This window comes from Notolepis coatsorum (assembly GCF_963971535.1).
Source record: "Notolepis coatsorum genome assembly, chromosome: 3".
NCBI classification, from domain to species: domain Eukaryota; kingdom Metazoa; phylum Chordata; class Actinopteri; order Aulopiformes; family Paralepididae; genus Notolepis; species Notolepis coatsorum.
The window spans coordinates 155,129,152-155,417,509 of record NC_140167.1 but is presented as its reverse complement, the minus strand read 5'-3'; the positions used below and the strand labels follow the sequence as shown (position 1 = coordinate 155,417,509).

The 288,358-nt window shown below is 45.2% G+C and overlaps 3 protein-coding genes across 3 annotated transcripts in view; 1 reads left to right on the top strand and 2 right to left on the bottom strand.

Annotated features, from left to right (window-relative positions):
- The window catches only part of bard1 (BRCA1 associated RING domain 1), a 129,554-nt gene extending 94,489 nt beyond the window's left edge, over positions 1 to 35,065 (top strand). Inside the window, exons 9-11 of the mRNA XM_084311649.1 lie at positions 3,341 to 3,433; positions 15,865 to 15,962; positions 33,513 to 35,065. Of these exons, the coding sequence (XP_084167775.1) occupies positions 3,341 to 3,433; positions 15,865 to 15,962; positions 33,513 to 33,854 (533 nt within the window). The 3' untranslated portion in view covers positions 33,855 to 35,065. The remainder of the gene's footprint in view (positions 1 to 3,340; positions 3,434 to 15,864; positions 15,963 to 33,512) is intronic.
- A 16,759-nt stretch (positions 35,066 to 51,824) lies between these two features.
- On the bottom strand, positions 51,825 to 250,107 carry vwc2l (von Willebrand factor C domain containing 2 like; the record flags this gene model as incomplete). Its single annotated transcript, XM_084310023.1, has 3 exons — positions 51,825 to 51,976; positions 66,762 to 66,891; positions 249,718 to 250,107. 3 exons carry the CDS (start codon positions 250,105 to 250,107, stop codon positions 51,825 to 51,827), a joined length of 672 nt encoding a protein of 223 aa, XP_084166149.1.
- LOC311225090 (DCN1-like protein 5) lies at positions 143,732 to 144,454 on the bottom strand (the record flags this gene model as incomplete). Its single annotated transcript, XM_084310296.1, has 1 exon — positions 143,732 to 144,454. One exon carries the CDS (start codon positions 144,452 to 144,454, stop codon positions 143,732 to 143,734), a length of 723 nt encoding a protein of 240 aa, XP_084166422.1.
- Positions 250,108 to 288,358: the final 38,251 nt, after the last annotated feature.

Sequence of the window (288,358 nt, the reverse complement as noted above, 5' to 3'; positions counted from 1 at the left end):
GTTAGGATAATCAGAGTAAGTTTGATGAAGTTATAAGCTGTTTTGTGAAATGTCTTCTTTCGGTTTCACTGTAAAAGTCCGTGAGGAAATCAACGGAGCGATTATCCGTGCGCGGCCGTAATGTGCTTGCGTGCACGTATAAATATTGATCATCTAGCGTTTATTTGAAAACGATTCATAAAAAGGCTGACGAATATCAACGTTGTGGAATATTAGAATGAGCTGTTTTTTTATATCAAAACGGGGGCTTTTCTAACTGCTCTGAAACGGAAACGACGCGATAAAAAAACAATCTGCCTTGACAGCATTGACTGGAAAATAGTCTTTGATAATGCGATGGGCAGATTAGACACATAGCCATAATTTAAAACATAGATTAGGCGATATTAACGTTAACATTGGCGCCGATGGTGGCATTCAGCCGGTAAAACGGAAAACCAGGCGTGGCGCTCAAAGTGTTAAAGTGTACGCCTTAAAATAGTGGAAACAATTTGGAAATGCCATCCCTCCGTCGGCTTTGTTTCTCTGTGCGGTGGATCTTTTTATACATGGTAATTTGTTATTCAAAATAAATGTATATGCGGAAGAGTGTAATTTTTTCTAGTAACCATCTGGAGGGGGTAACGGAAGCATTGAGCTGATGAAGTTGATTCTAGGTAAGACATCCATCTTAACTATTGAAACCCGTGCCTGTACTGAGTTTTTAATCAAATAGTATTTTATTTTATTTTGGATTTCTATGTATGTTTGTGTTTCACCGTTTGGCTTATGGTAGGGAATACTTCAACTCCCAAACATCTAAAGTGTTTAACCATTGGTATTTCTTCTGGAAGACTTGTATTTTTTGCAGGGGCGTTCAGTGGAAGGAAAGCCGACTTTGGCCAGTTTATCTTAAATCCCGATAGGTCGCCAAAGTCATTAATCAACTTGAGAAGATGAGGCATTGCGGTGTTAGGGTTTTGCATGAACAGTATTACGTTGTCCGCATATAGACTAATTTTGTGTTGTGTGCCCTTGATTACGATTGGTTCTATGAGTTGGGATTGTCTTATATATTGTGCTAAAGGTTCTAGTGATAAATCGAATAGTCCGGGACTAAGAGGGCAACCCTGTCTAGAAGAGCGTGATACCGGAAATATTCCGGAGGTGATTATACCTGTTGTAATCATTGCTGATGGGTCTTTGTATAATACTTTAATCATATCAATGAATCCTTTTCCTAACCCCATCCTTTCTAATACTGCCCATAGATAGGACCATTCCATCAAAAGCTTTCATTGCATCCAGGGACAGCATCGCCTTAGGAGTGGTGTCGTCCTTGCTGGCATCTAGTACGTATAGTAATTGTCTTATGTTGTCAGTGATCAAACGGTTTCTTATGAAGCCAGTTTGATCCGGATGAACTAAAGACGTCATATGCTTTTGAAGTCTGATGGCTAATACCTTAGAGAACAAGAGTAACCTTTTATATATATTATTTTTGTAAGTGAAGATTGGTGAAAGTTAGGTTTGCACTTCAATCCCAATAGGGAAATTCATCTTGGTTTGATAATTTTTTTGTGTCAAATAAAAACAAATGTTATTTGAATGATTTCCTTGGCGTTTCTAGTTTTCAAGAGAATTTTTTTTATTAAAATCGGATTTAATTTTTTTTTATCTGAGATTTTATTTTTAGGCCATATCGCCCAGCCCTAACAGTATGTGGTGTTTGTGTATTTCAGTGCTTGGAAGCATTCAATCCTGAACCATTGACCTCTATAGGTTATGTTAAAGTGGTATGTGGTCCAGTTGTGCTGACTCTGATTACGTCCTCTTATAAATTGACAGGCTTCAAATTTGAAAAAACATAATCTTCATAGATTTTTCCCATGTTTTCTATGCAAAATAAATTTCTTCAAAGTAACTAGTAACTGATGGGATCAGATAAATGTAATTTAATGTAGTGGAGTAAAAAGTTCAATATTTCCTTTGAAATGTAGTTGAGTAAAAAATAAAGTACAAAGTCCCCTAAAATGAAAACACTCAAATAAAGTACAAGTAAAGCTACTAAAGCTACCTAGCATGTCCTATATGCTCTGTAAATACTAGTCAAGTCAAGTCAAGAGTTTTAATTGTCACAGCATACAAGTATACAATGAAATGCGGGTGGTCTTGCCCGCAACAATGTGCAATACAGTGGTACAACATATAATAGAATCCAATAAAAAAACAACATTGTGCAATAAACAGGTAACATGGTGTGACATCTCGGTATCTGTACATAGTTATTTACAGAGCATATAGGACATGCTAGGTAGCTTTGGTAGTGCAATACACTGTTCCTGTTATTCTAATTTAAAGTGGCCTTTCCTTTTGGCCATAAGTGTGCGGCATGAGTGTGTGCCCGCTCATGTTAAAGTGTTAAGTGGCTGCTAGTGTGTGAGCGTGCACAGCGTGCGTGTCGTGTGTGTGTTCATGTGTGCTTGTGTGTGGATAGTTCAGTGTTCTGTGGCACTCAATGTTCATTGTTCAGGGCTCTGATGGCCTGGGGGAAGAAGCTGAGCCTAAGCCGCTCTGTCCTAGTAGCTGGGGTTCGCAGGCGTCTGCCTGACCTCAGCAGCTGGAACAGGCTGTTATTGGCGTGGTGAGGGTCTTTCATTATCCTGCAGGCTCTGGATGTGCACCTCTTGTTGTATAGAACCTGCAGGGGAGGTAGTGCAATACCCGTGGTACGCTCGGCTGAGCGCACCACTCTCTGTAGGGCCTTCTTGTCTTGTGCCGTGCTGTTTCCATACCAGGCAGTGATGTTTCCGGTCAAGATGCTCTCTACAGCTCCTGAGTAGAAGGACTGGAGTATCTTCCCCGACTGTACTATGTACAGATACCGAGATGTCACACCATGTTACCTGTTACCTGTTTATTGCACAATGTTGTTTTTTTATTGGATTCTATTATATGTTGTACCACTGTATTTTTATTGGATTCTATTATATGTTGTACCACTGTATTGCACATCGTCGTGGGCAAGACCACTCGCATTTCATTGTATACTTGTATGCCGTGACAATTAAAACTCTTGACTTGACTTGACTTGAAGTACCCCAAAATTGGTACTTTCACTACCACACTATCAAGTGGTTAACCCTTTCACTGCCACACGACAAAGGGTTAACCCTTTCACAACCACACTACAGAAGGTTAACCTTTCACTACCACACTACAGCCGTATGTAGTGTGGTAGTGAAAGGTTAACCTTCTGTAATGTAGTAGTGAAAGGGTTAATTAAATACTTGATAATAAAACACTTGGTGAAAGAGTTCCGTAGTCATGCCGGTGTCCCGTGTCTCCCTCCTTTCTCCAGTGAGCCACGTGGTGGTGCCAGACGGAGCCCTGCCCACCACCCTCGCCACCCTGCTGGGCATCCTTTGCGGCTGCTGGGTCGTCCGCTACAGCTGTGAGTAACCGCAGGAGTTTTAAAGGAACACGCCAACATTTTTGGGAAATGGTAAATGCGCTTTACCAGAGTCAGACAAGAAGATAAGATACCAATTTCCTCTCTACTGTGCGTTCAGTAGAAATCTATCCGGCTGCGAGCTAGCGCAAATGAATGGAAGCGGATACAGACCACGAGCCTAGCTTGAAACTCCGGGAGAGGTGTTTTTGGCTAGCGGCCCGTATCCGCTTCCATTCATTTGTGCTAAGCTAGAAGATGGTAAGGGCATTTCCCATAATGTTGGCGTGTTCCTTTAATACTCTCCTGAAAAACTAACAAACAATTCTCACCAAGGATCTCCCCATCCCCCTTCTCACACATTGGTTGGAAGCAACGTGAACGGTTATTTAGTGAAGGTAAAGTGCATTTATATAGCACTTTTGTCCAAAGCACTTTATAATTTGTTCCTCACATTTGACCCATTCACTCACACATTCACACACCAGAGGCATGCAAGGTGCCAACCTGCTCATCGGGAGCAGTTAGGGGTTACGGTAAGTGTCTTGCTCAACACAAGGAGCGGGAACCTCCGGATTACCAGACGACTGCTCTACCTCCCGAGCCACTCTCACTAAAACATACATATGCTAAAACATGCATTATATACATTATACACACCTCTAAACACAAAACTAGTGTCAAGACGGGGGACGATCTCCAGGTAGTGGGCGAGAGGTCAAAAGGACACCGGTATGGTCCCTTTGTTTTATTTAATGACTTTAAGTACTCAGGAATCAGTATCAGCCGTGGGGAAGAAGTGGTTATTATCTTGGAACAATTGCAACAATATATTGGTTTATAAACAGAAAAAAACAAGAAGAAACAACAACAAACACAGTAGGGTTATAATGTGTCATAATGTTCCACTAGGTACCAGTGATCTGAAGTGTTTTACCTCCAGGCTCCTCTGTCCTTAGTACTGAGCCCAGTCTGCTCCACCACCACCAACACCACCACCACAACCCCCACCACCATTTTGGTTAAATGTACTCTCATTTAACTCGTGTTCTCGGTAACACACAGGGTGTCCTGAGAGACGGGAATTTGTTTTTGCAACAGGTGGGTGTTTTAGGTAAATAGTGTGTGGCTGGGGGGCGTATGTGCCTCCATACCTAATGTCAGACAAATAGAGTGGGTTGGGGAAAGAAGGGGGGGGGGGGGGGGGGGTTGGGAATTGGTGATGTGGGATTCAGCGAGGCTTCAGACAGTCGGTGGCAGTGGAAAGATGGCATAATTTCTTTGTAAATGATCCTTGCCATCCTCGATTCATGCCACAATGGATTCATAAGCAAGAATCTGAGGTATTCCTAGTCATTCCTCCCTCCCCTTGAACCAGGTATCCTTGACGGGGACGGGGGCGGGTGGCATGTGTAATATAAACTAATATAACTTTGTGTGAGAGAGAAAAACTGTAACGTTGTGTGTGAGAGAGGGAGAATATTTTATATATATAATATTTTAATCCTGTGTAATATATGATCTGTCAATTAAAATACAGTTTTTTAATTATTATTATCACTTTGTGCTTATAATAACAGTGTAAATCAAATCAAATTTATTTGTAAGGCCCAACAACACACGTTAATGTCCCCATGTGCTGGACACGTCTTCTTTAAACAAGTCAAGAAGAAACATAACAATAAGTCAAGAAAAAAACAAGAACACCATAAGGTCCAACAAATTTAAAATAAATGCAAATAAATGAATGAATGCAAACACTCTCAGACATACCCCACGCGAAGGTAAGGAAAAACTCACTAAAACCTAACAATAGGGAAAAATGCACCACAGGCAGTGTGGAGGAGAGAAACCTTAGAAAGGCCATTCAAGGGGGGATCTCCCTTCTTAGATGTCGGTGATAGTAGTGTTGGAAGACTGACAGTTGGTAAGCATGCACTCATGTGTGTAGTGAAACACAGATGAGTGCATGCAATAGCAACTGAACATTTTGAAAAATTTAAGATAGAGCTGATAGCGATAGCAACGGAACATTTTGAAAGATTAAAGATAGAGCTGATAGCGAATCTATTTGAGGCACAGGGGCGGCGCAAAGAGGGTTGCGTCCTCCCCGTCTTAATCACGGGACGTTCAACACTCCGGTCATCGCTCCGAGACAGCCGGAGACAGGGAGATAGGGGGCAGCACAGAGAGGGTCGCAACCTCCCCGACATCATCACGGGACGTCCAGCACGGTCAGCGTCTCTACAATTCGTAGCCGCATTTCTGCAGACCCCTCTCTGATTGGTTGAGCTCCATTTCTGCAGACCCCTCTCTGATTGGTTGAGCGAAGCCCCTCTCTGATTGGAAATGTACTACCAGATTCGCTTATAACGTTATTTCGCGTGACTTCGCGGTTTATTCATAACGTTATGCACATTTCACAACACAGCCAGCTGTCAGAAACTGTACATTGTAATGTTGTTATTTCGCGGCCTGCCCATTTGATGTTCCCAAATCATATTCAGAAAGTATCACAGAGACTTCTATTGACCAAGGAATTAGTTATTATTAGTAAGACACATTTCGTAGCAATTGACCACCAGACTCTTTCTCTTAATTAATATAAATGTTATATTGTAACTGTCTAGTTACACATTGGCTGCAGGCTGCAATTAAAACTTTGAATCTGAGAGAGCTCTGGTCAGCGAAGCCGCGAGCGATTATTATTGGTTTTTAATGACAAACCAATTACATAATCCTATCCAACATATGTGTAAAGGCACACACAACATATTCCAGTTAACGGTATATATTTTTTAATGATTCGTTATGGCGTAATCAATACTTCCATGCGTATAAATTGCGTTCGCGACCTCCATGTTTTGGGGCTATTCATCAGAAAACTCGGATCCGGGATTCGGCTCCCATCCGTCGGGCAACAACTGTGGGTTTTCAGCCTCTCTCTCTGGAGCTTAACGGAGTTTCGACTCCTGGCTAGAGGAGCTTGTCGCTGCTCATACGCATGCGCGCGCTCGGCCAATCAGAGAGGGGTCTGCAGAAATGGCCTCAACCAATCAGAGAGGGGTCTGCAGAAATGCGGCTACGAATTGTAGAGACGCCTCCGGTCACCACTACGAGACCGCCGGAGACAGGGAGACAAGAGGGCACGCAGAGAGGGTCGCATCCTCCCGGTCTTCATCACGGGACGTCCGACACTCAGGTCAACACTCCGGGACAGCAACTCACAGGGAGACGGGACAGGCGTTAGACAGCTTGCGTGATTGTAGTGAGCGGACATAGCAATAGATACAAGTGGTAAGCATATATGTGAATAGAATAGATATATGAAGTAAGCATATTATGTGAATAGAATAGAAGTACTTAACCCAGCAATGAAACCACGTTGACAGACCACAAACCATGTTGACAGACCATGGACAGAAGACGGTAAGGAGCTGATCCATGGCCTCGGTGGTGCATGTAGAGCAGTCACTGCAATCTTGGCCAAGATCCCGAGGCATCCATCACCTTGGTCAGTACTACGAGACAGGCACTCAGAGAGATGGGGGGGGGGGGGTTGGGACAGGGGTTAGAGAGTTCCCATGTTTGTAGTGCTGCAGAAAAGCAGACATGGGAGAAAATAGACATCCTAACTAAACTAGACAGATTAATCTAAAGGTCAGTCCCTGACCAGGTGAGATCAGGGTAGGTTGAAGGAGAGAGAGAAAAGATGGGTCTTAAGCAGGGATTTAAAAGCTTCGACAGAGCAGGCGCCCCTGACGACGGCAGGTAATTTGTTCCACAGGTAGGGAGCGCGGTAGACAAAGGCTCTGTGGCCGGCAGATTTCTTTTTAACCCTAGGAATCGATAGAAGCCCCGCATTTTGTGAGTGCAAAGCACGAGCGGGCGAGTATCGGAGATGAGATCGGATAGATAGAGCTGTGCAAGCCCATTTAAAATTTTGTAGGTGAGGAGTAGCACTTTAATGTCAGATCGGGCTTGAATAGGAAGCCAGTGTAGGGCGGACAAAACTGGTGTGATTTTCTAGTTCAAATTTTCTAGTTAGTATCCGTGCTGCCGCGATTTGAAGATTTTTGATGCTTGAATTAGGTAGGCCTGAAAAAAGTGCATTACAGTAGTCCAGACGTGATGAGACAAAAGCATGAATCAGGGTTTCAGCATCAGCCAGAGTTAAAATGGGGCGAATTTTGCGATATTACGAAGATGGAAGAAGGCAATTTTGGTGACATTTTTTATATGTACATTAAATGAGAGTGAGGAATAAAAAATTACTCCAAGGTTTTTTTATGGTGGAGCTCTGGGATACATGACAAGTATCAAAGTTGAGGGAGATGTACTGAAACAGGCCTCTGTGGTTTGGGGGGGCAACAATGAACATCTCAGTTTTATCTGCATTAAGGAGTAGAACGTTTTGCGACATCCACTTTTTGACTGCAAGCAAGCAGGCCTCAAGGTTTTGTAATTGGGAGGAATCATTTGGCTTAATAGGTATATATAATTGGGTGTCATCAGCGTAAAAATGAAAGTTTATGCCAAATTTGCGTATGATATTGCCAATGGGTAGCATGTAAATCGAAAATAGCAAAGGGCCCAGGACAGAGCCTTGTGGGACACCACATTGCACTGGGAGGGTTTCGGATGTTAAATCATTATAGACCACGCAGTGTGTTCTATCAGTTAAATAGGATTTAAACCAAGCTTGTGCGTGACCCCGAATGCCAACATGATTCTCAAGCCGACCTAACAGTTCATACACATTTTTTCCATAATCACAACACGTCCTAGTGCACTCCTTACACATGACCGTGTGGCCAAAGCGCGGCTCCAACAGCCACCATCCAGGTCTGCAGACGATGCAGCTGTGTGTGGTCCTGGTCTCACGCCCACCTGGAGGAGATGGATAACTTTGGCACCATGGTGCCAGGAAAACAACCTCTCCCGGGAAAGCAGCTACACTGGAGAGGAAATAAATAATAATCCCCTCAGGATCAACGGCGCTCTAGTGGAACGAGAGACTTTAGGCACCCTGGTGTAGTCGGTCGTACCCGCGTCTCAGAGGACCTGACGTGGTCTACTTACGTTGACAGCTTCACCCCCCCCCCCCCCAGATAACACATCATACACCATTAATTTATTCATTCAGTCTTTATGTCTTTATTTAATCTCGAAGGATCATTGAGAGCAAGCTCTCATTTACAATGACGTTGAGAAATACAAAACATAATATATAAACAGAAAGTCAATCAAATAAACATTTAAAATAATTCAAAACAACTGCGGACTGTGGTGAAGCGGTTTGCTATTAACGATTTAAACTGACCAATAGATACTAATGGATTGAGTCTTAAAGTGCATTGCCAAACATTCCACGTTTCTGGGGCACAGGAGCTAAAAGCAGATTTGCCTAATTCAGTGCATTAGAGAGCATCCTGTCGGCCGCTGCCTGGTACAGCTATACAGCACCACACAGGGCTCCACAGCACCACACAGGACCACACAGCGCCACACAGCACCACACAGGACCACACAGGACCACACAGCACCACACAGGACCACACAGGGCTCCACAGCTCCACACAGCACCACACAGCACCACACAGCACCACACAGCACCACACAGGGCTCCACAGCACCACACAGCATCACACAGCATCACACAGCTCCACACAGCACCACACAGCATCACACAGCGCCACACAGCACCACACAGCACCACACAGCTCCACACAGCTCCACACAGCGCCACACAGCACCACACAGCTCCACACATCACCACACAGGGCTACACAGCATCACACAGCACCACACAGCACCACACAGCTCCACACAGCACCACACAGCACCACACAGCATCACACAGCACCACACAGCACCACACAGCACCACACAGGACCACACAGCACCACACAGCATCACACAGCATCACACAGCACCACACAGCACCACACAGGACCACACAGCACCACACAGGACCACACAGGGCTCCACAGCTCCACACAGCACCACACAGCACCACACAGCACCACACAGGGCTCCACAGCACCACAGCATCACACAGCATCACACAGCTCCACACAGCATCACACAGCGCCACACAGCACCACACAGCACCACACAGCTCCACACAGCTCCACACAGCGCCACACAGCACCACACAGCTCCACACATCACCACACAGGGCTACACAGCATCACACAGCACCACACAGCACCACACAGCTCCACACAGCACCACACAGCACCACACAGGACCACACAGCACCACACAGCATCACACAGCATCACACAGCACCACACAGCACCACACAGCGCCACACAGGGCTACACAGCACCACACAGCGCCACACAGCACCACACAGCATCACACAGCACCACACAGCACCACACAGCACCACACAGCACCACACAGCATCACACAGGGCCACACAGCACCACACAGCACCACACAGCATCACACAGCATCACACAGCACCACACAGCACCACACAGCATCACACAGCTCCACACAGCATCACACAGCTCCACACAGCACCACACAGCAGCACACAGCACCACACAGCATCACACAGCACCACACAGCACCACACAGCACCACACAGCATCACACAGCACCACACAGCGCCACACAGCGCCACACAGGGCCACACAGGGCCACACAGCACCACACAGCATCACACAGCGCCACACAGCATCACACAGCATCACACAGGACCACACAGTGCCACACAGCACCACACAGGACCACACAGCATCACACAGCGCCACACAGCACCACACAGGGCCACACAGCACCACACAGCATCACTCAGCGCCACACAGCATCACACAGCGCCACACAGCGCCACACATCATCACACAGCACCACACAGGGCCACACAGCACCACACAGCATCACACAGCACCACACAGCGCCACACAGCATCACACAGCGCCACACAGCATCACACAGCACCACACAGGGCCACACAGCGCCACACAGCATCACACAGCATCACACAGGGCCACACAGCGCCACACAGCATCACACAGCACCACACAGCGCCACACAGGGCCACACAGCGCCACACAGCACCACACAGCACCACACAAGGCTGCAAGCTACAATCTGCTGAGCCTGCCACCGGAGGTGAACGAGGACCGAGGCCCAGGAGACTCATAAAGGATCCCAGTCATCTGAACAATGGACTCCTCTCTCTGCTGAGGTCAGGCTAACGCTGCCCCGTGTTCGAGGCCAGCGACACAGAGGCTCGAGAGGAGCTGCTCCCCACACAGACTCTGACTCGCACCTGTGCGATACATCCATAATTAATTTGCACAACAATTTGCATATCAATCAGTTGCACATCTGCACTACAAGCAGTACACCGAATGCCATGCTCCTGATCCCTTGTATTAGCATGGTCCTGTATTACTTGGAACAACCATCCCTGATCTTGCTTTTAGATTTTAATTACTTTAACTGCTTATAATGGGGATCTACACTCCTCGCTTTATGTTGTTCTGTTTATTTTTTATCGTGCTTCTCATTATTATTTTGTATTTCTTTTTCCCCCCAATGTTTATTGAGTTATTTTGTTCCTTGATGTACAGTATGCTCAGTATAGCCGGGGGGAGGGCTCACAGGGGAAGCGATTCCCTCCCACCGTACTTTTCACGGGAGGCTGCATTGCAATATTTGATATGACGCAAAAAAAAAAAACATGTGTGAATCATAATCGCAATTGCAATATTTGTCAGAAGAAATGCAATATGTTCCATTTTCCATATCATTCAGCCCTATTGTGTGTGTGAGAGCGATAATGGGAGCTGCTGTTCTGACTTTTCTACGTGTTTTTGTGAGATCATGTGTGTGGTTGTGTGTGATGGAGATAGGGACAATAATTGTGATTTTCCGCGTGAGAGTGCGTACGTGCATGTGTGTGTCTCATTTGTGCATTTATGACTCTTTGTGTGTCTCTTGTCTGTCTGTGACCATCAGCACCTTATAACTACCAGTTTTCAATGTGTCTTATCTGTGTGCTGGCATGTCTATAAAATCTGTAAAGGACATTTAGTTTCACCTCCCTCTCCGTCTCTTGCTCCTGTCTCTTCTCCATGGCTTGTCTCTCCCCCAACCATCACTGTCATGTTCCAGCTGTCTTTCATCGTGTGTGCGCGTGTGCGTGCGTGTCACAAGAGGTTTATATTCTAGCTCTGAACCACAATTAAAACCTTGTTTGGGTCTGAGCTCGTTCAAAGATGTTATGGCCTCATCAGTTCAGAACCCTGTTTATTGTCTGTTGCCCCAGATTTTACATCCCAGTGACATCATCGATCGGAGGATTATTTCTCTTGATTTCTAGAGTTGTTCAAATGGGTGGATTCCTCTCTTTAAGCCGTTCGACCGCGACAAGCTCCGGCGTCAAGCTGTATTTTGTTTGTGTCCGACCTTGAAACGACATCCAAGTCCCATTGACCCTGAGACACATTGTGAGTTTGAGACACTGGCAATTACATCTCTCTAACTATAACTATTCATCTGCTCCTAATATCAGGCCAGCGGTGGGTTCTGTCGAATATCAAGACTAACCAAACCATGTTTATGAGATAATCACAAGTTACACAGGTTAATACCTCGATTAAGTAGGACCATTATATTTACAATTATATTTATATACTGATTCTGACCCATTATGAAAACAATCAAATGCGTCACATCCATGAAGAAAGTTGAAGGATGTTTGAGGGGCAGGTGAAGTGGGCTGAATATCGGTGTAATTGCCTGACCCCCCCCCCCCCCTCATTAGCAGATAATAATAATAGCCACTTAGCGCCGGACTAACGGGACAGACCTTTGGTCCACAGCAGGAGCTGGATTAACCCCAATATCTGCCACTCTCTGACCAAGGCCTTTCAGGGCCTCTCCAGCTGAACGCTGTAATTAAAGGGGACAGGGAGCACTAATTGCACCCCATCAGTGTTATGGAGACTGGTGTGTGATTGTGTGTGTGTGTATATCATCATCACAACCGGGCATTGAGCACATTGTTAGCCTTAATCAGCTAACATCCCAATATCGTGTAAAGGGAGCGCTGTGTAGGAAACAGAAACTGGGGGTTCTGAAGTGAAGGTGGCGGGGTGACGGGAGGTAGAGCGCTCGTCTGGTAATCGTAAAAAAAAAGGTTCCCAGTTTGAGTCCCGCTCCTCCTGGGCAGCGTGTCGAAGTGTCCTTGAGCAAAGACAATTCACCGCTAACTGCTCCCGATGAGCAGGGTGCACGGTCGTCCGCCGCCGTCGGTGTGAACGTGATGCGTACAATTTAAAGCGCTTTGGATAAAATCGCTATATGAATGCAGTCCATTCCGAAGAGAGGTGACTCCGTGGGGCCAGTCTACTTTTACTGTGGTTGAATATCATTCATCATCCTCCATCTTGTCCCTAAATCCAGGCAAAAAAACAGGGGGGATCGTGCATTTGCGTTTGCAGCCCCCAAACTGTGGAACGACTTGCCCCCCCACATTAGGCTGGCCCCAACGCTCCCAGTGTTCAAGTCTCATCTTAAAACACATTTTGTTCTCCCTAGCATTTAAAAAAAATTTACAGTCTGCTGCCGTAATTTTGTTTGTAGTATTATGCAAAATGGCACCGCACTGTCCGGCCGCCTCTGTGGGCTTCGTCGGTATGTAGCACACTCTCAGGGGCTCATAAGAAACAAGCATTTCATTATAAAGTGTCCTGTATTTTGGTCTGACAAATAAAAACAGCGAAGCGCAGAACACTACGCTTAATAATGCATCTATTGTGCAGTTCAAATCCAGGCCGAGGCTCTTTCTGATAACGCATGTCCATTTCTGTTTAGAACACGGCAGTTATTTCGCCCTCGTTGTTCGGAGGGAATCTAGTTCCACCAGCTCAATGTGCAGGTTTCACAATGTGGCGGCTTGGATGTTGTTTTCATGACGGATGGATAATAAAGCGCTTACAGAAAAACACCGGTGGCTCAGCCTCAGTCTGAAGCTCTGCTGTGTCCCACAGACTATTTTATCGGTGAAAGCAGGGATTTGCACCGTCGTCACGTGCTTCTCTTTTCCGTCTTGTTATTTTTTTTTGCCCGCCTCTCAAACGCAGTCTTCTCAGAGGTTTAGAGAGAAAGTTGCACTTTACTTTCTCTCTCCGAGACGTAATACGAGACACAGCTTGCCGCCACGCAGCTCCGGTCGGAGTAGCTATGCACAAAGCTCAGGAAGGTGACCAAAAGAAGCTCGAACTCCCCTGAAAACCTGCCGTACTTCAAGCAGGAGTCATTAACTGCATGGCGCTGTGGTCCGTCTTGATGGTCAACATGCTGCCGCGGCACACATAGAAGCCAACTCTGCACTCGACACACTTACTGTGTCTCTCTCTCTAGTCCTACCTCTCTTTTTTTCTCTCACAGTTATACTAACAGTGTTTCTCCTCTCCCCTATCTCTCTCTCTCTCTCTCACACACACACAGTTATACTAACAGTGTTTATCTCTCTCTCTCACACACACAGTTATACTAACAGTGTTTCTCTCCTATCTCTCTATCTCTCTCTCACACACACACACACACACACACACACACACACACACACACACACACACACACACACACACACACACACACACACAGTTATACTAACAGTGTTTATCTCTCTCTCTCACACACACAGTTATACTAACAGTGTTTCTCTCCTATCTCTCTATCTCTCTCTCACACACACACACACACACACACACACACACACACACACACACACACACACACACACACACACACACACAGTTATACTAACAGTGTTTATCTCTCTCTCTCACACACACAGTTATACTAACAGTGTTTCTCTCCTATCTCTCTATCTCTCTCTCACACACACACACACACACACACACACACACACACACACACACACACACACACACACACACACACACACACACACACACACACACACACACACACAGTTATACTAAGTGTTTCTCTCCTATCCCCTATCTCTCTCTCTCTCTCTCTCTCTCTCACACACACACACAGTTATACTAACAGTGTCTCGCTCTCTCTCTCTCTCTTGTATGTCATAAATGTCTGGATGTAACAGTACTGTATATCTGTTTGTTGTGTATGTCATAAATGTTATGAATTGAAAATGGGGGACCCTGATGTAAACAAGACGAAGGTCTTTCTCTGGTCTGCATCCCCTTAACCCTTTCAGTGCCTCGGACGACATATCTAATTTTATCAGCCCCTCCATTGAGTGCCCACGACGACAAATATCGTTTTATTTTTTTATTAGCGATCTGAATTCATATTTCATCAACCGAGTCTCCCGTTGATACACCAGCCCCTACAGGAGCTCAGATTGGAAAAAAGCGCCCCCTATCGTCTATCCCTGTGTAACTGCAGATCAGTCGCTTAGACTGACCTGGGATCTGTAGATCTCTGGGGGGAGCCTTGTGCTGGCGAGCAGTCTGCTCAAGAGCAATCTGCTCACGGGACGGAAATCAGCCTGGAATATATATTTACAGCAGCCAATAATCAATCAATAAGCGTGATCGATATTTGGAATGGCGATCAGGAATTGGAATAATCTTTTTGGAGAACATCTGATCTGAGGTAAGGAATCTATTTTACCAGTCTTGGGATAATCAGAGTTGTATTCGCTGAGATCTCAGCGTTTGCCCTATGTGTTTGTTTAACCTTTATTTACCCAGGGTAGGTTCGCTGAGCACAGATGCTATTTTTCAGCTATGCCCTGCTTCACATTCACACAGTTCCATTCATACCTGGGAGCTGCCCAGTACAACCACAGTCTGACACCATTGGCCACTGAGCAACTCCACTGGAGCAGTTGGGGGTTAAGTTTGGCTGTGATCGCTGATGAGGAAATAAGAGAATCGATTTTTCAGCTCGCGTCTATAGCGAGTCTGCTTCGACAATGTTGACTGCAAACGAGTCATTGATAAGCGACGGGCAGATTAGACACATAGCCATAATTTAAAACATAGATTAGGCGTTTTTAGCGCTAACATTGAAGTGGATGGTGGCATTCAACGGGGTAAATCAATGTTAATCAAAGGCGCTGAAAGTGTTAACAATTGTGTGTATTGAGCTGTACTGTATTGTACCCATTCTGCAATCTGGTAATAAAATGTTCAATCAATCACACACACACACACACACACACACACACACACACACACACACACACACACACACACACACACACACACACACACACACACACACACACACACACACACACACACAGTTATACTAACAGTGTTTCTCTCTCCCCTAACTCTCTCCCTCTCTATCTCTCCCTCTCTCTCTCTATCTCACACACACACACACACAGTTATACTAACAGTGTTTCTCTCTCTCTCTCTCTCTCTCTCTCTCTCTCTCTCTCTCTCTCTCTCTCTCTCTCTCAGGGGTGGAGTCATGCCTCCAGGCAGGTGTCTGGGTACCTGAGACGGAGCATGAGGCGGGAGAAGGTCCCCGGCGAAGTCGCGTCAACAAACATAGCCTGGTAAACAAGCACACAAACCAACCGGCAAACAAACTAACCAAACGAGTCTCATCCCAACCGGAGGACACTTGAGTCATTGTTCAACAGGGATTGTCGTACAAGACGGTTGTTTTCCCTGATTTGCCTTGTGTGAAGGACATGGCTACTTTCAGATAAGATGCGTGTTGATGTCGGATTAAAGGCTTAATCTGTTATTGTAGCAAGACGCCCTCTGTTGAAACACTGTCGCCCCACTACAGGCTTTATTTACTGTGGCAATGCTGCGGAACAACACATGTCTAAAGCAGTAGAGCTGTGGCCGAGCATGTAATTGCAGATATGGCTGTCTGAACACACTGTGTGATACAACACCGCTTTCTGATTTACACACAGATTTACTATTAAAAAATAAGGGGAAAAAAAGTGACATCAACCCTAGGGTGATATTTTAGAAAATATTTGAATAACAAATAACTAGCCCCTAATTGTTTTATCTAAAATATCCTAGGATTTATGACACAATTTTTGAAGTAGTCAATTCTGAAATCCAAACTTGGTCAATATCTGTGCAGAGTTGCTGTTTCCAGTGTGTTTGCCTAAGGCTCTGCTAAATCATTATGGCACGTGTTCTTTTACACATTCTGAAGTAATCATCTGAGGCTTTGATACACGGATTTGACGGTAAATGTGTTTTACATGACGTTTGAGCCTGTAAAACTTGTTTTACTCCCTTTTGAGGGATAAAAAACCCTCTATATTGACTTATGATGGACTACGTAAGCACATCCAATAAGCACATTTTACATCTACAAGTCAAAATCACATAAATTCCAGATTGCAACTTTAAAGGGGCAGTTTGAATTTGTTTTACATTAAGTGGTACTGGCCAGAAGTGTTAATTTTTAGTTTAGTCAGTTTTAGTCAACTACAGGTCTGAGCATTTTAGTCTTAGGGCGTTTTCACACCTGGCTCGTTTGGAGCTGTTGATCCGAAACCTGGAGCGTTTACCCGCTATTTCGGTTCAGTTGGGCATATATGAACACAGCAATCACATTCTGTTGCGGAACAAAACAAGCGGACCGAGACCACCTAGAGAGGGTGGTCTCGGCGCACTTCCAAACGAACCCGACGCGACTCGTATGCTGTGAGAATGCAATCGATTTAGCAAACCGACACAATAATAATAATAGTGAGCCGTGGGTCAACGTGGAGCAGCGATGACTCGGTACACTGCCTCGTTGATATTTGGGCAGACGATCGATCACATTCGTCAGTGACTGTAGTGACGCTGCAACAGCAGCACCGTGCGAGACAACACCTCCTCTCTCTCTCTCCCTCTCACTGACTCTCTCTCTCCCTCTCTCTCTCACCGAGAGAATGAATGTGGACTGTTCCATCGGGGAGCTTCGGTGGTAATGTGAGTGGCTACAGACCGCTGCACTTAAATATAAACATTAGTCTACCTGGAGACTCAATGAGGTAATTGTAGATGTCGCCATAAGACGCTTCTGGCCATTTAGTTGGATCATTGTTTCATTATCCTGGTCGGCTGAAAGGACACTGGCAACCGAAGCTCCCCCCTCTGATGGAACAGTCCACATTCATTCGTGCGTCATCTCGCGTCTCCAGACTCCATGGGCACTCTGTGCATGTGCATGGGTAATAATAGGTGCTTTAAAATGGGCTTTTTCGCTGCCGATTTAGTTCTGATCGATTAGGAATGGCCCCCCGCCGTGTTCAGGAGATTGAGGCGCATAAAAGACTATTCGATCATGTCTCTAGCACCCCCACAGCCGTATCGGCAACCACTTACATCACGGCTCTTGTAACTGAGGGGTACAATTCCCTGACTGTATTGATAAGTATGGTATCATTAAACCACTACCGCTTTATGTACTTTAATTACTGGCCATACAGTACACGATATCTAAGTATGATGAACACTTTCCCACATATGAAATCAGGTCCACACAAAGGTAATAGTCAAATATTTAATATATAGCAAAGGGTACATATAATAGTTACTTATTACATTTATGATTTGAATGCACTTGTAAGGCAAATGAGTACTCGTATGCAAATCAACACTGAATGTCCAATCTCTGGTTACGCAGGAAGCAAGTATACAACCTGGCTCTTAGGGAATTATAACGATGGCACTTAATGATTATAGCGGGATATACTGTAAAGGGTCCTGCCGGTTGTAAGCCAGTAGGGGGGGTAGGAGAGCCGTCAGCTGTATCCCGTCTGGTCAACGATTTCTAGGGAGAGTTCAGGTACAGAACACAGTGCCCGTAGAACCTTGATCCACAGATGAATACACTTGGGCTCTCTTGTAGACGATAGCTGTAGCTGTAGCTGTCGGTCCACAACGAAGAAGAAGCGAGGCGACCTCAGTCTGGTCTGAGCGCCGTCTCACCTTGGCTCCTCTCGGGGTAAATCCAACACTCACCGGTGTTGGCGATTATCCGCTCCACAAATCAAAGCACCAAAGCAAATAGATATTCCATGCCGTATAGGGCTCAGCAGTCGTCGGGGTAGGTAATCCAATGTGCAGGTCCACTCGTCCTCGCCTAGAACTCCTCGGATGAAAGCACCACGTGTGGTCTGCCCAACCTGGTTAAGACTCTAGATAACGCGAGGAAGCGATGGGGGTGCTGCTCACTTTAGAACTCTAACCGCACGATGCACCATACATAATAGACTATTATTACTTAATAGAAATACGGTGCCAAACTCTGGCAATTCAGCTATTAATTCGCACGAGGTCTCACTGCTATTCTAAGGCCAAACAGGCCGTACTACACCGCACGCGGTATCGTGGGGTGAGGCTTCACGTCTTGTTACTTAGTTGGGTAGAAGGGTAAAGGACTAAGAGGAATTCTACATTTCTTGCGCCATATTTATATGCACGGTGGACAAGTAGTGCCGCTCTGCTTTCGGTAGCCGTATACCTGCGCGGAGCTGGGGCTAGTAAGGGCATGTCTCGTCGGTACCTTTGAACTTGAACGCCAGGGGCTTGTCCCTGGCGCCTGGTCCTTTTGTCCAATAAGAGAATGAACTATTATGGGCTGTAGTAGAATAAAGGGATATTCCGTGTATATGTACAAGGAATATACAAGGGATATCAAACGATATACAAATACTATTAAATATATATCCATAAATAAATATATATATTCGGTTTAATCTGATCCTTCACAACAGCTCTCATCCACATTCATTCATTTGCTCCCCCGCTCTCTCCTCCCCGATTTCAATGTAACGCGGAGATTCAGGGTTGGGGGGGGGGGTGATAGTTTGCTTGCGCGTGCGTTTGTTTTGGTCCGTGTGAACACAGCCGTGTGAACACAAACAAACTAAGAATCAAGTGCAACAATTGTATCATAATAGTCCCTGAATCGGAACAAAGCAAACGAACTACAGGTGTGAAAACACCCGTAGTCAGTGTTAGGGCGCGTTCACACCTACCCTGTTTGGTCCACTTTAAGTGGACCATGGTCCCTTTAGATCGATAGTCCGTTTGGTTTGTACAGGTATGAACGCAAACCGAACTATAATGAGGACCAAACAACCGAACCATGGTCCTCTTGAAAAGTTGGGACTCGGTTCGTTTCAAAGTGGACCATGGTTCGTTTGCTGTTGGTGTGAACGCAAAACAAACTTTATATAGTATCTAATCTAGAGCAAATGAGTGACAGGTGCCTAGTGGCGGCGGTCGCGCGACCCAATTTGACAGCGCCAAGTGACAGCTTGCGCGCACGTTGCAACCCAACTCAAATGAATGACAGGCGCGCGGACAGTCTCTCTCTTCCTCTCTCTCTCTCTCTCTCTCTCTCTCTCTCTCTCTCTCTCTCTCTCTCTCTCTCTCTCTCTGCCTCTCTCTCTCTCTGCCTCTCTCTCTCTCGCTCTTTCTCTCTCTCTCTCTCTGTCTCTCTAGACTGGCGCCGCGCGCGGACAGTCTCTCTTCCTCTCTGTCTCTCTAGATGAATGAGCAGTCGCGCGAGTCGCGACCCAACTCTTCCCCAAAGAGCGCGCAGGCGCAACTCCACCTAATAACTTCATCCTCACATTAGCAGCCTTGTCTGTATCTCACAGCGGCAAAAAATAAAAATAAAAAAAGACAGCAATGAGTCGAGGATCAACGTGGGGTAATGACGAGGTGAAGGCTCTTTCCCTCGCGCGCTAAACCCGCAAATGTTAATACGTCACTTGTGACAGGCTAGCAACAAGCATAGCAACCAGGCATGAGAGTGACTGACAGCTAGACAAATTAAATCTAAACAGTCGGCGTGTGGGCGAGGTGTGTCAATACGCTGGCGGCAACTGTTTACGTTTGAGTGCTAGTCCAATAGATGAACGACTTGGCGACAGCATGTCCTTTGTTTACAAATTAGATCCGCACCAAACAGGGTAGTGTGAACGCAGACCAAAAGCAAACAATGTATCATTTTCACATTTGGTCCACCAGAAAGTCCGGACTATCCACGGAAAGTCCGAACTTTCAGATGTGAACACACCCTTAGTCTCGATTTTGTCTTTTTTTGTTTTTGTCTAGATTTAGTGGCAGAAAACTGATGATTTTTGTCTAGTTTTCGCTAATGAAAAAAAGGCATTTTATATTTTTATATTGTAAATAATGCAATTCTATTTATTGAGTATAGTCTAGCCAAAACCATATCAGCTGATTCACAATAAGTTGAGTAGAAGGCTAGAAGCCAGATAGTAACCAAACATTCCTTGAAATGGTCAATAGATTCAGAAATAGTCAGACATGGAATGGAACATATTCTGATTTAAATTGCTTATTATTTTTTTTAACCAACAAAGCAACATTAGGATAGTGTAAATACACAGTACACACTGATTGCAATGCTCACTGGGACCTACTGTACAAATTTCACACACGTCACACACACATTCCCTTTTGTCCGTCGAGTACAACCGTAGATCGCTGACGTCACTTTAAACTTAAAGCCCAACCTCCAGGTTAAACCCTACTGATCAATTATGGGTAGTTTACATCATTGGTATATAATTTCATTATTTATTTTTTTCCATTTGACACCGGAAATGCCACTCTGAAAGAGTTAAAAAGGTCCACGCACGAATAACATGCACGCGCGAATCAAAAAAGCTTATCAAACGCCGACGTCACAACAGGTCAACAGGACAACAGGTGCATATTAATGAGCCGAATCTAAAAGCTTATCAGACGCTAGCACCTAGCACGGCCGTGACGTCACTTCAGGAAACGTATGCCTTATGTCCGTCCGGGTCATAGTACTAGATCAATGGTGGCTCACTCGGTGCATCACAGTTAGCCTATATCTCCGCCGTCCCTGCTACACGCAGTTGGGACCACTACACTCACTGACGTTAGCCTATAGCCCGCCGTCCCTGCGGGTGGTTCTCTCCTTTTTGTGTGCCCCCGTCCCCGCGGAGGAGCTTGTGGACTCGACGGCGGCGGCGGCCGCGGGGCGCCGGAGCCCGCAGCGCTAGTTAGCTCATAGCTATCATGTAACACTAGCCTTTGCGGGCTCGGGCACCCTGCGGCTGCCGCCGCCGTCGCGTCCATGGGCCCCCCCGGCAGGGCACCCGTGGGGACGGGTCGGGGTGTACAGAGAGGAGAGAACCATTTTGGGTCGGCCGTTCATGCCGGCCAGCGAGCCGGATGTCGGGATATGTTGTTAGCACAATAGCTACCAAGCTAAGCTATGTTATCTACTAACGTTATAAACACAATATGTGTACAACGACACAATGATTTACATTATTACAAATATGGTAACGTGGTTGTGGCTTTTACAAATAGTGGTTAGCTTTAGAGATGGATGGATGGCTATAATCACGGAGTGATCGGCTAGTAGTAGCAAGCATATATCTATGGTAGCAAGGCTCTCTGCCTGCCACTAGCTGTGTGACTCTCAGCGCCCCCTGGTGAGCCCCCTGTTGTCCTGCACCTGTTGTGACGATTACACACGCACGTTATGAACCATTAATTAAAATATGCACGTGCGTGGTGATTGTGTTGGGCAGACAAAATGTTTGATAAAAACACTAAAACTGGGTCAATTTCAATACTTTTTTTCCCCTTCTTCATGAAAGCCACTGTTGGCCTAGTCCACATTGTTTATTGAACAAAAATACAACGTGGAGGTTGACCTTTAAAGGGGACATGTACTATAAATGTCATTTTTCAGTCTCTAGCATTGTATTATAGTAATAGGAGTTAGTATCAATGTGTTTTAGTGTCTAAATACCATATTGGCGGATTGCTCTGATTCAGCTCAGATCATTTCCTGCTCCAGTAAATTAGTCCATCCTGATTTGAAGGCCTGAGTCACGTCATTCAGGCTCTGGGTAGAAGACAGTGATGTGATTGGCTCTGTGATTGTAGCTAATGCCCGCCCACAATCTACATAGACTAGACGCGTCTCTACATTTCGTAGCCGCATTTCTGCAGACCCCTCTCTGATTGGTTGAGGCCATTTCTGCAGACCCCTCTCTGATTGGCCGAGCGCGCGCATGCGCATGAGCCGCGACAAGCTCCTCTAGCCAGGAGTCGAAACTCCGTTAAGCTCCAGAGAGAGAGGCTGAAAACCCACAGTTGTTGCCCGACGGATGGGAGCCGAATCCCGGATCCGAGTTTTCTGATGAATAGCCCCAAAACATGGAGGTTGCGAACGCAATTTATACGCATGGAAGTATTGATTACACCATCATTAAAAAATATATACCGTTAACTGGAATATGTTGTGTGTGCCTTTACACATATGTTGGATAGGATTATGTAATTGGTTTGTCATTAAAAACCAATAATAATCGCTCGCCGGCTTCGCTGGCCAGAGCTCTCTCAGATTCAAAGTTTTAATTGCAGCCTGGAACATACATGTTTCTGAACCAATGTGTAACTAGACAGTTACAATATAACATTTATATTAATTAACCCAGTTAATGCCTTAAGAGAAAGAGTCTGGTGGTCAATTGCTACGGAAATGTTGTGTCTTACTAATAATAACTAATTCCTTGGTCAATAGAAGTCTCTGTGATACTTTCTGAATATGATTTGGGAACATCAAATGGGCAGGCCGCGAAATAACAACGTTTCCCCTTAACAATTGTGTGTATTGAGCCGTACTGTATTGTACCCATTTTGCAATCTGTTAAATAAAGTTTTCATTCATTCATTCACATTTTGTATCATAATAATCATAACACAGCGGCTGATACACTCACTTGTTCTGCACTTGGTGAGTAGACCATCGCCGTCGGAAGGGTGTAATTAGCACTTTTCAGAAGCTGTGTGGTCCGGTCTTGAACTTTCCATAACGTGTCTCGATAAATCCATTTGATTAGATCCAGCACTGAATGCATTTAGTGATTATTATCAATTTTCGATGACGACGATTGCCAATAGCCGCTTGGCATTTCCTGGTTGATAACGGACATAGGACCCGTGATGTCACACGAATGCGACTGCTCTCCCGCAGACATTAAGTTGGTGAAGTTGATTTGTCAGAACAGTAGGTGGCAGTATGCGCCTTTCTGTGGTTGCGACCCCATAGAATAAGAAGAGATACAAGGGGGGGACAAATATTTAATAAAGATAATGTTGATAGCGGCCAGAAAAGCAATAACAAGACTGTGGTACAAAGAAGACCCACCGACAATAGCACAATGGGTAGGAATAGTGGAGGAGATACAGGATATGGAGAGGATAACACACATGCTGAGGTTACAGGAAGAGAAATTTGGAGAAAGATGGGGAAAGTGGGAGGATTACAAGGGGAACGAAAACGACATCACAGAGGAAGAACCAAATGCATCACAAGAGGGCGAAGGGTAAAGGAGGAAAGAGGTTCAAGGAGGGTCTCTGAACCCATGTCACACACTTTTGACTTAGTTAGTATTTTCTGATTTTATTTTTCATTTTTTTTGGGCATTACAATTGTATTACATTTTTTGTACTTTATTATTTATGTCTGTTTAACAATGTTGTATTAATAATCAAGGAAGATGTGGTTTGTAAATGGCTGAATCAAAAGGCAAAGAGAAATTTAGTATAAAAGAAATAGAAAGGGCGAAGGATAAGAGAAGGAAATTCAAGGAGGGTCACTGGACCCATACCATACATATTTGCCTTAGTCAGTATCTAATCCGTTTGAGTAGGTATTAAATTTGTCTATACCTGTTCAAGGGCGGTATACAATCAGTCTTTGTATTAAGTGCCTGGAAAAACAACTGTAGTGGAAACATATAACCAACAATGCTATTCATGTAACCATTTATGTTCACTGCATTCTTTCATATTGTGTTATGGGATCCATTTTTGTGTAAGTGTTGTTTGTCTATAAATGTTAATAAAAATGTAAGTTTAAAAAAAAAAGAATAAGAAGAGATTTGTCAGATGAGAGCTGCGTGAAGCGCAGCTATGTCCCTATTTTCAGAGCAAGACATTTTGATCGATTTCTTTTTTAGTTCATGTTATTAGATTAGGCAATTATTGTATACACATGAAGCACTAGATAGACTATTTGTTTAGTTAAATAGTTGTCATTCTATATTTTTAAAGAAACATTCCCAGGCATCTCCGCGGCACCCCCTGTTGAGAACCGCTGTTTTAGTGCACTTCAAGCGCTAAAGGGATTCATTAACAACATACTAGTAGGGTCCATCTCACTCTGTGTTAGTACTCGTCTGTGTCTTTTCTTTTCATACCAACATTACCTTTCTTTTGGTAGAACTCTTCGGCTGCCGCAGAAGTGTTGAGAGAGTAGCAGATTCCGTTCATGGTTATTGGTATAAGCTATTAAGCTGTAGTCAAGAGAGACCTGGGACGCGGTCTTTAGCCTCACATAGCTTGGCTTTTAGCTATCGATTAGCTGGAAACGGAAATGGGAAATGCTGAAATAATAACGTGAATTATTCTAAAAGTTATAATTATTTTGTCTCATCTTGTTTTAGTCAACATAAATTAAGAGAGAATTCGTCATGGTTTTTGTAAAGTACATTTTTGTGTCCTCAGATGTAGTTAAACCCATTCTCCGCCGATGACGTGTTAACACGTCATTCTCAGCCATGCGTAATCTGCCAATGACGCCGTAAGGCGTCATTCACATTTCACCCACGGAGTCTTGGCTGGTGCTGTAGGACTCCGCTCAACTCTGCAACGCTTCAATACCGCCACCTGGTGGCCGATCGACAAGTTGCCAAACCGGAAGTGGTCGGAAGTGCTTGGTCCGTCCCCTATTTTCGTCCGGCCACTCGGTGATCGTCCCAGGGCTCAATACAGACACCGTGGATATGGATCTTTGCCATAACTCAATAATCAACATTATTTGGACGTGTATTAGTAATATACAACCTGGCAATGGATCGCATCGATCAACATCCCTTTTTGCTCCCCTCTCATCACCCAACGCTACGAGGAGACTGGGGTGAGTTTCAGCATTTTTTCTTTACCATTTTCGATACAAACTGCTCTGATCAATATATCACCCATACTACATGAATCATTTAACGTCGGTCACGGAATTATAAACGACCCCTCCGTTCATCCGCGCATGATGAGTCATAACGTCTAGGATCATGTACAGTTGACATTTTTAATCTGGCGTCGATCGGTATCAAACTGCATTTGATTATCTAATATATGCATTTATGGCTATATCTCACGTTCTATGAAATACTGCAGAAAACGATAAAAACATATTTATACTCTAGACCGTATTTTTGTATGAATGTGTGAATGAAAAAGTAAAACGTTCCTACATCCTGAACGTAGAGCTGCCGCGATTACCGCATTACCGCGGTATCGCTGTTACATCACGGCCACCGCAGAGTAGGCTGAATACCGCGTCACCGCTGTTTTTTATAATAATAATAATAAATTACCCTCCTCTCATTGGGCTTGCGGCTCTGCAGATATACCCTACTCCTCTATCGAGGTTCCAAGCGACCCTATTGGGTACCAGAAAAGTCACGTGAAACATTGCAGACCACTGATTGGTCAGAAGAGAGACGCGTCACACGTTGTAGCGTCATGCAGTGTGTTACCACCAATCGGCAAGCGCGTATTCGTTTTTTACGTCCTGAATGTCAGCTCATCACAACACGGCTAATAACGTTAGCTTTAACTCTCCGCCGGAGTGGACTACCATCGCGCCTCAGGAGTACTAAACGAGACATAATGATTTTACTGTCTGCAACGAATGTTATAATAAAAGCCCTTCGTTCTATACACTTGTCTGATTGAAAACTTTATTAACAGACCGCAGAATGGGACAACTCAGCACGCTCTGAGCAAAGAAAGGAACTGAGATATGAATAGAGTATTGCTTGCTATGGTCCGGTAAATACGCTGATGTTATTGAACGTATAACTATATAATGTCAATGCCACAAAACGAATGCCTTTATTATAAAGTAGTAACTTTATAGTAATAATAATAAGAAAGGGTCGGGGGGGTTAGGGGTAACCACCCCTGCCCGCGACACCGAGTGAACTGCGCACGACCAGAGGGGAAACTTCGAATCCGTGTTTCACTTTCAATAACTAATGCGTGCTTGCCGAATCCCAAACAATATTCATGCTGCAAAGTCATCCTCTAAAGATAGACATTTAGACTAGAGGCAGGCTATATGCTATAAAGAGTAGACTACTACTAAAAAAAAAAAATGCATTCAAACTTTTTTTTTAAATTTTTTTGGTAATAACCGCGGCGGTAGGAAATATTTTGCAAATTTGTGCGGTAAGGAAATAATCAATACCGCGGCAGCTCTACCTGAACGACAGATAATTGATGTTGAATGGGCCATAGTAATGTCAATTTAGCAATACAATTTAAAAAGTTATAGCCCTGCAAAGAAGGTGAACATCTCCATAGACAAATAGAGCTGGCAGAGGATGGTTTAGGATGGGTACAATGCCCGGCGGAGAATGGGTTAACTATAATGCATAAATAATTGAGTCACGTTAGTGTCACATGATCTACATTAACACATTGACGGCCACAGGGATTAGACGGGCCCCACTCTATAAGGCCAGCTTCTCATAACAAGGTTTAACTGGGCGTGAGGTTGTTTGTAGAGCTAAATCTATATTTAAAATTATTGCTGTGTCCATTCTCATTGTCAATTGACACTATAAACCTTCCCTTCAATATGCCATAAAGAATTTTTTTTCATCAATACGTTCCCATTTTATAGCGTCGTGAATATGAACGTTATATCGGAATGGTCTGGTATAATTCCTGCAACGGTAGTTATAGGGCGCTAAGCTAATAACGTTAAATCGATTGGCGTTTTCGGCCATACACAAGCTAGAGATAAAAATCAAAATGCATATGATCGATATCATGTTCCACCATGAATGCATGAAAGGGGTGGGGGGGTGGGGGAAGTCGTTTCTGATTATTGATTACCAATAACGGCATTCGTTATTGTAGCATCATACGCTGATGAGAGGCTTGGCTATGAGAGCGATCGGGCTGTACTTTATGTCAAATAGTTCATATGTCAACCTGTGGCCGGTTGGATCTCAAAAAGGATTTCCCAGTTATTGATCGCCATCTGGTAGATCGATATGTCCATTGGCTGATGCTATATTCCTTTACTGCATACTGAATTCTGCGTCGCAAACAGTATTCCATGCGATCTGATGAAGGCATAGCTTCAGGCTAACAGAAAAAGTAGGCCAGAATGAAAAAGAAATAACATCCGTTCTGAAAACAAGGAGTACTCTATTCTCGAGACAGCGCCACTACCAGGATCTGGCCGGTAATGCACTTTTCCGAATCCCAAGAGTAGGGTATATCTGCAGTGCCGCTCCGTGACATTGAGTAGGTTATTAAAATGCAATAAAAGCAAAAACGAGTTTACCACGTATATATACGTGGTTGGCCCTTTAAGCATGGTGCTCAAATACGTTAACGTGAAATCAGGTCTCGTTGTCGTCGGGGGGAAAAAGCTTTGTTGACGACCATATTATTTAGTCATTATTTTCGTTGACAAAATTAACACTGCTTGCCAGTAATGTAATCAATGTATAACCGTCTGCTTACTATGGGCAGCTTCAGACAGGCAGCAAACAGGGTCTTGAAACAGGTTTTAATCCACTCCACAACATAAAACAGCAGTTCTTCCGCGTTTCCTACGTGTGATTCTTCTCTAACCCCAGTGTGGCGTAACTGCCCATGCACTGGGGCTAGTTCCAAGACATGGTCTGAGAGGAGAATCAAGCATTGGAAATTGGAGGACTGCGGTTTTCTACTTGTCTTCATGTTGTGGTGTGGATTCAAATCTTTTTGTTTCAAGACTCCTTGCTGCCTGTCTGAACGTTCCCGGATCGCTCGGAACCCAGGCCAGAATCCCGACCACTAGACTCTGTAAGTAAGCTAATGGTTATACAACGATTACATTACTGGCAAGTAGCCAGTATAACTAACGGAACATAGGCCAAATGCGTCCACATTTTTATAGGATTCTATCACATTTTCATAACAATAGCACCCTGCGCTGTTTTCATTGAGGTTTCTTACAAATTAACGATGCTTTATCTTGTCCTTTATATGCCGATTATCATTAGAATCTTAAATTGTACCATATGTCCCCCTTTAGACAACATATGTAATGCTACCAGCGCACTTTTGTTAAGATAATTAGTTGGCCATTCACGGTCGCTATACCGAGGTCGCAGTATTAGTTTAACGCTGTTCAGATCACGTCGGAGAATATAGACACATCCCAGTGACCTGCGACCTGTGCTAACGCTCTTGGGAAATGCAGTGTTGTAGTTCTCAACATTTTCAGCCTTTAATTTTAAACCAATGCTGCCATCTACTGACAACAAAAAGGTGTTGTCTAATCGTCACCTTGAGAGCTACTTCCGTATACAGCGCCGCCCCAAACCCATTCTAGAGATTCCCACTTTTTGCTGGGAGTGGGGCGTGGCCGTATTTGGTCCCAGACAATAAGAGTGGCTGCAATTGGTCACCGTGACGTTAGCATAACCCTGACCAGGACTAAGTAAGCTAATGGTTATACATCAATTACACCGCTGGTAAGTATTTCATACCACTTATTGTAAAAATAAATCTGAACTATGCCTTTAAAGAATAATTAAAATACTGGATTGTGTTTTTGAGCTGTAAATGTGTCCCTATGCCTTCTATATAGTGAAACCAATTATTAATCCTGGTCATTGTTTCAATATTTTCAACATCACAAAGCAGAAAATACAGGCAGAAAAGCGTCCTTAAATTTGCACCCTGCTGCACACTCCGCGCCCACCCCAAATGAGATGTGAGAGTACCTCTGACATCAAGATCGGGGTGAGGCCAGAGACCGCGGCCTCGAGTGGAAGATTGTTGCCGCCCCCGGCAGGCGATTGGTGGACTGCCTCTTGGAAGGACTGCATGCTGCTGCTGACTGTTGTGTTGCTCCTCATGACAGACATGTGCCAAGTTTTTTGTTACAAGGATAACCAACATGCCAGTCTGCACTAATTGTGTTTCACTGGAGTGTTTTACTAATTACATAAAGTTGATTAGTTTCAATGCAAGTTTGCTTTTTGCTGTAGCTATAAATTACTAATTAGAAAAAATGTTAATAAAAAAAACAAGACAGATTGACCATATTCACATGGCGGCCATTGTGCTCTTAACACATTGGGCGCCAGAGGTTGCTGTGGGCGTATGGCCGTGTGTGCCAGTGCTGTAATGAACGGGGGTACATGCCGGTGTTTGCAGTGCTAAAACTATATTAAATATTATAGCTATGGATCTAATAATATAGTCGATTGTCATTGAGTTTCTTCCGGTCAACATGCAAGTTTTATACTGTGGTGAATATGAGTATAGTTTTAGAGTAATTCTGTATAATCCCAGGAAACGTTGCTAAACAGCGTTTTATTGCATTTCACTAGGAAGCGTGCCATTCCTCTCTTTGATCGACAATCAATCTGAAATCAACGTTAGATTATCGGTATCATCATGCATGCATGAAAGGGGGGGGTTATGCTTCGATCGTCACCAACGGCATACGTTGTGGAGTAACGTTACAGGACACGCACGGGTCACGATAAAGGCATGCTTGGATCAACGCAAAATTGATAACATATAGCACTTACCTTGACTAGGATGTACTGCAAAAAGAATAATCCAATTATCTGATCGCCATTCCAAGTATTGATCTCGATCGTGTTGCCAAGATAATCCACGAAAATACATGAATCCACGGTGCTTGATTCTCCCCAATCCATGTGTTATGAACGGTGCTACTGCCCGAGTAGGAAAACCGGGGACTGGATTTGTTAGATCAACATACAGGCTGAGCCAGAGGGAATCCAAGTATGTGCAATAGCGGCCGCAAGGCGTTAGACGGCGGTATTGGACGTTTGCGATCTCAGACCCATTCAGGACAGCCTGCACAGGCTGCCCGATGAATTATCAATGGAAATAGCGAATAAAAGAAATAACGATCCAGAAACGGGTTAATCAGTGATTGGCACTCAACGGTCGGGCTCCAGAAACGTGTTTATCCGTGAACGGCACTGAAAGTGTTAAATCGTTAAAAATAATCCCAATTTTAGCATGACCTAAGGTTAACCTTCTGTAGTGTGGTTGTGAAAGGGTTAACCCTTTGTCGTGTGGCAGTGAAAGGCTTAACCTTTTGTATTGTCGCAGTGAAAGGGTTATAACCATTTGGTAGTGTGGTAGTGAAAGGGTTAAGGAGACAACCGCATGTACAGAAACACGCACATTGTACGCAACGGGGAGCAGGACCAGAGTGCAGCCAGTGAACCCCGCTACGCCTAAAGGAACTCTGGAGAGGAGCCATTTACAGCAGGAAACAATTGAGTTCACTGGTGCTGTGAATAGAATGTCCCCAGGTGGCCTGATTCACTAGTGCTTTAAACAGCAATGCTAAGCAGTCCAGAGTTTGAACTCAGAAGGACTGCACCGCTAAAAGTCGCCTCCTGGCACACACACATGCACACACACACACACACACACAGAGACTCACGCATACACACACACACAGAGACTCACGCATACACACACAGACTCACACATACACACACAAACACACACCAGTATTTTGATGGTAATATAGTGCACAACACAAACTCTGTGTTGTTTGTAATAGTGTCTTTGGTAATGTAACACACACGACAGACTCACACACTGATTGTTGGTAAATATAACGCGCACACACACACATACACACAAACATGCACACACACATACACACACTAGGGCTGTCCCCGACTAAGGATTTGGATAGTCGACTATGATTGGCCAAAATTTGCCGTTAGTCGACTATTAGTCGACTCAAACATTATAAAATTAAATAAAATAAAGTATAATTATTATTTGTTTTTTTAACATGCCATTTGGGCTGTGGGGGGTGCTTAATGTCTGAAGGAGTCGACTGAAGGCTTCTTGTCCTCTGCAAAAGCATGCAATTGGTCCACTGATGGATACATCTTGATATTTGTCTAGTGTGTTCATTAGATGGGTGAAATCCTAATCGACTAATAGGGGTCAGCCCTAACACACACCATTGGTAATGTAGCACACATACTCGCATACCAGTGCCGTTGGTAACATTGTGTGCAAACACACACACACACCAATGCCATTGGTCATGTAGTATACAACACAGACTCACACAAGTGCTGTTGGTTATATACTGTAGCAGCATGCATGCACACACACACACACCCACACAAACACAAACACCCACCAATGTCGTTGGTAATGCAGCATACAATGCTTGCCAGACCCACAAACCAGACTCCTACTCCAGTGCTGTCTGTCATTAAGTGCATTCACACATACATACCCACAAGCATTAGTGTTGAAATGTAGTACTGTAACGTTGCCTACCTACACCTTTACTGTGTACACACACCAATGCTCTAGGTCAGGGGTGGCCAACCAGTCAGAGACTAAGAGCCACAAAAATTACTGTGGTACCACAAAGAGCCACACCATATATACCAGCGTTTCTCAACCTTTTTTTCAGTCACGGCACCCTTCATGTGTTTATAGGTCCTACCCTCTGACCTCTGAAGTTGCTAATGTGTTTTTTATTTGGGCCTCACAGTAACCTCTTAAGCCCAAGCAATCCGGTACTGGACCGCAAATGACATCACGCCATAAATCCATCTCTACAGAATGTATGAATTAATGTTGCATTGCGTTTTCTTTTCAAATGTAGCCAAGAGTAAAGACCCTAACCGTGTCAAAACAACAGTCAAAGTGTATATTTTCAGCATTACGTTTGTTTACCAATGATTTTAACTTATTAGTGAAATATAAGATTATAGAAATATCAGGGCATTGAGTCGGAACCTGGCGCATATTGACGGGAGGAAGTGGGGCAGCCAAAAGTAAATGTAGTATTTTGAAGGAAGAGATCCATGGCTTTCGATGGGCTTTCGAATTCTGAAAAACTACACTACCCAGCTCACGCCAGCCCCTGTCAATCATATGCATTCTGGATTTACTTTTTTATTTCTCTTATTTTCCGGGATTATCTCCCACAAACCTGAATGCTATTGCCATAAAACAGAATACAGTTCGTTTCTCTACCTTTCTGTGAACGTCTAGCAAAAAACGGCGTTGCAATCTGATGAAAAATGGTGGAGAATTTTACATTATAAAAAAGTAACTGTACTTAGAGTAGATTTCATTCACGGTTTGTGAATCACGCCTGGTGGTACTAAATCCAGATTGAACTCTGCCATTGGAAAGGGGAGATTTTGCCCGATCCATAGATGTGCGGCTTGGCCATAATAAGGTAATTTATAGGCCTGATATCAAATTGCATGCGTCCGGATGGCAGAATTCAGTACTGTATCTACAAAACCTTCTGTTTAATCATCTTGTGTTATTCAGTCAAAGATACAAACAAATTATATATATAGAATTGATATTCTCCTTTGGTTCATTACAATTTACTCAAGCCTAGTAACAGACACAAGAACAAGAAATATACATTACATTTTATAAATTTTTTATAAATGGATTGAGGAGCCTCACATTAACGGGCAAATAGCCGCGGGTTGGCCACCCCTGCTCTAGGTGATATAATGCACACAGACAGACTCTCACACACACAGACACACACACTCACCACTGTTGGTAAGGCAGAAGCAGAGGTATTGTGCCAATGCAGTGATTCAGCAGCATTTTAATTCCTTCTAAGCAGAGGGGAGAGACGGCATGCTAGGGCTTCTATCTGTCGGCTTCCTCTGAATGATTAGTATCTTTTAAAACGGAGCAAGATAAGAGATCTAACAGTCGTCTGTTTGTTTTCTGCGCGAGGGCTGTGATGCACCAGAAAGTGCTAATTTGAAACACTTTTTGGGGGTAAATCACTAAATGACTTATTTTTCATTTTTCAAACACCTAGTCTCTCTCTCCCTCTATCTCTCCTTTTCTCTCGCTCTCTCTCTCTATCTCTCTTTCCCTCTCTATCTCTCTCTCTGTGTCGCTCTCTCTCTCTCTGTGTCGCTCTCTCTCTCTGTGTCGCTCTCTCTCTCTCTCCGTCTCTCTCTCAGCTCCCCCTGCTGTTCGACGGCTGCTTCTTCTTCCTCCTGGGCTCCTTCAAGACGCCTCCCAGAGAGGACCTGGTCCAGTTGGTGCGTGAGGGAGGAGGGCGGCTCCTGAACAGGCAGCCCAAACCCGACAGTGACGTGACGCAGACGCTCAACACCGCCGCCTATCACGCCCTGCCGGGCACCGACCAGGCCCTGTGCACGCAGTACATCCTCTCCGATCCGCGGAGGATCCACATGCCCTCCAGGGTGAGGCGTGGCAAGGTGTGGTCGGCCCCCACCACCTGGCTCATGGACTGTGTGGCGGCCTTCCGCCTGCTGCCCGTCCCCGGGGCTCAGCCTTAGTTCACGCTTGTTTACTTTGTGCCACGCCGTCACAGAAGAGACGTGATTGTTTTCAGTGTGATTATTACCAATGGTTAGGGATAAGTTGAACCTGTGTTCATGCATCACCATGCTGGAAGGCTGACAACCTAGGAGGGTCTATTGGACTGTTTGTTATCCTTTCTACTCGTAGCAGGCGAGATACTGTAACGATGCAAATGTGTAATTTCTGTGCAGTGATGGAGTGCTCACATTACTCCGCAAAACATGGGGGCGTGTGACTTTTTATTACTGCTCCAGTCAGAATTGATAATAAGATACTAATGAATACAATTTGTTATTGTTATACAGTTTTAATGTAGCCTCTTCCAACATGTGTTTATTTGTGTTTCCAACATAGGTGACAGGCCTCTACCTCGAGGAAGAATGTAGCACTTACCTTTATATAGAAATAAGATCATTATATGAAGGTGTAGTCTGTACAACCTGAGGAATTGCAGATACGCTTGATGGCAGTCTTTACACGTAGTTACAATTGCAGCTTACTAGATCAGCCTAGTCACAAAATAGTCACATATAAGTGGTTTCTATTGACCTATCTCAATAAAAACTGAGATTGACAACAACAAACACAAACCAGCATTCTGGAACTGGCTACTGAACTAAGAACTGATTTCCGGTCAGCTGTCACTACAGCCAAGGAATCATTTGCGTCTTGATGAAGAAATACATTGAACCAATATTATTCAGAATTTCCAGATCGAGAAAATGTGGTTTTATTCAGCTAAACTTTACAATTGTTCATCATTACCATGTTTTGATCTTGCCAAAAACGGCAACAAACCCGACAGGAAGTCAACTGTAGCCATAGCTGCTGCTTAGCAAGACACCAAATTCTCCTAGTGAAATTTGGGACACATAATGGCGGATGTGAAAACAACCCATAGTCCATCATGAGTTGGCAAGGTAATGACCACAGAATACAGGCGAAGGATGGCTCAGTTAATCCATTACTTAGTCCAGGACAGTCCTCCTTTATGTTCATGTCATTTAAGAAGTTTAATTTAAGGAGTTTCCATCGTTGTTGGTGGAATGTAGAGCACGATTTCAGAATCGAAAGCCTTTTCTTTGTTCCTGCTTAAAAAAATCCATTGTGGCTTAGGAAAAGCACATGCATGTCTAAAGTGTGACTACAGTTTCTATCATGTTTGTCATTCCATGAAAAAAGAAAGAAGACATACCTTTTATGTTTAATTTGTTTCATAAGTAAAAATAAACAATCTGCTTTGTACTAACAGTGTGTCGCAGCAGGGAGATAAATGTGTTGCTTTGTTCAAGCTAGCTCACCAGAGTTAAATATCTAAACGGTGACGGCAAGTATTTCCCCTAACGGCCCAGATTATCAATCCACCTTTTGACCATGCCCGTAATAGGAGCCATTGAGGAATAGTTAATGTTTTTAGTTTCATGAGAATAATGCCACCATGAGTCAAGATGACCTCAAGAACTTCACAGACCTCCTTGCTATTGTAAGGCAAACAGATTTGTCAAGTTTGGTGGAAATCGGACAGTGCGTTCACAAGTAACAAATCACTTCCTGTTCATGTGTTTTTCCTAAATTTGATTTGATGGTAAATGGCTGCATTTACATAGCACTTTTATCCAAAGCGCTTTACAATTTGTTCCTCACATTTGACCCATTCATTCACACATTCACACACCGACGGCGGAGGCAACCAAGCAAGGTGCCAACCTGTTCATCAGGAGCAATTCGGAGTTAAGTGACTTGCTCAAGGACACTTCGACACGCTGCCCGGGAGGAGCGGGAATCGAACCAGGAACCTCTGGATTACCAGACGACTGCCCTACCTCCCGAGCCACTGTCGCCCCCAATCTGATTTGATCTGGTGGTCATGTGGTTTGGCCCATGATTCCAGACAGCCGGTTTGGTGAGACTCCTTATGGCAAAGTTGTTGTGCATGAGTAGACACATCTCTGGAGACCAGTGTCATGACTAATGAGACAAATGAGTCAGGAGATAAACTTAAGTTCGGTGCTAGAGGAAAGGTCACACAGTCACCTAAATCAATCTTCCTTGTGGAGTCATGAATGTGCACACCAATTTAGAAAAGATAACGAAAGGTATTCGAGACACTCATTAGAAAGAACATTTGGACTGATGGTGGTGCTAGAGGAAAAGTTATCGCGTCCACGAAAAACCTGCAGTGGCGGTCGGGGGCGTTTGGGGATATAATATATATATATTACTGGTAATGTTCCTGTGAGAACAAACCAACATACACAAAAGATCTATAGAAAAGAAAGACGAAGTGTAGTGTAGGCAAAGCAAGGGAATGCATTGTCTCGTCACTGTGTTACTCTGGAGAAGAAACAAATAACTCGTTTTCCTTTTGTCTGCAATATGTGGGTGTGTAACTCTGCGTGTGTGTCCGCGTGTATGTGTGCGTGCGTGTTCCTGTGTGCTTTCATGTGACACCGTGCTGTGTGCTCTTAACTCATTCAGCGCCAATCATGAGTATAGTCGGGTTAACTCGCCATCGCTTGAGCGCCAATCACGAGTATAGTCGGGTTTTGGTTATTTCTTTTATTAGCGATATCCATTCATTTTCATCCATCCAGCCTGATGTTATCGTTGGGAATGGGTCTGAGCTTGCAAAAGGGCAAATACCGCCCCCTACGCCTTCCGGCTGGTATTGCACTCCACTGGGAATGGTATCGTTTTTTTTCTGGGACTATCCAAGTCGTGCAGGCGTGGTTTAAATAATCAGGTGAGGTAACCTGATTTCAACAATACATCTGCGATGCACTTAAGCATGGCGGTCAATGAGTTAAAAGCCCAATTCGCAATTAAAATGTAAACAACTGGCTAGCCCCACCACCCCAAAATAAATAAATATATATAATAGGAATGGAGACATTACTATCATAACACTATAAACCCATGGGTTTTTTAATTGTACTGTAGGTGATTGTGTCTGTAAAAGGTTTTCCTTGCTAATGTTTGTAAACAATTTCAGATTTTTCAGTGTGTTAAAAAGTAAATCAAAAAGTTTCAAGAATGTATGTGAATACACCCCACATTTATGTATATGGTGAAAAATAAACACCAAGCTGGGGCTTTAAGTGGCGTTCCGTCGGTGCAAGGCTGCAGATTCCTGGCCGTGCTCTTCCTGAAGTCTTCTACTGGCCGTCTCCCAAGATGCTTTTTTCAATGGGATTAGTTAGGGATGCGCCTAATTGCTATTGATTGCTGCGCGCCGCATTAAATTGCTTCCCCCTTCCCGTCCGTGGGGGGAGGCAATTAGTGGTGCGGACAGGACAGAAGCTCGGGCTGTCTGGTAATGAATTGGAATGGGGGATTGAACCGGTGAGTAATACCCCCTTGCAGTCAGTGTGCAGTAGAAAACCCTGAGGCCTCACTATCTCCACGCTATCTCGCTGTGGAAATTAGCCAGATAGGTGGAAATTATGACACGTTCGTATTTTTTTGCATCTTGGCCAACTAGTGACAACACCTAAAGAAGTTGTAAATAAACCTTAACCTTACCGGAGAGACCTCATGCCTAATCTTAACCTCAAATAGAGATTTAAAACCTTTTTTTGTGATCACCAATTTATCTTCAACCTCGTGTGAGGGGACATCAGTGGCCTTGAGGTTAGAGAAGCAGGTTGGTGACCAGATGGTCCACATGTTCAAATCCCAGCAATCAAAAAGAATATCGGGGGATTGCTGTGTGCACGTATCTGTTATTTGGTCTGTATGTGTGCTCCCTCCTACCTCTGGTCAATGGTCTCTTAACTCAAGACCTCCCATCTTCCCTCGCTCCACAACAGGGGCATCCATTTGGTATGGCAAATTTTTTTTTTTTTTTTTACAATCTTTTATGTTGATTTAGAATTTGAATGTCAACATTATGAACGAAGCTTCGAACTATTCGGTACAGCCCTAGCATGTTATGATATTGTCAATTATCTCACTTTTACTAGGTGACTTTTACTGTGACTAACTGAAATATGCCCAAAAAAGAAGGAAAATGGACATAGGGCAAGGACGCGCCAAGTGGGGGTGCGACGGGTGCTCCAGCACCCCCTGCTGGCGGGGAGGGTAACTGCAACTGCAAGGTGGTTTTGGCCTTTATTCCATTGGAATACCGACGCTACTCAATGTCATAGAGCGGAACGGCACTGCAGATTTACCCTACTCTTGGAATTCATTGCCAGATCCATAGGGGCGCTGTCTCGATAATGCAGTGTTATTAAAACAGCGTGTAGCCACTCATGAACCGGTTGGGATTCGAATAGACGCGGCCTGGAAGCGTCAACGCGGAACTGGAAATCCGTTGGTAAAATAAATAGCGGCCTGGAATAGTTTTTGTTTTGGGACAATTCGCAGTAAAGGAATATATCTGTCGGCGATGTTGTATGCGGGAACGAATTGCAGAGAGGGAGGACTGTCTGAAGTGGAGAGTGTGTTTACTTGTGTCTCAGAAAAGAAATGTCTCTGATTTCTTTAATAATAATAACCTGGACTTGCTGCAGCATATGCATCCGGATATTCTGGACTCACTGGACATTCATGTTGTCATGAAGGAGTTTATTTCCACCACTCCTGAACGCAAGACCACCTTCTGTGTTTTACCGTCTTCGGAATAGGTAATGTGTGTTGTTATTATTATTATCGCTCCTGCAGCTATTGTTGTTGCGACAGTGACACAGAGGGCGCAACAGCCAGATGGGGTAAGCTGGGCTGTGATGTGTGCATCAGAACGATCAGAGCGCGGAGTTGGGCAGCTGTTTTGATTGAAAAGTTTGATTGAAAAGTTTATTTAACAGATTGCAGAATGGGTACAGTACAGTACAGCTCAATACATACAATTGTTAAGGGGATGCAGACCAGAGAAAGACTTTCGTCTTGTTTACATCAGGGTCCCCCATTTTCAATTCATCATAGTATCCTAGTGAACGAGAGTGTTGGTTATGACTGACAGACATGTGGAGCTGTTTGCTGATAGCGAGCATTTTGACGTGTTGCGTGGTGGCGATGTCTCGCAGACAATACAACTACAAGTATAATTATATAATATATATATTTTATATAAAAAAAAATTATATATAAAAATTTTTTTTTATCAAAAACGATCAATATCTCAGCACCCCCACTCCCCGCGGACTTCTCGCGCCCCTGAAGTTTTTTTATCAAAGGGCAGCAGAGACAAGTGATACAGGGACACAGGTAAGGTCTTACAATGGCTTAGTGATTATAACAGTGCAGTTCAGCATTCAGTAACCCATACTTTTTGTGAATGTGTTTTTGATACTACATTCTGTTGAACACACACCTCAAAACCGTACCTAAGGAAAATTGGCTCAATTGCAAGAAAAGTAATAGACAGTTATGATATTACATTCTGCATAATTCGTATGCAAAATATTGTGGTTCCCTGCTTTAGTCTGTTAACACATTTCTATACTAAAAATGCTTGTGTAGTCCTGTGTCATACCTAAATGTCATATAACTGAATTGTATAGAAACAACTCACCAAAAGTGACTATTGCACAACTGATTTGACCAAAAAAATCCACCAAGGGGGGGAAACACCCCCTTCACCCCCCCCCAACCCCTCCTCGCCATACCTTGCCTTTTACTGAAAGGACGCCACTGCTCCACAATGGTGGAATGAACTGCCCACTGCAGTTGTACTGACTGAGCTGAAACCCGCCCAATTTTCCACTGTCTACTAAAAACACACCTCTTCAATCATTATCTGAAATACTAAATACTTTTACAATTATGTACTTTGCTACTATGTCTATACTACTATCTACTATGCTATCCATATACGACTACCTACTATGCTAATATAGTACTATGCATTCAGAGTGTAGCACTCAAGTTTGACGAACAATACCACTTATCCTTAGCTGCTGCCAGAGATGTACCCATCCTGCTGACTTGTTCACAATTTCTAAGTCGCTTTCGATAAAAGCATCAGCTAAATGACTATATGTAAACGTAATTGTGTGTGTGTGTGTGTGTGTTCATGCAGAGTGTACAGTGACCGGAAAGGGTACCAAACGGATCCAGCGGTGCTGTGAAAAGACAATAAAGAGAGAAAGAAGGATTGAAGCAAAGAAAGAAATCCACTCACTCGCTTTTACTGAATAACACTTCTTTTCAATTCTATTTAACAAAATAGTTTGTCTCCATAAATAATATGCATCTTCTTTTTTTTTTTTTTTCTCCTCCGTCACCTCAGACTTCATAATACACATTATATGTTTGAAGATATTTACATGTTATACACAGCGTGGGGAGCACAAAGGGCTGCTGCTGGGCTTCTCTGAACCTAGCGTTCGGCTTGAGGTACCCTCGTGTTTCATACGTAGTGTTGGGATGTGTGTTTTGGTACATCCAGGCAAACCCTTAGCTCTATTTTTGACTTTTACATATAAATGTCCAATTATGATTCCATGTGGGGAAATTACGACATCCCTCAACTCCTCCAGAGCAGCCCCCCTGGTGCCCCAAAAGTAATACAATTGATTGTATAATAACAGTGTTTATCTCTCTCTCTCGCTCCTTTATTCCAGATAGTACTCTCTGTTGGTTTTCAGGCACACTTTTATGTAACAGTATTGTCTATTTATATAAAAGAAAACAAAAGAACAATCTTTCATAGCGTCCGGCTACGGTAAGTCAGTGTCTCGTGGAAAGAACGAATGACAGTTCAATCAATCAATCAAAACACCTTTTACAAAAACAAAATGCCCATGTACAAGCCTGTGTTGGGGACGGGGGATGGGCAGTCGTACAGATGATTCAAACGGACATTCGGGGGGCACAGACGTGACAAAAGACTCAATAATAATAATAATAATAATGTCTTGGCGGAAAATGAACAAAGACACACCGACCTATCCCTGAAGCTCTAGCTTGTCCCCTTACTTCCCTGGAGAAAGGTCACCTTTCCGAGGCTTGGTCAACCATTCTTATCGAGCTGGAGGCTCCTCGGGTTATATATAAAAACAAAAAGACATCCATATTCAATTAAGATGCTACACTGCTTTGAGAGGACTCACGCAACATTTGAAATGGTTGTATGCCTGTCGACGGGGATGTTTTGTCATGAAGTGGGGAATATACAGTAATTTGTTGAAAAACATCAAATTGAATATGGATTAGGCTAATGCTATATAATATATATAATAGAACTCTTTGGGTAAAATGTGACTGACTCCCCAAATAATCCTTCAGAGATCAGATCCCAGTACTATTTGAGAGATAAGCTGTGTCTAAAAGCTCTAATAGTATGCAGTAGTAATTAGGACTGCCCCCCCCCCCCCTGGTTGATTAGGTGGTGGTTCAGGGCTTGCCAATAATATTTCCAACTATGCTTTGATCTTTAATAAGCACCATACGTGAAAATTATTGCATTAATTTGCAAAGAAGCCCCAGATGTATGGAAAACTATTTTAGATATCAGTAAGATAAACTGTTGGTTTTACTTGACAAAATCCTCTTCAGTCTCTTTATTTGACGGTGGCCCTCGTAGAGTAGGCTAATACTTGATCAATACACAATGAATGCAGCATCAACATAGTTGTGTCATAAAATATGTGTTCCACAAGTTGTTAGTATTTCTGTTGGGTTTAACTTAAAATAGTTTCAAGCTATCATACTCAAAATGCTTACTTGCTATAGACCTGTTCACTGTATACAAACATACCATATTCGAGCCAATCAGCAATACCAACTGAGTCACGTGACTAAGTTGCCCCGGACTTGCGTGAGTTGCTGCGCTAAAATAATACAACAGGGCTCTATGGAGAAACCATGGCACTCCCCTGACTAAACGTTGTTTCAAACGAAAACGGCTGGATGTCATTTAGCCAAATCAGCATGGCTGTGAGTCTTTCACCTTTTACATATCTAGCTTTGGCATGGATTGATTGTTTAGATCGCTAGCATGGCTAACAAATGCAAATATGTTGTAGTCTGCGCCGTTGTTCTGAACAGGATTACGTTCCTTTCGGCTCCGGTGATGAGCGAGGACACTGAGTGACGTATACAGCGAACAGGTCTATTGGAACAAGCTTTTGCACAGACTGTATCTCCTCCGTCTCAACTTCCCATAGAACGAGGCTAAATGGAAGGGTCTAGAAGATAAAAACTCCTAGGAGTCCAACATGGGAGAGTCATAACCCCTTATTATAAAACAATAAAAAACACTTGGAACATTGTATCAGAAATAACTTCAGCCTCCATTGGCTTCCAGGACAGAACGTGGCGCTACGTGTGACTTCAATTTCTTCTACCCATGTAGAGCCCAAACCCAAACTAGCCCCTAGCTGAGACAACAGACATCTTAAAGGAACACGCCAACATTAGACTAGTGGTCCGTATCCGCTTCCATTCATCTGTGCTAAGCTAGGCTAGCTTGCAGCCGGATAGCTTTCTACTGAACGCACAGAGAGGAACTTGGTATCTATCTTCTTGTCTTCTTCTTGAGAAGACGGTAAGTGCATTTCCCATGTTGACGTGTGTCGTATTTCCGGCTGCTCTCGTCTCTCCTGGATCTCCTGTAGCATTATTAATAGATGGCTCCTAACTTCATCTGTGGCTCATGCAGGCTCTTTAACTTAAACAAGGTATTCTAATATCTATATCGCTCTCTGATAAGGCAGGGGATTTCGATTTTTCAAAGTGGCAGTTTAAAAAAAGGAAAAATCGCTAGCTAAAAGTAGCTTATCATTGCACTGTACTGTAAGATTATATGGAACAGTACATATCTCCAAAACATATACTGTACCTAATTCAAAGGATGTTTGTCAGGATAGCCACCTCCTCTTAACAGACTTGAGCCATCTGCACCTCTTTTAAAAAAATAACACCATTCCCAACCTCTTAATACTTATTAATCATTATATCAATATCAATAATTATTTCCAGATATATTCACAGGTTCACAGGCAGAACTCAAGACCTCCATTTTACCACACCTCCCATGGCAAATTATCTTTCAAATACAAGGGCGTGATTCATTGGAATGACTCAAAATAATGCAATAATGTTTTCTTCTTTGAATGTTTCCAAATGCAGTCTCTGTAAGTTCTTAATTGACCACGATTGGACGTAGATAACGTAGATTTTTTTTCTTCAGTATTTCTGTCTCTTCCCTCTGTGACTTTGAGCTCGTATAAAGCTAATATAATGTTGTTGTTCTGTGTTTAATGTATTTTCTGAATCAAGTGTAGGCCTTGCCCGTCTGGGTCTCTTGCCTCTGTTTTGGCACTTATCTCTAAACATTTTTGTATTTGTTCTTTTGATCTTTTAAACATGATCAAAATGAACTAAACTAAACGGTGCACTCCCGCAGCGGGGGGGGGGGGGGGGGGGGGGGGGGCATAATGGAATTGCAATTTCTGGTAATTTAGTGTTAGCAATGTGGCTCTTAAAAATAGGCTACTTAGCAACACATATGATCCAAACATCACTTTACATCACTTATAAACAAACATCACTTTAGCTCTCGAGGGTTAAACGGGTTATTTCCCAGGATTATATTTGAAAAGTAATATAAAATAAATGTTATTTTATTTTATTAGATTAACACCCCCTCCCTCTCCTCTGCCATCTCCTCTGTTTTTGTAAGAAATATGAAATATATGGCTCCTGAGTTGGCCCAGTCTGAGTACCACTGGCCTAGAGTATCCATTCTCTATGCTGAGCCTATAAGTGGTGGTATTAAGTTACATCTTTCAACAGGTAACTTGTAATTGTAACAGAATACCTTTATAATAGGGATGCCCCGATCGATCGGCCACCGATCGTTATCGGCCGATACTCAGTATAAATATGCAATCTGTGAATTCCGATAATTAGTCATATTCGCCGATCAAGCAGCTCTCACTCGCTGTCTGTCTCAGACACACACGACCTGCAAACTGCCGCTGCTCCTCCTCCCTAGCCCCGCCCGCCCCCGTGTAGAGTTTGTAAACAAAGAGGTGCGGCTCCTCTGCTCGAGTCTGTAGTGCACTGCATTCGACCTGCGCTAACGTTAGCTACCTAGCTATCGTTACTGTTTAAACAAAATTACCCAGTCAACTATTCACGTTTAGTAGGCATTGTCTAACGGTATTTAGCCGGCTAGCTACCGATAGCTCCTGATATCAACAAATGATCCAGAAAGTCTAGTAGTTCATGTTCATACCTCAGTTAGCTTGCGTTAGCTGACGTTCGTTTACTGTTCAAAACGAAATGTCCCATTGAACTAAAGTTCTGTCTTAATGTCATCTAGCCGGCTAGCAGTAGCTACAGATAGCTCTTGATATCAATGTCTTATAACATTGATTTAATGCGTATTCGAGCTGAGGGCTTGCTGAATGTGAAATGACCAAAGCACTTAACGTTACCAATGGGGTCCCGCTGCAGCGCCGGAGAATCCTTTTTGGAGCTGGGCTACTAGAGTACACACAGACAGTGGAGCTGTTTGCAGATAGTGAGCATTTTGACTTGTTGCGTGGTGGCGATGTCTCGCAGTCGCAGATAATACAAGTACAAGTCTAATTATATAATATATATATTTTATAAAAAAAAAAAAAAATTATATAAAATAATTTTTTATTTCTTTTTAATCAAAGACAATCGGTATCGGATCGGTATCGGCCGATATGGCTCACGACGATCGGTGATCGGTATCGGTGGCAAAAAACGTGATCGGGGCATCCCTACTTTATAAAGTAACCCTCCCAACCTGGTTACTACTGAAGCATTTTAATGGACACTACACAATAGGGGCCAGGTCTTACACAGAATGTTTGTGTCATTATTTTTCTTCCAACATGGCTGCCATTGGTAACTATTTCAAAAGAAAATGTCTTTGCAGTGGTAGAGAAGGCATGATATTACCGCTCCACTGTGACTTGTTTATACGATCCAGTAATTAGACACCAAATTATAAAACACATCGCAACAGTTGTTTTTTCCCTCATGTATCTTCCAACATGGAGGACCAATGGCCATTCTAAACATTCCATGAAAGGCCTCCATTGTCTATGCTGCCTTCTCTTCTGTGTGGAAGTTGATGCTTGCCTAATCTCATCCTTCTTTGTTGAGCTCTTTCCTTGCAGCGAAGGCGCTCAAATTGCTCCTAAAAAAAAAAAAAAATGGCAAACGTTTGACACTTTTAGTACTTTAGAGTGCTTTTCCATCTCTCTGTAAGCTAATTGTTAGCTTCTGGGTGATGCTACTTACCTTCCTGCCAGATATTGTGCTTCTAGCCAGAGGTGAGGTGAACTAGAGGCAGAAATTGGCAGGAAGGCAAATTACATCTCAACAGTTCACAATGGAGATGGAAAAGTGCTAAGTACTAAAAGGTTAAAACTTCTGCCATTTTATTTTTATAAATATTTTTGGAATGGGATTCTACAACTTCTAGGAGCAATAAGACACATTTTCTGCAAGGAGGGAGCATGGGAAAGACCCATGAGAAAAAGTGTACCTATCTCAAACCCTACCGCCTTTTCTTGATCCTCCAATAACTGTTGCTTCCCTTGTTTGTCTGAGGGAAGCAATAGTTGTGATTGGAGGATCAAGAAAAGAGGGCAGGATTTGAGATTGTCAATTGTGTAACGTCTAATGCTTCAATAGCGACACAATTGTCTCGGTTAGGGCCCAACCTAGAATAGTGAATGTTACTCAAGTAGGCTTCTCAGTGGGTCAGAACTCACACCTACTCTCGATTTAAGAGACCAGTCACAGCCGTAGAAGTAGAATTGGATGTGGCAAATCACCGAGTGCAACGTTAGTTATAGTTTATACAGAGACAACATGTTGAAATGTTGGCTAATAAAAATGTCATAGTACTCGTATGTGCTTTGGTATTTATAAAGTTGTAAATACAGAAAAAAAAACTATCTGGGAATTTGTTCACATGGAGTTCACACCCTAATGGCAACCTTTGACTGACATTGCCTGACGCCCACCCTTTTCTGCAGCTTTGTAAAGCCGGAAGCTGGAGCAGTAGTTTAGGGTTATGTCTCTGGCCTGATGACATACAGACCTGGTTGGTTGTGAGCTCATTTTAATCTATAGTAAAGCACATTTTCTACAAATAATAGAGACCCGTAGTGGAATTCCCCCTTTAAACTACAGCCAGCAATGTTTTCAACACAGCAGGCAATAACCTGCTGTTACTTACACAGTTGAAAACTCGACACACATTTCCTGAAATGTGATTTGATACTACTGTAGGCTATAGCTAAATAAACTAATGTGTTAGATTAATTACAAGCGTGTTTTCATACAGTGTGCATGAGCCAACATGTCATGATGAAGATAGTACTGCTCACAAGGCTACCAGCAGGTAAAAACATTTTCCTAAACCATAGCCTAGCTGACGTGGCTGTGTGTGTGACAGAGCCTAGAAAGGGTCCATTATCAGGAATCCATGATAATGTCACACATCATTCTACTCTACCAACCATTGTGCTCTGCCCTATTACAATACACTGATGAGGGGTACAATAATGAGACATAAATACATTTTCATGCTAGCTAGTTAGCAGTAGGTTACTTAGCAAGAGGTGGGGGAATTAATAGGAGGCGATGTCCTCACTGAAAACTCAACACACGTCATTCATGTTAGGGATGGCCATCGTGTGTGTGTGTGTGTGTGTGTGTGTGTGTGTGTGTGTGTGTGTGTGTGTGGAGGGGGGGAGCATGGAGGGGGTACAATCTTTTATTAGTATTTGAATAGTTCCCAGTGACTATTGAATATTTTGTGAGTTTTGCCCATCCCTAATTCATTAGTGAAATTTACTTGTGCAATACCAATCAATTGCTTAAATATAAGGAATGTCAATTTCAATAAATAAAATATCTTCTCAATTTGATGTCAAAACTAGCCAAATCGTTAGCCTAGTTTACCCTAGTTTTTTCTAAATAATCAAAAGAGGTGAAATACATCACCTTTTGACCATACTGGAAATACATCAGTACTATGGACCCAAAATATAACAAAGATTATTTAAACCCCTTTTTAAAAAATGGTAAAGTTTAAAATGTCAACATGTTTCTAAGACCCTAAACATGGCAAATATGTTGCTCAATCCAATAAGCCTCCTCTGCTATTTCTGGTATAAGCCATTTTACGATTAATTCCATTCATTTTGTCGAGTCCCTTGTTTGCTTATTCACCCAGGACTGGTGACAGAAGTAGCGAGGGAGCTCCATGTCTCCTTCCTGTCTCTGATTTCACCTCCTTGCTTTGGTTAAGGACTCCTGGAGTTCTGTTATTTCTCTACCTCTTCCTCTGTACTCCTGGTATCTAGCTAGCTCCAGTAATGTGAGAAAGTAGTATACATGAGACTGGTGCATCCGGGTACTGACTCTACTCGTGATCACGCCTAGTTTTGGGGAAACAAACACCATTTCCCCATATAATGCTAGACGATTATATTTATTGAAACGTTAGTTTTGTGAGCGCATCAAGTTAAGTCAAGCAAACACATTCCAACACTGGCTGCCAATGAGCGTTTGCCGCTAGTGTGAAAGATCCGTTTTCAGGAAGATCACTTCAGTCTTCCCCTCGGGGCGCGGGATATTTCCCAATTTCCTTACCTCGACATTTAATATTATGCTTATGACTCTCCGGATGATCTAACACTGTGAGATAATTACTATTTCTGGGACTTGAACTTGAACTAAGTCTTCAACGTATGTCATGTTTGTTTTTGTCCCCCCCCCCCCCTCAAGTCCCCACAAGTCTGTGCTGATGATATCATACCGGTCTGTATGATGTGAGTTGTGATTGGTAAGTTACTGTACCCACGTGGGGGGTGGGGGGAGGGGTGGTACATGCAAATGTATGTGTGCCTGTCGTAGCCAATCGCCGTCCTCACACAGCTTTTGGGGGAAATATCTACAGTATACAGCTGCCTTTCCAGAGGAGTTCGCCAAGGGGCAGAACGCCTCTTCTTGACATATTGGTGTCAGTCAGGGAAAAGCATGGTGGTTCAAACCAAAATGTCTTGATGGATTTGACCGTTTTCTAAGAAACCAAAACCGCTCTTAAAAGAGCACAAAGTGTGAACGAGGCATCGTTGAAGTGTAACAGGGAAGAGTGCGCTGTGACACCGGGACGAGGTGTGTTGTTTGCGGAAGTCCCGAGGCCGCGCGGCGGTCCACCCGGCTGCTAGGGGCGACAGTGGCTCAGAAGGTAGAGCGGTTGTCTGGTAATCGGAAGGTTCCCGGTTTGATTCCCGCTCCTCCCGGGCAGCGTGTCGAAGTGTCCTTGAGCAAGACACTTAACCCCTAACTGCTCCCGATGAGCAGGTTGGCACCTTGCATGGTTGCCCCCGCCGTCAGTGTGTGAATGAATAGTTGAATGTGAGGAACAAAATTGTAAAGCGCTTTGGATAAAAGCGCTATATAAATGCACCATTTACCATTTAGGGAATACCGCAGAGAGAGCATGTCATGTTGGTCCAATAAGAAGGCTTGGTCTCGTTTTATGCTGGATTGAGCTGTCTTCCTCGTCCCACTGCGTTGGCTCGTTGCTGTCAGAAAAGTGTTGGCTTGATGATTAACTAGCCTCAGGTGAAGAACAATAGAAAGGACATGTAGCACTTGAAGAGGTCTCAGCTGTTAGCATGAAACATCAAGGCCCTACTTTAAATAAGATTCATATCTGGAAGAGTGACAGTCGGCGGCGGCAGAAATGCCTTTGAGCCTCTCATCTGAAACACTCTTTTCCTCTTCTTCTCAATCCCCACAGCTGTCACTTCCAAGACATACAGTCATATATATATATAGGCGTAATAATCCTTTGATAACGTAATTAAGATGAACCCAGCACCTCCATTAATCAAACCGTAAAAAGAAGGTATGGAGCGCCGAGATTGATAATTAACACAGATATGTCCGTTTTTGTTAAAGGAATCTTGAGGACCGGTGTGTTTTTCAAGCCAGATAGATGAGGTCTGACTTTTCACGGTGATCAGCGTTAAATCATTCTGGCTTAACGATGGAAATGACCGCAGCTACACAATGAGGCGCCCTATTGAACTCCACCCACATTTTCAATCTCGTCATTTCTCCGTCGGACCCATTACATCTGCAGTACCTTTTAAAAAAAGAAACATTTTGAAAAAAGGAGGTAATATGATCTTCTGACACCTCTTAAGTTGGGGGGGGTGGTCCTTCATCCTGTGTTCATTTCTGCCTCATTACAGAGCACTAGGAGCTGCTATTAAGTAGCACATCCATAAAAACCAGGGCCAGGGTCCAACAGGTTAATGCAAGCGGATTTTCTTGAAATGGAAATAAATACAGGTGATGAATAGCGTGAGCTTAGCAGAATTCACCTTTGAATTAATTACTAGTATTTATCATCTCAGAAATTGTGTGTGCGTGTGTGTGTGTGTGTGTGTGTGTGTGTGTGTGTGTGTGTGTGTGTGTGTGTGTGGAAAGGGGGTGTTGTTGGTTGCAAGTCGGGCTGGGGTTTGTTCAGAGTCTGTTGCCTCAACGCTTGAAGCCCGACCGTGGGATTAGAATCTATAAAGGCATTAGCCCGATGTCGTACAGACCTGTGCTGGCCGCACGCTGCAGTGGCGGGAGCATGCAGATATCAGCAGGAAAGATCGATAGTAATAACCTATTCCACGAATTACCCCCTGCCTGTGTGTGCACAGGTTGTAGCGTCCGGCAGCCTGCGAATTGAAACTAAAACGACTGCGTGGTAGTGGATAACTCCAGGGTTGTTATCCTGTTGTGGTAGGCTATGAAGGATGTCGGTGTTTTTCAATGTATGTAACGTATATATTGGGGGGAGATGACAGCATCTAACGGTGCCAGGTCAGAGAGGCAGCTGTGCATGGTGACAGTGGGGGAGGCGGTTTAGAGGCAAGCAGGAGTCAGTTGGAGCAGCGAGCAGGGTGTTTGCATTCCATAGCACATAAACAACTGATAACAGCGGCAGGAGGTTTGGGTCAGAGCGATGGAGAGTTTGACATTAATGAAACGGCAGTTTAATGTGTGTTAAAGGTTAAAAACCGTTGCCATGACGGCGCGTCACATGACAACCAGAAGAGAGGCCAGGCCTGTCGTTGCTATGGCTAGAATATAGAAACGTGAGTTTCTTCCGGGTGTAAGGCAGACTGAGAAACGAACCACACAGAAGAGAGGAACCACCAGAGACTTTGAGAGACTTTGAGACGGCTCCCTCCTCCCATCACAGAGAGGGGGGGGGGGGGGAAGGGCAGCACTAGAGAAGTGCCACGACGACAGGCTTTTGGAATAACCACCAGGCCGCGATGACCCCCGAGCGGGGTGAAAGGAGAGATCATCAGAATAGACTTTTCAAGGACAATACGAATTGGTTCCCATCTGATTATGAGGTTTTGTTTATGGAATAAACAACGTTTCTCCGGGAAAGGTATTACGCTGTCAAGTGTCGAATTCTTACGAAGGTGGTGAATACTTATGGTTACGGAGTTGCATTAAAGGGGAATGACAAAGATTGCACAGCCAGTATGACAAGACAGAGGGAAATAAACACAACACAGACACTACACGACGACAACGATGCAGAGGTGATAACACAAGCCAAACAGATGAAGAAGTGATACTGGCTGAACCATCAGAATCTAACAGCTATGTACTTTCCCTTGTGTTACGGAGTCTCGTAGCATATTTGAACGGGCTCACCACAGACTTCATTTCACAAACTCAACACAATAATATGTTAACAGCACTTTGCGTTGCATATATACAATACTTCCCAGTGCTCGACTATCCGCATCCTTCTGCCTGCTGTAATCTGCCACCATCCAGGGCATTCCCGCATTTTGAAAGGTCCCATAACTACTTTTTGTACCTAGAAATACATCAGCTACTATGATCTATTCCTTTTGAAAGTATCAAATATTGGCGTGAAATTTAAACAATACATATTGCCGTTTTTAAAACGTTACACGGTTTACCCAGAATAGGGATCTAACCAGCTGGTTGTACAGTACATGCCTAAACTTAAGACTATCTGAATCTCACTCTAACCTGTACCACTCCTTTATCATTGCCTAATCTGAACCTCAGCCTAACCAGGAAAAACCTAATTTCCCTGATAAAAATAGGACATATAATATATTTTTTTAGCATGTTGCACCAACAAAAATAACCTCTGGGGGGGCGCTGTACAGGGCTTATACTTATGGCACGGTAGTCTAATAAAGTTTCAAAAGCATGGTATATGGGCTTTTAGGATACCGCCGGTAACATCATCTAAGGTGAGTTCTTGCCATGAAAAAAAAAAGAAGGAAATCCCCAAAACAAAAACATTTTCCATCAAGACAACCATGTGTCTGTGTGTTCTGCGTCAACAAGCTGAAGTGGTAAAAGGTGAGTACAGCTCTGCGGCGCTCTCATCAGTGTCAATCCCAATGAGAACAAAGGAAAAAGAACGTGCCGTACCTTGTGTGCTTACAGTTGGTTTTTCCGCTGTTGGTATTATTTTTTTTACCACCCCTGCAATCGTGCCAGAAGGCTAACAACAAGCAGATGACATAAATACAGAAATCAACAGAGCATTTCAGTGCCAGTGATTAGGAAAGAGTTCATGAAATATATAAACTCTTGTGTGTCTGTTTGTGTGTGTGTGTCTGTGTGTGAGAGAGAGAGAGCAGCAAGTCAAGCAAGTCGATCTGAAAATATATAGAACAGATTCAAACAGGAAAGTGTAAAGAGTCTCGGGGAAGGAAAGGGTAAAGTCGTTTTCGTAGCGTGAAGAACCCTGCCAGAGAGAGAGAGAGAGGTGTCTCCCCTCTGCCTCGTAAACTCAGTCTCAGGTCGCCAAAGACATTGTGCTCCTGTCCCGTCAATCCTAAACGTAATGGTGCCGGCGTGAAGCCGGGGCCTCTCTCGCCTAAGCCTCACCGACATCAAAACCTCCCCCTGCTGCCCGGCGGTGGTCTCTATGACAACGTCTGGCCGTTGAGGCACTCCCGCCGCAAGCACTGCGCCGGCTTCCACCAGTCCCCGTTGTGGCAGCGGCAGATGGTGCAGTCGTCCACCTTCACTTCGATGCCGGCCGGGATGATCGTCGTTCCGGCGAAGCAATTTGGACCTGTCGCCATCGGGGAAGGAAAGAGGGAGAGAAGAAGAAGAGGAAGAAGTCTTTATTTGTAGCACACACTGCTACATTGTCATGCAGCGAACGCACACATGCAAGATGGGCGACACACATAGGAACAGGGCTGTCCCTGACTAAGAATTTGGATAGTCGACTATGATTGGCCGAAATTTGCCGATAGTCGACTATTACTATTAGTCGACTATAAAAAAAAAGGTGTAAAAAAAAGTATAATTATTTTTTATTATTATTATTTTTTGTATCATTCCATTTGGGCTGTGCGGGGTGCTTAATGTCTGAAGGAGTCGACGGAAGCCTTCTTGTCCTCTGCAAAACCATGCAATTGGTCCACTGATGGATACATCTTGATATTTGTCTAGTCTAGTGTGTTCATTAGATGGGTAAAATCCTCTTTCAGTGCCTCTGTGCCTGTTTTCTTAGGCAGTTAGCCTTGCTGGTATGCGTGCCATTAGCGTTAGCCACGCTTCTAGGCCTCTTTTCTTTTGGAAAGAATGATAAAAAAAAATTAAGTATTAAAAAAAAAAAATAATAATAACTTGATTTTTTTACTAAGAGGTTGGCAGTCGACTACGGCTCCTTTCGATCGATTAGTCGACTATTCGACTAATCGGGGTCAGCCCTAGAACACACATTTTTTGGGGATGAAATTTACTCTGCACTTCCCGTCGTCCTTCCCCCTCTAGAGCAGCCGGGAGCAGACATGGGCTGCTGCGTGGGGCAGCGCCAGGGGACCAATCCAAGTGCTCCTGTCCGTCTTCGTCAGGGACACAACAGCGTTAGCGATCTGTCCTGCGTGTTTTTCCATTGGGTTTTATCTCTTTTTTTTGCTGGAAGGGAAACTCTTGCGAGCACGGGGAGAACATGCAAACTTCACACAGAATGGCCCGGGAGATACCCCACCTGGGTACCTGGCAACCCAGGACCTTCTTGCTGTGAGGCAACAGTGTTAACCACTGCACCTTTTTTGGAGGGGTGGTGGAGTGATGTGCGAGGAGGAGCCACAGGGAGTTTGAGTTTAGTCAGAAACACAGATCTTTTCACGGGCACACACACCGTCTGGCTTGTTTTTGTAACACTAAAGCGCTTTTTGTTAGTCTTCCCCCTTCTCCCCCGACGCAGAGCGCTTTGCATCCTAATGCGCCACGAGTGGAGAAGGCTGAGAGAGAGAGAGTGAGAGACAGAGAGAGAGAATGAGAGAGAGAGAGAGAGAGAGAGAGAGAGAGAGAGAGAGAGAGAGAGAGAGAGAGAGAGAGAGAGAGAGAGAGAGAGAGAGAGAGAGAGAGAGAGAGAGAGAGAGAGACTATGAAAAAGGCCACAGACTCCTGGAATTCTACACACATAGGCACGTTTGCATACAGTACATGCCGTTTATCTGCACACACACTGTACCGACTTCCGTAAACAATAAAGAACTCTGATAAGTTGCCTTTATCCTTGAAATACTGCTAAGATTTACTTGCTGCATATCCCTGTTTTTTTCTTTTTTAGGCAGATAAGACTTTAATTCGCCTGATTTGTTTGATATTGCGTCTTTGGAACAGTTCATACTGATTGTGTTACCGATAATCATTACAGATAAAAGGCGACGGACTACCCCCCAAGGTACATTTTGTGTGGAAAACCGCCGTTGCATTTCCTAAAAATGCATTAATATGTTTGAGGTAAACACAGCGTGAGATTAGCATTTCTATTTTCTCCTCCAGCCGTGGGGTGAGGTGAGGCTGCATGCTTTTTCTTTTTCTTCTTCTCCATGCTCCCTCTCTGGAGGCATAAAAGCATGCATGTGCCAAGAATTCACCCCGGGTTTTAATCATTCACAACGAGGCGATCATCAACTCAATTGGTGTGACGGTGACTTTGGGTGGCACTGCTAAATTCGGGTCTATAAAACCTGCCAAGATCCAAGATCCCCGTACTGATGATGAAGAACTTGTCCCTGTCCCGTAACTCCTTCCAAGACACAGTAGCTTGGCCCGAGCTAGTATTCATGTACTATTACGACGTATTACAACGACCTTGATTCAGTCCAGTCAAAACTTAGCATGTGCGGTGAAACGAGAAGCAGGGTGCTTGTGTGCCTTTGATAGCGCACTTGGGGCCGTGGGGCAATAGAATGCAAATCCGCAATATTACTCAACTTTGAGCGCAGTGTTTGAGAGAAGCTGATATTGAGAGCTTTGAGATGACCTGTCTGGAGGCCTGAGCGTTTCCTTGATTATCTCTCAGTATTTTATCCTTCTTCCTCTGGGATGTTGACTCTACTCTGAGATTTGCATCAAGAGCATCGGAAACGGCCCTCAGCATCCGCTGCACCAGAGGGGCCCACATTAACATAAACTCACAAGCTTCTGCACGCTTTCGTTTCAGACTGGCAAGGACAGAGATTCAGATCTGCCATAGGCTACTCTGCCTTGGTTCAACATTCTTCTACTACATTCTGTTCATGGGTAGAGCTAAGACACAACAGGCCATTGTTGTAGTCGAGTCACTAAATATCGAGTCCGAGTCGAGTCTCGAGTCCCCAGTGTTCAAGTCCGAGTCCAAGTCCGAGTCATCAAGGTTGAGTCTGAGCTGACGTACAAATAAAAAAAGGTCTACATTAAACATAAATGACAGTGGTAACTATTTCAAATGTAGTTTATTTACTTTGTGACACAATAGCCAGCCAAATGTCAAATGATTAGGGCCTATTACAAAACAAATCTTAAAAAAAAATTATAATAATAATTAAAAAAAATAATATATATATAACTCTAACCCTAACTAACCTTACTGTCATGCACTTGTTACTCAGCTGATAGAGTTGTACCCTTCCTGCTGTCTTGTTGTACAAAACTTGTAAGTCGCTTTGGATAAAAGCGTCAGCTACATGACAAAATGTTAAATGTAATGTAAATGTAAATAACTGTATTTATCAATTAACAAGTCAGAGTCCTCGTCTGCACCTTCCGAGTCGAGTCCGAATACAGACGATGCTTGAGTCCTGGACTCAAGTACTACAACACTGCAACAGGCATTCAATATATATCTATATATAATGTGTGTGTGTGTGTGTGTGTGTGTGTGTGTGTGTGTGTGTGTGTGTGTGTGTGTGTGTGTGTGTGTGTGTGTGTGTGTGTGTGTGTGTGTGTGTGTGTGTGTGTGTGTGTGTGTGTGTGTGTGTGTGTGTGTGTGTGTGTGAAAGGCACAAGAGGAACAATCCTATCATCCATCCCTGTCCCCAGCTTCAGCTGTATAGCCCAGGGACGAGTCTCTGGTCCATTCGGACATGATAAAAGCCCTTCAATCTGAGCTTGGAGGAGACATTGAGAGTGCCAAGCCTTAACTTTCATTGATCGACCTCCGGACAGCTGCACAGGTTACAGGACAGCCCCCCCAGAGGTTGATGAAGGAAGCAGGGCAACCGGCATGGCTGCCAAGTGTGATTCTTTATGGCTTGATAGACTTAAGTGCGCCGGAGTGCAAGGACACAGTTTCCACTACTTGTCACCACACCACAGAGGACACACCGCCACACCGGTCCCAGGGATCTGCACGTTCACAGCCAATACAATTTATTATATTAGTTAGCAGCAATGGTTTGTCTTATGTCCAAGCTAGCATATGACATATTTTGTTAAGTTGCTTATTTTCAATCACATTGACTCACGCATTGCGTTATATACACTGCTGGAAAGAAGGCTCTTACTCTACTCCTACCGTGAAGCAAGTGATGGTTTCTTACTAAAGGTGAGGTTGGTAATACCAGAGAAATGAGCAAGAGTCAGCTTACATGTCCAGCAGAAAGAGAGCAAGATCTGCATCACTTTTCAAGCCTGGTGCTATGCACACACTACATACCATACCAGCTTTAAGCTGTATTTTTCTTTTTTAAATAATAACAAATATTTCCCGCGATGGTGATGTTAGTTTTTTGATGCAACCCAGGGAATACCATTTGGCAGGCCAAACCAATCTGATTGGTTGACTTTGAAGCGTCATCCTTGACAATCCTGTTAAGATGCAAGTATATTTCTGCTCTGCATTCTTTAAAGGCACTAAAGGATTTCGACTTCAATAATATCATGCAATGTCCTTGTCCACTTGCAGAATGTTGAGACTGGTGAGAATGAAAGACAATTGCAGAGACCCCGACAAGTCCATACACTTTAAGGACCGGCCACGTATATATACGTGTTTCGGTGCCATGCGTTGTGGACCAGAGCCACGTATATAGCCGTGGCAAGTTGTTATTGTTTTATTCCATATTTATAACGCTATTAACGTCCGCGATCGAGATGCATGACCTACCCACATATTTGATTTTCAAAACATGCAATACCGGCCAGATCCGCTTAGGGGCGCCATCGCTCCACTGCAGTATCATTGAGGGCGATTGTACAAAAAAAATATTTTACAGTCTGTGGGCGGATCATATGAGCCTCGATTCCAAACGAAGACCCTCCATCTTTGATCCCGTTACCGAACGCATATTTCAGCCTGGAATAATGGGATTTATGATTAGCCAATGGACATAGATGCTCTGTAATAGTCCGGATGCTACGCAGTTTGTTTTATTTCATTCGTATATATACAGTAGAAATGGCGTTTGATATAACGGCGCCAACGTTTAGCCTATTATCTAGCTTCCTGGAAAAAAGACGAGACGAAAAGCGTGAAAAAAAATATTCACAACGCTATAAAATGACAACCAACCGATGGATTTTTTTTTCTTTAAGCCATTATGAAGGCACGGTTTATGCACTCAAGTGACAATGAGAATGGACAGATAGCATTTCTATAAATTATATATATAGCTCTTAGAAAGTACATCGGTTTGTAAACAAACCTCTGTTCTCTGAGGCATAAATCGCCGCAAGACTGTGGTCGCCAAAGTGTTAATATCCTCTATTTTGTGTTGATACTGTGTACGACCAGGTTGGATCCACAGAGTTTTGGCACAAAGGAAGCCTTTCCACACAAACTTGCTTTATCAACAAAAATAACGTTCACATCACAGTTAGCAAGGGCTGTTCCTCTCCTCTAGTCATTAAAGATTCATTACAATGTAAAGCGTGTTTTTCATTATTGTTGCATTTTTAACAGAAGGTATGTTGATGTAAAATTAACTAAAGCCCTTTGATCACTATCCCCCTGGATATCAACAAAATCAAGCCATTCTAGATATGCAATCTGCTTCCTTGAAGATATTACATAATATACTCTGGTTACTCTGATTGGCCCATCAGTCAATCACACTATGTCTGATTGGTCCCTCCTTCAATCCCACTATGTCTGATTGGCCCATCAGTCACATCTGAGTGTTGTAAGGACACTAAGTGCTTAACAATCAAGCATCTATAGCAGGGGTGGGCAACCTTTTTAGACATGATATCTAGTCTACTTTGTCCTTTTCCCAGACTGGAGAGATCTACCATCGCCATAGCCCTACCATAGCCAAGCAGACAGTGAGAATGACAGCTGCTTTTAGGTTTTATTATAGGCTGCAGAATAGAATCAGAATAATGCAAACATATAATGAGTCAATAATTTAATATTAACACTTTCACTGCCACACACGAGATATCTCGGGTTTCCGATAGTTATGTTGAAAGCCACTCACGAGATTTCTCAGATTTTTTTTAGCTATCTGAAATCATATTGCATCATGCGAGCCTACCCGAGTATACCCGAGCGCCGCCGGTGATCATATGTGGAAAAAAGCGCCCCCTATCATCTCCCAGATGACATTAAGGGATTTTGGAATGGACTCAATGAAAATGGATGGGGAAAAAAATCCGGTACTCCACATTTTCCAGTCCACTGATCCAGCCGGGGTTACCACAGTTCATTCTGGAGCCTCTCAGCCCCGCGGAATCATGTGTACTACTGTATCACGTTGGATCCATACACTTATCGATTTTTTCGAATGGTGATCAGGAATTGGAATATACCAGTTGGATACCATCTGATGTCAGGTAAGGAATCTATGTTATCAGTGTTAGGATAATCAGACAAATTTTGATGAAGATATAGGCTGTTTTGTGAAATGGGCTCTTTCGGTTTTACTGAAAAAATCCATGAGGAAATGAACACGCCGATTATCCGTGCGCGCCTCGAATGGGCGTGCGTGTATGTATAATATTGATCATCTAGCGTTTATTTGAAAACGATTCATAAATAGGCCGACAAATATCAACGTTCTGGAATATTCCAGTAAAAGACGATTATCATAGAATGCCCCAGAATGGAAGGTTTTTTACCTCAAAACGGGTGCTTTTCAAAATGCTCTGAAACGGAAATGAAGCGATAAAAAACCAATCTGCCTTGACAGCACAGACTGGAAAAGTATTCTTTGATAAGCGACGGGCAGATTAGACACATAGCCATTGTAACTGAGGGGTACAATTCCCTGACTGTATTGATAAGTATGGTATCATTAAACCACTACCGCTTTATGTACTTTAATTACTGGCCATACAGTACATGATATATAAATATGATGAACACTTCCCACAATGAATCGGTTCCACACCAAATGGTAATTAAGTATTTATTGCAGCAAAAGGTACATAATATACTTCTCTGTATTTTACTTTGGATGCGCTTATAAGGCAAAGGAATGTGCGTAGGCAAATCAATAACGAATGTCCATTCTCTGGTTACGCAGGAGGTAATTATACAACCTGAATCTTAGGGAATTATATCTATGGTACACTAGTAATATATAGCGGGAGATACTGGAAGGGTCCCCCCGGTTGTAAGCCAGCAGGGGTAGAGGATCTGTCGGTAGTAGAGAGTCTGGTCAACGATGACTAAGGAGACTCCAAGTACAGGAGACGGTGCAATAGTCTCTTGATCCACAGACGAATACAGCTGTTCTCCGTAGACTGTAGCTCCACAGTGAAGAAAGCTAGCCGGCCTCAGGCTCTCTGAGGCGCAGACTCGACTGGTCTCCTCACAGGGTAAATCCAACACGTGTAGGCGTCGGCGATTCTCCGCTCCATAAATCACAGGACCAAAACAAATATAATCCAGCCGCAAAGGGCTATGTAGTCGTCGGGTAGATTAATCCAGTGTACATGTCCACACGGTTCTCGTCTAGGTCTCCTCGGGTGAAAGCGCCATGAAAGCAGCCCAGCCTGGATAAGCACTCTAGCTGGTACGAGGAAGCGTTGGTGATGCTGGTCACTGTAGAACTTTAGCCGCACGATACACTATACACAAATAGACTATTACTGACTTAATAGAAATATGTCGCACTCGACGGTATAGCGCCAAACTCTGACAATTCAGTTATTAATTCGCACGCGGTCTCAATGCTCTATTTGGGGCCAAACAGGCCATACTTCACCGCACGGAGTATCGTGGGTGAGGCTTCAACTTATTGGGTAACTCTACTTCTGTATTCACCTGCGCCATATTTATATGCACGGCGAACAAACTAGTGCCAACCTCATTTCTGTCTCGTATCCCTGGGCAAGGCCGGGCATGCACAGACATGTCTTGACGGTGGCTTTGAACCTGACTCTGGAGGCACGGCCCCGGCGCCTGTGGACCGCTGTCCAATAGGAGAATGAAATATTATGGTCTGTAATAGGCTAAAGGGATATTCCGTGTATATGTACAAGGAATATACAAGGGATATCAAACGATATACAAATACTATGCAATATATATCAATCAATAAATATATATATTCGGTTTAATCTGATCCTTTGTAACAGCCATAATTTAAAACATAGATTAGGCGATATTAACGTTAACATTGAAGTGGACTGTGGCATCAAGGGGGTAAAAAGGAAAACCCGGCGTGGCACTCAAAGTGTTAATAATAAAATGTAAATAAATATATTCTGACTATTTGGGAAGAAAAGTATTTTGCACATTGATATCATCAAATAATACTAATACAATTATGGGACCTATACATGCATACCACTTACTCCTGGTTACTTTTTAACACTTCATATTTAACAAGTTCTGAGTACCTGGGGAGAAAGGTTTTTTAAACATGGATATTAGCCTTCAGTGTGGCGGCCCCCACCCTTGGAACTCTTTCCCGGCTGAGATCCGTTCTGCCACATCCATGGACTCCTCCTTTAAGACAGCCCTGAAAACCCACCAATTCACGAAGGCCTACGGCCTCTAGTCATTTATTGTTATTATTTATTTAGTTTATTCCTGTGTCTTTTTTGTTGCATTGTAAAGCATCCTTGGGTTTCTTTAAAGGCGCTATACGTTATTATTATTATTATTATTATTATTATTATTATTATTATTATTATTATTATTATTATTATTATTATTATTATTATTATTATTATTATTATTATTATTATTATTATTATTATTATTATTATTATTATTATCATTAAATAATAATAAAACAACACTTAAAATGCTGATGATAGCACTTGCTCCTATTTTGGCTTTTTTGCTTTAAAATTCAAGATTAAGAAAAAAAAGATTCCTTATTGTTCCAGATGTTTATTTGAGAAGTCAAGAATTGCACAATACAAAATAATCAATATTATATATTAATTAGGGCTGTCAGTTTATCAATTAGATTAATTAATTACACAGCAAATTATCGCGTTATGAAAATTAACTTTTTAATATGGCCATTTGCATGTTCTTGGTATCTGATTCTAGGGACATCTATAATGGATCTCAGGGAATGTATTCCCAGTGTCAGAAATACTGTGTCTGTTACTAGGCTTGAGTAAATTGTAATGAACCAAATGAGAATATCAATATTTTTTTTTAAATCTTTGACTGTGAATAACACCATGCTAAAATTGACCAGACCTGAGAAATCTAAGCAAATTAATAAATGGAAGATGATTAAACAGAAGGTTTTGTAGATACAGTACTGAATTCTGCCATCCGGACACATGCAATTTGAAATATGATTATAGAATATAGAATATCAGGCATAAAATGGTTATGCGATTAAAATGCGATTAATTAGATTAATTAATTACAAATCCTGTAATTAATTAGATTTTTTTTAATCGCCTGACAGCACTAATATTAATATATGATTCTTTCTTATTTTAGAGGCAAAAAAAGTCCAAGCAGAAAACGTACAAGAAAGCCCTCTGTGTCCAACTGCGTTGCCTCTTTGCCTTGTCACTCCAGTTCTGATGCACATCCTGTAGTAGCGGAGGGTACGCCTCTGCAGCGTTGCACAGTTCATCTGTACTCTGATTTTGAAAGCCTGAAATGAGCTGATAGTGTCTACCACATGTCTGTATTTTCCTTGCAGCTATAAATTCAGCTCATTCTGTATCTCTGTCGGGTCTACAAGGAAAGACAAATCCATCAGCCACTGCTAGTTGGGATTTCAGTTCTCAGGCACCTTTCTTTTTCTCACTTCACTGTTGGCTACATCTTGTCAAACCATTTGTGAGTGACAGGAAATGCCAGGTTCCCTTTTTTTTTGCCAATGCCGCACAGTTGTTACATATGAGGCAGATGAGAATCCTCTTGCCAATCTGTGTTGCAATGGTAGGTGTTTTGTCTCTTCCCAAACCAATTCTCAATGGCGCAGTCTTATCAGCTCAGTTGTGGTTGTAAGCAGGTAATACACCTGGCTGAGTGTGACGTATTTGTAATCCCAGCAGGGCTATTCATGACGTAATTAAAAAAAACACGAAATGAGGGGAATTCGCTCCAGAGGGTGGAGCCAAGGGAAAGACAGTGAAAGAAGAAGGCGGGCTTAAGAGCCACACAGGACAGGGATTGATTGGGATTCACATTTAAAACAGAAAGCCTGAGTGTGATTGGATATCTTTGTCTGGGATTTCCAAATCATCCAGAGATCGACTCAAAGGCCCCTTGCGACCAACATGGTTGCCCACCACTGATCTATAGCGTCTAGTGATCTGAAGGCCACACCTCCTCAGCCTACTGAGAGTTGGCCTTGCTCCAAGAGGGTGACCAAACACAACATATCAAATGATGCATCTGAACTCTGAAGCTGAAATAATTATGTTTAACAGTTCACAATAAGAAATTTATGACTGAATTAAAATATAATTGTAGTGGATATTTAAAGCAAATCTCATGTCCATGCTTACAACAGGAAGTTTATGGGACATTTGATCTTATCATGAGAAATAGGCTCCCAATGTTACACCAATGGTCTCATTTGTTTACTGTAATTACACCAAGGTATCACAAGCAATCTGACTGATATATTATATAATAAACAGCAGCAAGGAGCTGCAAGATCACAGGCAGCGGTTACACAGGTCGGGCTCCAAACGAACTTTTTACATTGGTTGCACCAGTGCGCCTAACTTTTTCATTTAGGTGCACCCAAAATTTTTCACTGCGCCTTTTGCCGCTGCAATAATACATTTTAAGCGTTACCTTTACCATTACCTTTTTTGTCATACTATACTACCAATTACTCTGTTGGCTTTACTATTTTTAAATTACATTACGTTTGGAAAGAACGCATTAGGACTTGTTTAGGACTCGAAATCCAACATTTCAGACTTGTGACTTGCGTGAGACTTCCCTGTCTTGACTTGGGCATTGGCAGTCTTGACTTTCAACTTGAGTGTAAAGACTTGAGACCTACTTGGGACTTGCAAAACCATGACTTGGTCCCACCTCTGGGAGACAGGCATCAACCATTTAGGTGCTAGGGTCTTTGTTATATCCCAATGTATGTGCTTCCCCTTAGACCCACAGGGGTCGTAACAGTCTTAGTCAAACAAGTCAATTTGTTCTCAAAATGTGACTGATTCGTCTACTCTATTGGATGGACTATTTGGATTAGTGGATGAAAACCTGTGATTATTAGTGGACAAACAATGTGTTTAGAAGATACTGAAGTGGTGGTGGGATGTGACAAGCTGAGTGCGTGAGTGAAGAGGTAAGCAGCAGCTTACTGAATGGAGGCTAATGCAATTGAATAATGATGCAGAGGGATCAAATTAGTTTTCTGATAATGCATTAGGCAGGACTTTGTAGCCTAATGGCAACCAAGTTTGTCTGCACTTACGTATATGAAGTAGATCAGTTGATTCGGAAGAAAGAAAGAAGTACGTTTATTAATCCCCTTGGGGAAATTTGTCCTCTGCATTTGATCCATCCTAACTATTTAGGAGCAGTGGGCAGCCACACAGTGCGGCGCCCAGGGACCAACTCCAGTTGTAATGCCAGTACCTTGGTCAAGGGCAATGGCAGGAGTATTATATACCTAGCATGCATGTTTTTCATGGTGTGGGGGAAACTGGAGTACCCGGAGGAAACCCACGCAAACATGGGGAGAGCATGCAAAAAAGGCCCCCTGCTGGGGTTTGAACCCAGTACCTTCATGCTGTGAGGCAACAGTGCTAACCACTGCACCACCATGCTGCATGATAAAAGTCTGATACTCTACAGACTGACGGTCACTGACCTATCCAGGCATTCAGGTTAATTAAGTCCTAATTCCTAAATTCCTAATTAAGTTAATAGAGTTCTCCCGAAACTACGTAAATAAACTCTGATTCAATTCAAATCTATTTCGCTCAAATATGATGGCTCGATAGCTTCGATGCAAGGAGTGCAGTGCATCCATGCAAATTGACCTGCTTTATACCTCAAATCCTGCATCACTGCTGCTTGTCCATCACTGTGTTGAGCAGAATCATTGGACCTCATGATCGAAAGTGTACATAAATATCTTCGTAACTATCTTTGTAAGAAGTTTGTAAGAACAAACTTATGAAAGATCTCCTCTGGATGCCTGAACGCATGAAAAGGTGTTCGTAAATAGCCAAAGCGTTCTCAGCTGCGCTCCCCGGAATTCTTAAACTGAAAGCAAATTCTCGTACACCTGAATTTGCATAAGGAAACACCCTACCAGTGTTTAGGCATGCAACGTTGACTTTAATGGCCTCTATGGTAGTGCACCACAGTCAGTCAGGCCACAGAATGAGCTGACAGGTCTATGCATGATTCATCCTTACTGGTCACATACAATACATATATTCCTTGTCAATTCCAGGTTATCATCAAGTATTGTTAACAAATCTTGCATAATTAGAACTATTCACCAGAGTGACTTTATATCATTTGTGATATACTGCATGACTGCAGTAGTTTGCCCGAGTCTCTGCTGGCCCGGGGAGGAGAGAATTGAGCCGCGCCTGATGTCTCTGTCTTTCCGTCAAAACGCCTTAGTTAAAGTGTGCCAGACGAAGCGTGTGAGAGCTGCTTCTTCCACCGGCGCTGTGTTCCAATTGGAGGAGCCACCACCGGCAGGCTTGAAACGCTGCCCATTCATCTCCGCAGCAGGTGAAGTGAGAAGCAGGGGGGGGAGCACCGGCGTGCTACAGAGACGTTCGCCTGGAGTGTGGTTGTGGCGATTGTTTCATTATCGCCATCCCGCGGCCGCGGTTTAGCGCTAAGCAGCACCGCTCCCTCCTCCACCAATCTTACCCTGTCGACCCCGTCCACGCCCCGTCCACGCCCCCCCTCGCTCCTACACATCCAACCCCAGAGAGGTGTCCTCTGGCAGACGAAGCAGAGGCCCAAGCTCCCCATGGTGGTGGGGTTCTGGAGACGGCCTGAAATGCCACCGCCGCGAGGGTGTCACCATATCCTGTCTGTCCGGATTAGCTCTCCCTCCATCCAGCTGCTGCGGGCTAGCTTGCGTGTGTGCGCGCGCATGTGTAAGTGAGAAAAAGAGTGCAGTAGAGAGAGGGAGAGGGGAGAAGACGGATAAGTGTGAAAGAATGTGTGGGTAGTACTGGACCACCAGAATTCTCCTCAGCCTCAGCGATTCCTTCATCCCTATCCGTGGAGTTGGAGAATATAGGTGACGGTGACCAGACGGTGCTACGAGGGGAGAAGCTAAAAACCTGCTGGAGGAGAGTCGTTTTCTTTAGTTGTGCTCGTCTCTTATATCACACCTCTATTCAAAGGACATGAACCAAACAAATCGCTGGATTCTGCCATGACACTGTTGAAAAGACTGAGGGGCGAATTCACAAAGGGATTGCATGGCTTTTTCTGACGCAAATAGCCCCAAAACAAACCTTGCTATTCAGAAAGCACTCGCAAAGGGTGAAATACTGTGCTAACTGCGTTGCCATCATCAGTGCATCCATGCTATTTGCGGGTATTTAAATGAGGTAATATGGGCGTAAAATGTTTCTATGCAAATGCGCCTCCTTGCAAAAACACTCCAATTCACAAAGATCGGCGCTAATTGCCATAGGCAGTTAAAGTGACGTTATTTACGTCTTCAGATAATTGGTGGTAACTAAGTGCATTTATAAGGGGTGTCATTGCCAACGTCTCCGGTGATCCGTTGGGTTAGGTAATAATCACAATAAAGAGAATAGAACCAGCACACTCATATGCTCCAGAATAAACTTTTAATTTATAACGTTTCGTCAGGTCCATGAGGAGTAGACGCTGGAAACACGGTCAATGAAAAGTGTATATGAGAATGCAAGTTCTATTCTCTTAACTAAACATTAAATACAACTTAATTTCTCACTCTAAAAATATTCCTATGTCTGAAATTATTTTCACTGGCACACAGTGCCTAACCTTGGCCAAAAGATTCAGCACCATGGACAGGTCTGCTTAAACTCATTTATTTTGGGATGACATGACAAACCAAATTGGACGATTTGGTACCATCTGGGTGGGCAAATTCTAGATGTTTTTTTTTATTTTTTATTTTTTTTTATTCCTATACATCCCTAGATTGTGTTTTGATATGATAGACATTTTGGTTTTGTAGCTTATTAGTGGTTAGTTAGTTAGTGCTCCACTTCATAGATTTGCTCGTAGGTCGGGTTGTGGGGGTACTAGAGACATGATCATGATCACGTTTTTATGCACCTGAGTCTCCTGATCACGTAGAGATAAACCCAGAGTAAATTGTAATATTGATCTGTAGGGTAAATAAAAGGTTTGTGGATTTTTTTTTTTTAAGTCTCTTTAATTATTTATGCATTAATTAGAGGATATCCTCTTTTCTTATCCCTCCAATTACAACTGTAGCTTTCGTTGGTCAAGCTAAGAGAGAGTGGAGCTTCAGATCTGTCAATCTTGTCTTCCACCACTCTCATTGTCACTACTGTCACCATTTTCTATGATTCCAGGGCCTGTGTTTACCATGCATCTTAACGTAGAAGAGCTGATCTGAGACCAGATTGGCTCACAGGTCATAGCGAGGGTGTATAACGGTCATGTGACCCGAGCAGTGATCCTGGATCAGTAGCCCACTCCTTTTCATAGACGTGTGATGAATATGGGCCCAGGCCTCCAGCTTGTCCCATCATGTTCCACAGCAGCAGTTACTGTCATTTCAGCCATAAAACTCCGTCCCTCAGGGTCAGGGGCTGGCTAAGGAAAATCTCCCGCATCGCCTTGTAAATAGCCAATGAGCCATAGGAATCCTATAATTCTAATTTGAGGATTGGTTGTGTCTGACAAGGGCATCAGGGCATTGGGAGACGAAGGGCTCTCCAGGCAGCCATTAGTCCCTCCCACCATGGCCTTAATCAATGGGCCAATGTTTACTCTGCTTAGTGTGTCATTTATAATTAAAGCTAGTAGCGCCCATTAGTGGCCAACAGGCCCAAGGTAATGATTTTAATTCATAAAACATCAATTACGTCCTCATCCTCCGAAAAAGGCCCAGTCATCAATTGGCTTCACAGCAGATAAACTTGCCGGGGTCCATTTGATGAAATTTTAATGACTTCTGGAGTGTGTGTGTGCGTGGAATTATGCAGAGAACGAGGATTCCACTCACCGTTTTTACAGATGGGACAGCACTGCTCCGGCTCGTACACAGGGTTGACGCACTCCGGAACGGCACAGTCGGACACCACGCAGTGCACCTCGTTATTCGGCTCACAGCGGCACCATTCACAAGGTGAGGGCTGTGGGCAGTGGAGAGAGAGAGAGAGAGAGAGAGTGACAGAGATTATACGGGCTAGATAATTCAACATATTTCACCTCTATCAGTGCAGTGCAGCAGGGTCAGTGGTAAGACTTGAGCAGACTGTCAAGCAGTGCACATAGTTTAAACTGCTGTCACTAATGCCTTTTTGCCGATCTTTGCCTAATAACAATATGCATATGGTATTCAACTATGGTGCATTTTTATATAGCGCTTTTATCCAAAGTGCTTTACAATTTGTTCCTCACACTTTTACCCATTCACTCACACACACCGATGGCGGAGGTAACCATGCAAGGTGCCAACCTGCTCATCAGGATAAATTAGGGGTTAAGTGTCTTGCTCAAGGGCACTTTGACACACTGCCTGGGAGGAGCGGGTATCAAACCGGGAACCTCCGGTTTACCAGACGACTGCTCTACCTCCCGAGCCACTGTCGCCCCAACTAATATCCCTACCAGCAAATGAGATCTACGCTCCTACATTCAGTTGCCAATTATTGAGTCATATGACTACTAATATGTAGATTCATATGGAACTATTAGTAATGTTGTAATAATTATGGTATATACACTAAAAGTAATTTCAGTTCATGGTACTTTTCATTTTGGTGCATCGTGCCTCAACTTGCCAGAGCTAACCAGTTCTGCAACGTGCTGAGCTGTTCCAGATTTAACCAGTTCTGCAATGTGCTGAGCTGTTCCAGAGCTAACCAGTTCTGCAATATGCTGAGCTGTGCCAGATCTAACCAGTTCTGCAACGTGCTGAGCTGTTCCAGATTTAACCAGTTCTGCAATATGCTGAGCTGTTCCAGATCTAACCAGTTCTGCAATATGCTGAGCTGTGCCAGATCTAACCAGTTCTGCAATGTGCTGAGCTGTTCCAGAGCTAACCAGTTCTGCAATGTGCTGAGCTGTTCCAGATCTAACCAGTTCTGCAATGTGCTGAGCTGTTCCAGATTTAACCAGTTCTGCAATATGCTGAGCTGTTCCAGATCTAACCAGTTCTGCAATGTGCTGAGCTGTTCCAGATCAAACCAGTTCTGCAATGTGCTGAGCTGTTCCAGAGCTAACCAGTTCTGCAACGTGCTGAGCTGTTCCAGATCTAACCAGTTCTGCAATGTGCTGAGCTGTGCCAGATCTAACCAGTTCTGCAATGTGCTGAGCTGTGCCACGCTCTACCCCACTATACTGGTGCATTTCATTGGACTTCATTTGTACAACATCTCTTGACCGGAAAATGAACTGTAATGCAATTACAAGGAGTGGAAAAATACAGTGTTTATGACACAACAAAAGGGCATCTGTTCATCACAACTAGATTTTCTTTCAGCTCTCATCATCAAGACTTCTTTGCCATACGTGGCATGTTCAGTGGGTTATAGGCTATATCATAACTGACAGTTCTATATTTGATAATACAGTAGTATCCAGTTCCTAACGCACACATTGATGTCACTACTGTAATGCCTTTTCAATTGCACATGCTTCAAGGACAGAACTGACCCCAATCCTTACCCAGCTATACGTATGCTAATCACAACAGGACAGCTGTGTATCTCCTTTTCTGAAAAACTATAGAGAAGAATTATACACTGATCATGTGATTTTGAGTATCAACCGATACCGATATTTCCCGATCCGATATATTTTTTTTTATTCAACAAACATGACCATGTTCACGTCTTAAACTCATACTGAGGCCTTAGTTTTGGTTTTAAATTGCATATCATCATTCATTTATTTATTGTCACACAGAGCAGAAGAATTTTGCCAAAACAAACCAATAGTATCCAGCTGCAGAACGGCAGACCAGCCACACTCTCAGACCCAAACGCATTTCCTTTGATTTAATTATACATCAAATTATTTATGAAGTTAACTTTTCACCTGGATAACATCAACATTCAGGGTGAATGTAATGTGAGAAATTGGGATTAAAAAAAATTTAATATTTTTTTTTTATTTGGGTCTGAGAGTGTGGCTGATCTGCCGTTCTGCAGCTGGATACTATTGGTTTGTTTTGGCAAAATTCTTCTGCTCTGTGTGACAATAAATAAATGAATGATGATATGCAATTTAAAACCAAAAATAAGGCCCCAGTATGAGTTTAAGACGTGAACATGGTCATGTTTGTTGAAAAAAAAAAAATAAAAAAAAATTGGCAGATTTTTTTTATTTATTTTTTGCCGATCCCGATCTTCGGAAAATCACGTGATCGGCCCCGATCCCGATCACGTGATCGGATCGGGACATCCCTACTTTGTACTGTCTTTTACAAGCATGCACTCTGCTACTAAGGAATATACCTTGCCTATAGTATTACTTACTATGCTAATATGCACTCAAGTATGTAGCACTCAAGTTACGTTTTTTTCTTTTTAGCGATCTGAAATCATATTGCATCACACGAGCCTACCCTAGCCTACCCAAGGGCCTCCGGCGATCAGATGTGAAAAAAGCGTCCCCTATCGTCTCCCAGATGGTAAATGGTAAATGGAATGGACTCAATGAAAATGGATGGGGGAAAAAAAATATTCCAGTCCACATTTTCCAGTCCACGGGGTTACCAGAGTTCATTCTGGAGCCTCTGAGCCGCGGGGAATCATGTGTTCTACTGTACACACGTTGGATCTATACACTTATCGATTTTTTCGAATGGTGATCAGGAATTGGAATATACCATTTGGATACCATCTGATGTCAGGTAAGGAATCTATGTTATCAGTGTTAGGATAATCAGACTCGTTTTCATGAAGATATAAGCTGTTTTGTGAAATGTGCTCTATCGGTTTCACTGTAAAATCCATGAGGAAATGAAAACGGCTATTATCAGCGCGCGCCTCGAATGTGCGTGCGTGCACGTATACTATTGATCATCTAGCGTTTATTTGAAAACAATTCATAAATAGGCGGACAAATATCAACGTTCTGGAATATTCCAGTAAAAGGCGATTATCACAGAATGGACTGTTTTTCACCTGAAAACGGGCGACAGAATGGACTGTTTTTCACCTGAAAACGGGCGCGTTTCAAAATGCTCTCAAACGGAAATGAAGCGATAAAAAACCAATCTGCCTTGACAGCACTGACTGGAAAATGATTCTTTGATAAGCGACGGGCAGATTAGACACATAGCCATCATTTAAAACATAGATTAGGCGATATTAACGTTAACATTGGCGCCGATGGTGGCATTCAAGCACTAAGTCGTGCGCCCCCTGGTGGCACTGAAAGTGTTAATGTGGAAGCTCTGCGACCACTGGTCCCATCGTAAAACCTCAATGTCAATTTCGAGAATAAATAAATGTCAATACATCCATAAAGGTCGACAATAAAGCACCAGGTATTTGGTTGAGTTAGGCTGTCAATACATCCAGAAAGCTCAACAGTAAAGCACCAGACCTGCTTTTAAGTCTTTCATCACAAGTCCAAGTCTCAAGTAATTTAGAGCAAGTCCAGGTCAAGTCTCAAGTCATTTAGGCTGTCTCAAGTCAAGCCTTGTGACAAGTGTAAAGTCAAGTCGCAAGTCTATATCGTCAAATCTCAAGAAAAAGTTGAGAAAAAAAATATTAAAATACAATTTGTATAATTTATCGTGTACAATCGTGTACATTTATCCAAAGTGACTTACAGATTGTGAAAAACAAGTCACCAGGAGGGGTACATCTCTGGCAGCTAAGGGTCAGTGGCATTGTTCGTCAAAGTATCGATCTTGAGTGTTACTGTAGTAGTATACTGTAGACATATTAGCAAGATAAGTAGTAGTATAAGCAGTGGTGCAGTGGCAAATTGACAGTAGGTCAAACGCTCCACGCGCGTGCGCGCGCATGCACAGTTTTTTTTGGCTGCTCTCGTCCTGCAGCTGGATACTATTGCCTCACAGCGCGGCCGTCAGCGCGCGGCCCAGAGAGCGCCGCTGGCTCTGCGGCTCTGCAGCTGCATGCTTCTCCGGGAGTCCGGTTGGATAATGCCATGTAAAAAGCGATTGCGCGTACTTCAGCCTCAGTGAGCGAGGTATAACGCCGTTATACCGAGTTATACCAGCACTGCAACACTGAGTATAAGAATGGTAGCATAGTATTAGGGTAAATAATAGTAAAAAGACAGTATGTAAGGGTTATTTATTTTTATTTTGTTCAGATATTATTTAGGATATAGAGGTGGGAAATAGAGGTGGGAAATTGGCCGGGTTTCAGCTGTCCTGACTGTGGTGGGGAGTTCGATCCACCATTGTGGAGCGAGTACTGAGAATAGCCGTCTTCGTTTTGATGGCGAATACTACTTTGTGTATCAACAAGACTTTCGTTTTGGCAGTACAAATTAGCAATGTTAACAATACAATGTTATTGCTGTGCAAGAATCTTCCAAAACACAATAGAAATGTAAGATGTTGCACAAAATATCAGTCAGTTTATGTCTCAGTGCTCATATAGCTTAGCTCTGACATTTAGCTTAGTATCCTCTAAAACAGTGGTTCTCAACTGGTCTAGCCTCGGGACCCAACATTTTCCTTAGTCATTAAGTCGCGACCCAAAATGTTTAACCACTATGATTTATGTAAAAAAGAAATTGCAGTAATACGCAATCTTTCAAAACATGAAATAAACACAAAAAAGTGCAACAAAAGTGCAACTATTGCTAAAAACCCAATGAAATAAAAGAATAATAAATAATATATGCTTCTTAGCAGATTTCTTAGCTTAACATACCTACATGGGGAACTAATGGGATAACTGAGTGGGCAACAAAAGTGCAACTAGGGCTAAAACCCAATGAAATAAAATAATAATAAATAATATGCTTCTTAGCAGATTTCTTAGCTTAACATAACAGACCTAAGTTTGGGGGAACTAATGGGATAACTGGGGTTGCAACAAAAGTGCAACTAGGGCTAAAAACCCAATGAAATTAAATAATAATAATAAATAATTATGCTTCTTAGCAGACTTCTTAGCTTAACATAACAGACCTAAGTTTGGGGGAACTAATGGGATTGCAATAAAAGTGCAACTAGGGCCAAAAACCCAATGAAATAAAATAATAATAAATAATATGCTTCTTAGCAGATTTATTAGCTTAACATAACAGACCTACGTTTGGGGGAACTAATGGGATAACTGGGGTTGCAACAAAAGTGCAACTAAGGGCTAAAAACACAATGAAATAAAATAATAATAAATAATATATCCTTCTTAGCAGACTTCTTAGCTTAACATGCAGGGAACTAATGGGATAACTGGGGATGATGTTTGCTCCTGACAAGAGTCTCAAAGTCTGGGGTGATGGTAGACAAAGCAACTCTGAGGTCATGCTCAATGTCCAATCTGTTCCTCCGCTTTGTCTTCAGCTGGACCAGAGCTGAAAAGCGACTTTCACAAAGATAGGTAGTAAAAAAAAAAAAAAAAAAAAAAACGTTTTTTGTTTTACACACATCCGCGACCCACTCAAAATGGCCCCGCGACCCACTGGGTCGCGACCCACCAGTTGAGAAACACTGCTCTAAAATATCTTGTCATGCCAAAAATGTGTACTACAGTTGCAATTCAACAATTTTTTCACTGGTCCAGGTCTGGTTCGACTGTGACCAGCAGCCAAACTGTCAATTCGAGTCCTGGAGTAGGCAAGTCCAAGTCAAGTCTCAAGTCCTGAGCTCTGCTCAGCATGCTATAGGTATAGGATTCCAATAAAGATCTCCAACCATGGCCTAAAGGCCCACACACACATACAGCGCCATTTATCTGCTACCCCAGTGCATTAATTATCTTGAACCCAGCTTCGGGGCTGTCAGAAATGGAACCTAGGGTGGGAATGCACATGCAGATTCACTCCTGCTTCGGCTCCCAGTATTGTAACCCATTAGTTGGCTTCGGTTTATTCAATGCGCACGGGCAGCAGGCCAACGGTTACTCCTGCTTTTACACCAGACACCCAACGAAGACCTTCTTATCCTGCTCGCTAGCCACAGAACTGCAAACACACATACACATATCTCGCAGGAGGCCCCTATGGATCAGAGGTTACATAAGTCATCACATTGCTCTTGGGAGACGAGAGACATGACCAATCCACTTACATTATACGATTCTCGACCAATGCTTTGGATTTTACAGCGTTTAGCAGCCTGACAATCTTGAGCCCTGCTCTCCGGCCTGAGTGCACATACCAATGGTATGTTAATTAAACAGTAAGATGTTGACTCATACATATGGAGGAGGAGGCTGTACGGTGTGCTTGGCGGACACCAGGGTCAACAGCTGAGCAACGGGGTGAGAGGCGACGCCTCTCCATATCCGAGGTGTTTAAACTTTGTTCTCTGTGTAATTGCCATGTTTGGGATTGTCTCAAAGACTAATGATCCTACTCAGGGGCGTAGCTGGGGGGGGGTAGCTTAGGATGATTTTTTTTTTTTTTTTTTTTACTAGACATCACTCAGGTGTATTATTGATGCTCTCATTGATACTATTTACATTTACATTTACATTTAGTCATTTAGCTGACGCTTTTATCCAAAGCGACTTACAAGTTCTGTGCGACAAGACAGCAAGAAGGGTATAACTCTATCAGCTGAGTAACAATGTTCATCAAAGTGTTGCATGTTACAGTGTAGGTTAGTTTATTAGGACAAGTGCATGACATTAAGGTTAGTCGGGGTTAGATTTTTTTTTTTTTTTTTTTTTTTTTTTATCATTTCAGATAATGGTTGAAGAAGTGAGTCTTTAGTCGACGGCGAAAGATTGGACGGGATTCGGCTGTCCTAACTGGGATGGGTAGTTCATTCCACTATGTTTGTTTCTGAAGTGTGTGTGTGTGTGTGTGTGTGTGTGTGTGTGTGTGTGTGTGTGTGTGTGTGTGTGTGTGTGTGTGTGTGTGTGTGTGTGTGTGTGTGTGTGAGAGAGATATATAGAGAGAGAGGGGGGGGCTTTGGTAGACTATTGCATTGGTCCATTCATTGTAGGCTCACCCACCAACAGTGCAACAAAAGTGCAACTATTGCTAAAAACCCAATGAAATAAAAGAATAATAAATAATATATGCTTCTTAGCAGATTTCTTAGCTTAACATACCTACATGGGGAACTAATGGGATAACTGAGTGGGCAACAAAAGTGCAACTAGGGCTAAAACCCAATGAAATAAAATAATAATAAATAATATGCTTCTTAGCAGATTTCTTAGCTTAACATAACAGACCTAAGTTTGGGGGAACTAATGGGATAACTGGGGTTGCAACAAAAGTGCAACTAGGGCTAAAAACCCAATGAAATTAAATAATAATAATAAATAATTATGCTTCTTAGCAGACTTCTTAACTTAACATAACAGACCTAAGTTTGGGGGAACTAATGGGATTGCAATAAAAGTGCAACTAGGGCCAAAAACCCAATGAAATAAAATAATAATAAATAATATGCTTCTTAGCAGATTTATTAGCTTAACATAACAGACCTACGTTTGGGGGAACTAATGGGATAACTGGGGTTGCAACAAAAGTGCAACTAAGGGCTAAAAACACAATGAAATAAAATAATAATAAATAATATATCCTTCTTAGCAGACTTCTTAGCTTAACATGCAGGGAACTAATGGGATAACTGGGGATGATGTTTGCTCCTGACAAGAGTCTCAAAGTCTGGGGTGATGGTAGACAGAGAGAGGGGGGGGCTTTGGTAGACTATTGCATTGGTCCATTCATTGTAGGCTCACCCACCAACAGTGCAGGTGCTGAACTGCTGATCCGAATGTATAGGTAAAAACCATATTATGCGTTTTCATCAATAAATAAATGGCAAAAAAAAATCCTCTCGGGGGCCTACAAATACATTCTTTCATGGGGCCCAGAATCTGGAGCTACACCCCTGATCCTACTGTCCGTTCCACCACTAAGTGTGTCAGGCCTTGGAGGCAAGGTTTGGGAACTGTAATTAAAGGTCTTTCCTGCTTACTGGGAAGACACAGGCTTATTGTCTATGAGCTATGGAGACCTGAGTCAGAACCACAGCCTGGTTTCATAGCAAGATGCCGATCGATCACTTTCGGCATTTGGGACGTCATTGAAACCATAGTCATTATAGCAATGATGAGCTATATTATTTCTGGAAGGACAAAGGCTTCATTTCCACAATGCTCTGTGTCAATTTTGAAGATTAAAAAAAATATATAAGACTGTTGTGCATTTCTCAATACTTGAAATAGGATATCTATAACCACAATGATTAATGGACGAGTTAACTTTTCTTTTGGAACCGTGCAGTATATCAAAAGTTGTAATTTCTGCAAAATGGGTACAGTAAATACATCTATGTATGCTTATCTTGTGCAATACTGAAATGTTGTGCAAAAGGGCAACATGCAATCTACAATTAATGTGCAATCTACACGTAATGTGCTATCTACAATTAATGTGAAATCTTTTCCAGCACTTTATAATTCAATTGCAATAAAATTGCACAGTAACTCAAGCACCAGTCACTTTAACACTTGGTACCTAAAGCACCTTAAACTTAGTCATCCTATTTCCCGGTTTGTCTCGCCACATCGGACATGTGACTTGTGTTGTCATTGTCTGTTTCATCTATTATTTTTTATGTTTTTTATGGTTGTGACGTTTGTGTAGTTTCGTAACTTGTTGAATGTAACTTGTCTGCTCTGTTAACATCAACCTGCAAATGGACTACAGATGGAAATTTGCCTCTGGCTATAATATAATTGCATCATATAATAATGCACTGTCCCTTTTTAAAATAAATTAATAAAACAATTAAAATATAAAAAAAACGTTTCATAGGCCAGTAACTTATATGCACAGGGTCTATGCTTCCTATACTCATTATAATGCCTTATAATGTTTGGTGTAGGGATGGGACTTTCTAGTAAAAGTGCTATTCGAAAATTGCTGGTTCTTAAGATCGAATATCCCCCCCCCCCCCTCCAAAAATTATATATTCTTTTTATTAAATATATATTGTTATTTTCTGTTTCAGTTTAAATTCAGTTAAAATGTTCAGTTTCAGTTAAATTCAGTTATTCTTTTTAATAGAATGGATCATTAAAATCAAAAGGGTATTGCACTTAAAAAGGCACTTCTATCAACCGGTTTTAATAAACAAACAGAAACAGTAGCATGTGCATCTTTTAGATCAATTAGGCTGTCTCTAAATATAAAAAGGAATGACATAAGAATGGTTTGCTTAAAAAAAAACGAATTTGTTTTTTATTTATTTTTTTTATTTTCGATTTTCTGACATAAATCAAATGTAGATATGGGATCGAATATTAGAATTTTCGAATATTCGGTCCCATCCCTAGTTTGGTGCAAGGTTTGCAACCATTTCCTCAGTAGAGCATATGAAGACACATGTGATACTTTGAGCTTCGTGTTTTTGAAAGGGACGTGCTAAAAAACACTTATTGGATTGGATTGGAGCCTGACGAGAGGATGCAGCAACGATGCTAAAGTCAAACACTAAAACAGTTCAAAGCTAAATTAGTCACAAACAGTTCCAAACACCACCCACACAAAATTTTACATCTCAACATAAAAACAATCATCCATGTTTCTTGTTGTTGTTATCCTCATGTCCATGTAATGCAGCTGTTAATATCACCATTAAACACACAAGTGAACCTACATGTTTCTATGCACACTGTATAAGACTACTTACCCCTGCGGCTAGGTGGTGTAGTGGGCAAGGCACTCGCCACCAGTGTGGAGACGCTACGATTCGCGTGTTCGAATCCAGCTCTCCACATTGTTTTCAGTTTAGCTGGTCGTCCGCAGTAATACACATTGGCCGTATTACGGGGAGGGAAAACTGAAGGGTGGGGATCGAACGTTGTGAACAAGCGACTCCTACAAGTCGGTTGGTGCGCCTGCGCAGTAGAATCAGGAAGTGTCGGGGGCAGCGTGAGCCTCCCAGGCGTTACTCCTCGACACTGAGAGATCGAGCTGCGCAGGTGAAAAGATGCGACTGCTGTTACCTCAAGTACCGGAGGGGACTTGTGCTATGTATGACTTAGTCCACATTGCAGCCGGCTTGTGGGAGGCAAGAAACAGCGTTCGTGACAGGGGAGGGTTGAATTGGATGATACGAAATTGGGATGGGAGAAAATATAGAAAAATGGGAGAAAAAGTGGACCAAAAAAAAAAAAAATACTACTTACCCCTAACAGATGTAATTGATTCTCTGCCGATATGTCAATGTAAAATCCTGCACGTGGCGTACTATCCGCTAATTAGTGCAGTTCATTTACATGCAATTAAGTTATTGTTGGGACGGAGTAGAATGGGGGAAATATCAGCCCGTCTCACAATGCCATCGTATAGGAATAACTAGGGCACTCGTTGACTTCCAGGTTTTAGAACTACTAGTGAAAACGCAGCACAAACAAGATGTCCATGTAGGCACCCCAAGCGGTGCACTTAGTGGAATGGATGGTATAGATCCAGCTAACTGTTTATCATTAATATTTGAGCAGCTGCCAAAGCTATGAGGGAGGCCTATAAAACATGCAAAAAGCGAAAGCAGTGAAAAGGCTCAGGCTGGAAGAAGCCATAATTGGCAAACAGTGCATCTTCAGAGGGCAGCTTCACTAGATGCGGGAAAGACGCATTAATTTAAGATGTGAAAAATTCAAACAATTTCATGTCATCACGTGCGTTTAATATGCTTTTGGAAAATGTTCATGTTCCCAAGTGTCGCTAAATGATTTATATTTTACATTAATTTGTAAAATGTATCCAAAGTGACTTACAAATTGCGTACAAGTCAGCAGGAGGGGTTAAACATCTGTCCGTCCTCGTTGATTACCAGTCCCTGTCGCGTGAATACTTTCGGCAGCCCACTTGTCCTTCCGCATTGCTCTGATTGGCCGAGCGCGCGCATGCGCATGAGCTAGTGTTGTCAAAAATATCGAAGTATCGATACATATCGATACTGAATATTTAAAACGGCTTCGATACTCATTTCCCGAAATACCGATACTTTCTGCAGTATCGGTACCAGCTGGCGAGTGTTCTACAGCAAGTTGTTGACACGCTGTTCAGAGCGCGCTTGCCCCTCCGCCTGCTCCAGCCCTCCCCCTCACAGAGCCATCTTCAGTTTGTAAATAAACATTTTAGCAGTGCCAGCGCGGATCTCCATAAAGAAATGAAAGAGGTTCGTGACAGCTGCTCTTTCAACGTCACTGTGACTGAAGCATTAAACTATTAACTCTAGTTTAATACATGATACGTTGTCTACTGATGGCGCATAATATCAACAGCTGATTCGTTGTAACGTTACAGCTACCAGCTAACGTTAGCTACTGCTAGCAGTTAGCTCCGTTAGCTTAGCTGGCCACCGTTATAATTACTGCATGGAAACGGAGTAACGTTAACGAGGTCGACATAAGGTTAACGTTACCCCGTTTCCATCAAGTGTTTAAATAGCAGCAATCTTGTTGAAAATGTAACGTTACTAAAATGCTCCGAGCATAGCCTCTCTCTCTCTCTCTCTCTCTCTCTCTCTCTCTCTCGTTATCTTTAAATAAAAATCGAAACTGTTACTAACTGTAATACAAACAGTTCAGTTTGTCAGGTACATGCAACACAGATTACAGTGTTTACATCTGTCTGCTTGAGAAAATACCATGTTCTGCATTTGCAATAAAAATTATTGAAGTGAGATGAACAGTTATTTTTAAATGTGTGATCTAAAGATAAACAAAGGGTTTTAAAAGTGTTATATTTATCTTCTCTTATAGTACCAGAGAGAAGCTGAGGAGAATCAACCAGCAACAAAAGCTAAATTTGTTTATAAAAAAAAAAAGAAAAAAAAATATATATATATATATATATATATATATATATTTATTTTTTTTGGTATCGAAATGGTATCGAAGTATCGATACTTTTCAAGGTATCGTATCGAAGTCGAAATTCCAGTATCGTGACAACACTAGCATGAGCCGCGACGGGCTCCTCAGCCAGGCAGGAATACTCCGCTTAAGCTCCAGGAGAGAGGAGAGAGGCTGAAAATCCCGAAGCCCGGATCCGATTTTTCTGATGAATACCCCCAAAACATGGAGGTCTCGAACGCAATTTATACAAATGGAAGTATTGATTACGCCGTAACGAATCATTAAAAAATATATACCGTTAACTGGAATATGTTGTTTCTTTACACATATGTTGGATTATGTAATTGGTTTGTCATGACAAACCAATAAAAAATCGCGAATTAACCGGCGGCTACAACAACACACAGTAACTACATACATCATTGTTTACAATGAACAGTGGGGCCATCAATACCATTGTGCATTGTTGTTGTTATTACCTTATCTACGTAATATTAATTGATGCACCCAAACACCTGACTCAGTAGAATAGAATATAGGGCTTGGCGATAAAACGATAACGATAACTATCGCGATAAATTATTTCCTCGAAATAAACATGAACCGTGGTGGCAAAGTTTCGATATATTGATTTTCCAAGCTTGGATATGAGCACACGCACTAACAACCAATCAGTGAAGGAGATGGCCGACAGCGGAAGGAGACCCGCGGTGCACCTCTGGGTAGAGAGGTAGGACTCAAGTAGTAAACAAGGCTGGCTAGGATAATTATATATATACGGGTATACGGTGGACGTCGTTGCAATGTATTGGGGTGGAACAGAGTATTTTAGGGTGATATTTAGTGCATTGGAAACAAGGCTAGCTAGGATAATTAGCTTGCACGGCGCTATTTTATAGTTTACGTGCCGAGTGGGTGTGTGGCGTGAATTCTGAGGCCACGGTTAGAGTAGTGTGGGGTATGCGGTGGACGTCGTTGCAATGTATTGGGGCGGAACGGAGTATTTTAGGGTCATATTTAGTACATTGTCATGGGATACACCGCTTGCTCTGGCTAACTGCTAACGTGCGCGGACTGATGACGACATCAACTCGAGACATTCGCAGCAGCAAAACAAGTCTATTAATAGCCCGTCCATCGGCGCCGGGCATAAGAAGTTAATTAAACTTGACAGACATTATATCGACGATAATTATCGATATCGAGTTATATGAAAATAATTTTATAATTTTATCGCGATAACGTTTTTGGCCATATCGCCCAGCCTATTAGAATATAGAAGTACTTTATATACCGTGTGTTGTTGTAGCCACCGGTTAATTCGCGATTTTTTATTGGTTTGTCATGACAAACCAATTACATAATCCAACATATGTGTAAAGGCACAACATATTCCAGTTAACGGTATATTTTTTTAATGATTCGTTACGGCGAAATCAATACTTGCATTTGTATAAATTGCGGTAAGGGGAGCTTATTAGTCCTGCCTTTCTGAGGAGCTTGTCGTGGCTCATGCGCATGCGCGCGCTCGGCCAATCAGAGCAACGCGAAAGGACAAGTGGGCTGCCGAAAGTATTCACGCGTCCCTGTCGCCTGTGACCCTGAGGTGCCCAGTACCATGGTAGATAAAACTCTCCCCACCCCCATCTCTCTCACCCATCTTTTCTTCACCCCTCCTCCCATTCCATCCTCTCTCTCTCTTTCATCTCCCCTTCCTATCTACCCAACCCCCAGTCCTTCACCTCCCCAGATGTTCAGTCCATTTGACCCCCGTTTGTATAAAGATGTTCCTCAGTGAGTGGCGGTTCTCTCATTCCGGGTGTCCAAGCTAGTCACCTCGTTGAGAGTCATCCAGCCTACTCTAAAAAAATGTGTATTGATACTTTGACTGAGTTAATAAATTGTATTAAGGCCTAACAAAAATAATGGTTGGTTTCAGGTTGCCGACCGACCCTGCCGATTTAGGTGCGACCCAATATATTTTATGAGTTTTAAAAAAAAATTATATATTAAAATTTTTTTTTTTTTTTTTTTTTTTTTTTTTTTTTTAGAATAAAGTTTCATAGAAATCTTAGTCAAACATTTAGTATTATGGATATTAAACATGCTGGCAGAGTACATGCATCCATGTTGTTGTGAACATTTTAACCCTTTCACTGCCACACGACAGCCGGTTAACCCTTTCACTGTGACAATACAGAAGGTTAGCCCTTTACTATCACACAACCGACGGCGATGCTCCATCATTAGCATCATTAGCTCCGCATCCGCGGAGCTAATGATGCTAATGATGGAGCATCGCCGTCGGTTGTGTGATAGTAAAGGGCTAACCTTCTGTCGTGTGGCAGTGAAAGGGTTAATTAAATAAAGAAATTCCCTATCCATAGTCGCCGTGGGAAAGAATAAAATAAAAAAAAAATAAAAAAAAATTCCCTACCTACCCATGGCCAAACTGACAACCAACCTGAAACCAACTATTATTTTTGTTAGGCCTAACCGGGTCTCTTCTGACTGAGTAAGTTATTCAGCTTCGGCTACTTTCCACCACACCACCACCGTCAACAAGCTGGGAGGCCACATCACCAGCGAGATCCCATGGATATCTGACACTGTGTTTGAGTGTCAAGCCCTCAACATGATCAACAAGAACCCTGAGCACATGACACACTTCTTCTAGCTGCTCTGGGCCATCAACTCCCACTGCTTCTCTGCATTCCTGGCGATCCCCCCTGCCCAGTTCAAACTGGTGTTAGACTCCCATCATCTGGGCCTTCAAACACACAGCATGGGGAATGTGGCTGATACAGGTCTGCAGATTCTGTACACACTACTGCAAAACGTGACCCAAGAGGAGGCAGCAATGCTTCTACCAGACATACTGTACTTCTCTGTGGTCACTGACACATCACACACTGCTGCTCTAACCATGCACGCCTCCACACTGGTCTATATGTCCAATCTGGTGGAGGACGGAAAGATCACCATGGCACTCCCCCAGGCCTGCCAGCAACCAGGTCTTCATCCACGAGTATGTGGACAAACTGCTCAAGACCATGGCCTTCCCTCCATTACAAGTAGAGTTATTCCGATACTGATACCAGTATCGGAAATGACTCCGATACTGCCTAAAATGCTGGTATCGGCGAGTACCCTCTAATTCTGCGCTCCAATACCATATGACGTCATTTATCAACAACACGTGCAGTCTGCTGAGTGAGCATTATAAAACAAACATGTTTTTAATCGACCGTGAATTAAAGTGTCAATGCTGTTTGTCATTTTAACAGCAGATATACTTTCTTAAATGCCATCGTCCCGAGAGAGGGGTGTTGACGGGGAGCTCTGATGGGTTCGCTTGCTGGTGTTATTAGCATTAGCTGAACAGCTAACGGAAAAGCTAGTTTTAGCTTTAACGTTACCTTGGCTAAAGTTGGGGCTATTCATAATCCAGCAATAATGGCTGCAGACCTGCAAGCAAAGTACAGCAGTTGGCACAGGAGTATTCCAAGGTAAATCACTTTTTCACCAGTAACGTTATATTGTCTTGTTTCCATCTAACGTTAGCTCATGCTAACCTAGCTCACGCTAACGTGGTCACTGATCCACCTCTCGCACACAATTAATGACATGTTGCGGACAGCCATATTGGTGACAATGTTTAGCTTTTAGTGCCAAATGATAAGAGTCTGAGGCGGAGTCTCAAAAGAGAATGTTGAATATTTATTGTGCAAAAATCACAACAGAGCCTCTACTAACTAAAGTTACCGGAGCCTTCTGGAGTGCAACAACATATAACGTCCGTGCGGAATCAATGTCCCAACAACCATTCCGTGGCTGAACTCATTGAGATAGTTGTCAATTAATGATACTAATCTATACAATCACATGTTGTTGAATAAATACCATTACTTTATAGTTATTACTAAAAAAAACACTATATAAAACAGTAGCTGTAAAAAAATATATATATATAATTTATATTATTTTTTATTTATTATATTTTTTTAAATGTATGCACTGGTATCGGATCAGTATCGGTATCGGCCGATACCCAAAGCTTAGGTATCGGAATCGGATTGGGAAGGAAACAATTGTATCGGAACATCTCTAATTACAAGATGCCCAGGTGACGGGTGTGTTTGTGACGGGACTGTTCAGCTTAAACTAGGACATTCCTGCCTTCAGCACCTTAGGGACTTCCCAGTCCAGATCAAGGAGTTTGCGGGGGCGAGTCTCTGCACCAGGCCCAGGAGGAGAAACACAAGATCCAGATGTAATTTCCTCAAACCTCAAGAAATCCCAGAGGAGATGTGTGACTGAGCACCAGCTCAACCAAACTGTACAGTCATCCTAACGACAAACAAACAAACAAACAAACACACAAACAAAGCCCTAACAGCAACAAACACAGCAGAACACCTGAGTGAGAGGCCTCCCCCCCTCCATGCAGGCAAAGTGGGCGGCCCCATTTGGATGTTTCGACCAAAACAATGCCAATATAATACAATAATATATAAATGATTAACGCGTTACCCTGTGGCCCTTTTTAACATATATGCGTTTTCTATAGAGACTTTTTGTGTAATATCTTTCCAGAACTGTTCATTCGAGCATATTATGTTTAGTCTATGGCCCATCCCAAGAGCTGCATGATGAGGTTGTAACAATTCAATGAGTTAACCCCTCTAGCCTCTTGTTCTGTTTTTATTTCCCTACTCCCTGCTATATTTGTTTATATTATATAGATCAGATCTGAGTTTTTGTGAAAAACGGCATATGTGGCGTCCTAACACGTTTAGCTCAAAGCCCCGCCCCATCGTTTACATTGGTTTACAAGTTGTGCATCAGGATCAGCATCATTGCTCATGACATCTTCTTTCATTGAACAGAGGGCCACGCCCCTCAACATACAGAGAAGTGGCTGTGCTCAGAGAGGGTGACCTAAAATAAATACATCTGAAGAACTTACACTCCTGACAGGAACAGTCCACAATAAGCTTTTTCTGAGTGAATTCACATCATTGGTACTGGTACTTTAACATTAGCCTACTAGCTTGCAGTCTTGCCAGGCAGTCTACTGACTCACATTGTACTTGTTTGCAGTTTTCTTTATATATATATTAGAGCTGGGCCGTTAACAGCGTTAACGTGCTGCGTTAACGCGAGACTAGTATCGCGCGATAATATAATTGACGCCGTTAATCCTTTTCTCAACGTTGGGTCTGTATTGTCCTTAAATACTTGCCGTAATTCCCAGCTGTGGTACCCGGAAGTGATTGCACTACCGGAGCTGTAGTCAGAATAATGTGTTAAACTAAAGTAGTGGTCCGGTAATCATTGTTATACAGGTGAGGTTAAGAAGTCCTCAGGATATAACACAATTCGGCGATGAGGACGTCTGAATCTGCGCAATGCAAGAAAGAAGAAGTCCGTCGCGAGCTTTGTTTACATTATTAACGTTAGCTTAGCGAGTTAGCATGTTAGCTCACGGGACATTCCAGAATTGGAGGACATTTTCAGTCCCACCCATGAAATTCCAAACAATCCATACACAAAATACTAAAACATGCACTTGTTATGTAACTTGTACTTGTCCTGAGACTAAATGTAAATATGGTTGTGGAAAAAGTGGTTCGAAAATATTATTTAAAATACCAAATAGCTCTTGAACACCCCCTAAAATGGCACTTTTCTCTTGTCCCACCTTCTTGATGACCAACTTGCATGTCCAATATAACATTTAAATATATGTTTTAAATATACTTTTTTGGTATTAGATTGTTGATATATGTCTTTTGTAATTATAAAAACTATTTGTTTACTCATCAACATATTTTAAATAATAGTAATTATGAACTGAAGTTGTGTCCCACAACATGTGTGCAACCCTGTTACCGAAACCTATTTCACCTGATAGAGGAAAAAAATAAAAACAGAGTCACATGACACAGGAAATGACATCATCAAGCCATCTGCTAACAAAATGGCTAGACCAAAGGTAAGTCCTCTCTTCTACTTTTTATATTTTTCTAATCTTTTCAGCCTTGATTGACTGTGTCACTCTAGCTAACGCAACCCTGTTACTCATATTATCACAATAAGACACATTTATTTCAAATTTGTCTTTCTTTATTCATATAACTATGTTTAACCTTGACATTGACAGTAACTTACATTCCTCAGCTAGCATATTTTCCTGAGGTAAAAGCTAACATTAGCATGGATTTGCAACCCTGTTACTATAATTAGAGTAACAGGGTTGCACTACAGTAACAGGGTTGCATCTCCTTCAGTTCAGCAGTATGTCTTTACAGAAGTAGAACATGAACATGTGTAATTACACACATTTCTTTGTAATTATTAGATGTCTTGTTCCATCTGTAACTAACTGTACTTACGTGTACTAGTAACAACTATGTTATTAGTGCCTAATAGTAGTGAATGCAGACTTAATGTAAGGTGTTACCCAAATCATTATTTTATCAAAGGTTAATAGACATTTTGTTTGAAATGTAATTGATTTCTACAGAGTTCTTCCACACCATTGAGCACTGCTGAAAAGCAGAGGTGCTACCGTGCCAGGCGTGATGCTGATGAACAGAGGAGACAGCAGTACTTAGAAAAAGAGAAAGAGAAGTGGAGAAAAGATGTAGAAACAGGGAAGAAGAAAAGGCAAAAAGACTGCAGTATGAGAGAGCAGCGTGCCCAGCGTAAAAAATGGAAGAAGGCTTATAGGAGTGATGCCAGGAAAAGTGTACTTGAAGGATTGAACACCCCTCCAGTCAGCCTTGATGCCCCAGTCAGTCCAGACGTTCCAGTCAGGCCAGAATCCCCAGTCAGCTCTCAACCTGGGACTTCAAGGTCAGGACATAAGTTTAGGTCATTGAGGATATATATTTAAGTAAAGAAAGGTGAATTAACGTTATCTGTAGAATGGACAGTGACATAGTGAAAAAAAATTATCATTAAATCTTTTACAAAACATTGTAAAGTGCTTTGGATAAAAGTGCTATACAGTAAATGCACCATTTACCATTTAATTTACTTGATATATGTACTCAGTAATTATTAGGCCTATCTAATCCTGGTAATTACTTTGTTTGGTGCAAAACTACAATTGGGAAAAAGTCCATGCAAGTGAAATGATTATGTGACAATTTATGTTTATATCTTTCTTTTAGGCAACGTGATGCTGGGAGAAGAACATTGAGGGCTACCAAAGCAAAGTTAAACAGGGAGTTCCAGAAAGTACAGGATACGTTGAGGAACGCTGAACAGAGGGCAGCAAAATACAGAAAGCGACTCCAACGTTTGAAAAAGAACAATCCATCTCCAAGATGCAAAGTCAACAAGTTGATTCGACACATCTCGGGCACAACCCTAAGGAGAACCCTGTTGTTCCACACAGCTGTAGCTGAGGAAGTACGTGACAAGTATGCACATTCAAAGAGAGAGAGTGACAAACAGGTCATTGCAGGAATAGTCACCAACAAAGTCCTGAAGAAGTACAGACTGCAGAGATTGGCACAGGAGGTTTATGGTTTTTCAAGGAGAAGGTGGACAAAACTGGCAAATGAAAATGTCTGCAAGTACCAGAGGAAGAAACACAAGGGTTTAGCTGCTACACTGAGGTCAACGGTGAGATTGTTCTTTTCATGTGACGATGTCAGCAGGATCACAACTGGAAAAAAGCAAATGCTGACAAAAGAAAAAAATAAATTCAATGAAGAACCACCTCCATTTGAAGTTCCTGGCTGAGCACACCAACCTCCATCTAGCATACTCACTGTTCTGCATGCTTCGCCCCTACTGGATTGTGCATCCAACATTGGCAGATTGTGAAACCTGCATGTGCAAACAAAATGAAAATCTAGGCTTTATTGCCAAAAGGCTTCACCAGATGCACATCATTGACACATCCAATTTGGAGAGCCTGACACAAGCCATCATGTGTGACACCACAAGCAAGCAATGTATGTATGGGGAATGTGAGAACTGCAGCAACAATACCTATACACTCACAAGCCACTACAGAGCCACCGATCGTGTCTCCTACCTTCAGTGGGCCACTGTGGACAAAGAGCACACAAATTATCCTGGAGCAGCCTCAAAGGTCACTTTGAAAAAAGAATTTGAATGCTCCCAAGAAGAGCTGGTGGAAACTTTTCAGATTTTGCTCCAGAAGTTCAGGCGCCATCTCTACAACATCAGGCAGCAATATGCTTTCTCACGGGCCCTGAAGCTGAACCTCCCTGCAAATGAATGTGCAGTCCATATCGACTTCTCAGAGAACTACAGCTGCAAGTACAGCACTGAAGTACAGGCTGTCCATTTTGGTGCATCACACCAACAGGCCACTTTGCACACTGGGGTTTACTATGTGGGGGAGGCATCTGCCCCTACCTCCTTCTGCACTGTATCAGCATCCAGACTGAAGGGACCACCTGCCATATGGCAACACCTGCAGCCCATCCTGAGGGAAATCAGAGAGAAACTCCCAGATGTGAAAACCATCCATTTTCTTAGCGACGGACCCTGCACACAGTACAAGCAGCGTGGCCATTTTTACCTGTTTTGTACTGAAATCTTCAAAAGGGGGTTTACAAGAGGATCATGGAACTACTTTGAAGCCAGCCATGGAAAAGGTGCCCCAGATGGTGTGGGTGTCACATTGAAGAGGAGGGCCGACAGGCTTGTCACCCAAGGAGTTGATATCCCTACGGCACTGTCCCTGTACCAAGCTCTGAGTAAGGAACAATCAAAAGTGAAATTGTTTTACATTCAGGAGCAAGCTGTGGATAATGCAGTGAAAGAAATGCCAGCTGACCTTCCAGCCGTACCGTCCACTATGAGGCTCCACCAGGTGGTCACTCTTTCACCTGGGAAAATGCTCTACCACGATGTCAGCTGCATATGTTCTGCAACAGGGAATCTGGAGTGTGAGAGCTTCAGCTTTAATCCCACAGATGACCACACAGAAGACCCCATACACAGCACACGTGTATGTGAAGAAGTGCAATGGCTCAGTCCAGGCGTTGTGGGGAAATGGTGTGCCCTGCTGTACGATCACACCATCTACCCTGGGATCATCCAGGAGGTGAATGAGACCCACTGCCAGGTGAAATGTATGCATAGAGTGGGGGCAAACCGTTTTTTCTGGCCATTGAGGGATGATCTCCACTGGTATCCCTCAGAGGATATGCTGACCCTCATTCCTCCCCCAGAGAACGTTACCTTGCGCCACATGGCTATAGCAAGAGAGGTATGGGATACTCTGGCCAGCCACGAAAAATGAAATCTGAACATAAAATCAGCTTTCTAAAAGATTGATCAGTTCATTACTATTGTTGATATGCTTATTCAGGTGAGGAATGCAGCAAGAATGCCAGGTTGTTGGCCTATTCTGATCCAGTTTGGGGTTTTGTTGACATTTATTTATTTTAGTTTATTTTGTATCATTCCTACTCATCCTGTTGAGTCCCAAAATAAAATAATATTATTAAACAACATTCCTGTGGTCCTGAGTATGTATGTGTCACATATGTCATGATCTACAATCAAAAGTAAAGTAACTGTTACTTAGCGCAACCCTGTTACTCTAATTTGAAGGCTGTTACCATATCATTTTTATTCAAATAATCGTACATGATTTTCTCAGCTCACAGTGGTTTAACCTATTGTAAATGTAATAGTTTGCATGATTAAATGCATAATGTATTTGAACAAATATTTGAAATGAAATACTAAAATTAGTAAAAGGAAAGATGTGACTATTGAAAAGTTGGGCAAGATCGATTTCAAAGTTGCTTAAATTAATATAAGTGAAGTCTTATCTGAAATTAAATCAGTATTCAGTAAGCATGTGACTTTCTTTACTTAATTGTAAAGGATTTATTGAAAATATTTTAAAATGTACTTTTTTCAGCTTCCTGAGTATTTGTAACAGGGTTGCGGCAAACATAGCACACAACAAATAAAACATATCATAAAAAGTGTACCTTTGATGCCTGAGCTGGACGAATCCAATTATTTGATGGTTTAATACCTGTTTTTATGAAATACAAATTCAAAAGTATTGATGCCTAATTGTCCTCCAATTCGTTGATCGGGCGAAACATCTACACGAGGAGGAAATCCACTTTACACACTAAAGGAAGGATCGACTAGATTATCGTGAGTGTTTACAACAGAAATGGCTTGGGTTATTGTAAATATTGGACCGTTTGATGACAATGTAGCCCCTTTCGTGACTGTGATGCACGGAGTGAATCCACAGTCACTTGCTCCTCAATAGGAAACCAACCTAGATTTACCATGAAGGACTGGTTCTGGCCGAGCCGTTCGTTATACAAGAATCACAGAGACGTTTCAAAGGTGCTCACAGTTGCACGAGGGTTTCGGACAGAGATACGGGATGGTTTGAAAGCTCTGCGTTGCTAATAAACATTTTAAATTATTTGTATAAACTGCTCAAAACAGCATTATTTCCGCCGTTGGGTGATCACAGCGCATGCGCACCATCCTGTATCTCTGTCCGAAACCCTCGTGCAACTGTGAGTACCTTTGTAATTTCTCTGTGATACTTGTATAACGAACGGTTCGGCCAGAACCAGTCCTTCATGGTAAATCTAGGTTGGCTTCCTATTGAGGAGCAAGTGACTGTGGATTCACTCGGTGCATCACAGTAGTGTTGTCACGATACTGGAATTTCGACTTCGATACGATACCTTGAAAAGTATCGATACTTCGATACCATTTCGATACCAAAAAAAAAAAAAAAAAAAAAAAAAAAATATATATATATATATATATATATATATATATTTTTTTTAACAAATTTAGCTTTTGTTGCTGGTTGATTCTCCTCAGCTTCTCTCTGGTACTATAAGAGAAGATAAATATAACACTTTTAAAACCCTTTGTTTATCTTTAGATCACACATTTAAAAATAACTGTTCATCTCACTTCAATCATTTTTATTGCAAATGCAGAACATGTTATTTTCTCAAGCAGACAGATGTAAACACTGTAATCTGTGTTGCATGTACCTGACAAACTGAACTGTTTGTATTACAGTTAGTAACAGTTTCGATTTTTATTTAAAGATAACGAGAGAGAGAGAGAGAGAGAGATAGAGAGAGAGAGAGAGAGGCTATGCTCGGAGCATTTTAGTAACGTAACATTTTCAACAAGATTGCTGCTATTTAAACACTTGATGGAAACGGGGTAACGTTAACCTTATGTCGACTATAGTATTGTATGACCTCGACATAACGTTTAAGCGTTAACGTTACTCCGTTTCCATGCAGTAATTATAACGGTGGCCAGCTAAGCTAACGGAGCTAACTGCTAGCAGTAGCTAACGTTAGCTGGTAGCTGTAACGTTACAACGAATCAGCTGTTGATATTATGCGCCATCAGTAGAAAACGTATCATGTATTAAACTAGAGTTAATGGTTTAATGCTTCAGTCACAGTGACGTTGAAAGAGCAGCTATCACGAACCTCTTTCATTTCTTTATGGAGATCCGCGCTGGCACTGCTAAAATGTTTATTTACAAACTGAAGACGGCTCTGTGACTCTGTGAGGGGGAGGGCTGGAGCAGGCGGAGGGGCAAGCACGCTCTGAACAGCGTGTCAACAACTTGCTGTAGAACACTCGCCAGCTGGTACCGATACTGCAGAAAGTATCGGTATTTCGGGAAATGAGTATCGAAGCCGTTTTAAATATTCAGTATCGATATGTATCGATACTTCGATATTTTTGACAACACTACATCACAGTCACGAAAGGGGCTAATGACAATGTGGAGCAATATGAAATGAAAATGGGGGACCCTGATGTAAACAAGACAAACGTCTTTCTCTGGTCTGCATCCCCTTAACAATTGTGTGTATTGAGCCGTACTGTATTGTACCTGTTGTGAAGGATCAGATTAAACCGAATATATATATTTATTTATGGATATATATTGAATAGTATTTGTATATCGTTTGATATCCCTTGTATATTCCTTGTACATATACACGGAATATTCCTTTAGTCTACTACAGCCCATAATAGTTCATTCTCTTATTGGACAAGGACCTGGCGCCAGGAGACAGGCCCCTTGGAGCCAAGTTCAATGGTACCGACGAAACATGTCCCTACTAGCCCCGGCTCTGCGCAGGAATACGGCTACCGAAAAGAGAGTGGCACTATTTGTTCACCGTGCATATAAATATGGCGCAAGAAATGTAGAAGTCCTCTTATCCCTTAGTCCTTTACCCTTCTACCCAACTAAGTAACAGAACGTGAAGCCTCACCCCACGATACCGCGTGCGGTGTAGTATGGCCTGTTTGGCCTTAGAATAGCATTGAGACCTCGTGCGAATTAATAGCTGAATTGTCAGAGTTTGGCACCGTATTTCTATTAAGTAATAATAGTCTATTATGTATGGTGCATCGTGCGGTTAGAGTTCTAAAGTTAGCAGCACCCCCATCGCTTCCTCGTGTTATCTAGAGTCTTAACCAGGTTGGGCAGACCACACGTGGTGCTTTCATCCGAGGAGTTCTAGGCGAGGACCGAGTGGACCTGTACATTGGATTACCTACCCGACGACTGCTGAGCCCTATGCGGCATGGAATATATATTTGCTTTGGTACTTTGATTTGTGGAGCGGATAATCGCCAACACCGGTGAGTGTTGGATTTACCCCGAAAGGAGTCAAGGTGAGACGGCGCTCAGACCAGACTGAGGTCGCCTCGCTTCTTCTTCACTGTGGAGCTACAGCTACAGCTACAGCCTACAAGAGAGCCAAGGTGTATTCATCTGTGGATCAAGATTCTACTGCACTGTCTTCTGTACGTGAAGTCTCCCTAGACATCGTTGACCAGACGGGATACAGCCGACGGCTCTCCTACCCCCCCTACTGGCTTACAACCGGCAGGACCCCTACAGTATATCCAGCTATAATCATTAAGTGTGCCATCGTTATAATTCCCTAAGAGCCAGGTTGTATACTTGCTTCCTGCGTAACCAGAGATTGGACATTCAGTGTTGATTTGCCTCCGAGTACTCATTTGCCTTACAAGTGCATTCAAATCATAAATGTAATGGTGAATATTATATGTACCTTTTGCTATATATTAAATATTTGATTATTACCTTTGTGTGGACCCGATTTCATTGTGGGAAAGTGTTCATCATATTTAGATATCGTGTACTGTATGGCCAGTAGTTAAAGTACATAAAGCGGTAGTGGTTTAATGATACCATACTTATCAATACAGTCAGGGAATTGTACCCCTCAGTTACAATTGGTCCTTCGAGCCGGAGGGTAATCAGTGTAATATTAATATAGTGGTATTAATATTGAAATGGCCTATGATGAACACTCCACGAAACGGTCCTCCTAAAGTAGAACGCCCGCAGCGTAGACGACAGCCACCTCAGTACTTAGAGGATTACGCTGCCAGTATACTACCTAGTCTTCTACAAACGGTAAACGCGGTAAAAGTAGAAAGTAAAATTATGTCCGACCCTATCAACCAGGATACCCCGACCACAGAGGCCCTAGTGGGTCTAATGTAACTGACCAAGCTCACGGTGGGGACCAGGAGGGAACTGACACGACTTTACCCCCCGCCAAGACCGAAGAAGTAGTCCCCCAAGAGCTCCGGGAGGAAGACAACCCTTCAGAGATGGAACTCTGCACGGACCAAGATGAGGAGAGCGCCGAGGAGATAGAACTCCAGGACTCCCCGCAGGGGAACGCATCCCCAACGGGTACTGCCAGGAGCGGCTCACCTCAACAAGCGTCTTCCCCCAGCGAGGCGGAGAGGATGCTGTCACAGGCGTTCCTCGCCACCCTGGCAGCCTCTACCGAACGCGATCGACTTCAGGGTGAACGCGATCGACTTCAGGGTGAACGCGATCGACTCCAAACACAGCAACGGAGCGAAGAAGAGCACATACGTCTGGAGCTGAGACGCCTTCAGACGGAAGAGAATATGGCAAGAGACCGGGCCGACACCCAGCGTGCCGCTGACGGTGCCCAAAGAGAAGCAGAGCGCGACATCGCTCTCATCCAGCGCGAAGCCGAGCGCGACAGACTACAAGCCGAGCGCGACAGACTACAAGCGCAGCTAATGGAGCAGCTGATCACCAGGGCAACACCCCCTCCCTCCACAAGGGGTTCCAGGGCCTCGTCAAGACACGGGTCAAGGGCACCCTCCCCTAACCGATTAAGCGACCCTGAGCCCGACCGCCAGAGAGAGCCCACACCCCCCTCCGAACTCCTTCCCCGACCGGTCCAAGTGAGACCCAGCCACAAGGAAGGAACAGCGGACACCGCGGAGAGGCTAAATAGACGACTACAGGATCTAGAAGACCTGGCAGAGGAAGAAGAGGGAGAAGAGGAGAGTCAAGCCCGACAGCAGCACATTACTCCACAGGACCAGGAGGTCCAGTACAGCCCAGGCTATACCCCCGCGGCTCTGCGCTACAGACCCCTGACTCGATTCACGGGTGAGCATGATGCACGACCAGTCCCGAGGAATAGCACCTGGACCAGCGGGCCATGGTACCCTGCCAGTACCAGCCCACCGAGAGGCGTAAGAGGAGACTCGCCCAGGAGGCCTCTCTTCCAACGCTCACCGATGTGCCAGCCATCCACGGCGTCATACATTGGCACACCGACGTTTCCAGACTTCACCCATGAGAACCGAGCACAGTACACGGAGCTACGGATGTGCTTAGAGACAATGATGGTGGATGTAGCTGATGAACGCCACAAGTATGCAATCCTATTGAAGCACCTGAAAGTGCCCAGAGCGCACAACATAGCGCTGGCCTATGCCACCTCTACTACCCCATACACAGCGGCTCTAGCAGCACTAGACCAAAGATATGGACGTATATGGGATTACGTAATACAAGAGATAAGGCATATTGACCGCCTACCCCCAGCAACAGACAATCGCTCACTAGACGACCTGTCTATCAAAGTACAATCCCTGGTAGGGATGCTGGGGGCGCAACGAGAAAAGGGTATGCACGAACTATACGCAAACTCGAACGTCGAGAGGATTTTAGAGAAGCTGCCGCCCGCCCGACAGGAGCGCTTCAGGCGGCAAAGAGACCACCGTGATCCTAACGGTCCCGAGCCATCCCTCCTAGACCTAGCCGACTTCCTGGCGAGAGAAGTCAGCAGCCTACGGCTGGATACGTTCGTGCGGAGCACACCCAGCTCCAGAGAGGGACCTAGGAGAGTAAACGATGGCCGAAGATCGGTGACTGTCATGCACCAATCAGAATCAGTACCGAGCAGCAAGAACCACAGTACCCCCTCGATGAAAGAGAAGTGGAAGATGGTGTGCCCGTACTGCGAGAAGGAACACTGGTTGTCACAATGTGACCAGTTCAAGAAGATGACCGCTGAAGAAGTGAGTCACTGGATAAAGTCCAACAGGCGCTGTTACCGATGTGCGCGCAGTCACATGGCAGCCGAGTGCCGCCTCAAGAAGAGGTGTAGTCGGTGCGATGGAGCCCACCTAGATGTCCTACACGACAGTAACAAAAGAAAGCCTGCACCATCCAGCAGCACAAAGGCAAGTGTTATGTACATTGACCCCGCTAGCAGCAGCGGCGCCCAGGTGCTCTTAAAGGTGGTCCGTGTAACACTGAGTTACCAAGATAAGGTCATGGACACTTACGCCGTCCTTGATGACGGGTCAGAGAAGACCCTTCTCCTCGCGTCCGCTGCGGCCCAGCTGGGGCTGCGGGGGAGCGAGAACCAGATGACGATTCGGACAATAAGAAGAGATCTAAAGACGATAAAGGGCGAGAATGTCTCCTTCACTATCGCAGCAAGCGGGCAGCCAGAGAGACGGTACAGGATTACTAATGCTTTCACCAGCCAAGAAATAGGACTCTTGCAGTACACCTACCCCATCGCCAAGCTGATGGATAAATATGTGCACCTGCGTCAACTCCCTATCCCGCTCATAGACGGTGCCACCCCGACCCTGCTGATAGGCTCCGACCATGCAGACCTCATAGTCCCGATAGACCGGGTCCAGACAGGACCCCGAGGTTGCCCTGCAGCAGTCGAGACCCGCCTAGGATGGACATTACAAGGCCCCCTCGCCAAGTCTCTTAACCGAACAGCAGCCACTAGCTGCCTCCACTCCAGAGCGACAGAAGGAGACACCACACTCCTGCAGCATGTCGAGAGGCTATGGACACTAGAGACAATGCCCTTTAAGAACGAAAAGAAAGACATTCGTTCTAAGGAAGATATCTACGCTATAGCCCTCCTCGAGCACGGGACAAAGAGAGTCAACGTCAACGGAGTGATGAGATACGCAACTCCACTCCTGAGGCGAGAGGGAATGCCCACCTTTCACGCCACAAAAGAGGCGACGGAGCGGTATCTATTGAACACAGAGCGGCGCCTAGCCAAAGACCCCGCTCAAGAAGCTGTGTACCGCGCTGAGATTAACAAACTAATCACAGCGGGACACATAAAGAAAATTGACTGGCGACGCCGTGCGCTGCTCCGCGCCTCCCTGATCAAAGACGGCTTTGATCTCCGGCAGCGGGCCAGCAGCGACCCCCCAGTATTGTTTGCACTACAAAAACACGTCGCAGAGGACCCAGCAGCAGACGAAGAGGTCCAACAAAGTGTGACAAATAGTTTCTACGTGGACAACTGTTTACAAAGCGTCTCGACGCCAGAAGAAGCCGAGGCTCTCCTACTCAAGCTCCGCGCCTCCCTGATCAAAGGCGGCTTTGATCTCAGGCAGTGGGCCAGCAGCGACCCGCAAGTACTGCGCAGCCTCTCCCCCGAGGACAAGGCCGCGAGCAGCGACACCTGGATGGCGACCATCCCAGGAGAAGCCCAAGAAATGACACTAGGACTAGTCTGGCGCTTCAAAACAGACTCGCTCCATTATAGACACAAACCCCTGACCAAGGAGCAGGGAAGGTCGACGGCAATACCGACCACCAGACGGAGTGTATACAGAACACTCGCCAGACAATATGACCCGTTGGGATGTATTCTACCTTACACCACCAGGGCAAAGATGATTGTAAGAGCACTATGGGACAAGGACCAGGGCTGGGACGATCCCATACCCGAACACCTTGCCTCCACATGGAGAGAGTGGGAGACGGAACTCCGTTCACTCCCAGGTGTTAATATACGCCGCAGCTACTTCCCACCCACAGTGAGGCCAGAGACATGCAAGATCGACCTGCACATATTCAGCGACGCCTCCGAAGTAGCCTACGGTTCGGTGGCCTACTTGCGTGCCCGAGAGGAGGGAGGAGAAATACATACTGCTTTCATCCTGGCTCGCTCAAGAATAGCCCCACGAAAGCAACAATCTATCCCGCGTCTAGAGCTCTGCGCAGCCCTAGCAGGAGCGCAGCTCGCCACGTTAATCCAACGTGAACTCACCATCCCGGTGCAAAGAACAATCTTGTGGTCAGACTCCACGACCGTACTCACATGGATCCGGTCTGATTCGTGCAGATACAAGGTCTTCGTGGGAGTCAGAGTCACCGAGATTCAAGAGTTAACAGAAGTAACCAGCTGGAGGTATGTGGACACCAAACACAACCCAGCTGACGTCATCACCCGGGGAATGTCCCTGGATGACCTCACCCGTCACAACCTCTACAGTGACGGGCCAGAGTTCCTCAAGCTCCCGGAAGAAGAGTGGCCTACACCCACCCCACGGGAGGCGAGTAAAGAGGAGGCAGAGAACAAGAAACCTATGTTCTGTGGGTTGACACACACACTCGTCCCCACAGACCCGGTTCTAGACGATTGCCTCACCCTAGAGAGTGCGCAGCTAAAGACATTTCTGTGGCACCACCAGGGAGCGAAATTAACTTTTTGACTCACCGGCCAGTGGCGGGTAGATGGGAAGAGTCTACCCGCCAAGCATATTTCTTACCTGCCAATATATATTTTATATATAAATTTTTTTTTAAATAAAATATATATTATATAATCATACTTGTAGTTGTATTATCTGCGAGACATCGCCACCATGCAATAAGTCAAAATGCTTGCTATCTGCAAACAGCTCCACTGTCTGTTTTGGCTGTGTTGCTCTTCTAGAAAAATAATCCTTTCAGGGTTGCCTATTGAAATACTGTACACTTTCCTACTGTACACTTTCCTGATTAATTGAAATGGGGGACCCTGATGTAAACAAGACGAAAGTCTTTCTCTGGTCTGCATCCCCTTAACAATTGTGTGTATTGAGCTGTACTGTATTGTACCCATTCTGCAATCTGTTAATAAAGTTTTCAATCAATCAATCAATCACACCTCCAGTACAGAAACATTGTTTGAGTTTGCGTGTCAGGTAGACCATTGATTGACAGTCGAGTCTGCCAATTACATCACATCGCTTGCACTCCGGTGCTGCAGCTGGACCCATTGCCCACCTCTGCTGTTGATAACGCTAGCCAAGTTATTATACACACAGATACACAGTGGGCCAGTGACTTTGGTGTAGGGGTGTAACAATGCATCGATCCTAAGGGGGAAATTCAACTGCATCGATTTGAAAATGTTAGAATAGATTATCGCAATTTTAATGTGTACACGTTATGTTATTGTCATGTCCGTTACAGCCAACACACCGACATACGCTACTGCATCAACGTTATGATTAACAAAGCAAGGCATTCGTTTTGTTGCATTAACGTTATATTACTATTGCTATCGATAAATCTAGGTGTTCTAAAATCTATTGCTATTGGTAAGAGAGACTATAATAAGTTGGTGTCTCGGAAAACGAGAGCCCTGATCGCGGAGTTTCAGGAAGTAAACAAGAAAAATTAGAGCTTCCGATTGGTCATTTGCTTTATTTCCCATGAAACCAGTCACTTCACTCTACTGTGATTGGACCGTTGGCTTGAGTGCAATGTGGGACTTGTAGTTTTTTAACGATCTCGCAGCGGAGGAAAAAAAAGACGAGAGAGGCTATAATCTGTATTCGCACAGCGTGCGCGTAATTGATTTTTACCGTTCGCATACAAATATTTTTAGGGGCCTGCTTATGAACTACACGTCTACACGCCACACGGCGGGCAGCCCTCTAAGTGTCATGCGCCAAAGGTAAAAACAGACCGCCCCTGGCGGGCGGCGGGCTTTAGTTTCGGTCCCTGGGCACCACCCAGAGGTTCAGCCCACAACTGACATTTCAGCAGCTGACTACGAAGAAGCAGAACTTCTTCTACTACAACGAGCCCAGAGAGACTCGTTCCCCGATGAGCTAGCCTGTCTACAGGGAGCCAAGCCCGTCCCATCAGACAGCAGACTGCTCCACCTGGCACCCGAGAGTGACGCCCATAATCTCATCAGAGTGGGTGGTCGTCTGCGGAGAGCCCCAGACTTACCGGATGACGTCAAGTACCCGATAGTCTTGAACAGCCGACACAAGGTCACAGAGCTGATCATAAAGAAATACGACGAGGATGTGCACCACGCAGGGGCAGAGAGAGTCTTCGCGGAGATCAGACGTCGTTATTGGATACTGCAAGGGAGAGAAGCAGTGCGGCGCTTCCAGCGAACCTGTCTAGACTGTCGTAAGTGGCGAGCCCAGCCCAGTATACCCCGGATGGCTGACCTACCTCCCTGTCGCCTCCGACTCGGCGACAAGCCCTTTCACTCCACCGGTATGGACTGTTTCGGCCCGCTGTATATAAAGAAAGGAAGAGGAACCGAGAAGCGGTGGGGTATTGTATTCAAATGCATGACCACCAGAGCGATACATATCGAACTCCTCCCAACCATGAGCACAGACTCATTCCTTATGGCCTTCCGAAGATTCACATCACGGAAAGGAAAACCGTCTACATTGTTGTCTGATCACGGGACAAACTTCAAAGGCGGAGAAAGAGAGCTGAGAGAGAGCTTCCAAGCTATGGGCCCAGAACTTAAGACCCACCTCGCTCCATCCCAGATTGACTTCCAGTTTAATCCCCCGAACGCACCTCACTTCGGTGGAACCTGGGAACGAGAAGTACGTTCCATAAAGACAGCCCTGTACGCCGTGCTTGGGGCCCAGACCGTGGCGGAAGAAGTCCTAATGACAGTCCTCACGGAGATCGAGGGAGTATTGAACTCAAAGCCCCTCGGTTACGTCTCAAGTGATGTAGCAGATGTCGACCCAGTCACCCCCAACACACTCTTGATGGGGCGGCTGGACCCCGCGCTACCACAGACAATGTACAGGCCTGAAGAAGCGAACGGCCGAAGAATGTGGAGGTACAGTCAAGTACTGGCTGACAAGTTTTGGAACAGCTTCCTACTCCACTACCTACCGTCTCTACAGACCCGCCAGAAGTGGGTAAAAGAGAGAGACAATTTGACAGAAGGAACAGTCGTCATGATTATCGACCAGTCACTACCCCGAGCTATGTGGCCGGCTGGCCGCGTAAGCAAAGTGATCACCGGTGCCGATGGAAAGGTCCGAGCAGCTGAAGTGCTCGTCCAAGGACGGACTTACACCCGACCCGTGGCGAGGCTAATAGAACTGCCAAGCCTCCCTGATACTATCGATGACGACCATGACCCCATGACTTTGTGAGTTGACTGACCCTCACAGTGGACATTGAGTAGTGGACAGTGCGGTTAATCTGTCTCTGCTTAGCTAATTAGGTGGGACTAATTAGGGGGCGGCTGTTGTGAAGGATCAGATTAAACCGAATATATATATATTTATTTATGGATATATATTGAATAGTATTTGTATATCGTTTGATATCCCTTGTATATTCCTTGTACATATACACGGAATATTCCTTTAGTCTACTACAGCCCATAATAGTTCATTCTCTTATTGGACAAGGACCTTGGAGCCAAGTTCAATGGTACCGACGAAACATGTCCCTACTAGCCCCGGCTCTGCGCAGGAATACGGCTACCGAAAAGAGAGTGGCACTATTTGTTCACCGTGCATATAAATATGGCGCAAGAAATGTAGAAGTCCTCTTATCCCTTAGTCCTTTACCCTTCTACCCAACTAAGTAACAGAACGTGAAGCCTCACCCCACGATACCGCGTGCGGTGTAGTATGGCCTGTTTGGCCTTAGAATAGCATTGAGACCTCGTGCGAATTAATAGCTGAATTGTCAGAGTTTGGCACCGTATTTCTATTAAGTAATAATAGTCTATTATGTATGGTGCATCGTGCGGTTAGAGTTCTAAAGTGAGCAGCACCCCCATCGCTTCCTCGTGTTATCTAGAGTCTTAACCAGGTTGGGCAGACCACACGTGGTGCTTTCATCCGAGGAGTTCTAGGCGAGGACCGAGTGGACCTGTACATTGGATTACCTACCCGACGACTGCTGAGCCCTATGCGGCATGGAATATATATTTGCTTTGGTACTTTGATTTGTGGAGCGGATAATCGCCAACACCGGTGAGTGTTGGATTTACCCCGAAAGGAGTCAAGGTGAGACGGCGCTCAGACCAGACTGAGGTCGCCTCGCTTCTTCTTCACTGTGGAGCTACAGCTACAGCTACAGCCTACAAGAGAGCCAAGGTGTATTCATCTGTGGATCAAGATTCTACTGCACTGTCTTCTGTACGTGAAGTCTCCCTAGACATCGTTGACCAGACGGGATACAGCCGACGGCTCTCCTACCCCCCCTACTGGCTTACAACCGGCAGGACCCCTACAGTATATCCAGCTATAATCATTAAGTGTGCCATCGTTATAATTCCCTAAGAGCCAGGTTGTATACTTGCTTCCTGCGTAACCAGAGATTGGACATTCAGTGTTGATTTGCCTCTGAGTACTCATTTGCCTTACAAGTGCATTCAAATCATAAATGTAATGGTGAATATTATATGTACCTTTTGCTATATATTAAATATTTGATTATTACCTTTGTGTGGACCCGATTTCATTGTGGGAAAGTGTTCATCATATTTAGATATCGTGTACTGTATGGCCAGTAGTTAAAGTACATAAAGCGGTAGTGGTTTAATGATACCATACTTATCAATACAGTCAGGGAATTGTACCCCTCAGTTACAGTACCCATTCTGCAATCTGTTAAATAACGTTTTCATTCATTCATTCATGGAACTGTTACACTGAGCTTGCACTGAATTTGTTGAGAAACCTGCTTCTGCAGCAGTCTGTGTGTGAGCAACCAGTCAGCAGCATTGTGAATTTAGAGATTCACTAAAAGACACATTGAGAGGTTTGTGTGTGGATTAAGAAATGAAGGTGCACAGAAGAAACTACTGACAGAGCATGATTTGACACTGGAGAGAGCTGTCAATATCAGTGTAACAATGTTAATGGCATCAAAGGAAGGGCACAGAAAATTACGATAAATCTGGTTTTAAAAGAAACACTGGAAATTACAAAAAGAAGAGACATGTTCATGTTGTTGACATTTTTTTAATTATTTTTTGCCATTTTAATCTAGATTAATCTAGATTAATTCCAGGATTGCAGGTAGATTAATCTAGATTAAAAAATGTAATCTATGCCCAGCTCTAATATATATATATATATATATATATATATATATATATATATATATATATATATATTCTTTCCCCCCATAAAGATATGTTTTAGGGCATTTCTGCTTTATTGGGATAGGACAGGAAAACCAGGGGTAGAGAGAAGGGGGATGACATGCAACAAACGTCCTAGGCCGGATTGGAACCCAGGACGTTGTGATTACACGGTATGTTTCCTATTAAGGTGAGCCACCAGGATGCTTCTATACTTTAAGCAAGTGGCTTGTCCTTCCGCGTTCCCGTTTTGCACTCTGATTGGCCACGCACGTTTCTGGTCATGTGACATGTGCGCCAATCGTGGGACGGCAAGTTTTTGGACGGTTAAGCTTAGGCACTCTTTCGAAGTTGGTTAAGGTTAGAGTTTGTCTTAAAGCATGACGGCAAGTTCTTTCGACGGTTAAGTTTAGGCACTCTTTCGAAGTTGGTTAAGGTTAGAGTTTGTCTTAGAGCATGGCGATAGAACGCCAGGTAGTTTGCAGGCTGTTCGACGCGGAAATGGGCAAAGACACAGCTCGTCACGCTATTGGGCGCACATGTCACATGAACAGAAACGTGCGTGGCCAATCAGAGCGCAAAACAGGAACGCGGAAGGACAAGCCACTTGCTTAAAGCATAGACGCCACCAGGACGCCCCAGTTGTCTTTATATTTAGCATAAATGAACACAATGTCGCAAAAGTAGAAAATGTGTTAATAAATAATATCTATAAACAACAAAAGTAAATAAGTCCATCATTTGGAAAACAGATGTTCTCTAACACTATTGGGCTATAAAGCACTGTGGGAAAGCCTAGTGTTCCAAAAACACATTGGAAATGCATGGCATAACGTGTACAATGAATCTTTCCCAAGTTCAATTCATTCAGATTTTGTGAGGGGGGGATTTATAAATTGCACAGTAATCCTTGAGGCCCGCAGTAGTGATGGGTGACGATACCATTCGTTTCCCTTACTGGGTGGATCTGTCTGCTCCTTGTTAATGAGGAGTTGGCAATATGCTGGCTGCTATCTAGCTGCTGTGACTGTAAGATTTAAGGAAAATACCACTCAGTTTACAGTCCTGTAGCGGTGAAGACGTCACTTAATTAAGTGCCCCCGATAAATTAGAACAAGTAAAAGTCCTCCACTGAAATGTCTACTCAAGTGGAATTGCGTGTACCCAAGTGTCAAATGAACACATCCTATATGACATTCTTGTGTCTCGTTGCTTGGGAGAGTTCTGTCTAGCTTGATGCGTTGAATTCTAAAGTGCAGGTACATTTTTTTTTATTATAATCCAATATCCTGTTAGCGCTACCGGTTCCCAAAAAGAAAAGGTCCCCATAATATTACCGTAGATACTGTCACTGTCACGGGCAATCGATTTTTGATGGTCTGCAGAGCTTTACATTGGTTCTACAATCCTCTATTGTTTCTTTATGGGAGAACATAGAGAATGTTCATTAAAATAACCAACCTTCCTAGGGCACAGGAAAAACTTTCAAAGTTCAGTGGAATTTTACTTATACTTAAAGGGGCCTTCCACCCATTATACATCTGAACACATTATTTTTCGAGCTTAATATAAAAGGTACAACCACAGTCTTCTACTGCTGGCCACTAAGCAGCTCCACTGGAATGGATGGGGTTCAGTGCCTTGCTCAAGAGCACTTCAATGGCAGTTGTTGAGGAAGGGGAGAGTGTTATTCATTCACTTCCCCCTGCTGGACCGGGATTGAACCGGCAACCTCCCCATCAAAAGCCCACTTATCTCTAACCTTTAGGCCAAATGTTAGCCATGGTTACACCACTTGGGGTAATGCTCTGTTTTACCTTGTATACCTAAAGGCCCATATAGACAGGTTTCTTGTTTATACTGTGTTCGAGCCAATCAGCAATACCCACTGAATCACGTGAGTTCCCCCCTACCTGCGCGAGTTGCTGCGCTAAAAAAGTACAATTGGACTCTATGGAGAAACCATGGCACTCTCCTGACTAAAAGTAGTTTCAACTCCCGGAGAGTCAGCATTGCCTTGGCTCGGGCTGATCGCTATACTAACTCGTTTGGCTGAGTTAGGGGGAGGGGAGCCGTGGGTGGGTCCTGGGCGTTGTGGACAGCGACCCCTACAGTTCGGTCGGGGCGCCTGCTCAGCGAAGGTAGGATCTGGTGAGAGGTAGTGCGGCCTCCCACACGTTACACTCTCCCAGTGAGAATCTGCGCGGCCAGGCTGGCTGCCGGCTGGCTGCACATGCGTCGGAGGAAAGCATGTGACAGTCTCCGGCCTCTCGGACCAACAGTAGGGGAAAGTGCGCAACAACCAGGAAGGGGGTTGGGAATTGGCATAACGACTAACAGTGGGATGGGAGCAGTGGCGGCGGGGGGGAGGGGCTAGCAGGGGCTTAAGCTCCCTCTGAAAAAGGCTTAGCCCCCTCTAAGCCCCCCCTCCCAGTTATGTTTTTTATTTTATTTATATATAAAATACATTACGAATTCCGTTATATTGGACATTTGTTTTTTTTTGATCCACTTTTTCTCCCATTTTTCAATTTTTCTCCCATCCCAATTTCGTATCATCCAATTCAACCCTCCCCTGTCACGAACGCTGTTTCTTGCCTCCCACAAGCCGGCTGCAATGTGGACTAAGTCATACATAGCACAAGTCCCCTCCGGTACTTGAGGTAACAGCAGTCGCATCTTTTCACCTGCGCAGCTCGATCTCTCAGTGTCGAGGAGTAACGCGTGGGAGGCTCACGCTGCCCCCGACACTTCCTGATTCTACTGCGCAGGCGCACCAACCGACTTGTAGGAGTCGCTTGTTCACAACGTTCGATCCCCACCCTTCAGTTTTCCCTCCCCGTAATACGGCCAATGTGTATTACTGCGGACGACCAGCTAAACTGAAAACAATGTGGAGAGCTGGATTCGAACGCGCGAATCCTAGCGTCTCCACACTGGTGGCGAGTGCCTTGCCCACTACACCACCTAGCCGCCCTCATTATATTGGACATTTGTATTAATTATATCAAGCGAAGAACTGAGAAATTTGGCAGAGAGAGACGGCAACATTATCGTGGGTTTGCGTGATGAGTATCTCCACCTCCCAACGACTTATTTGCGAGAAGCATGCAGCTGCAGACCCGCAGAGCAGCAGTGTTTTCAGGTCCGGTCTGGGGACCGCTCAACAGCGCCCCCCACCCAACAGCTGAATTGCCAATGGCTGAATTGGAGTATTGCACTGTGCCGGCACAGCTGGTGGGTTCTGTGGCTCTGCAGCTACATGCTTCTCGCAAATCCAGAAGCTCCCGCTGACAACATCGTTGTCATTATTAGACCTGCTTGGTGAAGCAACAATGAAACAAATGTAATGATTGTTTCGTTCATCGCATAGGCTATTTAATTTTAGCCTATTTTAATACAATTCAAATAATCAAATTGTGCTTAGAGGGAATTATTTTCACCGGACATTATGACCGGAGAGATTTAATATGTCGGACTTCAACAGATTTTGCCCGTCAAAAACCGGTAATTACCGGACAACGGAAACCCTGCCATGCAGTCTTTGTTGACACACACACACACACACACACACACACACACACACACACACACACACACACACACACACACACACGTCAAGCTTTATTGGGTTATTGGGTGCTTGCATTGGTGTATAATGCTAAACATTTAGTAACGTGCATTTTCAATGATGTAGCCTATATTAGCCGTTATTTAGTTTGTTATTGTTTGTTGCATTAAAATTCATTAGCACATGCTATAAACAATCCAGCCCCCCCAGAGCTCCCCCAATGCCAATTATTTGGCGCCGCCACTGGATGGGAGACAAATCAGAAAAAGAAGGAGGGGGAAAAAGATAATAAAAAAAGAAAAAAAAAAAAATTGTTTCAAATGAAAACGAATGGATATTGTTACAAAGGATCAGATTAAACGAATATATATATTTATTTATTGATATATATTGCATAGTATTTGTATATCGTTTGATATCCCTTGTATATTCCTTGTACATATACACGGAATGTCCCTTTAGCCTAGTACAGACCATAATATTTCGTTCTCCTATTGGACAGCGGTCCACAGGCGCCAGAGCCATGCCTCCAGAGTCAGGTTCAAGGCCACCGTCAAGACATGTCTGTGCATGCCCGGCCTTGCCCAGGGATACGAGACAGAAATGAGGTTGGCACTAGTTTGTTCGCCGTGCATATAAATATGGCGCAGGTGAATACAGAAGCACTTAGTCAGAAGTCGTAGAGTTACCCAATAAGTTGAAGCCTCACCCACGATACTCCGTCCGGTGAAGTATGGCCTGTTTGGCCCCAAATAGAGCATTGAGACCGCGTGCGAATTAATAACTGAATTGTCAGAGTTTGGCGCTATACCGTCGAGTGCGACATATTTCTATTAAGTCAGTAATAGTCTATTTGTGTATAGTGTATCGTGCGGCTAAAGTTCTACAGTGACCAGCATCACCAACGCTTCCTCGTATCAGCTAGAGTGCTTATCCAGGCTGGGCTGCTTTCATGGCGCTTTCACCCGAGGAGACCTAGATGAGAACCGTGTGGACATGTACACTGGATTAATCTACCCGACGACTACATAGCCCTTTGCGGCTGGATTATATTTGTTTTGGTCCTGTGATTTATGGAGCGGAGAATCACCGACGCCTACACGTGTTGGATTTACCCTGTGAGGAGCCAAGTCGAGTCGGCGCCTCAGAGAGCCTGAGGCCGGCTAGCTTTCTTCACTGTGGAGCTACAGTCTACGGAGAACAGCTGTATTCGTCTGTGGATCAAGGGGCTATTGCACCGTCTCCTGTACTTGGAGTCTCCTTAGTCATCGTTGACCAGACTCTCTACTACCGACAGATCCTCTACCCCTGCTGGCTTACAACCGGGGGGACCCTTCCAGTATCTCCCGCTATATATTACTAGTGTACCATAGATATAATTCCCTAAGATTCAGGTTGTATAATTACCTCCTGCGTAACCAGAGAATGGACATTCATTATTGATTTGCCTACGCACATTCCTTTGCCTTATAAGCGCATCCAAAGTAAGATACAGAGAAGTATATTATGTACCTTTTGCTGCAATAAATACTTGATTACACCTTTGTGTGGAACCGATTCATTGTGGGAAGTGTTCATCATATTTATATATCATGTACTGTATGGCCAGTAATTAAAGTACATAAAGCGGTAGTGGTTTAATGATACCACACTTATCAATACAGTCAGGGAATTGTACCCCTCAGTTACAATTGGTCCTTCGAGCCGGAGGGTAACTAGTGTAATATTAATATAGTGGTATTAATATTGACATGGCCTATGATGAACACTCCACAAAACGGTTCTCCTAAAGTAGATCGCCCGCAGCGTAGACGGCAGACACCTCAGTACTTAGAGGATTACGTTGCCAATATACTACCTAGCTTTCTACAGACGGTAAACGCGGAAAAAGTAGATAGTAAAATTATGTCCGACCCTATCGACCAGGCTACCCCGCCAATAGAGGCCCTAGTGGGTTCTAACGTAACTGACCAAGCTCACGGTAGGGACCAGGAGGGACCCGACATGACTTTACCCCCCGCCAAGACCGAAGAAGTAGTCCCCGGAGAGCTCCAGGATAAAGACAGCTCTCCAGGGATGGAACTCTACCCGCTACAAGAAGAGGAGAGCACCCCGGAGATGGATCTCCAGGACTCGCCACAGGAGAACAGATCTCCAACGAGTACTGCCAGGAGCGGATCACCTCAACCAGCGTCTTCCCCCAGCGAGGCGGACAAGATGCTGGCACAGGCATTCCTCGCCAGCCTAGCAGCCTCAACAGAGCGCGATCGACTCCAAGCACAGACGCTTAGTGAGCGCGAACATTCTTCCATGGAAAGAGAACGCCTTCAAGCGCAGCAACGGAGCGACGAAGATCGTATACGTCTAGAGATTAGACGCCTTCAGACGGAAGAGAATATGGCAAGGGACCGGGCCGAAGCCCAGCGCGCCGCCGCCGAAGCCCAGCGCGCTGCCGCCGAAGCCCAGCGCGCCGCTGCCGGTGCCCAAAGAGAAGCAGAGCGCGACCTCGCTCTCACCAAGCGCGAAGCCGAGCGCGACCGATTACAAGCGCGGATAATGGAGCAGCTGATCACCAGGGCAACACCCCCTCCCTCCGCACGGGGTTCCAGGGCCTCGTCAAGACAAGGGTCAAGGGCACCCTCCCCTACCCGATCAAGCGACCCTGAGCCCGACCACCAGAGAGAGCCTATACCCCCCTCCGAACCCCTTCCCCGACCGGTCCAAGTGAGACCCAGCTACAAGGAAGAAACGGTCTACACTGCGGAGAGGCTAAATAGACGACTACAGGATCTAGAGGACCTGCCAAAAGAAGAAGAGGGAGAGGAGGAGAGTCAAGCCCGACAGCAGCACAGTACTCCACAGGACCAGGAGGTCCGGTACAGCCCAGGCTCTACCCCCGCGGCTCTGCGCTACAGACCCCCGACTCAATTCACGGGTGAGCTTGACGCACGACCAGCCCCGAGGAATAGCACCTGGATACGCAGGCCATGGTACCCAGCAGGTACCAGCCCACCAAGAGGCGTAAGAGGAGACTCGCCTAGGAGGCCTCTCTTCCAACGCTCACCGATGTGCCAGCCATCCATGGCATCATACATTGGCACACCGACGTTTCCGGACTTCACCCACGAGAACAGAGCACAGTACACGGAGCTACGAATGTGCTTAGAGACAATGATGTCCGATGTAGCTGATGAACCGTACAAGTATGCTATCCTACTGAAGCACCTCAAGGTGCCCCGAGCGCACAATATAGCGCTGGCCTATGCCACCTCTACTACCCCATACACAGCGGCTCTAGCAGCACTCGACCAAAGATATGGACGCATATGGGACTACGTAATACAAGAGATAAGGCATATTGACCGCCTACCCCCAGCCACAGACAATCGCTCACTAGATGACCTGTCTATCAAGGTACAATCCCTGGTAGGGATGCTGGGGGCGCAAAGAGAAAAGGGTATGCACGAACTGTACGCGAACTCTAATGTCGAGAGGATTTTAGAGAAGCTTCCGCCCGCCTGACAAGAGCGCTTCAGGCGGCAAAGAGACCACCGTGATCCTAACGGTCCCGAGCCATCCCTCCTAGACCTAGCCGACTTCCTGGCGAGAGAAGTCAACAGCCTACGGTTGGATACGTTCATGCGGAGTACACCAAGCTCCAGAGAGGGACCTAGGAGAGCAAACGATGGCCGAAGATTGGTGACCGTCATGCACCAATCAGAATCAGTACCGAGCAGCAAGAACCACAGTACCCCCTCGATGAAAGAGAAGTGGAAGATGGTGTGCCCGTACTGCGAAAAGGAACACTGGTTGTCACAATGTGACACGTTCAAGAAGATGACCGCCGACGAGGTGAGTCAATGGATAAAGTCCAACCGACGCTGTTACCGATGTGCGCGCAGTCACATGGCAGCCGATTGCCGCTTAAAGAAGAGGTGTAGTCGGTGTGACGGAGCCCACCTAGATGTCCTACACGACAGTAACAGAAGAAAGCCTGCACCCTCAAGCAGCACAAAGGCAAGTGTTATGTACATTGACCCCGCCAGCAGCGGGGGCGCTCGGGTGCTCTTAAAGGTGGTCCGCGTAACACTGAGTTACCAAGATAAGGTCATGGACACTTACGCCGTCCTTGACGACGGGTCAGAGAAGACCCTTCTCCTCGCGTCCGCAGCGGCGACATCAAAGGGATGTTCCTGCAGGTGAGACTAGTGGAGGAGGACAAGCCCCTGCTGCGGTTCCTATGGAGAGAGAGGATCGGGGATGAGCAACCAGCCATCTATCAATGGGAAGTCCTCCCTTTCGGAACCACATGCAGCCCATGCTGTGCTACGTTTGCACTGCAAAAGCACGTCGCAGAGGACCCAGCAGCTGATGAAGAGGTCCGACAAAGTGTAGGAAATAGTTTCTACGTGGACAACTGTCTGCAAAGCGTCTCGACGCCAGAAGAAGCCGAGGCCCTTCTACTCAAGCTCCGCGCCTCCCTGATCAAAGGCGGCTTTGATCTCAGGCAGTGGGCCAGCAGCGACCCGCAAGTATTGCGCAGCCTCTCCCCCGAGGACAAGGCAGCAAGCAGCGAGACCTGGATGGCGACCATCCCAGGAGAAGCCCAAGAAATGACATTAGGACTAGTCTGGCGCTTCAAAACAGACTCGCTCCATTATAAACACACACCCCTGACCAAGGAGCAGGGAAGGTCGACTGCACTACCGACCACCAGACGGAGTGTATACAGAACACTCGCCAGACAATACGACCCGTTGGGATGTATTCTACCTTACACCACCAGGGCAAAGATGATTGTAAGAGCGTTATGGGACAAGGACCAGGGCTGGGACGACCCCATACCCGAACACCTTGCATCCACATGGAGAGAGTGGGAGACGGAACTCAGCTCACTCCCAGGTGTCAACATACGCCGCAGCTACTTCCCACCCACAGTGAGGCCGGAGACGTGCCAGATGGACCTGCACGTCTTCAGCGACGCCTCCGAAGTAGCCTACGGTTCGGTGGCCTACTTGCGTGCCCGAGAGGAGGGAGGAGAAATACATACTGCTTTCATCCTGGCTCGCTCAAGAATAGCCCCACGAAAGCAACAATCTATCCCGCGTCTAGAGCTCTGCGCAGCCCTAGCAGGAGCGCAACTCGCCACGTTAATCCAACGTGAACTCACCATTCCGGTGCAAAGAACAATCTTGTGGTCAGACTCCACGACAGTACTCGCATGGATCCAGTCTGATTCGTGCAGATACAAGGTCTTCGTGGGAGTCAGAGTCACAGAGATTCAAGATTTAACAGAAGTAGCAAGCTGGAGGTATGTGGACACAAAACACAACCCAGCTGACGTCATCACCCGGGGAATGTCCCTGGATGACCTCACCCGTCACAACCTATACAGTGACGGGCCAGAGTTCCTCAAGCTCCCGGAAGAAGAGTGGCCTACACCCACCCCACGGGAAGCGAGTAAAGAGGAGGCCGAAAACAAGAAATCTATGTTCTGTGGATTGAACACACTCGTCTCCACAGACCCCGACATAGACGATTGCCTCACCCTAGAGAGTGCGCAGCTAAAGACATTCCTGTGGCACCACCCAGAGGTTCAGCTCACTACTGACATTACAGCAGCTGACTACGAAGAAGCAGAACTTCTTCTACTACAACGAGCCCAGAGAGACTCGTTCCCCGATGAGCTAGACTGTCTACAGGGAGCAAAGCCCGTCCCATCAGACAGCAGACTGCTCCACCTAGCCCCCGAGAGCGACGCCCATGGTCTCATCAGAGTGGGTGGTCGTCTGCGGAGAGCTCCAGACTTACCGGATGACGTCAAGTACCCGATAGTCTTAAACAGCCGACACAAGGTCACAGAGCTGATCATAAAGAAACACGACGAGGATGTGCATCACGCCGGGGCAGAGAGAGTCTTCGCGGAGATCAGACGTCGTTATTGGATACTGCAAGGGAGAGAAGCAGTGCGGCGCTTCCAGCGAACCTGTCTAGACTGTCGTAAGTGGCGAGCGCAGCCCAGTATACCCCGGATGGCTGACCTACCTCCCTGTCGCCTCCGACTCGGCGACAAGCCCTTTCACTCCACCGGTATGGACTGTTTCGGCCCGCTGTATATAAAGAAAGGAAGAGGAACCGAGAAGCGGTGGGGTATTGTATTCAAATGCATGACCACCCGAGCGATGCATATAGAACTCCTTCCAACCATGAGCACAGACTCATTCCTTATGGCCTTCCGAAGATTCACATCGCGGAAAGGCAAACCGTCTATATTATTGTCTGATCACGGGACAAACTTCAAAGGCGGAGAAAGAGAGCTGAGAGAGAGCTTCCAAGCTATGGGCCCAGAACTTAAGACCCACCTCGCTCCATCCCAGATTGACTTCCAGTTTAATCCCCCGAACGCACCTCACTTCGGTGGAACTTGGGAACGAGAAGTACGTTCAATAAAGACAGCCCTGTACGCCGTGCTTGGGGCCCAGACCGTGGCGGAAGAAGTCCTAATGACAGTCCTCACGGAGATCGAGGGAGTATTGAACTCAAAGCCCCTCGGTTACGTCTCAAGTGATGTAGCAGATGTCGACCCAGTCACCCCCAACACACTCTTGATGGGGCGGCTGGACCCCGCGCTACCACAGACAATGTACAGGCCTGAAGAAGCGAACGGCCAAAGAATGTGGAGGTACAGTCAAGTATTGGCTGACAAGTTTTGGAACAGCTTCCTACTCCACTATCTACCGTCTCTACAGACCCGCCAGAAATGGGTGAAAGAGAGAGACAATTTGACAGAAGGAACAGTTGTCATGATTATCGACCAGTCACTACCCCGAGCTATGTGGCCGGCTGGCCGCGTAAGCAAAGTGATCACCGGTGCCGACGGAAAGGTCCGAGCAGCCGAAGTGCTCGTCCAAGGACGGATCTACACCCGACCCGTGGCGAGGCTAATAGAACTGCCAAGGCTCCCCGATACTATCGATGACGACCATGACCCCATGACTTTGTGAACTGCCCGATCCCTCACAACAGACATTGAGTAGTGGACAGTGCGGTTAATCTGTCTCTGCTTAGCTAATTAGGTGGGACTAATTAGGGTGCGGCTGTTACAAAGGATCAGATTAAACCGAATATATATATTTATTGATTGATATATATTGCATAGTATTTGTATATCGTCTGATATCCCTTGTATATTCCTTGTACATATACACGGAATATCCCTTTAGCCCAGACCATAATATTTCATTCTCCTATTGGACAGCGGTCCACAGGCGCCAGAGCCATGCCTCCGGAGTCATGTTCAAAGTCACCGTCAAGACATGTCTGTGCATGCCCGGCTTTGCCCAGGGCTACGAGACAGAAATGAGGTTGGCACTAGTTTGTTCGCCGTGCATATACATATGGCGCAGGTGAATACAGAAGCACTTAGTCTTAGTCTTAGTCAGAAGTCAAGAGTTACCCAATAAGTTGAAGCCTCACCCACGATACAACGTGCGGTGAAGTATGGCCTGTTTGGCCCCAAAATAGAGCATTGAGACCGCGTGCGAATTAATAACTGAATTGTCAGAGTTTGGCGCTATACCGTCGAGTGCGACATATTTCTATTAAGTCAGTAATAGTCTATTTGTGTATAGTGTATCGTGCGGCTAAAGTTCTACAGTGACCAGCATCACCAACACTTCCTCGTACCAGCTAGAGTGCTTATCCAGGCTGGGCTGCTTTCATGGCGCTTTCACCCGAGGAGACCTAGACGAGAACCGTGTGGACATGTACACTGGATTAATCTACCCGACGACTACATAGCCCTTTGCGGCTGGATTATATTTGTTTTGGTCCTGTGATTTATGGAGCGGAGAATCGCCGACGCCTACACGTGTTGGATTTACCCTGTGAGGAGCCAAGTCGAGTCGGCGCCTCAGAGAGCCTGAGGCCGGCTAGCTTTCTTCACTGTGGAGCTACAGTCTACGGAGAACAGCTGTATTCGTCTGTGGATCAAGAGGCTATTGCACCGTCTCCTGTACTTGGAGTCTCCTTAGTCATCGTTGACCAGACTCTCTACTACCGACAGATCCTCTACCCCTGCTGGCTTACAACCGGGGGGACCCTTCCAGTATCTCCCGCTATATATTACTAGTGTACCATAGATATAATTCCCTAAGATTCAGGTTGTATAATTACCTCCTGCGTAACCAGAGAATGGACATTCATTGTTGATTTGCCTACGCACATTCCTTTGCCTTATAAGCGCATCCAAAGTACATTTACATTTACATTTAGTCATTTAGCTGACGCTTTTATCCAAAGCGACTTACAAGTTCTGTACGACAAGCCATCAGGAAGGGCACAACTCTATCAGCTGAGCAACAATGTTCATCAAAGTGTTGAGTGCTACAGTGTAGGTTAGTTTATTAGGACAAGTGCATGACAGTACGGTTAGTTAGGGTTAGATTTTTTTATTGTTTTTTTTTTTTTTTTTTTTATTCAGATAATGGTTGAAGAAGTGCGTCTTTAGTCGACGGCGAAACATTGGACGTGATTCGGCTGTCCTAACTGGGGTGGGTAGTTCATTTCACCATTGTGGGGCAAGGACTGAGAATAGGCGACTTCTCTTTGATGACCCTCCCGGAGCTTGGATAGGAGTAGGTCTGAGGCGGCCAGAAGATGCAGAGCGTAGGGGTCTTGAGGGTGTGTAGTTAGAGACCATTGACCGGAGGTAGGCGGGAGCGGTTCCCTTTGCCGCACGGTATGCTAGGTCGAGGGCCTTGAAGCGGATTCGTGCAGCAATGGGGAGCCAGTGCAGGTCCCTAAGAAGTGGGGTGACATGGGCCGACTTCGGTAGGTTTGAGATCAGGCGGGCCGCTGCGTTCTGAATGAGTTGAAGAGGCTTAGTGGCAGTGGCCGGGAGGCCAGCGAGCAGTGCATTGCAGTAGTCGAGGCGGGAGATGACTGTTGATTGGACGAGGAGTTGGGTGGCTTCTTTTGTCAGGAAGGGGCGTATCCTTCTGACGTTGCTCAGGAGGAATCGGCAGGTTCTGGTCGTCGCTGCGATGTGAGCAGAGAAGTTCAACTGGTCGTCGAGGACAACACCAAGGTTCTTGGCGGTCGGGGACGCAGTCACAGCTGTATTCTCGACTGTGATTGAAAGGTCGGTTAGGGGGGAGGATTTGGCCGGCAGATGGAGCAATTCTGTTTTGCTTAGGTTCAGTTTGAGGTGGTTGGACGTCATCCAGGCTGAGATGTCGGACAGACAGGCCGAGATCCGCTCAGAGACGTGGATATCTGAGGGAGGGAAGGAGAGGAAGAGTTGAGTATCGTCGGCATAACAATGGTAGGAGAAGCCATGAGACGTGATAATGTTACCCAGTGATTTAGTGTAGAGGGAGAAAAGTATAATTAGAGAAGTATATTATGTACCTTTTGCTGCAATAAATACTTAATTATTACTTTGTGTGGAACCGATTTCATTGTGGGAAGTGTTCATCATATTTATATATCATGTACTGTATGGCCAGTAATTAAAGTACATAAAGCGGTAGTGGTTTAATGATACCATACTTATCAATACAGTCAGGGAATTGTACCCCTCAGTTACAGCCAGTAATTAAAGTACATAAAGCGGTAGTGGTTTAATGATACCATACTTATCAATACAGTCAGGGAATTGTACCCCTCAGTTACAATTGGTCCTTCGAGCCGGAGGGTAACTAGCGTAATATTAATATAGTGGTATTAATATTGACATGGCCTATGATGAACACTCCACAAAACGGTTCTCCTAAAGTAGATCGCCCGCAGCGTAGACGGCAGACACCTCAGTACTTAGAGGATTACGTTGCCAATATACTACCTAGCTTTCTACAGACGGTAAACGCGGAAAAAGTAGATAGTAAAATTATGTCCGACCCTATCGACCAGGCTACCCCGCCAATAGAGGCCCTAGTGGGTTCTAACGTAACTGACCAAGCTCACGGTAGGGACCAGGAGGGACCCGACATGACTTTACCCCCCGCCAAGACCGAAGAAGTAGTCCCCGGAGAGCTCCAGGATAAAGACAGCTCTCCAGGGATGGAACTCTACCCGCTACAAGAAGAGGAGAGCACCCCGGAGATGGATCTCCAGGACTCGCCACAGGAGAACAGATCTCCAACGAGTACTGCCAGGAGCGGATCACCTCAACCAGCGTCTTCCCCCAGCGAGGCGGACAAGATGCTGGCACAGGCATTCCTCGCCAGCCTAGCAGCCTCAACAGAGCGCGATCGACTCCAAGCACAGACGCTTAGTGAGCGCGAACATTCTTCCATGGAAAGAGAACGCCTTCAGGCGCAGCAACGGAGTGACGAAGATCGTATACGTCTAGAGATTAGACGCCTTCAGACGGAAGAGAATATGGTAAGGGACCGGGCCGAAGCCCAGCGCGCCGCCGCCGAAGCCCAGCGCGCCGCTGCCGGTGCCCAAAGAGAAGCAGAGCGCGACCTCGCTCTCACCAAGCGCGAAGCCGAGCGCGACCGATTACAAGCGCAGATAATGGAGCAGCTGATCACCAGGGCAACACCCCCTCCCTCCGCACGGGGTTCCAGGGCCTCGTCAAAACAAGGGTCAAGGGCACCCTCCCCTACCCGATCAAGCGACCCTGAGCCCGACCACCAGAGAGAGCCTATACCCCCCTCCGCACCCCTTCCCCGACCGGTCCAAGTGAGACCCAGCTACAAGGAAGAAACGGTCTACACCGCAGAGAGGCTAAATAGACGACTACAGGATCTAGAGGACCTGCCAGAGGAAGAAGAAGAGGGAGAGGAGGAGAGTCAAGCCCGACAGCAGCACAGTACTCCACAGGACCAGGAGGTCCAGTACAGCCCAGGCTCTACCCCCGCGGCTCTGCGCTACAGACCCCCGACTCAATTCACGGGTGAGCTTGACGCACGACCAGCCCCGAGGAACAGCACCTGGATACGCAGGCCATGGTACCCAGCAGGTACCAGCCCACCAAGAGGCGTAAGAGGAGACTCGCCTAGGAGGCCTCTCTTCCAACGCTCACCGATGTGCCAGCCATCCATGGCATCATACATTGGCACACCGACATTTCCGGACTTCACCCACGAGAACAGAGCACAGTACACGGAGCTACGAATGTGCTTAGAGACAATGATGTCCGATGTAGCTGATGAACCGTACAAGTATGCTATCCTACTGAAGCACCTCAAGGTGCCCCGAGCGCACAATATAGCGCTGGCCTATGCCACCTCTACTACCCCATACACAGCGGCTCTAGCAGCACTCGACCAAAGATATGGACGCATATGGGACTACGTAATACAAGAGATAAGGCATATTGACCGCCTACCCCCAGCCACAGACAATCGCTCACTAGATGACCTGTCTATCAAGGTACAATCCCTGGTAGGGATGCTGGGGGCGCAAAGAGAAAAGGGTATGCACGAACTGTACGCGAACTCTAATGTCGAGAGGATTTTAGAGAAGCTTCCGCCCGCCGACAAGAGCGCTTCAGGCGGCAAAGAGACCACCGTGATCCTAACGGTCCCGAGCCATCCCTCCTAGACCTAGCCGACTTCCTGGCGAGAGAAGTCAACAGCCTACGGTTGGATACGTTCATGCGGAGCACCCCAAGCTCCAGAGAGGGACCTAGGAGAGCAAACGATGGCCGAAGATTGGTGACCATCATGCACCAATCAGAATCAGTACCGAGCAGCAAGAACCACAGTACCCCCTCGATGAAAGAGAAGTGGAAGATGGTGTGCCCGTACTGCGAAAAGGAACACTGGTTGTCACAATGTGACACGTTCAAGAAGATGACCGCCGACGAGGTGAGTCAATGGATAAAGTCCAACCGACGCTGTTACCGATGTGCGCGCAGTCACATGGCAGCCGATTGCCGCTTAAAGAAGAGGTGTAGTCGGTGTGACGGAGCCCACCTAGATGTCCTACACGACAGTAACAGAAGAAAGCCTGCACCCTCAAGCAGCACAAAGGCAAGTGTTATGTACATTGACCCCGCCAGCAGCGGGGGCGCCCGGGTGCTCTTAAAGGTGGTCCGCGTAACACTGAGTTACCAAGATAAGGTCATGGACACTTACGCCGTCCTTGACGACGGGTCAGAGAAGACCCTTCTCCTCGCGTCCGCTGCGGCCCAGCTGGGGCTGCGGGGGAGCGAAAACCAGATGACGATTCGGACAATAAGAAGAGATCTAAAGACGATAAAGGGCGAGAATGTCTCCTTCACTATCGCAGCAAGCGGGCAGCCAGAGAGACGGTATAGGATTACTAATGCTTTCACCAGCCAAGAAATAGGCCTGTCGCAGTACACCTACCCCATCGCCAAGCTGATGGATAAATATGTGCACCTGCGTCAACTACCTATACCGCTCATAGACGGTGCCACCCCGACCCTGCTGATAGGCTCCGACCATGCAGACCTCATCGTCCCGATAGACCGGGTCCACACAGGGCCCAGAGGCTGTCCTGCAGCAGTCGAGACCCGCCTAGGATGGACATTACAAGGCCCCCTCGCTAAGTCTCTTAACCGAACAGCAGCCACTAACTGCCTCCACTCCAGAGTGACAGAAGAAGACACCACCCTCCTACAGCATGTCGAGAGGCTATGGACACTAGAGACAATGCCCTTTAAGAACGAAAAGAAAGACATTCGTTCCAAGGAAGACATTTACGCTATAGCCCTCCTCGAGCAGGGGACAAAGAGAGTCAAAGTCAACGGAGTGATGAGATACGCAACTCCACCCCTGAGGCGAGAGGGTATGCCTACCTTCCACGCCCCAAAAGAAGCGACGGAGCGGTATCTATTGAACACAGAGCGGCGCCTAGCCAGAGACCCCGCTCAAGAGACGGTGTACCGCGCTGAGATTAACAAGCTAATCATAGCGGGACACATAAAGAAAATTGACATTAAAGAGGCCGATCAGACGACCGAATCATGGTACGTGCCGCACCACAAAGTCCACCACAACGGCAAGGATCGTATTGTGTTCAACTGCAGCTACCAGATCGGATCACAAAATCTGAATAAAGAGCTCTTGCCCGGCCCAACACTCGGCCCCTCTCTACTAGGCGTGTTACTACGTTTCCGCCAAGACAAGGTGGCCATCAGCGGCGACATCAAAGGGATGTTCCTGCAGGTGAGACTAGTGGAGGAGGACAAGCCCCTGCTGCGGTTCCTATGGAGAGAGAGGATCTGGGATGAGCAACCAGCCATCTATCAATGGGAAGTCCTCCCTTTCGGAACCACATGCAGCCCATGCTGTGCTACGTTTGCACTGCAAAAGCACGTCGCAGAGGACCCAGCAGCTGATGAAGAGGTCCGACAAAGTGTAGGAAATAGTTTCTACGTGGACAACTGTCTGCAAAGCGTCTCGACGCCAGAAGAAGCCGAGGCCCTTCTACTCAAGCTCCGCGCCTCCCTGATCAAGGGCGGCTTTGATCTCAGGCAGTGGGCCAGCAGCGACCCGCAAGTATTGCGCAGCCTCTCCCCAGAGGACAAGGCAGCAAGCAGCGAGACCTGGATGGCGACCATCCCAGGAGAAGCCCAAGAAATGACATTAGGACTAGTCTGGCGCTTCAAAACAGACTCGCTCCATTATAAACACACACCCCTGACCAAGGAGCAGGGAAGGTCGACTGCACTACCGACCACCAGACGGAGTGTATACAGAACACTCGCCAGACAATACGACCCGTTGGGATGTATTCTACCTTACACCACCAGGGCAAAGATGATTGTAAGAGCGTTATGGGACAAGGACCAGGGCTGGGACGACCCCATACCCGAACACCTTGCATCCACATGGAGAGAGTGGGAGACGGAACTCAGCTCACTCCCAGGTGTCAACATACGCCGCAGCTACTTCCCACCCACAGTGAGGCCGGAGACGTGCCAGATGGACCTGCACGTCTTCAGCGACGCCTCCGAAGTAGCCTACGGTTCGGTGGCCTACTTGCGTGCCCGAGAGGAGGGAGGAGAAATACATACTGCTTTCATCCTGGCTCGCTCAAGAATAGCCCCACGAAAGCAACAATCTATCCCGCGTCTAGAGCTCTGCGCAGCCCTAGCAGGAGCGCAACTCGCCACGTTAATCCAACGTGAACTCACCATTCCGGTGCAAAGAACAATCTTGTGGTCAGACTCCACGACAGTACTCACATGGATCCGGTCTGATTCGTGCAGATACAAGGTCTTCGTGGGAGTCAGAGTCACAGAGATTCAAGATTTAACAGAAGTAGCAAGCTGGAGGTATGTGGACACAAAACACAACCCAGCTGACGTCATCACCCGGGGAATGTCCCTGGATGACCTCACCCGTCACAACCTATACAGTGACGGGCCAGAGTTCCTCAAGCTCCCGGAAGAAGAGTGGCCTACACCCACCCCACGGGAAGCGAGTAAAGAGGAGGCCGAAAACAAGAAATCTATGTTCTGTGGATTGAACACACTCGTCTCCACAGACCCCGACATAGACGATTGCCTCACCCTAGAGAGTGCGCAGCTAAAGACATTCCTGTGGCACCACCCAGAGGTTCAGCTCACTACTGACATTACAGCAGCTGACTACGAAGAAGCAGAACTTCTTCTACTACAACGAGCCCAGAGAGACTCGTTCCCCGATGAGCTAGACTGTCTACAGGGAGCAAAGCCCGTCCCATCAGACAGCAGACTGCTCCACCTAGCCCCCGAGAGCGACGCCCATGGTCTCATCAGAGTGGGTGGTCGTCTGCGGAGAGCTCCAGACTTACCGGATGACGTCAAGTACCCGATAGTCTTAAACAGCCGACACAAGGTCACAGAGCTGATCATAAAGAAATACGACGAGGATGTGCATCACGCCGGGGCAGAGAGAGTCTTCGCGGAGATCAGACGTCGTTATTGGATACTGCAAGGGAGAGAAGCAGTGCGGCGCTTCCAGCGAACCTGTCTAGACTGTCGTAAGTGGCGAGCGCAGCCCAGTATACCCCGGATGGCTGACCTACCTCCCTGTCGCCTCCGACTCGGCGACAAGCCTTTTCACTCCACCGGTATGGACTGTTTCGGCCCGCTGTATATAAAGAAAGGAAGAGGAACCGAGAAGCGGTGGGGTATTGTATTCAAATGCATGACCACCCGAGCGATGCATATAGAACTCCTTCCAACCATGAGCACAGACTCATTCCTTATGGCCTTCCGAAGATTCACATCGCGGAAAGGCAAACCGTCTATATTATTGTCTGATCACGGGACAAACTTCAAAGGCGGAGAAAGAGAGCTGAGAGAGAGCTTCCAAGCTATGGGCCCAGAACTTAAGACCCACCTCGCTCCATCCCAGATTGACTTCCAGTTTAATCCCCCGAACGCACCTCACTTCGGTGGAACTTGGGAACGAGAAGTACGTTCAATAAAGACAGCCCTGTACGCCGTGCTTGGGGCCCAGACCGTGGCGGAAGAAGTCCTAATGACAGTCCTCACGGAGATCGAGGGAGTATTGAACTCAAAGCCCCTCGGTTACGTCTCAAGTGATGTAGCAGATGTCGACCCAGTCACCCCCAACACACTCTTGATGGGGCGGCTGGACCCCGCGCTACCACAGACAATGTACAGGCCTGAAGAAGCGAACGGCCAAAGAATGTGGAGGTACAGTCAAGTATTGGCTGACAAGTTTTGGAACAGCTTCCTACTCCACTATCTACCGTCTCTACAGACCCGCCAGAAATGGGTGAAAGAGAGAGACAATTTGACAGAAGGAACAGTTGTCATGATTATCGACCAGTCACTACCCCGAGCTATGTGGCCGGCTGGCCGCGTAAGCAAAGTGATCACCGGTGCCGACGGAAAGGTCCGAGCAGCCGAAGTGCTCGTCCAAGGACGGATCTACACCCGACCCGTGGCGAGGCTAATAGAACTGCCAAGGCTCCCCGATACTATCGATGACGACCATGACCCCATGACTTTGTGAACTGCCCGATCCCTCACAACAGACATTGAGTAGTGGACAGTGCGGTTAATCTGTCTCTGCTTAGCTAATTAGGTGGGACTAATTAGGGTGCGGCTGTTACAAAGGATCAGATTAAACCGAATATATATATTTATTGATTGATATATATTGCATAGTATTTGTATATCGTCTGATATCCCTTGTATATTCCTTGTACATATACACGGAATATCCCTTTAGCCCAGACCATAATATTTCATTCTCCTATTGGACAGCGGTCCACAGGCGCCAGAGCCATGCCTCCGGAGTCATGTTCAAAGTCACCGTCAAGACATGTCTGTGCATGCCCGGCTTTGCCCAGGGCTACGAGACAGAAATGAGGTTGGCACTAGTTTGTTCGCCGTGCATATACATATGGCGCAGGTGAATACAGAAGCACTTAGTCTTAGTCTTAGTCAGAAGTCAAGAGTTACCCAATAAGTTGAAGCCTCACCCACGATACAACGTGCGGTGAAGTATGGCCTGTTTGGCCCCAAAATAGAGCATTGAGACCGCGTGCGAATTAATAACTGAATTGTCAGAGTTTGGCGCTATACCGTCGAGTGCGACATATTTCTATTAAGTCAGTAATAGTCTATTTGTGTATAGTGTATCGTGCGGCTAAAGTTCTACAGTGACCAGCATCACCAACACTTCCTCGTACCAGCTAGAGTGCTTATCCAGGCTGGGCTGCTTTCATGGCGCTTTCACCCGAGGAGACCTAGACGAGAACCGTGTGGACATGTACACTGGATTAATCTACCCGACGACTACATAGCCCTTTGCGGCTGGATTATATTTGTTTTGGTCCTGTGATTTATGGAGCGGAGAATCGCCGACGCCTACACGTGTTGGATTTACCCTGTGAGGAGCCAAGTCGAGTCGGCGCCTCAGAGAGCCTGAGGCCGGCTAGCTTTCTTCACTGTGGAGCTACAGTCTACGGAGAACAGCTGTATTCGTCTGTGGATCAAGAGGCTATTGCACCGTCTCCTGTACTTGGAGTCTCCTTAGTCATCGTTGACCAGACTCTCTACTACCGACAGATCCTCTACCCCTGCTGGCTTACAACCGGGGGGACCCTTCCAGTATCTCCCGCTATATATTACTAGTGTACCATAGATATAATTCCCTAAGATTCAGGTTGTATAATTACCTCCTGCGTAACCAGAGAATGGACATTCATTGTTGATTTGCCTACGCACATTCCTTTGCCTTATAAGCGCATCCAAAGTACATTTACATTTACATTTAGTCATTTAGCTGACGCTTTTATCCAAAGCGACTTACAAGTTCTGTACGACAAGCCATCAGGAAGGGCACAACTCTATCAGCTGAGCAACAATGTTCATCAAAGTGTTGAGTGCTACAGTGTAGGTTAGTTTATTAGGACAAGTGCATGACAGTACGGTTAGTTAGGGTTAGATTTTTTTATTGTTTTTTTTTTTTTTTTTTTATTCAGATAATGGTTGAAGAAGTGCGTCTTTAGTCGACGGCGAAACATTGGACGTGATTCGGCTGTCCTAACTGGGGTGGGTAGTTCATTTCACCATTGTGGGGCAAGGACTGAGAATAGGCGACTTCTCTTTGATGACCCTCCCGGAGCTTGGATAGGAGTAGGTCTGAGGCGGCCAGAAGATGCAGAGCGTAGGGGTCTTGAGGGTGTGTAGTTAGAGACCATTGACCGGAGGTAGGCGGGAGCGGTTCCCTTTGCCGCACGGTATGCTAGGTCGAGGGCCTTGAAGCGGATTCGTGCAGCAATGGGGAGCCAGTGCAGGTCCCTAAGAAGTGGGGTGACATGGGCCGACTTCGGTAGGTTTGAGATCAGGCGGGCCGCTGCGTTCTGAATGAGTTGAAGAGGCTTAGTGGCAGTGGCCGGGAGGCCAGCGAGCAGTGCATTGCAGTAGTCGAGGCGGGAGATGACTGTTGATTGGACGAGGAGTTGGGTGGCTTCTTTTGTCAGGAAGGGGCGTATCCTTCTGACGTTGCTCAGGAGGAATCGGCAGGTTCTGGTCGTCGCTGCGATGTGAGCAGAGAAGTTCAACTGGTCGTCGAGGACAACACCAAGGTTCTTGGCGGTCGGGGACGCAGTCACAGCTGTATTCTCGACTGTGATTGAAAGGTCGGTTAGGGGGGAGGATTTGGCCGGCAGATGGAGCAATTCTGTTTTGCTTAGGTTCAGTTTGAGGTGGTTGGACGTCATCCAGGCTGAGATGTCGGACAGACAGGCCGAGATCCGCTCAGAGACGTGGATATCTGAGGGAGGGAAGGAGAGGAAGAGTTGAGTATCGTCGGCATAACAATGGTAGGAGAAGCCATGAGACGTGATAATGTTACCCAGTGATTTAGTGTAGAGGGAGAAAAGTATAATTAGAGAAGTATATTATGTACCTTTTGCTGCAATAAATACTTAATTATTACTTTGTGTGGAACCGATTTCATTGTGGGAAGTGTTCATCATATTTATATATCATGTACTGTATGGCCAGTAATTAAAGTACATAAAGCGGTAGTGGTTTAATGATACCATACTTATCAATACAGTCAGGGAATTGTACCCCTCAGTTACAGCCAGTAATTAAAGTACATAAAGCGGTAGTGGTTTAATGATACCATACTTATCAATACAGTCAGGGAATTGTACCCCTCAGTTACAATTGGTCCTTCGAGCCGGAGGGTAACTAGCGTAATATTAATATAGTGGTATTAATATTGACATGGCCTATGATGAACACTCCACAAAACGGTTCTCCTAAAGTAGATCGCCCGCAGCGTAGACGGCAGACACCTCAGTACTTAGAGGATTACGTTGCCAATATACTACCTAGCTTTCTACAGACGGTAAACGCGGAAAAAGTAGATAGTAAAATTATGTCCGACCCTATCGACCAGGCTACCCCGCCAATAGAGGCCCTAGTGGGTTCTAACGTAACTGACCAAGCTCACGGTAGGGACCAGGAGGGACCCGACATGACTTTACCCCCCGCCAAGACCGAAGAAGTAGTCCCCGGAGAGCTCCAGGATAAAGACAGCTCTCCAGGGATGGAACTCTACCCGCTACAAGAAGAGGAGAGCACCCCGGAGATGGATCTCCAGGACTCGCCACAGGAGAACAGATCTCCAACGAGTACTGCCAGGAGCGGATCACCTCAACCAGCGTCTTCCCCCAGCGAGGCGGACAAGATGCTGGCACAGGCATTCCTCGCCAGCCTAGCAGCCTCAACAGAGCGCGATCGACTCCAAGCACAGACGCTTAGTGAGCGCGAACATTCTTCCATGGAAAGAGAACGCCTTCAGGCGCAGCAACGGAGTGACGAAGATCGTATACGTCTAGAGATTAGACGCCTTCAGACGGAAGAGAATATGGTAAGGGACCGGGCCGAAGCCCAGCGCGCCGCCGCCGAAGCCCAGCGCGCCGCTGCCGGTGCCCAAAGAGAAGCAGAGCGCGACCTCGCTCTCACCAAGCGCGAAGCCGAGCGCGACCGATTACAAGCGCAGATAATGGAGCAGCTGATCACCAGGGCAACACCCCCTCCCTCCGCACGGGGTTCCAGGGCCTCGTCAAAACAAGGGTCAAGGGCACCCTCCCCTACCCGATCAAGCGACCCTGAGCCCGACCACCAGAGAGAGCCTATACCCCCCTCCGCACCCCTTCCCCGACCGGTCCAAGTGAGACCCAGCTACAAGGAAGAAACGGTCTACACCGCAGAGAGGCTAAATAGACGACTACAGGATCTAGAGGACCTGCCAGAGGAAGAAGAAGAGGGAGAGGAGGAGAGTCAAGCCCGACAGCAGCACAGTACTCCACAGGACCAGGAGGTCCAGTACAGCCCAGGCTCTACCCCCGCGGCTCTGCGCTACAGACCCCCGACTCAATTCACGGGTGAGCTTGACGCACGACCAGCCCCGAGGAACAGCACCTGGATACGCAGGCCATGGTACCCAGCAGGTACCAGCCCACCAAGAGGCGTAAGAGGAGACTCGCCTAGGAGGCCTCTCTTCCAACGCTCACCGATGTGCCAGCCATCCATGGCATCATACATTGGCACACCGACATTTCCGGACTTCACCCACGAGAACAGAGCACAGTACACGGAGCTACGAATGTGCTTAGAGACAATGATGTCCGATGTAGCTGATGAACCGTACAAGTATGCTATCCTACTGAAGCACCTCAAGGTGCCCCGAGCGCACAATATAGCGCTGGCCTATGCCACCTCTACTACCCCATACACAGCGGCTCTAGCAGCACTCGACCAAAGATATGGACGCATATGGGACTACGTAATACAAGAGATAAGGCATATTGACCGCCTACCCCCAGCCACAGACAATCGCTCACTAGATGACCTGTCTATCAAGGTACAATCCCTGGTAGGGATGCTGGGGGCGCAAAGAGAAAAGGGTATGCACGAACTGTACGCGAACTCTAATGTCGAGAGGATTTTAGAGAAGCTTCCGCCCGCCGACAAGAGCGCTTCAGGCGGCAAAGAGACCACCGTGATCCTAACGGTCCCGAGCCATCCCTCCTAGACCTAGCCGACTTCCTGGCGAGAGAAGTCAACAGCCTACGGTTGGATACGTTCATGCGGAGCACCCCAAGCTCCAGAGAGGGACCTAGGAGAGCAAACGATGGCCGAAGATTGGTGACCATCATGCACCAATCAGAATCAGTACCGAGCAGCAAGAACCACAGTACCCCCTCGATGAAAGAGAAGTGGAAGATGGTGTGCCCGTACTGCGAAAAGGAACACTGGTTGTCACAATGTGACACGTTCAAGAAGATGACCGCCGACGAGGTGAGTCAATGGATAAAGTCCAACCGACGCTGTTACCGATGTGCGCGCAGTCACATGGCAGCCGATTGCCGCTTAAAGAAGAGGTGTAGTCGGTGTGACGGAGCCCACCTAGATGTCCTACACGACAGTAACAGAAGAAAGCCTGCACCCTCAAGCAGCACAAAGGCAAGTGTTATGTACATTGACCCCGCCAGCAGCGGGGGCGCCCGGGTGCTCTTAAAGGTGGTCCGCGTAACACTGAGTTACCAAGATAAGGTCATGGACACTTACGCCGTCCTTGACGACGGGTCAGAGAAGACCCTTCTCCTCGCGTCCGCTGCGGCCCAGCTGGGGCTGCGGGGGAGCGAAAACCAGATGACGATTCGGACAATAAGAAGAGATCTAAAGACGATAAAGGGCGAGAATGTCTCCTTCACTATCGCAGCAAGCGGGCAGCCAGAGAGACGGTATAGGATTACTAATGCTTTCACCAGCCAAGAAATAGGCCTGTCGCAGTACACCTACCCCATCGCCAAGCTGATCGATAAATATGTGCACCTGCGTCAACTACCTATACCGCTCATAGACGGTGCCACCCCGACCCTGCTGATAGGCTCCGACCATGCAGACCTCATCGTCCCGATAGACCGGGTCCACACAGGGCCCAGAGGCTGTCCTGCAGCAGTCGAGACCCGCCTAGGATGGACATTACAAGGCCCCCTCGCTAAGTCTCTTAACCGAACAGCAGCCACTAACTGCCTCCACTCCAGAGTGACAGAAGAAGACACCACCCTCCTACAGCATGTCGAGAGGCTATGGACACTAGAGACAATGCCCTTTAAGAACGAAAAGAAAGACATTCGTTCCAAGGAAGACATTTACGCTATAGCCCTCCTCGAGCAGGGGACAAAGAGAGTCAAAGTCAACGGAGTGATGAGATACGCAACTCCACCCCTGAGGCGAGAGGGTATGCCTACCTTCCACGCCCCAAAAGAAGCGACGGAGCGGTATCTATTGAACACAGAGCGGCGCCTAGCCAGAGACCCCGCTCAAGAGACGGTGTACCGCGCTGAGATTAACAAGCTAATCATAGCGGGACACATAAAGAAAATTGACATTAAAGAGGCCGATCAGACGACCGAATCATGGTACGTGCCGCACCACAAAGTCCACCACAACGGCAAGGATCGTATTGTGTTCAACTGCAGCTACCAGATCGGATCACAAAATCTGAATAAAGAGCTCTTGCCCGGCCCAACACTCGGCCCCTCTCTACTAGGCGTGTTACTACGTTTCCGCCAAGACAAGGTGGCCATCAGCGGCGACATCAAAGGGATGTTCCTGCAGGTGAGACTAGTGGAGGAGGACAAGCCCCTGCTGCGGTTCCTATGGAGAGAGAGGATCTGGGATGAGCAACCAGCCATCTATCAATGGGAAGTCCTCCCTTTCGGAACCACATGCAGCCCATGCTGTGCTACGTTTGCACTGCAAAAGCACGTCGCAGAGGACCCAGCAGCTGATGAAGAGGTCCGACAAAGTGTAGGAAATAGTTTCTACGTGGACAACTGTCTGCAAAGCGTCTCGACGCCAGAAGAAGCCGAGGCCCTTCTACTCAAGCTCCGCGCCTCCCTGATCAAGGGCGGCTTTGATCTCAGGCAGTGGGCCAGCAGCGACCCGCAAGTATTGCGCAGCCTCTCCCCAGAGGACAAGGCAGCAAGCAGCGAGACCTGGATGGCGACCATCCCAGGAGAAGCCCAAGAAATGACATTAGGACTAGTCTGGCGCTTCAAAACAGACTCGCTCCATTATAAACACACACCCCTGACCAAGGAGCAGGGAAGGTCGACTGCACTACCGACCACCAGACGGAGTGTATACAGAACACTCGCCAGACAATACGACCCGTTGGGATGTATTCTACCTTACACCACCAGGGCAAAGATGATTGTAAGAGCGTTATGGGACAAGGACCAGGGCTGGGACGACCCCATACCCGAACACCTTGCATCCACATGGAGAGAGTGGGAGACGGAACTCAGCTCACTCCCAGGTGTCAACATACGCCGCAGCTACTTCCCACCCACAGTGAGGCCGGAGACGTGCCAGATGGACCTGCACGTCTTCAGCGACGCCTCCGAAGTAGCCTACGGTTCGGTGGCCTACTTGCGTGCCCGAGAGGAGGGAGGAGAAATACATACTGCTTTCATCCTGGCTCGCTCAAGAATAGCCCCACGAAAGCAACAATCTATCCCGCGTCTAGAGCTCTGCGCAGCCCTAGCAGGAGCGCAACTCGCCACGTTAATCCAACGTGAACTCACCATTCCGGTGCAAAGAACAATCTTGTGGTCAGACTCCACGACAGTACTCACATGGATCCGGTCTGATTCGTGCAGATACAAGGTCTTCGTGGGAGTCAGAGTCACAGAGATTCAAGATTTAACAGAAGTAGCAAGCTGGAGGTATGTGGACACAAAACACAACCCAGCTGACGTCATCACCCGGGGAATGTCCCTGGATGACCTCACCCGTCACAACCTATACAGTGACGGGCCAGAGTTCCTCAAGCTCCCGGAAGAAGAGTGGCCTACACCCACCCCACGGGAAGCGAGTAAAGAGGAGGCCGAAAACAAGAAATCTATGTTCTGTGGATTGAACACACTCGTCTCCACAGACCCCGACATAGACGATTGCCTCACCCTAGAGAGTGCGCAGCTAAAGACATTCCTGTGGCACCACCCAGAGGTTCAGCTCACTACTGACATTACAGCAGCTGACTACGAAGAAGCAGAACTTCTTCTACTACAACGAGCCCAGAGAGACTCGTTCCCCGATGAGCTAGACTGTCTACAGGGAGCAAAGCCCGTCCCATCAGACAGCAGACTGCTCCACCTAGCCCCCGAGAGCGACGCCCATGGTCTCATCAGAGTGGGTGGTCGTCTGCGGAGAGCTCCAGACTTACCGGATGACGTCAAGTACCCGATAGTCTTAAACAGCCGACACAAGGTCACAGAGCTGATCATAAAGAAATACGACGAGGATGTGCATCACGCCGGGGCAGAGAGAGTCTTCGCGGAGATCAGACGTCGTTATTGGATACTGCAAGGGAGAGAAGCAGTGCGGCGCTTCCAGCGAACCTGTCTAGACTGTCGTAAGTGGCGAGCGCAGCCCAGTATACCCCGGATGGCTGACCTACCTCCCTGTCGCCTCCGACTCGGCGACAAGCCTTTTCACTCCACCGGTATGGACTGTTTCGGCCCGCTGTATATAAAGAAAGGAAGAGGAACCGAGAAGCGGTGGGGTATTGTATTCAAATGCATGACCACCCGAGCGATGCATATAGAACTCCTTCCAACCATGAGCACAGACTCATTCCTTATGGCCTTCCGAAGATTCACATCGCGGAAAGGCAAACCGTCTATATTATTGTCTGATCACGGGACAAACTTCAAAGGCGGAGAAAGAGAGCTGAGAGAGAGCTTCCAAGCTATGGGCCCAGAACTTAAGACCCACCTCGCTCCATCCCAGATTGACTTCCAGTTTAATCGCCCGAACGCACCTCACTTCGGTGGAACTTGGGAACGAGAAGTATGTGCAATAAAGACAGCCCTGTACGCCGTGCTTGGGGCCCAGACCGTGGCGGAAGAAGTCCTAATGACAGTCCTCACGGAGATCGAGGGAGTATTGAACTCAAAGCCCCTCGGTTACGTCTCAAGTGATGTAGCAGATGTCGACCCAGTCACCCCCAACACACTCTTGATGGGGCGGCTGGACCCCGCGCTACCACAGACAATGTACAGGCCTGAAGAAGCGAACGGCCGAAGAATGTGGAGGTACAGTCAAGTATTGGCTGACAAGTTTTGGAACAGCTTCCTACTCCACTATCTACCGTCTCTACAGACCCGCCAGAAATGGGTGAAAGAGAGAGACAATTTGACAGAAGGAACAGTCGTCATGATTATCGACCAGTCACTACCCCGAGCTATGTGGCCGGCTGGCCGCGTAAGCAAAGTGATCACCGGTGCCGACGGAAAGGTCCGAGCAGCCGAAGTGCTCGTCCAAGGACGGATCTACACCCGACCCGTGGCGAGGCTAATAGAACTGCCAAGGCTCCCCGATACTATCGATGACGACCATGACCCCATGACTTTGTGAACTGCCCGACCCCTCACAACAGACATTGAGTAGTGGACAGTGCGGTTAATCTGTCTCTGCTTAGCTAATTAGGTGGGACTAATTAGGAGGCGGCTGTTACAAAGGATCAGATTAAACCGAATATATATATTTATTTATTGATATATATTGCATAGTATTTGTATATCGTTTGATATCCCTTGTATATTCCTTGTACATATACACGGAATGTCCCTTTAGCCTAGTACAGACCATAATATTTCGTTCTCCTATTGGACAGCGGTCCACAGGCGCCAGAGCCATGCCTCCAGAGTCAGGTTCAAGGCCACCGTCAAGACATGTCTGTGCATGCCCGGCCTTGCCCAGGGATACGAGACAGAAATGAGGTTGGCACTAGTTTGTTCGCCGTGCATATAAATATGGCGCAGGTGAATACAGAAGCACTTAGTCAGAAGTCGTAGAGTTACCCAATAAGTTGAAGCCTCACCCACGATACTCCGTGCGGTGAAGTATGGCCTGTTTGGCCCCAAATAGAGCATTGAGACCGCGTGCGAATTAATAACTGTGAGGAGACCAGTCGAGTCTGCGCCTCAGAGAGCCTGAGGCCGGCTAGCTTTCTTCACTGTGGAGCTACAGTCTACGGAGAATAGCTGTATTCGTCTGTGGATCAAGAGGCTATTGCACCGTCTCCTGTACTTGGAGTCTCCTTAGTCATCGTTGACCAGACTCTCTACTACCGACAGATCCTCTACCCCTGCTGGCTTACAACCGGGGGGACCCTTCCAGTATCTCCCGCTATATATTACTAGTGTACCATAGATATAATTCCCTAAGATTCAGGTTGTATAATTACCTCCTGCGTAACCAGAGAATGGACATTCATTATTGATTTGCCTACGCACATTCCTTTGCCTTATAAGCGCATCCAAAGTAAGATACAGAGAAGTATATTATGTACCTTTTGCTGCAATAAATACTTGATTACACCTTTGTGTGGAACCGATTCATTGTGGGAAGTGTTCATCATATTTATATATCATGTACTGTATGGCCAGTAATTAAAGTACATAAAGCGGTAGTGGTTTAATGATACCATACTTATCAATACAGTCAGGGAATTGTACCCCTCAGTTACAGATATCATTTTGCCAGATCAGCATGGCTGTGAGTCCTTCACCTTTTATATATCTTGCATTGGCATGGATTGATTGGTTCGCTAGCATGGCTAACAAATGCAAATATGTTGTTGTCTGCCCTAGGGATGCACCGATATGAAAATTTGCCACCGATACCGATTGTTCAACTAACACAATCGGCTGATACCGATATTTGTGGCAACATTTAAATTTTCTTTTAATATATATATTTTTTGTAATATATATATTTTTTTATGAAACTACTATATTTGTGTTACAAATTGTGCTCACCGATATGAACATAGGCCTCTTTACTTACTTAAAAAAAGGAAACATCAAGAAATAGCACTATCTCTCTCCCAGTATGTTCTGCAGGGCTGCAGCTGGATACTAGTTCTCCCAGTATGGTCTACCGGCTGGGCTGCAGCTGGATACTATTGTCTCAACCAATGAAATTTTGATTGACAGTCGATTCTGCCAATTACGTCACACACCGCTTGCACCCGCCTCTGCTGTTACCACCAATCGGCAAGCGCGTATACATTTTTTACTTCCGCTTTTGTCCGCCATTGATTTTGACGAGAGGTATTCTACAACAACTAGAGCTGCCGCGGTATTGATATTTTCCTTACCGCACAAATTTGCAAAATATTTCCTATCGCCGCGGTTATTACCGCACAGTGCGCACAAAAAAAAAATAAAATTTGAATGCATTTTTTTTTTTTAGTAGTCTACTCTTTATAGCATATAGCCTGCCTCTAGTCTAATGGCGCTTTTCCACTGCATAGTACCTACTCGACTCGACCCGCTTTAGGTACCTGGTACTTCGTTCCTTTTCCACTGCAGCCAGGTACTACTCCGTTTGTGTCCGTGTGGGGATGCAGGCGGGGCCGCTTGTGTACACTGAAAGCTCCGTGGGCATAGCCATGTCCGAGGGCTTGCAGCAAGCCAGAGTTTAACACAGTTTCAATCAATCAATCAATAACAACATTAACCAGACTCTCGTTGTGTCTATTGTGCTAAAGCTAACGTTACCTCATTGTGTCTATTCTACCAAGCAACCCGGGTTTAACGTTACCTCTCGTGTATATCTGCTGACGTTAGTATTAGGCTAATAACAACAACAAACTTAACACATCAGCGATCTTGTTGTGACACTAAACTCTCCGCTCGGTGGTAAATTGGGTTGATGTCGGTTTTGTTTCATCAATAAATGAGGCAGAATACACAGTGAATCCATCCTTTTCTGTTTATTACACTTGGTGCTGTCGCAAACAAATCCTGAATGAAATACATCCTTAGCGAGGCAGTAAAGATGGCGGCTTTCTGTTTTTGTTCAGAGACTCCAACGTGTGACGCGTCTCTCTTCTGACCAATCAGTGGTCTGCAATGTTTCACATGACTTTTCTGGTACCACTTCTACCCAATAGGGTCGCTTGGAACCGAGTAGGGTATATCTGCAGAGCCGCAAGTCCAACGTCTGGGCGCTACTTTGTTATTATAAAAAAAAACAGCGGTGATGCGGTATTCAGCCCAACTCTGCGGTGGGCGTGATGCAACAGCGATACTGCGGTAATGCGGTTATCGCGGCAGCTCTAGCAACAACAACAACGGCGGCGCGGCCGACGTTTAGCTTTTAGCTCCGCAGGATGACTTAAACGAGGCATAATGATTTTACTGCAACGAATGTTATAATAAAACAAAGCCTTTCTATACATGTGTCTGATTGAAAACTTTATTAACAGATTGCAGAATGGGTAAAACTCAGGGCTCTATGAGCAACGGAAGGAACTGAGCTAGTATGAACGCATAATGCTTGCTACGTTCGGGTAAATAATATGCTGATGTTATTGAACGTGTAACACTAACTATATAACGTTAATGCCACAAAACGAATGCCTTGTTAATCATAAGTAGTAACTTTGATGCAGTAGCTTGTGTGTGTGTGTGTGTGTGGGGGACTGGGGACGGCGTTGTGCAGGTCGCGAGTGAACTTTTTTTTGTCTTTTGACGCTACACAAATTAATGGATATTTATCGGCTACTGCCATCGGCACATTCAAGCTTATCGGCCGATAGGCCGATTGCAGTCAACAAGGCACTTATCGGCCGATACCGATACTCGACCGATACATCGGTGCACCCCTAGTCTGCCCCATTGTTCTGACCAGGATTACGTTCCTTTTTGCCTCCTTAATGCGGGGGAAGTCTGACGTGGACAAGAAACCCATCTGTTACGTGTGGGTGTGTTTGTATCCTGTCTTCATGTGTTTGTATCCTGATCAGGTGTTCCCCAGTGTGATGTGTGATGTCTGGTTGTAGTCCCCTGTCTTGGTCTTGTAGTTCTTTGTCGTTTTCCCTCCCATGTGTATCCATTTGTAATCAGCCCAGGTGTTTCTTGTTCTCGTCATCCCCTTGTGCATATGTGTTCTGTTCTCCCCTGTGTGTGGTGGCTGATCCTGTCTGTACAGTCCTGTGGTTTGTTTGTCGTCATCTTTATGTTATCCCTTCACTTTAAACCATGGTAAATATAATTAAACATCTTTTTGTTACTTTGGCTACCGTTTCCTATTATGTTACATTGACAAGACAACAAGAACTTTTCATTAGTCAATGGTAACGTAATACCATCTATACTCTAATTTTACCAACAGCATCCCTCCATAAACCTTTAGGCTATGCTGCGTTATTCCATCGACATCATGTCATTGAGCTGTAAATAACACAAGGATTCAGTGTCCTCTGATGACATCACTGAAGGACAAACTCTTATCACTCATTATCTCTCAGCGACGTTTTAAAGATGTAAAGGAAAACAGTTTCAGTCTGTCTCTGCCTACTACATGATCTTGAAAAATGCACAATGTAGGCTTGAGAGTGAGAGGGAGGGTGGGGAGACTGGGATGGAGGGGTGTCTATGTGATAGCAGGGCACTACCAACTTACAACTCTGTTTACAATTTAATTATAGCTTTAGCAAAAGGCTAACGGAACCATATCGCCAGTCAGAGGGAGATGAACAAAAAAATACATTTGCACTTATATTTTTATTTGCACAATTAGTAAAGCAACTTAAGTAAAGCAAGTAAAAATAAACTTACTAACAAGAAATAACTAATATTTGAAAAACAGTGGAATAACAAAGAAATACATGCAGGCTATGTTACACTGACTAACTTAAGTACAAGTTTAAAATTAGTTAAACATGGCGGCAGGTAGCTGAGCAGCAACACTTTTCTCCTGGGATCAGATTGCTCTTCCCCACCCCAACGAGCCCCCACCCACCTCCGAAGAGTGTCCCAGATTGGGGTTAGCCCCGACCCACCTCCGAAGAGTGTCACAGATTGGGGTGAGCCCCCACCCACCTCCAAAGAGTGTCCCAGATTGGGGTGGGGCCAGAACAGTACAGCCGGGTGCAAATATCAAATGCTAAACGGCAGCACAAGAACACTTTTCTGCCTGTATTTTCTGCTGAATGTTAAACGATGAGCAGTATGAATACATTTCACTGTATAGAAGGCATTATGTGCTGGCAGGGTGTCTGTGTGGAGCTGCGACAGCCTCATCATCCCACCCACACGGCAGTCTATTCACACACACTGATGTTGTGCCAAGTATTTTGCTGCTACTGTACCGGCGACCCCGCCATAACCCCAGCCTCCATCTGCTGTGGTTCTGCTTGGTACCGTATGCAATTACCCTAATGTTGTACTGTGTAAGTTACACCCCGTATGGGGGATTCATTTGCAGGGCTCCCTGCTGTTTAGCTTCAGTGTGCTGTTATGCTTTATCATCTCTGTACGAAGTTGTGCTTTAACTATCTTGCAGCAGAGAGCACCCCCATAACACTTTCACTGCCACACACGAGATTTTTTTTTTTTTTTTTTTTTGCGATCTGAAATCATATTGCATCACGCGAGCCTACCCGAGTATACCCGAGCGGCGCCGGCGATCATATGTGGAAAAAAGCGCCCTCTATCGTCTCCCAGATGACATAAGGGATTTTGGAATGGACTCAATGAAAATGGATAGGAAAAAAAAACGGTACTCCACATTTTCCAGTCCACTGATGCAGCCGGAGTACCAGCGTTCATTCAGGGGGCTCTGAGCCCCGCGGAATCATATACTGCACTGTACACACGTTGGATCAATACACTTATCGATTTTTTCGAATGGTGATCAGGAATTGGAATATACCAGTTGGATACCATCTGATGTCAGGTAAGGAATCTATGTTATCAGTGTTAGGATAATCAGACTAATTTTGATGAAGATATAGGCTGTTTTGTGAAATGGGCTCTTTCGGTTTCAATGTAAAAGTCGAAGAGGAAATGAAAACGGCGATTATCCGTGCGCGGCCCGAATGTGCTTGCGTGCACGTATAATACTGATCATCTAGCGTTTATTTGAAAGCGATTCATAAATAGGCCGACAAATAACAACGTTCTGGAATTACAGTAAAAGACGATTTTCACAGAATGGTCCAGAATGAACTGTTTTTTTTTTGTATCTCAAAACGAGTGCTTTTCTAAATGCTCTGAAACGGAAATGAAGTGATAAAAAACCAATCTGCCTTGACAGCACTGACTGGAAAAGCAGTCTTTGATAAGCGACGGGCAGATTAGACACATAGCCATAATTTAAAACATAGATTAGGCGATATTAACGTTAACATTGGAGCGGACCGTGGCATTCAGGGGGTAAAAAGGAAAACCCGGAGTGGCACTCAAAGTGTTAAGACAACCATACCGCCAAGACTAACTGTATTACCATTGCCTTTTATTCAGTTTTATTACAATAACATGGTTAAACTAATTACGTGTTTACAAAAAGAAAATGGCAGCTTATTCGCTTGTCAACTTTAAAATGTTCTACTTAAAGTTGAACCTAAAATATGTTTCTTACAAAAATTTTGGTGGTACATTTGATATGATATTGCTGGATCTTGAGTCATATTTGATCTGCAATATTGGATGTGGGTAACATAATGATCAAATAACCGGGTATGCCTAGAACCAGCTGAAATCAAATTGGACATTGGGGATTTTAAACTTCTTATACGCAATATTGAAATGGCATCCATGGGGGCCTGTTCTTGTGCTTGCGCTTAATTTAATTGATCTAGATTTTAGCCTCTCTTAGACTTTTAGTTGTGTTACTTGTCTTGTATTTGTCTGGAACTTGTTTTATGTATTTGTTATGTTTGTTTGGTGGATCAGGTCGCTCTTGTAAATATGCCAATGACATTTTTACCTGTATAAATAAAGGTTTGAAATTAAATGAAAAATACCAAAAGCAATAAGAAGAAAAATGGGCCAAGCTGGTCTGGTCTGGTTGATAACATGGCGTCCCCCAGGGCCAAGTTGGCCTACTACACCACTGAGCGACAGGTGGAAAGTGAGGACGAGTCAGAAGACACAAAATGGGTCATAAATATAGCTGCACAGCTCAAAGATTCTGGAACTCAAATGGGCAGCATTTCCAAGTTAATTTCCAGCCTTAACAAAGATACTAGAGCTATACTTAAAAGATTAGGCAGGATTAGGGGGAGAGATCCACCGCTGAGCTGTCCCAAGCTACCAAGCAGATCAAGACTTTACAGCACAAAGTGGATGACATGGAGAACAGAAGCCATCAAAACAATATGAGACTTGTGGGGCTGAAAGAAGGTGCTGAGGTGGAGGATAGTTACAGTATATCACGCTGGACAAGATCCTATGCTACATACTGTACTAGACCGACCTAGCAACCAGCCGGCCCCCAGGAGATTGTGCACATTGCACGTTAAGATCAATGCCAGATCCTGACCAGCCTCCCCGTCACCATCATCATATGTTTACTATGGTGGAGAGACCAGCGATTAGTGGAGCAGCCACCAATAAACAGCCAATGTGGGATGGCCAGCGCTCCTCAAGGTGTTTCTGCAGAGGAATCGAGGAGACGTGCATGTGGTACTCTCAAGAATATGTAATCTTTGCAATTGTTTATATCTAATTATTATTATTAGAAGGATTGTGGTAGACTTCATGTTGCCAGCTGCATGCTAATATAATTAACTAATTTCACATTTACTGTGAGGAGAAGCCATAGATTATGCAGGAAGTGGAGGGCGGAACCAATTAGTTCAGGTGATGCGCCATGTCCCCCTTATGTGACGGTTTCTGCCCTCTCCCCAGAGGAGATTTGGACCGGAACGTGAACAGGTCGTGTCTTCATTGCATGTGACCATTAGGCCTACTATGTGTTTCAGGTCAGTACACTGTGAAAAGTACAGAAAACTCTACCTTTAGAAGCTATAATGTTAGGTGATATGAATGTAATGAGGATTGTGAAATAAGTTGAATGGTTAATAACATCAATACAATTTGATATGTATGTTATGTGAGCACCCCATGATATGATAATGATCGGCCTCAGTGATTACCTTTCAAATCCTCCAGTCAGCGGACGCTCGTGCTGCCACCACTGGTCGCCAGTAAGATCAGCAGGTTGACCTGACAGGTTAACAGTGATAGTAATGTGTTACATTAGCAACACAGAGCGTTCGTCGAGCTTTAACAGAAAACCACAGAAGAACATCTCGGCTGGAAGATTTGAAAGGAGACTTATATTGTATTTCAGCAGCAGCTTGTGTTTTCACCCCCCCCCCCCCCCGGCCTTTGTCGAGACTCTTTGAGGTTTCTCCTGATCCCTTCGAAAACACAATGTGAACTTGCAATATTTAGTTAGGACGAGTTATTGACTTACCCCTCAGAATCCGTGGCAGTTTGTTATAGAGCTTTCTATATACTGTACATACAAAGCTCATGGACAGAGCTAGCGTGTGGCCTGTGATGGGGCGCCCCCCAGGGGCACACTATACTATCAGCATATTGGTTTACACAATGCACTTTTTATTGAATGGATATACACGATTGAACAAAGTTACCTTGGTTAGCCTAAATGTAAATGGCATCCAAAATACAACTAAAACACATAAAATACTGGTATATTTCAAATTGCAATTAAAAATATTGAAAAGTGATATTACCATGCTGCAGGAGACTCATCTGAATCCATCAGAATACATAAAGACTATAGAGATGGGTAGGACAGGTATTCTGCTCTCCTGGTGGTAAAGGAAGCCTTTTAAATCCACCAGTATACATTATGTCCAGGAGGGAAGATATATAATTGTTTCAGGCTGGTTATAAACTGAAAAGCTAATACTGATGAACCTATTATGCCCCAAATACGCAAACAATCAAAGTTATTTGCTTCTTTATGGCCAATGATATCTCAGTCCATGGAAGGTCCTCTCATTATAGCCGGTGATTTCAATTTGGTTTCTGACCCTGCGTTGAATCGATCCAGGCCACCCCTCCCCTCACAGAAATATGCTGCTGTGAAGTAGTTTCTGCCTCAGCTTGTGGTAATAGATGTATGGCGCCTAGTCAAGCCAGATGTGCGAGAGTACACTTTTTTATTCTGGGGCGCATAACTCGTACTCAAGGATAGATTACATTATGATGTATTCAAAATTGGTTCAGAATGTCAATCCAGACCGTGGCGACTCAATACAAATCGCTTCTTAAACATGAAAAATGTATCTCCCTCATATCTTTTGGTGTCAAATTTAAATGTAGCCACTTCAAGGCCACCTGTGGGGGGCTAGTTTATTCGCCTTTCATCAGCTGAGGAAAGAAAGTGTGGTGAGGTAAAATCTCAATACAATTTAAAACTCAACAGATTAGAGGAGCACCTTGTATTTGAGGAACTCACTCCTCACCATAGGGCAGACTTGCAGAAGCTTATACATTAGGAGACGCCATTTGCTCTTTTTCATCTGTGTAGATTATATTTTGAAACAGGAGACAATTAAGGCAGGGAGGATGTTAGCTCATCAAGAATGGTATCTTACAATGTGATGCAGCTATAATTAATCAATCCTTTAAAAAGTATTACTCCAAACGATATGGTAGAGTAAACAATGCAAATTAAGCTGAATTGTTATTGGACATTGGAGTTAGTTAGGTTGATAGGGATATACTTGAATAATACACTGGCTGAGATTGAGATTGCAATCATGAAGACGGCCTTGAGGAAGAACTCCAGGGAACAACGGCCTGGGAATAGAATAGAAATATAAGTGTCTTAAAGAGCAGCTTTCTCCATACTTATTGTTGTTATTCAATGAAATGTTAGAATCTGAATCCATGCTCCCCTCTAGGTGCAGGGCCATTTGTTACCAAAACCAGGTAGAGATCCAATTATAATGGCTAATCATTGTCCCTTAAGCCTGTTAAATTGTGATTATAAGATCCTGACTAAGATATTCTGCACTTGGTTTGGAGAGGGTAGTGCACTGATTATGTTAGAGGCCGGTTCCAGTGAGTCTCCAGTCTCATTAGATGCTGAAAAAGCTATTGACCAGATGAGTAAAAGCTTTTTATAGTTAGCACTTTATTGTCCCGTCAGGCCCCTACTCTTCATCATCACCCTCAAACCATTAGCATGTGCAATCTGTTCTAGTAGTGATGTAGCTGGTTTAAGGCCTACTCTTCAATGTCGGTCGTGCATAGGAAGTGAAGACAGGCCGTGATCCATTTCAGCATATTTATTTGCCCTGTTAAACAGATATCACAAGACAGTGTTATGTCTTGTCTTGTTTTATCTTGGCCACAAGATGACGCCCTCAGCTCACAGGCTCTTCAAACACCCAGTATAGACTGCCATTTTGAATCAACATTGAAATAACACATGGAATAAAACAATACATTAAAATAATACAAAACCACTAATAAGATTCACTCATTTACCTGTTAAACAGATATCACAAGACAGTGTTATGTCTTGTCTTGTTTTATCTTGGCCACAAGATGGAGCCCTCAGCTCACAGGCTGCAGAGAGGAAATATGCCACAACGTCAGGTCGAGGACTACACCACATGTGTCATACACAAAAGATCGTCACCACTGCTAAATAGCTTTACAAAAAGTGCACAACTGCTCATCTTTAACATAGATACTTATTATATACAACTGGTTCATTGCCCGGCAACTTATTTACACATTTAAACCATCATAACGTTCTTTTAGACCAAAGATATGTTTAGAGATGATGAGCGACCATCTTACCTCTTCAAACACCCAGTATAGACTGGCGTGAAGAGGGACGTGCAAGGGGAAATACGTCACTTCGGCAGGAAGTGACAATTTCAAAATAAAAGACTTTGAGAATAAAAATAACAATAAACAAATTAAAATAAAACGTGAGGGAGGGATTATTCGTGAAATACATAACAGTATATTATATATATACCTGCTACAGTGACATACTGTATGCTGACGATATCTTGCTCACCTTAATTCAATCCCCGCCAATCTACCTTAAACTGATCTTTTTCAAGTTGTAATACTCTTATCAACATGAGAGTCAACAAATGCTTGCTTTATGCAGCCATTTAACACAAAAGGATGACCCTCATGCATTGCAAATTTGCATCAAATTCAAAACAGAGTGATGCACAAAATAACTTAAAAGAAATTATAATTTAAAACAATGGATAAGTGTGCATGAAATAATAGGGGAAAGAAAACGTTAGGAACTTGTTACATTCACCCACACAAGGGCTGTGGACTCACACCTCCCATCTCTCTCTATCACACACACACACACACACACACACACACACACACACACACACACACACACACACACACACACACACACACACACACACACGCACGCACACACACACACTTTGAGTCAGAAACAAACATAGTATAAATGAGAGTATCAATAATACACCTGAGTGAAGTAAAAAAAAGATTTGCGTTAACGCGTTAATGACGCGTTAACTTTGACAGCCGTAATAATTACATAAACTTGTAATCACGATCGCCGATGGGATCATTGGAATTATTCTTTTTGGATTACCTTCTGGCTAAGGTATGTAACATGTGTTTTTCTAACTATCGGATTTAGTACATGTTATATACCTTTGATTTGAGAGTATTTGGGGGTTCAGGGAATCAACCAGAACGATTCAAGCTTATTGCACATAAAGCGTCCTATCTCGCGATCTATGGAAAAAGACTGGATTATTTCAGAAATGGGCGATGTTCAGCGTGTAATAAACTACAAACTCCAGTGTGTAGAAACGAACGCCTTTTTACATGTTGTACTGCAAATAGTGTCTGTCAAATGAGCCATACCATTTTCCCCATAGCTATAATATAGAATATACAAATAGCTCTGCAAAGATCATGAATTATCGCGAAAACAGTCACGAAAAGCTGGCCTACTGACCACAGGATGCACGGCCAGCATGGCAGAGAAAGAGTTAAGCAAACCAGCATCCTCTATATACCAGCTGTTCTTAATAAAAAGAGTGAGTCAATTTCACTTAAATCCACATATTTAAATCTGATCTCATGGGCACCCCTTCTATTTGGAAAACAATTCAGGAATCACAATCATATCTCCTATTACTAATATCTTTAGTAGCCTTAATGCCCCTGGTATCCTCCAGTCTATTAAGGATGACACTAACAGATGGATGGCCGCACCATTGTCTCTGTGGGGTAGAGCAGAAATATTGAAATCCAATGTTCTACCAACGCTCACTTATATCATTGCCTCTATCCCTCTCGAATGCCCCCAAAAGTGGTTTAGACTAAGATATCAAATCCCTTTTTATCCGCTTGCTTTTGAATAACAAAAAGCCTAGAGTCGCAAGAAAGGTATTATACCAAGAAACAGAGCGAGTCCCAGATGTATTATCCCAGATGTTTTCAGTATTATGTTATACAATGTGAAGTATCCATTGACCTGGGCCTATAAACATGACTCTCTGGTAGGCAGCTGGGAGTGGCCGGAGTAGTCCATCATATCTCGATATAAGAACATATACTTGGTTTCATTATGGTATTGTCCAAAATAGTGTTACTGACAATATCGATACTGAATATTTAAAACTGCTTCGATACTCATTTCCAGAAATACCGATACTTTCTGCAGTATCGGTACCAGCTGGCGAGTGTTCTACAGCAAGTTGTTGATGTGCTGTTCCGCCTGCTCCGAGTCCAGCCCTCCCCCTCACAGAGCAGTCTTCAGTTTGTATTTGTAAACAAGAGCTTTTAGCTGAAAATGATGGCAAATGCAGAGCCTCCGCAACTTGTGCTTGTGGATAAAGAAAACAGCAGAAGTGCTGTTTGGAGGTACTTCGGGTTTGAAGTAAACAACGAAGGACAAGCTAAAGCTTCCCCAATGCTATTTGCAAGCGGTGTTACAGAGCAGTGCCAGCGCGGATCTCCATAAAGAAATTAAAGAGGTTCGTGACAGCTGCTCTTTCAACGTCACTGTGACTGAAGCATTAAACCATTAACTCTAGTTTAATACATGATACGTTGTCTACTGATGGCGCATAATATCAACAGCTGATTCGTTGTAACGTTACAGCTACCAGCTAACGTTAGCTACTGCTAGCAGTTAGCTCCCTTAGCTTAGCTGGCCACCGTTATAAATACTGCATGGAAACGGAGTAACGTTAACGTGTAAACGTTATGTCGAGGTCATACAATACTACAGTCGACATAAGGTTAACGTTACCCCGTTTCCACCAAGTGTTTAAATAGCAGCAATCTTGTTGAAAATGTAACATTACTAAAATGCTCCGAGCATAGCCTCTCTCTCTCTGTCTCTCTCCATCTACCGCTACCTCTCTCTCTCTCTCGCTCTCTCTCTCTCTCTCTCTCTCTATCTACCGCTACCTCTCTCTCTCTCTCTCTCTCTATCTACCGATACCTCTCTCTCTCTCGCTTGCTCTCGTTATCTTTAAATAAAAACTGTTACTAACTGTTCAGTTTGTGAGGTACATGCAACACAGATTACAGTGTTTACATCTGTCTGCTTGAGAAAATACCATGTTCTGCATTTGCAATAAAAATGATCATTTTGAAATGATGAATGTGTGATCTAAAGATAAACAAAGGGTTTTAAAAGTGTTATATTTATCTTCTCTTATAGTACCAGACTCGAAGCTGAGGAGAATCAACCAGCAACAAAAGCTACATTTGTTAAAAAAAAAAATATATATATATATATATATTTTATTTTTTGGGTATCGAAATGGTATCGAAGTATCGATACTTTTCAAGGTATCGTATCGAAGTCGAAATTCCAGTATCGTGACAACACTAGTACACTGCCAAAGCAGTAGGTGGCAGTAGGTGGCGAACATGAAGGCAATTTTCAACCAATCAGAACTTGAATGTGCCAAATGCCAATACACTTCCTGCAAAGAAAATGACAACAAGGCGGGCGCTAGCAGAATGAATGGATGTAAACTTTATTTAACATATTGCATAATGGGTACAATACAATACGGCTCAATACAAACAATTGTTAAGGGAATGCAGACTGTTGTAGCTTGGACTGGGGTCCTTATAACAATAACTTGACAACACATGGTAGCTGCAGCTATTTGGGACAGCTCTGTTGTCACCGGAAGGGCACGCAGATGGTATCTACTGCGCATGGGCGTTGAGCAACAACGGCTCCGCGCAGATTACACGACATGTTGTCGGCGAGTTTTGGCGCTACTCCAAAACGGAAAACACAATTTAGCGTTTTCAGTAGGGCCACAACGTATCCGGCAAAAACGGCATTTCTATGTAATAGGGACAGCAAACGTATTCAAAAACGTATAAAAACGAGCACAAAAACACTGTGTGTAACAAGGGCCTGAAGCAAGGGAACCATGGCAAATTGTATACACAACTTCTCTAAGAAAGGTAGGTGGGTTTCTCTTTCTCTGTTCTAGCTGCAGCTCGGTTATCATGGTGTTGTCCCAGCAGCCTCTGATGAATTGTCTTAGAAGTTGCTGATCAAGGTCGGTTGCAGGCTACGGTTGAGCGCTTTCTGCCACTCAACAAACTCATCTAGCAAGATTGGCCAGGCTCCGTTTTCATCATAGTTACTCAGGTCTGTGCTGACTGTCCTGCTGAACTCTAACACGTTGTACCACTGATCTTTATTCATTACGCTGTACTTAGACTGCTCTAGGAACTGATGAAACACAGGGAAAAGAGACCACGTCCTCCCAAGCAGCAGTGCCAACATGGACTTAGCTGTGTCCATGTCCAGACTCCTCTGGTCCTTATTCCTGGAGAAGTCAAAGGCGTATCGGTAGATATTCTGGAAGATTGCAGAGTCGTTGAGCTGACAGCGGAGGTAGTCCAGCTTGCTCTGTAATCTTTCTGTACAGTCACACTGTAGTAGAGTCATTCCCCTTAGCCACTCCTCCTTAGTAAAAAATCCCATATTTGGTGCTTCTAATTTCCAGGCTAAAACCAACATAATAATGTTCTCCGGTTCCACTCCGATGTCCTCACAGAACTTCTTCATGCCGTTGGGCCCGACCACCTCATCTGGCCCAGCATACTCGTAGAACCAGGCCAGGCACTTCTTACTGGAGAACTTTTCCTCTCCACTCAGTAACCTGCCCCCATAGATCTGAGGCCTACAGAAACTGGTGATTTTATTCTTGTGGAGCCCATGGTCGTCTGACCCCGAGGACTTTCTCTTAGCAGGCATCTCTGAGGCTGGACTGGGCTGCTGGTTCTGGACTGGAGTAGTTTGTCCAGCGTTTGTGATACGATGTTTATGTCAGCCAGTCCGCACTGTCGCTTTTTTGTTACAACCTCGTCAACCGATCACTTTCAGCTGCTCTTGCTGTCGCCGGGATACTGCTTCCAGGGTGGAACGGGGTGCTGGTTGAGAATTGCAGGTTTCAGTCTATGTAGTTTAGTCCATTCAGTCAAAGATCCCGAGGAAGAGAGAGAAGCTGAGGAACCACCCGCTTATATAGAGACCCAAATGTTCTAGAATGTTACCTCATACAGTGTCATCACTATCATGACCAACGGTGGTTCTAGAATGTTTTACGTTCTAGAAAGTTCTATTATGACATCACCACAAACATCCCAGAATGTTCTATGTTCCAGAAAGGTCTATTCACGACATCACCACAAACGTTCTAGAAGGTTATATGTTCTAGAATGTTCTATTATGACATCATACTGTGACATCACAAATGTTCTTACATAATAGCATTATACATAATAGCATTAACTATTTATGTTCGTATTCAATGGCATTAACTATTTATGTCTCTATGGGTGCTTTCTCACTCACCATTCGAGTCCGTTCCGGTCCGTTCCGTCCTCGTTTCGTCCTTGGGTGCAAACTTCCCCCCTCCCTCTCCCCCCTCTAGTTTGCATACACACTCAGTCTTGGTGCGCTCTGGGTTTTGTTTACGGTTTGCATTTTGAGCGTGTAAGCTTGCCGTAGGCGATGTCACGCTCGAAAATGTAAACACAGGAAGAGTGTTAACACGGCGGTGGAGACTGGATGCTGATATAAAAGAAACAAATAACCAATAAATATGAAGTTATATTTAAACCTCTGTTGTCAAGCCTTGTCAATATAACCCACCCCCCTTTTCTCACAAATGGAACTGGTGTCGTGCAGTCCGCTCCAGGGTTAACGCTAAGCTTACGCTAGCGCTAGTTAGCTTAGCCTATTACTAGTCTATCTAGTCTACTAGACCTATCTACTAGTTAGCAGCTAACATTAGCCCATCACTCGCAGCAATTATATTGCATGTCAGTTGATGGAACTGGTGTCGTGGATTCCGCTTTGAGCGTTTCCCAGGGTTAACGCTAATTAGCTTACGCTAACGCTAGTTAGCTTAGCCTGTTCAGCAGCTGTTCAGCAGCTAACATTAGCCCATCGCTCGTGGCAATTATATTGCATGTCATTGATCTACTGGTCGACCACGGCCGACTGGTTGGGCACCACTGGTCTAATAGAAATAAATGCATTCGAACAAGAAACCAATGTATAGACATAGCAATGGCAAACAAAATTGCCAGGCCTAATGCGAGCCAGTGTTGTGTGTGTCAGCAAGTTGATACAAAAGCCTCCCCCGCTCCCACTGGCGCGCACCCGGAACCACCTATTTCAGCGGTCCAGGTTCAGCGCCCCCGGGGACGAATCAGCGTCCCCGGGGACGGGGGGAGCGTTCTCACTAGGACAGACACACCCTTTTCTGATGCGATCCGGCTCTGATTTGACCCCGAATGGTGAGTGAGAAAGCACCCTGAGACTAAATAGTTATGAATCTGAAACCTGGGTTACATGTCATAATAGAATATTCTAGAATATTTGTGATGTCACAGTATGATGTCATAATCAAACATTCTAGAACATTTGTGATGGCACAGTATGATGTCATAATCGAGTCATAAATAATTCAACAATTCTCTCAGCATGTGGCTTAAGATGTCGTATGCGGAGGCAGCTACGGTGCATCGGCCTAAGAATAAGAAGTCTTCAGTGGAGAAAGAGTCAGAGTCAGTGAAGGGATTGATCGGCGATGGTGACATGAAGGGGAGTGACATCAAGTGGTGGGAATTGTTGAGCGTTGAGGAGTATAACTTGAGTAGCGCCAAAACTCGCCGACAACATGTCGTGTAATCTGCGCGGAGCCGTTGTTGCTCAACGCCCATGCGCAGTAGAGACCATCTGCGTGCCCTTCCGGTGACAACAGCTGTCCCAAATAGCTGCAGCTACCATGTGTTGTCAAGTTATTGTTATAAGGACCCCAGTCCAAGCCACAACACTAAGTCTGCATTCCCTTAACAATTGTTTGTATTGAGCCGTATTGTATTGTACCCATTATGCAATATGTTAAATAAAGTTTACATCCATTCATTCTGCTAGCATTACCGATTGCATAAGCAGCTGGCTAACGTGAGCTAGCGTTAGCTATCAGACCCTGTTAGCTCAAGCTCCTCTTTCAATCTTAACAAGCATTAAACAAAATGGCCCAGTCATCTATTCACCTTTGTTTAATACACACGGCGTTGTCTCTAATGTTATCTAGCTACTGATACCCCCGATATCATCAGTTTGGTGCTGGCTGGTTAACGTGAGCTAGCGTTAGCTTCTAGCCACAATGCTATACTGTTATACTGGCATATTCCAGTCACGTTAGCATGTAGCTAACAATGTAGCTAACAACATTGCCGATCCTTTTTGAGACTAAACTATCCGCTCTTGGTGGTCATTTGTGTTGATGTTAGTTTTGTTTCATCAACAAATGAGAGGCAGAACACACAGTGAATGTATCCGTTTTGTTTATTGCACTTTTATTAGACTTTGCTGAAAAATAAGTGCTGCATTGGGTAAATAGGCATTTAAAGATGGCGGCGCCCGCCTTGTTGACATTTTCTTTGCAGGAAGTGTATTGGCACATTCAAGTTCTGATTGGTTGAAAATTGCCTTCATGTTCGCCACCTACTGCCACCTACTGCTTTGGCAGTGTACTACATCACTGTACTCAGGTTGCAAAACGTATGTCTCACTCGGCTACCGATACGTTGCGACCTGGAAAAGCGAAACTCATCAGAAAACGAAACTAAGGTGTAACCGCAGCCTTAGGTGTTATAGGTGCCAGGAGTTTGGCCATATAGCTATTACGTGTAGGAAGGGACAGAGCTGTGCTAGGTGTGGCGGGGAACATGACTATGGGAAGTGTGGAGAGGGAGTGAAGCTGAAATGTTGTAGTTGTGGTGGGGAGCATAGTGTAGCATTTAGGGGGTGTGAGGTGATGAAGAGGGAGGTCGTGGTTCAGAGAGTGAGAAGGGAGGGTAAGTTATCGTATGCAGAGGCGGCTAGGAGGGTAGGACAGGGAAGTCAAGATAGGGTGCAGGGGGTTAACCAAACCACATCCTAACACAGTCCTGGTGTCCTACCACTAGCCAGGGATCTAAAACAGATCCTAACACAGTCCTAGTGTCCTACCACTAGCCAGGGATCTAAACCAGATCCTAACACAGTCCTAGTGTCCTACCACTAGCCAGGGATCTAAACCAGATCCTAACACAGTCCTAGTGTCCTACCACTAGCCAGGGATCTAAACCAGATCCTAACACAGTCCTAGAGTCCCACCACTAGCCAGGGATCTAAACCAGATCCTAACACAGTCCTAGAGTCCCACCACTAGCCAGGGATCTAAACCAGATCCTAACACAGTCCTAGAGTCCCACCACTAGCCAGGGATCTAAACCAGATCATAACACAGTCCTAGAGTCCCACCACTAGCCAGGGATCTAAACCAGATCCTAACACAGTCCTAGAGTCCCACCACTAGCCAGGGATCTAAACCAGATCCTAACTCAGTCCTAGAGTCCCACCACTAGCCAGGGATCTAAACCAGATCCTAACTCAGTCCTAGAGTCCCACCACTAGCCAGGGATCTAAACCAGATCCTAACACAGTCCTAGATTCCCACCACTAGCCAGGGATCTAAACCAGATCCTAACTCAGTCCTAGAGTACCACCACTAGCCAGGAAGAGCCTAGATAACATAACAACTACAACGCATATCCATTACTCATACCAAACCCTGTTGTATTATTTTATACATGATAGTTATGATACATGGGATATATATTATAAATAAAAAAAAAAACAGGTTCAACACAACCATACATCTGGGCTAAGACAATTATGATTTAAATATGCCCATTCTAGCACATGCAAATACAAGTCCAAACACAAATGCATCTCGTCTACATTTATGATACAGTATGTGTGCCATCTAAAAGGAGCAGAGTATTAATAATCACCCCCAAAGATCATGTTTCCTATACAACACAATTCTACCTTGTTTAAAGGTAGAATATGTGGTAGATTTCCGTCAGAAAGCAAACTGTGTATATGTACAACAAAGCAGAATGGCAAAAACACCAACAGGTAAAATACATTCACTATTTTCCCTTGCTCCTCTACCTCTATAAACAAAAGAAACGAGACACATCGCTGATTTGATAACGCAGCTGCTTGGCTCAAGACTTCCTAAAAGGGGTGTTGAAGCAGGCAGATGCTGATTGAGTGAGAGATAGTGTCTCGTTTGAACTTCCTGGGAAAGTCAATAAACATGGGTGATTTTACAACCCAGGGCCCTAGGCAAATGGTCCAAACAAATTGAATACAAAGAAACTGCCTTGAGAGACGCCAGATTGTCTCTGCTAAAACAAAGCAGCAGTTGATCAAAGAAAAGACCATTTGAAGCCACTCCGTGACCTAAATTAGTTCAAAACGTCACGGTAGTGAGTTAGCCAATGAGAGCTGAGAATAAGTGTTCTCCAATAGAAACGCTCGAGGCGAGTTTTGGAAACGCCCGCTTGCCATAAAATTAGAGGCGGAGCCTAAATTGGATATAGCCAAAACTCCTCGCCAGGAGAGACACAAAAACAACCCACAGACCCAGGAAGCAACAAACACACCCTTTTTCTCCACTAGATATTGAGGACCCTGCAGCAGAGAGACGGACGCAGCAAAAACATCTTTGAAGAACGAACAACGAGCAGCTACAAGCTTTTTAGATATTGAACGGTTAGACTGAATTCTACTGACCTTCGGCATAGCGACTGCTCCCGGTAGAATTCATTGCACCATTCTTTCAAATATTTGATTTGTAATCTGATTGAAATCCTTTTTTCATTAAAAAACGGATCCTTTTTCAAACTGCTCCGACTTCGCTTCATTTCAACGGCCGCGCCGTGTGCTCTCTCAGGGTAAGCAGAAACCAGATTAAACATTGGTTATCTGCATTTGGAAAGAGTAGTTCTTCTAAGAAGCTTTGTAAGGTTTAAATCACAACGCAGAGTAGGAGTTAAAGCTAGGAAGTTACTACATTTGGTGCCGGACTTTAGAATCAGAGCGCTCGTTTTGTCACCACAACAAAAGAATTTTTTTTTTTTTTTTCTCTTCTCTTTCTTCACGCCGGTCGACGAGGAGAACAACTGATCGATCGATCGTCTTCAAGTGACTGGAGAAGTTACTAAGAGGTGAGTGTGATGATGTATTTGGGTGCTCTATTCGAACCATGGAGGGGGTTGCTAAGAATTTAACCTCATGTAAGCATGAAGTAGAAAAGGAGGTCGACACCGCCGGACTGGTTCGCGAGATAGGTTATGGGCGTCGTATCGCGACAGGCTAAGGTTCTCCAGGCCAGGGGACCACAATAGCCCTGTGTGCGGGCGATAGGTGCGCTGCCCAAGAGATTACCGGATCCCTAGTGGGTGATGCTTGGGTTAGGGGGCGCGGTTATTAAGGAATGATTTGTATGTTCTGGCTGGTAAGCGCAGCTCTGAAAATGGGGTGCGTTGTATGTTCTAAAGTAGAATTTAAGCACGGGGAATATGGGAAGAGAAAACGGAGCGCTGTTACCATTCAGGACATACAATTTGAGCGGGTGAGTATAGTGGGACCTTCGGGACCAGGGGGTGGCGAGTCGGAGTTACAAGTCTATACGTGGCTATTTGATAAAAGCGGGGTCTGGATTCGTGCTCAGGGTTAAACCATGGTACGTGCGCGGCAGACCGAAGGGTCTAGTTTAACCTTGTGCACAGCGGGCGTGTTAATTAGACTGCGTTAGGCTGTAACAAAAAATAGTACTTAATGAGTAGTCGATTAAAAAGCTATAGGAAACGATATGGTAAACTTAAACACTGTCTAAAGTACGGAGGGTAAAATATGCCCAGTGGTTGTTAACGGGATGTGGAGTTATACCGCGTGCGGCAGAGACCATAATAATAATGTTGCAAGCTATGGTTAAACATTTGTTGGTGTATGATGTTTGTGTATGAGTGAAAGGACTTATGGTTATGTTGAACGTGTGTGATGTATATGGATTAAATCTGTAAATTGGCACTTAAAATATGACTGAGAACGGTTTTTAGTGTTGAACCTGGTGCACGCAATATCCACTGCGCCACTCAACTATGCGTGGAGGGGAAGCGCGTTCTCGTCAGAACTCGTGCGTATCATAGCGCGCGGCTAGGTTAAAGCTACATGCTACAATAGCTCGTAGTGGCTCGCTTTATTGCAGTATAACTGTATTATCTTTAATAAGGAATGGGCTAATGTTTACAAAGTATTGGCTGGTTGTTTAGACATGTTTAAGGATGTACGATGAATGAGTGGGCCGCTTTAGAGAGGTTAGGAATGAATGAGAGAAACGGATGTATTTGTAAACAAATGAAAAGTCCCGTGACAAAGCCTCGCGTTGTGCTATTCTGGAGACCAACGAGATCTCAGAATTGCGGACGTGACGTAATTTCGGTGGCGGGGTCTAGCAGGAAGCCGGCCTGCGAGACGAACTACAATTCGGTGCAGGGGATTCTGGGGATTGGGGTTAAAATTGAGTGGGCACGTGGGCTGGCGTTGTGGGGGTGTAGTTGCGTAATGACGCACGTATTGTTAAAAGGTTGGGGGCGCCTCCTGCAGGATGTTGGGGGGTACTGTGGTGCAATAGGCGTGAGTGCGGAAAAGGGCAGCAGGGGGCGATGTTGTCTTAGGAATAGTTATAGCCTATTTGTTTCCACAGTCCCTCTGGTGTAAATGTGCGGGGTGCTTTCAAATCCTCTCGCCATGATGTGCTCCCTCAAGGTCCCCTCCCCTCCCCTTCCTCTTTCTCTCTCTCTCTCCCCTCCCTTTCCTCTCCCCTCCTCTTCCTCTCTCTCTCTCCCCTCCCCTTCCTCTCCCCTCCTCTTCCTCTCTCTCTCTCCCCTCCCCTTCCTCTCCCCTCCTCTTCCTCTCTCTCTCTCCCCTCCCCTTCCTCTCCCCTCCTCTTCCTCTCTCTCTCTCCCCTCCCCTTCCTCTCCCCTCCTCTTCCTCTCTCTCTCTCCCCTCCCCTTCCTCTCCCCTCCTCTTCCTCTCTCTCTCTCCCCTCCCCTTCCTCTCCCCTCCTCTTCCTCTCTCTCTCTCCCCTCCCCTTCCTCTCCCCTCCTCTTCCTCTCTCTCTCTCCCCTCCCCTTCCTCTCCCCTCCTCTTCCTCTCTCTCTCTCCCCTCCCCTTCCTCTCCCCTCCTCTTCCTCTCTCTCTCCCCTCCCCTTCCTCTCCCCTCCTCTTCCTCTCTCTCTCTCCCCTCCCCTTCCTCTCCCCTCCTCTTCCTCTCTCTCTCTCCCCTCCCCTTCCTCTCCCCTCCTCTTCCTCTCTCTCTCTCCCCTCCCCTTCCTCTCCCCTCCTCTTCCTCTCTCTCTCTCCCCTCCCCTTCCTCTCCCCTCCTCTTCCTCTCTCTCTCTTCCCTCCCCTTCCTCTCTCTCTCTTCCCTCCCCTTCCTCTCTCTCTCTCCCTTCCTCTTCCTCTCTCACCCCCCTCCTCTTCCTCTCTCTCTTCCCTCCTCTTTCTCTCTCTCTCCCCTCCTCTTCCTCTCCATCTCCCCTCCTCTTCCTCTCTCTCCCCCTTTTCTCTTTTTCTAGCTTTCTTGCTGTTCTCTCTCTCTTCCTCCTTCTCAAATAGGAGGCGTTTGGGCAGTGCAGAGTATGGCTTATGGTGTAATGTGTTTTATGGGTTGGAACAGGTTTGTTCCAAAGACCCCCCCCCCCCTCTCCTGATTCCCCCCCCCCCCTCTCCTGATTTCCCCCCCCCCCCCCTCTCCTGGTTTTCCTTTAAACCCCCCCTCTCCTGATTTTCCTTTGAGACCCCCCCCCCCCCTTTTTTCTGATTTTCCTTTAAACCCCCCCCCCCCCCCCCCCTTTTCTCTTTCTCCCCCCTCGCTCCCGTTTCCCTTCTGCCCCCCCCACTCCATCCTTTGCCCCACTCGCTGTGCCCTTCTCTCTCTCCCTCCTCTTCCTTCTGAAGACCGGCATGGGGATACACGTTTTCCCTCTGGCCTGGTCCTCTCTTGGCCGGTTGACGGTTACGTTGCGGCCTTTTTTCTTGTCCTGGTATTGTGTTTAGGTTGGGGTCCTCATGTCAGTGGACTGTGGTATGTCTGGTTATAAAGTTGTGTTGTTGTTTGTGGGGATTGCAGGACATATTAGGATACGCGCCGGGGACAGAGGGAAGAAGAAGAGGAAGGAACAGACAAACATGGTTCCTGGTTTGAGTGACAGTAGTAGGCGGGTGCTTCGGGGGGGTGCCGTGGCAATGATTTGGTTGTGTGTGTTGATCGGTACTATAATGTATGATCCATATCTGCGACCTGAACAGCCAGAGGTGGTGATAGTGGGTAGGAGGTCGCAGCCAGACCGTCGCGGTAATCTGTTTTTGGGGATGGCGAGGACTGTGGCTAAGGCAGCGAATAGGTCGGATTGTTATGTGTGTGGCTTGGCCCCGCTGGCGGCCGACGCAGGTCTTCCTTTGATTGCGCACCCCTTAACGAAGTGTCATGCCAACGTGTTGAGGGACGTGCCTCTCTCCGGCCCATGCGACGGGGTGGGTCATGATAAGATGTTGAGGTATTTGGGCCGGGGGTTGGGGTCGAATAAGGCGATAGGTTTTGGGGGTCTGAAGGACACTAGCCCCATTCCGGTGGCGTTTAGGGCGGCTGGGTTTGAGATGTGCGTGGAGGGGAAGTCTGGTGGTAAGGACGTGGGATATTTGGACGGCTGCATGGGTGAGAGTGGAGTATGGGGTAAGGATTCGGAGGCGCCGGCCCCTAGGGGGGGCGTTTTGGATTTGTGGTGAGTATGCGTACGCGGCGTTGCCTATTAAGTGGAGGGGTAGGTGTGCGTTGGGGTATTTGGTGCCAGCTATGAGGGTGTCAGATGTTTTGCCGACGATTCCCAAGTCAAGGAGGAGGAGGATGATGGATGCGGACCATTTTTTCAGGGTGGCGTTTCCCTGGTGGGGGACGTATGCAAACATGGGTGAACTGGACCATCTAGCTCGCGTGTTTGAGGATATGACGGCTACGACCGCGAGAGGTATGGCCCTGGAGGCTCAAGAGTTACGGTCCTTAAGACTGATGGAGCTGCAGTCAAGGACGGGTTTGGACTTCCTGTTGGCGAGTTCAGGAGGCACGTGTGCATTGATTGGTCAGGAATGCTGCACATTTATCCCCGAAAATGACATAGGCGGCATACAGGAGGTTATAGAGCATTTGAAGAATATTACTAGGGAGATGCAGCCCACGCGGGAGGACTCGTGGGAGGGCTGGGGCCAAAGTTGGTTGGGTTATATAGGATGGACGATTGCTAAGTATTTGCTGTGTGCTGTAGTGATGTTTGCGGTTATAGTAGTTTGTGTGAATGTTATCAGGGTGTGTGTGACATACGTGTTCAGGACTCTCGGCGCGGCTGGTTCTGCGTCTGGGGACCCACACCGCTCGGTTGCACCTGCGTATGCGATGATGGTGATAAAGGATGGCGCGGAGGGTGGCAGGGTAGGTGTGGGCGTTCCGATAAAGCCGTGGTGCCCGGCGTCCGCGCTGGCGACTATTCTCTGATCTGGGTGGTGGACATTCAGGGTTGGGGAGTGGGAGGGCCGGGGCGTGCGTGTGGGTGTGAGGCGGGGGACGTTCCTGGGCGGCCGTGCGTTGCGGTTGACGGGATAGGGTTGTGTGTACAATTGTGTTTTTTTTCCCCATAGTAGGTACGTTTGGAGTGACTGTATGATGTGGGGCGGTGTGCCCGGGGTTCGGTGTTGGGTCTGGTCGGCTATGCATGGCCGTCCGGCAGGGCACTGGACTCTGGGGATACTGGCCTGAAGGACGGGAGAGGTTGCCGGGATGCTGACTGCTGTGTACCTGTGGTGAGGTGGGTTTAGGCCACTGTGGAGGGGCTGTCAAGGTCTCTTCAGTAAACAGGGTCGACACCTCACGGCGTGCGTGGCGCGGCATCTGTGGCATTCTTTAGATTACCTCTGGGGGACACGTGTCTGGGTGACAGGTGTCCCCTGGGGGGTGTGGTACTGAATAATGAAAAGAATGTGAAAAAATGAATGCAACTATATTAATCACGATGTTTTTGTTTTCCGAGGGGTATCAGAATTGGAGCAGAATCAAGCAGAAGTAAAGGAGAGCGGAAATTCGAAACATAGGAACCCAGTGTGTTGACAGAGATCGAACGAGAAGAAAAACGGGGAGTAGAAACGGGTGGTATCACACACATGTATCAATTACAATTGTCTCATGTTTAAGAGTGTATGAGGAAAGTAAAAAAGATACTCGTACAGTGAATGAAAGGAACCTCTCAGGAATTTGATTAAAAAGACAGAGTAAAGTACAAGTCCGGTTGATAAATTAACAAGAACTGTTGTCATTGTGTGCTCTGATCTCCAGCAGTTCGATTGGACACGCGGAACACCACAAATCAGGTAAGAATAGGAATTTCAACTGAACAAGGGACAGAAGAGAATAGGAAGGGCCCACAGTGCCACTATTGGCTGTCCGAGTAGGAGATAGTCACAAAAGCATAGACACCTACACTTAGATAGGGATTACACAAGCTATTGTTCTGCCTGTTGCCATTGTTACAAGATAAAAAAGACAAGAGAAAAAATGGGGCGAAAACGAGACAATCTAAGCGCATATAAAAAGATAAAAGACACGACCGACGCAGGTAAGTCGACCTTAATTGGGTGGATGGAAGAAAGTCCAGTACAAATGATTGCCAATGAACACGACACGACAAAAGGTAACGAATATTATTTGAACAAAGCAATTTATATATCAAGAAGATGGAATGAAAGATGGAAGCTTTGGCCAGTCGATGGTTCTTTTGATTTGGAGTTAATAGCTCTTATAGGAACACTAATTAAGGCATACACATATCAGGGGAAAGATGAGGAAAGAGCAAAGAAAAGGTTGCAAGAAAATAGCATTTTAAAAGCTTTTGCACGGGAAGCTGAGAGAAGAGAAAGTGAAAAGAAGGCCATTGCAAATGGCAATGATGCAGACAAACCTGTAGAGGGGGTAGTCCAGGTCACCATAACTCCCCTGGCCCCTGAGACAACACCTGTCACCGCCCAAAGTGCAGTGCAGTTAGCCTCACCCACCTCAGCCTCCTATCTTATGGCCCAACAGGAAAGAATTGAGGGAGCTTTAGCACCCCCGCCATATGTCAGTAGGAAGGGGGAGACAATATACCCCATCCTACCTTTATTAGAGATGATAAGCCCTTACCAGTTGACAGATGATCTGGGGAACCAAGAGAAGGGACAAGCAAAGACATCTATTCAGCTGACAGCTAGGCAACCAGATAGGTCAGACTGGAATTGGTCAGACAGAGAGGGTGTGGCCGCCTCACGGCGACCAGACAGGTCAGCCCAGACTGGGTCAGTCAGAGAGTATGCAACCACCCCACGACCAAGGGAAAGGATAGAAGAGCTGACAGAGCGAACAAGAGTGATACAAGCAGCTGAAAGAAAGAATAAGGAAGGCTATGAGGCAATGTTAAAAGAGAAAGAGTGGGAAAGGGTGAAGAAGGCCCACGGTCAGCCTCAGAGAGAGTATGACCACCAGAGAGACTACCAGAGAGAGCCTGTCCACCAGCTGGAGTACCCCCAAAGCCCCCCAGCTCCTACGCCCCGTACTATATATCGAGAGCTCATTCCCCCCCAGCATTTTACCTCCCCCCAACCCCAGGCCCACAAGGGGGTAGCACCTGGCAGTCACAAGATTGGTCTCACAATACCACAGCTTGTGACTATAGATGCAGTAGGTGAGGAGCTGGAGACTATCGACATCATACTTGGGGGGCAGATGACACGGATAAAAGACAATCTGACGGAGATAGAGCAGGGGCTCATGGCTTTGGACAAAGATCAAGTGGTCCTAGCTGGACAAAAACCCGACCATGCGGCCATGGAAGCGGAGGGGGAGGAATATCATACGTTCATGAGGACGCGGGCTGGCATTGAGGGAAAGCAAATGGCCCTGCAAGACAAAAGAGGAGAGAAGCAAGAGGCCCTCTTGCAGGTACAAGAGCGTGTAAGGGAGAGAAGACAGACAAGATCACAGACGAAAAACAAGCAAGCCCCTATCCGCATGGCTCCTATAATAATAAGAGGACAGGACCTGGAATATCACCCCCTGAAGGTGTCGGACATGACACAGGTGACTGAGAAATTGCCGCCCCTCCAGAATGGGGCCAATCCTTGGATTGCCAAACTGGAGGAGGTGATGGTTGGCACAGAAATGGCAATGGGGGATGTCAAGAAGATATTGACAACCATGATGGGAAAAGACGGCATGGAAAGGATACTGGAGACGGCTCGCCTGCATGGCCATGTGGGGACTGGAGCGCATGATGCGGACCTGTTCACAGTGTACAGGGGAGTAACGTGGGCGGCCCTACGAGAAGCCTATCCAATGAGACTGCACGCAGACCAAATTCCGATTGGTACTTTGGAGACAACAGGGCACCCCAGGCAATACGTACGACAAGCCTATTCCGCGTGGAAGAACACAACTGGTCAGGAGGCGGGACTTGACCCTATGCATGAAGCCCAGTTAAGAACCAAGATTGAAAACGGCCTCCCCCTAGAGGTAAGACAGAAATTGGCCGAGGTGGTGTCATTGTCAAAGATGGCGCTGGAATTATATATAGATCAAATAGAGCATTACGTTGAACTGTATCGGAAGAAAGAGCAAAGAGCAAAGGAGAAGGATACGGAGCAACAACGTAAGATCATGTACCAACAGCCAACCGAGGTAGTAAAGGTAGTGGAATACCTTCAAGCCTTAGTCCAGGCCCCACAACCAAGAGATGGGACAGGCTATGAAGGGGAACCACAGGGACAGAGACGGGCTCAAGTGGGAACACCAGGGGGTTATGCGCCAGACCAACAACAGAGGTCGAGAGGGTGGCAACCACGACCGAAAGGTGGAGGCAGAGGCCGGAATCCGAATGGATTCCCGGTGCGGAAGATGGTGTGTTGGACGTGTGGGGAGACTGGTCATATCTCACGGGAGTGTGGACAGGCTTGTCAACCCAGAGAGGGAGACCAGGAAAGAACTTGGCAAGGCCAAGGTCAACCCCGAGTCCAAGACCGGAATGAGAACAATGGCCCGGTAAATCCAGCAAGAGGGCCAGATGAACCACTATGAAGAGGCCCAGAGAGTCCAATGGGGAGGTGTCAGCTGTCAGTGTCGTCTTTAAGGGAGGAGCCTATTGTGTGCGTAACGGTGAATGACAAATCTGTCGAGATGATGGCAGACACCGGCGCGGCCTACACGGTAGTACAACCCCAAGACGCGACGCACCTAACCTTGTCCGGTCGATATGTACGGACAATTGGATTTGAGGGAGTAAACCAGCTGACGGCTGTTACCGAACCTGTGACTCTGAGATATCAAGGCAGGGAAGCGACTCTCCCTGTGCTGGTCTCGGAGAGCACACCTATTAACTTACTCGGCCGAGATGGGCTGGGGTTACTGGGGATGGACATTAAATGTACTGCGGAGGGTTGCGTGATAGCCGAACGAGAAGACCAGTACTATCAGATGGTACAACGAATTGACAGTCAACCACCAGAGATCTATTGTCTAGGGGGATTGGACCAAGAGCTACTTGGCCCCGCCTTACAATGGGAGAAATGTATCACTGCCAATATGCCTGAAGCAAGGGATCCAAAGACCCCCTATCACTGCACTCTGCAGTATCATAGAGATGCAAACTCGTCACAGACTAAGGAGTGGCTGAGGGTGCAACCTGACAAAGTACAGCTGAATGCTACCAATATCATATTGGGGCCACAGGGAGCAGCGTTACGTATTGCACGGAGCGACTATCTGCGTAAAGAGCACGGCATTATGGATAGTGTTCCCCATGTGACTTTGAAGGTAATCAGCTCATGTGATCAACAACACATAGGCGAAATGATGAAAAAAGCTGAAGGGATAGAATTTGAACAGATGAAAGAAAACAAACGGATCTGGATGAGCCCTGATAAAAGGTTTATTAAGATCATGGTTCAAGGCACAGGGATGGGTCGTCCCCAAACTGTGCAATTATCCCAAGAGACACTGGGAGAACTCCCTAATGCATCAAGCCTCCAAGAGGACATGATGGAGGCGGTGCCTGAGACGCTGTGGGCAAAAAACAGCACTGACATTGGACTAATCAAGTCCACTCAACCTGTGAAGGTGGAGCTTAGACCTGGGGCCAGCCTGCCTTGGAAGAAACAGTATCCATTGAAGGAGAAAGCAGTGGCTGGAATCGAGCCACAAATTAAAGGACTTTTAGCTGCAGGAGTCTTACGGAAAACAACTGATCCCCGGAGCAACACGCCGTTGCTACCCGTGGAGAAGCCGGATACCTCTTACCGGCTGGTGCATGATCTAAGAGCTATCAACGAGGTGTTACTTGACTATCCGTCCGATGTCCCCGACCCCCATGTGCTATTGACATTTATCCCGTCGAAAGCTGAGTACTATACAGTTATAGATTTGTGTAGTGCATATTTTAGTGTGCCCTTGAGCGAGGAGTGCCAGCATTTTTTTGGGTTTACTTATAAGGATGAATATTATGAGTATACTAGGATCCCGCAGGGACTAAAGCATTCGCCACACATATTCAACAAAATCCTAAGGGAGGATTTAGAGGGGTTGGATAAAGTCATGACCTCTAGGGTCATTCAGTACATGGATGATCTGATACTGTGCGCGGACGATCAGGAAACATGTCATCGCGATTCCGTGAAACTGTTGCAACTGTTGGCGGAAAACGGCCATAAAGTGTCGTTGAAAAAGTTGCAATATTGTAAACCTAAAGTGATCTATTTAGGACAAACAATTTCACAGGGCCATCGGGCTATTTCAGAAGAACATTTGGTGGCCATAAGGACGGCACCCAAGCCTGTGACGGTACGACAGCTAATGGGATTTCTGGGTATAATGGGGTACAGCTCTCCGTGGGTCGAGAACTATACGGAAATAGTGAAACCATTGAGAGAGATGCTGAAAGAAACGGGCGTTGATAAACTGAGCAGTAAAGTGGTATGGACCGAAGAGGGCTCACGGGCATTCGAAACAATCAAGTCCCGACTGTTAGAGGCGCCGGCCTTGGCGTTGCCTAACTATACCAAGAAGTTCATACTATACGTCTCTTCTTCACCAGATCAGAAGCAGGCGTGTGCGGTGTTGGCCCAGAACACAGGGGTGGGGGCGCGACCGCAGCCGATGGCGTACTACTCAATTGCCTACTCGGAAGTAGAGATGGGGATGGCTCCATGCTACCGAGAAATGGCTGGAGTGTATACGATGTACGAAAAAGCTGCAAGTATTATGATGGGATATCCAGTGGATATCATGGTGAGGCATGACTTAAAGAGTCTGTTGGAGTCCGGTAAATATGCACTAACGATGCCTCGCATTAAACACTACTACAGACTTTTGGAACAGGAAGACGTGACGCTGGTCAGGTGTTCCATAACGAACCCGGCAGCTGACATCCCTACGCCTGAGGATGGAGAACCCCACGACTGTTTAGTCGAAGTCGAGAGGTACTCTAAACTCAGAGCAGACTTGCAGGCATTTCCATTTGACAGTCCAGATCTGGAGTTATGGACTGACGGCTCTTGTTATCGTGTTGGCGAGGGACTAAAAGCAGGTTACTCCGTGGTAAGGTCGCAGGGCGAAGGATTTGTGGTAGAAAAAGCCGAAGCATTATCACAACCTTGTTCGGCCCAATTAGCAGAGTTGGTCGCACTGACGGAAGCATGTAACATGGCAGAGGGCAGAACTGTGAATATTCATACCGATAGCAGTTATGCTCACGGTACCGCATTTTTACATGGAACAGTGTGGAAAGGGCGAGGTTTTAAGAAAGCTGACGGAAGCGCCATAAAACATTGTAGTCAGATTAAACGATTGTTAGAAGCAATTATGAAACCAAAGCGGATTGCGATAATCAAGTGTGCTGCCCACCAGTCTGACGAGTCAAAGATATCTCGAGGAAACAGAAGAGCAGACGAAGCTGCCAAGGAAGTGACAGGTGCTGACAGAGCAGGCAAGGTATTGGTTATCACACACGGAGTTGAGTTAGAGGACAAGATAACCTACAAAGATGTTTTGACTTTCCAGGAGGAGGCTAGTCAGGTAGAACGGAACCTCTGGATAACCAGGGGAGCTTGTCAGGATGATTCAGGTTTGTGGCGCGACGCCGGTGGATTTGTGGTGGCTCCTGCTGGCCTGGTCGGACTGCTGATCCACGCGGCGCACGACTTTTGCCATGCGCATAAAGGAGAGGTAAGGAGAAAAATCAGAGAATATGGCTTTTGGGCGCCAGATTTGATCAGTCAAATTGATCATGTGTTACAGAGGTGTGTAATATGTTTGAAAAACAATATACGTAAGGGGATTAGTGTGTCACCAGGACATATCCCCACGCCCAATGGCCCAATGCGAGACCTTGTAATTGATTACATTGACATGATTAAGCCCATTAATCAGAAGAGATATATTCTTGTCGTTGTCTGTCGTTTTTCAAGGTGGGTGGAGGCGTGCGCCACCCGGCACAAGGATGCAGCATCAGTGGCCAAGTTCTTGTGCCAAGAGGTATGTCCGAGATTTGGGCTAATGGACAGAATTTCGAGCGACAATGGGAAAGAATTCGTCGACAAAACTGTACGTTTAATACTCCAACATTTAGGCATAAAACAGCGATTGGGGGCCGTTTATCATCCGCAGAGCCAGGGGTTGGTGGAACGCATGAACGGGACACTAAAAAACAAATTGGTAAAGATCTGTCAACACACAGGCTTGAATTGGCTAAACGCTCTCCCTTTAGCTTTGATGGCTTGTCGTTCGAGCGAAATTCGCGGTCTGCGTCTGACACCGCACGAAATGATGTTAGGTCGCTGCATGGTAGTACCAGGTTTGCGCGCGACAGGCAAAGGTCCGAGTTTGGACATCCTGGACAACGACATGCGTGAGTACGTAAAATACATGTCAAAGATACACAAAAGTATTCTGGTTCATGTCTCCAGTAGACAGGAGCATGAAACCGGGGAGGAGGTGAATAGGCAGACTACACCTCAAATCATACCAGGCGACTACGTTTATGTAAAAGTATTTAGACGCAAGTGGTTTGGCGCGAGACGAGAAGGGCCATACAAAGTCGTTCGAGCCACCGAGAGGGCTTTACAAATTCAAGGATCACCTATGTGGTTTCACGTTACTCATTGTGTAAAAGCAATCAATACGGACCAAGAATGGGAACCTGAACCACAAGACCTTGACGGTAAAACCGGGGCGTCGCAACCGTTACACGAAGGCGAAGTGAAGGCGGCGCTAACCCCAAACGATGGGGAAGACCCGGATGATTATGGCGAGCCAGACCGAGGGGGCCACGATTGGCCACCAGTAGAAGATGAAGGTTTTTTACAGGAACCAGACAGAGGAGAAGATTATGAATTGGAACATAATAATTTCTCCTCTGTGGACTTGGAGAAGATACCAGAAGAACCGGAGGAACCAGTGCTTAGCACAAGCCCGGAACAAGATACTCGACCAAAACGAGTCATCCAGAAGCCTAAACGGTATACATAGGCGAAAGAAGGGATAGTGTAACTGATAGGCCTTGGAGAGGGCGTGTACATATTAATTTTTCATTTTTCATTAGCTGAGCTCTCTCCTTTTTTAGAAATGTTTAGATAGTAAATGCAATGTAAGGTCTTTTCTTTCAGAGTGAATTGCACAAAACAGACACATTTGGTTAAAAAACACATAAGTATAGTCTAAACCTGGTAATTGGTACGATCATCTTTTTGTATAAAGGGACGGACCTAGACTGAAGTGAAATTGATATAACTGATACATTGTGTATAACCGGCAAATGAGTGGAAATTGTTAAACGGTGTGAGTGAATAGAGAACTGTGTAAACAAAAATGGATTCATAGTCGGTCAGTGGAGGAGGGAGCTAATGTGGGTGTTGAAAGCAATTGATACTAACAAATATGGAAAATGAGTCAGAAGGATTCTGGAAAGGTTTGGCTCTGAGGAAATTAGGCTAAACAGTAAGGTTAAGGTAATTGTAAACAGTTTGTTTGAGAAAATACTAACAAGTATATTGGGGATCATTAATCCCCAAACCGGGGAACTGTGGTAGATTTCCGTCAGAAAGCAAACTGTGTATATGTACAACAAAGCAGAATGGCAAAAACACCAACAGGTAAAATACATTCACTATTTTCCCTTGCTCCTCTACCTCTATAAACAAAAGAAACGAGACACATCGCTGATTTGATAACGCAGCTGCTTGGCTCAAGACTTCCTAAAAGGGGTGTTGAAGCAGGCAGATGCTGATTGAGTGAGAGATAGTGTCTCGTTTGAACTTCCTGGGAAAGTCAATAAACATGGGTGATTTTACAACCCAGGGCCCTAGGCAAATGGTCCAAACAAATTGAATACAAAGAAACTGCCTTGAGAGACGCCAGATTGTCTCTGCTAAAACAAAGCAGCAGTTGATCAAAGAAAAGACCATTTGAAGCCACTCCGTGACCTAAATTAGTTCAAAACGTCACGGTAGTGAGTTAGCCAATGAGAGCTGAGAATAAGTGTTCTCCAATAGAAACGCTCGAGGCGAGTTTTGGAAACGCCCGCTTGCCGTAAAATTAGAGGCGGAGCCTAAATTGGATATAGCCAAAACTCCTCGCCAGGAGAGACACAAAAACAACCCACAGACCCAGGAAGCAACAAACACACCCTTTTTCTCCACTAGATATTGAGGACCCTGCAGCAGAGAGACGGACGCAGCAAAAACATCTTTGAAGAACGAACAACGAGCAGCTACAAGCTTTTTAGATATTGAACGGTTAGACTGAATTCTACTGACCTTCGGCATAGCGACTGCTCCCGGTAGAATTCATTGCACCATTCTTTCAAATATTTGATTTGTAATCTGATTGAAATCCTTTTTTCATTAAAAAACTGAAAAAAAAAAAAAAACTGCTCCGACTTCGCTTCATTTCAACGGCCGCGCCGTGTGCTCTCTCAGGGTAAGCAGAAACCAGATTAAACATTGGTTATCTGCATTTGGAAAGAGTAGTTCTTCTAAGAAGCTTTGTAAGGTTTAAATCACAACGCAGAGTAGGAGTTAAAGCTAGGAAGTTACTACAAATATGTAATGCCGGCGTCAAACAGTGACCACTAGACAAAAGAACCCCCCCTTGGTATTGCACTTTGTTTACATCTTTGGTTTTGGTCTGATGTATGGGTTGGAGAGTGGCACGAGTAGGCCTGCCGCAATAAGCAATAAATCGATTAATCGGCGCAATAATTAAAATGAATGCAATGATTTTGACGGGCGCGATTAATTGCTATCTGTTTGTTTTAATGAGGCGGAACCAGTACCCCTTGTCAGTCACTCTCCGTGTGGGGGGCCGCTGGCCTTACTACAGAGTACAGCACGGGAGCTCCGTGGGGCACTAGCAACTAGGGGTGGGAATCACCAGTTTAATCACGATACGATACGATATCGATTCTTTGGACAACGATACGATATTATCCGATATCACACAGTCTGCCACGATACGATATGATACGATTCGATTCAGGTGCCTGCGATCGATATGAGACGATATTATGTGCCCATTTAATACAATCAGTAACATTTAAATCAACAAAAAAAAAGGCAATGGAAATATCATGACATTTTTTTTTGAGCTCTTCCAGACATTTAAATGAAAAACAATCTATTGTTTTTAATACAAATAGACCTCCTGTTCACTGTTTTTGGTTAATTTTTCTTTTTTCTCTCTCGATATTAATATCCTATTCACTGTCACAGAGCTGTATTTTGGCTGGAAAAGCATATTGGGAGTCCCAAGGTGCAGTACCGGCCAGATCATGTTAGTGGGGCTATCCCCGAGAATGCACCCTCCCAGTCCCCACTTCTCTCTGCCTATGGCGCTGGGTTAGCTTGTTAGCTCACGCTAAAGTAACGTTATCTTCGATCTTTAACGCGACGTGGGCATAATGGAGTGACGAGGATTGCAAAGCAGGTTAGATGCATTGGACCCGTTGTGGAATAAAACAGCAGGGACATGTTTTGGGTCACAGAATAGGCACACTAGTGACGCTCTAGACGCTACTGCTGTTGATGTTAACAGAGTTTGAGTTTCACAACACTGGGCGCGGGGCGATGACGTCGCCGTCGCCGGATTTTCAAAATAAGAGTATCGCAATATGAATCGATCTTTTTACGTGGCATCGATCCTATTTGATTATTGATAATAGATCGATATATCGATCTGGATCGATGTATTGTCCCACCCCTACTAGCAACGCCACATAGCTTAACTACATTTCTCAATAGTGTTGCTCCTTTTAACCAAGTAGTGTTCTTTGTAGTGTAGCTATTTTTAGACCCAAGTAGTTACTCGCTACTGCCCGGAGAAACTGGACTGCTAAATAAAGATTAAAGATCTAGTGTTGATGCTATCAACATTAGCTAAATAGCTAACAAACTAAATACAACATATAGCATAGCTAGCTACAACACAGAATAACGTTAATACAATTACATGCATCATTGTTTACAATGAACGGGTGGGGCTAGTCAAAGGACTGGACACGGGGACAAGTTAAACATGAATAAATTTATTATAACAGGTAGTTTCGAGTCATGCCTACGCACCACAGGGCTACTATTCTATTATATACGGCTTTGGCGCTTCCTCCTCATCGTTGATTGCCTGTAGTAGCTGCATCTAACGTTAGTAGCTAACGTTAAAACTAACCTAAAGTTAGTCAGCTCTTTAAGAAGGCAACCATGTCAAGAGGTTTGGTCTAAAATATTTGTTCAGGGCTGCCCCTAAATGCATGTTCTTCTGTCTAGCTTGCTTGGGAGAATGGGCTTAACCTATCTTTGACTGCTTCTCTGTGAAGTACAATTTGGCTTTGACCTCACCTAAATATGTGAGATTTAGGATTATATAAAATATAGGATTCTGAGAATAGTGTATATTACACCTATTAGATTATCCAAGATAGACAATAAACACCAGGATTTATGCTAGAGAAAAAGTGGTAACAGAGGCGCATTGAAAACCGATACCGATATTTTCCGATATCACATTTTTATGCCAATATCGCCCGATATCATCGGCCATCCCTAATTGTGTGTGATGACTGAATAAAACTACTACTACTACTACTACTACTACTACTACTACTACTACTACTACTACTACTACTACTACTACTACTACTACTACTACTACTACTACTACAACTACTACTACTACTACTACTACTACTACTACTACTACTACTACTACTACGGCTACTGATAGTTGTGTATTTCAATATTTACAAGTTTAGATATAGTAGATTGTAGGGGTGTAAAGGATTGTAGTTGATCTGTGATACGGGTCGACCCCCACGGTTCGGCGCGCATGTGAACCATGGATTAATTGCAAAACGTAACCTTCATAGTGTACTATTTGATATTCTCCAGCATCGTCTAAGTCTACAGTTTGGGCGCATTACAGATTTAGTTTAGTTTCTAATAGAGATGGATTAAAAAGCCACTGTGTGTGAGAATTGAACACCACAAGGCATATGCAAGCATCACCACATTTAACATTATGTCTGTATGTCTAACGGTCTGTTACCAGCACGAGAGATCCGGGAAAGCAAGGCATTCTCCCAAAAGTATTTACACAAAACAACCTCTGCATTTAGATATTGACAGGGCAAAATCACAATCAAAGCCTTACTGTTATTATTTATAGCTAAATATATGCAGCTTTTTCCACAACTCTTTCATTACACCGGAATGAGGAAAAACTTTCTTCAGACACGCCCCCTTATGAGAGCCACATAGCATTAACAAATATGCCTAATTGATAATAGACATGTGCTCCTGATGCTTTCAGCTAATACATTGAAATCTTTTTATAATTTCTTTCGGATCCAAAAATGTATCTGATCCATGACTCAAAACCTTGGTATATTTCAGATAGATGTTGTGATGATTTGTGCTCTTGCAATTTAAGCAATCAGACTATTTTTATTTGCAATCGAATTGTTAAACTGTGACATCTTTAAAAAAAAAGAATGTACCCTTATTTACCCAGGGTAGGTTCGCTCAGTCTTTATTCGGCATGCAACGAACTGGACATGCAATTGGAGCTGCACACACACACCGGGATACACACACACACTTGTCTTTCCTCAGTCGCCGATGCGATTGAGTCTCTGCGCTTGACCCATCCCGTCGTCCTTCCCCCCATGGGCAGCCGGGAGCAGATAGGGCGTCAACGTGAGTCAATCCAAGTGCTCCTGTCCATCTTCGTCAAGGACACCACAGCGTTAGCCATCTGTTGTTGTGCATGTTTTTCCATTGGGTTTATCTTATCGGGGGGGAAACCCTTGCGAGCACGGGGAGAACATGCAAACTCCACACAGAAAGGCCTGGGAGATACCCCACCTGGGTACCTGGCATCATGGAAACCTGGTCCCCAAGCGGGAATCGAACCCTGGACCTTCTTGCTGTGAGGCGACAGTGTTAACCACTACACCACCGTGCCGCATTAAAAACCTATTTGCATCACTGGTAACATTCCTAATGTCTACCTAAAGTATTTTGGTGTAAATTTCCCTGTATGTCCCATATCATGTCTGTCAGGTCAAAAAACAGACAATGTGGGAGTCTCTGTTAACTAGCTCTGGACAGCTCGGGGTTGCTTAGCAACCAAACGTCTAATTATTCTAAACTGGAAGGAGTGTACAGAGTGTTTCTCTGTGGATCTGTGGCTGGAGAGAGACCTGGACTTGTTGAACATACAGGCAGCCTTTTAAAATAACTTGATGAGGGCCTGGATGGTCACTGGGATGTTGTCCGCAGGTTCCTTGACCCCCCCCAAATTGTTTGTTGTTTTACATTGCATGTTGTTGTTATGGTTGTTCTTGTTTGTATTATATGTTGAATTAAAAATGTATTTTTTCTAAATCAGTGGCGATCATCTTAGCAAATGAACTGTGATTATTTTAGCAAACAAACTACTATCAACAGTCACACAGTGCTCTCATTGTATTTGTGATTGTGACTTACAGTATTTTCATCAGATTCAGTAGTTGTAGACAGGGCTTGACATTAACACGCACTGAATGTGGGCATAATTCAACAGTAGCACGTAACTCTGTCACTGTTTGACGGGTGATTTTTTTCTCTCTCGATATCGCTTGCGTTGCGAAGCCACCCGCTGTGCTCTGTGACCAGATGGGTCTCCCCTACATTTTGAACCAGTACTGGCTTTCTACGACCCAGAGCCACAGAGAAAACAGACCTGGAACAAGGCATGGCACTGCCTTAAATGCAATACACACAAGCACTCACATTCTCACACACTGTCTGTGGCCGTGCTCTCTCCTTGGTTGAAGAAATACAATGACAATGACAATGACAATGACAATGACACACGCACGCACACACACACACACACACACACACACACACACACACACACACACACACACACACACACACACACACACACACACACACACACACACACACACACACACGAATATATATTTTCCCTCTTACTCTGAGTGCTATCAGTTTGCGGCGCTCAAAGTGCAAAGGAAATAAAAAATTTCAGAAATCATGACTGGGTTATTCAAGATAGTACAAAGAGTTTCATGTAGAAACTATTTTCTACTGAAGTACAGATGAATCCTTTAGTTTTCATGGACACTTTGCCGCGACGGGCGCATGGTGATGTCACGTCATTGGAATTCATTAGGAAACCAGGCTGCTGTTCTGTTTTATGCCGCCAGGAGGGGCAAAGTCATTAGACGGACGCTACAACGTCCTATGTCTACAGATTGTATGAATTAATGTTGCTGAATTAAAGAATGAATAAGTTAAACGTGTCAATTCAGCAGTCAAAGTGTATAAAACGTGTCAAATCTAACTTCATTAGACGGCCGGCGCACGGCTCTCTTGTCCATTCATTTCATCAGAAGAAAGTGTTAGTGTAATGCTTTTTGGTAACAATAAGTTTGTGTAAACACGCAATGTTGCTGAATAAAATAATTAAACAGTTAAAACCTGTAGAATGAGCAGTCAATGTGTATATTTTCAGCACTTTCACGCTTGTTTACGATTTTGTTATAGTGTACTATAAGATGAAAAGATTCGAGCTTTGTTTTATCTGTCACTGTGGTACACATTCCTAAGCCTTGGCAAAAAGCTGGTTCGAATCTCATATTTTTTTCCTTTTATATATAATTCATTTATAAAATGAAATGGTGTTCTGCCAACTTGTTTTGGCTAAATACATTATTGTACATGTACTGTATGTTGTTTTATTATCTATTCCTCCCATGCTGTCCATCTACGGACCACAAATTACATCACAAATCAGACAAAAGTATCGTTTTATTTTTCAAACGTATTCAAATTATACATCATAACCAGTGATGGGCAAGCTACTTGGAAAATGTAGTAAGCTACACTACAAGTTACTCTCGATTAAATATAGCTCAACTACAATGGAAGCTATCCCCAGATAAATGTAGCAAGCTACACTACAAGAACATGGCAAAAATAGCTAACTACATCAGCACTACTTTTATTTTTTTTTTTACTTCATGATCAGGTTTCCACCAAACAAATAGGCAGGCAAAAAAAAGGTTCAGTTTGATTGTTTATTATAAAACTGAAACAAGCCCTCCAACTATGCTAATATGTCTACTGTATACTACTATGTACTCAGAGTATAACACTCAAGCTTGACACTGCTAGACAAACAATACTACGTATCCTTGGCTGCTTACCTGCTAGATATGTACCACTCCTGCTGACTTGTTGTACACAATTTGTAAGTTGCTTTGAATGAAAGCGTCAGCTAAATGACCAAATGTATTTAAATATGTAACTCACAAAACATTCCATGGCCCCAAAATCATGTGGGGACCCCCCTGGGGGTCCTGACCCACAGGTTGAGAACCACTGCTCTAGGTGATCTTTTCCCTCTTAGTGTATATTTAATGTTAGTTTTTTTCTTTTTCTTTTCCTCCACCCCCATAATATTGTTAATTTTCTGCCTACAGTGAAACATGATAGCAGCTGCTGTTGACAAAAAGTGCACTGACTTCTGTGCTGTTTGGGAACAGTTGACAATGTTTATGTAAAGGTTTTCATCAGCTCACCTGAATATGTGTTCTCAAGTTAGTGCTGGACGTGTGGGAAGTTGAGAGAGAGCAGCTTCGTTTTTGGCTGACAATAAACACCTAAACATTATGTTTTAGGCGTTTTTTCAGTCAAACTCATAAATGTTTCCAGATAGGGCCATGGAGAGGCATTGTTGTTATTGACATCATCATCTTCATCAATGCCATCAGCCCTGGAAACATCGAATCCCTCTGCCATTTCGCGCGGACTAGTTCATGTAATCTGTTAAATTGCATTCATTCATTCAGTGGTCTGTTTTGATTTGCACTTCCTGATTTGCGGAGCTGGAGTCCCGCCCTATCCTGCCTCTGATTGGCCTACCCGTAATGTTTTAGCCTAACCTTACCCAATCGTGAGTCGTCATACTCATATCTAAACCAACCAACCAATCATAGTGGGTTTTCTCTGTGGATTTTTTTTTCTTTCACAAATCTTTATTTAGTCTGTTTCTCCGGACAGTAGCGTGTAGCGTTTCATCACGCTATGTCACTACTTCGTTCTAAAAATAGCTGCACTACAGAGAACTCTACTTGGTTCAAAAGTAGCGACGCTACCATCACGCTACTGAGAATTGTAGTTAAGCTATGTAGCGTCGCTACTTGTAGCTAGCTATTGCCCATCACTGATCATAACCATGTCACAACAGCAGTTATAATGTATATTATCATCAATACGTTAGTTTAGCAATAGGTTAAAGTGTTATTAGATAGATAGTTATTATTTTTTCCAGATATTCTCTCCGTGAAATTGCTGTTTGCTTTTTATTTGAAAAAAATTGCCACTTCCTCACTTTCGGTCACTTTCGGTACTCAGTACAGTACATACTGTACCCTGACGGGTATGATAAATCCCACAAATTGAACCTATAAGAAGGTATATGGGGCATTCTACCGAATTAGTTCAAAGTGCTGTCCCACAACAAGAAAAACTATTTAACAAAACTATTAAGTATTCAGACATAGATATTTACTAAGAATATGTTATGATCTATTTAAAAATGGAATGATAAGTAGTTAAATCCCATCATTTTGAAATAAATGTGTTCCAAAGTCAGAAAATCAGTGTGTAACTTTAAGAATGGAACACATATTCTCTTCAATAAGGTACACTTTTGGGGGTTTTATGCTAAATATTATGTTTTATGTATTATGCAGTCACTACCGAAACACTGGGTGTTTTGTAAAAAAATTAAGTATATTGAGTTATAAACTAAAATGTTATGATACTGATTGGTTAAATGTAAAATGGGGGACCCTGATGTAAACAAGACAAACGTCTTTATCTGGTCTGCATCCCCTTAACAATTGTGTGTATTGAGCCGTACTGTATTGTACCCATTCTGCAATCTGTTAATAAATGTTTCATTCATTTATTCATTCATGGCCCATATACTGTATGCCTCCAAATTCACACTAAAATGTGAGTATCTAAAATGCATTTAAAATGTAGCTAGTGTCTTGGTAAGATAACTCTTTAATAACTCGACTACTGCAATGCTCTGTACACTGGCATTGACAAGTCCCTCCTCCGCCGCCTACAACTGGTGCAGAACGCAGCCGCGCGCCTCCTCACCAAAACAAGAAAATACGAACACATCAGCCCAGTTTTGGCCTCGCTCCACTGGCTGCCTATTAGCTTCAGGATCGATTTTAAATTAGCACTAAATGTTTTTAAATCATTAAATGGCACGGCTCCCTCCTATCTGTCCGAGCTCCTGCACCGCCACACCCCCCACCGATCCCTCAGATCAGCTGACCAGATGCTATTGGTGGTACCCAGAACCAGGCTCAAAACTAGGGGAGACAGAGCTTTCTCCACCGCAGCGCCTAGACTGTGGAACAGCCTCCCCCTCAGCGTACGGACTGCCCAGACCGTACAGGCTTTTAAATCACTCTTGAAAACCTACCTGTTCTCCTTGGCCTTCCCCCCTACTTAACTACCACTAGACCCCTGACCCTTCTATCCTCTTTGTTTTACTGTGTCCTACCAGTTTTTATTACTTTCATTGCTTTATTATGTTTTTAATCTTATATCTTGCACCATATTGTTTGTTTTGTTGCTTTCATTGCTTTGCTATGTTTTTTTATTTCTTTCTTTTAATCTTATACCTTGCCTCACACTAATTTGTTTTTATCAACCTGCTTGTGAAGCACTTTGGTGTCAGCTGCCGCTGCCTGGAAATGTGCTATACAAATAAAACTGACTTGACTTGACTTGACTTTAATGATTATAGTTGTTCACTGCAGAAGGAGAGCTCTTCTCTGGAAGCAGAAGAGCGATCTAGCCACTTCTCAGCCTTCACCATACGGCCGTGTTGCTTCGCATTCGCATACAACCCCCTCCCTACAGTTACATGTAAATGCAGGGGGGGGGGGGTTGTTTGCAGCAATAGGTGGCGACACTACAGAAGGTTAAACTTTCACTACCACACTACAGACGGTTAACCTTTCACTACCACACTACACACGGTTAACCTTTCACTACCACACTACAGACGGTTAACCTTTCACTACCACACTACAGAAGGTTAACCTTTCACTACCACACTACAGAAGGTTAACCCTTTCACTACCACACTACAGACGGTTAACCTTTCACTACCACACTACAGAAGGTTAACCTTTGTGGCAACCCCAAGCCACCCCTGGGCTTGGTGATTGAAGGACGTTACGTAGCGACCCAATGGCTAGGCGCTGCGCATATTTGGGCGTCCGCTTCCGGACGCACCTGTCGCTAGAGGATCATCAGGAGTGATTATCCAATCACGGTGCGATGCGCCTGTTGAGGAGGGGGGACTTAATGGAGCCGAGGAGCCCCCTTTCAGTCTCCCGTAGCAGCGCAAGGCGAGAGGTCACAGAGCGGAGACGCCGCCCGGCCGACAGATCCATGCCAGAAAGCAGTTATTATTTAGTGGAAAATAAAGAAGTATGATTTTGGGAACTGCAACCTGTCTGTGTGTTGTTTATTCTGCCACCCCTACACCTGGAATTGCCACAGTGGTGGAGAATGCGGGCAAAGTCTACTGGCAATCAGGGGTGCAGAATAAACAACGATATACTTTATAGAAAGAAAAGAAAAGAAAAAAAAATTAATAAAAAGAAAAATAAATAAATAAATAGAAAAGAAGCATGGACGCACTGGTGCAGCAGCTCGTACAGGCGAACCTGGAACAACAGGCCCGGCATGAGGAGGCCCTACATGAACAGAGGAAACAGACGGGGATGATCCAAGCGGAGCTCCAGCGGATGGCCTCTCACAGGCAGGACAAAGGGCTCACAGGGACGCGGCCTAACCCCGGGCGCTTCATCCCCAAGCTGACGGAGCAGGAGGATATAGAAGCCTATCTCCTAGCGTTTGAGCGCACCGCCAACCGGGAGGGCTGGCCGGAGGAGGACTGGGGGGGACTGCTGGCCCCCTTCCTGTCGGGTAATGCGCAAAAGGCCTACCAGGACCTACCACCGGAGCAAGCCGGGAACTACACCCGGCTAAAGCAAGAGATTTTCTTGTCTGCAGTCCCGTGCGCAGCGTTTTCATGACTGGGTGTATGACGCACAGGCCTCCCCGCGCTCCCAGATGCACAACTTAATCCGCATAAGCCGAGCCTGGCTAATGACCGAGCCTGCAGGGCCCACTGTCTTGGAACGTATTGTTATGGACCGCTTTGTTAGAGCCCTCCCGTATGACACGAAGAAACAGGCGAGTCAGGCGGACCCCCGCTCCATGGAGCAACTAGTGAACGTTGTGGAGTCCCACCAAGTAACGCGGGAGTTGCTCAAAGGGGGGCGAGGGGAAAAGCCAGAGCGACTAAGAATGAGGAGGGGTCCCGACGAGCCCAGCCCAAGGGGCCGGGTAGGGAACGCAGGTGATCCCGAACTACCCCGAAGAAGGCCGCTCTTTGACCAGGCCCAAAGACGCTGCTATGACTGTGGCGAGCCAGGGCATCTCTCGTGGAACTGCCCAGGCCGGGATGTGTCCATGCCATCGGCGGCGGCTTCAGACCCCCGCGGTAAAACCTGCAATTATGGCGCAGCCTGTTGGGCCCATAAGGAAACATCAGCGACACTTTTACCCGTGCGCGTCAACGACAAGGACGCGGTAGCACTCCTGGACTCGGGTAGTGTCATAACACTGGTTCAGCCCCATTTGGCACACTGCGACACAGGGGCTCCGCAAGTGTCCGTGTCCTGTGTTCACGGAGACACAAGATTATATCCCACAGCGCAGATCACCCTGACAACCACCAAGGGGGTCTGCTCGATGACGGCCGGCGTCATACCTAACCTGCCGGTAGCGCTGCTGATTGGACGAGACTGCCCCCTGTACCGTCAGCTGTGCTCAGCCGTCATCTCCCCACGCACCCCACCCTCCACGGGTAAACCGAGGAAGAGGAGAGGATTACGTCAGCCGAAGGTGTGTGCCCTGAATGTAACAGGGAGTGAGACTGAGACTGCATCGGATGTGGGTGAAGACGCGCCGGAGCCCCAAGCGGGCCCCGAGACGGATAGCGGCGACGAGGACCCATTTGCGGAGTTCCCCCAGGCGGACGAGGTGGGGAGGGACCTGGCGGGTCAGTTCGGAACAGCCCAGCTGGAGGACCCAAACCTAACGCAGGCCCGTGCGAACGTCAAAACAGTGGATGGAAATCCAGTGGAGGGGGTGAGTAACCTGTCATATCCTCACTTTGCAATAAAAAGACAATTACTGTACCAAGTCGTAAAGAAAAATGATGAGGTTAAAGAATTATTGCTGGTGCCGAAATTCTTCATTTCCACTGTACTCCAGCTAGCGCATTCGCATATCCTCGGAGCGCACCTGGGCGTGGACAAAACCATGGAGCGCATAAAGGAGCGTTTCCATTGGCCGGGCATGAAGAGAGCGGTAGAGGACTACTGCAGGAGCTGCCCCGAGTGTCAACACGCAGCACCAAAGGTACACTACAAAAATCCTCTGATCCCACTGCCCATCATTAAGACCCCTATCTCAAGAATTGCCCTCGACGTGGTGGGCCCCCATGTCAAATCATCCCGGGGCCACCAGTATATACTGGTAATCATCGATTATGCAACGCGTTACCCCGAAGCCATCCCGTTATGTACGGTGACAGCCAAAATCGTGGCACAGGAGCTATTTCATTTGTTTAGTCGGGTGGGAATTGCCGACTCCATTCTCACTGATCAGAGCTTGTGCTTTATGTCGCGGGTCATGAAGGAAATGTGCAAACTAATGAAAGTGGAACAGCTGCGAACCTCCATATACCATCCGCAGACGGATGGGCTGTGCGAACGTTTTAACAAAACACTGAAAAGCATGCTAAGGAAGGTGATGGAGAAGGATGGGAAGAATTGGGATCAGTTGTTGCCCTTTCTGATGTTCTCTGTGTGTGAGGTCCCACAGGCTTCCACTGGCTTCTCGCCGTTCGAGCTGCTCTACACCCATAAGCCGCGGGGTCTCCTGGACATCGCAAAGGAGATTTGGGAGGAACAGCCGTCGCCCCACCGGTCTCTCATAGAGCATGTGCAGGTGATGAGAGACAGGATGAAGGCACTCTGGCCGGTGGTAAGAGAACACATGCAACAGGCCCAAGACGCACAGAAGCGCAATTATGACCGGGGCGCACAGCCACGGGAGTTCAATGTGGGGGACCGGGTCCTCGTACTAGTCCCGACAGCGTAGTGTAAATTCCTAGCAAAATGGCAGGGACCATACGACATAATCGAAAAAGTGGGTCCCGTCAACTACAAGTAGGGCTGGGCAATATGGCCTCTAAATGATATCGCAATATTTTTTGGCCATATCGCGATACACGATATATAACGCAATATTTTGACATTTCCTCTAAATCACTTAAAAATGCTTGATTTAACCCTTTGATGCATACAGTCACACCAATATGATGATTATAATAAGTCCCTGCAACATATGTTTGCATTATTAAACCATGAAGATGCTTTAAAAATAATTTAATGAAAATGTACTAAGAGTAGTCTACTGACACACTAATAAAAAAAAGTATTTACATCTAAGACCATTTATATAAAAACTCTTGGGTGCCTAAGACTTTTACACAGTACTGTGTTTTCTATCCACTTTAGCCAAACACACACACACATATATATATATATATATATATATATATATATATATATATATATATATATATATATATATATATATATATATATATATATATGTATATATATACACACCCTACTGTGAGAAAATAATAATCACACACAAAGGTATAATGGCTTATAACAGACTTAATGATTTTAGAATATTTCAGATAATGAAATTAAATGTTTTATCATCAACTATCCAGTTAGTATTTATACTGTCTGTAACGTTTGGCTACTTTAAATCATTGAATGTAGAGAGAGAGCGAGAGAGAGAGAGAGAGAGGGGGGGCGAGAATGAACAAGAGAGCCAGCCCCCCCCACTCGGGGTTTGTTCTAGGTTCGCGTTTTGATCGTCTAAGCTGCCGTAGGTGATGACGTCACACTCGAATGTAAACAGGAAGAGATGGAGATGGAGACACACGGAGATGGAAATTGAATGATATACAGAAACGAATAACTAATAAATATGAAGTTATGTTTAAACTGCTGTTGTCAAGCGTTGTCAATATAACCCACCCCCTTTCCTCACGAATGGAACTAGTCTTGTGGAGTCCGCTTTGACCGTTTACCAGGGTTAGCAGCTATCGCTAGTTAGCTTAGCATAATCCTAATGGATACCTTGGTTAGCAGCTACCGTTAGCTCATTGCTCGTGTCAATTAAATTACATGTTATTAAAGGTCCGCGCTGGTCTGTCTAATGAAATTACAACCGCAACATTATATCGCACTGTACAGCCCTGACTACACTAACGTTAGCCTATAGCTCCGCCGTCCATGCTACACTCGGGACCAATACACTAACGTTAGCCTATAGCTCCGCCGTCCCTGCTACACTCGGGACCAATACACTAACGTTAGCCTATAGCTCCGCCGTCCCTTGTCGAGGAAAGCACTGCGAGTGTCTCTCGGCCGCGGGCGGCGCCATATAAACTAAATACTCGATGTTCGCGATATAGTACAGTACTACATCTCGGGTAGAACAATCCGCGATACATCGAGTATACTCGATATATCGCCCACCCCTAACTACAAGGTCCACCAGCCAGACCGTAGGAACTAGGAAGCATCGACAGCTATATCATGTTAACCTGTTAAAGAAATGGCATGCCCGAGATGTGTTGCTCTCGCCCCCCCCTCTTCCCCCTTTGGCGCAGCAGGTGACAGAGGCGGCCGATGTTCCCATCGGGGAACAATTGTCCCCGACCCAACGGCAGGAGCTTCGGGAGCTGGTCCAACAGAACCGGGACGTGTTTTCGGCCACGCCGGGCCGCACTACATTGGCCCAGCACCACATTATCACCAGCCCGGGAGACAAGGTAAAGCTGAAGCCCTATCGTATCCCAGAGGCAAAAAGAGAGGCAGTAAGAAGAGAAGTGCGGGTCATGCTGGAGATGGGAGTGATTGAAGAGTCTCATAGCGGGTGGTCTAGTCCTATTGTTTTAGTGCCGAAACCCGACTCAACAACCAGGTTCTGTAACAATTTCAGGAAGCTTAATGACATTTCGAAGTTTGACGCATATCCCATGCCTAGAGTGGATGAGCTCATTGATAGACTGGGCCAGGCCAGGTTCGTCACAACACTAGATTTAACAAAGGGTTATTGGCAAGTCCCTCTGTCCCCAGCCTCGAGGGAGAAGACTGCTTTCTCCACCCCAGACGGGCTGTTTCATTATAAAGTTCTCCCGTTTGGCCTGCATGGGGCGCCATCTACCTTTCAGAGGCTGATGGACAGAGTGCTACGACCCCATCGAGACTATGCAGCCGCATATCTCGACGACATAATCATTCATTCATCAGATTGGGACTCCCACCTCCAAAAGGTGAGAGCGGTGTTGGGTGCACTCCGGGAGGCAGGTCTCACCGCCAACCCAAAGAAATGCAGGCTGGGACTGGAAGAGGCAGAGTACCTGGGGTTCACGATAGGCCGCGGCAACGTGAAACCGCAGAAGAGGAACATTTATGCAATAAGGGAGTGGCCTCGCCCTTTAACTAAAAAGCAAGTCAGGACATTTAATGGGCTAGCGAGCTATTATAGGAGGTTTATCCCTAACTTTGCTGCTCGCGCTGCTCCCCTCACAGATCTGACCCAGGCGCGGCGGCCATTCACGGTGAAGTGGACACCGGAGGCGGAGGCGGCGTTCGAGGACCTCAAGACGGCACTCTGTTCGGGACCGGTGCTGGTCTCCCCGAACTTCGATAAGGAAATGACGGTACAGACAGATGCATCAGAGGTGGGACTGGGGGCGGTCCTCTCCCAGCAACTGGAGGGTGAGGAACATCCAATCTTATATGTGAGCAGGAAGATGCTGCCACACAAGCGCAACTATTCTGCGGTGGAGCGCGAAGGTCTGGCAATTAAGTGGGCACTGGAGACGCTCCGTTATTATCTGCTGGGGAGGCGCTTCACGCTGGTGACGGATCACACGCCCCTCGTCTGGATGGCCAAAGCTAAGGGGACCAATGCCAGGGTGACTCGATGGTTTCTGGAATTGCAGTCATTTAACTTCTCTGTCATCCACAGGTCCGGGGTGGCCAGGGCTGTACGCTAAGCTTTTTCACTAGGGGCACACTTGCCCCTAAATGAGAAATTTAGGGTCAAAAAATATTTTTTAGGGGCACATTTTTAAATAACAATTTTACCATTATTTATATCGATTGTTTTTGATTTAAAAAAAAAAAGGAAAAAAAATTTTTTTATATAATTTTTTTTTAATAAAATATATATATTATATAATCATACTTGTAGTTGTATTATCTGCAAGACATCGCCACCACGCAACAAGTCTAAATGCTCGCTATATGCAACCAGCTCCACTGTCTGTGTGTACTCGAGTGCCAGGATTCCCCGGAGCTGCAGCTGGACCCTATACTGTAGCCTCCAGCTATGGCCAGGATTCTCCGGCGCTGCAGCTGGACCCTATTGACTATATTCAGCGTGCCCTCAGCTCGAATATGCATCGACTCAGTGTTATAACTAGACATTGATATCAGGAGCTATCTGAACTATTTAGTTTAATGGGACGTTTCGTTTTGAACAGTAAGCTAACGCGAGCTATCATGCACTACTAGACTTACTGGAGCATTTGTTGATAGCTATCAGTAGCTAGCCAGCTGGCAGGCTCACCGAGGTCCCAGTGTCCCACTAGAGACTAGTGTTTACAACAGCCACGGGTGCGGGAGGGAGGAGGAGCAGCAGACGCCGCAGCTCTCTCCGTGTGTCTGAGTTCAGTTCAGTTCGGCTCACTATAGGAGGTCGAACGCGTCGAAAATATGAAGCAATACTAACGTTACTTTTCTTCATAGCTAAATCAGACAGTCAGCCAGTCTATCAGAGTGAGTGCTCAGTCGATTGTTCCCACTGATCATACCTGCTGAGTGCTCACTCCTCAGCTCGCGTGAGTGACGGCATCGCGTCATCACACGCCTTGGATAATTTAGGAGTGAAATGCGAATGCAAGGCTTGAAAGCACTACTCGCAAGCCCGCCCCCAGATAATATTTACCAATCGCAACGGCCAATTAAAGGGGCAATTCGCGACGAGATCATCGCAGTGTACAGCCCTGGTGGCGCATGGCAACGCAGACGCCCTCTCCAGGAAGGATGCCTGTTGGGCGTTGGACGCTCTTCCCCGACGGTCGGAGCTGGAGGGGGGGTACTGTGGCAACCCCAAGCCACCCCTGGGCTTGGTGATTGAAGGACGTTACGTAGCAACCCAATGGCTGGGCGCTGCGCATATTTGGGCGTCCGCTTCCGGACGCACCTGTCGCTAGAGGATCATCAGGAGTGATTATCCAATCACGGCGCGGTGCGCCTGTTGAGGAGGGGGGACTTAATGGAGCCGAGGAGCCCCCTCTCAGTCTCCCGTAGCAGCGCAAGGCGAGAGGTCACAGAGCGGAGACGCCGCCCGGCCGACAGATCCATGCCAGAAAGCAGTTATTATTTAGTGGAAAATAAATGATTTTGGGAACTGCAACCTGTCTGTGTGTTGTTTATTCTGCCACCCCTACACCTGGAATTGCCACACGTTTCACTACCACACTACAGAAGGTTAACCTTTCACTACCACACTACAGAAGGTTAACCTTTCACTACCACACCACTACAGACTGTTAACTGTCTGAAAGGGTTAACCTTCTGTAGTGTGGTTGTGAAAGGGTTCTGTATCACACTTAGCTCACGCTCAGCGTTCATTGCATATATCTCACTTCAGCATATATACACTGAATAATTTCACAATGTACCTTTAAATGCCAGCATTCATCTGGCCACACCCCCATCCGCTTACCTATATAAGCAGGGATGGTGCCACACACTCATCTCCTTCTCAAATTTCATCACAAGCAACGTGTTGCTATATGCCCACTTGCCGTGGAGAAAGATATTGCTGGGAAAGCAATGTTTACGAGGGGAGGAAGAACAAGGAGATACGTTGACGTCATATCTTTATTTTCTCTCTCACTATTTTCGAGAAAATACGGCGATGTTGTCTTCGTCCCTCGAGTGTCTGGAAGATGGTGATCATTCTAAAACCCTCCACCGGTTTTCGTATTGGGAGCACGCCGCTGCATGCTTCTAAACTGCAGTTCCTTGCTGTGTTTGGTTGGGGTGAAACCTTTCAGGCCACAGCTGAACTGTCGGACGCGCCGCTGTTGTGAGAAGCGGTGGGTTTCAGGTTGGGTGAGTACTGTTGCTGGCAGGCTTCACTTGTCTGTTAGTGCTATGGGGGCTACTTGACAATGTTTATGAAAACCGGCCCCAGGCTAGGGTCCTTTGTTCAGCCACCTAGGCGACAGATGACCTTGGTCTGAAGACCATTGTAGTTTTAACTAGTGGGCCGCGACCATTAACACTGGTGATCCCTGTGTTTTCTGGACGAGTGGGTATCTCCCTGTCACCGTGTAGCCCCTTCTTTCATATCCAAATGAGAGTATTCCTTCACGAGGAGATATGTGCATGGATGTTCGATAGCGGAAGATCCATGTTCAAGTCAGCTACACAGGCCAGTTTGGTATTGTGCTGATTCCGTCGGGTGTTGGTAAAATCACCGTTGTAAAGCTGTGTTGACATCTTGTTTCTCTTTTCTCTTAAAAAGTGAGGAGGGTTTCAGAACGACGGCCTGTCTGGGTGAGTGTTATATCATTGTGTACAAGTTCAGGTGATAGCTGCTTAGCTTACGGTTAGCCAGTCAGCTGTTAGCTGCGGCGTTAGCCTGCTGGGATCACTGCGTGGCCTACAGAGGTTGGGCCTACTGTTAGCCAGTCAGCTGTTAGCTGCGGCGCTAGCTGTTGTGATCACCAGGAAACATTAGCTTGCTGCTATCGGACAAGGCCAGCGCGAGGTAGCTTCGGCTACTTGCGCGCCGCCGTGAGCTCCCCTCTGGTCGCGTGCGCCGTTCGCTCGCCGTCTCGCGAGCAGGGGTAATAGCGACCGTCGTGTTTAGTATACTGTCATCGACCTTTTTTCGACTTTCTGCGATGATTGGGGGTGGAAACCAGAGCCATGAGCGCCCCAACCAGCAAACCACCACCACCGGGCCTGGCCGCATCGTCGCCAGGTGTCGGGGAGATAAGCGAAGCTGTGCTCTTGGTCATGACCAAGCTACACGCAGACTCTGAGACACGCTTCGCTGAAGCACAGAAGAAAGTGTTGGCGGATTTTTGTGTCAACCTCCATCGTGAGATATCAGAAGAAATACGGCTGGCGGTAGTCCCGCTGATAGACAAGATGGAGTCGATGCACGCTGTCTCCTCGGCTAATGCTAACGAACTAGCCATGCTAACGACGGAGGTATCATTACAGTGCGAGAAGATGGTGGGTCTCGAGTCCGCCCTGCTGGCTAGGCAGGCTGAAGTCAACAAACTACAGTCTGCAATGGAGGAGATGCAGTCCCGGGATAGACGCCACAACGTCAGGATTGTTGGAGTACCGGAGGCCAGCGGTGAAGGCCGTCTCTCTGAGACCATGCCCGAACTGCTGCAGAAAATACTAGGAACGGACGTCCTCCCTTCGCCTCCTGTCTGTGAGTCGGCCTACAGGGCGGGCAGGTTTTCTCCCGGCGTGAACAAAGAGCCGAGGCCCATCATAGTCAAGCTGAACAGGCTTCAGCAGAGAGAACTCATCATGCGGTCGGCTCGTACCAGAAGGGGTAATCTGAGGCTTGGCGATCACAAAGTGGCCATTTTCGAAGACTTTACGCCGGAGGTTCAAGCACAGAGAGGCGAATACAAGGTGGTCCTGTCTAGGCTATGGAAACTAGGCCTGAGGCCCACGCTATTCGCTCCCGCGAAATTATCTGTGTTGGAGAAGGTCGATGGTCTGCGTTCATTTTGGTCGTTGGCTAAAGCGAAGGAATATCTCGCGGGGATACCCCAGACTGTTGCTTGATATCTATGTCGGGTGAGTGACTTGGCGGTGTGGGCCTATATACATTGATTAGGCCGACTATTCACAAATACTTGCTGTCATGCCCAGACATGCTAACTGCCCACTGCCCATCCAACTAGCGGGGCTTCCCAATGACTTCTGTTACTTGCTAAAGCTGACCTCATGGTCGTACTTGTGTATCGCCTCTTTGGAAGCTAATGAGCTAGCTGAACAATGTACATAATAGGCTAACGTGCTATCCGGATTCATCACTAGCTTACGCGCTAGCCTCGGGCTAGCTAGCGGGCTTCGTCTATCGTCTGCGCTGAGACATTCGAGACCCGTTAATATTTACGCACTTTGGTTGTTGTTGCTGTTTAAGTGCAATCGGCTTGCACAATTCAACGGTGATGGGGTCCTTAACTAACTTCTTGTATGCTGTTATTTTTATATCCAGGCTGTTTTGAGCTTTGGGCTCCGGTAGGAGAAGATCGGTTGAATATATATATAAACAAGATATGATAACAGGTTGTGTCAGGTATTGCTTTTTACCATCCCCGGGTTAATGAATGTGTTTAATTCTATTCTTACATAGGTTATGTCATTCCAGCCGTGGTGCCTGATCAGAGGGGAACTTACAGGTGTACACTTTGACCATAACCCCCTTTTCCCCTTCCTCTTATCATCGTTGTTTAAATGACATTTGTTTGCACAATTTACCTGGAACCCGATCCTACCTTAGACTATATGCTGGTATGCTCTAATTTTATTTTGTTTTGAATTTTCCTTTATCCATTTGTACTATTACATTGCGACGTTGATGCGCAGACTCGGAAATAGATGGTTGCAGGGTTGATGTTGAGTTGTTATATAATAATGACTATTTTTTTTCCCTTTTCCATTATAGTTATCTCATGTTAGGGCCAAGGCTCACTGTGGTTTTCGACCGATATCTTTATTGAAACAATATATGATAACAGGTGGTGTCAGGTGTTGCCTATTACCATCCCCGGATTAATGAATGTGTTTAATTCTATTCTTACATAGGTTATGTCATTTCAGCCGTTGTGCCTGATCAGAGGGACTGCTACAGGGGTGCACTTTGACCATAACCCCTTTTTTCCCTTTCTTATTATTGTCATTGTTTAATTGACATTGTTCACACAATTTTGCACAATTAACCTGTGACCCGATCCTGCCTTAGACTATCGGCTGGGATGCTTTAATTTAATTTTGTTTTGAATTTTCCTGTACCCATTTGGGCTATAACATTGCGACGTTGAAGCGCAGATTCGGAAATAGATGGTTGCAGGTTGATGTGGAGTTATTATTTAATAATGGCTATTTTTACCATTATGGTTGTCTCATGTTGGGGCCAAGGCTCAGGTGGTTTTCGACCGATATCTTTATTGAATTTTATTTTTATTATTATTTGTGTTTATTGGACTAGTGGGGGTTTACTCAGGGGTTTATCTAGAGGGGGGTTGGAGTGGGGAGCGTCTTATTGGATCCATGTCTCTAGTGGGAAGTGATAGGAAGATGACCATCCTCAGTGGATGGGGCATAGGGTGGGGACTGGAGAGTGGGTATAGGAGGGCTTATAATAGGACGGGTGGGTTAGGGCTTAGAGTAGAAGGAGGGGGGGTTGTAGCTGGGGTGGTATTTTTATGTGTTTTATGTACTGTTGTCTTATATGTGTGTAATTGTTCCTCCTCTGAACTCCTGGGATTGACCGTCTGGGCCCGCCTGGATCAGCGCCTCTGTACTCAGCCTGGCTGCACTGGTATGTTCTCTACGCATTTAGACAAGCTCGACCATGGCTAAATTGAATATTTTAATTTGGAACGCAGGAGGGCTTAACGCCCCACACAAGCGTGCCAGTGTCCTTTGGCTATTGAAGAGGAGAAATATTGACCTTGCTCTCCTTAGTGAGACGCATTTATTGGTAGGTGACGTGTCAAGACTGGCAAATCGGCAATATCACGTTATCTCCTCATCCTCAGCCGATGATAAGACGAAAGGAGTCGTCATAGTTACAAGACGTAACCTTGATATCAAAGTCCTGGATGTATGGTCGGACACGGAGGGAAGGATTACTATAGCAAAAGTTGAATTCTCGCATAGGAAGATGGCTATAATAGCATTGTATGCTCCTAACACATTTGATTCAGCGTTCTATAATACAATCACGAAGAATATGTTGGAACTTAATGGGTACGCTCTCATGGGTGGCGATTTTAATGCGTGCTGGGATGCGGAGATGGATAGGTCCGGGCCCTCTGAAACGAGCGACCAAAAACGGGCCTCTAAGGCCCTCAGGATGTGGGCCAAGGACACAGGGCTCACAGACCTTTGGCGCTTATCCAACCCCACCCTCAAAGATTACTCTCACCTGTCAGCCAGACACAAAAGCTTCTCTCGAATTGACTATGCATTCGCGTCCCCTAATATGTTTGATAGTTTCGATGTCTCATTGGTTCCCTTGGCTCTCTCAGACCACAAGGGGATTTTCCTTACGGCAACCTTTGGCAGGCTCTCCGCAAGAGCTCCCAGATGGCGTTTTAATTCGACCTTGCTAAAGAACGATGACTTCTGTTCTGAGTTCAGGAGTAAACTAGCTGAATTTTTGCAGATCAACGTTGGCACAGTAGAAGACCCTAGGGTCCTGTGGAACGCATTGAAAGGATTTATCAGGGGTCATGTCACACTATTTGCCTCCAATTTGCGAAAATCCCGGTCAAAAAAGCTAGAAGGACTGGAATCATTATATGCGGACCTATACGCATCCTTGCAAACTAACTATAATGAACGACTAAACACACAACGTAAGATAGTCAAAAAAGAAATAAACTCCATACTTAAACAACAGTCTGAGTTCTTGATACATAGGACAAGACAAAATTACTACTTTCACGGCTCCAGACCTAGCCATCTATTGGCAATGAAAATACGCTCAAATGATCATTTCTCGGATATCCCCTCGATCAGGACGAGCCAGGGTGCAGTCACTACTGATTCGAAAAAGATCAATGACACTTTTAAAGAGTTTTACTCACAGTTATATAGCTCAGAGGGTAATCTTGATGACTCTAAATTTGAATCGTTCATTGGCGGGCTTGAGATACCCCACATTTCTGAGGAAGAGGCCAAGGAACTGGGGAGACCGATTACTCTCGTGGAATTGAGGGAGACGATTGTTGAAATGCAGAGGGGTAAGGCACCAGGCTGGGATGGTATTCCACCCGAAGTGTATTTAGCTTTCTGGGACCAACTGGGTCCATTGATGCTCGATATGATCAATTACGCTATCGAACAAGGGGAGTTCTCAAGAGATGTCAATATGGCGTTGATTTCTTTACTTCTCAAGAAGGACAAAGATCCCAATGATTGTGGTAGCTATAGACCCTTGAGTCTTCTCGGGGCCGATTTAAAAGTGTTTGCCAAGGTGCTGGCCCGTCGCCTACAGAGATTTATGTCTGTATTGGTACACTGCGATCAAACTGGTTTTATCCCGGGGCGTCTGGCTGCAGATAATCTTAGGAGGCTGTTGCATGTAATCGATAACAGTAAAGACAATACAACTCCATCCACAGTTCTGTCTTTGGATGCCATGAAGGCGTTTGACAGACTTGAGTGGTCATACCTGTGGAAGGTACTTGAGGTCATGGGTCTTGGGAAGAGTTTTATTCATATGATTAAAGTCCTGTATGCCTCGCCGTCTGCGATGATACTGACAGGCAAAAACTGTTCCACACTCTTTCCAGTCTCCAGATCTTCTAGACAGGGTTGTCCTCTGAGCCCAGGACTGTTCGCGCTTTCCCTCGAACCTTTGGCCCAATTTATTAGGCAATCGGAGGACATCGTCCCCATAATGGTCAATAATACTCCACACAAAATTGCTCTCTATGCGGATGACCTGCTGATTTTCATGGACGACCCCTCCCGGTCGGCCACAAAATTATTGAGGATAATCGACGACTTTGGTAAATTGTCAGGCTTTAAGATTAACTGGAACAAATCAGCCTGCCTACCTCTTAATGAGATGGCTAAGGCGGTACGACTACCAGCTGATATCCCCATAGTAGAACATTTTAAATACTTGGGCATAGAGATATTCCCCACGCTGAACCAAACTACTAAGTACAACTTCACGGGTACTTATGATAAAATACGCCAGGATCTAGACAGGTGGTCGTCCCTTCCTAACTCCTTACAAGCCCGGGCTTCCATAATCAAAATGAACATCCTGCCTAGGATAAATTGTATTAGCTCAATGCTCCCCCTGCCCCCTCCAATAGACCACTGGCGCAAGGTACAATCGATGGTATCTAAGTTTATCTGGAATAACAAACGCCCGAGAATCAAAAGGGCTACTACTCAACGTAGAAAACAAGATGGGGGCCTCGCAATCCCTGATTTTAAACTTTATTTCTGGTCCTTTTCACTGAGACCTCTGATGTGCTGGCTAGACCCTGTAGAGGCTGTATCGTGGCGCACCTTAGAAGCGGCGGCGGTATCTCCGCTAAGATTGCAGGATGTGGTGTACTCCACTGTCTCTATTTCGAAATGCCGGCTGAGGTATGGACCGATCATAACTCACGTGATCCAAACGTGGCGTAATGTACAGAGGTCGTGTGGGGTTAAATGCCCATGGCACCTGGACTCTCCAATTTTTAATAACCAGCAATTACTTGTAGGGCACAAGCCGGTTAATATTCCTCAATGGCAAAGGAGGGGAGTGCATACTCTGGAGGATATTTATGATAAGAACGGCCTCCGTGCGTTTCAGGACTTAAGAGAATTTTATGATCTTCCCGGCGAGTCCTTCTTTCTTTACCTTCAACTAAGGTCAGCACTGAGGGCGCATGGCATACCGTGGGCTCAAGCTTTGCACCCACACCCCTTCCTCAGGCTCATAGTGGACAGGACGACATCCAGAGGGTTTGTCTCAGACTTTTATACGCTCTTAATTCAATCCACGTATAAAAATGTATCATTGGATACAATCTGGCGTGTGGATATCCCGGAGTTGGACCCCGAGTTTGACTGGGATGATGTTTGGGCAAATGTGGCATTATCTTCCCGCAACCCCAATCACCAGCAAATTAATTTTAATTATATTCATAGGACCTATCTTACACCTAGGAAGCTATTTGCTATGGGACTGATAACCGACTCTCGGTGCACTTTGTGCTCTCAAAAGGCCACTGGCACTTATATGCATATGTATTGGGATTGCCCACCAGTGGCCCGTTTCTGGAGGTCAATAACGGACAAACTTTCAGATCTGTGTGGCTTAACTATCCCATTCACAGCTGTTACGCTACTCCTGAACGATATAACGACACTACCCGCGTCCGTACAACTGAAAAGGGTTGTCCTAGCGGGCGTCACAGCAGCGAAGAAGCTTATAGCAATGAGATGGAAGGAGCCTGAGAAGCTTACAATGATTAACTGGTCCCTAACTCTATTGGATGTGATTTATCTTGAGATATCCACAGCTCGGGTGATTGGGGTTGGGCAGGCTGGCATTGACCTGTGGTTCGCAGCAGCTGAGAAGGTAAAGACCGCCGTGTGCGTCTGAGCGGGGTTGGGGCGCTTGATCGGGGGGGTCCGGCGGTCTCTGGGGAGGGGGAGGAGGAAATGTCTTGTCTGTCTTGGTTTTTGTCTTGTCCTTCTTAACTTTGACTGGGGGGATTTTAGGGGGGGTTGATATTTAGCTATTCTGCGCTATATGTCAATTCACATGCCATCTCCCCAAGGGACTAATATTGGCAGACTGATTGACCTGTCAACCAACCTGGAGGAAGATTTTCTTTCTTCTTACACTTTACCTTCTGCGAGTTTGGCAGTCTTGAACATGTGTAAGGGACCTAGGCTATCTACAGTAAATCTGCGGCAACACTCTCGTAAACAATCTTTTAAGTCACTCCACTTTGTAAAGGTGGGGAAAGGTTGGCATGTTTGAAAACCTTTTTGTTATTGAAGTAGCCATCTATATTGATAGGTTGGACGCTGTTTCTTTTTCTTTTTGTCTTTATAATTTATTATTCTGTATTATTCTGTATTATTATTGGTTGTTATTCTCCTGTGAAGTTATGTTTTTTGTTACTGTGGTTATTGTGTTGTCTTGTTTCATGTGATTAATAATAAAAAAAAATGATAAAAAAAAACGATGTTTTCCCGAAACGTGTGTTGCTGCAATGCATTTAGGATACAACGCGAGTTATGTGTGAACTGTCTTTGTCACTGGCAGTTAGCTTCTCCATGCAAATCGGGTTGTTACAGATGTGAAAATGATCTGGTTGTTGTGTGAGAAACATCATGTGTGTTTATATGTACCGTGTACTCACAACTAAGGTAACTAACCTATGAAGCTATGCTTAGTGACAAGTGAGTAAAAGAATGTTCTTTTCTCAGCCTATGATGACAATGAACAGTGTGTTCACATATTAACAGGTTTTCCTGTTTTAACTGGCCGTATTAAGGGTAAAATAAGAGGATTGTGTTTCCCCCCGGTTCCCTGGGGACTTTTTCATCCTTCTATCAGACATGTTGTTGCACTACATTGTGTCTTTTGTGTGGTAGGGATGCGATGTAACCCTTAGCTTGATTGCTGAGGTTGTGCTAAAACTGCTGGAGAAACTTTATTTTCCTAAAAGAAAAGATTGTTTGGTCGCTGTCGTGTGTGCTTAGCAAGGCCTGTGTGTGTCATGTGACCTACAACTGGGTTGGACTGGCCACAGAAGCACATGTGTATGTTGGACCGGGGCTCTTAGAGAGCCCTCTCTATTCTGTGTTTTTTCCTTAGTAAAAATCAGATAGCAGGTTAGCTCATGCGCTGTGTGGAGCTGTCAAACGCTTCATAGAGCTGACTATGACTGTGTCATATTCTCTTTTTGTCATTACATCGTATCATGGGTGTGGGGTCGTAAAGGGGTGAACTGGTAACCTTTCCTCTCCCCCTTGTTTCTGTCGGTCAGGGGTACACCCCCTGTCCTTCAAGGTTCCTGTCACGTTGCGGTTCGGCACGTTACGGGGTGGGGGGGGGGGGGGGGGGGGGGGGGGGGGAGTTTCCTGGTCCCACGGCCTGGAATATTGGGCGTGTGCACCGCAGAAATTCCCCCGCCATAGAGTACGTCACCGTGCGTGTCTCTGTTGGTAGGACTTCCGTGTGCTGTTCAGGTCCATGTGATGGATCTGTTTCGGGGGGGTGGTCAGGGCTCCTCCTCACCAAGCGCCTATTCGGGCCTTCTGTGAGTTCGGACTCCTCCTTCCATGTGAGGGAGCCTCCATCAGAGTACAGAGCCTTCCTCCTCAGATTGTCAAAGTGAGTGGACCCTCTAGAACGTGTCCTATTCTATTGTGTATGTATTCGATTCAATTCGATTATTGAGTGTGTATGGGTTCAGTGCCTCTTCCCCGGAGAGCCCTAAAACCAATTTTTTACATGGCTCAAGGTGCAATATATTCTTTTCAATCTGTACAGCTCGCGTGGGAAGTCTCTCTGGGGATCCCCGTCTCCTTCCTATGGGAGGGTGGTGGGATGTAAAAATGTGAAAAATGTTTACCCCCGGCTGTGTAGACTGGGATACATACTGTTGGTGCTTCCTTCTTTTCTATTCAAAAAGTGTTGGAGTTAGGAAGTGTCACACCCCTCTTGTCGTTCCCCTGGGCGCCTTGGGGATTCAATGACAGGTCTAAATAGCCTGTTCATTGATGGGGGTGTGTCCCGACGCACGTATAGTGCTAGCTCGCTGTAAACAGGCGACTGACTGGCACGCCTTGGTTGCTTGTGGTTAAAACGCCGTTTTTATAAAGCAACTGAGATGAGGGTTTTTCCTCTTCCGACGACCACATCCCACGACCTGGGTTGGTTATCGACGGATTCTCGTTCATGTCTGGGGGATGATGACGGAATGGATCTGAACATATGTAGAGGGGTCTCACGCCCTTGGGGTGGGCCACCAGGCGCGGTTCGCCCGAACGTCTGGGTGGCGCCTTCTTTTCATGTTAAGATCGACACGCATATCTGCCCTTTCTCCTGGAGTAGGCATGTCGGCGTGGTTAGGGCACGGGACTGGTTCTGGTCACGCTGGTCCGGATCAGTTGAACCCGCTGTCCGCCGGGGATGCAGATCTGCTGTTCTGGTACCCTGAGGGACTTGGGTTTTTTTCAGGGGAAAAAATGCCAGGTCGGTCCGGGTGTCACAGGGTTAAGCGCTATGGAGACCCTGGTTGGGTACGTTTTTACTCAGCACTGTCGTAATGGCTTACGGCCATGCCAACCTGTACACGCTCGATCTCGTCGGATCTCGGCCGCTACACAGGTTGGTCCTGGTTAGTACTTGGTTGGGAGACCGCCTGGGAATACCAAGTACGGTGTGCTTAGGGGCTGGTTCTCCATTCTTATTCGCTCCTCTCTCACGCATGGCGAAGAGGGGCCTGTTGGGGTGGTCTTTGACCTCCTCTGGTGACCCTGTGCTTCCCGTATCGCCAGGCCCGGTCCGAGGTAATGTTTCGTCGACCCGTAGGCCTGGGTTAACCCTTTTTTGAAAACTGAAACACTTGTACTGCGGTATAGCCGGTGTATACCCGCAGGTGTGTTTTGGAGTTTTTCCTTGAGGGGTTATAGGAACAACCACCGCATTGGGTAACACCAAGGTGGTTGATTCCCTGGTGTGTTGGCGCAGTGTCAACTCCCGGGTTCACCGTTTGAGGGTGCCCCTGCACGTTCATGACGTCTGCCAATCGTGTCAGCCTTCTCTGCCTCAACCCCTCTGGGTGGGGGTTTTTAAATGGAGGCTTGGTCATGCAACACCGCCAGCTTACGCTCCTTCCGCCGGGGCGGCTGTGTTCAGCTGTCCCCTCTGGCGCCTGTCTCGTCCGCAGTCTCCAGGCTAGGGTTAATAGCCTGTTGCCTGGTTTTTCCCCGGTGCGCTGCCTGCTTCCGTTGGTTAACCTTTTTTGTGTGCTTACGGCCATGCTGACTGCCTGTTCTGCAGGGTCAGTGTGCCAGGCGGTGTACTATTGGGGGGACAGGGCCCGCTCGGCTGAGGGGCCTTTGTCCGAATACGCTGGCGATGTGGGGGGCGGGGTCACTAAGTGCCCACCTGGTGGGGTCTTGATGCTGGCATCATGGACTTCTCCGGGCCCCCGTTCCAGGGGGTTCAGTCCCTTTGGTGGGTCTGGGTCTTCCTTCACGCTCCGCTGCTACGGCCTTGCCACGGGGTTGGGTTTACCCTTGACCCCGTGATTCTGGGGGCAGTAACGAGGTTTATCCCTCCGTTCGTTCCCGGGTGGCATGCGGGTTGTGCGTGTGTGTAGTCGTGGGGTCAAGCCACGGTCTGCTCACCCTGTGCGTTGAGTTGCTTGAGTGCCTCTTCGCACGGTCGGGTCCGTCGCCCTCCCGTGAAGCCACCAATAGGGGGGGTGCCCTCCATTAGGGTGGGTCGGGGGGGCTCGGCCCTCCCTGGTCTGATGGTTGTGGGGGGCCTCAGCAGGGTACATTTGTCGAGCTTCTAGCTCCCGCTCAGCTCCTATTATGCAATGAACGCTGAGCGTGAGCTAAGTGTGATACAGAACGTTAGGTTATGACTATAACCAAGTTCTGTTAACACTTAGTGAACGCTCAGCGTTTAGACGACGCTGCAGGCCCTTGATCTTTCATTGTGATGAAATTTGTTGGGAAGGAGATGAGTGTGTGGCACCATCCCTGCTTATATAGGTAAGTGGATGGGGGTGTGGCCAGATGAATGCTGGCATTTAAAGGTACATTGTGAAATTATTCAGTGTATATATGCTGAAGTGAGATATATGCAATGAACGCTGAGCGTTCACTAAGTGTTAACAGAACTTGGTTATAGTCATAACCTAACGTTAATCATTTGTCGTGTGGTAGTGAAAGGTTAACCTTGTGTTGTAACAGGGGCCAGTGCTCCCTTACTTTCTCTGGAGCCCAGGATTGGAACAAGCTGCCTATCCCCATCAAGCAGAGCTTGAGCCTCCACAGCTTCAAGAGAAGCGTCAGGAAATGGCTCATGGACAGAATAGAGGAATAGCCCCCTATAGTTTTAATGGGTTTCCAATCAGTTTTTAGTTATTGTGGGGTATAACATTTTAGCTACTGTATAGGTTAGTCTTCTAATGTTTTAAATGTATGTGTTTTGTGTTATTGTCGTGTTTTTATTGTGGCCTAACAGCCCTGGGACCATGACGGAAATAAGGGTTTTACTCTCTCATGTTATCCTTTGGATCCTTGTTGTGTGTTTTTAATCCATCAATAAAATAAAATAAAATCAAAGCAGACCCACAACAAAGCTGTAAAGGAATGTGTCCCTACCCACATTCAAAACCGCTCTTAAAGAGCACCTACGGGAGGCTGCAATTCGAAACTGGCCACCGTAAATGCCCAAACCCCCCACCACCTCCTAATAGACAGTCTCCTCCCCACCGCATGTATATATTCTCTCCCCGCCGTATGTATATTTCTCTTCCACCCACCCACCCCCTCCAAATGTACAGTCTCCACCCCACCGTATGTATATTTCTCTCCCACCCACCCACCCCCTCCTAATGTACAGTCCCCTCCCCATCATATGTATATACTCTGTCAGGATCTATGGGTAACAGTACTGTATATTTGAATACCGTTTATGTCACAAATGTATCAGTACTAAATACCTGTATGTCCCTATGCCATAAATGTCATGTATGTTGTGTATGTCATAAATGTCGATATGAATAAAAAATGGGGGACCCTGATGTAAACAAGACAAATGTCTTTCTCTGGTCTGCATCCCCTTAACACTTTGAGTGCCACGCCGGGTTTTCCTTTTTACCGCCTGAATGCCACCATCGGCGCCAATGTTAACCTTAATATCGCCTAATCTATGTTTTAAATTATGGCTATGTGTCTAATCTGCCCATCGCATTATCAAAGACTATTTTCCAGTCAGTGCTGTCAAGGCAGATTGGTTTTTTATCGCGTCATTTCCGTTTCAGAGCATTTAGAAAAGCACCCGTTTGGAGGTAAAAAACAGCCCATTCTGGACCATTCTATGAAAATCGTCTTTTACTGGAATATTCCACAACGTTGATATTCGTTGGCCTTTTTATGAATCGTTTTCAAATAAACGCTAGATGATCAATATTATACGTGCACGCAAGCACATTCGGGCCGCGCACGGATAATCGCCGCATTGATTTCCTCTTGGACTTTTACAGTGAAACCGAAAGAGCCCATTTCACAAAACAGCTTATAACTTCATCAAAATTAGTCTGATTATCCTAACACTGATAACATAGAGTCCTTACCTGACATCAGATGGTATCCAACTGGTATATTCCAATTCCAGATCACCATTAGAAAAAAATCGATAAGTGTATAGATCCAACGCGATACAGTAGAACTCCATGATCAGCGGGGCTCAGAGGCTCCAGAATGAACTGTGGTAACCCCGGCTGGATCAGTGGACTGGAAAATGTGGAGTACCGGATTTTTTTCCCCATCCATTTTCATTGAGTCCATTCCAAAATCCCTTATGTCATCTGAAAGACGATAGGGGGCGCTTTTTTCCACATATAATCTCCGGCGGTGCTCGTGTATACTCGGGTAGGCTCGCGTGATGCAATATGATTTCAGATCGCTAAAAAAAAAATAATAATAATTCCGAGAAATCTCGTGAGTGGCTTTCAACCACATAAAAATAAACCCGAGATATCCCGTGTGTGGCAGTTAAAGTGTTAACAATTGTGTGTATTGAGCCGTACTGTATTGTACCCATTCTGCAATCTGTTAAATAAAGTTTTCATTCATTCATTCATTCTACGGGAGACTGCTATTAGAAACTGGCCCCTGTAAATGTCCTAACCCAACCTCCTCCAATGTACAGTAAATGACCAAGTATGGTTTTGTCAATATTCCAATGTACAGTTTTGCTTGTACAGTTGTACAGTGTCCCCCACCCACCCACCCCTCCTACCCAACCCCTCCCCCTCACCCCATCCACCCAACCACCTCCAATGTACAGTCCCCCCCCCCCCCCAGCGTTTCCGTTAGCCGGTAATTACCGGTATTTGACCGGCAAAATCTGTTGAAGTCCGACATATTTAATCTCTCCGGTCATAATGTCCGGTGAAAATAATTCCCTCTAAACACAATTAGATTATTTGAATTGTATTAAAATAGGCTAAAATTAAATAGCCTATGCGATGAACGAAACAAACAATCATTACATTTGTTTCATCGTTGCTTCACCAAGCAGCCGGTCTAATAATGACATCCTGTTGTCAGCGCGAGCTGGCTGCTGATATATTTGCGAGAAGCATCCATCTGCCGGCCGGCAGGGTGCAGTACTCCAATTCAGCCATTGGCAATTCAGCTGTTGGGTGGGGGCGCTGCTGAGCGGTTTCCAGACCGGACCTAAAAACACTGCTGCTCCATGCTTCACGTAAATATATCAGCAGCCAGCTCGCGCTGACAACAGGATGTCATTATTAGACCGGCTGCTTGGTGAAGCAACGATGAAACAAATGATTGTTTCGTTCATCGCATAGGCTATTTAATTTTAGCCTATTTTAATACAATTCAAATAATCAAATTGTGTTTAGAGGGAATTATTTTCACAGGACATTATGACCAGCACCAAGTCGTTGGGAGGTGGAGATATACATCACGCAAACCCACGATAATGTTGCCGTCTCTCTCTGCCAAATTTCTCAGTTCTTCGCTTGATATAATTAATACAAATGTCCAATATAACGGAATTCGTTAGCTCATAAAAATGTGATTATAACAGACTGCTGTTTATTAAGGTCGGGCAGACTGCCCACCGACACCTCAAGTCGGCAGCAGCACGAAGTCTCGAGGGACTTATTTTATTTGGAATATATTAATGACTATATACGCAAAAGTAGCCTAGTTTTAAGTTAAAATATTATAAATGCCTTGATGATGTCATTCTTTATATAGGCCTATCAATTGTTTTTAAGCTCAATAAACTCTAACCGGAATTGATCCCATTTGTCCGGTAGATTGAAATCTACCCGACACTCAGACCTGCAAAAAAAAATTCTAACGGAAACCCTGCCCCCCCCCCCCCTCCACTCAACCCCAACCCACCTACCCAACCTCCTCCAATGTACAGTTTCTACGTCAAATGTATATACTCTCTTTTCTGGACTCTTTTTGTATCACAAACAGTACTGTATTTGCAAATCTGGTATGTCATAAATGTATAGATGTAGCAGTACTGTCATGTCGTGTAGTCATATATGTTATGATGAATTGAAAATGGGGGACCCTGATGTAAACAAGACGATTTTCTTTTTTTTTTTATCTGTCACCATGGTACAGTGGTACCATTCCCGTTTCGCAAACACTAACACTTTGCAAAAAGCTGGTTCGAATCTCGTTTTTTCCCCTTTTATATATAATAAATTTATAAAATGAAATGGTGTTCTGCCAACGTGTTTTGGCTAAATACATTATTGTACATGTACTGTATGTCGTTTTATTAATCTATTCCTCCCATGCTGTCCATCTGCGGACCACAAATTACATCACAAACCAGACAAAAGTATGGTTTAATTTTTCAAACTTATTCAAATTATACATCATAACCATGTCACAACAGCAGTTATAATGTGTATATTATCAATACGTTAGTTTACCAATAGGTTAAAGTGTTATTAGATAGATAGTTATTCCTTTTTCCAGATATTCTCTCCGTGAAATTGCTGTTTGCTTTTAATTTGATTCACTTTCGGTCACAGCTATGAATGCGAACATATTTGCATTCCTTATTAACGTTATGTTTTCAAAGAAAACAGATGGACTGCATGGGAGGAATAGATTAATAAAACGACATACAGTACAATCATGTACAATAATGTATTTAGCCAAAACACGTTGGCAGAACACCATTTCATTTTATAAATGAATTATATATAAAAGGGGAAAAAACGAGATTCGAACCGGCTTTTTGCAAAGTGTTAGTGTTTGCGAAACGGGAATGGTACCATGGTGACAGATAAAAGAAAATGCTTTTCGTCTTGTTTACATCAGGGTGTAATGAAAATATACACATTGACTGCTAATTCGACAGGTCTTAACGGTTTAATTATTTTATTCAGCAACATTGCGTACACAAACTTATTGTTACCAAAAAGCATTACACTAACGCTTTCTTCTGATGAAATGAATGGACAAGAGAGCTGTACGTCGGCCGTCTAATGAAGTTAGATTTGACACGTTTTAATATATACACTTTGACTGCTGAATTGACACGTTTAACTTATTCATTCTTTAATTCAGCAACATTAATTCATACAGTCTGTAGACATAGGACGTTGTAGCATCCTATGAATGAAGTCACCAGCTGTAATCGAACTGAATGTAACTCGAGCTTTGTCCAGCGCGGAGCTCCTTCAATGAATGAACAAAAAGCCGGCGCGTCGGGCCGTTGTCACCAGCTGTATTCGAGCGCCCCCGCTGGTCATTGTTACCGTTAACGATGCCCAAACGGTGCCCAAACAGTGGTTCCAGGACTATTTTTGGCTTCATCTGTACACCCGTCATAGAATGTTATGTCCGTGTTACAATTCTCCAGTTACCTTATTTATTACTTGTATGACTTGGAAATGGACTATGGAAAACCATTATCCACAGTGGCTGGTGAGCCAAAAGGTTCATGTCAAGCCCTGGTTGTAGATAGCAAGAGGCTCGAGCCAACCGTCAACATTGTCACCACTGTCTCACCACTGTCTCGCTGATATAAATGTTGCCAAATTTCAATCAGCATGTGACTTGTCCCACCAGAGGCGAGAACATATTAGACCATTGCTACTCGCAATTTAAGAACGGGTACAAGTCTCAGGCTGTTAGTGTTAGCGCATTCGGCAAGTCAGAATCGCCATCTTTCTTTTACCGGAGTATAAACAAAGTCTCAAGCGCGTTAAGAGGTTAAGCGTTGGTGTGTGGGATCAGAGGAATCGCTCCAAGCTGCACTCGAGTGCACAGACTGGGACGCAGGGTTCGAAATTAACGGGGGCTTGGGGCATAATGCCCTTGAAAATGGACAAAATGCCCTCGAAAATCAGTTAAGGGGGGCACAAAATGCCCCCGACAGTTTACAATTATATATATATATTTATCCGTTAATGGAGCGTCTGTGTGTCGTACGGTTCAGATGACGCGCAAATAAAAAACTTCATTTGGCGGAGCCGGGGGGGCACTGGCTGCAGGCAGCAGCAGCACTAGCACTGCAGCCAGGTGCTAGTCAGTTTGTGTAAATGGCAAGCACAATATAAATCAATCTTCATTACGACTTTAAAAACATAGCCATTAACATTACATAGGCCTACACACATCTTGCCATAGCGTTAGCAGTTTGTACTACACAACGCATGTTGAACTATGGTAGCACTAGCCCCAGCTAATAGTCAACGAAATGTTACCGTAGTTAGTGCTACTAGCTAGCAGCCTAGCAGAGGAGGAAATGAGAGTCTGAGAGGCGGGGTGTTTAAAGACAATGATAGGCGTTTATTCAACATCCAAGAAGGCTAACATACAACTGTGTTTTACTAACTCCAACCGGGACTATTGCTGCTTTCGTGCTGCTTGTTGATGTTATGAACTCCTCCTAACATTACCGGAGCTGAAGGTGCCACGCGCTAAAATGTCCGTGGGGACCCGGCGCCAACCCATAGATAGTTCCAACTCAACGAATTACATAATCCACCACAGTTGCACTCAATATTTAAATAATGTTAGTCTAAATAAATGTAGACAGATACATAATCATTTCAAGCAGAAAACGAATCTTTCCATTAAGAACTGACAATCAGGGAATTTAAACATGGTTGACATTGTTTTTTGTGTTTATATTAAAGAAAGGAAAGTCTAGTGCTGGCTGAGCATATTGTTTGTTTGCATTAAGTTAATACTTTGACAAATGTAGCCTATATTTTTCAGTCAGTTCGGTCTTTGTGTGCCAAACATTATTTAAGGCTGTAAACACTGTAAACCTTTTTTATATGTGAATGAGAAGAAATGAGAAGCATGTTTAGATTTGAGTGTTATTTTATTTTTTTATAAAAAATTATGTATATCGAACCGAACCGAAAACCGTGACCCCAAAACCGTGATACGAACCGAACCGTCCATTTTGTGAACCGTCCCACACCTACCGTTTATCATAAAAATGCAGTGCCCCCGAAATACAAAAAAAGCCCCCGAAAATCAATTAAGGGGGGCAAAAAAAGCCATCGAAAAAAAAAGTTAATTTCTAACCCTGCTGGGACGTGTTCCGCGATAACACGGACAATATTAATGACTACACTGAAACAGTGCTGGACTTTGTTTGTACTCTGGTAGAAGAAACAATCCCCTCTACCACAATTAGAGTTTACCCAAACCAATAGCCCTGGGTAGACAAATCCGTCCATGAGGCTCTGAAAGCGCGCACCTCAGCTTATAACGCTGGGCTTGTGACAGGCAACATGAATGAACACAAGGCGGCGAGATACAGCGTAAGGAGGACAGTAATAGAGGCAAAATGGCGCTACAGGGATAAGGTTGAACTTCAGTTTGAACAGGCTGATGTGGCAAGGCCTCAGAATGATGACAGATTACAAAGGCACCTCCCTCAAGCTGAACAGTGACATCTTCTTGGCAAATGATCTCAATACCTTCTATGCGAGGTTTGAGGCTGTGAATAACAACACCAGCCTACAAACCACTGGAATGGAGGGGGGGGGGGGGCACTGCCGATGGAGACTCAGTGTTCAGGATAACAGAACATGGGGTGAGGAGGAAAGTGAATATCAGGAAGGCAGCAGGACCGGACGGTATCCCCGGCCGCGTCCTAAAAGTCTGTGCCGACCAATTGGCCCCGGTATTCACTGACATATTTAACCTGTCCTTAGAACAGGCTGTCATCCGCACCTGTCTGAAGAAGTCCACCATTATCCCTGTACCCAAAAAATCCACGCCCGCTTGCCTCAACGACTACCGCCCTGTAGCTCTCACCTCCATAGTAGGCTTGGGCGGTATAATGGTATTACGGTATACCAGGATATTTCGAGATCCCGCCGGTATGATTCTCAATACCGTGACGTCACAGACTGCTATTACACTGACACGGAGTTGATTGTATTGCACAGCACGCACCAGCAGAGGGTTACGTGGCTATCGCTCTGGGAGCCAGCGTCGGTACCTGGCTGGTGCTAACTAACTGGCCATTGCTCCGGGAGCTAACACTGGTACCCGGCTGGTGCTAACTAACTGGCCATCGCTCCGGGAGCTAACGCTGGTACCTGGCTGGTGCTAAGCTAACTAACTGGCCATCGCTCCGGGAGCTAACGCTGGTACCTGGCTGGTGCTAAGCTAAGTAACTGGCCATCGCTCCGGGAGCTAACGGCGGTAGCCGGCTGGTGCTAAGCTAACTAACTGGCCATCGTTCTGTGATTTGTTTACTTGGTAACACGGGTTGCTAAGGAATTTAGGTTCGAGGTTGAAGAGAGTGCACTTTTAGGTTGAAAGAACGGCCCTAATGGCCGCCCCCCCCCCCCCCCCCCCCCGCCCCTCCCGCTGATGAAAATGAAAGTCATACCGCAGGGCTCTACGCTAACCTTTTTCCCAAGGAGCACATGTGCTCCTAAATGAAACAATTTAGGAGCACACAAAGAAATTTAGGAGCACCCAAAAATATTTAGGAGCACAGTGAAAATATTTCAAGTAACAGAGTTTATTGTACTGTGCGTGCATGTGTGTAAATTAGCTCTTGCTACAACCCTGCATGTTTACATTTTGTATTTTGTACTTGATGTTCATTAACATGTGCTGTCCCTATCAAATAAACTATCAAATCAAACTACTGCTACAAAAGGTTCAGTCACTTAACTTTAGCTTTTGCCCCTTTTATGCATACAATGCATATGTTTTGGCTGTGTTGCTCTTCTAGAAAAATTATCCTTTCAGGGTTGCCTATTGAAATACTGTACACCTCCAGTACAGAAACATTGTTTATGAGTTTGCGTGTCAGGTAGACCATTGATTGACAGTCGAGTCTGCCAATTACATCACACCGCTTGCACTCCGGCTGTCCGGCGCTGCAGCTGGACCCTATTGCCCATCTCTGCTGTTGATAACGCTAGCCAAGTTATTATACACACAGATACACAGTGAGCCAGTGACTTTGGTGTAGGGGTGTAACAATGCATCGATCCTAAGGGGGAAATTCAACTGCATCGATTTGAAAATGTTAGAATAGATTATCGCAATTTTAATGTGTACACATTGTTATTGTCATGTCCGTTACAGCCAACACACCGACATACGCTACTGCATCAACGTTATGATTAACAAAGCAAGGCATTCGTTTAGTTGCATTAACGTTATATTACTATTGCTATCGATAAATCTAGGTGTTCTAAAATCTATTGCTATTGGTAAGAGAGAGACTATAATAAGTTAGTGTCTCAGAAAACGAGAGCCCTGATCGCAATGGCGGAGTTTCAGGAAGTAAACAAGCAAAATGAGAGCTTCCGATTGGTCATTTGCTTTATTTCCCATGAAACCAGTCACTTCACTCTACTGTGATTGGACCGTTGGCTTGAGTGCAATGTGGGACTTGTAGTTTTTTAACGATTCTCAGCGGAGAAATAAAAAGTACGACCGAGGCTGTAATCTGCACTCGCACACCGTGCGCGTAATTGAGTTTTGAGGTTCGCACACACATATTTTTAGGGGCAAATGCAAGCAATATGGTCGCACTGTAGAGCCCTGTACCGTCATAATACCCATACCGGGGTATTATGTCAGCAAGGTATGACGGTATGAAAAAGATTATACCGCCCAAGCCTACTCCATAGCCATGAAGTGCTTTGAGAAGCTTGTGAAAGGCTACATCTGTTCCTCCCTCCCCATCAACCTGGACCCCCTGCAATTTACATATCGCCCCAACAGGTCCACGGAGGACGCCATAGCCCATGTGCTGCACACAGCAGCATCACACCTGGACAAGGCCTAAAAGAAAGAAAAAAAAATTCCGGTTGCCGACCGACCTGCCGATTTAGGTGCGACCAAATTTATTTTATGAGTTTTTTATTTTTTTTACAATAAAGTTTCATAAAAATCTTAGTCAAACCTTTAGTATTATGGATATTAAACATGCTGGCAGAGTACATGCATCCATGTTGTTGTGAACATTTTAATTAAATAAAGAAATTCCCTATCCAGTCGCCGTGGGAAAGAATAAAATAAAAAGATTTATCAAATAAATTCCCTACCTACCCATGGCCTTAACTGACAACCAACAGGAAACAAACAATATTTTCTTTTATGCCCAAGAGGCAGGGGAACTATGTGAGAATGCTATTCATCGACTACAGCTCAGCATTCAATACCATATCCCCTCCAAACTCATAGCCAAGCTCAGGGACCTGGGCTTGAACTATGACCTCTGCCAGTGGTCTTGGCCTTCCTGGCGGGTAGACCCCAGGTGGTGAGAGCAGGCAACTGCACCTCCTCATCCATCACCCTCAACATAGGGGCCCCCCAGGGCTGTGTTCTGAGTCCCCTCCTCTACTCGCTGTACACACACGACTGTGTGGCACAGCGGAACAACAACACAATCATCAAATTTGCTGACGACACAGTAGTGGTGGGCCTGATCTCTGCAAACGATGAGAGGGCCTACCTGGAAGAGGTAGAGGTTCTGGCGCGGTGGTGTCAGGAGAACTGCCTCTCCCTGAACGTCAGCAAAACAAAAGAGATGATTGTGGACTTTAGGAGGTCGGGGGTCAGGGACTACAGCCCCCTCAGCATCGACGGGGCACCGGTCGAGAAAGTGAACAGTTTTAAGTACCTTGGAGTCCACATATCCGAGGACTTGACATGGAACACACACATTGACAGTGTAGTCAAGAAGGCACGGCAACGCCTCTACTTCCTTAGGCGCCTAAGGAAGTTCAAAGTGAGTCAGAAGATCCTTAAGAACTTCTACTCATGCACAATAGAGAGCATCCTGACTGGCAATATCACCTCCTGGTTTGGGAATAGCACCGCACAAGACCGTAGCAGACTACAGAGAGTGGCCCGTTCAGCCGAACGCACAATTGGAGGTGGGCTTCCCACTCTCCAATACATTTACAACAAGCGTTGCAGGGGGAACCACAGAACAGGAAATGAAGAAAGAAGGGCTGTCCTGGCAAGATCTGGAGCGGAGGGCACAAGATCGAAGAGGATGGAGGAGCTTCGTCGATGGCCTATGTTCCTTTGGGAATTTAAAGGCCTAAGTAAGTAAGTTGCAGGGGTAAGGCTAAGAGGATAATCAAAGACTCTAGCCACCCAAACAACTGCCTCTTTGAACTGCTGCGGTCAGGCAAGCGATACCGAAGTCTCATGGCAAGAGAGACTCAGAAGGAGCTTCTATCCCCAGGCCATCAGGCTGCTCAACGACAATAACACTATGTAACAAACCATCAAATACACTCACAGCACACACATCCACATGTACACACTCACTTTAAATAAACAACTCACTGTAGCACCCACTTTAGACACTTTAACACACTTTATATTTATTGGTAAAGAGATTTGCACTACAACTCATACCTCATTGCACCTTACCCTAAGTTGTACCTCATCCCATTTCTGCATTGTACTGTATATTGTATTGTAACTCAGTTACTTTTTTTCTACTCTGCATTGTATATTGTATATATGTATATATTTGATCCACTTTTTCTCCTTATTTTTCAATTTTTCTCCCATCCCAATTTCGCCTCGCCAATTCTCCCCTCCCCTGTCTCGAACGTTGCTAGACTATGCCTCCCACTGGTCAGCTGCAGTGAGGACCAAGCCTTGCATCACGTGTCCCCTCCGGTACACGAGGAGGCAGCTGTCACATCTTTTCACCTGTACAGCACGATCTCTCAGTGGCGAGGAGTAACGCATGGGAGGCTCACACTGCCCCCGATGCTGGCTCACACTGCCCCCGATGCTTCCTGATTCTGCTGTACAGGCGCACCAACCGACCTGTAGGAGTCGCTGTCCACAACGTCCAATCCCCACCCCACCAGCTTTCCCACCCCTAACACTGCCAATTGTGTTAGTATGAACGACCAGCCAAGCTGGTAGCAACGCCAAGAGCTGGGCTCGAACCCAGCATCCTGCGTTAGTGGCGAGCGCCTTGCCCACTGCGCCACTTAGCCGCCCTGGTAGTATACTTTTGTTTACACTTGTTTACGTACTTTTGACTTTCTATTTTATACTTATCTATTTTTATCTAGCACACTCTCAGGAGCAAAACAGAAAAAAGCATTTCATATAAAAGCATTCTGTATTTTTGTATGTCAACTAATAAAGACTTGAAACTTGAACTTGTCTCACCACAAATATTTACCCATTTACACTTTTGAGGGGTAGAAAAAAGACTGAATGGAAATGGACTGCATTTATATAGCGCTTTTATCCAAAGCGTTTTACAACTTATGCCGCACATTCACACACCGAGGGCAGAGGCAACCATGCAAGATGCCAACCTGCAACCTGTCTTGCTCGAGGACACTTCACGACATGCTGCCAGGATTGAACCGGGAACCTTTCGATTACGAGGCAATTACTCTACCTCCTGAGCCACTGTTGCCCCCCATTTATCTGTTATCCTCCAGCTGGCCTAGTAACAATTGTTTAAACTTGGACTTGTAGACTGATACTATGGGAGAACCCAGTCTCACCAATCATCCCTTACTACCTGCTGATGTAGCAGCTGAAAGCTGTGAGCTTGGGATAACTGCCTGTGTGTTTATTTTTCTCTTCCTAGTGTAGACACCCGAAAATGTATGACTATTATTCAAGGTGTCTAACGCTAATCTTTTGCATTCCCTGTGTTCACGAGGACATTGTGTAACCGGCTGACCGCTCTTGATCATCCCTACCCTGACATGGACACTTAACGTGTGGCTCTCTTTGATTCCCCTACCCTGACATTGACTCTTAACTTGCTGCTCTCTTTGACTCTCCCTATCCTAACATTGGCGCTTCATAGTGGGACAGGATACAGGTGCCGCCAGGGGCGCTGGTGGTCACGTTGGGCAAGGAGACACCGGTGAAGAAGAATGGGTTCAGAGCGCGGTGTCGAGGGAGGGGCTTCCTCTTCAGCGTTTTCCACAGAGGGAGAAGGACACGGAACGGGAGCTCCGGAGATTCAGCAAGCGAGAGATAAACTCAGTTACAAAACGGGTTATCCTAGAAGTATGCGGTAGCTTAGCGTTTGGTTAATGCGCCAGATAAACTCAGTTACACAACGGGTTATCCTAGAAGTATGCGGTAGCTTAACGTTTGGTTGATGCACCAGAGACATTGTGAATGAACCAACAGGCGAGCGACCGCCGAAGACCAGGTGGTAGATATTGTCCACCTTGCGGTAACATGTATAGGCGTTATGACAGGGGGTTCACCACGACCCACAGCTTAGCTTTGTTTAGGCTAGCACCACAGTTTAGCCCGCGTGTCGGCTCACCACTTCAGCCCAGCAGCGGACGTCACTACACTGCACGCTCCTCCAGCCCCTCCCAGCCGTTACCCCAGCAGTCACCTGCCCCGTGTCTAGGGCTGGGCGATATGGCCAAAAACGTTATCGCGATAAAATTATAAAATTATTTTCATATAACTCGATATCGATAATTATCGTCGATATAATGTCTGTCAAGTTTAATTAACTTTTTATGCCCGGCGCCGATGGACGGGCTATTAATAGACTTGTTTTTCTGCTGTGAATGTCTCGAGTTGATGTCGTCATCAGTCCGCGCACGTTAGCAGTTAGCCAGAGCGAGCAGTGTATCCCATGACAATGTACTAAATAAATATCCCTAAAATACTCTGTTCCGCCACAATACATTGCAACGACGTCCACCGTATACCACACACTACTATAACCGTGGCATCAGAATTCACGCCACATACATACTCGGCACGTAAATATATAAAATAGCGCCGTGCAAGCTAAGTATCCTAGCCAGCTTCGTTTCCAAGCGATGTATTCCATGACAATGTACTAAATAAATATCCCTAAAATACTCTGTTCCGCCACAATACATTGCAACGACGTCCACCGTATACCACACACTACTATAACCGTGGCATCAGAATTCACGCCACATACTCGGCACGTAAATATATAAAATAGCGCCGTGCAAGCTAAGTATCCTAGCCAGCTTCGTTTCCAAGCGATGTATTCCATGACAATGTACTAAATAAATATCCCTAAAATACTCTGTTCCGCCACAATACATTGCAACAACGTCCACCGTATACCACACACTACTATAACCGTGGCATCAGAATTCACGCCACATACATACTCGGCACGTAAATATATAAAATAGCGCCGTGCAAGCTAAGTATCCTAGCAGCCTTGAGTCCTGAGCTGTGGTGCGTAAGCACGTCATCACGTAACGTTGGTTGTTGTTAGTGAGTGTGCTGAGCCGAGGCTGAACGGAGCCAAACTTGGAAAATCGATATATCGAAACTTTGCGACCACGTTTCATGTTTATTTCGAGGAAATCATTTATCGCGATATTTATCGTTATCGTTTTATCGCCCAGCCCTACCAGTGTCTACCCCGCCCCGCTGCCTGTTATCGTGGGATCTCCCGACGGCCATCTTAACACCCGGACGAGTGGTGGTGAGAGTAGGCCCGCCATCTTGGATAAGTACAGCGGCGCTCCGAGTGCTGAAACTATATCGGTAGACCTTTCCACTGTGTAGCGCTGGCTCTCTAAGCGCGAAGATAAACGGTGCTTTGAACTAATTCTGGCAGCAGTGTCTAGGGGCGCCCCGACCATTTATTGTTTTGGGGAAAAAGCCGGCTTTAGCTAGGACTTTTATGTGCTAATGTGGGCCCACTGTTAATTTCTTTTGAGTGTAATAATAATGTGTGGTTCTTTATAAAATTCCCATTGAACTCCGTTACTCCTTACCTGGTTCTCACCTACCGCGAAGCGAAGCAGTAGATAACCCTTAACGGGAAGTCAAGTCAAGAGTTTTAATTGTCACGGCATACAAGTATACAATGAAATGCGGGTGGTCTTGCCCGCGACGATGTGCAATACAGTGGTACAACATATAATAGAATCCAATAAAAAAACAGTGGTACAACATATAATAGAATCCAATAAAAAAAAAACATTGTGCAATAAACAGGTAACAGGTAACATGGTGTGACATCTCGGTATCTGTACATAGTATTTACAGAGCATATAGGACATGCTAGGTAGCTTTAGTAGTGCAATACACTGTTCCTGTTGTTATACTAATTTAAAGTGGCCTTTCCTCTTGGCCATAAGTGTGCGTGTGTGCGGCGTGAGTGTGTGCCCGCTCGTGTTAAAGTGGCTGCTAGTGTGTGAGCGTGCACAGCGTGCGTGTCGTGTGTGTGCTTGTGTGTGGATAGTTCAGTGTTCTGTGGCACTCAATGTTCATTGTTCAAGGCTCTGATGGCCTGGGGGAAGAAGCTGAGCCTAAGCCTCTCTGTCCTAGTAGCTGGGGTTCGCAGGCGTCTGCCTGACCTCAGCAGCTGGAACAGGCTGTTATTGGGGTGGTGGGGGTCTTTCATTATTCTGCAGGCTCTGGATTTGCACCTCTTGTTGTATAGAACCTGCAGGGGAGGTAGCGCAATACCCGTGGTACGCTCGGCTGAGCGCACCACTCTCTGTAGGGCCTTCTTGTCCTGTGCCGTGCTGTTTCCATACCAGGCAGTGATGTTTCCGGTCAAGATGCTCTCTACAGCTCCTGAGTAGAAGGACTGGAGTATCTTCCCCGATACTCTGAACTTCCTTAACTGTCTCAGGTGGTAGAGGCGCTGCTTCGCTTTCTTTACTACTGTGTCTATGTGTGTTGACCATGTCAGATCCTCTGAGATGTGGACCCCCAGGTACTTAAAGCTGCTCACCCTGTCCACGGTAGCCCCGTTAATCATCAGTGGTGTGTGTGTCTCCTGCTGTCCTCTCCTATAATCCACGATCAGCTCCTTGGTTTTACCAATGTTCAGGAGCAGGCTGTTGTCCTGGCACCAGCGTTCCAGTACCTCAACCTCCTCCCGGTAGGCCTTCTCGTCGTTGTCCGAGATCAGCCCCACCACCACCGTGTCGTCTGCGAACTTCACTATGGAGTTGGAGCTGAACTTGGCCACACAGTCGTGTGTGTAGAGTGAGTACAGCAGGGGGCTTAGAACACAGCCCTGGGGGGACCCGATGCTCAGGGTGATGGTGTTGGAGGTCTGACCCCCCACCCTGACCGCCTGGGGTCTTTCACTCAGAAAGTCCAGTACCCAGGCGCTCAGGGCGGAGCTCAGACCCAGCTCGATCAGCTTGTCCACCAGTCTGGTGGGGACTATGGTGTTGAACGCTGAGCTGTAGTCAATGAACAACAGTCTCACATAGCCCCCCTTCTGACGGTCAAGGTGGGAGAGAGTGCTGTGCAGTACCTGGGAGACCGCGTCGTCAGTGGACCTGTTTGTCCTGTATTGCATAGGGTCCATATCACTGGGGAGGGAGGCACAAATGTGGTCCTTGACCAGCCTCTCGAAACATTTCATGACCACAGAGGTGAGTGCCACCGGTCTGTAGTCATTTGGACATGTTGGGGAGGGTTTCTTTGGTACAGGGATGATGGTAGACATCTTGAAGCAGACAGGGACCACTGACTCCGCCAGGGATTGATTAAATATGGCGGTGAACACCGGGGCAAGCTGGTTGGCACAGGACTTAAGTATGCGTCCTGTTATACCATCTGGGCCAGCAGCCTTCCTGGTGTTCACCTGCATAAATGCTCTTCTCACACTGTGTTCCGACAACGAGAGAGCGCCCCCGCCCCCCCCGCGGTTGCCCCCCCCCCTCCACAACAGCCGGCGCGCCAATGACGTCACTAGCCAGAGGGCTAGCGGCGACACTGTCTACACCGAACCGAGCGTAGAAGGAGTTGAGTTTGTCCGCGAGAGAGGTGTCGTCGCTCCCCATTGAGGGGGCGGTGACTTTGTAGTCAGTTATTGTCTTCAGTCCCTGCCACAAGCCTCTTGTGTCGTTTTGTGCCATTTGTGTCTCCAGTTTATCAGCATATGTCCTCTTAGCAAGTTTAACAGCCTTGCGCAGAGTGTAGACTGAAGCCTTGTACTCTTCCATATTTCCTGACTCTCTGCCCAGGTTATAAGCCGTGGTGCGAGAGTTCAGAGCTGCTCTGATAGTACTGTCCAGTGTCCACCCAAGGTTTCTGGTTTGGGAACACCCGCACCATTTTCGTGAGGATAATACTGTCAGCTACTGTTGTTATGTAGCTCACAACGGTATCAGCGTACTCGCTGACGTCACTGGCGCTTCCTTGAAACATGTCCCAGTCTGTGTCTGCGAGCGCCTCCTGGTTCTTACAGGTTCTTACTGTATCTGTAATATAGAGTGAGAGCACTAGGTGCCCAGTGTGGGAATAGCTTCCCTCCATGTGTATTGTAGAACGAGAGCACTAGGTGCCCAATGTGGGAATAACTTTCATTTGTATATTGAACTAGACTTCTAGTAAAGGAGACGTAAATGGGATCACTGTGTGCATGTCTTTAATGTGCATTTGGTCTAACCCTTTTCTCTCCGGGTAATGCTCATTATTTTTTAACCCTTTCCCCACCCCCTGCCTATAGTTTATTGTGAAAGGTCTCCACTCATCATTAAGGAAGAGTACTGCTTTGGGGAGCGAATATATCATCCATCTTACTGCCATCAGGTGTGGGAGGGCTCAGGAAGTATTGGGGGAAGTGTGGGTGTGTGGGGAGCTACTGCTGATCGCCCTGGAAGCAAGAAGGACCAGAGTACCATCCCTAGGTCAGTGAATCCTAGGCCCCATCCACTCTTGCTGCTCGACCTCCACTTCAACATTCCTGGCCTACAGTCGGGGATCCAGCTGGACTCAGCTCTGCTGCATTCTCGCTACCAGGTGGCCGTGTAAAACCACTTCCATAAAGCAGGGATAATCCACCCTGCTACACTAGCATTGGTGTAGTGTTGTCAAAAATATCGAAGTATCGATACATATCGATACTGAATATTTAAAACGGCTTCGATACTCATTTCCCGAAATACCGATACTTTCTGCAGTATCGGTACCAGCTGGCGAGTGTTCTACAGCAAGTTGTTGACACGCTGTTCAGAGCACGCTTGCCCCTCCGCCTGCTCCAGCCCTCCCCCTCACAGTGTCACAGAGCCGTCTTCAGTTTGTAAATAAACATTTTAGCAGTGCCAGCGCGGATCTCCATAAAGAAATGAAAGAGGTTTGTGACAGCTGCTCTTTCAACGTGACTGTGACTGAAGCATTAAACCATTAACTCTAGTTTAATACATGATACGTTGTCTACTGATGGCGCATAATATCAACAGCTGATTCGTTGTAACGTTACAGCTACTGCTAGCCGTTAGCTCCGTTAGCTTAGCTGGCCACCGTTATAATTACTGCATGGAAACGGAGTAACGTTAACGTTTAAACGTTATGTCGAGGTCATACAATACTACAGTCGACATAAGGTTAACGTTACCCCGTTTCCATCAAGTGTTTAAATAGCAGCAATCTTGTTGAAAATGTAACGGTACTAAAATGCTCCGAGCATAGCCTCTCTCTCTCTCTCTCTCTCTCTCTCTCTCTCTCTCTCTCTCTCTCTCTCTCTCTCTCTCTCTCTCTCTCTCTCTCTCTCTCTCTCTCTTTATCTTTAAATAAAAATCAAAACTGTTACTAACTGTAATACAAACAGTTCAGTTTGTCAGGTACATGCAACACAGATTACAGTGTTTACATCTGTCTGCTTGAGAAAATACCATGTTCTGCATTTGCAATAAAAATGATTGAAGTGAGATGAACAGTTATTTTTAAATGTGTGACCTAAAGATAAACAAAGGGTTTTAAAAGTGTTATATTTATCTTCTCTTATAGTACCAGAGAGAAGCTGAGGAGAATCAACCAGCTACAAAAGCTAAATTTGTTCAAAAAAACAAAACAAAATATATATATATATATATATATATATATATATATATATATATATATATATATTTTTTTTTTCTTTTTTTGTTATCGAAATGGTATCGAAGTATCGATACTTTTCAAGGTATCGTATCGAAGTCGAAATTCCAGTATCGTGACAACACTACATTGGTGTTACGTTCAATCCTACAATATGGCTCGTTTAGGCCTTGAACGTAAAGTGGTGGACACAGGACAAGACAGGAGTTATCAAAAATAACTATATTTATTAGCACAGCTAATTTAGGGAACAAAAAGAAGGGAGCTGGGTGATCCAGACTCCATAATTCAACAACAAAAGGAATGCACAAAGGCAAAAGGAAGAACAAGCCAAAAAATACAACAAAGCAGTGAGCACAAAATGAGGTCTTCAGGTTAGGCCTCTGGAGAACCAGTGACGAGCGACAGCTGCGAGAGAGAGAACGAACTAGAACTACTGCAGCCTCCACTCTGCTTTTGTAGGGACCTGTGATAAATTAGAGAAGCGGCCATTTTAGTGACAAGCAAACACAAAGGAAGAGTGTGTCAATCAAACCACCAATTAGTGACAGCACACTACAACCACAATGTGAATATGCACCACAGACAGTAAGTATCCCTCCACCATGTGAAAGTAATACGTAACTATTGATCTAGACCAGGACAGCCTGAATGAGGGCAGCTTGCTGCCCACAGCATTCCCAGTGGCCCCTCAAAGGGTTCAAGAGAGTGATTTACTTATATTTGGAGAGTGATTATGGAAGGCATATTAGTACCAAAACAACTTGATATGAGATTTCACCATCCATGTTATACTCCAGCCCTTGCCTGACCATTTCAAAATAGTGTAGCCATCCCTACTCTAGATGAGTGCTGAAAGTCTACGACTAAGCAACAAGAGACCATGATAATCATTAGTCTGTGCACATTAGCATTTGGGAGTAAACATACCTATTAAAAGAATTATGTCTGAGGAAATGTCACGACATAAAAGAACATACAGTATAAGTCTTGTAGAGAGACTAGATCACATTCAGGTCGTATTTTAGCATGTTTTTAGCATGCATAGAGGAGACCTCTCGCTTGTGGTCATGGGAACGGTGCTATTTGTTATGGCATAGTCATGGAAAAGTAATGGAATCAGTTTAAAAAAAAGTGTATGAACGCTGATGCAAAAATGCACATTTTGAATCTAATTACATCATTCTTGCATGCATTGCTAGCATGTACAGAGCAAACATTTCTGCTGACACACCTGCTCCAAAGGACAGTACAGCATTTATAGAGGGAACTCTCTTTTTGGCCAGTCTCGCATTGCCTCTTTTTTACAGCGTAGTTTTGTTTTGATTTAACCTTTATTTAGAATAGCCTCATTGAGATTATACATGTCCCTTCCCCTGGTTGTGTGCCCTCGACTAGGTTAGGCTACAAAGGGAAGGGGTTGAAAGGAGAGAAAAAGCCACACAATTCAGTTTTTCCCCTCAATATCTGTGCAACACCTGCACATTACAAAACACCACCTGTTCTCCTTAACAAGACAAGTCTCTCCTACATGTTGACACTGGGACCGACGTTCTAGGACCCGGGCCACAGAGGAAACAAACCAAAATGAGGAGCGGTACTGTCTGGGTTCGTCCAGTTGAGCCGTTTTGCAGTATCTGATTGTTAAACTGAAAATTGTTAAACCATCGTATCTGCCGTCAAAAGATACATGTAACTATTAATTTTCTTTCTTGATTTGGAGAGGTGGAAATAGTAGTAATCATCTTTGGAACGGTGTGCATCTTGGGAAAAGTGAGATAGAAATAGAAAAAAAGCAAAGGGAAGGGTTGTGTCAAATTCTGTGAAAAACAAATAGGCTGATATGTACAAAATATATGTATTACGTACTATGTACAAAATATACATATCACTATAGAAACGTAAGTCCTTTACGTTCTCCCTTCTACCCCTCCGTTTCGAGTCAGCATCTGAAAACACTGCTGTTTGGAGGGTCAGTTGGAGGGCTACATGGCCACTACCCCTCGATCCACAAAAGAATCAGGACACCTTACTCTACACAGCCACACACAAAGCAGAGGGGTAGGGCCAAGGGGGGGGGGATTGGGATTGGCCTACAAGTCTCTTTTTTGTGTCCTGGCCAAGACAGGCAGCAGCACATTTAACAGGGTTGCAGACAGACAACTGTAATAATTACAACAATAATTACAGACAATAACATTTACAAAGTAGAAATATAAAAATCACAGTCACAAAACATCATCTAGTCAAGTTAGTCAAGCAGCCAGATGTACTCATCTCCAGTTAATTCAGAATGGATCTAAATTCACCCAATGAGCACCCAGCTCCACACAATTTAAATCCTTCTGCAAGAGATCCCAAGTTCAGCACGAAAGATTAGAGTAGGAACACTAAAATAACAGTATAATGGCAACCAAGCATCGACAGTATTATACTGTAAAGCGTATATCCCATACAGCACAGTACTCTAATGTATTTTCCAGTAATAAACTGTTGTTGTAGAGTACAGTAGGTACACTGTAGAAGAACACTTCCACCGGTAGTTTACTGTCATTTAACAGAGAAATGTGTTACAGTGTACATTGCAGGGATCCATTCAATGTAGTCGGCAGAGCCAATGCTTTCAGTGCAACCTTTTGTGTGAGGTTTACCATGAAGAGGATCAGTCATGCCTCGGCTCAGACTCACAAAAGAGAATGGAGCACGGATACCAAATTTAGAAGTGCCTGCCGAATGTTTTGGTGGCGCAAAACCCTAACCCTTTGTTGTGTCCCTCCCATCCTTCTGGGAGAGAGCATGGATTGACTTCCAGGGTGGAGAAAGGGTCACAGGGAACAGACGTATGTGACTACTAGGAGTGACAGGGGTAATGGGGTTGAGAAGGGGGGGGGGGCGTTATATTTGGAAGGAGGGGAGATATCCAGACTCGTTCTCTCTCTCACCTACTTGTTTGCTCTTAATCATTTCCTCAAATTAAAGCCCTTTCCTTTGTCTCCCTGCCCTCAGGCAAATTGGATAGGAAAATCAATTTGAGTAACTCATTTTTACTGCTTTTCCAGTCGTTTCCTCTCATAGGTGTCACTGCTGAAAAGTAGAGTCACTAATTACTGCAGTGTGGTGAGTGTGAGTGTGTGTGTGTGTGTGTGTGTGTGTGTGTGTGTGTGTGTGTGTGTGTGCGTGCATGCATGCGTGTGTGTGTGCCTGTGTGCCTAATCTTTACTTTCCTGTAATTATATTATTTTGTGCAAAGAGGGATTTGGTTTATTAAATTGCCAATTACAAGTACTTTTCTGAAATTGCACTATGATTCCTATTGTATACAATTTAATTAGAATGTGTGGTGGTAGAGAGTCATTATTTAGTGGAAATGAGAATGCTTTCACATTTAAATGTGTAGCCAGTGTTCACAGTGAACAGATTAACATCCGTCCCATGGTAAGGGGTGGGGTGAGTAGAATTAAAGTGGGTCGATTTTGGTGAACCAGTGAGGTTAACACTGTTTGCTTTTACCTAAGAAACTACTCAGACTATAGATGTGGTACAAGAGATGGAAGGAAACTCATTACAATTTACTGTAATTGAGTGTTTCTTTTATATCATTTTAAATGAATGCATACTTTTATAACCCTTTCATTTGACTTCTACCTAAGTCTTTTCTGAGCATGTATTCCTACTTTTACTTAAATGGGCTTTCACTGGAAAACAGGGCAGACTTATTTTGCACATAATCTCACTCTTTATTATCTAAAGAAAGTTAAGAGTGTTGCGTTATTTAAAGACAGCAGAGTTGAACAGTGGTTGCTGTCAGGGGTGCCACTGCAATATGAAAATGTGGCATATCAGATTGAATAGGCTATATTGCTACTGATTGTGTATTTAGAGTACATTGCAAAGATATTTCTCAAATCCCGTCAAGTGCAAATGGTTCAATAGTGTTTTCCCGCTCGAGTCTCATTGTGTTCTAAAATAGGCTTTTATCCCTATGAATGAAGACTACAAGTGACTCCGGGATCCGTTCCTCTCTCTCTCTCTCTCTCTCTCTCTCTCTCTCTCTCTCTCTCTCTCTCTCTGCTCCACAACATCGGTTGCTAGTTTCGCCGCCAAAGCTCAAGATGAACTCCAAATTATCTACAAATGGACTGCACAACGCACATTAGTCTCGCATTGCCAGAGCTGTCTCCACATTGCATTTTAGCACTTTCCCAGCGCACACAGGATGAACTGAGTTTGGATAGCTTAATGTCCCTCCTGCTCAAAGAGCGCTGTCAACCTAAGTGAGAGAGGGAGAGAGGTTCTGTTTCACAATATATTTCACTCTCTCTCTCTGCTCTCAGAAGCAGGTGAAATTTATTATTTTTAAATATTGTCATAGCCTATGGCTGTGTTTTTATCTTTGCTAAATGATCATTTAATTTGGAATATTCTTAATATTTTATCTACTATATTAATTATTTTAATTGAAATGGTGTTTTATAGGCTCATTCATATTTGCTCATAAGGACCAGTATCAATTATTTCAATGGAATACATTTGTCTGAAAATTGTCAGATGCTGTAGGGGAAACACATATGTCCAGGGGTGTCTTGGTCAAACAAAAGTTTGAGAACCACTGATATCTCACATTGACTTTACAAATGCAAATAATGTACATGGGCTGTCCAAAGAAAGTTAAAATCTGAGTCATAGTCCTCCAGTGATGTCACACAGGGACACTGGATTCTTGTGTTTACAGCTTACGTAATGAAAGAATGGAGATGTGTTAATCGGGCCCCAGTTTCTATTGCAATCCCTATTGCTATTTTTGCCATCTGCATAATTTTATTGCATGGATTCATTGCAAATCAAATGAAAAGCATTACCAACTAGTGTTGTCAAAAATATCGATACATATCGATACTGAATATTTAAAACGGTATCGATACCAGCTGGCTTGCTTGCAGTGTTCTACCGCAAGTTGTTGACAGACAGACACACTGCTGCTGCAGAGCACGCTGGCCCCTCCTCCTCCTCCGCTGCAGCCCTCCCCCTCGCAGACCTGTCTTCAGTTTGTAAACAAAAGATTTTAGTTCCGAATATGGCCAGTGCAGAGCCTCCGCAACTTGTGCTTGTGGATAAAGAAAACAGCAGAAGTGCTGTTTGGAAGTACTTCGGGTTTGAAGTAAACGACGAAGGAAAAGCTAAAGCGTTGTTACAGAGCAGTGCCAACGATACAGCCATTAGCTAACGCTAGCTTATGCTAGCTAGCTGGCCACCTTTATAATTACTTCATGGAAACGGAGTAACGTTAAGTCGAGTTCATACTAACTACACTAGTACACGTATGAACTCGACATAACGTTACCCCGTTTCGGGAAAAGCTAAAGATGCCACGATGCCCATTTGCAAGCGTTGTTACAGAGCAGTGCCAACGATACAGCCATTAGCTAACGTTAGCTTATGCTAGCTAGCTGGCCACCTTTATAATTACTTCATGGAAACGGAGTAACGTTAAGTCGAGTTCATACTAACTACACTAGTACACGTATGAACTCGACATAATGTTACCCCGTTTCCATGAAGTGTTTAAGTAGCAGCAATCTTGTTGAAAATGTAACGTTAATAAATGCTCCGAGTCTCTCTCTCTCTCTCTCTCTCTCTCTCGCCGTCATGAAAATGGTTGTAGTTGTTGTTTTAACCAAATAAAAAGCAGCAGCACTATTGCATAACTGAGTCATGTTTGCTATGTATTTTTTTCTTTAGGGGAGTTTGTTTCACAGTTTTAGCATGATGTTTTATAGATGGCTAGGTTAAACAGGTTTTTGTTTTTAAGAGGGGTTTGATTTAGATTAGATAATTTAGTTATTTTTAAATGTCTGATCTAAAGATAAACAAATGGTTTTAAAAGTGTTATATTTATCTTCTCTTATAGTACCAGAGAGAAGCTGAGGAGAATCAACCAGCAACAAAAGCAAAATTTGTTAAAAAAAATATATATATATTTTTTTTTGGGTATCGAAAATATCGATACTTTCGATACTTTTCAAGGTTTCGAAGTCGAAATTCCAGTATCGTGACAACACTATTACCAACATAAACAAACATGTTATAGTCCCAAAATAGAGCAAATACTGTTGTCTAGTGTTAGTCCTTGTGTCAAGAGCTCAAATACTGTTGTCTAGTGTTAGTCCTTGTGTCAAGAGCTCAAATACTGTTGTCTAGTGTTAGTCCTTATGTCAAGAGCTCAAATACTGTTGTCTAGTGTTCGTCCTAGTGTCAAGAGCTCAAATACTGTTGTCTAGTGTTAGTCCTTGTGTCAAGAGCTCAAATACTGTTGTCTAGTGTCAGTCCTTGTGTCAATAGCTCAAATACTGTTGTCTAGTGTTAGTCCTTGTGTCAAGAGCTCAAATACTGTTGTCTAGTGTTAGTCCTTGTGTCAAGAGCTCATTCATTAAGGGAATAGAAACATGTCTCCATTCTTCTTTTTTTGTATTATGGTGGTGAAACTAACGATTAGTTTACATTCAAATTTCACAACTAACTAAGTAACAGAGTAAAAGATACATTCACGCAACATGTAAACAACAACATTCATTCATTTTGGACCCACAATTCCTATAGATCCCTTTTGTATTCTGTATGTATGAAAACTGTCAGCAGAACACTTACATGGTTTGAAACGTTTTATTAGTGCATCAAGGTATGTTAAAGGGGACATGCATTGCTATTCCTTGCACTATTTGGGCAACTTTACACAATTCCTGTGAGTCTATGGAAGACATCTGTAAGGTTTATTTAAAAAAATAAATCATTGTTTTATATTTCTAATGGAGTACTCAAAAGCATCATTTTCCAGCCTCAGGATTTCAGCCTGTTATTGGATGCATGGCTCCGCCCATAAGCGCTTTCAGTGACAGTCACCCACACAGCGTGATACATACGAGAGAGAGAGAGAGGGAGAGAGAGAGAGAGAGGGAGAGAGGAGATGCGTCCCCGACACACACGCAGTCAAGTTTGTGTGTAATGCTCCGACGAGGGAGAGAGAGGGGAGAGATGCGTCCCCGACACACACCCAGTCAAGTTTGTGTGTGTCCCCGACGAGGGAGAGAGATGGCGCACACACTTCTGCAGTCCCTCTCTCTCTCTCTCTCTCTCTCTCTCTCTCTCTCTCTCTCTCTCTCTCTCTCTCTCTCTCTCTCTTTCTCTCTCTCGCTCGTTCTCTGCCTGTCAAACCCTGTTTAACACTTTGGTCGCCAGGCTTATATTCACAATAAACCATCCTACGCCAGCTCTATTTGTCTATGGAGAAGTTCCCCTTCTTTGCAGGGCTATAACTTTTTAAATTGTATAGCACTGCACAAGACCGTAGCAGACTACAAAGAGTGACACGTTCAGCCGAACGCACAATTGGAGGGGGTCTTCCCACCCTCCAGAACATTTACAACAAGCGGTGCAGGGGTAAGGCTAAGAGAATCATCAAGGACTCCAGCCACCCGAACAACTGCCTCTTTGAACTGCTGCGGTCAGGCAAGCGATACCGGAGTCTTAAGGCGAGCACAGAAAGACTCAGAAGAAGCTTCTATCCCCAGGCCATCAGGCTGCTCAACGAACAATAAACACTATGCAACAACCATCAAATGCACACAGCACACACACCCACACGCACACACTCACTTTAAACAAACAACACACGGCAGCACCCACTCTCCACACTTTAGATCACCTAAACACACTTTATATTTATTGGTAAAGGATTTGCACTACAACTCGTACACCTTAATGTAAATTGTACCTAAATTGTACCTCATCCCATTTCTGCTTTGCACTATATAGTATTGTATATTAGTACATTGCATAGTATATTGTATATTGTATGGTAACATCGAACATTGTACATATGTCTATACTGAACACTGTGACCTCTATTTTTACTTCTATTTTACATGCTATACTATTTTATTTCATACTTATCTTGTCTAGCACAGTCTCTGGAGCGTAACAGTAAGAAGCATTTTGTATAAAAGTATTCTGTACTTCTGTATGACAACTATTAAAGAAACTTGAAACTATTGCTAAATTGACATTACTATGGCCATTCAACGTCAAGTATCTATTGTTCAGGGTGTAGCAACGTTATACTTTTTCATTCACATATTCATACTAAAATACGGTCTAAAGTATAAGTATGTTTTTATCGTTTTCTGCAGCATTCTCCAGAACGTGATTTATAGCCCTAAATGCATTATATTGATGATCAAATACAGTTTGATAGCAATCTGCGCGAGATAAAACATTTAAAATGGACGTGCTTCTAGAAGTTACTATTTATCATCTGATGTTGACCGGATGGGGGGGGGTCGTTTATAATTCCGTGGCCAACGTTAGATGATTCATCTAGTGTGGGTGATATGATCATTAGAGCAGTTTGTATCGAACATGTTAAAAAATAACGCTGAAACTTACGGTCGCTTCCTCGTAGCGTTGGGCGATGAGCGTGGAGCAGAAATATTCCTATTATGGGATGTAGAAATATGCGATCCATCTCCAGGTTGTATAATAGTATATACGTCCAAATCATGTTGTTTATCGAGTTATTGGTAACGGATTGCTATCCATTGTGTCTAGCTCGAGTCCTGGGACTATTAGCGAGTGATCGGACCGAATTGGAATGAGCACCAGCTTCCGTTTCCTGTTTCCGGTTTGGGTGATCCGCCGATCGGCCACCAGATGGCGCTCTTGAACCGTTGGAGAGTTGAGAGGGGATCAACAGTAGATCTCAAGTCTCCGGGGGAGAAATATGATTGCGATCACAGATTTTTGAAATATTGATATCAAAGACGTGGTACGGCGTCTTTGGCAGAATGAGCATGGCGGGGAATGACGTGGTAAGGCGTTTTTGGCGACCATAGTGTTAAGGAAGTGTCGGGTTATAATGCGGTCTCTGGTCTCTGCACTATACTGGTTGATGTGGGCAGTGGAGGTGAGTACAACCAGGGGAGGAGCTATGCAAATCAATGCTATATTAACGTCACGGAAACCATCAAATCAGAACAGTTTAGTTGAGTGAGGGAGGATCTCGTGAACTCGAGACTAGACTGATGCAATAGGGTCCAGCTGCAGACTCGGAGCCTCGGTCCAGATTGGAACTTCCGCCCTGCCACAGGATTATTACTCCTGTGACAGGGCAATGCGCTGATTGGCGGAAAGTATGGAAGTATCTCGAAGTACGTCTGACGTATCTCGAATTACGTCTGACGTTTCTCTACGTTAGCGAACGTTAAACCTTGTATTCATAAAATAATATAAATTCAGCAGCATGGGGAGGGCCGGGGGGAGGGGAGGTACAGGTAGTAGAAGACATAGAGGTACAGGTCACATAATTATAGTACAGAAGTAAAAATAGAATAAAAAGGCAGTGTAAACAATATACAATATTATTAACTCTAATAATAACACGCCTCACGGGCTCATTATAATACGAGAGCCGTGGGTCTGCATTGTATAGAGCGGATCCCCCGGCCGCATTCAAGCGCTGGAGCGCTTTGCGATGGATCAAACTGTATTAATATAGTAGTAATAATAGTAGTTGGCTAGTTGCGCGCTTCTGGCCACCTCCCGCAGTGTGCGCATACACACATACTGTCTGTAGCCTATACAGTACGTGCAAAATTAGTTGTCAAGAGCCAATCGCACAGGTTGCCTCATCTCATCTGGCTCTGCAAATAGATCTAGAGTCTGAATATCATATACAGCTCAATACACACAATTGTTAAGGGGATGCAGACCAGAGAAAGACTTTTGTCTTGTTTACATCAGGGTCCCCCATTTTCAATTCATCATAACATATGACATACACGACATACAGATAGACAGTACTGCTACATCTATACATTTATGACATACCAGATTTGCAAATACAGTATTGTTTGTGATACAAAAAGAGTCCAGAAAAGAGAGTATATACATTTGACGTAGAAACTGTACATTGGAGGAGGTTGGGTAGGTGGGGGGGGGGGGGGGGGGGGGACTGTACATTGGAGGTGGTTGGGGGGGGTTGGGTAGGAGGGGTGGGTGGGTGGGGGACACTGTACAACTGTACAAGCAAAACTGTACATTGGAATATTGACAACCATACTTGGTCATTTACTGTACATTGGAGGGGGTTGGGTTACAACACAGGAGCAGAGTATAAACAACAGTACAGTACTGTTTCTCATTCCTGTACTGTTGTTTATACTCTGCTCCTGTGTTGTAACCCAACCCCCTCCAATGTACAGTAAATGACCAAGTATGGTTTTGTCAATATTCCAATGTACAGTTTTGCTTGTACAGTTGTACAGTGTCCCCCACCCACCCACCCCTCCTACCCGACCCCCCCCCCCCCCCCCCCCCCCCCCAAGGCGAAAGTCTTTCTCTGGTCTGCATCCCCTTAACAATTGTGTGTATTGAGCTGTACTGTACTGTACCCATTCTGCAATCTGTTAATAAAATGTTCAATCAAGAATGGAGTGATTGACAGTGTCAAAGGCCTTTTGTAGGTCCAGCATGATCTGTTAATACAATTTTCAATCAATCAATCAATCAATCAATCAATCAATCAATCAATCAAGACCCTCGTCGCGGGCACTGCATTCCGTTCTCAGAATGGATTTGACTCGAGAGAGATCATCAGCAGGCTATATATGATATTCAGACTCTAGATCTATTTGCAGAGCCAGATGAGATGAGGCAACCTGTGCGATTGGCTCTTGACAACTAATTTTGCACGTACTGTATAGGCTACAGACAGTATGTGTGTATGCGCGCACTGCGGGAGGTGGCCAGAAGCGCGCAACTAGCCAACTACTATTATTACTACTATATTAATACAGTTTGATCCATCGCAAAGCGCTCCAGCGCTTGAATACGGCCGGGGGATCCGCTCTATACAATGCAGACCCACGGCTCTCGTATTATAATGAGCCTGCGAGGCGTGTTATTATTAGAGTTAATAATATTGTATATTGTTTACACTGCCTTTTTATTCTATTTTTACTTCTCCACTGTACTATAATTATGTGACCTGTACCTCTATGTCTTCTACTACCTGTACCTCCCCTCCCCCCGGCCCTCCCCATGCTGCTGAATTTATATTATTTTATGAATACAACGTTTAACGTTCGCTAACGTAGAGAAACGTCAGACGTAATTCGAGATACGTCAGACGTACTTCGAGATACTTCCGTACTTTCCGCCAATCAGCGCATTGCCCTGTCACAGGAGTAATAATCCTGTGGCAGGGCGGAAGTTCCAATCTGGACCGAGGCTCCGAGGCTGCAGCTCGACCCTACTCGACTGATGAGTCAATATGGTAATTAGAGACACAGACCCATTGATACTAACCTGTATTACTATAAAACCATGCTAAACACAGAAAAAAGGCATTTATAATGCATGTCCCCTTTAAGCAATTGACCTATTTCAAACCCTGCCCTCTTTTCTTGATCCTCCAATCACAACTGCCGCTTCCCTCAGACAAATAACGTTTGCTTTTGTTACTTTCCAACACTGGCTGCCACTGAGTGTTCACGGTATTGTGAAAAGTTGTGTTTGATCCGTTTTCAGGCAAGCACCTTCAGTCTTCCCCTACGGCATTTCCCCAGTCAGCTGCAGGAGATTTCCCCATTTCCCTACCTGGTAGGGGTGTAACGGTACGTTTATTCGTCCCGCGAATTTACGGTACGGCCGTCACGGTGAGGTACGCGCACCCATGCGGCGAATACGCCCCACAGCGCAAACACACCCACATGCAGGCACTCGCGAGGTACGTGCGAGAACAGCGCGCGTGGCCGGGCACACCGAGCTCAGACTTCAGAGCGGCGAAAGTGCACGGAGGAGACATTTACATTTACATTGGAACAGCTGCAGGGTCATTACAGTTTTCTTTCGTTTTCTTGTGCGCCCAATAACGTTAACCAAATGAAACCAATGGAAAGAAACACACACACATCGCCGACACACACACACGCGTGCTAACAAACACATCAACATTCTCCCCCGCCGGACTCACAGGCACAATCAAATAAAAAGAAGAACATTTCCGGACAGATCATCTGAGCTCCACTGTGTTTAAATCCAAATAATCCTCTGCCATTGTTGTAATATGTCATCTGTTCTCTAGTATTCAGTCTGGTCGTGAAGTAAAATTCTCTCTGGAAGTGAAACTGAAACTTAGCAAGGATAAGTTTAAAGGGGCAGTAAGCAAGTGGATGCCTGAACACAGAATGACACCAGTATCACTAATTACCACGGCAAGCCTATAGAAAATTATTCTATTTAATAATAATAATTATCATAAATATAATATATAAAATTTAAACATTTAAACAGAAAATAAAAAAAATGTATATTAATAATAATTATTATAGATATTTTTTTCTGTTGTACCAAACTCGTACCGAACCGTGACCCCAATAGAGGGCTGTACACTGCGACGAGATGGTCGCAAATTGCCCCTTAATTTGGCCGTTACGAGTTGGATTTCAACCCTTCATTCGCATTTCACTCCTAAATTAATCCATACAAATTGGATACATTTAAAAAAAAACAACAAGGCTGTACAGTGCGACACAATGTCATGGTGCTATGAAAGAATCTGTCGGCAATGAATGAACTTACTGCAATCACCGATAGCCTGAGTGAAAAAAAAGATTTGCGTGTGGAGTGAATCTGGGTCACGCTATATACTTGGTACTTGTAGTCTATCGTGCGATTAAAGACCATGTCCCTGTCTGCGTAGAGTCTATACATCCAACACCAAATCCCATAATTCCTAGCAAAACGAAACTGAATGTGGCCTCTCTTCCTTTCAATATGGGCTATTGCATCGCCAAAGAAGCACCTCCTTTCAATACATTTAAGACGCTAATTTTGCTCTGCAAGAACAACAGAGTGGATATCAGTCCATCTTATGACAACCACGTCCGATGTGGAGAGATGATAAGATGATGATGATTGACGTGATGATGTGATGATTGATTGACGGGGACACGGACACTTCTAACGTTCAGGTGCAGCCATGCATTAGGTGAGTAGTAGTAGCCCACTATTAGGACGTGAAATACTGTCTACTTAAATTTATAAAATATCAACCTATCTATCTATCTAATAATGAGACAATATGCAAATAAGATAATACTAATAATTGTCACGGTTCCCCGTATATGAAATGAAAGTGGCTTGCAACTTTACTGCTGGTAAAATCACAGTTTATTTCTCGTTTAGCATAGTATTACATTCCACTTCTATAAACAATCAAAGTCCTACCGTAAGAGCCTCATACAGGTCAATTAAACCTTTTTGATTAGTCTTTCCTTCGAGCTAAGTTGGACTGAACATTTCACTGTCAAAAGCGCAAATGTAAATAAGGTTGCGTCGCAACACGGTTTTCAAAATAAAGGTCACATATACAAATAACTCTCAATTCTTATTAAAAAAAAGTCCCGGATATACATAAACATTAATTGGCATAGATCTCTATAAACGGCCCAACACATCACTTTAGGCACACACTGAAACCAGTAACATCACAAATATGAAGCAGGTAATTACCCATACAAATAATAAACCTTTCATGGGGTTATTTACAATAATAATTAATTTGATTTCTAAAGCACTTTTCATTGTGAAACAAATGTATGCAGAGTTTCTTGTCCTCCTGATTAATGCAATGGTGTGTGTGTTGTGGTGATCTCATTCAAGGAGCACTACACAAGCACGCGCACACACACACACAGTTTGTTGTTTTTGTTCTATTAGTGATTTACACACTTTCTCAGTTGGTTCATTATAAAAGATACAAACCCGAAAACAAACGCACTTAAATGTTAAATAAAAGGACCACAGTAATGAGGCAGGAGGAACATATTTTTTTAGTAATGGTAAAATTGTTGTTTAAAAATTTGCCCCTAAAAAAATTTTTTTGCCCCTAAATTTCTCATTTAGGGGCAAGTGTGCCCCTAGTGAAAAAGCTTAGCGTACAGCCCTGCAATACCGAGGTACGTACCGAACCGTGGCTTCTGTGTACCGTTACACCCCTACTACCTGGACATTTATTATTACGCCTATGAATCTCTGGCTGACCTGAAACTAAGGGGTAATGCTGGGACTTGACTCCTCAGCATGGTTTATATCTGTCCTGCCTTGTTTATTCCACAAGTAGTTTCCCCCCCAAGAAGGGGTCTGGCGATCACAGAGCAGTGTGGATGACATGATGCTGATCTGATGTATTGAGGTCTTGCACAGAATGTTTGTCTAGTTCTTTCTTCCACCCAGTAACAAGTAAGGCTTTACAATTTCCAAAATAGCATCATATTACATATCATATTCATATTACAGTTACTACTCCAAATAACGCAGAGTTACTGTGTTACATCGTTGCCAGAATGCAATGTGTTTTTTCTTGTCCTCCTTGTCCTATAAAGATTAGATTATGTTTATACACGGTCCTCTGTAGATGACTTGTGCGTGCGTGCGGGCAGATGAGAGCGAGGTCACGTCGGCTACTAGCCAAAAAGCAGAATGGAGTGTGAGGAAGAGAGGTAACGTTATGCGTCTAATAGCTGTCCATTGTCATCTATGTGGGGGGAGAAAAAGGTTTGCAGCCGTGAAAAATTCTACATCTAATTTGATGAAGCATCTGACACGGCAGCACAACAATGTGAAACTTGATGCATAAAAAACCTGACGCTGACAGGGAAGCCTCTACCAGTACCAGTGATGGATGTACTCTGGTAAAAAAACAGAAACTGCATGGATCTAAGATCAGGGCAAACACCACCTGTGAGTGGAGAAGATCTGAAGAAGCTTGTAGCTTGTTATTTCCACGATTGACTCACCCTCATTTCAACGCATCATAGAGAAAATACCCACAAAGAACAATGTCAAGCTGCCAACAGATAAAGACATTTGCTGGCTACCTCGAGAGAGAATATGCGGTGATGGAAGCTAATTTGAAGGTAGACTTTGTTTCCACCACAGCTGATATCTGGACAGCTAACAACAGGTTGTACATTACTTTTTCTGAGGAGGGGAGTAAGCAAAAGTAACAAGTAATGTAATTAGTAACGTAACTAACAATAACTAACACTTCCTGAGTAACTTGTCCAACAACCAAGACATTTTTTTTTATTTCTTCCAGCGATATAGTAGGTAAGACATAAGAAAAGCATGATATCACTGTTCCACTGTGACTTGTTTACAAGATAAAGTGATAAAACACCAATTCATTACATTTTTGTTGATGTATTTCTCATGTATCAATGCTTAGCAACTGTTTCCTCCAACATGGAGGGCAGATTCTAAACATTATGTGAAAGGCCTCTATAGGTAATCTGCTCACTGAAATAAACATGACGATGAAGTGAATGAAGGCGAATCCCTCCAGGTTTCTAACCCCCACCCCACCCCTCACTCCTCAGCTCTGCACCCCTCCCCCAATTGGGGATCTCAGGAAGCATGGACGGGCTTGTTCACATTTGAGTTCACATCCCAGCCCTAGCCGGTCCGACCTGGGATCTGAACTCACCCTATAGCTGCTGGTTCTTGATTGGAGCGGCGCCGAGGACGGGCGCGTGCCGGCAGCCACGCTGGGCAGACTGGTCCCCTCCTCGGTAGACGGAGAACCCTGTAGGTGAAACACCTACTGAGGGTGAGTCATGGCACAGGTCTTGCAAAGGGCAGCAAAACAAACCAGCAACAAACAGACCCACTGCTAGTCACTCTACAGCACCACTCATCTCACTATGAGCCCAGTACGCCACAGTGGTTTCCACACGTATGATTTAGTGCTGTGCTTGACTAATGACGTCGATTAATAGTCGTGCAATTTTTGTCAACTAATGGATTAGTTGATTGAATCGACAAATGTATAAATGCTCACGTTATTGTCCTTGTCCGTGCAGAGGAACGTCTTTAAATCTAGTGCTTATTACAGGGTTTGTACACCTTTTCCAAGGCAAAATGCAAGCACTTTTCAAGCATTTTCAAGGTGCATTTTCAAGATTTTCCAGCATCTTATGCGGCTGTGGTAAATTAAATATTTACTCAAAATGATTATTTCACTTCTTCCATCACATTAAATCAGATGTTATTGTGCTATAAACAACCAAAATTATGTAGACTTGGCATCATATATAAACTGGCTGAGCCGATGTGTTATGCAGTATATCTGTATGTCGTGTATGTCATAAATGTCATGATGAATTGAACATGGGGGACCCTGATGTAAACAAGACGAAAGTATTTCTCTGGTCTGCATCTCCTTAACAATTGTGTGTATTGAGCCATACTGTATTGTACCCATTCTGCAATCTGTTAATAAAGTTTTCAATCAATCAATCAAACGTGACGAGCCAGGCCAATTTTAGCATGTTAATTTATGGAATATGCAATCTAACAGCTAACGTGAACTTTACAGTAAATTACATGGATAATAATGTTAAGGTAGTTAGTTCATTCCTGTAGGTAAACAATAACTCAAATAATCACCAGATAAAACTTCAATTTCAATCAAATATTTACTGAAAATTTGCTAAATTTGAGGTAGGCAGTCACTCAGCCCCTTGAGCCTTATGTATGTATACAAAATTTATATTTCATTTTCATTTATAGGCTACTGCCTATGAATTTGAGAGCCTAATGATGGCCTACCTAGTACCTACAGGAATGAACTAACTACCTTAACATTATTATCCATGTAATTTACTGTAAAGTTCACGTTAGCTGTTAGATTGCATATTCCATAAATTAACATGCTAAATTTGGCCTGGCTCGTCACGTTTGATTGATTGAAAACGTTATTAACAGATTGCAGAATGGGTACAATACAGTACAGCTCAATACACACAATTGTTAAGGGGATGCAGACCAGAGAAATACTTTCGTCTTGTTTACATCAGGGTCCCCCATTTTTTATTCATAATAACATACATGATATACACGTATACAGTACGTTACTGCGTTCCAGACTACAACTGCCCCACACCAGTTCCACACCAGTCTCCGTAAATGTTCTGTTATAAAAATTAAATACCATTTCAATACACAACAAGTTTTTGTGTTTTGAAATACATGGAAGGGAATTAGCTAACGTTAGGCTAGGCTACATGCTGCCTATTTCAAAACACTGCGGTGAAAAACAGAGTCCGGTAAACACGAGTTTGTAATTCCAATAGTGTATTCTGCCTGTTACTTGACTATTTCGATTATTGAAGTGGTATTTTTATAACGAACATTTACAGAGACAGGTGTGGAGCACTTGTAGTCTCGAACTTAGTAGTACCTGGCGAGCCAGGCCAAGTCACGTTAATAACATCCATGGCTCATGGGCTCACCTTTCATGTGGCTCGAAAGTGCAGACTCCCCCATGGTAAGAATCTGCAAGTCCTTTCTGCACACGGCTACTCTGGGATGTTCTCCTCTTTTTAACCATGAATTATATTTTATATCTCCAAGCCAGAGCTCATAAAACGGCAGCCTCCCGGCATGTTGGCCACACACACACACACACGCGCTGTTCTCAGATGGCACAGGTAAAAAAAACACTACGGGGCAAGCCCAGCCAAATTTCATTTTGCGTGAAAGGCAAACGCAATTAGGCTCGCTCGAGTCGCTCCGACTTATTTTATTTCTTTATCTAAAAACCAAACTATTCAGTCAGATAGCAATTTATTATGAAGGTATAAAGTGCAATTACAATTTCAATAACTTTCCAGCACTTTATACACAATTCAAGCACATTTAAAACCTTGAAAACAACACATTGAAATACAAGCATTTTCAAGGATTTCCAGCACCCGTACGAACCCTGTTATTAACACATTCAGTGCCAACGGCGAGATTAGTCGGCTTAACTCGCCATGCATTGAGTGCCAAGGGCAGAGAAAAAACGAGAAAACTAGTTTTTAAACGTTATTTCTTTTATTAGCAATATCCATTAATTTTTCATCCATCCAGCCTGACGTTATCATTGGGAATGGGTCTGAGCTCGAAAAGGGCAAATACCGCCGCCTATCGTCTCCCGGATGGTATTGCACATCATTGGATTGGAATCTAAAACCCCTTACCTCCCTCTCCCAAACTGTTCCTACAACAATAACAACAACTTGCAAAGGAGATCCTGGATCTCAATGGGACTTCCTGGTAAAAAAAATAAAATAGCGATTTTTTTTATTTTTTGCGATTTGCTAATTGCATAATTTCAAATCGCGAATCGATTAATCGTTCAGCCCTACCACACTACAGAAGGTTAATCTTTCACTACCACACTACAGAAGGTTAACCTTTCACTACCACACTACAGAAGGTTAACCTTTCACTACCACACTACAGAAAGTTAACCTTTCACTACCACACTACATAAGGTTAACCTTTCACTACCACATTACAGAAGGTTATATTTCGTATGGCTTATCGCGTCCCGCTCAAGCCTATTGAGATACCCCTTATCTCCTGTACCTACTGTACTCCACCACGAACACAACTTATACACCCACACCTGACCGGGTCCCGCCTCTATGGAGGCGTAGCCTATAAGACTATGGTCCTGGTCACCAAACACCCTTCCTCTATTTTCGTTCCATCATAGTGGATGCAATGCACCTTATGTAACTAGTAGTATGAAAAAGATTGGAGGAATTGCGTAATGTTGAAAGCTTACCGGAGGTTGCGTGCCCCTGGCATCTTCGAGGCATGTTTCAGCGACACAACGGGCCTATGTTGATGTTCCTCATCTGTCGGCAGCCAGATCAAGGTGCAGCGTACAAGGTTGGCTATCGAGCCGGGTTGTACAACGGTGAGCCCTGTGTCATTAGGCACGGGTATTAGTGTTAGTAATGCTGGGTTGTTGTTACACAACCATGTTGTGTGTCGGCGCCAGGGGGGGATGATTTGGTGAACGTTCACTGCGGTGAACGGGTTCCAAACGGTCCTGCAAGCGTGCTGTTAAACAACTAATGCTAGCTACATGCTAATACTAATGCTACATGCTGAACTCTACTGCTACGCTGTTCTAATGTCTCCGCCGTGAGATGTTGTCACTTCTCCCTCCTCTTGCCCGGTTCATCAATGAAGGTCAGTCGGTAGCTGATGTGGGGGTTTTGCTGAGTCCTATTTACCTTTTTACGGGTAAATGGGTTGACAACAGGGTAGGCCGTGGCTAGGTAGCCTAGCCAGGTACGTTACCTTTGTGTTCTGGCGGGGTCTGTTGAACGGTGTCCCCATCTGGGAGCCGATGCGTGAGCTCGGCGGTGTAGCAGTAGAGCTATACTACTGCAGGATGGGACTTAACGGCGGGTTAGGGCTCAGCTGGCTAGTTCCTATCCACATTGGCGTCGGGTAGTGGGGCTATGGGTCCAGCCGACATTGTAAACATGTTGCGTGTTGTGCGCAGGCGGTTGTTGATCTGGGTTCCACATTGCCTCACGCTAGGCTGTAGTAGTGTAGTGGGCTACTGTTTTGTTCTGTCACTCTGCTATGAGAAGGTCTGTCTATGCTACAGCTTTCTCTCCTCTCAACCATTCATGCTGACGGTCAATCGGTGTCTATTGGGGGAGTATGCGGGGGGGGGCTTTGTTTACCTTTTTTGGTAAATGGGCTAAGCTAGGGCTGGTGTGCTGTTATGAATATTTTGAATGAAGGCGGGACTAGTTCGCTCTGGTCCGCCTCCCCTTAACGTTGTGTATATGAGTTTGCTCATTCTACAGTATTTTGTGGTTTAGTTATTTTATTAATTTAACCCTTTCATGGTGCACACCACAGTGGAGGTTGCTGTTTGCAACCACCAATGGTGCTCCGTGTTAACATCAGTCCTTTGCTTTTGACATATTGAAACAGTGCCCCGCCCGGCCGACGCCATGGGTGGGTCGGCCTGGCGAGTGGCTGGTGAGCTGCTAAAGCCTGTACCGCCACGGTATGGAATTGGCAGCGATTAGAACTGTGTTCGAATTGTTGTTTTTTCTATTAAAAAATGGTGTCTGGTGGCGGGGCCTTGAGGGCCAGCCGACGTCGACACATCGTGCGAGGTTGTTGACGTTATTAGCTTTGACCCAGCCGCAAGCTATAACCGCTCAGGGTTCCCCTCTCCGCAGGGGATTTTGGTCTTCTGCTGGAGCGCGGGCGGTATTGTCCTAGGCCCCACACCGCCTCACACCGCGCAGCCAGAAGAAGAGAGAGCACGGCCTCGTCAGCGGCGATGACGAGGCCCTCGACAGGCGGCCATGTTTTCCCCCGCCGGAGGTATCCTGTGCGTTGAATCGACAGGTGTCCACAAGGCCGACAGCCTTGGCGGCCGAGGGATCGGCCATGTTGGATGGGTTCGGCTTGAACAACAAGCCGTCACCATCCTGCCGCGAGCAGCCCGCTCTCCGATCACTCCCTTTCCCAACACCAGCGGAAAAAGTGGGCTCTGATTGTTTCCTTTGGCTGCGGGCCGCGTGCCTTCGTTGAAGCGCGGGCGGCCCCACTTTTCGCTTCTCATGGGGACAGGGGCTGACACCCAGTTGATGGCTGAGCCTGGGTCTGTCCGTGAGAATGTTGTGCTGTCAAGCGGCTCCCACACCATAAGCTGTGTTGGTTGAGCCTGGTGTTACGTCTGTCAACTATAAGTGTTGTCAGCAGGGGGGCTCGAAACCTTTTGAGGCACACAGTGCGGGCTTCCCCGGCCTCGCCTTCGCCAGGCCAGGTATCATGTTGGTGCCTCCCACTCCTGAAAGATTGGCAGTGGTCTCGCAGGCACGCGTGATTTGGGTGGTAGTAATATCACTGCAGGGCTACGGTGTGTAGCAACCCATGGGGTCCTTACACCTTGCATGTCCGGCTGCAGAACAACTCCTCAGCATGTTCTGGAGGGGTGTTCAGTGGGGGGGCTTTTTTCACCTAGAAAGCCCCCCGTATCAAACCGGCCCTTTCTGTCGGGGTCCCCCCTTGGGTGCGATTGCCTCATGGGTGGTGTCAGGGTCAGATGTCCCGACACGGAACGCTCTGCTCGCACGGTTCCAGGGTTGGCTACGCACAGCGGGTGGGACCGGGCCAACTATCTACAGTTCCTGGCGGACCTGCGCCACATGGCGGCGGGTGCGTTGGGAGTGTCATCACATATGACTACGGCAGTACCATATGTCGAGGTGGATGGAGAGAACGCTGAGGCGGGGACTTGTGTTTACACAACCCCACCCGTTTTCGGGTTTGGTACAGACCCTATTGTCAGGGTCTCCAGCAGTGACAGCTCTGGTCAATGAGATCCAATCTCTGTGGACGAAGCAAGCCATCGTTGTGGCGTTCTCCTCCCGGTGTTCTCTGGTGCCTGAGAAATCGGGAGGGGGGGGTGTCAGACCCAGGCTGGACCTGTCCCATGGGAAGGTTCAGCATTTTTTGGATCGTCTCCTACCTGTTGAACACTGTCAGGTGGGGGTCTGGTTCTCCTCCATAGACCTGTAGGATGCGTATGCGCATCTCCGATCTTCCATCCTAGGGCTTACCTACGCTTCCTTTGCAGGGTTAGCGTATGAGTACCAGAGGCTGCCATTCGGTTTTCTCTGGCTCCCCGCATCTTCACCAAGTGCGTGGAGGCCGCACTGGGGCATCTGCGTCGTCAGGGGTTACGGAGTGTATTCTGCCCTGACGACGTTCTGGTCCTTCGCGGTCAAGGTGGATCGTCAGGTCTCGTACCAGGCAGGTCCCTACCAGCCTGGGGTTGCTGTAGACTGGAAGTAGAGTACTCCTCTTCCCAGTCAACGGTTGGAGGGCTATGGGCATCCCTCTCAGAGCGTGTTGTCTCACGTCACGTTTTTCACCGACGCCTCCCTCGCTGGTGACGCGTCGGGCCAACGCAGTAGGGGGCAGCTGGCAAACCATGCTGCCCGGTCTGCGCTACGTTCAATGTGTTGGTGTTGAAAGTGGTCCTTCTGGTCTTCAAACGGTGTTGATCAGGACGGACGATACAACGTCAGTGTCGTGTATCGACAGACAGGGCCTACCTGGAAGAGGTAGAGAACCTGTCACAGTGGTGTCAGGAGAACTGCCTCTCCCTGAACGTCAGCAAAACAAAAGAGATGATTGTGGACTTCAGGAGGTCGGGGGTCAAGGACTACAGCCCCCTCAGCATCGACGGGGCACCAGTTGAGAGAGTGAACAGTTTCAAGTACCTCGGAGCCCACATATCCGAGGACTTGACATGGACCACACACATTGACAGTGTTGTGAAGAAGGCACGACAACGCCTCTACTTCCTCAGGCGCCTAAGGAAGTTCCAAGTCAGTCAGAAGATCCTTAGGAACTTCTACTCATGTACAATAGAGAGCATCCTGACCGGCAACATCACCTCCTGGTTTGGGAATAGCACTGCACAAGACCGTAGCAGACTACAAAGAGTGACACGTTCAGCCGAACGCACAATTAGAGGGGGGCTTCCCACCCTCCAGAACATTTACAACAAGCGGTGCAAGGGGAAGGCTAAGAGAATTATTAAGGACTCGAGCCACCCGAACAACTGCCTCTTTGAACTGCTGCCGTCAGGCAAGCGATACCGGAGTCTTATGGCGAGCACAGAAAGACTCAGAAGGAGCTTCTATCCCCAGGCCATCAGGCTGCTAAACGAACAATAATCGCTAAACGAACAATAATCACTATGCAACAACCATCAAATGCACACAGCACACACACCCACACGCACACACACACTCACTCAAACAAACAACACACTGCAGCACCCACTCTCCACACTTTAGATCACACAAACACACTTACACTTTATATTTATTGATAAAGGATTTGCACTACAACTCGTACACCTACTGTGAATTGTACCTAAACTGCACCTTGTCCATTTATGCCTTGCACTATATAGTATTGTATATTAGTACACTGCACAGTATTGTATATTGTATGGTAACTACGTCTACGAACATTGTACATATGTCTAAACTGAACACTGTGACCTCTTTTTTTTCTTCTAATTTTTACTATGTTTTTATTTCATACTTATCTTGTCATGCACAGTCTCTGGAGCGCAACAGTAAGAAGCATTTTGTACAAAAGTATTCTGTACTTCTGTATGACAACTATTAAAGAAACTTGAAACTTGAGTACGCTCCCCCCGTCTGCACCAGGCGGCTGGCTATGGGCGTCCTCCATCTGCGCGGCCTGAGGGCTCCCCACATCCCCGGCAGGGAGAATGTGGGTACAGGTGTACTGTCGCGGGGCGGTCCTCATCCTGACTGGTGGGGATTACGTCCGGACATAGCCAGGCAGGTCTGGGGCCGATGCCGTGCCGCCTGGGATTCTTCCCCATACATCTGTTAAGTCAGTTGTTGGGACGGGTACGTTGAGGGGCGCAGGTTCTTGATCCTGATGGTGTTACCATCCGGAATGCGCATGCTCCCTCCACTGTCGCGCTTACGCGGGCAGATGGCGTATGTTCCAAGTGTGGTGTAAGGCGGGGGGCCGGGACCCAGTCTCCTGCCCCCTGGATGCTGTCCTTAGTTACCTCCAGTCTCTCCTTGATAGACTGTCGGCTTCGACGGTGAGGGTATATGCAGCAGCTATATCCTCCTATCATGAGGGATTTGAGGGGATGTCTTGTTCAGCCACCCTCTTGTGAAGCGTTTCCTGCTTGGCACTCGACGCGTTAAGCCGGTGCAACGCTCCTTGGCTCCGACTTGGGATCTTCAATTGGTCCTCGGTCGGTTGTCCTTGGCCCCGTTTGAGCCGCTCGAGCAGGCGCTGTTGGAACAGCTGTCGTTCAAGACCGCGTTCTTGCTGGCCGTCACCTCCGCTGACGCGTGGGTGTGCTTTGTGCTCTCTCGGTACGTCCATAGTGCCTGTCTTTCGTCCGATTGCGGTGCCACTCAGCGGCCTAATCCTGCCTTCGTGCCTGTAAATATCCGGAGTTCTTCCACTCCAGGGATATTGTGGTTCAGGCGTTTTCATCCGCCTCCTCACGGTAGTGAGTTAGATGCGGGCCTTCACCTGTCATGTCCGGTCCGTGCTTTGGGAATTACCTCAGCCGTGCTCAGGACCTCGGGGTCACCGTTCAGCTTTTTGTCTGTCACGGTGGTTCTCATGCCGGTAAGGCACTATCGAACAACGCCTGTCCCATTGGTTGTGCGAGGGCATTGCCCTCTGCTACACGTTGGCTGGGCAGGATCCCCCTGGGGGCGTCAGGGCGCACTCCACTCGTGGGGTGGCTGCCTCTGCCGCTCTCCTGGGTGGGGCTTCGGTGGAGGATCATGGTCCTCCCCGGGCCCCTTTGTAAGGTTTTACCTCATGGACATGACCGGGGGTTCTGTCTCCCAGGCGGTTCTGGGGTCTGTGGCCTTTCCTGCTTCCCGTCCTTTGGTAGGGTAGCAGGAGTGTGTGGGTATGGGCCACAGTGTGTTAGGTCACACGTGGTTCCGCCTGTGCTGTGTGTTCAAGGGGTTCTAGTTCCCTCTTGTTCGCACTCAGGTGGAGTTGACTGCGCCCCCCCTTCGTTAGGAATGCCCCTTGATGTGGGCTTACGGGTCCTCAGGGGGTACATCTGTCGGGTCTCGCGTCCGCTCTAACCCATATCTCAATAGGCTTGAGCGGGACGCGATAAGCCATATGAAATATAACGATAGGTTATGTATATAACCTAGTTATATGAGTATTGGCTGAGCGTCCCGCTCTAAGCGGCCCTGAGTTCCCTTTTGAGGGATCTTTTACTGGAACGGGATTTTGGCGAGGAAGGGTGTTTGGTGACCAGGACCATGGTCTTATAGGCTACGCCTCCATAGAGGCGGGACCCGGTCAGGTGTGGGTGTATAAGTTGTGTTCGTGGTGGAGTACAGTAGGTACAGGAGATAAGGGGTATCTCAATAGGCTTGAGCGGGACACTCAGCCAATACTCATACTGTATAACTAGGTTATATACATAACCTACAGGGCTCTACGCTAACCTTTTTCACTAGGGGCACAGGTGCTCCTAAATGAAAAAATTTAGGAGCACACAAAGAAATTTAGGAGCACCCAAAAATATTTAGGAGCACAGTGAAAATATGTCAAGTAACAGAGTTTATTTTTATTTTTTTAAATAAATGTATATTTGTACTGTGCGTGCATGTGCAAACGGGACACATCTGTGCAATAGCACATACCACCAAAGTCACTGGCCCACTGTGTGCGTGTGTGTGTATCATCTGCGTGTGCAAACGGGAATGGGACAGACATTTGAACTATTAATTAAGTGATTAATGCCTACTATGGCAAAGTTGTAGCCAACAACTAGGCCTAATAAGAAAGGCAGTGATATTGAACAAAAAGGAGACACTGGCTTTACAACCAGGGCCATCAGTAGAGGGGGGAGCTAGTGTTGCTCTTTTAGAAAAATAATCCTTTCAGGGTTGCCTATTGAAATACTGTACACCTCCAGTACAGTAGTTTGCGTGTCAGGTAGACCATTGATTGACAGTCGATTCTGCCAATTACGACGTCACACCGTTGCACTCTGGCCGTCCGGCGCTGCAGCTGGACCCTATTGCCACACCGCTTGCACTCTGGCCGTCCGGCGCTACAGCTGGTCCCATTGCCCACCTCTGCGGTTGATAACGCTAGCCAAGTTAGCTGTACACACATACACAGTGGGCCAGTTGTAGGGGTGTAACAATGCATCGCAATGCATCGATCCTACTTTGCAATATTTACAAAACATGACATTGTTTTCGAACTCTAGCCATGGGGAAATGTTTAGCCAATTCACGTTAAATTTGTATGTCTTCCCTCCGGCTCCAGTGGGTGTAGCTTCGCTAGCTACAGTGGCTACATTGGGTGCTACAGTGGGTGTAGCCTCGCTAGCTTGGCCAACTTCGCTAGCATGCTGGCTAGCGTCAGTATCTTGGTTAACGTTAACGTTAACGTTAACCATCACCTCTGTAACATGAGCTGCCTCGCCTGACTTCTCATTCTCCGGTATCTTTCGCGCAAAATAAAAATGAATGGGCTTCGACATGGCTGTATTATTGTTTGACTCAGACAGTGACGCAGCCGCTGATCATTACTTTCGGTTTCCAGTCGCGTGACCACAGGAAACTACTGTGATTGGAACGTTTATGCGGCTGTGAACTGTGGGACTTGTAGTTTTTTAACGTTTCTCGCAACGGAGAAAAAAAAGGACGAATGAGAGGCTGTACTCTGCACTCGCTGGCCCCACTCGCACACCGTGCGAGTACTTGATTTTGCATGTTCGCACGCACATATTTTTAGGGGCATATGCGAGCAATATGGTCGCACTGTAGAGCCCTGACCTATCGTTAACCTTTCACTACCACACTACATAAGGTTAACCTTTCACTTAACCGGCTGTAGTGTGGTAGTGAAATGGTTAACCTTCTATAGTGTGGTAGTGAAAGGGTTAAGATTGCTTACATATAACATTTACTATTAGATTAAACTAACGGGAGGCTGACATCACACCATAGTAAAAAGCAACGAACAAACGGGCATTGCTGCTAGTACGACACCGACTGTAGACAAAACTACTTCAACTTACACCAGTGACCCTTAAATTACCTATTGATCATAGGCATCGTGTGGCAGCATCGGAGGGTGAATGATGTGTGATAAATTATACAATTGTAAAAAAGAAAACCTTCTTTTCAAACACAGACATCAGAAAGATGGATAACCTTGAAAGACTGTATCCTTTATTGTTGTCTTTCTCAGATGTTGCATCCCTCTGCGGGGTCTTCTCTCACAACAATGCCGCTGATTGGAAATGCAGAGCTCCGCACACCGTGCCAGCATCGCGGCCAAGGAAATGCCAACGGGGCCCCAGCGCAAAAGGTTAACCTGTCGGCATCTCTTAATTGGGGCCTGCATCTCAAAACGCCAGCCACCTTTGATTTCCTTGAACACCGCGGGGCACCGTGGCTTTCATTCCACGACTAGAGATAGATAGTTCTCTAACCTCTGACCGGACGTGGTGCCTAAGACATTTAGGGGGGGGGCATTCGTAAATGGCCAAAGTGGTCTCAGCTGCGATCCGCTGAATGAAGAACGTCACTCATTCTTAACTGAAAGCACATTCTCACATACTGTAGTGCTAAAGCAATTTGCAACATTACAACGAAAATAAGTTTGGCATCTAACCAGAGTACAAATGTAACAGTAAAGTGCAATAGTAACATACAATGAATGCACATGTGATTAAACTGGGTATAACATATATAAATACTACTGAATAATAGTGCTCATCAGATGCATGTACAGAGTTGTAGTATTAATATGTAGAGTGATACAGGTATAAAGACCCTATAGTAGTAAGTCATACTGTAGAACATGACATTTTATAGTAGTGTCAATACGGGTCACCCAAAAAAAGTGGCATGGGACGAGATAACAGGTGAGTTTAACATGGTGTCAGGAGAGCAGCGCACAGCGGCTGAAGTGAAAAAGAAATGGGCTCATGTGAAATCTCCCAAAAAATTATCACAAAACACAGGAGAGAGATGCTGTGCCCAAGGTGGACAGTACCAGGACGTGTGGTGGCACAGGGTTTGAGCGGCTGGTCCGGCTCCTCTGTGCTGGCTCCAGGGTATTGCACAGGTCTTGGTAGGTACTCATCGCTCCCTGCAAATAGGTCCGTATGGTCGCGGTACTGGTCCTCAGTGCACGATCAGCGATATCTTCCAGCAGCAGTAGATATGCCATATTGTGTGTGTGTGCGTGTGTGTGTGTGTGTGTGTGTGTGTGTGCGTGTGCGTGTGCGTGTGTGTGTGTGTGTGTGTGTGTGCTGAGTGCAGCTGCCCAGGAGTGCGCAGCTCCATATGAATCCTCACAAAGATGCCTGTATCAGGCTGCTTCGTTGTTGCTAATAAACTATAGATTTATAATAAATATTATTAAATATATAGCCTACATGAAATTAATGGGATGTGCTGAGAGCATAATGTAGACGTGTCCATTATATTCCACTATAGCTATATCTGCACAATTGAGTTTATTTCTTATTTATTTATTTATTTATTTATTTATTTATTTATTTATTTATTTATTTATTTATTTATTTATTTATTTATTTATTTATTTATTTATTTATTTATTTATTTATCTATTTATTTATTAAATTATTTATTTATTCATTTATTCACTTCACAGTCATTTGCAGTGTTTGTGTGACTTGCAGTGTTTCGGACATCACAATGCCTCGTTGAGTCATGACTATAAATGTAAAATGTAATTGTTAATGATACAAATATTGTCGTATTTATTATTATTATTATAATGATTTAAATCCGAGGATGTCTGTAGAATCAATGTGAATGCAATCACCAATGATTTCTCCTAAATTAAGCCCTTAAATGTTATTAGTGAAATATGAGTTATAGAAATCTAGTCGGAAAAAGGCGAATATTGATACTAGGAAATGCGCACCGCCATTTTGTAGTCCTATGAGGAGAGGAGACCCAGGACTTTCGATGGGCTTTAAAATTTCGAAAAACTACACTACCCAGCTAATGCCAGCCCCTGTCAATCATCTGACTTCTGGATTTACTTTTTTATTTATCTTATTTTTCGGGATTATCTCGCACAAACCTGAACGTTATTGACATAAAACAAACTTGTAGAAGTGGAGCAATCTCCCATTTACTTAGGTATGTATTTTTAGGCGGATTCTCTGAAAATACGGCTCGGGCTTAAGAACATGGCGCACACACGCCTGTCCTATCTATGACTGCTTTTCGTAAGTTTGTAATTGGAGTTACGATGAAATTTACTCGTAACTTTCTCGTAAGTCCATTCGAGAATGAGGACCAATGTCCCTAACTGACTTGACTGACTGGCTGGCCGGCTGGCTGACTAGTACTATTTTTGAAACATGCATGTGTGAGTGTCGTAGCCTAGTCAACTTGTGTGTTTGTTTGATGCTATTTATCGTATTGCTACAAAGATACAGACCGGGGGTAACGTTTGCTTTAGCTTAGTGTAAGAGTAGTAGTGGTGTATACTAGCTGCTAGCATCCGCAGGCCCTGCATTGTATAATCATGGCAATATTCTGTTGTTTACGCTAGGGCTGACCTTCGACGCTTTTTTTGGCAATCGAAGCTTCGGGGCCGAGCTTCGATTTTAATTCGAAGCTTCGATTTTTTTTTTTTCTTTTTATCTTATGTTGTGGGACTTGTACAGCACTTTCGTAAACTTTGTTGTTTTTAAATGTGCTCTATAAATAAAGTGGGTTGGATTAATTAATTAAGTAGCCCCTTTCGTGACTGAGCCAACAAGGTTTCACTCGGCTGTGTGATTTAATTCAAGGTGGATCGCTGTTGTCGTTTGAACAACTTCAGATTTCATGGGAACTACCAATCCCCCAAATCAAGAATGTTTAAGATGAATGAAGTAAGATTTTGATTATTTGAAATATGGCCTGTGCAGACTAAACTATGCACAGAATTATGTCAGTCTACAAGGTCCGGATTCTACATGATCCGGCAATGTAGACCTTGTAGACTCCACTACAGACCAATTATCAGTGAATGTTCATGCATTTTTAAGAAGGGCAACTTCCACAAAAAAACAAAGAACTCACCAAAACATCTCAGTAGCACCTTATCTAAATTTTATTTCCTATTTTGTTTATTCATCCCAGTATCTTTCTTTCTTATGTGTGGAATTCTACAAGGCATGTAGGTGTATATGTATTTGAGGATGATATCCTTCAAACAGGCAATAGTGATGATATAATTTGGGCAGTGCTGAGCTGGGTTACTTTCCTCCAGTGTATTTGTCCCCCGGCCCCACCCAATGGAAACACACACACACACACACACACACACACACACACACACACACACACACACACACACACACACACACACACACAGACACACACACATTTACATTTAGTCATTTAGCTGACGCTTTTATCCAAAGCGACTTACAAGTTCTGTACGACAAGACAGCAAGAAGGGTACAACTCTATCAGCTGAGTAACCATGTTTATCAAAGTGTTGCGTGTTACAGTGTAGGTTAGTTTATTGGGAAAGGTGCATGACAGTAAGGTTAGTCACGGTTAGATTTTTTATTTTTTTTTATCATTTCAGTTAATGGTTGAAGAAGTGAGTCTTTAGTCGACGGCGAAAGATTGGACGGGATTCGGCTGTCCTAACTGGGATGGGTAGTTCTCACACACACACACACACACACACACACACACACACACACACACACACACACACACACACACACACACACATACACAAATCGAAGTAAAAACAAAATTTGATTTTTTTTTTTTTTTTACTTCGATTTTTTTTTAATGTTCGAAGCTTGTGTTGTGCCATCGAACGAAGCTTCGAAGCTTCAAAGTATTTAAGACAGCCCTAGTTTACTCGCCTCTAGCTCCAGCTTAGCTTACCGTTGATGGTGGATGCTAGCTGCTATCATTAGTGTGAATTTCTGTAACACAAGTACGCACTTTCACAAACATTTCACCGTAGACTTTATAGCTTGGCTTTCATGGCTTTGCATCTTAGACCAGCGGGTCTTAAACTGCGGGTCGCGACCCAAAGTGGGGTTTGCGGGTAGGTGACATTGGCAAAAAAAATAATAACTCAGATCGAGTTTTCCACCTGGCAGCTGTGTATATTTGCCATGTCTCGCCCCTTCATCAACGGAGGCCGACACACAGTATTCCAATACACATCTCACTACATCCTGCGCATGTATAATCGCGGGAGGGGACTCTGGTCTTTTGTGTGTAACCTGGACTCTCAATGGATAGGTTTGTTGTCAGAAGCTGTGTCGGTTGGCCGCAATGAAATGGGCTCTGCGCATAACCAGCTGCTATACCACATAGGGGTGGGACGATACATCGATCCAGATCGATACATCGATGTAATTATCAACGATCGAATCGGATCGATGCGATGTAATAAGATCGATTCATATCGATACTCTTATTTTGAAAATCCTGTGGCGAGTCTCATAACTGATTGTGTTAAATGGGCATATGATATCATCTCATATCGATCGCAGGCACCTGAATCTAATCGTATCGTATTGTATCGTGAGAGACTTTGTGATATCGGCAAATATCGTATCGTTGTCCAAAGAATCGATATCGTATCGTATCATGATGAAACTGGTGATTCCCACCCCTAATACCACACTGAAGTGAGGTGGCTATCTCGAGGCAGAGTATTAAATCGCCTTTTTTAACTCAGAGAAGAAGCGCAGATTTTCCTTGCAAACAAAAACAACCAATTGGCAGAGAAATGTGCTGATAATGAGCTGGATTATGAAACTCCATTAGTGGCACTCCAGGATAATCAGCGGAGATTTTGGGGTATTTACTCTGCTTGATGGCTTTTTGTAGGAACAGAATGTTGCAAAAGATTATTTGAAGCATTTGACCATACCTGTACTTCCTTCGTTATTGTTGCTGAATAATGTCTCTCAGTTATCACACTCTGTACATGTAAAGAGGCTAATCTTGTCCGGTTTTACGGCTGCCAAAAAGCTAATAGCATCAAGTTGGATTCAACTGGAGAAAATGTGCCTGAAGGTATGGATTCTTACCTATCTTGATGTGATTTATTTAGAGATATCTACCGCACGAATCCTAGGTGTTAATGAAGCCAGCATAGCAATTTGGTCAGTTGTGGTGGAGAAAATAAAGCATAGCATATGAATTTGTAATCCTTGGTTTTAAACGAAATAATGGTTGGACTGTCCAAGGGGGGTCCTGAGGGGGGGAGAGCGAGCAATATTGTATTGTATTGTAATTATTATGTATATATCTTGTAATCTACATTTATATTGATTCAAATACTGGACTGTCATAGTCCTGTGATTTATTGTGGATTTTTACTGTTAATGTTTGTGTGTCTAGTATTATGTCATGTCAAAAATTTCACAAAAAAATTAAAAAGAATTAAAAAAATATATATATTATTTGAAGCCCATCATCTGTTGCCACTAGAAGGGCTCATTGAACAATTGCGGTGAGAGAGCGCAGACAATTTGGACAACCGGATCAAATACCCGTTCATTACGCATGACGCAGCAGGCCTCCCACTGTCTGAGCAGGAAGCGCTCAATGATCTTTCGTGTGACGAGCTACTGAAAGTCAAGTTCACTGGACACTAGACAGGCCCTCGCAAAGTTCTGGATATCAGTCTGGAACGAGTACCCAGTGTTGTGTAATGCTGCGCTGAGAAAGCTTGTTCCCTGGCTAAATATGCCTCGTTTTATAAATGTGTATACAGAAACAATTCCGTTGCTTTTGTTGATAATATGCATTAATTTCATTGATAACATAGTGCTGTAATTTCATTTTCTAATAAATATGCATGATTTATTTTGATATTCCTTATTTCCATGTTGAAATTATGCGATACATTAAGAGTGGGGTCGCCAAAAGAATTCCTAAATAAAATGGGGTCGTGGTATAAAAAAGTTTGAGAACCCCTGATTTAGACTATAGCAGCAAAGCACACAGGGGTTGCTTTAGTAGTTGTGTATTGGTGATACCTTAACCGCCACTGGTAGCAGCCTACCTCCATACCACAATAGTGATGCAAACAAGCTGGGACGATGTAGTGTATGCATCAAGTACCATTCAGGGCTCTACAGTGCGACCATATTGCTCGCATATGCCCCTAAAAATATGTGTGTGCGAACCTTAAAAATCAATTACTCGCACAGCGTGCGAGTGCAGATTACAGCCTCATTCGTTCTTTTTTTTCTCCGCTGCGAGAATTGTTAAAAAACTACAAGTCCCACAGTTCACAGCCGCATAAATGTTCCAATCACAGTATAGTTTCCTGTGGTCACACGACTGGAAACTGAAAGTAATGATCAGCGTCTGTCTGAGTCAGACAATACAGCCACAGCCATGTCGAAGCCCATTCATTTTTATTTTGCGCGAAAGATACCGTAGAATGAGAAGTCAGGCGAGGCAGCTCATGTTACAGAGGTGATAGTTAACCTTAACGTTTACCAAGATACTGACGCTAGCCAGCATGCTAGCGAAGTTGGCCAAGCTAGCGAGGCTACACCCACTACTACCCCCACTGTAGCACCCAATGTACCCACTGTAGCTAGCAAAGCTACACCCACTGGAGCCGGAGGGAAGACAGGCGTGCGTTCCTGAAATCAACTGGGGTTGCACGCACCTAATGGCGCCACGTGCACGCGCGCTCCCGGCGCGTGCGCGCGCTCCCGCAAATGCGCGCACTCCCGCAAATGCGCATAAATGTCCTCTCGCTTGAGCACAGACTACAGACAGTGCCTAATTGCCTCTACGAATGGAATGTAACACATGTCATTCGCAACAAGTTAGGTGTGAATGTATCTGAGAACGTATTTAACACACCTGACGACCGGCGCTATATTGATATGCAAAGTAGCCCAGGTGGGTACTTATAGCGAGTACTTATCTGACCCTGCACGGAGTGCAACCCCGTCCCATGACGAACGCATGCCTGAGGGAAGACATACAAATTTAACGTGAATTGGCTAAACATTTCCCCATGGCTAGAGTTCGAAAACAATGTCATGTTTTGTAAATATTGCAAAGTAGGATCGATGCATTGCGATGCTTTGTTACACCCCTACACAAAGTAACTGGCCCACTGTGTATGTGTGTACAGCTAACTTGGCTAGCGTTATCAACCGCAGAGGTGGGCAATAGGGTCCAGCTGCAGCGCCGGACGGCCAGAGTGCAAGCAGCGGTGTGACGTCGTAATTGGCAGAATCGACTGTCAATCAATGGTCTACCTGACACGCAAACTCATAAACAATGTTTCTGTACTGGAGGTGTACAGTATTTCAATAGGCAACCCTGAAAGGATTATTTTTCTAGAAGAGCAACACTAGCTCCCCCCTCTACTGATGGCCCTGGTGGTAATGCCAGTGTCTCCTTTTTGTTGTCACTGCCTTTCTTATTAGGCCTAGTTGTTGGCTACAACTTTGCCACAGTAGGCAATCACTTAATTAATAGTTCAAATGTCTGTGTCCCATTCCCGTTTGCACACGCAGATGATACACACACACACACACACACACAGTGGGCCAGTGATTTTGGTGGTATGTGCTATTGCACAGATGTGTGTCCCGTTCCCGTTTGCACATGCACGCACAGTACAAATATACATTTATTAAAAAAATAAAATAAAAAAAAACTCTGTTACTTGAAATATTTTCACTGTGCTCCTAAATATTTTTGGGTGCTCCTAAATTTCTTTGTGTGCTCCTAATTTTTTTCATTTAGGAGCACCTGTGAGTTACCCTGCCATTGAGTGTTAGCAGGGAGCGAAATTAACTTTTTGACTCACCGGCCAGTGGCGGGTAGATGGGAAGAGTCTACCCGCCAAGCATATTTCTTACCTGCCAACATTTTTTTGATTAAAAAAAAATATATATATATTTTATATAAATTTTTTTTTAAATAAAATATATATTATATAATCATACTTGTAGTTGTATTATCTGCGAGCAGGGGAGGAAACTAACTTTTTGGCTTACCAGCCAACTGGCGAGTATCTGATTTTTTTTACCAGCCAAACAGATTTTTTACCAGACAAAAAAAATCGCTAATTGTGATAATTACTTCTTTGTATGTCAAGCCGTGTCAATGTTGTGTATGCATCTGGGTAGGCACACTGTGCCTTTAAGACAGCACGGTGGTCTTACGACAGTGCTGTGAAGTACCGTCAAGTGTTGTGGTAACGTCAGTTGGGTTGGTGTGCTGTTGTGCACAGTGCACTGGTTGAGCTAGCCCCTTTCGTGACTGCGATGTGCAAGCCAGGGGCTTTTGAGCATGAAATAAAATGTCTAACCTTACGTCGTAGTCCGGTGCTTTTTTGGAAACATTATAGTCATAACAGATACACCTAGCTGGCTGCTTTGAGCACACAGGGCTAACGTTAGCTAGCAAGCAGCTATAGCTAAAACGCTAACTAGAAGCTAACCACTGTATACAGTTCCAGTAGACTAACATTACACCTCTGTGATTTAAATGTGTCCTTAGTAACTTATACTCGAGGGTTGTACTAGGGTTGGATGCAGTTCCCCGTTGGTCAGTCTGTCTGTTTTCCATCTTCTGCTGTGTTTAACGTTATCTGTTTGCGAGTGCTCCTGATGGCTAGCCTAGTACCGCGGGACTTTTATTATTATATGTCCGCTAGGGGTGGGAATCACCAGTTTCATCATGATACGATACGATATCGATTCTTTGGACAACGATACGATATTTGCCGATATCACAAAGTCTCTCTACGATTAGATTAGATTCAGGTGCCTGCAATCGATATGAGATGATATTATATGCCCATTTAACACAATCAGTAACATTTAGATCAACTAAAAAAAGGTAACGAAAATATCATTTGACATTTGTATTTTTGAGCTCTTCCAGACATTTAAAGGAAAATCAATCTATTGTTTTTAATACAAATAGACCTCCTGTTCACTGTAAAGTGCCACGTTTTGATATATTGAGCTTTAAACTTTAAGATCCATTTTTTGGAACTCAAAACTCAACCTAAAACCCCTCCCTACCTCCCTCTCCCAAACCGTTCCTACAACAATTTGTTGATGTTGCATGATCATGTATAGGCCTACATTTATTATGTATTATATTGTTTATGTTTAAATAACATTTAAACATCAAACTCCTCTGACCTCATCTGGTCTTTCCAAAGACGCGCGCACACACACACACAGAAAGGGAGAATGCTATGCTGTAACGTCTACACACACGGAGCTACTGCTGTTGTTCTTGGGCGGATATGAGACTCGCCACAGGATTTTCAAAATAAGAGTATCGATATGAATCGATCTTATTACATTGCATCGATCCGATTCGATTGTTGATAATTACATCGATGTATCGATCTGGATCGATGTATCGTCCCACCCCTAATGTCCGCGGGTTGGCCAGTACTGCGCAAACGTTTATTAAACATTATATGTCCGCGGGTGGTCTTGTGCAGTGCTCTCGTGGCACTGTCAACTAAAGCGAACACTCAGAAGACGCGCACCGTTTGCCAGTGCAGTGATTGCAGAATGTTTTATTTTTTTGTATACTCCCCAGCAGGGGAGGAAACTAACTTTTTGGCTTACCAGCCAACTGGCGGGTATCTGATTTTTTTTACCAGCCAAACGTAAAAAATACCAGCATTTGGCCAGTAAAGTGGCCTAATTTCCTCCCCTGTCTGCGAGACATCGCCACCACGCAATAAGTCAAAATGCTTGCTATCTGCAAACAGCTCCACTGTCTGTGTGTATACTTGAGTAGCCTCCAGCTCCAGCAAGGATTCTCCGGCCCTGCAGCTAGACCCTATATTCAGCTAGACCCTACATTCAGCATGCAAGGTTCTCCGGCGATGCAGCTGGACCCCATTTTTTTACTTTACGGTTATTTTGTCAAATCACATTCAACATGCCCTCAGCTAGAATACGCATTCAATCAATGTTATAAGACATTGATATCAGGAGCTATCTGTAGCTACTGCTAGCCCGGTAGATAACGTTAAGACAATTTAGTTTACTGGGACAGATCGATCTAAGTGAGCTAGCTAACGCGAGCTAGCTAACGAGGGAACAGAGGTATTATGCAGCTCATGGAGGTCCGATCTAGACTAGAGCAGACTGCTACCATTCTGAGAGCTTAACGTTAGCACTAGAGCTGCGGGCGAGCTGCTACCATTCTGAGAGCTTAACGTTAGCACTAGATGCTCCGGGCGAGCTGCTACCATTCTGAGAGCTTAACGTTAGCAGTGGCACTAGAGCTGCGGGCCGCTCTGTGTTGATACGAGCAGAAGCCAATAGTATCCCGCTGCAGGGCTGGCCCGGCTGGGCGGATATGACTCGTTGCCACGTTTTTTTTCAAAATAAGAATATCATACGAACCGAATGCTGCTAACTGCCGGAGCCATCGATATTATGAGACCCGCACAGATTTTCAAAATAAGAGTATCGTTATGAACTACACGTCCACACGCCACACGGCGGGCAGGGCTCTCAGTGGCAAGCGCCAAAGGTAAAAACTGAGCGCCCCTGGCGGGCGGCAGGCTTTAATTTCGCCCCCTGTGTGTTAGATATATATGGTACACACATAGTTGTTTACACTAATCATAATGAACAAACATAAAACCCCACTGACATGTATCCAGGTCTGGCTTAACTAGATAACATCAGTTATTTATTTACTCCTGACCCTTTGCTGTGAACATTCATGACTTCTAGAGGAAAGCACCTTTTGATTTTAGTACCCCACCAGGCCAAACCTTCCATTTAAAAAATGAGCGTATCTCCTGACACATTAGTTGTACAGCCACATAATTTGCTGTGAACATGCATGGCCCCTAGATAAACAAACCTGTTGATTTTGGTGACACTATGACCTTTCCTCTAGCACCAAAATATGGATTTATAGCCTCTGTCTGAGACCGGCAATACCTGCAACTCTTGTTTCTGTTATCTACCCAGTAAAATGTTGGACGTGAAAGTAACAGCACAGAGGTTAGGCCTTTGTGGAAGTCTGCCCCCTACTGAGTGCATTCTTCTAGTTCCATCATGTCATTTCTCTCTTTGAAAATCAATAGGACCAAATGGATGGTTTTCCGAGCTTCATGAAAATGTCCTTCCCTCGACGGGCCGCCATTCAGGGTAGTGTGGCTACGAGGGCGAGATGCACTATTGATGGACTTGATCTCGCCTCAAACCGAGGGGCTTACGTGCTCACAGAGCCCTCCGGACAGTTGTGTGGGCACGCATCCCAATGTAAGAGAGCGCGATGCTGAACAGACACGCCGGTTGTAATGGATTAACTATGCTTTTTAAACAGCCCCATCTCCCACAACCCTTATTAACAACTGTACTACTTCGCTTACAAAACCCAATGCTATAGTTCCTAACGTGGAAGAACCAATTGGAGATCTAAAAGCCTGGTAAACAATAGCAAGCCACAATTAGATGCAGGTGATTCATGAAGGGAGACAATCCATACCTCCAGCTGAATAACTTGGAGGCTGATGTTTGCTGGTGAAAACAAAGAAAAAAGCCCACACACACAGTGATGCTCGTGATTTACAATTTAACAAGAGATTATTAATCTCAACGGGTCACCTATGGATACTTGCAATGCAAACACGACCCACTGACGCGATTAAGCACAGAGCAGGCAGATCGCCTCAGCTGAGGCCGTGTTGTGTCAGGCCAAATCTCAATCATCCAACAGCCCTGTCCCTTTTGTGCCGAATTGGAATGAGGACGTTTCCCTACGGGCGGCAACAGTTTAAAGCACAGACTGTAGTTGCCATGCATGGTCATTGTGTCATTACTAATGTGGCATCGTCAGATGGATGCATACGGTCACAGTCGTGATGTCCCACAGTTCACAGTAAACACAGCATAGGTCCATGCAGGTTACATGGCAAGACTCAGACATCCGCTTAATCTGTTTTATCTAGTTGTGCAGTTGAAGGATTTCATTCCAAAATACAATAGCCATCGAAAATCATTACCAACATTCACCACTTAAATACTCATATTAGTTAAACACAAAAATATGTACTACTTTGCAACAAAGGCCTTAAGTTACCGAATAACTCGAATAATAATCTAAACTGTTATGCCAGCAATCATTAGCAAGAAGACAACATCACTTAGTAAAACAAAGCCCTCACCTCAATCCCAAATGATCTATCTTTGAAATAAAATTCTGCAGATATTTGAATATTTGGATAGATTTGCCAGGTAATAGGGACACACTTTAGACCTGCATGCTTCCACTTCTGTTGGAACAATAGCCATGGAGCAAAGCTATGGCAGCTTCGTGGCCTGATGTCATTACCCATCCACGTCAAAACGTCTTCCAGTTCAGAAATGCTTGGTGCATGTAGCATGAATGATCAGTCCAAGTCAGTGAGACTACAATCTTTGTGCACCTATTCTCACATGCCTTTCATGACTGAGAATGATACATATAATCCTCACCTAACACAAAGTTATCCTCATTATAAATTATTTATGTCTGAATTCTATGTTACATTCATGCATACTCCTTATGGTAACATAATTGCAAGAGTAAATACATAGTCCAAAGAGGAACAGTAACACACAAGTCAATCTTGTTAGCTACAGTCCCCATTGCAGAATACACTGCAATACAATGGCTCATTGTGGTGTGTAAGGTTATATCTGACATTCTGACATGCTTTACAGTATTATATTGCACAGAACACTAACTGTGTGTTTGCATGGATTTATATAATAAAAAAAAATACAGTCTAGTAGTTGTGTGGTCGTGTAATGCTTTAAATGAGGTAAAGATACAAAATTAGCGGCTTATTCCTTACCTTAAATTCCTCCAAGACCTTGTATGTTTTCCCTCGGTATTCACAAAAGTTTTTAATCTCCTTGCACTCGGGGCAACATCCATTGTGCTCCACTTTTGTGCACTTCGGGGGGATCTTGGGACACTCTGGCTGATCGCACACTGGGCCGTCCTCTGTGCAAACGCACGGGCAGTTCGAGTGCCCCGGGAAGAACCGCTCCCCGAGTTTATAGACGAAGCCGCTGTCATCCACGCAGCCTTTCCCCCTGTAGTCATCGAAGACGATATTGTCGCTGGCAGTCCGCTCCGCCTCGTCCGCGGGGTAATCCTCCTCGGGGTTGTTGACTGAAGCGGGAGAGACAACGTTCAGAGCAAGCAGGACGACGCAGGTCGTTGGAAAGAGAGGGCCCATCCTTCGCCGCGGTATTCCTGGCTATAGTGAGTTCAACAAGAGGGTCTGGTTGTCATTTTAGGCCCCTGGTATGCGATCCCCCGTCCTATATGCTTCGCGGGGACAAGGCTGCATAGGGCAAGAGCGACATAAGAATGATGATAGGAAAATACATTGGATTAATTCAAGACCTCGAGTAGGCCTATGATTTCGCGGAAGAACTCGTGTAACTAAACTTCATTTGGGGAAGAAAACTGGTTGCATTGTGCGTGTGCGTGCGTGTGTGTGTTTGTGTGAGTGAGTGAGTGAGTGAGTGAGCGACATAAAGTGAGAGGAGGAAGAGAGATAATTACAATTATTTAGATTCAGATTCCACATCATACTAAAAACCTGCTAAACGCCATTAGCCTGATCAGAAAAGGTTAACACATGCATTATCTGAAGTGGGTGGAGTGGGCTATTTGCTGCATTTCCCCCGCACGAGTAGACTATTATACACAGTTGAGTAGACTATTATATTTAAACTATTTCAAATCCAAAGCGAGTAATAGGAAACAACAGGTCGCTATTGACCTATTTCAAACACTCCACAATAATGCCATGGAATAAATGGGAAAATAATTGCTCCTCCTACTGCATGTGTGACTTAAACATCATACCAAATCAGCCCGCAGCTTTTATGAATCACTGTTAAATGCGCAATGAGCTTTTTTTCTTCCTTTTTTTTGTAATTAAAATACATCCCCTTCTGTACGAGGAGACACCGGAGCAGAACACGCAATTGCAGATTTTCTTTTTAATGGTATTTATTTATTTATTTATTTAACCACCTCTGCTTGAATGAATAGTCTTTTGTCTACTTTAATTTTTTTTGCAGCATGCGATTTTTGATACATTAGTTTGTGTCAGTCAGTGTTAGATAGCAGTGTGATGTTGCCTATTCAGACGATGGGTCCAAATGCAATGGTCGTTATTGTAAGGTAAGGGGCATTCGCCTACAACGAACTCACCGCGTTCAATTGCTTGATTCCACTTAGTATGAAGCAACAGAGCCCAGCGTTGGCTACAGGTTCAAGACAGTAGTCTATAGCCGATGGACAATTTCAGTTTCCACAGGGCAGGCTATATTCACCAGACTCTGAAAGGTAGTAATGGTAATCCTTCCCTCTTTTTGGTATGCTTAAGGGCATTAAACACCAGCCATTCGTAGATACGGATACCCCTTTTCCCGTGCAAGCGAAGTGATATCCACGTAAAAGTAGGTCTGATTCATGGTTATCCGTAGGACTCGCCGGAGACGAACACAATAACAGTTAATGTAAAAAAAGCATGCGATCGAAAGATAAATAGAGAGAGAGAGAGAGAGAGAGAGAGAGAGAGAGAGAGAGAGAGAGAGAGAGAGAGGGGGGGGGGGGGACGACGACGACGACGACGAAAAACCCGCTTTAAGAAAATGCTCTGGATTGTCCCCAGAGCTCACGGTCACCCAGAGTCATTTTAATACTTCCAAATGGTGCAGGTATATAATATTAAAAAAACAGCGTTCGGTCTTGTTGCATACATCCAGTTTGCATGACAAGAAGGTAAAATGAAACCCCCGAATCCAGTGTGTTTAGTGTTTCGGGTGCTTATTATTTCTTTAGTGTTGAGGGGGAAAAAAGCAAATCACCAGCAAATCCCCGTTTCAAGAAGTCCGAGCACAGGCGTTAATGTTGGGAGGGACGGAGAGAGCACCAGCGGCGCTTTCTCATCGTCCTTTGGAAGAGTGGAGGAGGACGCGCTCCCACTTTCAGCACCTTGGAGAGCGGCAGCCTTCAGCACGAGCGCTGTTCAGTCGCGCGTCCTACTATGCTGGGCTGGAGTTCTATAGTACGCTGGAGTCGAGATGAGAGTTCTACCGTCCCTCCAGCTTCCCTTCCTGTGCGGGAGGGAGAGGGCGAGAGAGAGAGAGAGAGAGAGAGAGAGAGAGAGAGAGAGAGAGAGAGAGAGAGAGAGAGAGAGAGAGAGACATAATATATTATAGATAACTACATCCCCAGGTAACTGACAGAAACATAGGAATAACCTTATTACTGGAAATAATGTAGAATTACAGCCTTGATGTTATACAGCGACAGTATTGGTCTATGGTATTTTTTTTTAGCAAGGAGTAGTAGTTCTTCCAAGTGCAGAGGTTTTAATAATGCACCCCCCTTCTCTCTCTCTCTCTCTCTCTCTCTCTCTCTCTCTCTCTCTCTCTCTCTCTCTCTCTCTCTCTCTCTCTCTCTCTCTCTCTCTCTCTCTCTCTCTCTCTCTCTCTCTCTCTCTCTCTCTCTCTCTCTCTCTCTCTCTCTCTCTCTCTCTCTCTCTCTCTCTCTCTCTCTCTCTGTGCTCGTGTGCATGTGTCAGTGTACAGTGTGTGTGTGTGTGTGTGTTTTTGTTTATGCGAGCATGCTGGTGCATGGGTGAATGTGCCCGTGCACATGGCCTATATGTTTTCATGAGTCACACATTTTGCAGCATAGTTTCTAGAAACGCATTTGTATTCTAAGCTGCAAAATGTGAATGTGACTTTTTATCACAGCAAAATACAATATGTCTTTGCAGAGGAGCAAAAAATATCCATCTATGTCTTACAGATGATTGCCCATAGGGGCCACTGCCTGCCTGCATTCCCAGTCAAAGTGCATTATGATTGAGTATGACCCAGAGATCATTCATTAGTTATTCCAGAGTGGAATGATATGGATCTTGTCAAAAGGAAACCATGTCACCCGGCTTTGACAAATAACTGTAGGTACTAATATTTGATCAAAGATGGGGTGTTGATCAAGGTGCAACTGAGACTGAAAAGTGCTACGATTGCCTGCAGAGGCAGCTTAATATTACACACATATTATTAAGGTAACCTAAGAGCAGTGTTGGGGTGTAGTTTAGGTGTATTAACTACTGGAACTACAAACAATCTTTTTTATATTATATTGTATTTGTATATTTTATATTGTATCTATAGTGTAGATACTGGACTGTATAGGACTATGAAGCTCTGTATCCCCCCCCTGTACCCCCCATGCTGCTTTGACAACCAAATCTCCCCAAGGGGATTAATAAAGGATCATCTTATCTTATGTCTGTAAAATAAAGGAACAAGAACTTTGAGAGATGTGTCATATAAGTAAAAAAATCTGTTCTGACAACTAAGCTGGTAGGCCCATTGTTATGATCGAGTTGGTTTTCATTTTTGTTTACTGGTTTAACTGGTAAGATTGTGCAAGGCACATACAACAGAAAGTTAACATCCCTTGCACTTATTTTCTGTGAAGAACCCAGATAGGGTTATTTCTTGTTCCACATGTTCCAATGATCTCAGACAGTTAAGTCAATATCTATAAATGTAGATAACTGTCTCCTTAAGCTGGAAATCAGAGCAACAATCATGCTCTAGAAATGCAACCATAGCCTTTTATGGAGTTTGTGACAGAAGAGCTCATATGGGCGCTTCCACTGGGTTGCATGCATCGCTGTTGGGAGAGTTTTCTCTTCATGAGTTTTCTTTTCATGAAAATGGTCGATAGTGCAGCTTTAAGACTTGTTGTAGAGCTATGGCTCTGAATCAGAAAATGTACCCACATCCCAGTAAAACCAAGGGTACTGTAACTGAGGGGTTACAAAACCCTGACTGTATTAAAGATTGTGATAGATTAAACCACTGCTAATTATTATTATTATTACTTGCCAGAAAGTACAGTTATAATATGGCAGACACTCAGAATAAGACGGCACGGTGACAAAGAAATATCATTTATAGTATTTATTATTATGCAGTAATTGTACAGAATGGGAATTAAGGGTTGCGCTTGTATGGCGAAGAATATGAATAAAGTCAGTCAGTAGCAAAGTCAGTTGGAATGAATAATTCCTAAGCTGGGATACTAGACTAAACGCCGCCTGGCGTAGGATGGCACTATAGTGGGCAAACGATGGTACCGCTGGAGACAGGGGGTGTCCTCCCAGAGATGTAAGCTCTGGAGGAAGGAAGAATGTTCGGATACTCAGTCTGTTCACTTGAAGAAAGGGGGTTCTCGTACGGAATCCAGTCCTTATAATCCAAATGCTCAGCAGCAAAGCAATAGCTGTAATCCAATTGCTCGATAGCAATGACGATAGCCAGCTAGCTTCGGTCCTCGAAGCTAGCCCGAGGTAAGATCTTCAAGGTGGTTAAATCCAAACGACAGTGGGTATTAACGAGGCTCTTCTCCACGGTAGTACGTTCCACAATCACTATAATCCAACCAATACTGGTTCTGCAATCGCCGCCGTAGGTTCCAATATGCACATGTCCAGTAGTTCCACGACTAGGCCCTCCTCGTGTACTGGCACTAATTACTAAGTCCACGCACACTTGCTAAGGTTTCACTAGTTACTAAACGAACGAACTGCTTGTAATGCTACATACCGAACGAACTGCTGTAACACGATTCACACTAAATGACGACTCTTTACTTCACATTAAGCTAAGTCGAACTTGACGTTATTGCATTAACTCTGACACTTTTACTATTCACTTCGCACGTTAGGTTCACAACACTCTGTTTAGACGAACTGCTTCACACTACATTAGAATCACACTACTGCTGCTGCGCCTTCCACGATATATATACTTAAGTGGCTTTCTAGTGCCAAGCCTCAGCTCTCGTCTCGAATCAATGCGCCGGCACCAGGCATGTTTCAACATGCCCAGACTCGCCTTTGAACCTGACTTCAGGGGCGCGTTGCCTGGCGCCGAGAACGTCAAGGGCATTATCCAATGAGGAAAGTGAATATTACTAGGATTCAAACGCAGGCTTAAAGGGATATAGCTTATATATATAAATAATATACAAGTTATATAAAACAATAAAAACGTAGATTCTCAGCTTTAATCTGGCCCTTCACAACAGCCGCCTCCTAATTAGTCCGCACCTAATTAGTTAAGGGAGACAGATTAATTGCTCCATACTTGTTGTGAGGAGTAGGTCAATCTACAAAGTCAGTGGGTCATGGTCGTCATCAGGGGAGTCAGGGAGCTTCGGCAACTCTATCAGCTTCGCCACAGGTCGGGTGTAAGTCCGCCCTTGGACTATGACTTCTGCCGCTCTGACCTTCCCATCGGCACCAGTAATCACTCTGCTCACGCGGCCGGCCGGCCACGTAGCTCGGGGTAGTGACTGGTCTGTGATCATAACGACTGTGTCCACCTTCAGGTTGTCCCTGTCCTTTACCCACTTCTGACGGGCTTGGAGGGATGGTAGATAGTGGAGGAGGAAACGGGTCCAAAACTGGTCAGCCAATACTTGGCTGTATCTCCACATTCTTCGGCCGTTCATCTCATCATGTCTGTACACCGCCTGTGGAAGGGCAGGGTCCAGCCGCCCCATCAAGAGATAGTTTGGGGTGACTGGGTCGACGTCTGCTACATCACTTGAGACGTAACCGAGGGGCTTAGAGTTCAAGATGCCCTCGATCTCCGTGAGGACTGTCGTAAGGACATCCTCCACCACAGTCTGGGCCCCAAGCACGGTGTACATAGCAGTCTTTATAGAACGGACTTCTCTTTCCCAGGTTCCCCCGAAATGAGGGGCGTTCAGGGGGTTGAACTGGAATGTGATCTGAGCGGGAGCGAGGCGGGTCTTAAGTCCTTCACCCATAGCCAGGAAGCTCTCTCTCAATTCTCTGTCCCCTCCTTTGAACTTTGTCCCTTGATCGGACAACAACACAGACGGGGTTCCTCTTCGGGCTTGAAATCTCCGGAAGGACATGAGGAATGAGTCCGTACTCATGGTCTGGAGGATTTCTATATGAACAGCTCGGGTGGTCATACACTTGTACACAATGCCCCACCTCTTCTTTTTCCCTTTTCCTTTCTTGACGTTGAATGGGCCGAAGCAGTCCACGCCCGTGGAGTGGAAGGCCCTCTCGCCGAGTCGGAGGCGGCAGGGAGGCAGGTCGGCCATCATCGGTATACTGGGCTGTGCTCGCCACTTGCGACAGGTTAGGCAAGTCCGTTGGAAGCGACGTACTGCTTCTCTCCCTTGGAGTATCCAGAAGCGTCGTTGGATCTCAGCGAAGACTCTCTCTGCCCCCGCGTGGTGCACCACCTCGTCGTACTTCTGTATGATCAGCTCGGTTATCTTGTGTCGGCTGTTGAGGACGATAGGATGCTTGGCATCGTCAGTCACGTCCGGGGCCCGTCTCAAACGACCACCCACCCTGATGAGGTGCTGGGCGTCGAGCTCTGGGGCCAAAGTGAGGAGTCGGCTGTCTGAGGGGACTGGCTTTTCCCCTTCCAGGCAGTCTAGTTCGTCTGGGAATGAGTCTCTTTGGGCTCTCCTTAGCAGAAGGAGTGCAGCCTCTTCGTAGTTCGATGCGTCAAGGTCTGTGGTGGGGGGAACCTCAGGGTGGTGCCACAAGAATGTCCTTTTCTGAGCACTCTCAAGGGTTAAGCAGTCGTCTAGGTTCGGGTCCGTTGGAGCCGGGGCGTGCGTCAGCCCGCAGAACATAGACTTCTTGATCTCTGCCTCCTCTTGACTCGCCTCCCGTGGTGTGGGGGTAGGCCACTCCTCCTCCGGGAGCTTGAGGAACTCAGGACCGTCACTGTAAATGTTAAGACGTGTGAGGTCGTCTAGGGACATCCCCCGTGTGATGACATCTGCTGGGTTCTGCTTGGTGTCAACGTATCTCCAGCACGCTGATCCTACCAAGTCTTGAATCTCGGTGACTCGGACTCCGACGAAGACTTTGTATCGACAAGAATCGGACTGGATCCATGTGAGCACAGTCATGGAGTCTGACCACAGGATTGTCTTTCGCACCGTTATGGTGAGTTCGCGTTGTATCAGCGTGGCGAGTTGCGCGCCTACCAGAGCTGCGCAGAGCTCTAGACGCGGGATAGATTGTTGCTTGCGGGGGGCTATTCTTGAGCGAGCCAGGACGAAGGCTGTATGTACTTCTCCTCCCTCCTCTCGGGCTCTCAAGTAAGCCACCAAACCGTAAGCTACTTCTGAGGCGTCACTGAAGACGTGCAGGTCCATCTGACACGTCTCCAGCCGCACTGTGGGTGGGAAGTAGCTCCGGCGAATGTTCACATTTTGGAGCGAGTCGAGTTCTCCCTCCCACTCTCTCCAGGTGGAAGCCAGGTGCTCGGGTATGGGGTCGTCCCAGCCCTGCTCCTTGTCCCACAGTTCTCGCACCAGCATCTTCGCCCGAGTGGTGTAAGGTAGGATACACCCCAGCGGGTCGTATTGGCTTGCGAGTGTTCTGTATACACTCCGTCGAGTGGTCGGTAGAGGGGTCGACCTTCCCTGCTCCTTGGTCAGGGGTGTGTGCTTGTAATGGAGTGAGTCTGTTTTGAAGCGCCAGACGAGGCCCAATGTCATTTCCTGTGCTTCACCTGGGGTGGTCGCCATCCAGGTCTCACTGCTTGCTGCCTTTGTCTCTGGGGAGAGGCTGCGAAGTACTTGAGGGTCACTGCTGGCCCATTGCCTAAGGTCGAAGCCGCCTTTGACCAGGGAGGCTCGGAGCTTAAGCAGGATGGTTTCGGCTTCTTCTGGCGTTGATACGCTCTGTAGGCAGTTGTCCACGTAGAAACTCCTCTCTATGCTTTGTCTGACCTCCTCGTCAGCTCCAGGGTCTTCGGTCACGTGCTTTTGTAGTGCGAACGTGGCGCAGCATGGACTGCATGTGGTGCCGAAGGGGAGGACCTCCCATTGATCGATGGAGGGTTGTTCATCGTCGATCCTCTCTCTCCACAGGAACCGCAGCAGGGGCTTGTCTTCCTCCATCAGTCACACTTGTAGGAACATCCCTTTGATGTCGCCGCTGATGGCTACTTTGTCCTGGCGGAAACGTAGTAGTACGCCGAGGAGGGAGGGGCCGAGTGTCGGGCCGGGTAGGAGCAAGTTATTCAGGTTCTGTAGTCCGATCTGATAACTGCAGTTGAATACAAGGCGGTTCTTGCCGTTGTGGTGGACCTTGTGATGGGGCACGTACCAGGATTCAGTCGTCTGGTCTGCCTCTTGGTCGTCGATTTTCTTTATATGTCCAGCTGTGATCAGTTTGTCGATCTCAGCGCGGTATATCGTTGCTTGAGGGGGGTCTTTAGCTAGACGCCGCTCAGTGTTCAGTAGATAGCGTTGTGTCGCTTCTTTTGATGCGTGGAGGGTGGGCATCCCCTCTCGCCTCAAGAGTGGAGTTGCGTATCTCATCACTCCGTCGACCTCGACCCTCTTTGTCTGCTGCTCGAGGAGAGCTATGGCATACTTGTCTTCCTTGGAGCGAACTAGTTTCCGTTCGTTCTTGAAGGGCATCGAGTCTAATGTCCATAGTCTCTCGACGTGCTGCAAGAGGGTGGTGTCGTTGTCGCTTACCCTTGTGTAGAGGCAGCGTGTGGACGTCGGTCGGTTGGAAGACCCGGAGAGGGGGCCTTGGAGCGTCCAGCCCAGGCGGGTCTTGACCGCGGCTGGGCAGCCTCTGGGTCCGATGTGGACCGCGTCCGTTGGGACGATGAGGTCTGCGTGGTCGGAGCCTATGAGCAGGGTCGGGGTGGCGCCGTCGATGAGCGGTATAGGCAGTCGGCGTAGGTGCACGTACTTCTCCATCAGCTGTGGGATGGGGTAGTTATAACGTGACAGACCTATGTCATGGCTTGTGAAGGCATTAGTGATGCTGTACCGCTTCTCGGGCTGCTCGACCGCTGCTATTGTGAATGAGACGTTTTCGCCCTTTATGGTCTTTAGATCTCGCCGAATAGTACGGATTGTCATTGTTTCTTCGGTACCCCGCAGGCCCAACTGGGCTGCGGCGGAAGCGAGGAGGAGAGTCTTTTCAGACCCATCGTCGAGGACGGCGTAAGTGTCCAGGACCTTGTCCTCGTAGCTTAGGAGCACTCGGACCACTTTCAAGAGCACTCGGGAGCTCCCGCTCTTCGCAGGGTCTATATACAGGACATCTGCTCTCGAGCTGCTTTGTGGTACGGGTCTCCGCTTGTTGCTGTCGTGTAGGACATCCAGGTGGGCGCCGTCGCACTTGCTGCATCTTTTCTTCAGGCGGCACTCAGCTGCCATGTGGCTGCGCGCGCAGCGGAAGCAGCGGCGGTTCGCTTTGATCCACTGACTCACTTCGTCAGCAGTCAACTTCTTAAAGGTGTCACATTGAGACAGCCAATGTTCCTGTTCACAATACTGGCAGGCAATCTTCCACTTTCCCTTCGCGGGGGGGGGTGTTATGGCTCTTGTGCCGCGGCACTGACTCGGCCTGGTGCATAACGGTCACGGACCGGCGGTTGTCATTGAACCTCCTCGATCCATCTTTAGGGTTGGAGCCACCCCACGCGAACGTGTCTAGTCGTAGACTGCTGACCTCCCTTGCCAGGAAGTCAGCCAGGTCTAGGAGGGATGGTTCTGGGCCGTGGGGGTCACGGTGGTCTCTCTGCCGCCGAAAACGCTCTTGACGGGCTGGAGGGAGCTTCTCCAGTATCCGCTCCACGTTGTAATTTGCATATAGTTCATATCTCCCCTTCTCCTTCTGTGACCCGAGCATCCCCACAAGGGATTGTACCTTGATAGAGAGGTCATCTAGTGCTCTATTGTCTTTGGCTGGGGGGAGGCGGTCGATATCTCGTATTTCTTGGATTACGTAATCCCATATGCGTCCATAGCGCGCGTCGAGGGCCACCAGAGCATCAGAGTAGGGGGTTCTTGAGTTCGAATATGCCAGCGCTATGTTATGCGCTCTGGGCACTTTAAGGTGCTTGAGGAGGATGGCATATTTATAAGACTCGTCGTGTACCTCGGACATGATAGTCTCTAAACACATGCGTAGTTCAGTATACTGTGCTCTGTCCTCACGCGTAAAGTCTGGGAACGTGGGTGTTCCAAGGTAAGATGCCATGGATGGCTGGGACACAGATGCGCGTAGGGGGAGAGGCCTCCTGGGCGAGTCTCCCCGTACGGGTAGTCGTGGGTTAGTGCTGGGTGGGAACCAGAGGCCGGGCCCCCAGGTACTGCTCCTCGGTGCTGACTGTGTATTAAACTCACCCATGGGTTGGGTCGAGGGTTCGTAACGCAGCGGCTCGGGGCTGAGGTCGGGGCTGTACTGGGCCTCCTGGTCCAAAATAGGTTCGTGCTGGTGGGCTTGATGTCCTCCCTCATCCTCCGTTAGGCCTTGAAGTCTCTTAGTTAGTTGCTCGGCGACGTAGGTGGGATCTTCCCGGTGGTCGGGTCCCGTATGGACTGATCGGGGAGGGGAAGGTGCCCTCGACCCGTGTAGAGATGATCTCCGGGAGCTCCGGGTGGAGGAGTGGGGGGTCGCCCTCTGGAGTAATTGCTCCATCATCTGCGCCTGCAGGCGGTCCCGCTCCGTTTCGCGCTGTGCATTGGCGGCGTCGCGCTGTGCATCGCGTTGCGCGTTGGTGCGGTCCCGCTGAATGTTTTCTTCAGCCTGGAGGCGCCTCTCTTCCAGTCTGATGGTCATCGCTGCGTCAGCCTGGAGGCGACTCTCTTCCAGTCGGATGCGTTCTCGCTCGCTCTGTTGTTGCGCTTGGAGACGTTCTCTTTCCACTGCAGACTGTTTGCGCGCACTCTGTTGTTGCGCTTGGAGACGGTCTCTTTCAGTTGAAGCTGTCAGCGTGGCGATCAGGGCTTGCGCTAGTCTCTGGTCAGCCTCGCTGGGGGATGACACTGATGAGGGTGATCTGGCGCTGACAGGACTTGGTGGTGACCTGTTCTCTTTACGCGCTCCGAGGTCCATCTCTAGAGCGCTGCTTCTTACTTTCTCCCGCGCCCCGAGGTCCATCTCTGAGACGCGGCACTCTTTATCCTTTGGCGCTCCGGGGTCCATCCCGGTGGCGCTGTCTTTATCCCCCGGCGCTCCGAGGTCCACCTCGGTGGCGCTGTGGTCGTTGGGCATAGTCAAGTCATGTCCCGCTTGTCCCCCCCGTGAGCTAAGTCAGTTTCGTTTGAACCCACTAGGGTCTCTACTTGTGGGGCCGACAAGTCGATTAGGTTGGGCATGCTTAAGCTATTAGTTTTATCCGCGCTTAACGTCTTTTTAGATAAGCTAGGAGGTAGAACGACAGCGTAGTCCTCCAAGTGTGGAGGGGGCTGACGTTGGCGCCTAGGGCGCTCTAGTTTAGGAGAGCCGTTTGGAGAGTGTCCGCCGCTGGCCATATCACTATTAATATGATTAAGATTACTGATACCCTCCGGCTCGAAGGACCAATTGTAACTGAGGGGTTACAAAACCCTGACTGTATTAAAGATTGTGATAGATTAAACCACTGCTAATTATTATTATTATTACTTGCCAGAAAGTACAGTTATAATATGGCAGACACTCAGAATAAGACGGCACGGTGACAAAGAAATATCATTTATAGTATTTATTATTATGCAGTAATTGTACAGAATGGGAATTAAGGGTCGCGCTTGTATGGCGAAGAATATGAATAAAGTCAGTCAGTAGCAAAGTCAGTTGGAATGAATAATTCCTAAGCTGGGATACTAGACTAAACACCGCCTGGCATAGGATGGCACTATAGTGGGCAAACGATGGTACCGCTGGAGACAGGGGGTGTCCTCCCAGAGATGTAAGCTCTGGAGGAAGGAAGAATGTTCGGATACTCAGTCTGTTCACTTGAAGAAAGGGGGTTCTCATACGGAATCCAGTCCTTATAATCCAAATGCTCAGCAGCAAAGCAATAGCTGTAATCCAATTGCTCGATAGCAATGACGATAGCCAGCTAGCTTCGGTCCTCGAAGCTAGCCCGAGGTAAGATCTTCAAGGTGGTTAAATCCAAACGACAGTGGGTATTAACGAGGCTCTTCTCCACGGTAGTACGTTCCACAATCACTATAATCCAACCAATACTGGTTCTGCAATCGCCGCCGTAGGTTCCAATATGCACATGTCCAGTAGTTCCACGACTAGGCCCTCCTCGTGTACTGGCACTAATTACTAAGTCCACGCACACTTGCTAAGGTTTCACTAGTTACTAAACGAACAAACTGCTTGTAATGCTACATACCGAACGAACTGCTGTAACACGATTCACACTAAATGACGACTCTTTACTTCACATTAAGCTAAGTCGAACTTGACGTTATTGCATTAACTCTGACACTTTTACTATTCACTTCGCACGTTAGGTTCACAACACTCTGTTTAGACGAACTGCTTCACACTACATTAGAATCACACTACTGCTGCTGCGCCTTCCACGATATATATACTTAAGTGGCTTTCTAGTGCCAAGCCTCAGCTCTCGTCTCGAATCAATGCGCCGGCACCAGGCATGTTCCAACATGCCCAGACTAGCCTTTGAACCTGACTTCAGGGGCGCGTTGCCTGGCGCCGAGAACGTCAAGGGCATTATCCAATGAGGAAAGTGAATATTACTAGGATTCAAACGCAGGCTTAAAGGGATATAGCTTATATATATATAAATAATATACAAGTTATATAAAACAATAAAAACGTAGATTCTCAGCTTTAATCTGGCCCTTCACAACAGGTACTGTCATCAGTAATTTGTTTAGATACTTTGTACATGTGATCTCAAGAAGGTGCTGAACGAGCTCAGTTTTTCATGTCTGGTCATTTTTAGCATGGTGTTATTCACCATCAAAGATGAAAAAAAAAAATATATATATATATATAATTGATATTCTCCTTTGGTTCATTACAATTTACTCAAGCCTAGTAACAGACACAATATTTCTGACACTGGGAATACATTCCCTGATATCCATAGATGTCCCTAGATACCAAGAACATGCAAATGGTTCTTCTAGAAGTGGAGAAATCTTCCATTTACTTAGGTATGTATTTTTAGGTGGATTTTCAGAAAATAGGGCTAGGGTTTAAGAGGTTAAAGGCCCAATCCACAATCCTTTTGGCCATATACATGTGGGGTACACATTTTCTTAACCCATTGTTATTCAGAATATAGGTATGTGATACTTAACACTTCACCTAAAACCTGCACAGCCTAAGAAATACAGAGAATGACAGCATGCCATTTTCTTATATATATATATATATATATATATATATATATATATATATATATATTTGTCGAATTGAACAGCAGTGTCAGCGGGTGGGAAGCCGGTGGGTGGTATTCTGGTCGTTGTAAACAGCGACTCCTACAGGTCGGTCAGGGCGCCTGCACAGCGAGGGAAGGAACTGGGTAAGGTAGTGTGATCCTCCCACGCGTTACAGTCCTTCCTGTCAGGTGAAAAGAGGCTGCTGGCTGTCTCCTATGTATCGGAGGAAGCATCTGATAGACTTCAGGGCTCCCTAGACCGAGCAGTGGGGGGTACATGCGCACAATGACCAGGAAGGGGAGGGGGGAATTGGCATAACCACAAAAATTGGGATGGGAGAAAAATACAGAAAAATAGGAGGAGAAAAAGTGGATACAAAAAAAATTATGTTTTGGACACTGAATTAAAATGTGTGTTTATGTTTGTCTGTGTGCACATGTGTCTATGTGTGTATGCACAGGTTTATGCTTGCGTGCATATTCATCTATATGCATAGGTTACTACATTCGTATGCACATTAATGCATAGGCATATCCCGGACAAATCCCCTCTTTTAAAAAGGGGCATTTCACTATTTTCGTGACCCAGTGGGCATCAAACACCCAACCCTGGCAGTGTTAGTACCTTGCCCCTTTAAATGTGCCTATTTCTCTATTGGATTATAAACACAACAGGTATTATCTTGGATAGCACCTGTCCAGTCAGTTTAGCATCAAGCATGTCAGGGACATAGGGTCTGAGGACCTATGTCCGTCCTCTGGAATTGAGATGTGTTTTCTCACATTTTCAAAATAGCAACATTCTAGCCGGCTCCCGTCTGCCATGTCCCACTAATTGGCTCGTGACCCTGGTGCTGCCTCCATCCAAACCTCCCCACAAGTACGGCTGACTCCTCACAACATGTAGGTCACCCCTCTCGTTACGCCCAATCATATACCGGCTGAGAATGCTCTTAGGTTGATCAGGTGTCCAGGCGGTATCATCACTGGCTGCCACTGACGTCAGTCAGGGGGGGGGTATTTCTAGGAGATGACAGATGTATGAAATGCAGATGTCGGCGATCACAATCCTGTGGTGAGCGGCTGTTTGTCAAACTATACCGGTGACATGAATCGCTGTGTCAGCTGAAACATTTAGCAGGCTGATGTGGAAAGGGCATGCTGAGGTTGTACTGTTAGCTGGTTTCAATGTGGAGCTGAATAAATGAACAAATTAATGGGAGTGGATATGGACCAGCTAGCCTAGCTGTTGGCTAAAACACCTCTCCCGGAGTTTTAAGCTAGGCTAGTGGTCCGTATCTGCCTCCATTAATTTGCGCTAAGCTATAGGCTAGCTTGCAGCCGGATAGCTTTCTACTGAACACTCAGAGAGGAAATCGGTGTCTATCTTCTTGTCGGACTCTGGGGAAGACGGTGAGTGCATTTCCCATAATGATGGCGTGTTCCTTTAATTGAACCCATCACCTGCATGGATCTCACCGCCAAAAGCCAGTAGAAGCAGGAATGTACACTACGATCGTGCTGATTTGTCTTCAGAATTGAGATTTGGAAGATGAGTAATGATTGCATGTATTCAATATGCATGGATATTTTGCATTTATTAACTTTTAACACATTTATACAATTAAAATAAATCCCACTTTTCGTACAGATTCGGAGCTTCATACCCCCCTTGACTTTCATCTTTTTAGTCTTTCATTTCTCATCCTCCAACCTACTCATTTCAGGCAAGGAGGCTAAATGGAGGAGAAGACACAGACATCATTCAATTTGATACATTCATACACAGAACATTCCACCAGTGCAGTACGAGCAGTGTCATACCACCATCTCCCATTGGGTGATTTAGCCTCCAACATATGACATGTAAAAAAATGTTTTCCCCCCTCTCCAAGTCTTGCTTCTCCGAACCGCTGGTTGCCCTCCGCGTTAGCCGGGGAAGGTGTTAATGACTGAGGGGCAGGCTCTGCGTTTTGCCAGGCGCCCACGGAATATATCGTACACTTAGCCATGCATCACGACACCCCGCGCTTCACCCCGCACTTCCGCGCTATTATGAGGAGTAGGGACACGCTGATGCCTCACAAAGCTCGCCTCACCTTTCAGCGATGGGGGGGGGGGGGGGGGGGGGATGTATCAATTATTAAATTTGACATTGCACTCGGGTCTATGTTGGCTCTTAATGGTGGCATGTGTTGCCTCAGACAGCCAGCTACTACAACACCGGCACGGTCCATTAGGCCTTCACTCTGACTCACGAAAAACAAGGGTCTCGAATGATAGAAAACGATGCCGGTACATGGGGCGATGTACTGTTACCACCTCTATAAATATATGAAGTACCTGATGTACACTGCTAGTTGGCGTGATGGGGTACGACACGTCGAGAAGGGTGTTTTATTCGTCTCTGAGATCTTCCCGATGCCCCGCACATGTGGATACGACTATAGCCGGGTTGTATTCTTGGTGTTAAATGCAATGGGGGAACAAAGATTCTGTACCACAGGAGCGATACCAATTCAATTTGCTAATGGAGAAGCAGCTGTCCCTGTCCCCCACATCCCCACCTCCTCCCCTCACATCCCCTCCCACCACCTCCCCCATTTCCCTCCAGCAATGCATTCAGCGGTGCAGCGGAGACTATACCGAATGTTGTAATGGTTTAACCATTAGGGCTGTATTTATAGACCGCTAGCAGGTCTTCTGTATTATATTTGGTCACAGCTATTCACGCTGCCTTATTAAACTGAATGCAAGAGAGAAAGAGAGGCAGAAAGGGTGGGGGTGGGGATAAGCTTCAGAGGAGAAAAGAAAAGCGCCATAAAATGTGTCCCTTCCATGGAAACTGGTCTTTCTTAATAAAGTAATTCCTTATGTACCAAGGTCTCTTAGCAGGTCTCTCAGGCTGTCTCTCAGAGGTGAAGTATTCTTCCTCTCTCTCTCCTTTCTTGCCCTTAAATGAATGGTACTAGTAGAATTGTACTGTGCCAAATCTAATCCTTGGCCTGAGCTACTAGAATCCCTCGCTGTTTGGAATGATGTAACAATAGCGAATATGCACCTCTCAAGCTTATCCGCACACTTCCTATAAATTAATTTCTTCAGTTCTAGCTTTGGTAAAGTAACTTAGTGATCTCATTGTGATGAACGTATTAGCTGGATGACTCATGGTGGGATTTCGTAACATCCTCAGACAGTTCTGTGCAGAGGGAACTGTAGGCTATCTATTCAGATCTTTATGCTGCTAAATCAGATACCACTGCCCTTGTGTTCGGCGAGTGCCTTGAGAGTCTTTCATCCCTGTGTTATCATGAATACATTTTCAATATAAGCAAGGTGAAATAAAATCAAACTGAATGCTTTTCATTTCTTTTTTTACAGAGAGCCATGTGACTGTAGTGTGTGAGTGTATCAATTCAAACGTGCATTTCAAAGAGTGAGTTTCACCACTAGTTAAAACTAGGGATGTTCGATATTGGCTTTTTACGGATATCCGATATACCGATATTGTCCAACTCTTAATTTCCGATATCGATATCAACCGATACCGATATATGCAGGGTTCCCCCCCCCCAAAAAACGGAATCATTTCAGGTAATTAATATTACATATCTCTTGTCGTGGAATTAACACAACATTGTGCATACTTTTGACAATAAAGAAAGTAAGAATTTGTTCTTACTTGCTTGCCTGGGTAAATAAAGGTTAAACACATTTTTTAAACTTATAAAAAGCGCTGACGCTAATTTCCGATATTACATTTTAATGCCAATATCGGCCGATAATAAACCATACCGTGTATTACATGGGACTCAGACATTCAAATAGCCCCTCTTCAGCAAGCGGAGAGAGTCATGGGCTTTTCTTTTCTTTCTAGGATGACTCAGCTTGGTGGCCCACATTGAAGGGAAAATACATTTATGCTCCCCGTCTCAGCTCACTACTGGATGGGAGTCTCCCTATGATACTTATTAGCGTGGCTGTGTGTAACGGTGCCCCTGTGGGTGCTGGCATTTTCCACCGAGTTAGGCTGAGAGCTCTCCCTCTCCTCTCACGGGGGGACGTGTAGAGGCTCTTTGACTTGCTCCCTCCGAAGGCAGACGACAGCTCACCACCTCGGGGAAGCAGAGAGCGCAGAGGCAGAGGCGCTCTGGTTCGCTGCCTCTTAATGACGCCTGCGCTTTGAATATGCAAATGCAGTTGAAGTGGAGAACAGAGGACTTGGGGGAGTAATTTGGCATATGAATGAAATGGAACACAACGTGCCGGAGTTATACAGTGTAATACATGTTAGGAAGATAAAGACGATGAATGGAATCTGTAACAAATCATAGGATTCGATCGCAGACACCTGTGGTCACAAACAACAGGTAATTGTAATCAACTAGCAGGTGATTGTAATTCAAGTTTCCCTCCACACATCTTTTTAACACTTTAACATTTTTGTATATTGAGTAACAATTTGTTTTGTATGATTTTATGTTCAATAAACAACTGAAAATGGCTTAGCAGCATCCCTAAACCCTTACTCTCATGCAAGGATCCTTCTCCCCTCACGTCGTCCCTGAAACATTTTGCCAAAAATGTGTTTCACCCAAACACAACACTTATTAGCTAACACAATCTAAGAGATAACTAAGAGATTTGCAAAAAAATACAATTGTTTTTGTGCATAGATGCACTAGATGTATCAACTTATAATATACTGTAGCGACCCTGATTGGGACCAACTGTTCATGTGTGGGTACTGAGAGGGGTGTTTAGCTATCAATCATTCATGGCCCACTAAGCTTGGGGCTCCTTGTGTGTTTGATGAATGTGCCCTGGAGTTGGTGGGTTCATGGGTGAGGGGTATGAGGCGCCGATTGGGACAACCGCCTGTCGAATTCAGACACCAACTATACAGATTTCAGACACCACCTATCCAGTTATCCTGCGCCACCCAGTTGGACAGCGCGAGATATCCAGCTGGGCAGCGCGGGATACTCAGTTGGACCGCGCGAGATACCCAGCTGGGCAGCGTGGCATACTCAATGGTAAATTACATTTTTGTTTGTTATCAATGAGATATAAGGGACTTAAACTGCCCTGAATGTAATTTACCATTAAGATCATTTCGCACAGTCCAACTGGGTATGTCACGCTGCCCAACTGGGTGGCGCAGGATAACTAGATAGGTGGTGTCTTGTAACTGGGTATCCTGCGCTATCCTACTGGGTGGCACAGGATAACTGGATAGGTGGTGTCTGAAATCTGGATATGTGGTGTCTGACATCTGGATAGGTGGTGTCTGAATTCGACAGGCTTTTGTCCCAATTGGCGCCTCATAGCAAACAGCCGGCGCAGCCATGAGCAGTCGCATTTCTGAGAGCTCTCGCCATAGAACCAAAACAACAAGGTTTTGTGCACATTTTCTCCTCCTGCTAATATGGATTACGGACTCATACCTCAATTCAACAATCAGAAGTGGAGAGAAATGAAAACGGAATAAACAAGACCCACAGTGACTTCTACCTTCTCAATGGCTCGGAAAAGAAACACCTAGCCGTTGGAACTGCGTCTATACAAGCATTACTAACAGCAAGCCCGGTATGTAAAAACGTACCCCCGTCTGGCAGATTGGACCGTAGGACCATGATCATCCTGGTCTTGCTACAATTAAACCCAGGCCCGGTTTTGACCAGAACTCAAGCTAGAAGACTTGGTCTGGCTGCACAAGAAGCGATGGAGGTGTCCGTCGTAAACAACAACAACAACACATTGACAGTGTTGTGAAGAAGGCACGGCAACGCCTCTACTTCCTCAGATGCCTAAGGAAGTTCCAAGTCAGTCAGAAGATCCTTAAGAACTTCTACTCATGCACAATAGAGAGCATCCTGACTGGCAATATCACCTCCTGGTTTGGGAATAGCACCGGACAAGACCGTAGCAGACTACAGAGAGTCAGGCTGGGTATCCTGCGCTGCCCAGCTGGGTATCTTGCGCGGTCCAACTGAGTATCCCGCTCTGCCCAGCTGGGTATAGCATGCTGTCCAACTAGATATCTCGCACAGTCCAACTGGGTATGTCACGCTGCCCAACTGGGTGGCGCAGGATAACTAGATAGGTGGTGTCTTGTAACTGGGTATCCTGCGCTATCCTACTGGGTGGCACAGGATAACTGGATAGGTGGTGTCTGAAATCTGGATATGTGGTGTCTGACATCTGGATAGGTGGTGTCTGAATTCGACAGGCTTTTGTCCCAATTGGCGCCTCATAGCAAACAGCCGGCGCAGCCATGAGCAGTCGCATTTCTGAGAGCTCTCGCCATAGAACCAAAACAACAAGGTTTTGTGCACATTTTCTCCTCCTGCTAATATGGATTACGGACTCATACCTCAATTCATCAATGAATCAACAACAATCAGAAGTGGAGAGAAATGAAAACGGAATAAACAAGACCCACAGTGACTTCTACCCTCTCAATGGCTCGGAAAAGAAACACCTAGCCGTTGGAACTGCGTCTATACAAGCATTACTAACAGCAAGCCCGGTATGTAAAAACGTACCCCCGTCTGGCAGATTGGACCGTAGGACCATGATCATCCTGGTCTTGCTACAATTAAACCCAGGCCCGGTTTTGACCAGAACTCAAGCTAGAAGACTTGGTCTGGCTGCACAAGAAGCGATGGAGGTGTCCGTCGTGAACAACAACAACAACAACAACAACACATTGACAGTGTTGTGAAGAAGGCACGGCAACGCCTCTACTTCCTCAGACGCCTAAGGAAGTTCCAAGTCAGTCAGAAGATCCTTAAGAACTTCTACTCATGCACAATAGAGAGCATCCTGACTGGCAATATCACCTCCTGGTTTGGGAATAGCACCGCACAAGACCGTAGCAGACTACAGAGAGTGGCCCGGTCAGCCGAACGCACAATTGGAGGGGGGCTTCCTACTCTCCAGGGCATTTACAACAAGCGGTGCAAATGCACTCACAGCACACACATCCACACGCACACACTCACTTTAAACATACAACTCACTGCAGCACCCACTTTAACCACTTTAGTACACCTAAGCACACTTTATATTTATCGGTAAAGAATTTGCACTACAACACATACCTCATTACACCTTACTGTAAATTATATTGTACCTAAATTGTACCTCATCCCACTTCTGCTTTGTACTGTATAGTATATTGTATGGTAACTCAGTTAATTATACTCTACATAGAGCATTGTATATATGTATATACTGAACATTTTTGTCTACGTACTTGACTTCTATTTTATACTTTTATACTTGCTATACTTATTTTATTATCAATTTTTGCCTAGCACAGTCTCTGGAGCGAAACAGAAAGAAGCATTTTGTATAAAAGTATTCTGTACTTCTGTATGACAACTAATAAAGAAACTTGAACTTGAACACACCCCAAGGCTACATCCACAGCGTGGACGGGGACTTTCCCCCCAATGACGCCGCAGCAGAGACGAGAGGAGGTGAACCGAGGGTCGCAACCATGACGACGAACTCGACGCGGGACTCAAACATCTCAACGCCCGATAGCCGGCTGGCTAGCATAGCCAGTTTAAACAACAACCATGAACAAAGGACCGATGGCATGCTAGCTAACGTTGCTAGCAGAGTCGTCCCAGGACAAAGGATACCCCCCATCCCCCCTCCCCCCTTCCCTCTCACGGACCAAACAACAACAAAGCCCCCCCTCCCCCCACCGCAGGACCGGACACAGAAGAAAAAAAATACTTCCAACCTGACGACATCAATCTGATAACAAACACAAATGGACTTCATATATTTCACTTAAATACAAACAGCCAGAGACCTAAACTGGTTGAAATCAGACAATTGTTTTTGAACGGTAAGGCTAACATATTGTGTTTCACAGAAACAAAACTAGACTCATCTGTACAGGATCCAGAGATTGAAATAGAGAACTATTCAATAGGCAGGAGGGATAGAAATCAGTATGGAGGTGGCGTCTGTGTGTATATTCACAAAGATACTGTAATGGGAATTATTAAAGGACAAACGATGAGCCGTTTACATTAATCATTCTGAGTCATTAATAATAATAAGAAGGTTTATTTAATAAAGAAAGTTCATGACAGCGTGGCCACGCTGCCAGGCCAGTCACCCGCCAGAGACAGACATGTTTACCCACTAGCGTCTGACAGGGACTGACCTAGAGCCTTGGTCCGACATACAATTGAATACATGAAATGACGTAGAAGAAAACAAAATGGCTGGTTAGAGAAATTAATAATACGACTATGTTATGGCTAAGCCTGGAAGGAAAACAGCGCTCCATCTTACAGTTCCCATGACCTTGGGTTCTGGCTCTATGGCTGGTAGAAACAGCAACTTCGTTATGACTGAGAGAATGATAGAGTATCTTAAAGAGACATACACACATTAACCAGTAAATCTGGTCGGACTGAAACTCAAGCTGTATGACATGATAAAACAACAGATATATAAGAACATGATAATATATTTCCACGACAGTTCCCTCCTTTTGATAATATTAATCACAATCATTATCATTTCATAAAGACAACAAACATATTATCATCATTAAACTCAGCACAAACTATTTTTATTATCTAAAAAAACAAAAGGTCCTCTGCATAGACCCCGTGTCACGTGCAAAAGAGAAGTTGTCATAACAGCAACCATTATTAGCGTCTCTTTGCAAATGCCCAGACGGTGGTTGCAGGACTCAAGGGTACAGTCCAGCCTCTGGTTTTGTCAAGGCCATACTTCTCCCACCACCAAGCTGAAAAATTGAAATCACAAAAGAAAAAACAGGAGAGTATCTTGCAGAATAATAATTCCCCTTATTCAAAACAAAAACATTCTCACAAAACCCTTTCAGTAGAGCGAAAACAGATTACAGCAAGAACACGTGACTGCAAACTGCACAGTGCTTGGAATCTCTCAAGCAGAGGAAAAGCTCAAGGCTATACCCTCAGATAGCTAAAACAAAACAAAACTACAATTTGCAAAAACATTTCCATTCTTTAACAAAGTTCAGTACATTGTTACTTAACATTTCTGAGATAATGTAATGTGATGTGGGTCAGACTTGCCTCTTAATCAGTTGTTGAATCTCAGGCAGGTCCCCCCCTCTCCGCCACCAAACACCCCCCGGGCCGATCCAGTCTGATGGTTCCCTCGTCGTTGCAGATGGTCTGTTCTCTCGCACTGTCCTTGGTTCGTTTTCACAACTGAAAACAGGCTAACTGTCTTATCCTCCGACGTTAAAAGCCTGTTGATGAATCGCAGTTAGGATTGAACTGTCTTAGTTCTTTATCTTCGGCCAATGACTCGGCCAGTGATGGCCCAGCTGTGGTCAGCTGTTGGGCAGTGTCTGATGTAGCTCATAGCTGCGTCGTCGTGTCCAGCTGCAGGCCAGAGCATGCAGTAGACCCGCTGCAGGCTAGAGTAGTAGGCCAGCTGCATGCTAGAGCAGGCTGATAGGCATATGCTTCTCCGGGAACAGCTTCCTCTCACTGGGGCAGTGGTCAGTAGGGCCCGGCGGTCACTTGTTTGGCACAGAGACGGAGGACCCCCCCCTGAGAAACTACAAAGGAGAGGTGTACGTGGGAGAAAAAAGACAAAAGAGAGATATGAGTGGCTGGCTGTAATCTCCCTTTCCTGAAGCTGGACGAAGGTCATTCCATTATAAAGCTCCATCTGACATCTATTTCTGATTTTGCGATAGGTCATTGTACTGTATACTTGACCTCTTTATTTAAAATGAGTTGGTGAATGGGGGTGTGGGTGGCACAGAGTGAGCAGGCTACAGTAACCGCATCTGTACATGTGTGTATTGTATTGTGTAATGCATACCACCCACAAGACTAACCCTGTGAAGTCACATATATATATAGACATTTATCCCAAAAATAATGGAACAAACGCTCTTCAGCAACACAAACAAAGTGAGGCAAACCTCCTGTGTCACCCTCCAGCAACATCTAATAAACAAACTCAAACAAACAAACCCAAACAATCCAAACAGGTGCTCCTTACAATCTGATATGACTCACAAATAGCTTCTAAAACCTACACTGCAGCCAAAGAAGGACTGCTAGGCCCACCACATCAGGTCCTAACACTAATTATTTTTCCGGCCCCCTAACCTACCTATAGTGAAAGCACTGTAGACCTAGCATTCTTCAACCACACCTGCTACCAGCCAAAGATCATATCGACCATATACTGTCAAGTATATTGTATAATACAAGACAAGTATATCGTACTAATCCCTTCAATGACTGCCCCAGGGTTACGTGGTACACAGGAAGCTAAACACAGCCAGAAAACAATGAAAGTACCTACTTGTGGTGTCCCCTAAACTAAATATTTAAACAGCATATAAGTGGTCAAATCAAATTATAAATTAAGAGCATCCTCACCTGTTTGAAGACCCGCTAGAGCCCCCATGTTACATTCAAGCCTAAAGTATGGCTTGTGTAGGCCTTGAATGCAAAGTGGTGGACACAGGACAAGACAGGAGTTTATCAAAAATAACAATATCTATTGGAACAGCTATTTAAATGGACAAAAGGGTGAGAGCTGGGTGTTCCAGACTCCAAAGGTCAATAACAAAACTAAGGCACCTAGGCCAAAATAGAACAACCTATATGGCGTCATAACAAAAACCCTGCCGCTCTGCATGTTTGAAAGTGAGAGGGCAAGGTTATGACATCCGTCCTTCCATCAAATTTTCCTAGTTACTTTACCGCAGGGTTTTCCCTCCATCCTTTTTTGTCTCTGTTAAATACACAGTGATGGTCAGATATAGGTAATTCGATTACTGATACTTTATCAATTAAGGCTAGGATGTCACCTAGATTATTGTGCAGCAGTATAGTCCTCTGTATCCAAAGGTCAACTAATGAGATGGGAGATCTGTTATGGGAGATTAATAATATAATAATGAGCAATAACTTGTTCTGAGTCCAAAAGTTGAAATAAGGAAATAGAAAATAGATTTAATTCCTCACATAGATCAATTGATAAGGAATGCACAGTTGAAGATCAGACCATGTAAACAAATGTCCAATCACCAAGTGAGGACGATCTCTCGTTCCGCAAGACCGTTAATACAAAATTAATATATACATATGACGTGGAAGGAACTGGAACATCACCCTGAGGATTGGCTGAAATGACTATTATGGCTGCTTTACAAGGAAAACAGAGCGGATCCCATAACAATGTCACTTATGGCCTTATAGCAAGGATCAACATAGATCATAACCAAATTGTTTTGACTGGCTAATGTGTGCTTCTCTTAAAGAGAAACGCACATACTACGTTGATATCTGATGACAGCGCCCTCTCATACAATATGTATCTCATGTTGTTATGTTTTGTGTCTTCCAAGCACATTTCCATAGTGAAGCCCCTTCCTTCTGCCCCCCCATTATACCTGTCTCTCCCCCCAATATATATATATATATACACACATAACATATATATATACATATATATATATACAGTGGCTTCCCCTCGCCACTTAGGCGACAGCTAATGGGGATCCTTTTCAACAATAAACAATATGACTTGCTGCAATGTATAGCAAAATAAAGACCAAAATATACACTATCTCTATTGGAATGGAGACTTCAGCACAGGATAAACTAGGGATGGGCAAAAATAATCCAGATCGATTGATCACATGATGTACTCGAGTACTCGTGGAGGAAAACGCTGTACAAAATAAACTTATTTTCCGGTGTTTTAGACTTTTATTTTGAAGCCCACCGCTCCGTCTTTTCCGGTGTTCTAGACTTTTATTATGAAGCCCACCGACCGGACCGGAAGTATTGTTGTGTGATTATCACGACAGCCGCTTTGTATTCCCTTGTAAACGATAACGAACCAGAGCCGCGCCAGCTCTGTAACGGAGATAGTCATAGGACCCCGGAGTGACGTCACACGAATGCGACTGCTCAGTGGAAATGCGTTGGGAACCCTGTTGGTAAAAGCAATGACGCCTGCCGCGGACGTCAAGTTGATAAAGTTCCTATAATAACTTTACGAAACGTGTGAAGACATTTTGATCGACTTCTTTTTTAGTTCATGTTATTAGATTAAGCACTTATTGTATACACATGAAGCACTAGATAGACTATTTGTTTAGTTCAATAGTTGTTCTTAAAGAAACATTCCCATCAGGCACCTCGCGGAACCCCTGTGTGCCCCGTGGTGTGCAGGCAATCTACCCGTTATGTCAGTCCTTTGACCACCCGCTTATTGTAAACAATCATGCATGCACTTGTTTTAACGTTATTCTGTGTCGTTAGCCACGCTATATGTTGTATTCATTTTGTTAGCTATTTAGCCAATGTTGTTATCACTGAACGAACACCACCAAAACGTTACTGATCTCTAATCCTCATTTAGCAGCCCAAGCTCTCCGGCAGTAGCAAGTAAAACAACATACGTTACACTACTTGTATGATAGCGCACATAAGTCCTTTTAGACCCAGTGTCATCTCCCTCTAAACTCTCACTATAGACCGCTCTCCATAGACTCACTATGTTTGCCACATGTATTCCCACTGTAGGCCTACTGTATTTGTGCTGTATAACGACAACACATTCGACACTTAAGTATGGATAAGTTCTATGTATTGATCACAGACACAAGTGTCAATCTATGTAAATATTGATGAGTATTTTGGTGGCTGATACAATGTGATGATGAGCAAAAACAGTCCAGCTCTACTGTCAATAACAAGATACTAACTGACGTAAATTCACCCATGGCAATGTCAACACACACAAACGATGCAGATAAACACAAACGATGCAGATAAAATAGCGAATTGTTTATCCCCTATCACAGCGTGCGTGCATGTAAACGTGTGTGTGTGTGCCTACACAGACAGAGGAAAATATTTCTATGTAATATAACAGCGTGCACAGCCTGTGCTACAGTATGCACTTGTTTCTATTCTATCCTGCATTTAATAAAAATAATTACCCATATTTGTGCCTTTATGGCTGCTCTCTTTTTTTTTTTTTTTTTATGTTGATTCAAAACAGGGTATATATTGAAATGTATTTAAATCCCAGTCTCAAAGGTATACCTAAACCCTATACACTTTATGATCACTTTGGAGCTACTAATACAAATTTCAGAAGGCCCATTGTCAGTGATTTGTTCACATGGCCTTAATATATTGCTGTACCTGTATCTCCATCGATCTGTGTGCGTGCATGTGAGTGTGCGCTATACTTTGCCTGAGCTCAGGTCGATGTCTCCCCGCCGTGCGTCCAGCCAATGCGCTGTGGGCCCGTCCCGTCCTGCACCTCCGCACGCCATTGTGCTTTTTTCCCCTCAAACAACTCCTTATAGGCACAGTCTTTATACCAATGCCCGGCGCACCGGAGTTGATGGTCGCCGGCGAGACCAGCGGATAGGAGACGGGACGGCCGGTGGCGGTGACGCACACGGAAAGACACCGAGCCCAAAATCCAGCCCCGGGCACACCGTGGGAGAAAAGACAGAAAAACAGATTCTTAGCTTCTCCCGTCATGACCCCACAGGCCCCCCTTTCTGGCCCCTCTAAACTGTCCACATTTTCCATTTTCTAGGTAAACACAAAACAAACAAAAACAAACAAAAAATAAACAAAACCAAACAGAAAATAAAAGACAAAAAATAAAAACCCACAATAAAATATGTGGCAGACAAATCGTTTCCTCTGAACACTTTCGAGAAAAAAGCTCTGTGGAGTAGCGTATCACGCCTGTTATTTCGGATATCACGCCTGTTATTTCGGATATCACGCCTGTTATTTCGGATACAATGCCCTTATCCTATTTCTTTTCAGAAAAACTGCAGTATGACCAGATAAGGTAGTGGAAAACTAATCACGTACTAACACATAAGCCCCTGTCCCCCTATCTTTTGGCATCCCACGCACGGTCCAACTTCCTGCCTCTCTGTTAGGAAACCCACAGAATCTAAACCTTCTCATATACTTCCAGAATCAGTGCCTAAAACTATTTGCATGAACTTCCCTTTCCACTATACCCACAGTACTTTGCACACGCCTGTTATTTCGGATACAAATGTAATTCACGCCTAATTATCGGAACATACCTCTTAATTTAAAGTGTCCAGAGGAAAACCATAAAAAAGGTACCCAAAAAAACAATACTATGTACAAATTATGTGGCCCCCAAAAATTGGTTCCTCCTGAGCACTCGGAGACAAAAAGCTCTGTAAACAGCGTACAGCCAGAACATACCCCTTAAATCCCAGTACTCAAGGAAACACAGGGGGGTTACACACATTATCCTATATTCAATACCCCACTCGCATAATTACTTTATAGATAGAAACAAAAAACGCTTTTAAACAGAATGGCTACTTTATACATAACCGCTTTTAAACAGAATGGCTACTTTATAAATAACCGCTTTTAAACAGAATGGCTACTTTATAAATAACCGCTTCTAAACAGAATGCCCAGCTCACCGAATATCTCCCCCACGCGCTCCCATGGATTCTAGCCGTAGTTGGCAGCCAAACGGACGCTAGCAGGCGGTTCCTCACTCCCTTCCCATGTGCGGGGGAGTATTGAGAAGAAGAAAGCGCTTTCCCTGAAACCCAAGATTTCAACCTGCCCGCATAGCGCCTCGGCTCGCGGCCAACTCGACCCCCATCGCTCTAAAATATATATTAACCTAATTAAAAAAAAAAAATACCCCATAATTCTTCTCGTCGTCAACATATTTTATTATACTCGTGGTAGGCCCCCGCACCCCGTCTATAAGGCACGAGTCTAATCCCTGCCTAATACATTCGGGACGTACCAAGATTGAGAAACTATAGAAAAAACCATCGCCAGTCTACCAAGCACAGTAATACACCAATACAATGAAAAAAATAACCACTGCAGAGCACATAGTAATATACATTTAAAAAATAGCTCTGACCGGCACCATGTTCTAGTTTAGACCTCTAATTATAAATTTAAAAACAAAAATGTTTTAAACAGAAATCAGAATGTCAACAGCTCACCGAGTGTTCCTTATCACGCGTCCCCAAGGTTCATGCCGGAGGTGACAGCCAAGCGGACGGCGCAGCTGGTTCTCTCCCCTCGGTGTCTCGCACGGAGGAGCCTCGAGACAGCGCTCCCCCGGAATTCCAGGATTCACCCTTTCTGCAGAGTCCGTTTGGCGGCCGACCTCGACACCCATCGGTTAAAAAAAAACATCTCGTCGCCATCTGTAATGGGAATTATTAAAGGACAAACGATGAGCCGTTTACATTAATCATTCTGAGTCATTATTAATAATAATAAGAAGGTTTATTTAATAAAGAAAGTTCATGACAGCGTGGCCACGCTGCCAGGCCAGTCACCCGCCAGAGACAGACATGTTTACCCACTAGCGTCTGACAGGGACTGACCTAGAGCCTTGGTCCGACATACAATTGAATACATGAAATGACGTAGAAGAAAACAAAATGGCTAAGCCTGGAAGGAAAACAGCGCTCCATCTTACAGTTCCCATGACCTTGGGTTCTGGCTCTATGGCTGGTAGAAACAGCAACTTCGTTATGACTGAGAGAATGATAGAGTATCTTAAAGAGACATACACACATTAACCAGTAAATCTGGTCGGACTGAAACTCAAGCTGTATGACATGATAAAACAACAGATATATAAGAACATGATAATATATTTCCACGACAATACCAAATTCATCAACCGTACTGACCTTAACCATGACAACATTTAAACTGTTTGGATTGAAATCTTATTTGAAAGGGTGAAATCAGTACTAGTAGGCACAATCTATAGACCGCCAGAACACAGTGGCTTCTATGACACACTTGATGGGTGTTTAGCTGGGGTGGAGGGCGTAGAAAAGATTCTTATTGGGGACTGGAACACGGATATGCTACGTAAAGCAGCACCCGTCTTCAAGGCCTTCAGTAGGTTTTGTGATCTGCACGGCCTCAGCCAGCTAATCACCCAACCCACAAGGGTATGTGATTCAACACAAACCACCATTGACCTCATTCTGACCTCTGACAAGTCCATGATCTCCAACAAAGGGGTGATAGCATGAGGGTTAAGTTTCAAGTTTCTTTATTAGTTGTCATACAGAAGTACAGAATACTTTTATATAAAATGCTTCTTTCTGTTTTGCTCCAGAGATTGTGCTAGATAAAAATAGATAAGTATAAAAGTATAGTAAGTATAAAATAGAAGTCAAGTACGTAGACAAAAAGTTTTCAATATATACATATATACAATGTACAATGCAGAGTAGAAAGTAACTGAGTTACAATACAATATACTATATACTATACAGTACAATGCAGAAATGGGATGAGGTACAATTTAGGTACAATTTACAGTAAGGTGTAATGAGGTATGGGTTGTAGTGCAAATTATTTGCCAATAAATATAAAGTGTGTTTAGGTGTTCTAAAGTGGGTAAAGTGGGTGCAGCAGTGAGTTGTTTGTTTAAAGTGAGTGTGTGCGTGTGGATGTGTGTGCTGTGAGTGCATTTGATGGTTGTTACGATTGTTCATTGTTCAAGCCTTGTTCATTGAGCAATCATTGTTCATTGAGCATCCTGATGGCCTGAGGATAGAAGCTCCTTCTGAGTCTCTCTGTGCTTGCCATGAGACTCCGGTATCGCTTGCCTGACCGCAGCAGTTCAAAGAGGCAGTTGTTTGGGTGGCTGGAGTCTTTGATTATTCTCTTCGCCTTGCCCATGCACCGCTTGTTGTAAATGCCTTGGAGAGTGGTAAGCCCCCCTCCAATTGTGCGTTCGGCTGAACGGGCCACTCGCTGTAGTCTGCTACGGTCTTGTGCAGTGCTATTCCCAAACCAGGAGGTGATATTGCCAGTCAGGTTGCTCTCTATTGTGCATGAGTAGAAGTTCTTGAGGATCTTCTGGCTCACGTTGAACTTCCCTAAGCGCCTAAGGAAGTAGAGGCGTTGTTGTGCCTTCTTGATAACACTGTCAATGTGTGTGGTCCATGTCAAGTCCTTGGATATGTGGACTCCGAGGTACTTAAAACTGTTCACTCTCTCAACCGGTGCCCCATCGATGCTGAGGGGGCTGTAGTCCCTGACCCCTAACCTCCTAAAGTCCACAATCATCTCCTTTGTTTTGCTGACGTTCAGGGAGAGGCAGTTCTCTTGACACCATCCCGCTAGAACCTTAACCTCCTCCAGGTAGGCCCTCTCGTCGTTTGCAGAGATCAGGCCCACCACTACTGTGTCGTCAGCAAATTTGATGATTGTGTTGTTGTTCCGCTGTGCCACGCAGTCATGTGTGTACAGGGAGTAGAGGAGGGGACTCAGAACACAGCCCTGGGGGGCCCATATGTTGAGAGTGATGGATGAGGAGGTGCAGTTGCCTGCTCTCACCACCTGGGGTCTGCCCGTCAGGAGGTCCAAGACCCACTGGCAGAGGTCATAGTTCAAGCCCAGGTCCCTGAGCTTGGCTATGAGTTTGGAGGGGACTATGGTATTGAATGCTGAGCTGTAGTCGATGAATAGCATTCTCACATAGTTCCCCTGCCTCTTGTCCAGGTGTGATGCTGCTGTGTGCAGCACATGGGCTATGGCGTCCTCCGTGGACCTGTTGGGGCGGTATGCAAATTGCAGGGTGTCCAGGTTGATGGGGAGGGAGGAGCAGATGTAGCCCTTCACTAGCTTCTCAAAGCACTTCATGGCTATGGAGGTGAGAGCTACAGGGTGGTAGTCGTTGAGGCAAGCAGGCTTGGATTTTTTTGGGTACAGGGATAATGGTGGACTTCTTCAGACAGGTGGGGATGACAGCCTGTTCTAAGGACAGGTTAAATATGTCAGTGAATACCAGGGCCAGTTGGTCGGCACAGACTTTTAGGATGCGGCCGGGGATGCCGTCCGGTCCTGCTGCCTTCCTGATATTCACTTTCTTAAAGGTTCTCCTCACCTCATGTTCTGTTATCCTGAACACTGAATCTCCATCAGCAGCGCCCCCCACTCTATTGCAGTGGTTTGTAGGCTGGTGTTGTTATTCCCAGCCTCAAACCTCGCATAGAAGGTATTGAGATAATTTGCTAAGGAGATGTCACTGTTCAGTTTGAGGGAGGTGCCTTTGTAATCTGTAATCTACAGAAAATCATTATATGATTTTCTGTACCCGCAAAAAGCGAAAACAAAAGGCAGGCTGTCACAAAACAGTCGCATCTAGAAACCTCAAAACCTACTGTAGTGGCTATTTGTCAACAACAACTAATAAAAACTAAAAAGCCACTGAAGCACCAGGGCAGCGAATCTCACGCAGATCAGGAAGTCCATTGTCCAGACAGCATTTGACAGTTTTGTGGCATTTATTGTCTGTTAATCAAAGAATACAGAAAAATTATGTTTGAAAACTATATGATCTCCTGACGCTGATAAAAACCATATACCTTCCCTGATGCCCACTGTGCTATTGACTAGGGGTGGGACGATACATCGATCCAGATCGATATATCGATCTATTATCAATAATCAAATAGGATCGATGCCACGTAAAAAGATCGATTCATATTGCCATACTCTTATTTTGAAAATCCGGCGACATCATCGCCCCGCGCCCAGTGTTGTGAAACTCAAACTCCGTTTAACATCAACAGCAGTAGCGTCTAGAGCGTCACTAGAGCAAGACTAGTGTGCCTATTCTGTGACCCAAAACATGTCCCTGCTGTTTTATTCCACAACGGGTCCAATGCATCTAACCTGCTTTGCAATCCTCGTCACTCCATTATGCCCACGTCGCGTTAAAGATCGAAGATAACGTTACTTTAGCGTGAGCTAACAAGCTAACCCAGAGCCATAGGCAGAGAGAAGTGGGGACTGGGAGGGTGCATTCTCGGGGATAGCCCCACTAACAGGATCTGGCCGGTACTGCACCTTGGGACTCCCAATATGCTTTTCCAGCCAAAATACAGCTCTGAATAGGATATTAATATCGAGAAAAAAAAGAAATGAACCAAAAACAGTGAACAGGAGGTCTATTTGTATTAAAAACAATAGATTGTTTTTCATTTAAATGTCTGGAAGAGCTCAAAAATAAAAATGTCATGATATTTCCATTGCCTTTTTTTTTTTTTGATTTAAATGTTACTGATTGTATTAAATGGGCACATAATATCGTCTCATATCGATCGCAGGCACCTGAATCGAATCGTATCGTATCGTGGCAGACTGTGTGATATCGGATAATATCGTATCGTTGTCCAAAGAATCGATATTGTATCGTATCGTGATTAAACTGGTGATTCCCACCCCTACTATTGACTCTAATTACCTAAATACACCCAGCTGTGCTTCCCAATTGCCCAGAACCCCTTCAAAGTAAAAGCATTTATCTGCGACTCATAATAACTTAAATAATATGGCCGTAAACAAATTAATACTACAAAATCACATAACAAATAAATATATTAAATAAATGTAAAAATAGTTAATAGCTCCCACAAATCGGCCCCTAATTGTGAGTCACAATTACCCTTATATATATATATATATATAACATGTAAGGGAGCTATTCTTTCTATTCAAGCGTCTTCTGTGTCTCCTTCCCTGCTGCCACTGAAAGAAAACAGATGGTAAGAAGACAGGATAGAAAGAGAGAATAGATAGAACAGGTATTATTATTATTCTGTGGCCTCCACCAGCAGGCAGATCTTTGTCACAGGTCTCTCCAAAACGCTGGTTTTAGTTTGGATGCACACAGAGCGGACCAATCCTTTGTAGTCGGACTTGGTACTCAAAACTCGACCCATCTTCCAGGATCCTCTTGGAGCTGTAGCATCGGCAATAATGACAATATCTCCTGGGGAGATGTTTCTTTTTGGAGCTGCCCATCTCTGTCTTTCCTGCATCACAAGTAAGTATTTGGATGTCCATCTCTTCCAAAACAGCTCTGCGATATACTGTACTTGCATCCATTTTCTTCTGATGTACAGGTCACTCTTTTCAAAGAGTCCTGGGGGAAAGATGGGTTTTCCTTTCAGCAGGAGAATATGGTTTGGGGTGAGGGCCTCAAGGTCATTAGGGTCATCAGACACTTTTGTGAGGGGTCTATCGTTTAGTATCGCCTCTACTTCACAAAACAGTGTCTGCAGGCCTTCATCATCCAAAACCTGCTGTCCAAGAACAGAGGTCAGTATACTCCTTACTGATCGAATGAGACGCTCCCAAACGCCACCTTGGTGTGAGGCTGTTGGCGTATTAAAGCTCCACTTAATTCCATCCTGAATTAAGGCATCCTGGATCCTTGCATTATTCAAAGCAGCAAGACTTTGCTTCAATTCTTTGTTTGCTCCAACAAAATTTGCGCCGTTATCTTAAATTTGACACAGGGCCTCTTCTGCATATGAATCTCCGCAAGGCGTTAATGCAAGAGTCTGTGTCAAGTGAACGTGCCACCTCCAGGTGTATTGCACGGCTGGTCAGACAAGTGAAAATGGATACCTTTTTAGAACGCTTCTTCCTCTTTTCACTTCTATGGGCCCAAAATAATCAACTCCCACTTTAGTAAAAGGAGCCTTGTCTGGCACAACTCGCTCTTCAGGCAGGTCTGCCATCTTCTGTTCCCCAAGTTTTCCTCTGTGCCGTCTACACACCATGCACTCTGTAATAGTCTTCCTTGCAGCTGAATTGGCATTGATTATCCAATACCTCTGTCGAAGTCTGTACAACATGTGGTTCCTCCCAGCGTGTGCTAGTTGTTGATGGATATGACGTAAAATGAGCTGGGAGACATGCAGGTCTTTGGAAAGAATGACAGGGTGCTTGGTTTCTGATGGTAATGCAGACCTGTTCAAACGACCACCAACTCTGAGGATGTTGTCCTCCAGTATGGGGTCTAGTTTGTACAGTGGGCTGTCCTTGGAGACGATATTTAAGCCATGTTTGAGGGAGGCAATTTCACTCTTGAACCTGTGTTTCTGAACAAAACAAATTATTGCCTTTTCTGCTTCATCACAATCGTCTGGAGTCAAATGTTTTCCACAGAGTGTGGCTTTGAAGCTCTTGAGTTTCTGTTCAACTGTACTTTTCACTCCAGCATCTTTGTCATCTTCGGTAGCTTTAAGTTCCTTTCTTTTTTTACTCAGAAGCAACAGAAGTCCTTTAAGTTCAAGGAACCAGGCAACAGACATTTTAAGCTTCTTCCAAGATGAGAAGTAGCTGATGAGATGGTCTGTTGGATTTTCTGAATCCTTAACAATGGCATTCACTGCCGCTTCTCTTTTGACCTCCGGGTCATCAATGGGAATCACTGAATCCATTTCCAGTGTAGGCCACTCATTTTCAGGCAAATACAGGAAATCTGGGCCTTTAATCCATTTTCCATGTGTGAGAAATTCTTCAGCTCTCAATCCACGTGATGCTTCATCAGCAGCATTGACCTTGGAGCCCACATACTTCCACTGGTCAACATCTGTAGCTTCTCTGATTACAGTGACTCTGTTGGCAACAAACGTATGAAAACGTCTGGTTTCATTGGAGATGTATTTGATGACAGTCGTGCTATCGGTCCAAAACACTGACTTCTCCAGTTGCCACTGTAGTTCCCTTTGAAGCATGCCATCCATTCGGACAGCAAGGACTGCTGCGGTGAGTTCCACCCGAGGAATGGTGATGTGCTTCAGAGGTGCAACTCTTGCCTTTCCAGCAAGAAATGAAACATGCACCTTATCGTCTCTATCTTTATCCTTCAGTCTCAGATACGATACTGTACCATAACCAGCTTCACTGGCATCAGCAAAATTATGAATTTGTGCTGTCACAGATGTTTCAAAGTTCAGGGTTTTGATACAGCGTTCCACCTTGAATACACTCATCCTTTGGAGGTCGCTCAGCCAATCAGACCACTGTTTGGAGAAGGAGGGGGAAATGTGTTCATCCCACTTCAGGTTTTGCCGGCAAAGCTCCTGCAACAGTAACTTGGCTGGCATTGTAAAAGGAGCCAAAAATCCTATAGGGTCATACAGAGAGCTGACCACCGACAAGATACCTCTCCTGGTTTGTGGGCGTGGCTGTAATGAAGTCCTAAAGCTGAACTGGTCGGACTCAACGCACCATTGCAGTCCAAGTGCTCTTTCCATAGGCAGGTGATCTTTGTCCAAATCCAGCTCTTTCATCTCTGCTGCTCTGATGTCACCTGGGATTGATGTCAAAACATAACGGCTGGTTGTCACCCACTTTTGAAGGCTGAATCCTCCCTGACTACAGAGCAGAGTCAAATCCTTTACAAGCTTAATTGCATCTCCCTCCGAGGATGTAGACTTCAGGCAGTCGTCTACATAAAAGTTGTGATTGACTGTTTTGATCACTTCAGGAAGGAAGTGAGTTGCATTGTCCTCTGCAGTTCGCCTCAAGGCGTAATTGGCGCAACTGGGGGACGAAACAGCTCCAAACAAATGTACCCTCATTCGATATTCCCTTGGTTCCTGGTCAGTGTTGCCCTGAGGCCACCAAAGAAAGCGAAGAAAGTTCACATGTTTATCAGGCACCCGCACCTGATGAAACATGGCCTTGATGTCAGCCATGATTGCGACAGGCTCTTTCCTGAAGCGAATGAGGACCCCCATAAGAGTGTTGGTGAGATCGGGGCCCTGCAAGAGCTGACAGTTCAGAGATGTTCATTTGAATGAGGCTCCACAGTCATATACAACCCTCAGATTTCCTTTGGTGGGGTGATGTACTCCATGGTGGGGAATGTACCACACTTTTCCCTCATCTTGTTCAAGCTGTTCAATGGGTACAACTTCAGCATAACCTTGAACCAGCATATCATTGATGAATGAGGTGTACTCCTCTTTAAACTTGATGTTCTTTTCAAATTTCCTCTTCAGGCCTTGAAGTCACTGCTCTGCAACACAGCGATTATTTGGCAAGACCGTTTCCTCTTCTCTGAAAGGTAAGTCAATGTAATAATGTTCATCTTTCAACTCTGTTGTTCTTCTCATTATCTTCATGAATTTAATGTCCTCCCTTGACATTTCCAATGACCCCTCTGATGTTTTTTCGTTAAAATCATGGTTGTATTGCTTCATGAGCATTTCTTCCAGATGTTCCACACATATTCGATTTGTTGTGACAACAGAGCAGCCAGTCTTAACTCTGCTGTTACTTCCACTCCTAAGTGGTCCATTTATGACCTAGCCGACTCTTGTTCTGACTGTATATGGTCCTTCACCTTGGCTGTTGATCAGCTCCCATGGTTCCATTACTTTTGCTGCATCAGTTCCGATGAGCAAATCCACATCTGCATTCAAGTCGTGCAGCTTTATGTTACTCAAGTAAGGCAATTTTTCCACATCATCCTGTCGTGGAATGTTCACACGTGACACTGGCATAGCTCTTTGGGTTAAGACATTGGGCAATTCAATAAAATCCTCCTTATCCATGCCAGACACTTCCAAGTGAGACAATACATTGGTGCTCACAATTTTCTCTTGCCCCATTGTTCGTAATAGAATATTGGCTGGCTTGCCACTTAGCCCCAGTCTCTTTGCCAGGTTATGAGTGCAAAAAGTACTGGAACTTCCGGGATCCAAAAATGCATATGTCTGCACAACTCTGTCAGTCACTTGGCTTTTCACTTGAACTGCAACAATTGAAAACACAGCATTGTCCTCATCTCCGGCCCCTATATGGCCACATGTTTGAGACTGAACAGATGTTACACTCAGATGGCTCACAGGCTATTCTGCCTTATTAAAAGGTGTACTTATACCCTTCTGCTCAATGTGTAGGACTGATGGATGCTTTTGCTGACACACACTGCAATCCAATCGACTCCTGCAGTCTTTGCTTATGTGTCCCACTTTCAAGCAACCAAAACAAATTCCATGCTCCTTTATGAAATGTATTTTGTCCTTTTGTATCTTTAACTTAAACTGTGAGCATTTTTCAAGTGAGTGGCTTGTTCGTTGGCAGAATAAACAGCATTTGATGTGACTTTGGGCAGAGAAGGACTTGATCTTATTATCCATGTACCTTTTGTTGTTTCCTTCTTTCATTGCAGTGACACTGGTGGCAAAGGTGCCCTGTTTCCTTTGCCTTGGTTGACTGTCAATGGGGGGTTTGTTGCGGCTGGTACATTTTGAATCCTGAATATTTCCAAACAGTGGATCAGAGGCAATTCTAACTTGTTTTTCAACAAAGTTCACAAGGTCAATAAATAGTGCTCTGCAACCACGTTGCTCCTGCAAATCACATGCGACGTTCCTCCATTTCTCCCTCAGCTTATAAGGAAGCTTCATCACAATGTTCCTGAGGTTTGATGGCATGTCCAACTCATTCATTTGCATGATTCTCTGTGTTAAATTAGAGCATTCTCGCAAGAACAGAGAAAATGATTGTAGTGATTTTACATCTTCATCTTTAACCAGAGGCCAGCTATCAATTTTGTCCATATAAGCAGAAGCAATTTTGTATTAATTTCCAAAATGTTCAGCAAGCAGGGATTTAGCGCGTTGATATCCCTGAACAGAGGGTAGGTGCTGACAGCTTTTCACCAGGTCTCTTGGTTGTCCCCTGGTGTACTGCTCTAAAAAGTGTAAACAATCACTTGCATTGTCGGTTTTAACCTCAACACAATTTTCAAAGGATCTGATGAAGGAATGATACTGAAGAGGATCACCATCAAATATGGCTATATTTCTCACTGGTAGAGAAGATGCCACATTTTGCTGTACCAACATTGTAGTGATGTCAGTTTGGCGTTGCATGATATTCACAATGTCATTTTGGGTGTCATTATTGCATGCCATATTCAGGGAGGATGCTCGTCCTGTCTGTTGAGCATCATGGACCACTTGTGTTGGTGCTTGAGTGTATAGTGGTCTGAGGTCCGTCTGTAATACTGCCATTTGTTTAGGCCTGACAGTCTGTGATGCATCTTTAAACCCGATGGTCTGTGATGCGTCTTTAAACCCGATGGTCTGTGATGGTCCTTTGGGCCTTACAGTGACAGCCTGGGCCTCAGGATGAAATTCATTTTGCATGTTATTTCCCTGCGGGACAAATTGACCAGCTTGAGGGTTGAGTTGGCTTGTCCTTCTTTGAGCTATATTCCTGTCCAGATACAAGTTCATTCCATCCGACCTTTTAGAGTTACATTTTGAATTGGTTTCCAGCACATTGATTTTTGCATTGGCTGCAG